General features: G+C 40.7%; 1 protein-coding gene, 1 non-coding gene and 3 pseudogenes across 5 annotated transcripts; 4 read left to right on the forward strand and 1 right to left on the reverse strand.

The window, feature by feature from the left end:
• The first annotated feature begins 923 nt into the window (after positions 1-923).
• LOC115897164 lies at positions 924-1,057 on the forward strand. The gene has a single exon (XR_004057093.1). It is a non-coding gene; the product is annotated as a small nucleolar RNA SNORA70 (small nucleolar RNA).
• A 7-nt stretch (positions 1,058-1,064) lies between these two features.
• Positions 1,065-1,411, forward strand: LOC115897031 (annotated as a pseudogene).
• Positions 1,412-18,013: 16,602 nt separating this feature from the next.
• CDK19 (cyclin dependent kinase 19) lies at positions 18,014-231,445 on the forward strand. 4 transcript variants are annotated; one of them, XM_030929064.1, is made up of 14 exons: positions 18,343-18,465; positions 58,123-58,184; positions 91,575-91,650; positions 169,309-169,419; positions 172,593-172,733; positions 199,575-199,632; positions 206,127-206,258; positions 212,565-212,708; positions 212,865-212,934; positions 218,108-218,180; positions 218,557-218,654; positions 219,299-219,377; positions 220,093-220,359; positions 226,739-231,445. In XM_030929064.1, the coding sequence occupies exons 3-14, from the start codon at positions 91,627-91,629 to the stop codon at positions 226,868-226,870; spliced, it is 1,329 nt and encodes a 442-aa protein (XP_030784924.1). In that variant the 5' UTR covers positions 18,343-18,465; positions 58,123-58,184; positions 91,575-91,626; the 3' UTR covers positions 226,871-231,445. The 4 variants fall into 4 exon arrangements, with proteins under 4 accessions (XP_010364325.1, XP_010364326.1, XP_030784924.1 ...); XM_030929065.1 differs by lacking the exon at positions 18,343-18,465 and adding an exon at positions 47,671-47,686; XM_010366023.2 differs by lacking the exon at positions 58,123-58,184 and having other exon boundaries at positions 18,014-18,465.
• On the forward strand, positions 115,069-115,166 carry LOC115897116 (annotated as a pseudogene).
• Positions 192,124-192,952, reverse strand: LOC104664512 (annotated as a pseudogene).
• Positions 231,446-284,440: the final 52,995 nt, after the last annotated feature.

Consider the following 284,440-nt stretch of genomic DNA (forward strand, 5'->3'; position numbering starts at 1 on the left):
GGCCTCAAGTGATCTGCCCACCTTGGCCTCTCAAAGTATTGGAATTACAGACGTGAGCCACTGGGCCTGGCCAGCCTCTCTTTTATAAAATCATCCCACAGTTCACTTCAAAATCTCTTTTTTGATTGAAAATTAAAATATCCCAGCTCTGTGAAACAAGCTTCAGCTTGATAGTGGGTTAATCAACTTTGTTTTTGTTTTGCAGCATATTGTGTTATTGTGTTTGTTATAAATTTGAAGACATCCAATATTTTTCCACATGGGATCTAGGAAAAAATAACAATTAAAACAATAAAAGTTCTCATAATCTGTTGACAGAAAACACTAACCTAATGTTTAAGAATGAAATTTGTCTCACATGATATGCTTTCACCATCAGAGTAGAGTAATACCACTAAAAGATGGAGAGGGTGTGTTTTAGCAGCATTCTTGTAGCTTTTTTTTTTTTTTAGGTGGTTTTGCTCTTGTCACCCAGGCTGGAGTGCAGTGGCATGATCTCAGTTCACTGCAACCTCTTCCTCCCAGGTTCAAGCAATTCTCCTGCCTCAGCCTCCCAAGTAGCTGGGACTATAGGTGCCCGCCACTACGCCTGACTAATTTTTGTATTTTTAGTGGAGATGGGGTTTCACCGTATTGGCCAGGCTGGTCTCGAACTCCTGACCTCAGGTGATCCACCCACCTCGGCCTCCCAAAGTGCTGGGATTACAGGCATGAGCCACCGCACCCGGCCTGTTGTAGTTAGACTCTCCTTTACAGAAAGAAAACTCTCCTTTACAGAAAGAAAACATGAGGTCCCAGTGCAGTGTCTCACGCCTGTAATCTTAGCACTTTGGGAGGCTGAGGTGGGAGGATTGCTTGAGCCCCGGTGTTAGAGACAAGCTTGGGCAACACAGTGAAAACCACCTTAAAAAATAAACAAACACCTGCAGCCAATTAAGCCAACTGAGTTCCTTTCCTCATGGGGGCCCAGTGTGCAATGGCTGCAAACAGCAGCTTCCCTGGTAGTGATGCAGCCTGTTTGTTGTATGGGTTGCTCTAAGGGACCTTGGAGGCAGTCCTTTCAGATGGATGTTCATGTTTCTGACCTTGCACTACCCCAGTGTAGGCTCCAAACAGGCATGCGAGGTGCCATTGGAAAGCCCCAGGGCACCGTGGCCAGGGTTCACATTGACCAAGTTATGTCCATCCGCACCAAGCTGCAGAACAAGGAGCATGTGATGGAGGCCCTGTGCAGGGCCAAGTTCAAGCTCCCCAGCCGCCAGAAGATCCACATCTCAAAGAAGTGGGGCTTCACCAAGTTCGATGCCAATGAATTTGAAGACATGGTGGCTGAGAAGCGGCTTATCCCAGATGGGTCAAGTACGTTCCCAATCGTGGCGCTCTGGACAAGTGGCAGGCCCTGCACTCATGAGGGCTTCCACTGTGCTGCCCCCTCTTAATACTCACCAATAAATTCTACTTCCTGTCCACCTAAAAATAAATAAATAAATAAATAAACAAACAAAAAAACTGAAAAAAAAAAAAAAGAAAAATATGAATAAGAAAGTCCTGTCCATGGATATCAAAGATGCCTTCCAGTTCCACTGAATGGCTTTTTCAGGATGGCCCTTCATTCAGTGACAAGAGCTAAAGTTTGGACACAGCACTGGGTTAAAGGCTGTTCCCGTAAAATTTATGTTTACCTGGTACCTGTGAATGTGACCTTATTTTGAAATAGGCTATTTGCAGATGTATTCAAGTTTAAATGAGGTTATGCCGGACTAGTGAGGGCCCTAAATCCATTATGACTAGTGTCTGTGGAATGAGAAGAGGGAAGTTTGTGGCTGGTGCGGTGGGTCACGCCTGTAATCCCAGCACTCTGGGAGGCCAAAGCAGGCGGATCATCTGAGGTCAGGAGTTCGAGACAAGCCTGGCCAACATGGTGAAACCCCGTCCCTACTAAGAATACAAAGATTAGCCAGGCATGGTGGGGAGCACCTGTAATCCCAGCTACACGGGAGGCTGAGGCAGGAGAATTGCTTGAACCCGAGAGGCGGGGGTGGCAGTAAGCCGGAATTGCGCCACTGCACTCCAGCCTGGGCAACATGAGTGAAACTCCATCTCACAAAGAAAAAAAAAAAAAAAAGAAAGAAAGGGGAAGTTTGTTTACACAAATACAAAGGTTAGATAACCATGTGGAGACAGAGATTTGCGTTATCCTGCCATAAAGCAAGGACTGCTGTGGCTTGCAGGCAACACCAGAACCTGGAATCTGCACAGAAAGATTCTCCCCTGTGGGCTTCAGAGAGATCATGGCCCTCCAGACATCTTGATTTCAGACTTGTGGCCTCCAGGACTGTGAGCTAATCAGTTCCTGTCATTTTAAGCCACCCAGTTTGTGGCAATTTGTCACAGCAGCCTGAGGAGACTGACGGAGGCATCAATCAAACTCTTCTCATACCCTATCAGGAGGAGGCGGGCAACCCTTCCTTAGTCTGATCAGCATCCTCATCCAACAGAGAGAAGTTTGATTCTTTTTTTTGAGACGATGTCTCCCTCTGTTGCCCAGGCTGCAGTGCAGTGGCGCAATCTCAACTCACTGCAACCTCCACCTCCTGGGTTCAAGCGATTTTTTTTTAATGTGACAGGGTCTCTGTTGCCCAGGCTGGAGTGCAGTAGTGTGATCATAGCTCCCTGCAGCCTTGAACTCCTAGGCTAAAGTGATCCTCCTACCTCAGCCTCCTGAGTAACTAGGATCACAGGGCCATTGACCATGCCTGGCTAATTTTATAATTTTTTTGTAGAGATGGGGTCTTACTATGTTGCCCAGGCTGGTCTCAAACTCCTGTCTCAAGCAATTCTTCCACCTTAGTCTCCCAAAATGTTGGGATTACAGGTGTGAGCCACTGTGCCTGTCTAGATGTCTGATTTTTAATCCTCCTGCCTCCCAATCCTACTCCTCAGCTGTCCTGACAGCAGCTCTGTGCTAAGTAGACCAGAATCTGTTTTCTGAACATTCTTCAAGCCTAAGTCATCCTTATTTAAGGGAGCTTTGTTCTCAGACTTTTAATCAACGTTTAAGCAGTCTGAATATCACTCCTGGAAGAGTAACAGGTTTTTACTTGGTAGCAAATGCTCTGAAATCTGATTGGCTAGATAACTGTTACTGGCAGACTGGAAAGTGCAAAGGCAAGGAAGTCCTCTTACACTTACTGAGGCAATGAACATGTCAATGGCAGTGGCAGCGGTACCTACACGTTCTCTGCATTTCATAAGCCCCACAACTCTTGCATACATGGAGAAGGGGTAAAAATGACTATCAATCAAATATGGAAAAAAAAGCAGAGGTGGTAATTTTAACATATACAAAGTAAGATTTAAGACAAAGAGGATGGAATGTTTCAGTGAGATCATCTCATCTTGATAAATGGCAAAATTGATACAGTAGTCTCCTCTTAGCCATAGTTTTGATTTCCATGGTTTCAATTAGTTACTAGTTACCCATGATACAGAACAATAGGATGTTAAGAGAAAGAGAGAGACGAAGAGAGAGAGGACCACATTCTGTTATATGACATTGTGATCATTGTATTTTATTATCAGTTATTGTTGTTTATCTGATAACTGTTCCTAATTTATCAATTAAACCTTATTATCATAGGTATGCATGTATAGGAAAAAGCAGTGTGTGTATATGTATTTGAAGTTCAGTACTATCTGGGCTTCAGGGGGGTCTTGGTGTGTATCCCCCAAGGACAAGGGGGGACTACTGTACCGGGCATTGCGGTCTTTGCCCTCTATAGTCTTACAGACCTGGAGTTAAATCCTATCACTGTCTAACTGTAAAACTATACAAATTATCCTCCTGGAGCCTCAGTTTTCATACAGGTAAAAAGGAGATAAAACATATCTTACCCATAGGACAGCTATGAGGCTTATATTAGCTAACGCATGCCTAGGATTCAATAAAAGTTAGCTCTCATGTTCACTCTACTTACTTTCCAAGAAACATACCAAAGCTATTGTTTTTTTCCTCAAGCTGTTGGCCCTTACCTTCAGTGCTTTTTTTTTGTTACCAAAAACTTTTTGTTCTTTTTAAAATTTAATTTAATTTAATTTTTTTGCCTTAAGCTATGATGTTTGAATGTTACCAAAAACTTTAGATCTATCATTTATTGAAATGAATTTGGTTTCATTAAATAACTTTTTAAAAAATACATTTAAAAAATTTCAATCGTTTTTAGGATACAAGTGGCTTTTGGTTACATAGGTGAATAGTATAGTGGAGATGTCTAAGATTTTAGTGCACTAGTCACCCAAGTAGTATGCATTGTACCCAATATGTAGTTTTTTATCTCTTAATCCTCTCCCACCCTCCCTCTTCAGAGTCTCCAGTGTCCATTATACCACTCTGTATGCCTTTGTGTACCGATAGCTTAGCCCCACTTTTAAGTGGGAACATACCGTATTTTGGTTTTCCATTCCTGAGTTACTTCACTTAGAATAATGGCCGCCAGCCCCATCCAAGTTTCTGCAAAAGACAGTATTTCATTGTTTTTTATGACTGAGTTGTATTCCATGGCGTATATATACCACCTTTTCTTTATCCATTCATTGGTTGGTTGATTGGCACTTAGTTTGGTTCCATATCTTTGCAATTGTGAATTGTGTTGTGATAGACATAAGCATGCAGGTGTCTTTTTGATATAATGACTTATTTTCCTTTAGGTAGATACTCAGTAGAGGAATTGTTGGATTGAACGGTACATCTACTTTTAGTTCTTTGAGAATTCTCCATACTGTTTTCCACAGAGGTTATACTAATTTACATTCCCACCAGCAGTGTATAAGCATTCCCTTTTCACCACATCATTTTCATTATCTTGATTCTTCTAATCTGTGAGCATGAGATGTATTTCCATTTGTTTGTGTTATCTATGATTTATTTCAGCAGTGTTTTGTAGTTCTGTTGCTGACATCTCTCACTTCCTTGGTTAAATATATTCCTAGTTATTTTATTTTTTCAGTTACTGTAAAAGGGATTGAGTTCTTCTAGAAAATAACTCAATAGGGAAAAGACACCCTATTAAATGGTTGTTTAGGCATTGAATTCTTTTCTAAAACGCATCTCTAGCTCTCAAGGAACTATAGATACAAGAATAAACCAAACCCAAAGGTAACAGAAGAAAATTCCTTTTCTTGAGTTCTTGATTTGTTCTCAGCTTGATCATTGTTGCCGTATAGCAATGCTACTGATTTGTGTACATTTATTTTGTAGTCTGAGACTTCACCGAATTCATTTATCAAGCTAGGAGTCTTTTGGAGTTTTCTAGGTATACAATCATATCAATAGCAAACAGAGATAGTCTGACTTTTTCTTTTCCAATTTGGATGCCTTTTCTTTCTTTCTCTTGCCTGATGGATCTGGTTAGCACTTCCAGTACTATGTTGAGTAGAAGAAGTGAAAGTGGGCATTCTTGTCTTGTTCCAGCTCTCAGGGGAGATGCTTTCAACTCTTCTCCATTCTGTGTTGGCTGTGGGTTTATCATATATGGCTTTTATTATTTTGAGGTATGTTCCTTCTATGCCTAGTTTATTGAGGTTTTTTTTTTTTTTTTAATCAAAAAGGGATGTTGGATTTTATAAAATGCTTTCTCTGCATCTATTGATATAATTGTTTTTTGTTGTTGTTGTTTTTGAGACAGAGTTTTGCTCTTGTTGCCCAGGCTGGAGTGTAATGGTGTGGTCTCGGCTCACCACAGCCTCCACCTCCTGGGTTCAAATTATTTTCCTGCTTCAGCCTCCCGAGTACTGGGATTATAGGCATGTGCCACTATGCCCAGCTAACTTTTGTATTTTTAGTAGAGATGGGGTTTCTCCATGTTGGTCAGGCTGGTCTTGAACTCCCGACCTCCAGGTGATCCACCTGCCTCAGCCTCCCAAAGTGCCGGGATTACAGGCGTGAGCCACTGTGGCTTGTGTATGTTGAACCATTCCTGCATCCCTGGGCTGAAACCCACTTGGTCATGGAGAATTATCTTTTTCATGTGCTATTAGATTTAGTTTGCTATATGTTGCTGAGGATTTTTGCATCTATGTTCATCAGGGATATTTGTCTATAGATTTCTTTTTTTTTTTTAAATAGGATAAAATTTCTTTTTCTTTTTTTTTTTATATGTCCTGTCCTGGCTTTGGTATCAGAGTGATACTGGCTTCATAGAATGAGTTGGGGAAGATTTCTTCTTTCACAATCTTTTGGAATTGGTTCAGTAGGATTGGTACCAATTCTTCTTTAAATGTCTGCTAGAATTTGGCTGTGAATCTTTCTGGCCTAGGCTTTTTTTTTCTTGGCAATCTCACTGCTTGTTACTGGTCTGTTCAGGATTTCTATTTCTTTCTCATTCAAGCTAGGAGGGTTGTAAATTTCCAGGAATTTATCTATTTCCTCTATCTTTATAGAGTTGTTCATAGTAGTCTCAAATGATCTTTTGTATTTCTGTGGTGTTGGTTGTAATGTCTCCATTTTCATTTCTAATTGAGCTTATTTGAATCTTCTCTTTTATTTTCCGATATTTATTTATTTATTTTTTATTTTTTTGAGATGGAATTTTGCTCTGTCGCCCAGGCTAGAGTGCAGTGGCGTGATCTCAGTTCACTGCAACATCTGCCTCCCAGTTTCAAGTGAGTCTCCTGACTTAGCCTCCTGAGTAGCTAGGATTACAGGTACCCACCACTGTGCCTGGCTAATTTTTGTATTTTTAGTAAGAGATGGGGTTTCATCATGTTGGCCAGGCTGGTCTCGAACTCCTGACTTTTTGATCCACCTGCCTCAGCCTCCCAAAGGGCTGGGATTACAGAAGTGAGCCACTGTACCAGACCTTCTCTCTTATTTTCTTGGTTAATCTAGCTAATGAAATATTGAGTTTGTTTGTGTTTTCAAGGAATTACTTTTTTGTTTCATTGATCTTTTGTATTTTTCTTTCAATTTCATTTAGTTCTGATCTGATCTTTGTTATTTCTTCTCTTCTGTTAGCTTCAGGTTTGGTTTATTCTTGTATCTCTATTTCCTGGAGGTATGATGTTAGGTTGTCAATTTGTGACCTTTCAGACTTTTTGATGTAGGCATTTAGCACTAAAAACTTTCCTGTTAGAACTGCTTTTGCTGTATCCCTAAGGTTTTGATATTTGATAACTTGTGTCACTATTATTCATTTCAAATAATTTTATTTTATTTTATTTTATTTTGAGGCGAGGTCTCATTCCATTGCCCACAGCCACCTTTCCTTTTAACTTGAACAAACTGTTACCGCTAAAAGCATTACATTTTTCTTTTATTGCAGATTTTCTCTTCTTCTTCTTCTTCTTCTTCTTCTTCCTCTTCTTCTTCTTCTTCTTCTTCTTCTTCTTCTTCTTCTTCTTCTTCTTCTTCTTCTTCCTCCTCCTCCTCCTCCTCCTCCTCCTCCTCCTGTTTTTTTTTTTTTTTTTAGATGGAGTTTTGCTCTTGTCTCCTAGGCTGAAGTGCAATGGCATGATCTTGGCTCACAGCAACCTCTGCCTCATGGGTTCAAGTGATTTTCCTGCCTCATTCTCCTGAGTAGCTGGGAATACAGGCACATGCCACAATGCCCAGCTAATTTTTTATTTTATTTTTATGTTTTGAGAAGGAGTTTTGCTCTGCCACCCAGGCTGGAGTGCAGTGGTGCGATCTTGGCTCACTTCATCCTCCGCCTCCCAGGTTCAAGTAATTCTACTGCCTTAGCCTCTTGAGTAGCTGGGATTACAGGCACACACCACCATGCCTGGGTAATTTTTGTATTTTTAGTAGAGACAGGGTTTTGCCATGTTGGCTAGGCTGGTCTGGAACTCCTAACCTCAAGTAATCTGCCTACCTGGGCCTCCCAAAGTGTTGGGATTACAGGTGTGAGCTACTGTACCCGACCCAAGCTAGACATGAACCCCCAGCTTCAAGTGATCTCCTCACCTTGGCCTCCCAGTATGAAGGGATTACACCATGCTGGCCTCTGTCTCTTTTCTTAAGTGTGGTAGTAATTGTTCTATACAGCTGGGAGCTCCAGAGTTAAGTGCACATATATTTAGGACTGCAATATCATCTTGTTGGATTGATCCTTTTATCATTATATAATGACTTTCTTTGTCTTTGTCTTTTTTTTTGTTTTTTGAGACGGAGTCTCGCTCTGTCGCCCAGGTTGGAGTGCAGTGGCGTGATCTCGGCTCACCGCAAGCTCCGCCTCCCGGGTTCATGCCATTCTCCTGCCTCAGCCTCCTGAGCAGCTGGGACTATAGGCGCCCGCCACTGCGCCTGGCTAATTTTTTTGTATTTTTGGTAGAGACGGGGTTTCACCATATTCTCCAGGATGGTCTCGATCTCCTGACCTCATGATCCGCCTGCCTCGGCCTCCCAAAGTGCTGGGATTACAGGCGTGAGCCACCGCACCCAGCCTGTCTTTTTCTTACTGTTATTGCTTTACAGTCTGTTTTATCTGATATAAGAACAGTTATTCTTGCTTGCTTTTGGTTTCCATTTGTGTGGAATAACTTTTTCCATCCCTTTACCTTGAGTCTGTAAGAATCTTTAGGCCGGGCGCGGTGGCTCAAGCCTGTAATCCCAGCACTTTGGGAGGCCGAGACGGGCGGATCACAAGGTCAGGAGATCGAGACCATCCTGGCTAACACGGTGAAACCCCGTCTCTACTAAAAATACAAAAAACTAGCCGGGCGAGGTGGCAGGCGCCTGTAGTCCCAGCTACTCGGGAGGCTGAGGCAGGAGAATGGCGTAAACCCGGGAGGCGGAGCTTGCAGCGAGCAGAGATCCAGCCACTGCACTCCAGCCTGGGTGACAGAGCAAGACTCCGTCTCAAAAAAAAAAAAAAAAAAAAAAAAAAAAAAAAAAAAAAAAAAGAATCTTTATATACTTGGTGACTTGAAGATAGCAGATACTTGGTCTATGACTTTTTATCCACTCTGCCAATCTGTACCTTGTAAGGTTCTATTCTGGTGCATATCAACCTTTTGTTTCAAGATTTAGAACTCCTTTTAGCATTTCTTGTAGGGCTGGCCTGGCAGTGACAAATTCTCTTATGATTTGCTAGTATGAAAAAGACTATTTCTCCTTCATTTATGAAACATAGTTCTGCTGGATACAAAATTCTCGACTGAGAGTTATTATGTTTAAGTAGGCTAAAGACAGGACCCCAATCTCTTCTGGCTTGTAAGGTTTCTGCTGAGAAGTCTGCTATTAGTCTGAAAGGTTTTCCTTTATAGGTTACCAGATGCTTTTGTCTCACTGCTCTTAGAAATCTCTCCTTCATACTGGCTTTAGATAGCTTGATGACAATATGCCTTGATGATGTCCTTTTCTTTCAATTTGTGAAGAGTTTCTTTTTCCTATTAAAGATAAACAAAAAACAAAACTCCTAACCTCTCTTAACTGTGGTAGCTATCTTTCTCTTTCTTTTCTTAGCCAACCTCTTATATTTCTTTTCTTTCTTTCTTTCCTTCTTTTTTCTTTTTCTTTCTTTCTTTCTTTTTCTTTTTTTTCTTTTTTTTGTGAGACAGGGTCTCACTGTGTCACCCAGGCTGAAATGCAGTAGTGCGATCACAGCTCACTGCAGCCTTGACTTTCTGGTCCCATGCACTCCTCCCACCTCAGTCTCCTGAGTAGCTGGGACCACTTGTGCACACCATCATGCCTGGCTATTTTTGTAGAGATGGGATATCCATATATTGCCCTGGCTGGTCTCAAACTCCTGGGCTCAAGCAATCCTCCCACCTCAGCCTCCAAAAGTGTTGGGATTACAGGCATGAGACATCACACCCAGCCCTACATTTTTTTCATGTAAGTGTTATTTATTTGAAAAGGAAACATTTCATGGAACAAAATTCAAAAAGTCATACATACAGTAAAAATTCTACTGCCTACTCCTGATTCTCAAGTACACAGTTAACCTTTCCCAAGTAACCAGTTTCTTGTGGTCCTTTCAGGCTAAGTGTCGGGGGAACCCGACCCCAATATTTCAACATAGGTTCTTTCTATTTTCCCGAAGTGTCGTCTGGTCTGAGAAATAAAGAGAAAGGGTACAAAGAGAGGAATTTTATAGCTGGGCTGCTGGGGGTGACAGCACATATTGGTAGGTCCGTGATGCCCACCTGAGCTGCAAAACCAGCAGGTTTTTATGAAGGACTTCAAAAGGGGAGGGGATGTACGAACAGGGAGTAGGTCACAAAGATCACATGCTTCAGAGGGCAAAAAGGAAAACAAAGATCACATGCTTCTGAGGCCAATAAAGATCACAAGGCAAAGGGCAAAGCAAGATCACAAGGCAAAGGGCAAAGTCAAAAACTCTTGATAAGGGTCTGTGTTCAGCTGTGCACATACTGTCTTGATAAACATCTTAAACAACAGAAAATGGTTCCAGAGCAGAGAACCGGTCTGATCTCAAATTTACCAGGGTGGGGTTTCTTCCCCACCCTAATCAGCCTGAGGGTACTGCAGGAGACCAGGGCATATTTCAGTCCTTATCTCAACCGTATAAGATAGACACTCCCAGAGCGGCCGTTTATAGACCTCCCCCCAGGCATGATTTCCTTCCTCAGGGTATTATTTCCTTGCTGGGAAAAGAATTCAGTGATATCTTCCCTACTTGCACATCCATTTATAGGCTGTCTGCAAGAAGAAAAATAGGGCTCTATTCTACCTGACCCCACAGGCAGTCAGACCTTATGGTTGTCTTCCCTTTTTCCCTAAAATTGCTGTTATTCTGTTCTTTTTCAAGGTGCACTGATTTCATATTGTTGAAACACACGTTTTACAATCAAGTTGTACAGTTAGCTACAATTATCACAGTGGTCCTGAGGTGACGTACATTCTCAACTTATGAAGATAACAAGATTAAGAGATTAAAGACAGGCATAAGAAATTATTAAAATATTAATTTTAGGAACTGATAAATGTCCATATTAAAATGAAATCTTCACAATTTATGCTCCTCTGCTGTGGTTCCAGCCGGTCCCTCCATTCAGGGTCCCTGACGTCCTGCAATAGCTAAGTATATGTGCATACAAACAAATGTGTACGTTTTCTTTTTTTTAAAAGTTAGTGCTGCGCATGGTGGCTCATGCCTGTAATCCCAGCACTTTGGGAGGCTGAGGTGGGCAGATCACGAGGTCAGGAGTTCAAGACCAGCCTGGCCAAAATGGTGAAACACCATCTCTACTAAAAATACAAAAATTAGCTGGGTGTGGTGGCGGGTGTTTGTAATCCCAGCTTCTTGGGAGGCTGAGGCAGGAGAATCATTTGAACCCAGGAGACAAAGGTTGTAGTGAGCCGAGATTGCGCCATTGCACTCCAGCCTGGGCAACAGTGCGAGACTATGTCTCAACAACAAAAAAAAGTTAGTATATCATAGTCACTCTACATATTCTTGCTTGTTTCATATAAAAATGTATCTTGGAGGTCTTTTCATATCAATCAACAAATAATTTCTGCACTGTTCATGTCTTCTGAAAAACAGATGCCAAGATGGGATTAGACATGAAAGAGATTTATTGGAGGAAATAATGGGGAGGGAGCTGGAGGAACTATCAGATTGTAATGCAGCCTTGACCCTTGTGAAGGAGAGAGGGAAGGTAGGGTTGAGTAGGCAGTGACTCAGACTGTAATACAGTTCTAAGAAAGTTTCAGGGCCAGGTGTGGTGGCTCACACCTATAATCCCAACACTTTGGGAGGCTGAGGTGGGCAGATCACTTGATCCCCAGAGTTTGAGACCAGTCTTGGCAAGACCCTGTCTCTACAAAAAAAAAAAGAAAAAAAGAAGAAGGAGAAGGAGAAGAAGAAGAAGGAGGAGGAGGAGGAGGAGGAGGAGGAGGAGAAGAAAAGAAAAAAGCTTCAGCCAGACCCACCATAAATATTAATTTTTTTTTTGAGATGGAGTCTTGCCCTGTCACCCAGGCTGGAGTGCAGTGGTGCGATCTCGGCTCACTGCAACCTCCACCTCTTAGGTTAAAGTGATTCTCCTGCCTCAGCCTCCCAAGTAGCTGGGATTATAGGCACCCGCCACCACACTCGGCTAATTTTTGTGTTTTTAGTAGAGACGGGGTTTCACTATGTTGGCTAGGCTGGTCTCTTGGCCAGGCTGGTCTTGAACTCCTGGCCTAGTGATCTACTTGCCTTGACCGTCCAAAGTGCTGGGATTACAGGTGTGAGCCACCGTGCCTGGCTTGTCTCAGTGTGTTTATATGTAAAATGGGAAAAATAGAACATGTTGAGTCTCAGAAAACAGAACTCCAAAATATGGCACTTAAGCATGTTGAACTAAAAAAGCAGCCTCCAGCCGCTGCCTCCACACTGCCACCATTTCTCAATCCTCTGTTCCTCCCAAAGCACAGGATGAGGCTGTTCTCTGAAGTTCTCTTATCTACCGAGAAACTGAAACTGCTGTAGAAGAACACAATAACCTTTAATTCTCTCTCTGGAATTTCATTAACCAGAAAATATTAAAACTCATAGCACAAAGGAAGACACTGAAAATGAAATGCCACAGTAGAGACCAGATGAACCGTGTCCCACACTACGGTCTGTTGTCTGGTCTCATTTAGTTTCTTATTTTATTTATTTATTTTCGAGATGGAGTCTTGCTCTGTTGCCCAGGCTGGAGGGCTGTGGCACAGTCTCAGCTAACTGCAACCTATGCCTCCCGGGTTCAAGTGATTTTCCTGCCCCAGCCTCTGAAGTAGCTGGGATTATGGGCACGCACCAACATGCCCTGCTAATTTTTGTATTTTTAGTAAAGATGGGTGTTTCACCGTGTTGGCCAGGCTGGTCTCCAACACTCCACCTCAAGTGATCTGACCACCTTGGCCTCCCAAAGTGCTGGGATTACAGGCATGAGCCACTACGCTTGGCCCATTTAGTTTCTAATGAGAATCATTTACTAATCATTTTGTGAGCATTGGGCTCACTTATTTCCCCTAAAAACAATTTACTACCAGTCAGATGAGGTAGCTCACGCCTGTAATCCCAGCACTTTGGGAGGCCGAGGCGGGCGAATCACCTGAGGTCGGGAGTTGGAGACCAGCCTGATGAACATGGAGAAGCCCCATCTCTACTAAAAATACAAAATTAGGCGGATGTGCTGGTGCATGCCTATAATCCCAGCTACTCGGGAGGCTGAGGCAGGAGAATTGCTTGAACCTGGGAAGAGGAGGTTGGGGTAAGCTGAGATCGCACCACTGCACTCCAGCCTGGGCAACAAAAGCAAAACTCCATCTCAAAAAAAGAAAAAGCAGAAAGAATTTGGGGTGAGTCCACAGAGTAAAGTGAAAGCAAGTTTATTGGAGAAGTAAACAAAAGAATGGCTACTGGATAGGCAGAGCAGAGGTATGGGCTGCTCCACTGAGTATACTTATAGTTATTTCTTGATTACATGATAAACAAGGGGTGGATTATTCACAAGTGTTCTGGGAAGGACGTGGGGATTTCCCAGAAGTAAGGGCTTCTCCCCTTTTTAGACTCTATAGGGTAACTTCTCAAGTTGCCATGGCACTTGTAAACTGTTGGCACTGGTAGGATGTCTTTTAGCATGCTAATGCATTATAACTAGCATATAATGGGCAGCGAGGAGACCAGAGGTCAGTGAGTAGACCAGAGGTCGCCATCCTGGTTTTGGTGGGTTTTGTCTAGCTTCTTCACTGCATCTTATCAGCGGAGTCTTTATGATCTATATCTTGTGCAGGCTTCCTATTTCATCATGTGACTAAAAACGCCTAACTTCCTGGGAATGCAGCCCAGCAGGTCTCAGCCTTATTCTACCCTATTCAAGGTGGAGTCACTGGGGTTCAAATGCCTGACAGTTATTTCTATCTTGATGCCCCCATAGGCACTTCCAATTCGACATGCCCCAACCAAGCTTATCTTTTTCTCAAAAATTGCTCCCATTCCTGTGTTTCCTAACTTTCTGAAATTTCTACCATATTGCTGAAGTCAAAATTCTCAAAGTTATCTTGGATTCTTCCCTCTCCTTTAATCCCACATTTAATTAATTACTAAGTCTTGTTAAATTTTACTCCTAAATAATTCTAGTATGTGCTTTTTTCTCATAGTGCTGCTCTTCCGTGGTTCAGATCCTTGTCTTTTGTTTGTTTTGAGACGGAGTTTCGATCTTGTTGCCCAGGCTGGAGTGCAATGGTGCAGTCTTGGCTCACTGCAACCTCCGCCTCCCGGGTTCAAGTGATTCTCCTGCCTCAGCCTCCCGAGTAGCTGGGATTACAGGCATGCAACACCATGCCCGGCTCACTTTGTATTTTTAGTAGAGACAGGGTTTCTCCATGTTGGTTAGGCTGGTCTCAAACTCCCGAACTCAAGTGATCCGCCCACCTTGGCCTCCCAAAGTGGTGGGATTATAGCTGTGAGCGACTGCACCCGGCCCAGATCTTTGTTTTTACTGTACTATTGCAATAGCTTCTTTGCTAGTCTCACCTTCCTCCAACAGAACCTGAACACTTTTGTCAGAATTTGTTTAATACACAAGGCTGATTATAGTTCTCCTTAGCTCAAAAGTCTGTAATAGCTTCCTATTGCCTACAGAATCGAGAAAAGAAAAAAACTTTCATTTGAGAAATGTGAGGCCTTTTAAATTATAAGGCACAGAGAGACATTAAAATAATACAGGAATTAGGCTTGGTGTGGTGGCTCACGCCTATAATCCCAGCACTTTGGGAGGCCGAGGTGGGTGGATCACTTGATGCCAGGAGTTCAAGACCAGCCTAGCCAACATTGCAAAACCCCGTCTCTACTAAAAATACAATTAGTTGGGCTTGGTGGCGCATGCCTGTAATCCCAGCTACTCGGGAGGCTGAGGGAGGAGACTCACTAGAACCCAGGAGGCGCAGGCTGCAGTGAGGCAAGATCGTGCCACAGCATTCCAGTCTGGGTGACAGAGCAAGACTCTGTCTCTAAATATATAAATAAAAAAGATACTGGAATCAGGTGGTACTTTCCCTTTGAGCTACATATTCATCTCCTGAAACTGCTTGCTATTGCCCCAAGTAGCTACAAATTAATCCAATAATGCTGCACCAGATGCTATAACCCACACCCTATATCTTAACAATGTATAGCCAATCATTAATCAATGTTATTCCTGTAAACCAATGAGAATCCCTCACAAACAACTTTGAGCCCACTTCCTATCCCCCTTTTTTTGCCTTTAAAAATCTATTTGCAATTGCTCCTGATTGGAGTGTACATTCAAGGCAACTTGTATCTGTACTCCTGGGTTGCAATTCTAAAGTTTGGCTCAAATAAACTCTCTACTTACATTAATTTTGCCCCAGCTTTTTCCTTTTAGGTCAACAGAATAATGAAACATAGCTTTCCATAATTTGACCTCTGCTTATCTGTCCACTATTTTCTTATCCATTGCTTTTTCCTGTCTTAATCTGTAATATTCAAACTAGTTGCATTTCTCAGAATATATGATGTTCTCTCATGATTTACGTACATGCTGTTCTACCTGAAATAATTCCTCCTTTCTTGCTCTTCGACTTGTCCTTCATGTAAAGTCCTACTCATGCTTTAAATTTTGGCTCTCACTCAGCAGACGGGGCTGGAGTGAAAAAAAAATTTGCCTCAAACCTACCTATTTCATGAAGTCTACCCTGACTCACTTAGAACCCCGCCTATTCTACCAGTGCTCTTTTAACCACAGTTTATTTTTAATTTGCTTGCATATTTGTTTCTTCAGTAGGTTTAATTTCCCAACGGAAAAAGACCAATTTTTTTTTTCCTGCTATCTCCAGCAGTTATTACAGTGCATGGCAACAAGAGTAACTGATATTTTTCTTGATTAAAGATACCATTCTTTTTTTTTTTGAGACAGGGTCTTGCTCTGTCACCCAGGCTGGAGTGCAGTGGCGTGGTCTCAGCTCACTGCAACTTTCGCCTCCTGGGTTCAAGCGATTCTCCTGCCTCAGCCTCCTGAGTAACCAGGACTACAGGCGCATGCCACCACACCTGGCTAATTTTTGCATTTTTAATAGAGACAGGGTTTCACTATCTTGGCTAGGCTGGTCTCGAACTCCTGATCCATCTGCCTTGGCCTCCTAAAGTGCTGGGATTACAGGCGTGAGCCACTGCACCTGGCCTGAAGATACCCTTAAGGGCTGAGGAAGCTTTCCAGGAGTGAGTAATGTAGTAAATGAGGTAAATAATTCCGCCTCCCTCTAGTTTTCGAAGCTTCTTTCAAAACCTAGCAGGCAGTTCACTATTAACTTTCCTTATCTACCACTTTGGGTAGAACTGACATTTCTCTTCTTTGTCCTCCTAATGAATGTGTTATGTCCTATCCTAGCACCAATCACGTTTAAGTGTGTATTCCCAAGCATTTGAGACATTAGGCTCACCATTACAGGGGAGGAAACCTTTCTAGGTTCTTCAGCTGGTCTATAAACTAAATTGATACCAGTCAGGTTAACACGAGAAAAACAGTTTTAATTACGTATGTATGCACAAGAGTCCCACAAAATATGAGACTCAAAGAAGGGCCAGATATTTGACACTTACATTACATCCTGGCCTCAGAAAGGAAGTGGGACCCGGCATGGTGGCACGAACCTGTAATCCCAGCTACTCAAGAGTCTGCGGCAGGAGGATCCTTGAGCCCAGGAGTTGGACGCCAACCTGGGCAACATAGCAAGGCTAGTCTCTTCAAAATAAAAGTGGGGCTTGGGGCTTCCAGGGGTGGTGGAGACAAGTTAAGGGAGGATAAGAGGAGAAAACGTAAGATGAATAAAGGTTGACGTTTATGCAGATAAAAGTATCTCATCATACTAGTTGACTAGGAGCAGCTCTCTTTCTGGTACAGATTCCTTTAATTATGAAAAATTTCCTTTAGAAATGTACATTTCTCTTTACAAAGGGAGAGTTTTAACCTTTATTTTAGGCAATAGTGGGATAAGTGAAGCATTTTCCTGTGTTGGCTGGATCTTAATTTATTTTTGCTGAAAGACATCAATATGCCAGAGTGGCATATTTTGGGGTGGCATATTCTGGACTCCTTCAGTTATAATTTGGGGTAGTGTGTCCTGAGCCCCAACACAATGAAATCAATCAACGTCCACCCTAACTAAAGGGGCTTTCTTAAATATTCTAGGAGAACCTCACCATCATGCATAGACCGTAAAAAATCCTCTAAAATTCAACCCAAAGGATAGTTTTAAAACGCGGCTTCCTCCAGGCACTTTTAATTGTCCTTAACAGATGGCCAAAGCCTGGTTATGCGAACCGCATATGCTAAGAGAAAACTGACTAGAGCGCCAAGAAAATGATGATTGGCTGCCGGAGTCCAGAAGTTGCATGTTCCCTGGCCAAGGCAGGCACTAAGAAACTGCTGAAGGTTCAGTTTTTGAATTACGGTTTTTGCATCGTAAAGAAAAAAGATCAACCTATCAGAAAGAACCGAGCACATCCAATCGCCAATCAAGAGCGGGAAAGAAGCCAAAGCCTGGGGATACCCACGCACCAACTAGGACGTCATTCTCCAGCCCCCGCCAATGAACAGCGGAACGGGGGGCGGGGCAATAGGCGGACCCGTTGCCCTAGAAAACAAACAAGCTGCGGTACAACTGTCCTCACCAGCCCTCGCCTCCCAAGCTACTGCAGCCAACCCCTCAGCAAGGTGCTGATTTAATGCTTTCCATGCTCTCTGCGTGGGGCAAGTTACAGTGGAGTATCCCCTTCCCACTAAAGTAAGGCACTTCTTTCCAGTGCCTCCCCGAGAACTGCAGAAAGCACACTGGAACTTCCAGCTTTCCACCTTCACAGGAGCCGGGAGCCCCGCGCTACCTGAGGGGGAGGGGCGGCCCTGGTACGCAGGCGCGCATGCTTTGTCGGGGGCGAGGCTGTGGCGGCCCGAGGTAACCTGGGAGCTGTATTTCTTAGGCCTGCGAAACCGCCCTGGCCGCTGGGGCCTTCGGGACTACATTTCCCAGGAGCCTCCGCGACCATGGGGCGGGCCGGTGAGTTCGTTAATGAGCTCGAGGAAGCCACGGTGCGGCCCACCAGGTTCCAAAACAAGGAAATGAAGAGGGGAGGCGGGACTGGGGGTGCCTGTGGGAGCCGCCGCCGCCGTCGCGGAGGAGGAGGAAGAGGTGGAGGAGGTGGCTGCTGCGGCCGCCGAGGAGTCCCTTGCTGAAGGCGGACCGCGGAGCGGCGGGCGGCGCGCGCGCGCGCGCCCGAGAGGCGTCTGTTGGAGAAGTGGAGCGGCGGTCGCGGGGGGAGGAGGAGGAGGGACTGAGCGGCGGCGGCCCCCGCGTCCCGTGCCTCTATGGGGGAAGCAGACAATGGATTATGATTTCAAGGCGAAGCTGGCGGCGGAGCGGGAGCGGGTGGAGGATTTGTTTGAGTACGAAGGGTGCAAAGTGGGACGCGGCACCTACGGGCACGTCTACAAGGCGAGGCGGAAAGATGGGTAAGAGCAGGGGCGGGAGGAGTAGGCTCTCTCGGGTCCTCGCCCTGCCCGCGACCTGGCGGGATGGGTGGGTCGGATCCCAGTCGGGCCGTGCCCGAGGGGCGAGGCGGAGGGGGTCGCGGGGTCGCGTCCCGACACCGACTCCGAGGGGCGCCCATTCCGCCCGCCTCCCCCGCGCGGTCGCCGTCGCGCCCCTCGAACTCCCGCGGCGCACCCCGGTCCGAGGCGTCAGTCCCGTCCCAGAGGGGCGCCCTCCGAGTGCTCGCAGACGGCGGCGGGACTCGAGTTGGGACCGCGGTGGAGGAGGAGTTTTGGGGTCTGGTCTCTTGGGGGAACGCAGCGGGCAGGCAGAGCTCCGCCGCGGAATTGCCGCTCCGGCCCTGTGTAGTGACGGTCGTTGTGGAACTTCCAATCGGCTGAGCGCCTCGCGGGGGCGGCGGTTTGAAACCTCGCCGGGGAGCCCGTCGGGCGAACACGGCCTGGGGTCCTCGCCAGCCCCGCGGCTCTGACCCGCTGGGCACCGCCGCCTCCGGCCGCGATCTCCGCCCCCTGGGGCTGGCCGGCCAGTTGGCCCCTCTATGCAGTACTCCCATCACTGTCGTATGCCCGGCGTCCCGGATTTCTCATTCTCACATTCTGAATTGCGTACCTTACCCCTTCGAAGGAGACCTGATGGGCCAGCTGCGTTTCACAAGCGGTAGCTTAAGAGTTGGCTCAGTTCTCTGCTAACCACCCTTTACCTCGCAGCCCCTTGGCTATCTTGGGTATTATGTCCTCCACTCCATCCTCTGCCCGATGACTGTGGGCTGGGGCTTATCGAGTACCTAGATTATCAAGAAGGGAATACAGAGTGACAAAGCTGGGCCTGAACCTTTGTTTTCCTAGGAGTTGGGGGAGAACTGTAGGAACACCTTGGGAAGCCTTTACTGATTGTCCTCTTAAGATAAGAAGAGCTGGATAAAGTACTGAGAATGCCTATCCTTACTTGGTCCTGGAGGTCAGACAGCAGCTACAGCAGGACTGGTGGAACCAGCTTCCTGGCAGGAATTACCCTCCCCCAAGGTTAGGGACCCAGGAAGATACCCTGTCCAGCATAGACTTTAAAGAGAGTCAAACTCTACGGAAGAGGATTGTAACGGAATATTTCTGAATACACTGATGATCAGCCACAATGACATTAGGAAAATTTGAAGTGCCGCTTATCTTTGTGCGTGCTGTTATAATTTGATGTGGTTGGTATATGAAGTTTAGGACCAAAGTAGGTTGTGTGCGTATGCACTAATTTCATAAAACAAACAACTCTATAGTGTTTTGTCATAAGGTATCGTGAAAATTGCAAAGTAGTATCCAAGTGTAAAGGATTATTATTATTATTGCAGTTTTTTTCCTCTTGTAATAACTTGAACAGGCCTCAAGGTACTCAGTTGTTTCTCATAATTCCTTTAATTACCAGGTGTCCTTGAATGCTTATCATAGAATGTGAGTTACTATAATTAACATATTTTGGTTTTGGAATATCCACTCTACCTGTTATACTAGTGTTCTTGTGGGAATTTTATCAGATATATTTGGGGAAAGCACATCCAGTTTTCCTGTTTGGACACTGTTAATAAATCTGAGGTGGGTTTTTCCCATACTCCTCATGCTAACTTTGTAATATACTTTAGGTTTTAAAAAATGTATTTGTTGTTGTTGTTGTTGTTGTTAAAATAGCTTTCTCTTATTAAGGAACTTTTGAGAAGTTAAAAATTCTGCTTCTGAATTGTATTTGAATAGTATGGGCTTATAACAAAAACCAGATAATTCCTGCTTCTATAGTTTTTGAATATTTTTCCCCTCTAATAAAGTGCTTGATTCGAATACACTTCCTTTTTGAGTGAAATTTGTTAATTAGAATTAATAAAGCTTCTTTACTAGAGTAAGATTAGTTTGGTTGTCTTCAAAATATAATGCTCTTTTTTTCTAAAAAAAAAAAAAGTCTCTTAGGGTCTGAAAGCGTTAGTTTAAATCACTATGTTATGTATAAGAAAAACCATAATAAAGGCTTTTTTCCTGGACGAAATATCTGGTTGAGATTTGCAACTTTACAGTAAACACCCACATCTCTCGTGGGTTGGTAGTGGGATTAGTTTTATGTTCATTGATACCAGCAATTTGAAAGAACATCTGTGTCCTTTGGGTTCATGTTAATTTTTTCTTTTTTTTAACTGTTTTAAACTGTGAGGCAGATTTGCATAGTAAAGGATTTTACACTCTGATCATGGTAGATTACAGTTTGGCTCTTTCCAGATTTTATTTTGGTTAACTCAGAAAATGCATAATGCTGTTTTAGGGAGCCAGAAATCACATAGGTTACATTAAAGAGAAATGATTCTGGTATATATAATGTAGTATATAACCAAAACATTGTTCAGGTCTTTAAAAGAAACATTGAAAGAAGTAACTTAAAATATCATTAGAAAAGTTTAATACTACAGTTTGCAAAATCTTAAGTTATTTCCCTTGAAGTTTGACTTTAGGCAATATTATATCACATAAATTTATAACAAGCTGGAAATGCAGGATTTACATCTGAGTTTTTCACCTTTAATTAAAAATGTTATTTGTTCACCTTTTTGCAAGAAGATTGGCTTTTGACCCAACTCTCCTTTTTATTTAATATTTTTCAGTATTTTTTGTAGAGACAGGGTCTTGCTGTGTTGGCAAGGCTAGTCTTGAACTCCTGGGATCAAGTGATCCTCCTGCCTCACCCTCCCAAAATGCTGGATTACAAGGGTGAGCCACCATGCTGGACCTCCAACTATCTTTTTCTTTAAAAAAAAAAAAAAAAAAAATCTGGCTTAAAAGTCGTTCTTTTTTTGTTTTTTTCGTTTTATAGAGACAGGGTCTTGCTGTGTTGTTCAGGTTGGTCTTGAACTCCTGGCTTCCCAAAGTGCTGGCATTACAGGCTCATGCCACCACACCCAGCCAAATGTTATTCTTGAAGAGAAACAAGTTCAAAATATTTTTGAACTTTTTAATACAAGCAAGAATTCATAAAATAAATTTTCTTCATTATTAAGAAGTCACACATGACAATTTATGGTTACAGATTTCAAGACTGCATTTCTCCAGTTAGAAACATTTAAAAATTTGATCGATAAAGGAATATTGTTAAAAAGTTCTTTTGTTGGCTGGGCGCCATGACTGACGCCTTTAATCCCAGTATTTTGGGAAGCCGAGGCAGGTGGATCACCTGAGACCAGGAGACCAGCCTGGCCAACAAGACGAAACCCTGTCTCTTCTAAAAATACGAAAATTAGCCAGGCGTGGTGGTGTGCATGGCTGACACAGCTTACAGAGTTTCTTTTGTCAGGGTTTCAAATGAGAGGTTGATGACTACATAATGTATGTCATGAAATTCTTCACAATAAGTACATGTAGATGCATATAGCTAATAGGTACAATAGTATTTGCCTGTGTTTGATGGGTTTTTCACAATTGGTTTGTAGTTAAATTATTGTATTTGCATTTTTATTGGATACTTACAGAAGATTAAAGATTTGTCAGTATCATCAGAGGATTAGAACTTTCCAAAGTTTTAGATCATCTAGTTCAATTTCATTTTTTCCAAAGGAGAAATGTAGAGCTTTGAGAGGTTAACTGTCATGCTCATAGTGTCACAGCAGAGATAGCCTGTAATCCACATCTAACTTAGAGTTCTTGCATTTTCCTTCCAAATACCGTGGGTGGAAAAACAACAAAAGGCCATCTTACCTCCGGTCTTGATAACTTGATAACCGTATAAACTTTTTTCCATGCCAAAAGTGCATCTATACACACAAAAAAGGGAAAAGGGAAATTATCATATATAAAGGACATTTACAAAGTAGGAGTGCAGGACTGTAGATTCTACTACATGTAGCTGCTGCTTTTCTTTCTTTTTGAGATGGAGTTTGCTCTTGTTGTACAGGCTGGAGTGCAATGGCGCGATCTCAGCTCACCGCAACCTCTGCCTCTTGGGTTCCAGTGATTCTCCTGCCTCAGCCTCCCGAGCAGCTGGGATTACAGGCATATGCCACCACGCCTGGCTACTTTTGTATTTTTAGTAGAAACATGTTGGTTAGGCTGGTCTCGAACTCCCGACCTCAGGTGATCCACCTGCCTCAGCCTCCCAAAGTGCTGGGATTACAGGTGTGATTACGGGTGTAATCCCAGCCTCCCATAGTGCTGGGATTACACCCGGCCATGCTGCTGCTTTTCATCTGTTTTTTTCTTCATCCTCACTCTCAACACTTTTGGCCATTATTTCTGATTTGGATAGTAGCTGATTGGTCTCTCACTATAGTCCAAGATCCAGATTGCTGTTAGTGTCATTTTCCTATAAAATCAATCATATCATATCTCTTTTTGGAAAACTAAACGTTTACTATGGCTTATACTATCAGATCTGATCTCATCTCTTTCTCTCCTCTCCTTGCATGAATCATGATTGAGACTTAGATCCAATCTTAATTCCTTAGTTTGACATGTAAAGACATTTGCATTGAGACCCTGAAGTCTGTAGTCTTTATTCCTGCCACCATTTCTTTTTTCCAGTTGCATTTGAGCTATATACTTCTGAAGCACTGAACTCATACTTTTGGTACTTAAGGCCTTTCATGTCTCATTTTCTTTGCTCTACATTCACTCTAGAATTGTGGTGGTGTGCCATTCTTCCCTCCCCCTTTTGCCTTACCTTTACAAACCTGTCTGCTCATACTTCAATACCCAACTCAAATTGTTTTCCTCCTTGAAGCCTTCTCTTAATCACTTGGTGTACTCCTCAGCTGTGTTTCTACCCGTTTGTTCTTACGTATGTAAAGTCACTGTAAGTGATACTAATATGCCTCATAAATTACTAGCTGCAAAAGGATCATCATTCTCTGTCCAGTGCCTTGTAGAGTTGGGCATGTAATATGCAAAATTCAATTAAAAATGCCTTTAATTGGTAAAGATGCTTCACTGATCTTAAAAGCAGACCAAATTCCTTTAAAAACACAAGTTTATTTACTTTTCTTAAAAAACAGTGTTTTCAGTAATTGTTTTGAAAGCCTGAAATACAGTAATGTTACATGAAATAGGTGGTTAGATGTAAATATTTCTAGTATATTTTTTCCTAAGAAATATACTGCTTTTCCAAACAGTTGATAAATTTCTTTTTTCATTTTTTTCCCTTGAGAGTGTCTCACTCTGTCACCAAGGCTGGAGTGTAGTCATGCAGTCCTAGCTGACTGTGGCCTTGAACTCCTGGGCTCAAGTGATCCTCCTGCCTCAGCCTGTTGAGTAGCTAGGACCACAGGTGCACATGCTGGTGAATTTTTGTTGTTGGTTTGTAGAGACGAGGTCTCACTGTGCTCACTGTGTTACCCAGGCTGGTCACGAACTCCTGGGCTCCAGTGATCCTTTTGCTTCAGCCTCCCAAAGTGCTGGGATTACAGACATGAGTGCCCAGCCCATTTCTTTGAACAGATATTGCTAAGAAAAATAGGCATATTTTTGAGAAATAAATATTTTCTCTTAGGCCGGCTCTTTTAGAATTGCTAGACTAGTAATCTGTCTTCTGTGCTTTTACTAGCTATTTTATAGAGATGCTTAGAAAATATCAGTATTTACATTTTAGGACATCTTTTGTTTTATGGATTTATGGTAAAAGATTAAGTATCTTTAACACTTAGTAAATGAAGTGGTCATCTGTTTAGGTTTAGCGGGTTTGTCATTTTTGCAATGCAAGCCTTCAAAAACTTTTTGAGGCCTAAGGGAAATTAATGTTTTCTTTTTCAATGAAATTTGATAATCTAGAGTAGTGGTCAGCAAACTTTTTCTGTAAAGAGGCAGATACTAAATATTTTGGGCGTTTTGGGTTACACTGTCTCTGTTGCAATTACTCAACTCTATTGTAGTGCCAAAGCATCCACAGATGATACGTAATCTAATATCGATAAGGATGGCTGTGTTCCAGTAGACCTTTACACAAATAAGTGGTTGGCTGAATTTAGTCTGTAGGCTCTAGTTTGCTGACTCCTGGTGTAGAGCAGTGATGTCCAATATAACTTTCTGCAGTGATCTGAAAATGTTTTGCATCCGTGCTGTCCAGTATGCTAGCCGCAAGCCACACTTAGGTATCGATTACTGGATTGTAGTTAGTGTGATTGAGAAACTAATTAGTAGCTATCACCCTGAACTGTGTAGGTTTAGAGTCTTTGGATGAGTGGCTTAGCAGCAAATAATTCTCTGATCCATCAAGTGACCTTTCAATAAAAATGTTTAAATCAGTGTGTGGATAAATAGGAAAACTGTTATGTCTTCTTTCAAGTTATAGGAGAAATATTAAGGCTGAAATAGCTTGATAAAGCAAATCAATACTTGAACTATCAATTTATGAATGAAATCAAGGATATTGTACTACTTTTTCAGAAAAGTATTTTGTGGCCGGATGAGGTGGGAGGATTGCTTGAACCCAGGAGTTTGAGGCTGTAGTGAGCTATGATGATGCCATTGCACTTCAGTATGGGCAACAGAATGAGACTCTCTTAAAAAAAAAAAAGGTATTATAAAAAAAAGTTTGTAAATAGTATATATGCATAAAAATATACAATGTGGCTGGGCATGGTGGCTCATTCCTGTAATCCCAGCACTTCGGGGAGGCCGAGGTGGGCAGATCACTTGACGTAACGAGATCAAGGCCAGCCTTGCCAACAGTGAAAACTCCGTCTCTACTAAAAATACAAAAAATTAGCCGTGTGTGATAGTAGACATCGTAATCCCAGCTACTTGGGAGGCTAAGGCACAATAATTGCTTGAACCTGGGATGTGGAAGCTGCTAATATTGCACCACTGCACTCCAGCCTGGGGGACAGGGCAAGACTCTGTCTCAAAAAAAAAAAAAATTCCTAGAAGCCGTTTACCTTTGGAAGTAATGGCTTGGAATGGTTCACTAATACAGTGATGTATAAGATAGAAATATTTGAAGACTGGAGATGGGGGTGTTGGCTAAGAATAAGGAAGTGAAATGTTAAGACAATAATAATATATATATATATTTTTTGAGATGGAGTTTTGCTCTTCTTGCCCAGGCTGGAGTGCAATGGCACGATCTTGGCTCACCGCAACCTCTGCCTCCTGGGTTCAAGCGATTCTCTTGCCTCAGCCTCCCAAGTAGCTGGGATTACAGGGAATGTGCCACCATGCCCGGCTAATTTTGTGTTTTTCAGTGGAGACGGGTTTCACCATGTTGGCCAGGCTGGTCTCAAACTCTTGACCTCAGGAGATCTGCCCACCTCGACCTCCCAAAGTGCTGGGATTACAAGTGTGAGAGCCACTGCACCTGGCTGACAGTGATAATTAACACATAAAAATGAGCTATAAATCATTTGTTAAAGGAAGCGCAAGTTACTTTCTTTTTCTTTTTTTGAGACAGAGTTTTGCTTTGTTATCCAGGCTAGGGGGCAGTGGCGCGATCTGGGCTCACTGTACTTCTGCCTCCTGGGTTTAAGCTACTTTCTTACGGCTACTGTTTTAGGAGCATGGGAAAGCCTCCTAAAACAGTCTCTGTGTCTCTGTGTTTTATATAGGAAGAGTAGATCCATGGAAAGGTTTTTAATGCAATCTGTGTCAATGTTGATGAATTAAGTATTTTTATATTTTAAGGTGTATAAAATGTAGTGTCTTATATTTTTGAACTTGATATGCTAGACAAGTTAATATGTGGTGTTATAAGTTGTGTACCGTTGACCGTTGAATAGCAGGAGTTTGAACTGCATGGGTCCACTTACATGCAGGTTTGTGAAACCTGCATATATGAGGGCCAACTTTTTGTATAGGCGGGTTCTCCAGGGCCAACTGCAGGACCTGAGTATGTGTGGATTTTGGTATATACAGGGGTCCCTGAACCAACCCTTCAAGTATAATGAGGGGCATCTATTTGTTTTGAAAAATTATTCTATAGTGCAGGGTTAGATGACAATATAGGAGATTTTACAGCAATACATTACAATTTGCAATTTTCTTGGTGGTAAACTATTAGAGTAAGAATATTTGGATGTTTTGAAACTAATGTGTTCTTTTAAAGATCAACTTGTTAAAATGTGACTAATATTAGTACTACTTTTGGACTCTAAAACAAAGGGACAAGATGAATAACTAGCATGACAATTTCTTTAAAACCAGAGAGTATCTAGAACCATAAAAGAGTAGCAGACAAAGCTATTTAAAGATTTTTGTCCATTTATAAATAGCTGATAGTCCAACACTTCCTGTAATAGCTGTTTTGAACGTGCACTGTACAGGGTAAAAGAGAGTCTCAAGAGAGAAGACAGGATGTAATTCAGGATACAAGTGTGCAGCAGTAGTTATTTATTGAGGGTTTGAGTTCTTATCCAGAAGTGAGTGATCACAGAGAAATAAAAACCTGTAAAGTCCTCAAATAACAGGTGTCTGTTTTTTTCTTTTTTGTGACAGAGTCTTGTTCTGTCGCCCAGGCTGGAGTGCATTGGCGCAATTTCGGCTCACTGCAAGCTCCGCCTGCTGGATTCACGCCATTCTCGTCTCAGCCTCCCCAGCAGCTGGGACTACAGGCACACACTGCCACGCTCGGCTAATTTTTTTTTGTATTTTTAGTAGAGACGGGGTTTCACCGAGTTAGCCAGGATGGTCTCGTTCTACTGACGTTGTGATCTGCCCGCCTGGTCTCCCAAAGTGCTGGGATTGCAGGCGTGAGCCACTGCGCCCGGCAACAAGTGTCTTTATAAAATATCTTTAACTTGGCGGGGTGTGGTGGCTTACGCCTGCTATCCCAGCACTTTGGGAGGCTGAGGTGGGCAGATCACGAGGTCAGGAGTTCGAGACCAGCCTGGTCAATATGGTGAAACCCCATCTCTACTGAAAAATACAAAAATTAGCCGAGCGTGGTAGCGCGCACCTGTAGTCTCAGCTACTCAGGAGGCTGAGGCAGGAGAGTCACTTGAACCCGGGAGGCAGAGGTTTCAGTGAGCCGAGATTGTGCCATTGCATGCCATCCTGGAGTAAGACTCCATCTCAAAAAAAAAAAATCTTTAACTTGAGCTATATAATAAGTCTTGCTAAAGGAAAAATACACTCTTCTTATAGAGGCTTTAAACCTGTTGTGTATTTTCTATTTAAAAACATTTTTTCAGTGAGGGTTTGTAATGGATGATCTCAGTTACTAAGCTGGACGTGATTGGGGAATGGATTTATTTACCAAATAGGCCAGTTAACTTTGTTTTGTTCTGTAGTTATAGAACAAAACCTATTCATGGCAAAGTGTTTTGCAGATGTTTGTAGATATTTAAATTTGGACAGAAAGGTAAGTCCATGGTTTCTGGAAGATCCCTCCCTCCTTCCCTCCCTCTTTCCCTCCCTTTCTCCCTTTCTTTTTCTCTTTTTCTCTTCTTTTCTTTTCTTTTTGTTCTGTATTTTCTTTCTTTCCTCTCTTTCTTTTCTTGAGACAGGGTCTTGCTCTTGTCACCCAGGCTGTAGTGAAAGTGATGCAGTCACAGCTCACTGTAGCCTTGACTTCCTGTGCTCAAATGATCCTCCCATCTCAGCCTCCTGAAGAGCTGGGACTACAGGCATGTACCACCATGCCTGATTAATTCTTGCATTTCTTGTAGAGACAATGGATTTTTCCATGTTGCCCAGGCTGGTCTCGAACTCCTGGGCTCAAGCCATCTACCCACTTTGGCCTCCCAAAGTGCTGGAATTACAGGTGTAAGCCACTGCACCCAGCCTCAATTTAGTTATTGTAATTGCATTTTAAGAATGACTTAAACACTGAGTAAATCCTATTATTTTAGTGTTACGATAAATATACGAGTGCAGGTATCTTTTTGGTAGAATGATTTATTTTCCTCTGGGTAGATACCTAGTAATGGAATTGCTGGGTCAAATGATCATTCTATTTTTGGTTCTTTGAGGAATCTCCAAACTGCTTTCCACAGGGGATGAACTCTTATTTTAGGATTTAGGTGCAAATTTAAAAAAGGACTTTTCTGTCTCCTGAAAGATTTTATGTAATTTGATCTTGTCTTATTTACAAAACCAGAATTGTATTAACTGATTTTTTAGCAATCTGTTGATCTTTGTTGTATATTTGTATCAAAGTGGAAATAATTTTATGCTATTAAAATTATGAAATAACGGTTGCATGTGGTAAAAAACTTAAACAGTATAGTTGTATATAAAATGAAAAGTAAAAGCCTAGGCTGGATGCTGTGGCTCACGCCTGTAATCCCAGCACTTTGGGGGGCTGAGGTGGGCGGATCACAAGGTCAGGAGATTGAGACCATCCTGTAGAAACCTTGTCTTTACTAAAAATACAAAAAATTAGCCAGGCGTGGTGGTGGGCGCCTGTAGTCCTAGCTACCCGGGAGGCTGAGGCAGGAGAATGGCGTAAACTCGGGAGGTGGAGCTTGCAATGAGCCAAAATTGCACCACTGCACTCCATCCTGGGCGACAGAGCAAGACTCTGTCTTAAAAAAAAAAAGTAAAAGCCTTCCTTCTCACTGTCTGTGCCGGAGACTGTCCTTGTCACATCTCAGAGGTAACCAGTGTTAACCATTTCTGTGTAAGTTTTGCTGTTGCTTACTGTTGCTTACCATTATAACTTTAAATAATATACATAAAATTCTGCTTCTTGATTTATCAACTTTAGGCAGTTTTTGTTAAGTTTCCATCAGAGAGGCTGAGCAATTTTGTGAAATCCCACTACCCCTTTTGTTTTCCCTTTTCTCATCCTAACCTTCAAATTTATTACTTCTATTTTAATTTGTTTCTAGTAAATACTTTTTAGTTTTTGAGACAAAGTCTGCCTCTGTTGCCCAGGCTGGAGTGCAGTGGTGTGATCTCGGCTCACTGCAACCTCCGCCTGCCGGATTCACACCATTCTCCTGCCTCAGCCTTCCGGGTAGCTGGGACTACAGGTGCCCACCACCACGCCTGGCTAAGTTTTTGTAATTTTAGTAGAAACGGGGTTTCACCGTGTTCGCCAGGATGGTCTCGATCTCCTGACCTTGTGATCCGCCTGCCTCAGCCTCCCAAAGTACTGGGATTACGGGTGTCAGCCACCGTGCCCGGCCTCTAGTAAATACTTATATGGCTTTAAATTATAAACTTAAATTTCTTTTTCATTATTTATTAATTTAGATATTATCTCTGATCTTTCCAATGTGAATTTTTTTCTTCTTTTAGATTTTAGATTTGGTAATACATGTGCAGGGTTGTTGCATGGGTATATTGCATAATGCTGAATTTGGGCTTCTGTTGAACCCATCACCCAGATAGTGAACTTAGTACCCAGTAAGTAGTTTTTCAACCCATTCCCTTCTGTTTTCCCCCTTTTGGAGTCCCTGGTGTCTGTTATTCACATCTTTATGTCTGTGTGTACCCATTGTTTAGCTCACACTTATAAGTGAGGACATGCAGTATTTAATTTTCTGTTTTCTTATTTCACTTAGGATAATGGCCTCCAGCCCAACCCATGTTGCTGCCAAGGACGTGATTTCATTCTTTTTTATGGCTGCATAGTATTTCATGGTGTATATATACCACATTTTCTTTTTAACTGTTGATAGACACCAAGGAGGATTCCATGACTTTGCTGTTGTGAATAGTGTTATGATAAACATACGAATGCAGGTGTGTTTTTGGTAGAATGATTTCTTTACCTCTGGGTAGATACCTAGTAATGGGATTGCTGGGTCAAATGGTAATTCTATTTTTGGTTCTTTGAGGAATCTCCAAACTGCTTTCCACAGGGGCTGAACTAGTTTATATTCCTGCCAACAGTATATAAGTGTTCCCTTTTCTCCTCAACCTTGCCAGCATCTCTTGTTTTTTATTTTTGATAATAGCCATTCTGACTGGTGTAAGATGGTATCTCACTGTGGTTTTAATTTGTGTTTCTCTGATGACTAGTGATGTTGAACATTTTCTCCCATATTTTTTGGCTACTTGTATGTCTTCTTTTGAGAAGTATCCATTCATGTCCTTCGCCCACTTTTTAATAGGGTTGTCTTTTTCTTATTTTAAAAAATTTAAAATAACTTATTTATTTTATTTTTTTGAGACAGAGTTTCGCTTTGTCACTGAGGCTGGAGTGCAGTGGCGTGATCATGGCTCAGTGCCACCTCAATCTCCTGGGCCTAAGCAATTCCCCCACCTCAGCCTCTTGAGTAGCTGGGACCACAGGTGTACACCACTAAGCCTGGCTAATTTTTAAATTTTTTGTGGAGACAGGGTCTCACTATGTTACCAAGGCTGGTCTTGAACTCCTGGGCTCAAGCAGTTCTCCCACCTTGGCCTCCCAAAGTGCTGCTGATTACAGGTGTGAGCCAGCTCCCTCCCCTAGCCCCCAGCCAAGATTGCATTCTTGGTTTGGTTCTCAGCTTGAATGTTATTGGTGTATAGAAATGCGGTTGATTTTTATATGTTGATATTTTATCGTGAAACTGTACTGAAGTCGTTTATCAGGTCTTGGAGACTTTTGAAGGAATCTTTAGGGTTTTCTAGGTACAGGATCATATTATCAGTAAATAAATAATTTGACTTCCTCTTTTCCTGTTTGGATGCCTTTCATTTTTCTCTCTTGCCTGATTGCTCTGGCTAGGGCTTCCAATACTGTATTGAATAGGGGTGGTGAGAGTGGGCATCCTTGTCTTGTTCCAGTTGTTGGGGGAATGCATCCAACTTTGGCTCTTTCAGTATGATGTTGGCTGTGGGTTTGTCATAGATGGCTCTTATTATTTTGAGCTATGTTCCTTCAGTGCCTAGTTTGTTGAGCGTTTTTGTCATGAAGGGAATGTTAGATTTGTCACATGCTTTTTCTGTGCTTACTGAGATGATCATATGGTTTTTGTTTTTATTTCTGTTTATGTGGTGAATCACATTTCTTCATTTGTATATGTTGAACCATCCTTGCATCCCAGGAATAAAGCCCACTTGATCATAGTGAATTATCTTTTCAATGTGCTGCTGGATTTGGTTTGTATTTTGTTGAGGATTTTTGCATCTACGTTCATCAGGGATATTGGCCTGTACTTTTCTCTGTTTGTTGTATCTTTGCCAGATTTTAGTATCAGGATTATACTGATTTTGTAGAATAAATTAGGGAGGAATCCTCCCTCCTTGATTTTTTGGAATAGTTTCAGTAGGATTGGTACCAGCTCTTCTTTGTATGTCTGGCAGAATTCAACTGTGAATCCATCTGGTCCAGGGCTATTTTTGGTTGGTAGGCTTTTAATTACTGATTCCATTTCATAACTTGATATTGGTCTGTTCAGGGTTTCAAATTCTTCCTGGTTCAATCTTTAGAGATTGTGTCTTTCTAACATGAATGTTAAAGGAGGTAACACATCTTTCCCACTCTTTGTTGCTACTTCCCAATTTTTAAAGTATAATGTTAGTAATAATGTTTATAGTATTTTGGTGTATTCAATGCTCTTTTGTCCATGGGTTAATTCTAAAAAGTGAACATTTAAAGCATTCAACAGCATTGAAATACTATGATTTTAAAATTTATTTACTGCTGAGTAGATTAATATGTTGAGACTCGTGGAGAAGGAAATGTAATCTTTAGTACCATCAGCCCTCTCTATCTATAGGTTCTGCATCCACAGATTCAATCAACTGTGTGTTGAAAATATTCAAGATTGGGCGCTGTGGCTCACACCTGTAATTCCAGCACTTTGGGAGGTCTAGGCGGGTGGATTGCTTGAGCTCAGGAGTTCAAGGCCAGCCTGAGCAATATAGTGAGACTTCGTCTCTACAAAAAAGTAAACAAAAAACTAGCTGGGTATAGTGGTGCATGCCTGTGGTCCCAGCTGACTTGGGGGCTGAGGTGGGAAGATCACTTGAGCTGGGGAGGTTGAGGCTGCAGTGAGCCGAGAAAAAAAAAATTAGAAAAAACTCCAAAAAAAAAAAATTAGAAAAAACTCCCAAACAATAAAAAATAATGCAAATAAACCCAGCATAACTATTTATAAAGTATTTACATTGTATTAAGTATTATAAGTAATATAGGGATGATTTAAAATATACGAGAGGATACATATAGGTTATATGCAAATATGGTGCCGTTTTATATCAGGGACTTGAGCATTCTTGGATTTTGGTTTGGAAGGAACTGAAACCAACCACATGGTCCACATACTCCTCCCCACACCATACTGAGGGATGACTGTATTAAAAAAGTGCAGCTTGAAACAGTGTTCCAGGTATTAAGATCTAATTGTTGATGTTAATTTATTCTGCCTTTTCTTCAAGTCTTCTGGGTCATATTCAGCTAGTAGTTTTTCTTTATATCCTATGTGTGGTTTTTCTTGGAGTCTTGCTTTTGGTTGTTTTTAGATGAGGATGTCTTTTTTTTTTGAAGACAGTTTGGTTTTATTCTTAACACCCAGTTTGGAGTGCCGTGGCATGATCATGGCTCACTGCACCCTGACCTCCTGGCTCAGGTGGTCCTCCCACCTCAGCCCCCTGAGTAGCTGGGCTTAAAGGCACCCACTACCACGCCTGGCTAATTTTCATATTTTTTTGAAGAGACAGGGTTTTGCCATGTTGCCCAGGCTGATCTTAAACTCTTGGGCTCAGGTGATCTGCCTGCCTCGGCCTCCCAAAGTACTAGGATTACAGGCATGAGCCACTGTGCCTAGCTGAGGATGTCTTTTTAAGTAGCATTTTCTTTTTTTTTTTTTTTTTTTTTTTTTTTTTTTTTTTTTGAGACGGAGTCTTGCTCTGCCGCCCAGGCTGGATTGCAGTGGCCGGCTCTCAGCTCACTGCAAGCTCCGCCTCCCGGGTTCAAGCCATTCTCCTGTCTCAGCCTCCCGAGTAGCTGGGACTACAGGCGCCCGCCTCGTCGCCCGGCTAGTTTTTTGTATTTTTTAGTAGAGACGGGGTTTCACCATATTAGCCAGGATGGTCTCGATCTCCTGACCTCGTGATCCGCCCGTCTCGGCCTCCCAAAGTGCTGGGATTACAGGCTTGAGCCACCGCGCCCGGCCTTAAGTAGCATTTTCATATAGGATGTGTAGATGTTCTGAGTTCTTGCATGTCTGATAATGTATTTTGTTCTCATAAGTCTGGCTGAATTAATACTTAAATATTAAGAATAAATTTTTTCTTAACATTCAAAACTATTGCTTCATGTCTTCTAGTATATCTCGTTGTTTCTGGGAAGTTTCTTTTTTTTTTTTTGGAGACAGAGTCTCACTCTTGTCGCCCAGGCTGGAGTACAGTGGTGCGATCTGGGCTCACTGCAACCTCTGCCTCCCAGGTTCAAGTGATGCTTTTGCCTCGGCCTCCCGAGTACCTGGGATTATAGGCACCTGCCACCACGCCGGGGTAATTTTTGTATTTTTAGCAGAGACAGGGTTTCATTATCTTGGCGAGGCTTATCTTGAACTCATGACCCTGTGATCCACCCGCCTCGGCCTCCCAAAGTGGTGGGATTATAGGCGTGAGCCACTGCTCCCAGCCAAAAATCCAATTTCTTGTTTCAATTTATGTGTATTTTTTTCTTTTTCTTTGAGATGGAGTTTTGCTCTGTTGCGTTGGGTGGAGTGCAGTGGCACAATCTTGGCTCACTGCAGCCTCTGCCTCCTGGGTTCAAGCAGTTCTCATGCCTCAGTCTCCTGAGTAGCTGGGATTACAGGTGTGTGCCACCACGCCTGGCTAATTTTTTTTGTATTTTTAGTAGAGACGGGATTTCACCATGTTGGCCAGGCTGGTCTCGAACTCCTGACCTCAAATTATCTGTCCGCCTTGGCCTCCCAAAGTGCTGGGATTACAGGTGTGAGCCACCGCACCTGGCTATTTTTTTCTTCACTCTTCTTTTTTTTTTGTTTTGAGACACGGTCTCACTCTGTTGCTCAGCCTGGAGAGCAGTGATGCAGCCTCGACCTCCCTGGGCTCAGGTGATCCTCCCACCTCAGCCTCCCAAGTAGCTAGGACAACAAGCATGTGCCACTACGCCTGGCTGATTTTTGTGTTTTTTTGTAGAGATGCGGTTTTGCTACGTAGCCCAGGCTGATCTTGAACTATGGAGCTCAAGTAATCCGCCTGACTCCACCTCCCAAAGTGCTGGGATTTTAGGCGTGAGCCACCATGCCCAACCCTCTTCCTCTTTTTGATTTTATACTTTTTTCTGTAAATGTTTTTGTAATTTTAAAATTATTTTTTATTTTATTTTATATTTATTGTTCTATCTATCTGTCTGTCTGTCTGTCTGTCTATCTATCTTTTTTGAGATGGAGTCTTATCCTGTTGCCCAGGCTGATCTCAGCTCACTGCAATCTCTGCCTCCCGGGTTCAAACGATTTCTTGCCTCAGCCTCCCAAGTATCTGGGATTACAGGCACCCACCACCACACACAGCTAATTTTTGTATTTTTTAGTAGAGGCGGGGTTTCACCATGTTGGTCAGGCTGGTCTCAAACTCCTGACCTCGTGATTCTTCCACCTCAGCCTCCAAAGGTGCTGGATTACAGGGGTGAGCCACCATGCCTGGCCATATATGTGCATTTTTTCTCACAGCTGAGGCAAATATCAATTTATGTGTATTTTATTTTTATTTATTTATTCATTTGAAACAGGGTCTCACTATATTGCTCAGGCTGGGGTGCAGTGGTACGGTCTCAGCTCACTGCAACCTCGGCCTCCTGGGCTGAAGCCGTCTTCTGATTTTAGCCTTCCAAGTAGCTGGAAGGTGCATGCCACCATGCCCAGCTAAGTTTTGTAGTTTTTGTAGAGATGGCGGTCACACCATGTTGTGTTGACTGGTCTCAAACTCTCGAGCTCAGTCCAGCCACCTCAGCCTCCCAAAGTGCTAGCATTACAAGCATGTGCCACCACTCCCAGCCTGTATTTTTATTTATTTATTTATTTATTTGTTTGTTTGTTTGTTTGTTTGTTTGACGGAATCTCACTCTGTCGCCAGGCTGGAGTGCAGTGGCACGATCTCGGCGCACTGCAGCCTCCGCCTCATGGGTTCTAGCGATTCTCCTGCCTCAGTCTCCCAAGTAGCTGGGACTACAGGCACGCATTGCCATGCCCAGCTAATTTTTTGTGTTTTTAGTACAGACAGGGTTTCACCATGTTGGCCAGGATGGTCACGATCTCTTGACCTCGTGATCCGCCCGCCTCGGCCTCCCAAAGTACTGGGATTACAAGTGTGAGCCACAGTGCCTGGCAGCCTGTATTTTATTTTTAAATAATTATATGTTGTTTGGACGTAAGTACTTACTAAATTACTTTACCTAATTATGTAATGATTGGAATCATCAGGTATTTCCTTTGACCTAGGGTCCTGTGAACAAACTAAGATACTAAGGGTACTGTGAATGAGTTTGAGATTCTCTAACTTTAGATATGATCAGTGTTTATCTATATTATCGAATTTTTCTTTAAGAACTTGATTTTTAGTGGATGTTTATATCTTTTATTATGTGAATATGCAATGCTTTACTGAGTCCTTTCTGCTTGCTGAACATTTAAGTTTTGCCTAGTATTTTGATAATATATGTAATACTAATAGCTGTTGTTGTGTCTAAATCTTGGTCTTTATATCTAATTCCTTCCTTAAAATAGTGTCTTATCAATTAATTTGCTGTGTTAAAGGGTATTAGTTGTTTAAGGCTCTTAGTATATATAACCTAATTTTTTTCATATATAGTTTTCTCCACTACTACTAACAATATGTAAAAAGTGCCCCCATCCCAACCTCAGTGGCTGTGAATGTTTTTTATCACAGTTTGACAGTTGAAATGGTTTCTGCTTCAGCGTGACAGTAGTTAGAGCTGTTTTCTCCATGATTTTCCTATATCTGAGCTAAAGAGCTGACCAGCCTTACAATTTACATATCTCTTAGCTCCTAGGACCTGTAGTTTGTGGTTGAGGTACCACCCCTCTTCCAGCCTCACTAGTCTTTACCCACTTTATAGTTGGTAAGTATTTTTGACCTATTAAAAAGTCGAAAGTTTTTGCTGGGCATGGTGGCTCCCACCTGTAATCCCAGCACTTTGGGAGGCTGAGGTCTGTGGATTGCTTGAGCCCAGGAGTTCTGTACTAGCCTGGGCAACATGGGGGAACCCTGTCTCTACAAAAAATACAAAAATTAGCCAAGTGTGGTGACATGCACCTGTAGTCCCAGCTACTCAGGAGGCTGAGGTGGGAGAAGCACCTGAGCCAGGGAAAGTTGAGGCTACAGTGAGCTGTGATCACACCACTGCACTCAAGCTTTGGTGACAGACTGAGACCCTGTCACAAAAACAAAACAAAACGAGACAGCAGCAAGTTTTCCTTGGAATATTTAATTTTTATGTAATCTTGTCATCCACATTTTTCTACGTTTATGTTAAAGATATGTTCTACAATATAATTTACCAGGAAGTTTTTTAGTCATCTTAATTTCCTGTTGTTAATTTTTATTGGAATAATGGGTAATTTTTTTCACAGATATATATATTATTTTGAAAAGTAGTGAATAAACAAAGTTTCATGTTGTGTTTTAGTGTAGAAATTATTAAAAGCATTTTGAAAAATATCAGGCCGGGTGTGGTGGCTCACCCCTGTAATCCCAGCACTTTGGGAGGCTGAGGCGGGCGGATCACGAGGTCAGGAGATTGAGACCATCCTGACTAAGATGGTGACACCCCGTCCCTACTAAAATACAAAAAAAATTAGCTGGGCATGGTAGCATACGTCTGTAGTCCCAGCTACTTGGGAGGCTGAGGCAGGAGAATTGCTTGAACCTGGGAGGCAGAGGTTGCAGTGAGCCAAGACAATGCTGCTGCATTCCAGTCTGGCGACAGAGTGAGACCCCCGTCTCAAAAAAAAAAAAAAAAAAAAAAAAAAAGAGAGGAGAATGCAAATCTAGCTGTCATTTAACACTGGGAAGAACAGGCCAGGCGCAGTGGCTCACAGGTAATCCTAGCACTTTGGGAGGCCAAGGCGGGTGGATCACTTGATGTCAGGAGTTCGAGACCAGCCTGATCAAATATGGTGGAACCCCGTCTCTACTAAAAATACAAAAGTTAGCCGGACGTGGTGGCGGGCGCCCTTAGTCCCAGTTACTCGGGAGGCTGAGACAGGAGAATTGCTTGAACTTCGGAGACAGAGGTTGCAGTGAGCTGAGATTGTGCCACTGCACTCCAGCCTGGGTGACAGAGCGAGACTCCATCTCCAAACAAGCAAACAAACAAACAAAAAACCTGGGAATAACACCACTCTGGTGTTTATCGTGTGTGGATTTGTCATTCTGGCTTTGTGCAACAGAAAAACCAATCAATATTATACCAATAAGGTGTTTATTTTCCTCTTGTAAGGAAAGGTCCAGAGATGGGGCATGCTGGGCTGGTGCAATTGTGCTAGGATATTAACAAGTATTCGCCTCCTTTCCTCTGTCTGTTCTGTGGTTTTTATACACGTGGTTCCAAATGATTGTTATGCCTCCAGGTATTTCTTTCACATTCTGGCAGGAAGAAGGGGAAGAGGCAAAGGCTGAAAAGCAAAAGAGACTGTACCAACCAAATGGTAAGCAAATGCCTTCTTTGGATTAGAGGGACACAAGGGAAAACAGGTTGTGAATGGCTGTGGGGAAGCCAGTCAGTAATAGTCTCTGCCACAGTGTAGAACAAAGGGTTCAGTGAAAGGTGGGCAAGAAATCTTTGAGTTAATGTTAAGCAGTTAAAACCCACGTTCTTAATAAGTATAATTTATGAGCTATCACTATCTCCCACACTGTGTAAAGACTTTTCATAATCAACCAGAACACATTTTGTTGACTTTCATGTCCATATAAGTATAAAGGCTTAAAATTTACGATAATTTTTTTTAAGCAAAGCCTTATAACACTAATGTTGTGCTTATCTTTTTAGATAAGTGATAGGAAAACACCACAGAGAAATTTGGTATTTATGATAGTGAAGAGAATGGAGTCATGTTAGAGTTTACCTTTGCTCTAGGACAGTTAGCCAAGGCTCCTTGTTTAATTTACTGTCACAAAGACATTTTCTTTTTCAGCATTTGAATAAACAGTATTTTTTGGGGACTAAAGGATTTGAATAATGTTTATTCCCTCTTAACAAATTACTTGTATTTTCTGTTCTCGGGGAAAGATTTTTGCTCCTGATTCCTAGTAAATATACATACAAAGGAAAAACAAACTGCGATGTACCAAAACCTTTTGAAAACCTATTTCAAATCTCAGCTAATAAATACTGTCTAGCAGTGGGACTTTGGTAGTTAAATAATCTCTCTGTATCTCAGTTTCCCCATCTGTAAGATTTGTTGAATGACAAAGCACCCCTCACTGATTGTTGCGGGGAGTAATTGAATCAAAATGTGTAAAAGTTCCCAGCAAAGCATTAGTTTATTTATTCGCTAAATCTATATAGGGGGTTTCAATGATACATTTCCCTGAAGGTTAAGTTAGTAAATAAAAAGGGTAGATATTGAGTAAAAATTATAGTCAGTTTTTTGAGAGTGAGGATTAAGCTGGTTAGATTCAGCAGGAAGACAGAATTTTATCCACATCTATAATGAATTGTTACAAAAAAGTATTCGCCATGAATGTCCATCCCTCGCCTGTAGCGGCGGGCGGATCACCTGAGGTCAGGAGTTCGAGAACAGCCTGGCAACATGGCGAAACCCTGTCTGTACTAAAAATACCAAAATTAGCTGGGCATGGTGGCATGTGTCTGTAATCCCAGCTACTCGGGAGGCTGAGGCAAGAGAATCGCTTGAACCTGGGAGGCGGAGGTTGCAGTGAGCTGAGATCGTGCCACTGCACTCTAGCCTGGGTGACAGAACAAGACTTTGTCTCAAAAAAAAAAAAAAAAAAAAAATTAGGAAAGAAAAATTGGTTTGATGATGGGCTCTTTTACTTTAGCCTTGAAAATAAAGAGAAAAGAAAAACGGGACGACCTTATCTTTTCTCAGATTAAATTAAAAAAAATAAATAAAGGGCCAGGTGCGGTGACTCACTCCTGTAATCTCAGCACTTTGGGAGGCTGAGGTGGGTGGATCATGAAGTCAAGAGATTGAGTCTGTCCTGGCCAACATGGTGAAACCCCATCTCTACTGAAAATACAAAAACTAGCTGGACATGGTGGCACGCGCCTATGGTCCCAGCTACTTGGGAGGGTGAGTCGGGAGAATCGCTTGAACCCGGGAGGCGGAGGTTGCAGTGAGCTGAGATCGTGCCACTGCACTCCAGCCTGGCAACAGAGTGAGACTCTGTCTCAAAAAAAAAAAAAAAAAAAAAATATATATATATATATATATTTATTTATGTATATATGTATATACATGTGTATATGTTTAAGAAAAAATTAAAAAATTAGAAAACATGCTGGGTGGCTGGGCTTGGTGGCTCACGCCTATAATCCCAGCAATTTGGGAGGCTGAGGTGGGAGGATTGCTTGAGGCCAAGAGTTTAAGATCAGCCTAGACAGCATAGCGAGACCCTATCTCTAAAAATAATAATAGTAATTATTATTATTTAAAAAACCAAGCTGGGCACAGTGTGTGTGCCTATAGTCTCAGCTACTCAGAAGGCTGAGGCAGGAGGATTGCCTGAACCCAGGAGTTTGAATTCAGCCTGGGCAACATAGTGAGTGAGACCTTGTCTCTATAAAAAAAAGAAAAATTAGGGAACAAAGATAAGCAAAACGAAGTAAAGTTATTCATAGATAAACATTATGAATGGTGTGGTATGTTTTTCTACACTTCTTTCTCAGGGAATACCTACTTTTATTTTCTCCAAAATGTGATCATATTCTACATACTTTTTGGTAACCTGTATTTTACATTTTACAATATATAATGAATATTTTTCCATTTTACTAAACCTTCTTTTCCAGTAGTTGTGTTCTGTCCTTCTTTTTTCCTAAAGAAAAATCTATACCATTTGCATCTACAACTCTTCTATCAATATTTTTAATTATATGCAGTTATTCTTATGGGTATGGTTTCTGACCTTGTTTCCTCCCAAAATCACTATTCTACATTTTTCTTTTCTTTTACTTTTAAATTTTAATTCCGTTTTTCTTTTTTTCCATGACAGATCAGAACCAGTGTTCTACATTTTTATTTTATTTTATTTTGTTTTATTTTATTTATTTTTTTGAGACTGAGTCTCGCTCTGTCGCCCAGGCTGGAGTGCAGTGGTGCGATCTCGGCTCACAGCAACCTCCGCCTCCCAGGTTCACACCATTCTTCTACCTCAGCCTCCCGAGTAGCTGGGACTACAGGCATCTGTCACAAAGCCCGGTTCATTTTTTGTGTTTTTAGTAGAGACGGGGTTTCATCGTGTTAGCCAGGATGGTCTTGATCTCCTGACCTCGTGATCCGCCTGGCTCGGCCTCCCAAAGTGCTGGGATTACAGGCGTGAGCCACTGCGCCTGGCCCTTGTTCAACATTTTTAATAACTATAGTCTGTATACGTGTACATTTATTTGTTTAACCAGTTACTCTGTTGATCGATGCTTATTTATAACTTTTTATTATTATAAATAGCACTATGATCAGCAGATGTCCGGTTAAAACTTTGTTTTTCTGAGAGACAGAACTTTCTAAAGTAGAAATATGCAGAGGGATAGGAAAGCATATGTAAATCAAAGTGTACTTAATTTTTGACTTTATCATGACCCTTATTATAAATTTCAAAGTGAATCTAGATCAGTATTTCTTATTACTACATTGATTTACGTAAAGTGGGAGTTTTAATGACCTATATAATTTATTTTTATTTTTTATTTTATTTCATTGTTTTTTGAGACAGAGTCTTGCTCTGTCACCCAGGCTAGAGTAATGGTATGATCTTGGCTCACTGCAACCTCTGCCTCCCAGGTTCAAGTGATTCTCATGCCTCAGCCTCCCCAGTAGCTGGGATTACAGGCACCTGCCACCACACTGGGCTAATTTTTCTATTTTTAGTAGAGACAGGTTTTCTCCATGTTGGCCAGGCTGGTCTTGAACTCCAGACCTCAAGTGGTTTACCTGCCTCCACCTCCCAAAGTGCTGGGATTGCAGGCGTAAGCCACCATGCCCAGCTTAGGAACCTATATAATTAAAAACTTAAAAATATTCTCTTGGATGTACTTATGGGTAGCAGTATAAACACAACGTAAGCTTTTAGAGCTATGTGGAATCTTTATGGTTCAAATTGCTTGCCTCAGAAGCAGTCCAGAAATATATAATGCCTTCCTTAATATCACATAATATGTTTCAGCATCTGATATATTGGTGTTGAGTATATGAATAGCTATATATTGGGTTTTCTAACTCCTATCCCAACATTTAAGTCTGTAACAGAATTTATAAAGATAATGAGAACTACATTTGCCCTTTGAACAAAATTTGAACTGTGCAGGTCCACTTACACATAAAGTTTTTTGGAGATTTGCAACAATTTGAATAAATTTGTAGATGAATTGCATAGCTTAGAAATATGGAAAAAAATAGGAAAAAATTAGGTGTGTCATGAATGTATAAAATGTATGTAGATACTAGTCTGTTTTATCATTTGCTAACATAAAATAGACACAAATCTATTATAAGAAGTTAAAATTTGGCCAGGCTTAGTGGCTCATTCCTGCAATCCCAGCACTTTGGGAGGCCAAGGTGGAAGAATTCCTTAAGCTCAGGAGTTTGAGACCAGCCTGAGCAACATGGTGAGACCCTGTTTAAAAATAAAGTTAGAATTTGGCTGGCGTGGTGGCTCACGCCTGTAATCCCAGCACTTTGGGAGGCTGAGGCAGGTGGATCACAAGGTGAAGAGATCGAGACCATCCTGGCCAACATGCTGAAACCCTGTCTCCACTAAAAATACAAAAATTAGCTGGGTGTGGTGGCGCGTGCCTGTAGTCCCAGCTACTTGGGAGGCTGAGGCAGGAGAATAGCTTGAACCCAGGAGGCAAAGGTTGCAGTGCGCTGAGGTGGCGCCACTGCAGTCCAGCCTGACGACAGAGCAAGACTCCGCCTCAAAGAAAAAAAAAAAAGTTAAAATTTATCTAAACTTATGCACACAAACACTTAAAGACCACACATGATGCCGTTTGCAGTCCAGAGAAATGTAAACAAATGTAAAGGTATAATACTGAATCATAACTGCATAAAATTCACTGTTGTACATACTGTACTACTTACTATGATAATTTTATAGCCATTTCTTGTTGCTATTGCTGTGAGCTCAAGTGTTGCAGATACACACTTAAAATGCAATGTGATGCTAATCATCTCCACCTAAGCAGTTTGTCTTTCTAGTAAGTTAGATATAGCAGTAAAAAGTGATCACTTGTGGTTCTTGTGTATTTTTCATCATGTTAAGTGGAATACTGTAAAGTTTGAATAACACCATGGCACCCGTATGGCGTGCCATTAATGATGCCAGAGGTACTCCCAAGAAGCAGAGAGAACTTATGACATTAGAAAAAAAAAGTTCAATTCCTTGATATGTACTGTAGATCGAAGTCTGCAGCTGCAGTTGCTCACTATTTCAAGATAAATGAATATAGCATAAGGATCATAAAAAAAAAGAAAAGGAAGTTTGTGAAGCTATTTCTCCAGCTATGCCAACAGGTACAAAAATCTTGCACTTTTTGCTAAATAACTTTTTATTTTTTGTTGAAAAGATACAGCTTCTCTGTGGGTGCAGGATTGCTATAAGAGAGGCATACCTATAGATTCTAATGTGATTTGAGAAAAAATTCATATGACACCTTATAGCAAAAGAAAGGTGAAGGATCTAAAGCTGGAGAATTTTATGGCAGTCAAGGATGGTTAGATAATTTTGGAAAGAGATGGCTTTAAAATTGTCAGGATAGGCTGAATGTGGTGGCTCATGCCTGTAATCCCAGCACTTAGGGAGCCTGAGGCAGGAGGATCTCTTGAGACCAGGAGTTTGAGTCCAGCCTAGGCAATGTAGTGAGACCCTATCTCTGAAAAAAAAAAAAAAAAAAATTAGCCAGGCACGGTGATGCAAACCTGTAGTCCTAGATACTTGAGAAGCTGAGGCAGGAGGGTCACTTGAGCCCAGGAGTTTAAGGTTATAGTGAGCTATAATCTTGCACCACTTCACTCCAGCCTGGGCAGCAGATCAAGAGCCTATCTCAAAAAAAAAAAAAAAAAAACCAAAAAAACAAAAAACAGACTGGGTGCAGTGGCTTATGCCTGTAATCCCAGCAATTTGGGAGGCCGAGGTGGGTGGATCACTTGAGGTCAGGAGTTCAAGACCAGCCTGACTAACATGATGAAACCCTGTCTCTACTAAAAATGCAAGAATTAGCCGGGTATGGTGGTGCACGACTGTAATCCCAGCTACTCGGGAGGCTGAGGCAGAATCGTTTGAACCCGGGAGGCAGAGGTTGCGGTGAGCCAAGATCGTGCCACTGTACTCCAGCCTGGGCAACAGAGTGAGACTATGTCTCAAAACAAAACGAAAACAAAAAACCCCGCAAAACCCAGTCAAGATAACAGTAAATGCAGCAGATACGTTCCCAGATGCCATAAGAAAATCATTGGATTATGAAAGCTCAAAACAATATTCCTGCTGGGTGTCATGGCTCACGCCTGTAAATCCCAGCACTTTGGCTGGCCAAAGTAGGAGGATCACTTGAGCCCAGGAATTCGAGACCAGCTTGGGCAACATAGTCAGACTCTGTCTCTACAAAGAAATAAAATAAAATATGGTGGCACGTTACCTAGAGTCTCAGCTACTTGTGAGGCTGAGGTTGGAGAATCACTTAAGCGTAGGAAGTAGAGGCTACACAGTGAGCTGTGATTGTTCTACTGCACTCCAGCCTGGGTGACAGAGTGAGACCTTATTGCAAAAAAAAAAAAAAAAAAAAAAAATCATTGAGGAGAAAGGATATCTGCTGGAATAGGTGTTTGTATGTTTGTTTGTTTTAGATAGAGCCTTGCTCTGTCGCCCAAGCTGGAATGCAGTGGCACAATCTCTGCTCACTGCAAACTCTGCCTCCCGGGTTCAAACGATTCTGCCTCAGCCTCCCGAGTAGCTGGGATTACAAGCATGTACCACCATGCCAGATAATTTTTATATTTTTAGTAGAGACGGAGTTTCACCATGTTGGCCAAGGCTGGTCTCAAACTCCTGACCTCAAGTGATCCGCCCGTCTCGACCTCCCAAAGTACTAGGATTACAGGCGTGAGCCACCGCACCTGGTCCTGAATAGGTTTTTAATGCGGACAAAAGGGCCTTATTCTGGAAAAAATGCCACGAGGAACATTTATTAGTAATGAAGCAAGCCCCAGGATTTAAGGCAAGAAGGGATAGAAGGATAGAATTCTACCATTGTGTGCAAATTCAGTTTGGGTTTATGATTAGGACTGCCTTTATCTATAAAGCTGTGAACCCCTGAGCCTTGGAAGGAAAAGATAAACATCAGCCGCCAGTCTTTTCATTTTACAAAAAGAAAGTCTGGACAATGAGAACCCTTTTTCTTGATTGGTTCCATCAATGCTTTGTTCCCTAAGAAAGTACCTTGCCAATAAGGGACTGCCTTTTAAAGTTCTTTTGATATTAGACAATCCCGTGATCCCCCATAGCCCAATGAGTTCAACACCAAAGGTGTTGAAGTGATCTATTTGCCCCCCACACACATTTCTAATTTAGCCTGTAGATGAGTGGGTCATAAGACCTTTAAGGCTCGTTATACGCAGTACCCTATGGAAAGGATTGTGTACATTATGAAAGAGAACCCCAATACGGAGAACGTCATGAAAGTCTAGAAGGATTGCACCATTTAAGATGCCATTATTACAGCCACAGAAGGCCATCAAGCTCAAAACATTACATTCCTGCTGGAGAAAACAGTGTCCAGATGTTGTGCATGACTTCACAGGGTTTATGGCAGAGCCAGATAAAGAGCCATGAAAGAAATTGTGGGTATGGAAAAAAAGATGGGGGAATGAAGGGTTTTAAAATATAGATCTGAGAGAATTAAAGACCCAATAGATGGCACACCAGAGGAATTAATAGATGACTTGATGGAGATGAGTGCTTCTGAACCAGTACCAGATGATGAGGAAAAAGACACAAAAGAAGCAGTATCGGGAAACAAATTGATGTTAGACAAACTGGCAAAATGGTTCTGATTATTTAGGCTGCTTTGGACTTCTTTTGCAACATCTACTCTTCTATGATACAGACACTGAAACTAAAGCAGATGGTGGAAGAAGGAATGGTACCATACCAAAACATTTCTAGAGAAATGAAAAAGCAAAAAAGGCAGAAATTATGATGTATTTCTTTTTTTTTTTTTTGAGATGGAGTTTCGCTCTTGTTGCCCAGGGTGGAGTGCAATGGCTTGATCTTGACTCACCACAACCTCTGCCTCCCCAGTTCAAGTGATTCTCCTGTCTCAGGCTCCTGAGTAGCTGGGATTATAGGCATGTGCCACCATGCCCGGCTGATACTGTATTTTTAGTAGAGACGGATTTTCTCTGTGTTGGTCAGGCTGGTCGCGAACTCCCAACCTCAGGTGATCTGCCCACCTCAGCCTCCCAAAGTGCTGGGATTACAGGCATGAGCCACCGCGCAAGGCCTATGATGTATTTCTATAAAGTTACACTAAGTTTGCCTGCCTCTTCTGTCTCCCCTTCTACCTCTTCCGCTTCTGCCATCCTTGAAACAGCAAGACCAACTCCCCTCTTTCTTCTCAGTCGACTCAATGTGAAGACAATGAGGATGAAGACTTTTATGATGAAACACTTCTACTAATGAATAGTAAATATATTTTGTCTTTCTTGTGGTTTCCTTAGCATTTTCTTTCTGTAGTTTACTTTATTGTAAGAATACAGTATGTAATTAAAATAACATATAAAATATATGTTAATTGACTGTTTATGTTATTGGTGAGGTTTCCAGTCAACAGTAGGCTATAAGTGGTTAAGTTTGTCGGAGTCAAGTTGTAGGTGGGTTTTGACTGTGTATGGGGTAAGCGCCGCTAAACCCTGTATTGTTCAAGGATCAATTGTATTTGCCTGTGGAGCAAGCAGTGATCTCTAATGAAGGGAGATTGGTGAAGGCAAATTGGTTACCAAAAATTGTCAGAATGTACTTTTCTATAAACATTCTAGTATATTGACTGATTGATGAATTAGTGCATTTTCCATTAGTTAAATGTTTAGGGCCTTCTAGCCGGGGGTTTTTTTTTTTTTGGACAATTCAGTGGTTTTTAGCATATGCATAGTGTTGTATAATTATCGCCATTATCTAATTTTAGAACATTTCATCACCACAAACACTCTGTACACATTAGCATTCACTCCCCATTTCCCTGGTATCCTCTAATCAACTTTTTGTGGCTTGTCTATGGATTTTTCTATTCTGGACATTACGTACAAATGAAATCATACTATATATGTTGATGTGTGTCTTGCTGCTTTTACTCAGCATAATCAAAGTTCACCCATATTGTAGCATGTATGGGTATATCATTCTTTCAAATGACTGTGTGGTTATATCACGTTGTGTTTATCCATTCATCAACTGATGAACATTTGATTGTTTCCACTTTTAGGCCATTATGACTAATGCTGATATAAATATTTTTGTAGAAGTTTTTGTTGGGCCGTATGTTTTCAGTACATATCTAGGAGTGGAATTGCAGCATAATTTGTTAACTGTTAGGATGTTTAACCTTTGGAAGAACTACCAGCGTCTTTCCCAAAGCAGCTGTACCATTTCACATTTCCACCTGAAATGTATGAGGGTTTCAGTTCTCTACATCGTTGTCAGCATATGGTATTGTCTGTCTTTCTGATTTTAGTCATCCTCGTGGGCATGAAGTGGTAGCTCACTGTGGTTTTGATTTGCAGTTCCCTAATAACTTATGATGTTGAGCATTTTTTCCTGTACTTAGCGAACATTGCATATATTCTTTGGAGAAATGCCTACTCAAATTCTTTGCCCATTTTAAAATTGGGTTGTATTTTTATTGTTGTAAGAGTTCTTTTTATATTCTTAATACTATGCTCTTATGTGATGTATAATTTGCAAATATTTCTTGTTTTTTTGAGTTGCCTCTTCACTTTCTTTTCTTTCTTTTTTTTTTGAGATGAAGTCTTGCTCTGTCACTCAGGCTGGAGTGGAGAGGTTCGCTGCAGCCTCTTCTTCCCCGGCTCAAGCAGTTCTCCTGCCTCAGCCTCCCGAGTAGCTGATATTACAGGTGCGCACCATCACGCCGGCTAATTTTTGTATTTTTAGTAGAGATGGGGTTACACCATGTTGGCCAGGCTTTTCTCGAACTCCTGACCTCAGGTGATCCACCTGCCTCAGCCTCCCAAAGTGCTGGGATAGCGGGTGTGAGCCACCGTGCCCAGCCTGCCTCTTTGGTTTTGTGATTCACTTTGAATCAAAAGTTTTTAATTTTGGTAAAGTCCAATCCATCTCTTTTTTTTCTTTTGTTGCTTGTTCTAAGAAACCACTGCGTGATCCAAGGTTGCAAAGATTTACTGCTTTACTGCTTTGTTTTGTTCTTAGAGTTTTGTGGTTTAAGCTCTTATACTTAGGTTTGGAAGTGCCTTTTTTTTTTTTTTTTTTTTTTTTTTTTTTTTTTTTTATGACAGAATCTTACTCTGTCGCCCACACTGAAGAGCCATGGCATGATCTTGCCTCATTGCAACCTCCACCTCCTGGGTTCATGTGATTCTCCTGTCTCAGCCTTTGGAGAAGCTGGGATTACAGGTGTGCACCACCACGCCCGGCTGACTTTTGTATTTTTAGTAGAGATGGGGTTTCACCATGTTAGCCAGGCTGGTCTCGAACTCCTAACCTCAAGTGATCTGCATGCCTCGGCCTCCCAAAGTGCTGAAATTATAGGTGTGAGCCACCGCACCCAGCTCAGATATTCTTAGTATTTTCAAATTTAACTTTATTGTGCTTTTACTTGATGTGGAAATTTCCAACACTTCAAGTAAAGCTATTATACTCTGAAAAGTTGTGCAGCAAATTTAACAAGGGTCCTTGCCCTATATTTGTCTGCTGTTCCTGCCCCTGCCCAAAGTTAGTACTCTGCATTGTGCTGCCTCCTCCCATGTCATCTCTCAGGCTATGGATGCAAAGTGTCATTTTATTTTATTCTTTGAAAAACATCAGTTACGCTGATCAGAAGGAAAGAATTTAGTATGTTGGTGTAATGGTGGGACTGTAGGCCGCAGACTGTAGGAATAATGTGCTGCAGGTGAACAAGTGAAACTTCATTCTTCTTAGATTAATAATTTATGATAGCTATTAGTGGGAGATAGATTGCTATTTGGAACAGACTCAAGATTATTGTTACATCTTTGTAGTCTATGCAGAGGAAGCAAAATGTATAAAATTGTGAAGGAAAGAACAACAGCAAGTCATTCAGGATGTCTAGAGCAAATACTCAGGACGGAGGTTGAAAATGCGTTTGAGAGAGAGCGAGAGCATGGTAATGTGTGCCAGGCTAAAGAATTTGGTGTTAACCTGATGGAGAAAGGGAGTAATAGATTCCAAGTGGAATAAATTGTTTTTGTTCCCAAAATGGAAATAGTGATTTTTTTTTTCTGATTGTAAAGGGAATACATGTTGTAAAATGCAAACAAATAATAAAAAAATAGGTAGTGAAAAGTCCCTGTAATCCCATTCACTAGAGATAACCACTGCTTAACAGTTTGCTGTATAGTTTTACAGAGGAGAATTTTGTGATCAGTTTTGCAGCAGTGTGGATAGTGGAAAGGACAAAAGTTGGATGACATTGGAAGCAGATGGCTGTTAGGTCCAAATAGAAATGATAAGGACCTGTTTCTTAGTGGTAGCTGTGGGGGTAGAAAAGGTGCACAAATGGGGAAAAGTCCAAGGGATTTTTTTTTAGGAGCTAGGATTCAGTGACCAGTTAGGCAACTGGGTTGAAGGACTGATAAGTGGCCAGGAGGAGAGCTGATTGGATTTCCCAGAACCTGGGACCAAACTGTGGTATCATTTGAGCAGGCATAAAAGGGACAAATAGCAGTTTTTACCAGCAGCATGATTTCAGAGTGGAAAGTCTGTCCTTTTGTTCTTATTTTCCTCCTGTGTTTCTAGGTTTATTTAGAAGGGGAGGGTACAAGCAAGAATTCAGTTTTGTTTGGACAGATAAAAGCTGTTATATCATGTCCTTTTCTTTAATTATGTTTCTTTTGTTAGTTGAGGATAGCAGGTTTCTTTGAGAAGTTGCTTCTGTTTTGGTGTGTAATTGTAGCATTAGCTTTTAAACTTCACAAAGTTTATGTTGGAATCTTTACATTTTTATTCTGGGGAGTTGGGATTGAGGTGGGGTGAGGGAGCCACTTTGGCAAGTTATTGACAGAGATTCTTGGACTCTTAAAGTAAGAACTGATTGTATCTCTCAATAGGTTTTTTTTTTTTTTGAGACAGGGTCTCACTTTGTCACCCAGGCAGTGACACGATCTTGGCTTGCCTCAGCTTCCACCTCCTGAGCTCAAACAGTCCTCCCACCTCAGCCTCCTGAGTAGGTGGGACTGTCAGGATATGGCAACATGCCTGGCTAATTTTTATATTTTTTGCAGAGATGGGGTTTCACGATGTTGCCCAGACTGGTGTCGAACTCCTGAGCTTAAGCCATCTGCCTGCGTTGCCCTCCCAAAGTGCTAGGATTAGAGGTGTGAGCCACTGCACCCAGCCCAAATCGGGTCTTGCTTTCACCAAGTTCTTCTGTGTTTCTTATCACTGGGAACAGGCAACTGCCTGATATAGTTTGGATATTTGTCCCCTCCAAATATCAGGTTGGAAATGGACCTTCAGTGTTGGGAGGTAGGGCTAACTGGGAAGTGTGGGGGCAGATCCCTTATGACTGGCTTGCTGCTGTCCTGGGTAATGAGTGAGTTCTTTCTCTGTCAGTTCCCAGGGAGATCTGGTTGTTCAGAAACAATCTGGGATATCCCTCCTCTCTCTCTTACTCCTTCTGTTGCCATGTGACACACTGGCTCCCCTTCCCCTTGTACCATGATTGAAAGCTTCCTGAAGCCCTCATCAGAAGCAGATGCTGGTGCCATGTTTCTTATATAGCCTGCAGAACCATGAGCCAAATAAACTTCGTTTCTTTATAAATTAGCCAGTTTGAGGTATTCTTTATAGCAATGTAAAGTGGACTAACACACTAATATCTCACACATTTTCTTTCTTTGTAACTTTTTGGATGGTTAATCAAGATAATGTGCATAGAGAACTACATAGTGCTATGTAATAGGCACTAAAAGACACTGGCTTCTTCTGTCTTACCTAAGAACAAACTTGAGATTATAAAAAAATGAGAAGTTAAAATCTCTTTCTTGCAAGTTTCATTTTTCCTTTAAAAAAATTTAAAAGTATATCTAAATGTCACCTCCTCTCTGCTTTCTCATCTCTGGAAGATGTGATACTCCTCCTTTGCATTCATAGTACCTTGGAACTTTCTTCTTTCAAGCAGCTCATCATTCACTATTTTAATTGTGCAGTACAATGCTTGGCACATAATTGATCCTCAATAAATATTTGTTAGGCCGGGCGCAGTGGCTCAAGCCTGTAATCCCAGCACTTTGGGAGGCCGAGACGGGCGGATCACGAGGTCAGGAGATCGAGACCATCCTGGCTAACATGGTGAAACCCCGTCTCTACTAAAAAATACAAAAGTCTAGCCGGGCGAGGTGGCGGGCGCCTGTAGTCCCAGCTCCTCGGGAGGCTGAGGCAGGAGAATGGCGTGAACCCGGGAGGCGGAGCTTGCAGTGAGCTGAGATCCAGCCACTGCACTCCAGCCTGGGCGGCAGAGCGAGACTCTGTCTCAAAAAAAAAATTAAAAATAAAAATAAAAATAAAAATAAAATAAATAAATAAATAAATATTTGTTGTAGAGATGTCTTGAAATGAGATAACATGTTCTCTATTGTCTTCTCTTGAACAGCTGAACAACCGTACTGAAAAAAATAGGTTTATACACTCAGGAAGCTTGGTTTGTTTTGGAAGAAAAATGATATTTTGTAGTTAAGGAAATTTAAGTATTACCAACTGTCTTAAAATAAATTCTGATGTCTTCTGATATATACCTTGGTAGGAGATTTTAATTGTGTTGTGATTTGAAATGAAGGCAACAGCGTGATTTTTTTTTTTTTTTTTTGAAACTGAGTGTCACTCTGTTGCCCAAGCTGGAGTGCAGTGGTGCGATGTCAGCTCACTGCAACCTCCACCTCCCATGTTCAAGTGATTCTCCTGCCTCAGTCTCTCAAGCAGCTAGTATTACAGGTGCAAGCCACCATGCCTGGCTAATATTTGTGTGTGTGTGTGTGTGTGTGTATATATATATATATTTTTTTTTTTTTTTTGAGATGGAGTCTCACTCTGTCGCCCAGGCTTGAGTGCAGTGGTACCATCTCAGCTCACTGCAACCTCCACCGCCTGGGTTCAAGTGATTCTTCTGTCTCAGCTTCCCGAGTAGCTGGGATTACAGACATGTGCCACCACACCCAGCTAATTTTTATATTTTTAGTAGAGACAGGGTTTTGCCATGTTGGCCAGGCTGGTCTTGAATCCCTGACCTCAGGCGATCTGCCCACCTTGGCCTCCCAAAGGGCTGGGATTACAGGTGTAAGCCATCGTGCCTGGCCTAATTTTTGTATTTTTGTAGAGACAGGATTTCACCATGTTGACCAGGCTGGTCTCAAACTCCTGACCTCAGGTAATCCGCCCACCTCAGCCTCTCAAAGTGCTGGGATTACAGGTGTGAGCCACAGCGCCCGGCCTCCTTTAAGTGCTTGAGAATATGAGGTTTTAAAAATTTTATTTATTTATTGTAGAGATGGGGTCTCACTATATTGCCCAGGCTGGCTGGCCTCAAACTCCTGAGTTCAAGTGATCCTCTTGCCTCAGCCTTCCACAGTCCTGGGATTACAGACATGAGGCACTGTGCCCAGCCAAGGTTTTTGAAGTACTTAAGAATGACTATTTCTCTGAACTTCATTTATTCATCTAACATTTATTGAGTTCTTCTTTATCCCCTAGTCTAGACCTTGTGCTAAGGGCTATGGAAAGTCAAAGAGTTACAAATGGTTTCCTATCCTCAAGGCCTTTCACTTTAATGACAGAGGTAGACCAAAACATCCCCACATTACATTATAGTTTCATAGAAAGGTAAGCACAAAGGAACATTGTCCATTCATATTTGGTGCATGAGTTTGTTGTTTGTACCTGTGTATAGGGTGAGTGCAGCAGGAAAGCTTTTTGGAGGAGCTGAGGCTTGAAGGATACATGGAGAAAGACTCTTGGGAAGGGCATTTATTCCAAATAGAGTGTATATACCTGTGCAAAGGCGGGGTGGTATTAGAAGCCTGTAATTGGTTCTTTATGGGTGGAGGTAAGGCTGCAGATATAAGCAGAGGTCGAAGGAATAATGAAAGGTCCTGTGTGCCAAGATAAGGATTTTGACGATTCTGATTTGTATTTTAGAAAGATGACTGATACAGCAGTGTAAAGGTGGGTATATTAGATTTAGGTTCACCTACAATACAAAACAGGTGGTCTCAACAAAATAGAAGTATATTTCTCACACTGAAGTCCAGTTTTGGCATGATGACTCTAGGATCATCAAAGACCCGAGTTCCTTCTGTCTGCTTGACTGTCCCTTGGCACAGCTTCCATTACCCTTATTGTCCAGAATGACTGCTGGAGTGCCATCCACCATATCTGAGCTACAGACACACTTCTAGCTAAGTTCCGTTTAAGTAGCTATCTTGGAAGTGTCTCATCCAATGACTTCCACTTCTAGCTTATTGACCAGTCCTAGTAGCAAGGAAGGCTGGGAAATGTACACTTTTACCTGGATACATGCCACCCAGAATAAAACCATGATCTGTTCCTAAGGAAGAAAGGGAGAATGGGTGTATACTAGGCAACCAGTAGTGTTTGCCACAAAGAGGACGGATAATGGAGGTAGGGAGAACAATTTAGTACAATTTACCCAAGTAGTAATACATGTGATTGTTTATACAAGACTGGTTTGGTTAATAATACAAGAATTGAAACTCTGTGGTAACTCTGAGTAAAAGCCATTCTGCTGGGAAACCTAGAGGACTCAAGTGGTTATTTTGATAACAAAGCTGTTTTAGTGGGGCAAAAATTATACTTTAATAATTTTAACCTTTGAATTAAAAGACTTCCAATTAAACTTTTAGTAAAATTAAATCAGTACTAAAGAGGATTAATGTTTGTAAGAAAGACATTGATAGGAATTCCTTTTTAAAAAAGTATAGTATGATTTTTAAAAACTCTATAATAATATACATTAAACGAGTTTACAGCATTTTTTTGGGAGATGAAATAATTTTGTTTTTCTTTTTGCAATTCCCTTTTTAGATTTTCTATACTTAGCACATGTTACTTTTTAAAAAATTGTGATAAAATACACATAAGAAATTTACCATCTTAACTATTTTTAGGTATACAGTTCAGTGGCATTGAGTACATTCATATTGTGCTACCATCACCACCATCCATCCACAGACCTCTTTCATCTTACAAATCTGAAACTCTGGACCTATTAAAGAATAAGTCCCATTCTCCCCTTCGGAAGCCCAGCCCATGGCAACCACATTCTGCTTTCTGTCTCTATGAATTTGACTACTGTACCTACCTCATGTACACGGGATCTATAGTGTTTGTCCTTTTGTGAGGGCTTATTTGACCTAGCATAATGCCTTCAAGCGTGTAGCATGTGTCAGAATTTCCCTCCTTTGTATGGCTAATATTCTGTTATATGTATATGCTACCAATTGTTTATCCACTCATCTGTTAAGGGAAGCTTGGATTGCTTCCACATTTTGGCTACTGTGAATAATCATCCTGCAAACATGGGTATAAAAGTATCTCCTTGAATCCCTGCTTTTCGTTCTTTTGACTCCATACCCAGAAATGGAACTGCCGGATCATATGGTAATTCTGTGTTTACTTTTTTGATGAACCGCTATACTATTTTCCATAGCAACTGCACCATTCTGTGCTCCCACCAACAGTACACAAGGCTTCCAGTTTTTCTGCATCCTAACCAACACTTGTTATTTTATATTTTTTTAGTTTTTCCTTTTTTGGTTTTTTGATAGTAGCCGTCATAAGGTATGAGGTGGTATCTTATTGTATTGAGATTTTAAAGTTTACAAAATGTTTGAGTGAGTTGTGTAACCAAATGGCAGCAAGTTTAAAAAACAAATACTCAGTGTTGCTACTCTTACACCAATATTATTTGTTATTTGGATATATTGATTTAAAATTTTAAGGCCTTGTGTTTTGAAAAAGTTCTAATCTTTCTTTTAGTTTCATATCACACATTTCTCATTTTGTTACGTATCTTATACGACATTTTAATTGGAATTTTCTGAGAAAATGTTGCATATGCTGAGGAATATATAGATGATTGAATACTTAAGAACATGTATAATTGTTTGGCTTCTTACTTATAGATAGATGCCGGTTTGTATGATTTCAATTTCATAGTCTGGATGATGTGGTGACTAAGAACGTGTTTCTGGGAGTGGTCTGGGTTTGACTTGCCACTTCTGGCTGCATGCTTTTGGGCAAGTTTCTTAAATTCCCTTTGTCTCGTTTCTTCATCTTTAAAGTATAATAGTACCTATCTCAGAGTTGTGAAGACCAAATGAGTTAGTGCTTGTACAACTCTTAGAACTGTGCCTGGCACATCAAACATTCTATATAAGCCTTTGCTGCTATTATTGTTTTATTGGATGGGAATTTATCTCTTTGGTTTTCAGGATTATATGTAATATTCAAGTTGTCACTGTGTTTCAACATAGTATGTCAAATGCACTTAACTTAGAATGTCACAAGCACTGCTTTAGAGGAGGGTGCAGTCTAGAAGGCTGTTTTGGGAATTAAGAGAAGATACAGCTGAGGCTGGGCATATTGCTAAATTAGTAATTTGATATAATCATCTCTTGGGGACCGTGCTCTTCTGGCTGCCATTTAGCTTTGACAACTAACTATTCTAGGCTTTTTTGGCCATCTCAAACTTTCGCTGTGCTGCTTCGGGCTTCCTCACACAGCTCCCCAGATTCTTTGGCTGGGCAAGGAATATTTTCTCTGTTGTTGTTTTTTTTTTTTTTGAGACAGAGTTTTGCTCTTGTTGCCCAGGCTGGAGTGCAATGGCACAATCTTGGCTCACTGCAACCTCCACCTCCCAGGTTCAAGAGATTCACCTGTTTCAGCCTCTCAAGCAGCTGGGATTACAGGTGCGTGCCACTGTGCCCAGCTGATTTTTGTATTTTTAGTAGAGATGGGGTTTTTGCCATGTTGGCCAGGCTGCTCTTGAACTCCTGACCTCAGGTGATCCACGCGCCTCAGCCTCCCAAAGTGCTGGGATTACAGGCATGAGCTGCCGTGCCCGGCTATTTTCTCTGGTTCTTAGTTAACAACTTTTGTTAAGTCACTAATTTAAATAGAATGCACTGGCTTAAATTTTTGCATAAAATAGCGTTCTATAATTTATAACATTTTTAAAAACCTTGTTTCACTGATATTCAATATAAATCTGAGAGATGGTGAAGGTGTCCTCATTGAACAACCCAGGTTATACTGAGAGATTAAGTGCCTGATGTCACAAAGCACTTAAATGAGCTACCTTGGATTTGAACTCAAGTCACCTGGCTTTAGGGCCAATGTTTTAAAATACTGTTTTTTGCTTGACATGTCATCAGGTTTTAAGACAATACTTTGTTCCTTCTTTTCTAATTATTTGATGATGCTTTTAAAGATTTCTAAATACTCCATAAAGATAATATGCCCCTCTCTTTTAAATTTAACAGCTGATAAAATTTATCTGATTCATTTTTCTCATATATCAGCTATATTTTGTAGTCTTCTATCCCTATTTCCGGAAAAGAATGAAATAAAATCTGAGATCTAAATATTTTACCTGATTAAATCCTTAATTTTTCTATGCGAATGTTTTCTGAAAAGCCTTTCATATTTCATGATTATTTTTATTTTATGATATTGGAACAAGGTAGTTTCTCCCATGCTGCCTAGCATATGTAATACCTTGCTTATTTCATCATTACGGCCAGAATTAAATTAAATCTTGCCACCAGAATAGCTTTACAGTGCTACTTTCTTCTTTTTTCTTTTACGTTATCCTCTTCTAGGTCTGTTTTTAATTGTTTTTCTCCGATATTCCCAATAATTTCTGGTTCTAAGAAGAGAATGTACCTTGAGCTGTGGGGCCTGCCATACTTTATTTTGTGAAGTATATTTTTCCACCTAATTTATTTTTTCTTTTTCTTTTTTTTTTTTGAGATGGAGTCTCGCCCTGTTGCTAGGCTGGAGTGCAGTGGCGCGATCTTGGCTCACTGCAACCTCTGCCTCCGGAGTTCAGGCAATTTTCCTGCCTCAGTCTCCTGATTAGCTAGGACTACAGGCGCCTGCCACCACACCCAGCTAATTTTTGTATTTTTAGTGGAGACAGGGTTTCACCATGTTGATCAGGATGGTCTCGATCTCTTGACCTTGTGATCTGCCTGCCTCGGCCTCCTGAAGTGCTGGGATTACAGGTGTGAGCCACCACGTCCAGCCTATTTTTTATTTCTTTTGATACAGGGTCTTGCTCTGTCACCCAGGCTGGAGTGTAGCAGTGTGATCAGGACTCACTACAGCCCCAACCTCCTGGGCTCAGGTGATCCTCCCACCTCAGCCTCCCAAGTAGCTGGGACTACAGGTGTGCACTGCCATGTCCAGCTAGTTTTTGTATTTTTAGTAGAGATGGGGTTTCGCCCTGTTGTCCACGCTGGTCTTGAACTCCTGAGTGCAAGCTATCCACCGGCCTTGGCTTCCCAAAGTGATGGAATTATAGGCATGACCCACTGTGCCCAGCCTTTAATTTGTTTTATATTCTTTATATAATAGTCCCTTTATCTGTGGTTTTGCTTTCTGCTGTTTTAGTTACTGACTTGTGGTCTGAAAATATTAAATGGAAAATTCCATAAATAAAGATTTCATGTTTTAAATTGTACCCATTTTGAGTAGTGTGATGAAATCTTGTGCTGTCCAGCACTGTCCTCCTCTGTCCCTTTGGGGACATGAATCATCCCTTTGTCCAGTATATCCATGCTATAGATACTACCTGTCACTTAGTAGTCATTTTAGTTATTAGATAAAAAATCAGTGTATGTAGGGTGTCTGGTACTATCCCAGATTTCCGGCAGCTACTGGGGGTCTTGGAACATATCCTGCATGGATAAGGGGGGACTACTGCATATGGATTGGCTCTCTCACATAATTTAAAAGGTTAAATTGTTACTTTCAGTGTATATAAATTCATACTTTATTGCTGCATTAGTTTTTCCAGTAGTATAAATTGGTTCTTTTGGTAAGGATATAATTAGTTAAGACTCAACTTTTGGTCTTTTCATACAATAAGCTGCATTATATATAATGAATTGTGAATGTTACCTGTATTATTGTTGATATGCTCATTGTCAAATCTAAAATCTGAGTTCCTTGGCAGATATGTAGACTTGTGATAGGCATTTGGCATTTTATGTTTTGGGCAGTGTAACTTTAAATCTACATAAACTTCTCTGCCTTTTGCCTCTGCTGTGTTCATAGATTCCAGGAGGCCTTCGTGTATGGACCTCAAGCGTTGGAGGTAGCAGACTTTTCAGCAGAAGGTAAAGCAGAGTATTGCCTTCTGGTGTCATTGTGTGTGTGTGCTGGGGTGGGTATGTGACAAGTGAGAGCTTTTCATAAGTGTAGTCACTAAGTAATTTATAATGATGCATTATATGATTCACTTTCATAAAATTTAAAACCAAGGTAATACCTGTACAGTTTTATTCAGTATTACTAAAATTCATTAAAAAATAGTAAAATTTAGATAGAACTAAAGACTCTAAATTTCACTTCTTTGCCATTAAGAAATAGGAGTGAGTAGGAAAACAGCATTAATATAATGTATGCTATATACCGTATAATTTTCTCAGACCTAGCTTGACTCTGGTTTCTTCTTGGGAGCTTGTCCAAGTCATTATTCATATGCTGCTCCTTTTACTGAAAAATTGCTTCACAAGAGAGGGGCAGCCTAATCCATGACTCATGATTGGAAGATATGCATTCTTGCTATAGGTCCCATGCACCAGAAATGTTAGTTTCCGATATGCTAGTTACCTGTCTCTTGATGACATTTTTTTCTTTTCCTTTTTTTTTTTTTTTTTTTTTTTGAGACAGAGTCTCCCTCTGTTGCCAGGCTGGAGTGCAGTGGTACGATCTTGGCTCACTGCAACCTCCACCTTCCAGGTTCAAGTGATTCTCCCACCTCAGCCTCCCAAGTAGCTGGAACTACAGACATGCACCATCATGCCAAGCTAATTTTTGTATTTTTAGTAGAGATGGGGTTTCACCATATTGGCCAGAATGGTCTCGATCTCTTGACCTCGTGATCTGCCTGCAGTTAGTTCTCATCCCACACACTTGTAAAATATGTTTTTATAGAGACCTTTTTTTCTTTTTTTAAGAGATGGGGTTTCCCCATGTTGCCCAGGCTGGTCTTGAGCCCCTGGGCTCAAGCAATCTGCCTGCCTTAGCCTCCCAAATTGCTAAGATTATAGGCATCCGCCACCACGCCCTGCTGTGGAGACCTTCTTAATGAGTCTCTCTTTTTTTTTTTGGGGGGTGGGGAGACAGAGACTCAGTTTCCCAGCCTGGAGTGCAGTGGTGCCATCACAACTCATTGTGGCTTTGACCTTCCAGGCCCAAGCAATCCTTCCATTTCAGCCTCCCAAGTAGCTGGGACCACAGGCTCATGCCGCCACACCTGACTGATTTTTTAAGTTATTTGTAGAGACAGGGTCTTGCTTTATTGCTTAGGCTGGTCTGGAACCTGTGGCCTCAAACAGCCCTCCTGCCTCGGCCTCCCAAAATGTTGGGATTACAAGTATGAGCCACTGCCTGGTGGAGTCACTTTTTATGATATGACTAGAGATCAGAAATTCTGACATATATACTTTACCTGGGTAATGCTTCCTTAAAAAAAAACAAAACAACATTTTGTCTTTTATGTGCCAGATATCATAGATGTTACTTTCTGCTTTCTGTAAATTTAACCATTTATGAACTTTCTTCATATGATACTTGAATAGAAGGGGTTTTTTTTTTTTTAAAGAGTTCTACAGCAGCTAACAGTGTACTCTTAGACAAAGTTAGTAATGTGGCTAGTTTTTAGATAGATTCTGAATGGGAATCAGAGGAATGGGCTTCTTATGGCCTTCTGGAAATTATAGTTGTTTAGATATCAAGTAAGTATGATATGGTTTGGCTCTGTGTCCCCACCCATATCTCCTCATCTTGAATTGTACTCCCATAATTCCCACGTGTTGTGGGAGGGACTTGATGGGAGATAATTTGAATCATGGGGGCGATTTCCCCCCTGCTGCTCTCATGGTAGTGAATAAGTCTCATGAGATCTGATGGTTTTATCAGGGGTTTCCGCTTTTGGATCCTGCTCATTTTCTCTTGCTGCCGCCATGTAAGAAGTGCCTTTTGCCTTCCGCTGTAATACTGAGGCCTCCCCAGCCATGTGGAACTGTAAGTCCAATTAAACTTTTTTCTTCGAGTCTCAGATATGTCTTTATCAACAGCGTGAAAACAGACTAATATGGTAAATTTGTAACAGTAGAGTGGGGCACTGCTTAAAAGATACCTGAAAATGTGGAAGTGACTTTGGCAGAGGTTGGAACAGTTTGAAGGGCTCAGAAGAAGACAGGAAAATGTGGGAAAGTTTGGAACTTCCTAGAGACTTGTTGAGTGGCTTTGCCCAAAATGCTGATAGCGATATGGACAAGGTCCAGGCTGAGGTGGTCTCAGATGGAGATGAGGAACTTGTTGGGAACTGGAGCAAAGGTGACTCTTGTTATGTTTTAGCAAAGAGACTGGTGGCATTTTGCCCCTGCCCTAGAGATTTGTGGAACTTTGAACTTGAGAGAGATGATTTAGGGTATCTGACAGAAGAAATTTCTAAGCAGCAAAGCATTCGAGAGGTGACTTGGATGTTGTTAAAGGCATTCAGTTTTACAAGGGAAGCAGAGCATAAAAGGTTGGAAAATTTGCAGCCTGACAATGTTATAGAAAAGAAAAACCCAGAAAATGGGAGCCAACTGTAGAAATTTGCGTAAGTAACGAGGAGCAGAATGTTACTTCCCAAGACAATGGGGAAAATGTCTCCAGGGCATGTCAGATGTCTTAAAGGCAGCCTCTTCCATCACAGGCCTGGATGCGTAGGAGAAAATGGTTTTGTGGGCTGGGCCAAGGGTCCCTGTGCTGTTTGAAGTCTAGGGACTTGGTGCCCTGCATCCCAGCCACTCCAGCTGTGACTAAAAGTGGCCAAGGTACAGTTCAGGCTGTTGCTTCAGAAGGTGGAAGCCCCAAGCCTTGGCAGGTTCCACATGGTGTTGAGCCTGTGGGTGCACAGAAGTCAAGAATTGAGGTTTGGGAACCTCTGCCTAGATTTCAGAAGATGTATGGAAATGCTGGATGCCCAGGCAAAAGTTTGCTGCAGGGGCGAGGCCCTCATGGAGAACCTCTGCTAGGGCAGTGCAGAAGGGAAATGTGGGGTTGGAACCTCCACACAGAGCCTCTAGTGGCACACTGGCTAGTGGAGCTGTGAGAAGACCTCCAGACTCCAGAATGGTAGATCCACTGACAACTTGCACCATGCACCTGGAAAAACTGCAGACACTCAACACCAGCCTGTGAAAGTAGCCAGGAGGGGGGCTATACTCTGCAAAGCCAGAGGGTTGGAGCTGCCCAAGACCATGGGGACCCACCTTTCACATCAGTGTGACCTGGATATGAGACTTGGAGTCAAAGGAGATCATTTTGGAGCTTTAAAATTTGACTGCTCCACTGGATTTCGGATTTGCATGGGCCTGTAACCCCTTTGTTTTGGCCAATGTCTCCCCTTTGGAATGGCCTACAGTTATCCAATTCCTGTACCCCATTGTATCTAGGAAGTGACTAGTTTGCTTTTGATTTTACAGGCTCATAGGTGGAAGGGACTTACCTTGTCTTGGATGAGACTTTGGACTGTGGACTTTTGGGTTAATGCTGAAATGAGTTAAGACTTTGGGGGACTGTTGGGAAGCCATGATTGGTTTTGAAATGTAAGGACATGAGATTTGGAGGGGCCAGGAGTGGAATGATATGGTTTGGCTCTGTGTCCCCACCCAAATCTCATCTTGAATTCTATACCCATAATTCCTACGTGTTGTGGGATGGAGCCAGTGGGAGATAATTTGAATCATGGGAGCAGTTTCCCTCATACTATTCTTGTGGTAGTGCATAAGTCTCATGAGATCTGATGGTTTTATCAGGGGTTTCTGCTTTTGCGTCCTTCTCATTTTCTCTTGCCGCCGCCATGTAAGAAGTGCCTTTTACCTCCTGCTATGATTCTGAGGCCTCCCCAGCCATGTGGAACTGTAAGTCCAATTAAACCTCTTTTTCTTCCCAATCTTGGGTATGTCTTTATCAGCAGCATAAAAACAGACTAATACAAAGTAGCTGCATATTATATCTTCTCTTTAGGCTATACACCTTATGTGAAGTTGGATAGTATGTATTTGTGAAATCTCTACTGTGTGCCCAACACGGGAGCATACCATTTTACAATGAACCAAGTTTCGCTATTCTTTCACTTCCTCCTATTCAGAGAAGCTATTTTTCTTAACTAGAAGAGATAGGTGAATTTCAGGCTGTTTATTGAGGTAAGCTACAATTTTACTTCCCAAACCCTTTTGCCTTTATTTTACTTTTTTCAGTGACTATTTTGAGGATATTTTCTCTTTATCAATAATAGATTGGAAGCAATTTAAAGCCTTTCATACATTTGCAGGCTAGTTGGCTGTTTTCATCACTGTTGAATTATGCATTCTTATATTTGTTTTGCTAATCTGACTGTGGTGTATTTTGTTACCAGTTGAGAATTATTTCTCCCAGTCAATGACTTGTCTTTTTGCCTTCTTAAAAATATCTTTCACAAAGCAAAAGTTTTAGTTTTACTCAAGTCCAACTTCCCAAATTTAAAAAATATTTTTAATTGATGTATAATGATTGTCCATATTTATGGGGTACATGTGATACTCCAGTACATGTATACGATGTGTAATGATCAAATCAGGATAATTAGCATATTCATCTCCTCAAACATTTACCATTTATTTGTGTTGGGAGCATTCAAAAGTCTCTCTTCTTGGCCGGGTGTGGTGGCTCATGCCAGTAATACCAGCACTTTGAGAGGCTGAGGAGGACGGATCATCTGAGGTCAGGAGTTCGAGATCAGCCTGGCCAACTTGGTGAAACCCCATCTCTACTAAAAATACAAAAAATTAGCCAGACATGGTGATGTATGCCTGTCACCCAGGCTGGAGTGCAGTGGTGCAATCTCAGCTCACTGCAACCTCCACCTTCTGGTTCAAGCGATTCTCTTGTCTCAGCCTCCTAACAGTGACTAGAGATGCACACCACCATGCCTGGCTTATTTTTGTATTTTTAGTAGAGACAAGGTTTCACCATGTTGGCCAGGCTGATTTCGAACTCCTGACCTTGGTGATCTGCCCACCTTGACCTCCCAAAGTGCTGTGATTACCGGCGCTAGCCACCATGCCCGGCCTTATTTATTTGTTTTCTTAGAGACAGGGTCTCACTATATTGCCCAGGCTGGTCTGGAACTCCTGGGCTCAAGCAGTCTTCTTGCCTCAGCCTTCCGAAGTGCTGGGATTACAGGCATGAGCCATTGCACTCAGCTAGGATCAACTTTTTGTACTCCTAAACATAAGTGAAAATGTGGTATTTGTCTTTCTATACATTGCATATTTTACTTAAAATAATGCCTTGTAGGGTCAGTGATGCTGCAAATGACAGGATTTCTTTTTTCTTTCTTTTTTTTTTTTTTTTGAGACAGAGTCTCGCTCTGTTGCCCAAGGTGGAGGGCAGTGGTGTGATCTGGGCTCACTGGAACCTCTGCCTCCTGGTTTCAAAGGATTCTCCTGCCTCAGCGTCCTGAGTAGCTGGGATTACAGCGGCCCGCCACCACAACCAGATAATTTCTTTTGTATTTTTAGTAGAGATTGGGTTTCACCAAATTGGCCAGGGTGGTCCTGCACCCCTGATGTCAAGTGATCCGCCTGCCTGGGGCTCCCAAAGTGCTGGCATTACAGGTTTGAGTCAGCATGCCTGGCCTGCAAATGACAGGATTTCATTCATTTGCAGCTGAATAATTTTCCATTAAATATATATGCGCCACATTTTCTTTATCCATTCATCTCTTGAAGGATGTTTAGGTTGATTCCTTATCTTCAGTATTGTGAATAGTGCTGCAGTAAACATAGGAGAGCAGCTATCTCTTTGACATACTGATTCTCTTTACTTTGGATGTATAACAAGTAGTGGGATTGCTGGATCATATGATATTTCTATTTTTAGTTTTTTGAGGAATGTTCATACTGTTTTCCGTAATGGCTGTACTAATTTAAATTCTCACCAACAGTGTATAAGAGTTCCCCTTTCTCTGCATCCTTGCCAATATTTGTTATTTTCTCTTTTTGATAATAGCCATTTTAAACTGGTGTGAGATGATATATATCATTGGAGTTTTGCATTTCTCTGGTAATGAGTGATGTTGAACATTTTTCATATACCTGTTGGTCATTTGTGTATCTTTCCTTGAGAAATGTCTATTCAGATCATTTATCTATTTTTTAATTGGATTTGGGTGTTAAATTGTTCAATTCTCCCCTTCCCTTTCCTCCTCTCCCTTCCCCTCCCCTCCTCGTCTTTTTTTTTTTTTTTTTTGAGATGGAATCTTGCTCTGTCACCAGGCTGGAGTGCAGTGGTGGGATCTTGGCTCACTGCAGCCTCCGCCTCCCAGGTTCACGCCATTCTCCTGTTTCAGCCTCCTGAGTAGCTGGGACTACAGGCACGTGCCACCACGCCCAGCTAAGTTTTTGTATTTTTAGTGGAGACAGGGTTTCACCATGTTGTTGGGCAGGATGGTCTCAGTCTCCTGACCTCATGATCCACCCGCCTTGGCCTCCCAACGTGCTGGAATTACAGGTATGAGCCACTGCGTCTGACCTCTCCTCTTCTTCTTGTTGATATGGAGTCTTACTCTGTCACCCAGGCTGGAGTGCAGTGGCATGATCATAGCTAATTGCAGCCTCAACCTCCAGGGCTCAAGTGATCCTTCTTCCTAAAATGTCAAAATTTTTAAATTTTTTTGTAGAGACATGGTCCTGCTATGTTGCCTAGGCTGGTCTCAAACTCCTAGATTCAAGCAATTCTCCCACCTCAGCCTTCCAAAGTGTTGAGATTATAGGTCTGAGCCACCGTGCCTGGCTCTTTTTATTTTCTTTAAAATGTCTTTCACAGAGCCTAAGGTTTTCATTTTAGTCAAGTCCCACTTCTCAAATTAAAAAAAAATATGAATTGTGTTTTAGTATTATATTTAAAAGGCATTGTAAACCCAAGGTCATCTAGGTTTTCTTCTATTTTATTCCCTAAAATATTTAATTAATTAATTAATTAATTTGTGCATGCAACAGAGTCTTGCTCTGTCGCTCAGTCTGGAGTACGGTGGCACACTTTAGGCTCACTGCAACCACTGACTCCTGAGTTCAAGCAATTCTCCAATTCTCCTCCCTCAGCCTCCCGAGTAGCTGGGATTATAGGTGCCCGCCACCACGCCCAGCAAATTTTTGTATTTTTAGTAGAGATGAGGTTTTGCCATGTCGGCCAGGGTAGTCTTGAACTTCTGACCTCAGGTGATCCACCTGCCTCAGCCTCCCAAAGTACTGGTATTGGAGGCGTGAGCCACCGCACCTGGCCTTCTCTATAAATTTTATAGTTTTCCATTTTCTATTAAGTCAGCAGTCCATTTCGAGTTAATTTTTTTGCAGGGTGTAAGGTCTGTGTCTAGATTCTTTTTTTTTTTTTTTAGCATATACACGTCCAGTTGTTCTATCACAGTATGTTGAAACAACTTCTTTCTCCATTGCTGCTCTTTGTTCCTTTGTCAACGAACACCTGAGTCTATTTGTGTGAGTCTATTTCTGAGCTCTCTATTCTGTTCCATTGATTGATTTGTCTTTTCTGTCACCAGTATCACACTGTCCTGATTACTGTGGCTTTATAATAACTCTCGGAAGTTGGGTAGTATCAGTCTTCCAACTTTGTTTTTCTCCTTCAATATTGCATTGGTATTCTGGGTCTTTTGTCTTTCCACATGAGCTTTAGAACCTGTTTGTCAGTGTCCACAAAGCCATTGGCTGGGATTTTGTTTGGGATTATGTTGTATCTAGAGATTAAGTTAGAAAGAATTGAGCTCTTGACAATATTGAGTCTTCTTAAACTTATATATGGAATATCTCTCCACTTATTTAGATCTTTTTTGATTTCTTTTATCACAGTTTTGTAGTTTAAGTTTTCCTCATATATATCTTATACTTTTGTTAGATTTGTACTTAATATTTCTTTTTTGGGTTGCTAATGTGAATGGTATTGTATTTGTAATTTCCAACTCCAATTTTTTATTGCTGGTGTATAATAAAACAATTGACGTTTTATATTAATCTTGTACCCTGCAATCTTGCTATAATTGTTTATTAGGCCGGGCGCGATGGCTCAAGCCTGTAATCCCAGCACTTTGGGAGGCCGAGACGGGTGGATCACAAGGTCAGGAGATCAAGACCATCCTGGCTAACACGGTGAAACCCCGTCTCTACTAAAAAGTACAAAAAACTAGCCGGGCGAGGTGGCGGGCGCCTGTAGTCCCAGCTACTCCGGAGGCTGAGGCAGGAGAATGGCGTAAACCCGGGAGGTGGAGCTTGCAGTGAGCTGAGATCCGGCCACTGCACTCCAGCCTGGGCCACAGAGCAAGACTCCATCTCAAAAAAAAAAAAAAAAAAAAAAAAAAAAAATTGTTTATTAGTTCCAGGAGTCTTTTTTTGTTGATTCTTTGGGATTTTCTTCACAGACAATTATGTCATCTGTGAACAAAGTTTTATTTTTTCCTTTCCAATCTGTATACCTCTTATTTCCTTTTCTTGTCTTATATTAGCTAAGACTTGCAGTCTATGTTGATTAAGAGCAGTGAGAGCAGCCTGGGCATGGCGGCTTATGCCTGTAATCCCAGCACTTTGGGAGGCTGAGGTGGACGGATCACCTGAGATTGGGAGTTTGAGACCAGCCTGACCAACATGGAGAAACCCCTTCTCTACTAAAAATACAAAATTAGTTGGGTGCAGTGTCTCATGCCTGTAATCCCAGCTACTTGGGAGACTGAGGCAGGAGAATCGCTTGAATTCTGGAGGTGGAGGTTGCAGTAAGCTGAGATTGCGCCATTGCACTCCAGCCTGGGCAACAGGAGCGAAACTCCATCTCAGAAATAAAATAAGAGTGGTGAGAGCAGACATCTTTGCTTTGTTCCTGATGTTAGGGGGAACCATTTAATTTCTCTCCATGAGTTATAATAATCTCAATAGATTATCCTATTTGGTAGTATAAAAAACGTCAGGTACTGCTTATATCAGATCGTAGGAGGACTCCATGCTCCTCCCCTGCATTCCTTCACTTTGCCTTAACTTTCATGAGAAAATGGGATTAAATGGATGGTCATAAAAGTATTTTAGATGATGGGATTCAGGCAGTTTTAATATATAATACCTTCTATTTTCTTTAGTTTCTCTACTCTGAACTTCTGGAGGGCAAAGACTATACCTCAGCATATTGTTGCAAGCTTTGTAGTGCCCAATATGTACCACAGTGCACATAACTATTTGTTGAATGTAAAACCTAATTCTAGACTCTTACTGTAAACCTCTATCTTATTTGAAAAGGCAGATAGCCAGTGAAATCAGTCATCTAATCAGTTAATCAATTCGTCAAATATTTGATTGTTAGCTCCAAGGTATTACATTGGCTAAAAAGATACACATGATAATGATACATCCTCTCTGGAAACTTATTATTCATATAAGAAATGTTAATTTCAAGTGCTGTGTTCCGTTTTTACTGATATGTATTTGCCAGAAACTCATACTTCTGTATCTCTTCCTAAGTATTCTAATTGAAATGTCTGTGTGTGAACTTTTTCCATAGTCCCTAAAAGGTTTACAATTTTGTTGGAGGAATTGACATTTAATGAGCCTATAATAGGTGCTAGACACTGTGCTAGGTACTTTATGTATTCTCCTTTATCTCATTTATCTTCAAAGCTGTTGAATAAGGTAAATATTCTTAATTTACAGATGCAAAAACTGATAATATGAGGGTATAAGTAACCTATTCACTGTGTGACTTCATGGGATAGATATATGAGGTATATGAGTCCATAGCCCAAGTTATTTATATCACACACTATGGAAAAGCTACCATACGAAGTGGTATATGATGAATGCTACTTGTATAGTGCATACACATGCTTGGCGAATGCAGAGAAGAGAGCTTTGATCTCAGGCTTGGGTGTTCACAAAATTTCTGGAAAGCTTAATCTTATCTGATAAGAAGAATAGGAGGAAAGAGAGATCCGGGAGATCAGTCAGTGAGAAGACTGAGGGCCAAAAACAGTGAATATTTTGTGGTTGACAATATACAAATTTCTACGATAGCAATAAAATACACTAGAACAAATTTTGTCTTTTATTTTAAATAAGGACCCTTCTCCATTTTTCTCTTAAACAAAATAATTTTTCCCTAATTTGCTTATGGGGTATTGGGTATTGCCAAGACCACCTTGGTCGGGGACACCCTAACCCAGTGGCGCTAGAGTAATTAAAGACACACACACAGAAATATAGAGGTGTGAAGTGGGAAATCAGGGGTCTCACAGCCTTCAGAGCTGAGAGCCCCGAACAGAGATTTACCTACATGTTTATTAACAGCAAGCCAGTCATTAGCATTGTTTCTACAGATATTAAATTAACTAAAAGTATCCTTTATGAGAAACGAAGGGATGGGCCCAATTAAAGGAATAGGTTGGGTTAGTTAACTGCAGCGGGAGCATGTCCTTAAGGCACAGATCGCTCATGCTATTGTTTGTAGCTTAAGAATGCCTTTAAGCAGTTTTCTGCCCTGGTTGGGCCAGGTGTTCCTTGCCCTCATTCCAGTAAACCCACAACCTTGCAGCGTGGGCATTATGGCCGTCATGAACATGTCATAGTGCTGCAGATATTTTGTTTATGGCCAGTTTTGGGGTCAGTTTATGGCCAGATTTTGGGGGGTTTGTTCCCAACATGTCCCCCTTCTTTGATTAACAAATCAATAAAAGCAAAGGCAGCTTTGTCATGGTGAGCTACTTCTTGCAAGAGTCAGGATCCACATCTGCAAACTATACAAAGACAAATAACACAGATTAAAAGCACAATCATCATTGAAATTACAGAGCTTCCAAGTGTTTTTATCCATTTTAACAGGTTACTAGCTGCTAATTTGTCTGCAGCTCCTTCAAGCACCCCAGTTCCTGGCATTAAGGTCAGGTGTGCCTGGGATGCTTTAAATATTTGTTCTCTAATTTTGCAATATTCAAAGACAAGTTTGTAGAGTGTCCTTATAGATGCTCTTTTATTCTTTCCCAAATTTTGATCTTATTAAGAGCTATTAATAGTTTCCACAAATCCTTGTGTTTAGCCCCTACAGCAGGCCATATCATTTGAGGTTGAGGTGCCACTATACCACCATGGTTCCAGATAACAGGAACTCTTGCCGCACTTCTTATCATTTCTACCATCTGACCATTTCGTTCAGATCATCTGAACATAGTGTGGCTGTGACACACGGACTGAGAGGTGCAATTTAAGCTAAGCATCCCCTTAGGAGACCAGTTAATAATGATTCCATAGGAATCGTTGTGCAGCACCTCTTCCTATTCTGCAGTGCAATCTTCTTAAACAAGTATGTTCATTTTTTTCTGGCCAGGTTCAGTTTTGTTTACAAGTAGGTTTTTGAGGGCTGTATGCCTCAATTATAGGAACAAATTTATTATGGTAAATACTGAGATCAGAAAGCGTATGTAACTGAGTCATGGAGTGATTACATCCAGGCATTATTGCCAACCGAGACTGATAAATATGCCCCGTAAGTATAATTGTTTTCTGTGTCAGCCTTTGTTGAAGGAATACTCACAGCAATGGTGATAACTGCTATCATAGCTACCATTAAATTACTTGTTGTGACTGGTTGTCCCACTTTCCTCAGGTTTTCTTCCGCCATCTGTGACAGCTTCTTGATCTGTCCCCAGGTGGGTGGCTGTGTTCAACGGGTGTTGCTTGTGACAGTTGGAGTCCTCCTCAGTGTCAGTCTCAACATGGCTGCAAGTGGGAATCCTTGGAATCCTCCCGGAATCTCTTACTTGGCATCTGGCTCATGACAAGGTTTCAGGTGTCTTGATGGTATCCAAATCGACTGTTGATTTTGGCCTGGAGAAACACAAGCATAACTTCTACCCCAAGTTATTATTTTACCTATTTCCTAACTTTTTGTTATCGGATCTCTCCACCAAACCAATTGTTCTGCTTCTGTCTTTGCAGCTGGTTTCTGTAGATACTGTTCAGCTGCTGATAACATCTGGCCTTTGGGCAGGCTCAAAAAATTTAAAGTTAATAATGCTAGATTCAGTTGTATCTGTGGTATTCCATATTCTCTCTCTCCCCCTTTCTGCTTTTGCAACTGCTGTTTTAGGGAGAGATTCATTCTTTCCACTATGGCTTGTCCTTGAGAATTGTATGGGATACCAGTAATGTGTTTAATATTTCCACATAGAGAAAAATGTAGCTAGAGCTTGGCTAGCATAGTCTGGGGCATTATCTGTTTTAATAGAAGCTGGAATGCCCATCACCGCAAAACATTGCAAAAGGTGACGTTTAACACAGGCAGAAGACTCGCCTGATTGGCATGTAGCCCAGACAAAGTGAGAAAAGATGTCCACACATACATGTACGTAAGCTAGTCTCCCAAATGAGGGAGTATGTGTGACATCCATTTGCCAAAGAGAGTTAGGTTCCAATCCTCGAGGATTAACTTGATGAGGAATGTACCATTTGGCAAGTTGGGCATCACTGGATAATAGCTTTAACTTCTTTCCAGGTAATGTCGTATCTGCATTGGAGACCAGAGGCATTAACATGGGTTAAATTGTGAATATCTAGCATTAGATATTGCATTAGCAACTAGGTGATCAGCCATTTGATTCCCTTCAGTCAAAGGTCCTGGAAGAGGTGTATGAGCCCTAATGTGAGTGATGTAAAAAGAATGCATTCTACTCCTAACTGCTGTTTGCAGTTGGTTAAATAAAGTCATCAGTTGTTTATCTGTATGAAATCGTAACTGAGCATTTTCAATTAACTGTGCGGAATGAACCACGTATGAAGAATCAGAAATCACATTAATAGGCATATCAAAAGCAGTCAATACCTCATTTACCGCTGCAAGCTCCGCTTTTTGAGCTGAAGTATAGGGCGTCTGGAAAACTTTAGTTTTCAATCCAGAATAAGAAGCTTTACCATTACTAGACCCATCTGTGAAACAGTGAAAACGCTTAGCAGGCTGCAGGTTGTTTACCACAGGAATTATAAATGCAAACCATTCAGTCTTGCTCAGCTAAGGGAATAGTAAAGAAACAGTCTTTTAAATCTATGACTATTAAAGGCCAATGTTTTGGAATTATACCAGGAGAAGGCAATCCTGGCTGTAATGCTCCCATAGGTTGTATAACTGAATTGATGGCTCTTAAGTCAGTTAACATTCTCCATTTACCTAGTTTTTTCTTAATTAGGAAAACTGGAGAATTCCAAGGGAAAATGTTGGAGCTATGTGCCCATTTTCTAATTGTTCAGTCACTAATTTCTCTAAAGCCTCCAGTTTCTCTTTACTTAGCGGTCATTGTTCTGTCCAAATTGGCTGATCTGTCATTTTAAAGGTGTAGGTTCTGGAGGCTTAACAATGGCCGCCATCAAAAATTATTTCCTGATCTTTGGTGGGAACTCTGTCTTTCTGTTTGAAGCAGTGCTTTCAAAGCTTGCAAATTTTTTTCTAGTCCCATACCAGGGACATACCCCATTTCATGCATCATATATTGACTTTGAGGGCTGTATAATTGTTCTGGAATTAGAACTTGTGCTTCCCATTGTTGTAATAAATCTCTTCCCTATAAATTTATAGGTACAGAAGTTATAATTGGTTGGATAGTCCCAGATTGTCCATTGGGCCCCCTCACAATGCAAAATATAGCTACTTTGATATACTTCAGGGGCTTTACCAACTCCAACTATGTTAAATTGAGCAGGTTGAATTGGCCACACAGATGGCCAGTGCTGTAGAGAAATGACTGTAATGTCCACTCCTGTATCTACCAAACCTTTAAATTTCTTTCCCTGAATAGTTATTTCACAGGTAGGACATTTATCCGTAATTTGATATACCCAATAAGCTGCTTTTCCTTGTTTATTTGTGCTTCCAAATCCTCCTGTTCATTTAATTTCACTTTTTCCCATTCCCACATATAGCACAATCAGGAGCTGTGCTATGTACTCTCCTGGCTCTGCTTTCCAGGGAACAGAAGTCGATATAACAATTTGAATTTCCCTATTGTAATCTGAATCAATGACTCCTGTATGTATTTGTACCCCTTTTAAACTTAAAGTAGACCTTCCTAAAAGTAATCCTATTGTCCCCGCTGGCAAGGGTCCACAGACTCCTATTGGTATCTTTTATGGGGGTTCCCCAGGCCAAAGGCTCACAGCTTTTATGCAGCATAAATCTACTGCGGCACTATCGGCTATGGTGGGGGACAGACATTGTACAGGAGTGAGGGAATGACCTGAGCTGGAAATGCCCCGGTTTAGAATGGGGCCCGGGACGAGACCCTCATGGCGTGTCCTGAAATTGGGTTCCCATCTTTATCAAACTTAGAGTGACACTGATTAGCCCAATGTTTTTCTTTTTTACATTTTGGACCTATTTCAGGCTCAGTAGTTTTCTTTTTTCCCCTATCTGGCAGCCTGACTCGCTGATTTTTTTCTACATTCTTTTTTAGTATGACCATGCTTCCCACGGTTAAAACAAGCTCTAGGAAACGGAGTATTTTCTTTATCCATTCTCAGTCCTACCATTGCCTGTGCTAGCAGAGTAGTTTTATGCAGATTACCTCCAATACCATCACAAGCCTTGATATAATCAACTAAATGTGCTTTCCCTCAGATAGGTCACAGAGCAGCCTGGCAATCGGGATTAGCATTGTCAAAAGCTAATAACTGCAACACTATATCCTGAGCAGCCAAATCTACAATCATCTTTTTAAGAGACTCCTGTAACCGAGCTATAAAATCAATGTATGGTTCTTTGGGTCCCTGCTTTACAGCACTAAAGGAAGGGTATTGTTCTCCACTTGAAGCGATTTTTTCCCAAGCTCTAATGCACACTCCTTTAAGCGGTTCTATGGCATCATCCTGCATGACCACTTGTGCATCTAAACCAGCCCAGCCGCCAGCCCCCAAAAGTTGGTCTGCAGTTATATTAATTTGAGGTTGGGCCTGGGCATTGCGAGCAGCCTGAATGGGAGCTTCATCTGCCCACTAAGTTTTAAATTGTAAGAACTGAGCAGGAGTTAGACAAGCTTGAGTAAGAGCGTCCCAGTCAGAAGGAATCATCTGACTGGAAACAGCAATATTCTTTAACAATCCTGTTACAAAAGGAGAACCTGGTCCATACTGATTTATAGCTTGTTTAAATTCTTTGAGTAATTTAAAAGGAAAAGGCTCAAATGTTGCTATAATATTTCCCTGTTGATCTGGGGCGTGTATTCTAACAGGGAACTGCCAAGCTTCTAAATCACCCTCTCATCTAGCTTGCTGAATTCCTGCCTGAATAGAAATAACAGCAGTCGCTTGAGGTGCTGCTCGAACAGTCAGTGGGGCAACTACTTTTCGCCCAGTGTCCTCTGGAAAAGAAAGATCTGGAGGGTCTTTTTCTTCAAAATAATAATGAGGGGGTGCAGAAGGGTAGGGATGAACTTCTCCCTCCTTTGCTGCTTTAGCTTTAGCTGGCAAATAAACCTGGTCTGTAACCTCTTCTGTTACTTCATTACACTCTCCTTCCTCCTCCTCATCAGTGTGAAAAAGTTCCAAGGTGGAATGAACCACAGCCCACACTTGTCCCATTGTTACCCTGACACTTCTGAGCTCCCCTTCTTACTCACCATGGGGATTGCTTTAAGAGTACTTGGGTGTCCTCCAGCTAGTTCCATGTTCTCCATCCGTTGCTCCGGCGACCCTTCGACCTGGATTCAAGCCCCCATGATGGATGCCATTTGCCGAGATCAGCTCGGTTGGGGAGACCCTAACCCAGTGGTGCTAGAGGAATTAAAGACACACACACAGAAATATAGAGGTGTGAAGTGGTAAATCGGGGGTCTCACAACCTTCAGAGCTGAGAGCCCCAAGCAGAGATTTACCTATGTGTTTATTAACAACAAGCCAGTCATTAGCATTGTTTCTACAGATGTTAAATTAACTAAAAGTATCCCTTATGGGAAATGAAGGGATAGGCCGAATTAAAGGAATAGGTTGGGCTAGTTAACTGCAGCAGGGGCATGTCCTTAAGGCACAGATCACTCATGCTGTTGTTTGTGGCTTAAGAATGCCTTTAAGCAGTTTTCTGCTCTGGGTGGGACAGGTGTTTGGCCATCATGAACATGTCATAGTGCTGCAGAGATTTTGTTTATGGCCAGTTTTGGGGTCAGTTTATGGCCAGATTTTGGGGGGCTTGTTCCCAACAGTGTATGAGAAAGTAGATCACAGAACTTTTGCATAACTCCTGAGTTATCAGTCCCCAAATTCATCTTTTTCCATTGGATTAGCACAGTCAGGGCAGCAGTAATTGAGGGAGCAAAGGCCAGGGGGGAAAATGGAAGATCAGAGGAATCCTAAGAAAAGGATTCTCCTAGTGTCAAGTGTATTTTATTTATCCCTTCCCCATATCTCAGTTGGTTAAGTACCTTACAAATACCCATTAATATGTGAAAAGCTGCAGAGTTACAGAGGCTTGTAGGAGGCATCATTGCTTTCAATGAACTTGGCAGTTAGTTGGAAAGACAAAAGTAAAGTAAAATAATTGTTAAACCACTGAGCATCCATCCTTAAATGAAATTTAAATGAAAAACATCCTTAAATGATGTTTTTCAGGGTTCTGTCTTTTCCTAGTCTCACAACTTCAATTTCTAAATACTTTCACATCTCTGTCTCTAGTCCACATCTCCTTTGTAAACCATACGTGTGTCCAGACGCCTTTTGGACTTCTTGGTTTAGACAATACCACAGTCTTCTCAACTTCAACTTATTTAAAACTTGCCCAATCTGCTCTTCTGAACTCAGTGAATGGTACCACCATCACCCATTGCCTGAGCTGGACACTGGGAATCAAGTTCGTGCAGTTCTTTCTCTTGTTTCTTCACCACATGTTCTGTTGACACTGTTTCCTGATTACCTGTGAGATCCATCCACTTCTTTTTATTCCCTCTGCTACTATCCTAATTTAGACGATAGCCACCTCTCATTTAAATTATTGCAAAGGCCTCTTAACTAGTTGCCTGTGCTATCGTCACACCTTCAGACTACAAAAAACACAGATTGTGTGCTGGGCAGGGTGGCATGTATCTGTGGTCCCTGCTACTCTGGAGGCTGAGGCAGGAGGATGACTTGAGCGAAGATATTCGAGATCAGCTTGAGCAACAAAATGAGAACCCCCTTATCAAAAAACAAATGAAAGCACCAACCCAGATTGCTTAAAATACTTACCTGTGTTCCTACTTGTTCTGCTTCATCTGGCCCTTCTTGCTTCTCCAGCTTTAACTTGCTTTCCCCTACTTGAAACCAGCCTTACTGAACTTCAGATGTATCGTGCTGTCTTGCCTGTGAGACTGGATTGGCATATTCCCCTTCTGAGAGGGGAAATAATCACTATAGCAGTTAAAGCACAGACTCTGTAGCCAGACTATTTAAGTGTGAATTGTGGATCTGCCACTTAATGAGCTTTGTGATATAGAGTGAGTTACTTAATCTACTTGCTTTCAGTGTCCTCATCTGTATAATGAGGATGGTTAATAGTACCTGCTTCATAACATGTTGTAGGAATTAGAAGTTTTGTTTGCTTTGAGAAGAGGTCTCGCCCTGTTGCCCAGGCTGGAGTGCAGTGATGTGATCGTGGCTCACTGCAGTCTTGACCTTTTAGTTCAAGCTATTCTCCCACCTCAGCCTCCCGAGTCACTGGGACTACAGGCAAGTGCCACCATGCCCAACTCATTTTTGTATTTTTTTGTAGTGACAGGGTCTCACTATGTTGCCCAGGCTAGTCTTGAACTCTTGGGCCCAAGTAATCCTCCCGCCTCAGCCTCCCAAAGTTTTGGAATTAACAGGTGTGAGCCACTGTGCCCAGCCTAAAAGAGTTAATATATTGAGGCTTTTTTTTTTTTTTTTTTTTTTTTTTTGAGACAGAGCCTTGCTCTGTGGCCCAGGCTGGAATGCAGTAGCACAATCTTGGCTCTCTGCAAACTCCACCTTCCACCTCTCAGGTTCAAGTGATTCTTGTGCCTCAGCTTCCTGAGTAGCTGGGACTATAGGCACGTGCCACCATGCCTGGCTAATTTTTGTATTTTTAGTAGAGAGGGGCTTTTGCTATGTTGGCCAGGCTAGTCTTGAATTTCTGGACTCAAGTGATCTGCCTGCCTCAGCCTCCCAAAGTGCTGAGATTACAAGTGTGATGCACCGCGCCTGGCCTAGTTGAGGCTTTCAATCGGTCCCTGCCATATAGTAAGTACCATATAAGTGTAACTATTACTATAAATCTTATTGTAAATGTGTTGTATTGGACAGTATTACTTTTTGTTTTAAGGTTGATTTAATGATAAATGGAAAAATGCTGTTGCCTTCCATAAGTTCCCAGTTGATTGGTTCATTATTGTTGGTGTTTATTCTGCTTTGGCAGCAGCTTTCTTTTCCTAACTTCTTGTTTTTCAGCTTTTTAGTGACTAGAATTTGGTCTTGGGTTGACATTTCTATGAATTGGATTATTTAATGAGGTCAAATTAACCTGAGCTTTCATACAGACAAATTCAGGTCAATTTATATGGAAACTTGTAAAAGAAAATGATTATTATACAAGTAGTTAATATTCATTATAGAAAAATCAGGAAAGTATAGATAAGCATAAAGAAGGACATAAAATTATTTCCAGTGTTAGTATTTTACTTACTTATTTATTTTTTAGAGATGGGCTTTGCTATAATGCCCAGGTTGGCCTTGAACTCCTGGGCTAGAGTGCAGTGGTATGATCATAGCTCACTGCAACTTTGAACTCCCAGGCTCAAGTGATCCTACTGCTGCAGCCTCCTGAGTAGCTGGGACTACAGGCATGTGCTACTATGCCTGGTTAATTTTTAAAATATTTTTTTAGTTTTTGTAGAGACAGGGTCTTGCTACGTTGACCAGGCTGGTCTCAAACTCCTGGTTGGCTCAAGTGATCCTTCTGCCATGGCCTCCCTAAGTGCTAGGATTACAGGCATGAGCCATTACACCTGACCCCTCATTTTATCATTTTTTTTTGAGTATTTAGTTTTCATTGATATTTATATCTGAGATGATTTCATGAAGACTTAAATCTTAAAATGCACCTAAGGGGAGCAGATTGTTGATTCAGTACTGTCTAATCTGATGATCTAGCTCTATCGAATCTGACAGTGTGGGATTTAAGAATGGCAAAATATTTATATTTTTCTCCTTCCCTCCAGAGGGAGATACTTGCTTTTAGGTGAATTTCTAGATATAATTACTTTTACAATAAAAATACTGATATTTGATCATCACTGTCATTTTAATTTTATTTTTCAGAATATATATATTTTTATCCTTGGAGTATCATTAAAAGACAGTTTTCTGGATTTTCTTATTACAGTGAAAATATTTTTTAAAATGACCAAGACTAATGAACAAGTTTATTTTGGTAACATGTTTAATTCCTACTGTTTGCAAAATACTTAGTTAACTCCTAGAGAATATACAGAAATGAGCAAGATAGTCTCCTTCCTCATTTGGGGATGGGGTAAGGGAAATGAATCAGTTCTAAGTAATTATAATAAAGTATGGTAAGATCTTGAGAGAGTATTAAACAAAGCACTTGCTCTGCTAGTGATGCTCTCACAAATGTCATTAACTGTTAAATTCGATGAGCTCTTTTCCGTCCTCTCCTATTTGACCTTGCTTCTACATTTGACACTTTTGCCCACCTACCCTTTAATGCTTGTTTCTTTGCTTCTGTACACCCTTTTCTTATTGTTTTTCATTGTTTTTCTCTTTAACTCCTTTGTGTTGCGGGGAGGTGGGGGACAGGGTCTTGCTCTGTAGCTCGGGCTGGAGTGTGGTAGCACAAACATGACTCACTGCAGCCTCAGCCTCTTGGGCTCAAGTGGTCCCCCACCTCAACGTCCTGGGTAGCTGAGCCCACAGGCGAGCACCACCATGCGCAGCCAATTTTAAAACTTTTTTAGAGATGGGGTCTTGCCACATTGCCCAGACTGGTCTCAGAACTCCTGGCCTCAAGCAATTCTCCCACCTTGGCCTCCTAAAGTGCTGGGATTACAGATGTGAGCCACCACACTTGGCCTTTTCTTTAACTCTAACTGCTGCTTATTAGTTATTTCTCTCTTCAATTTTTTTATTAAGAAAAGGTTTGTAAAAGCAGAAAAGTTTACTTTAGAACAGTGAACTCCTACATTCAGCGGCCTTGAATGCCTAGATTCAGTTGTTATTATCTTTCTGTAAGTGCTTTATCTCTCTATGTATATATGAATGGTTTTTGATGTATTTGAACAATCTGAAATTAATTTGCAGTTGTCATTACATGTCAACCCCAAATACTTGAACCTATATCTCCTAAGAATAAGAACATTTGCTTGTATTACCATACCATTATCCTATATTTGACAGTTAATAAAAATTAAAAAATAAAATTAGCCATATCATAATAATACTATATAAATTCTGGTTCATATTTAAATTTCCCCAGGTGTCCCACAAGTAAACTTTTATAGCTATTTTTATTTGAACCACAATTTAGTCAAGTATTTTATGCATAGTATTTGATTGTTATATGCTTTGAGTCTCTTTTAATCTAAGTTATCCTTTTTTATGGTGCTCCTTTTCTAAGGGGAGGGGAGTCAACCCAGTTTTCTTAGAGTATCCCACATCCAGATTTGCTTACTATCAGGGAATTTTAATAGTTTACCTTTCTTCAGCCTTTTGTAGGATGGTGTTTACTGAAGAAGGGCTCCTGTGGTATGGGTGCTGTGAATGGGTTGTGGGTCTTGTTAATTAATCCTCTGAATTATATGACAACCAGTGGGTTTAGGGCAGTGGAAGCCCATGGGTCCTTTTCTCTTTGCCCATGAGTAGTTCTGTCTGTCTGTTTCTACCCTGGTGTCCAGGGTAGAAATAATAGCATTATGTGGGTGCCATCATGTGAAAGAGGTTTGGTTGCACTGACCACCATCTTTAGCCCTTGGGTTCTGTGTTCTTTCCCTTTGTGATCACAGTTGCTTTTGTGGTTTTAACAGTCACCTCTATGGAGATGTTCTCTTTTCTGAACTCCAGTTCTGTTACTTTCTTTCGTTCATATTCTACTGCCTCTTCAGTTGCTACTTCAAAACCAACACGTCCAAAATGAATTTATTCTCTGCTTCCAAACTAGCCCATTGTCAGTATTATTCTTTCTTTTTTATAAATGGCCTTAATTTCACTGAGACAACACTTTGGCTAGAAACCTCAGTCACCTTCAGCTGTTCTTTTGGCTATCTGCCCAATAAACATATGTATACATGTACACACACACATATACATACACGTATATACACAAACGTGTACACATATGCATACATATTCATTAAATATTTCTTGAATGCCTACAATGTACCTAAATATATTTGGCCACAGTAGATAACTTTTTTTTAATTTTAAGACAGGGTCTTGCTCAGGCTGGAATGCAGTGGCACAATCTTGGCTCACTGCAACCTCCACTTTCCTGACTCAAGTGATCTTCCTGCCTCAGCCTCCTGAGTAGCTGGGACCAAGGGGTGAGCCACTACACCCAGCTCATTTTTGTCCCTGTCTTTTTGTTTCTTTTTTTGAGACGGAGTCTTGCTCTGTCTCCCAGGCTGGAATACAATGGTGTGATCTCAACTCATTGCAACCTCTGCCTCCCAAGTTCAAGTGATTCTCCTGCCTTAGCCTCCTGAGTAGCGGAGACTACAGATGTATGCCACCATGCCCAGCTAATTTTTGTATTTGTAGTAGAGACGGGGTTTCAGTATGTTGGCCAGGCTGGTCTTGAACCTCTAACCTTAGGTGATGTGCCTGCTTCAGTCTCCTAAAGTACTGGGATTACAGGTGTGCGCCACACCCAACTAATTTTGTATTTTTAGTAGAGACAGTTTCACCATGTGGCCCAGGCTGGTCTTGAACTTCTAATCTCAGTGATCCACCTGCCTTGGTCTCCCAAAGTGTTGGGATTACAGGCATGAGCCACCGCATCTGGCCATAATAGATATTTTTTTCTCTCAAATGCCTCTTGAGTCCATTCGCTCCATTCTGACTACATTTACTCTAATTTTGGCCCTCATCCACCCTCCTCAAACTTCTACATTGGTCCCTCTGCCTCTGGCTTTAAATCTTCTGATCTACCCTGGATAGTATCTACTTACTGAGAATACCTGTTCGATCATGTTTCTCTTGCTGGAAAACCTCTGATGGCTTTCCACAGTACAGGAAAAGTGCCAAGTTTTCAGCATACCATACAAAACTATGCTGATTCTGTCTGTTTTGCTCTTTTCATGTGTTTTTTCACCTCTTGTATTCAAGCTGTATTTGTCTTTGGCTAATTGCTTGGATATAGCATGGATCTTAATCTTTGGACTTTGTCCACACATTTCTGGTGCCTATAAGGCTCTGTTCTTTCCTCTTTTGCTCAGTGAAATCCTGCTTATCTCTTGAGACCCACTCAGATGTTCCTTTGAAAATTATTTACCTGATAGCAGTCCCTGTCTATCCCCTTCACCAGAACCAAGCCCTTCTAGCAGTCCCTGTCTATCCCCCTCACCAGAACCAAGCCCTTCTGTTTACTCATTATCTGATGTTCTTTGCATGGTTTTGTTATAGCACTTATGAGATTGTACCCTTTGCTTGTGTGTCTCTCTGTATAAAGACTCACAAGGGGCTAGGTATGGTGGCTTGTGCCTATAATCCCAGCACTTTGAGAGGTGAGGCAGACGGATCACCTGAGGTCAGGAGTTTGAGACCAGCCTGGCCAACATAGTGAAACCCCTAAATCTCTACTAAAAATACAAAACTTAGCTAAGCATGGTGGTGCATGCCTATAGTCCCAGCTACTTAGGAGGCTGAGGCAGCAGAATAGCTTGAACTTAGAGGCGGAGGTTGCAGTGAGTTGAGATCGTGCCACTGCACTCCAGCCTGGGCAACAAGAGTGAAACTTTATCTCAAAAAAAAAAAAAAAAAAAAAAAAAAAAGATTCACAAGGGAAGGGATCAACTCTTTCTGAAACTCCGTCTCAAAAAAAAAAAAAGATTTACAAGGCAAGGGATCAGCTCTTTCTTCCTCCTGTTCCTGGAATCTAGCACAGTGCTTGACACATCCTGGAATCTAGTGTGTGCTTAGTAAAATATTTCTGAAATAAATGCCTCACATCACTTATTATATTACTGTCTGTAGGAAGTAAGTCTGACTTAAGATTCATGAATTCTCAAAGTAAGATAGTGTTTTCTATAAAAAATTTAGTTTAGGCTGGGCAGGGTGGCTCACGCCTATAATCCCAGCACTTTGGGAAGCCGAGGTGGGTGGATCACGAGGTCAGGAGATCAAGACCATCCTGACCAACATGGTGAAACCCTGTCTCTACTAAAACTGCAAAAAAATTAGCTGGGCATGGTGGCACGTGCCTGTAATCCCAGCTACTCGAGAGACTGAGGCATGAGAATCACTTGAACCCAGGGGGCAGAGGTTGCAGTGAGCTGAGATCGAGCCACTGCACTTCAGCCTGGTGATAGAGACTCCATCTCAAAAAAAAAAATTTAGTTTAACTAAATATTTGCTAATGATTGCAGTCTATTAATCATTAATGTTTTAAGCCTAAGCCTTAAAAGTAATGCCTGAAGTATTAAGCATTACTGCAGATACATTTTTAAAAAAATTCATTTCCCAGCAATAAGAATTTGCCATTTTTAGGCCAGGTGTGATGTCTCACGCCTGTAATCCCAACACTTTGTGAGGCGGAGATGGGAGGATTACTTGAGCCCAGGAGTTTGAGACCAACCTGGGCAACATAGCAAGACCCTGTCTTAAAAAACAAAAAATAAATAATTAACTGGGTGTGATGATGTGTGCCTGTAGTCCCAGCTACTTGGGAGGCTGAGGCGAGAGGATTGCTTGAGCCTGGGAGGTTGAGGCTGCAGTGAGCCATGATTGCACCACTGCACTCTGACCTAGGTGACAGAGCAAGACCCTGTCTTAAAAGAAAAAAAAAAAAAAAGATTTTGCCGATTTGCCAATTTTAGAAACAAATTAAGCATTAAATATTGATGAAATGTAGTAATATATTTACCAGTGCAACGTTGGACTTGGGATTTTAGAAGTGCACTGACAATTCAAGTAGTTGTTGACTAAAAAGTAAAAAGCTTGGGGAAATATTATCAGCATATCCTAATTAATAAGATTTGAAGCGTTAGTGGGCCACTGGTGAAGTATATTGATGTGCAAATTCAGTCCAGTGAATTGTTGTTTTTCGTTAAAACTCTGCAATCAAGATATGGTTGCATAGAAATGTCAACTAAATATGAACACCTTAAAGAAAAGAAATTATACAATTAATTCATCAATGAAAACATTATTCTAAGCCAAGCATGGTGGTTCACCCCTCTAATCCCAGCACTTTTGGAGGCCAAGGCAGGAGGATCTCTTGAGCCTAGGAGTTCGAGACCAGCCTGGGCAACATAGTGAGATCCCATCTCTACAAAAAATAAAAAAAATTATCCAGGTGTGGCGGCGCACACCTATAGTCTCAGCTACTCAGAAGCTAAGGTGAGAGGGTTGTTTGAGTCTGGGAGGTCAAGGCTGTAGGTCAAGCCATGATTGCACCACTGCACTCCAATTTGGGTGAGAGAGACCTTGTCTCAAAAAAAAGAAAAAATTATTCTAGTTGTTTTGAAAGCTTTTTATCTGACTTGGAATTCTAAATGAAGGAAATAGTATATAATGAAGATCATTTTTAAGAGAAAGATAGGTGTGTTGTCTCATGCCTGTAATCCTAAGCACTTTGAGAGGCCAAGGTGGGCAGATTACTTGAGCCCAGGAATTCAAGACCAGCTTGGGCAACATGGCACAACCCTGTCTGTTCAAAAAGTACAAAAAATTACAAAAATGGTGGAGCATGCCTGTAATTCCAGCTAACTGGGAGGCTGAGGTGGAAGGATCATCGGAGCCCAGAAGGTCGAGGCTGCAGTGAGTTGAGGTCGTACCACTGCCTTCCAGCCTGGGTGCCAGTGTGAAGCTCTATCTAAAAAGAAGAAAAAAAAAAAACCGAGATAAACTAGTCAATCAGTTTGTAAGAGAAAGGGCTAGGCTAGGTCAGCAGCGCATACTTGTAATTCCAGTACTTTGGGAGGCCAAGGCAGGAGGATCGCTTGAGGTCAAGAGTTTGGGACCAGCTTGGGCAACATAGTGAGACCCTGTCTCCATACACAAACAAAAACGAGTAAATAAAGGTAGTCTTTCTAAGGAATGAAAGCAAAGACATAAACTGTTGTCACATTTTCATGTTGCGAGGGAATTCTTAAGTTGAATAAAGAAGAATAGTACTATATTTTAGTGATGTTTAGAGATTGAATAGGTGAAATATTTGGTGGATGAAAGCATAATTTCTGAAGCACATTTTTGTCAGAAAAGAAAAGCATAAAGAGGGTACTAGTATTATTTGACATCATTCATTAATAAGAGGAATACAAAATAATAGCAGTACCTTATGTTGGAAGATTTTAAATGTTTCAGAATTACTTTAAAAGACTGTTTTTCAGACTAGGAAAATTACTGATATTAAAGTGTTATGACATTGAACTATTTGTGAATGAAAGAGAAAGATGTCTGGGATTTGTTTCAAAATAATGAAGAAAAGTGGAGGCAGTAGAAATAAGGCTGTCCAAGAGTTGATAATTGTGTGATGGGTACATGCAGCATTACTGCCATTTATTTATTTATTTTTGAAAAATTTCATTATACAACATTTAAATATGTTATTATGTAATAAAGAATACTGTTTCCAAATAACGGATCATGACTACTAGGCTGGCTGAATATTGGGCTCATGATGATACTGAATCATTCAGAATGATACCCATATGAAACAAGATGATCTTTTTTGGTTTTTTTTGTTATTTCGAATTTTTATTCCATATTGTGTTTTAAAATTATTTTTCCATGTTGTGGAAGCCTCCTAGTTGGCTAAGCCAAAGCATCACATAATAAAGGAAAGGGATACAACGTTGATTTATGTCATCATTGTTCTTGAAGAAAAAAATAGTTGGCCCAGATGTCATGATTTGAAGAATGTCTTTTTTTTTTTCTAATCTGACCAATGGTAGCACATCACATAGTTTGAAGAATGTCTTGTAAGTAACACCTAGTTGTAAAAACTGGTAATACTGTCTTATTTTAGATACTGCATTTCTGATGATTTCATGATTTGAATTTGACTCATAAGGTTTAGAAAAAAGCAAACTTCATAGAATTGTTTGTCTTCTATGGCAGTGGTCTCCAACCTTTTTGGGACCAGGGACCGGTTTCGTGGAAGACAGTTTTTCCACAGACCCGGCAGGGTAGGGATGGTTTTGGGATGATTCAAGTCCATAACATTTATTTTGCACTTTATTTGTGTTATTATTACACTGTAGTATATAACGAAATACAACTCACCATAATGTAGAATCAGTGGGAGTCCTGTGCTTGTTTTCCTGCAACTAGATGATCCCCTCTGGGGGTGATGGGAGACAGTGACAGAACATCAGGCATTAGATTCTCATAAGGAACACGCAATCTGTCTCTTGCACGTGCAGTTCACAGTAGGTTTCGCACTCCTATGAGAATCTAATTCTGCCGCTGATCTGACAGGAGGCGGAGCTCAGGTGGTAACGGGTGTGATGGAGAGTAGCTGTAAATACAGATGAAGATTTGCTTGCTTGCCCACCACTCACCTCCAGCTGTTCAGCCCTGTTCCTAACAGGCCACCGAATGGTAGTGATCTGTGGGCCAAGTGTTGAGGACCTTGTTCTAAGGGATATGAAAGAGAAGTATTGGGCTGGGTGTGGTGGCTCATACCTGTAATCGGAGCACTTTGGGAGTTCAAGGTGGGTGGATCACTTGAGGCCGGGAGTCGAGAGCAGCCTGGCCAACATAGTGAAACTCTGTCTCTACCAAAAATACAGAAATTAGCTGGGCGTGGTGTCATGTGCCTGTAATCCCAGCTACTCCAGAGGCTGAGGCAGGAGAATTGCTTGAACCAGGAAGCAGAGGTTGCAGTGAAGCCAAGATTGCGCCACTGCACTCCAGCCTGGGTGACAGAGTAAGACTGTCTCAGAAAAGAAAAAGAGAAGTATCTTCAGAACTGTTTCCTTCCCTTCCTTCCTCCCTCCAGTTCTTTCCTGGGCACTCAAAAGTCTCTTGTCTATGTGCTACTTCCTCTAGGCAATATCATCACATTTATGGACTCAAACCTTTCAGTCTGAAACTCTACTATTGTAGACCCTTAGTAAATAAATATCTTTAGGACATCTCCTTTTTGAACTTCCGAGGTATTTTCATTTTTGGTTGGGGTTTCTTTCTATGTAAATGAATCATTTCTAAAGCTACAGAATCTTCTGAGATCTGATATGAACCTTGTTCTCAGAGGCATCATCCTTGTATCAGCCAAGCTCAAAACGTCAGACTCATCTTTGACCCCTCCTTCTTAATCTTTTCTGTTCATTTGGTACCATCAGTTCCTCCTTTAAAATGACTATCATAGATGTCCCTTCTTTTCTCCTATCTTATTACCCCTCTGTCATGAAGAATTGGAAGAGCTGGTCTTAGCTCTGCCTCTAGCTGCTGGCCTAGTTTCTTCATCACTGAAGTGAAGAGATTATACAGGATTGTCTTAGATCCCTTTCAGAGCTAACATTCTGTTCTGCTAATTCAGGTTTTCACCTGCTCACACTTACATCGCAGTAACTTCCTAATTATTTTTCGTTCCTGTAATTTTAGTCCTCTCTAATAAGATTAACCTTCATATGTAATTTTCATTGCTTTTAGGATAAAATCTTAGGTTTCCAGGTCTTCATTTAGGTCATGTCATCATTTCTGTGGTTAATAGTGTGGTCTTTTGGCCGGGCACAGTGACTCAGGCCTATAATCCCAGCACTTTGGGAGGCCAAGGTGGGCGGATCACCAGGTCAGGAGTTCGAGACCAACCTGGCCAATATGGTGAAACCCCATCTCTACTAAAAATACAAAAAAATAGCTGGGTATGGTGGTGCTCACCTATAGTCCCAGCTACTTGGGAGGCTGAGGCAGAAGAATTGCTTGAACCCAGGAGGCAGAGGTTGCAGTGAGCTGAGATCATGCCACTGCACTCTAGCCTAGGCAACAGAGCAAGACTCTGTCTCAAAAAAAAAACAAAACAAAAAAAAAAAAAAAAAAAAACCAAAAACGTGGTCATTCATACGATGAGGCAGAGTGGAAACTTCATCCATCTTCAGAGTCATCTTCTTCACACAGAATCAAGTGGTTACTAAATTCTGTCAGTTCTGACTCAAATGTGTTTTGGACCTATTATTTCTTCTCCTCTGCTGCTAATCTAGTCCTTCATCTTCTCTTATCTGGACATTTGACTCAACCTACCAAATGTTTACTCTGCCACCTGTTTTTATCTGTAGTTATTATTGTTATCTTTCCGAGCAAGATCTGTTAACCTCTGTTCCAAAAACCTTTGACTCTACACTGTTTACCTATCAAACACAAGCTTCTTTGTAGATCACGTGGTCTCTTTCCTTACTTTTCTAACCTCATCTCTTACCCTAGTCATAATGCACCTAGCTTTCTATTTATACTGGATACCAGCTGTTTCTTCAATATACTTCTGTTGTTTTTCTTATGCCATACTTCTACCTGGAATTCTCTAAACTTTTTTATCCCTCCTCTACGTGGGGAACTCCTCCCTCAAAGGCATGGCTTATTGGGATTACCCCCCCCCTTTTTTTTTTTTTTTTTGAGGCGGAGTTGCCCAGGCTGGAGTGCAGTTGCCCAGGCTGGAGTGCAGTGGCCGGATCTCGGCTCACTGCAAGCTCCGCCTCCCGGGTTTACACCATTCTCCTGCCTCAGCCTCCCAAGTAGCTGGGACTACAGGCGCCCGCCACCTCACCCAGCTAGTTTTTTATATTTTTTAGTAGAGACGGGGTTTCACCGTATTAGCCAGGATGGTCTCGATTTCCTGACCTCGTGATCCACCCGTCTCGGCCTCCCAAAGTGCTGGGATTACAGGCTTGAGCCACCGCGCCCGGCCGGAATTACCTTTCTTAAAGCTCTGAATGAATTAATGGTTGCATTCTCTCTGCACTTATTATGCATATCTTTTGTAGGTGTGGAGCACATCAGGTTACTTGTATATTTTCTGGTCACCCAGAATCTCTTTCCATGTGGATTGTGAACTTCCTGATATCTGTCTCTAATTTGTTTATCCCAAGAGTTGGCAATATTGAGATATATAATATAAACACTGTAGTTGTTAGTTGGTATAAAATAATAAGGCTTTTCTGTTTTTATTAGAAACAAAGAAAAAGGATTTTTATTCTGTTATTTTGAATACTTTAAAATTTTCCTTCAATCTTGCCTCATATTGGGTTTTCTTATCTTTCTTTAAAAGATGCTTCTTCTAAATTTTTTGTCTACTTTGGGATCAACGTGGCCCATGGCTGGTCTGGACATCCAGCAGTATTATTGATAAGAGTCAAAGAATCTTGGGCCAGTCTAATTGTGACTACAACAAATGGAACTTCGGTTTAACTCTGTGTTTTTGCGTGTAGGCTACTGAATTGTGCTTTACCTTGCTACAGTTGAGTGTGGGCTGGTCGCCAAGTTTGGATGTTGTTGAAAGGTATAAGACTATCTTTTCCGTTAAAACAGGTCCTAATATTTAATTTAAGAGATGTTCCTGCTGGGCTTGCTTCTCTAGACTTGAGAAATTCTTCCCTGAATTACATTTAAATTCTACCACTGAGCTTGATTTTCTGTATGGGAGTAAACTTTCATTTTAAGGTAATGATTTCTATTTTTTTGCACAGATATGTGCTTTTTATATTTTCTACTCTCTATAGAATTGTTTGCATCAAGAATTTTCCAGAGCCAGGAGGGCACGGTGGTACAGGCCTGTAATCCCAGAACTTTGGGAGGCCGAGATGGGCAGATCACTTGAGTTCAGGAGTTTGAGACCAGCCTGGCCAATATGGCGAAACCCCATCTTTACAAAAAATACAAAAATTACCTGGCCGTGTGGTGTGTGCCTGCAGTCCCAGCTACTTGGGAGGGTGAAGTGGGAGGATCACCTGAGCCCATGAAGTCGACACTGCAGTGAGCCCAGATCATGCTACTGTACTTCAGCCTGGGGGACACAGTTGTCTCAAAAAAAGAAAAAAAATAAAAAAGGAACATAGTGTCTCAGATGGAGGACCTAATAAAATCAGTCTCTGTCAAATATATTTGTTCTATTTTGTTACATAATGTTCACATCAAACAATTGGTTTTCATTGTGACTGCTGAGAGTGAAGTTTTCATGGTGTTGCTACACGTTATAGATGTATGGAAGAAACATCTTGATATTTAAAAATTCTATATAGCATTTATCCATGTTTATAGTACAAATATATGTATTTTTAATTCTTCTGGATGCATTTAGTAAATTCCTCTGATTAATTTCAATATGCAATTGCTCTAATCATACTATCTAATATACATGAAAATGTAGAAAACAGTTTCTCTGAAGGCTTTGGAATTGCTTTGTCTATCTTTATGTTATTTAGAAATAAAAGTAATTTGGAAATGAAATAATTTTAAGGAGGAACTAAGCTGCCTCTAAAAGCCAGATTATCATAGCAGTGTAGGCTAGGCAGGTTCACCTGCTTTTCAGCCTTTTCATGTAAAATAAAAAATTGTTCTTTTATGATATTTAATATTACATGTGCCTGAAACATCTAAGGTGTGAGGTATGAATTCCTCTACTTGGAGGAACTCCTGGAGAGGGGCACTCACATGAGATGAGAGCAGTAAAGCTTCTCTGTCTCATGTGCCTGATCATTGAAATATTTCTAGACGTTGTGTTAAAGGATGCATATTTAGTCTTCAGACTACAGTGTTGGCATATGCCCAAAGATTAGCATTCACGTAGTACAGTGCCAAGGAGTCCCATATGCCCTCTGGGACCTTGCAGCTTCTTCATATGGTGAACCTCAGAGATTCCACATCATCACTTACCATCTGACAGTTAGTTTACAAAGATAAAAAGTAATGATATATGTACTTTCTTTCATTCTCAATTTAAATGTTGCAAATAAATCTTAAAATTGCAAATGTTTGAGTATTTTATTAATTTAACAGATGGAAGTTATATTTAAACTTATTAAGTGAAATAATTGCTGGGTTTGTTCCTTGTTCCTGTCCATATAATTTAGAGTAAGAGGCCTATGCTCAGTCTCTTCTGTTCAAGCTTTCAAATTCCTTTGACAGACTGGATGTGAAATTCAAAAGCCATTAATTTGATGTGTTAATTTTGCACTTTTTGACTTACTGCAAAGATCTTATAGTTTCCATAGCAACTATAACCTATCCAGATTGTGTAATATTCTTTACAGTATTAAAATAAAACTATGCAATTACATGAGCTTCTGGACTGCTTTGTCTAGGGGAACTGAGGATTGAAATATTTCTGTTGAAAAAATTATAGTTGCATGTGAAAAATTTTTCAGAAAGCTTTTATAATTTTGCTTAAAGAATACATCAAACTTAAGTATTTAGCAATAGATATCTGATAGATAATTTAAATGTATAAAATTTACATTGTAAGCATTGCGTTGAGCTTCTCAGGCACATGTGCTCTCACTCGTGTACCCACAAATACATTTAAGGCACAGAAGGAACACTTGGCTTTGATTACATTCAATCACCTGCAGTTTGTGCTTCTTAGTGGCTTCTGAGTGGTCTGAAAAGTCTAGTTTTATGTTTGGGCAAAAAACAGGATGGAGAAAAAGGAAAAAAATGATCATTTAAGCTTTCCTTATTTTTGACTTTGCTCTTTAAAACGTGCCTGAGCTGTCACTTTGAAAATACTAAAGATTGTTTTAGTAGGTATTTTCAGAGTATCAATTTATTTTGGTTTTTTTCTTTTTACCCCAATTCTAATTTAAAAGGCAGTATAATATTAGCATTAAAGTTAGTCGACATAACTTCCTTCATCTTAATGTAACTGTTTTTAATTTTTTGTATTGCCTTCAACATATTTGTAGATGTATATTTTTATATAGTATAATTTGCATATTTTCTCAGTAGCATATGGTACACATTTTCCACGTTTCTAATGACCTTCTAGCCATCATTTTAAAAATTGTATCATAGTCCATCTTGTTGACACACCTAGTATGTTTTGTTTGTCAAAATACTGTTTAATTATTTCCTGAATGCTATCTGTTGGAAGAAAAATGGATATAATTTTCAAAATGATTGTGAGGGAAAGTAACCATAACTCAATTGTTTGCTTATAGATGATTGTAAAAATCTTCAAAAGGGATGTAAAATGGTGTTTTAAAATGCGAATTTTGAATAACATCCTAAACTGCTCTATCTGCAGGTCAACACAGAATGGGGAAAATGAGGAATAGCTAAGTAGACAGATAAGACACTACTTTGGCGCTATATTTGACAAAAACATCATGACATGGTGGTACTTTGCTGAGGCTGTAATACGATCAAAAGACAAAACTTGAAAGGCATGGATTTAACTCCTCTTATAAGAACAACTCACAATATGAACTTGTGAGTTATGTTATGACATTCAGCGGGGACCTTTGTGTGGCTGGTTCTGATTTCAGCACTCTTGAGAATGCTTACTGTACTTACTGTATTATACTAGCTGCTCATCTCATACTATTAATATTTTAACAGAATGTTTCACTGGTTTTTGAACTGCTGTATTCTCTTGATTAAGCAACTTAGTAACTATTGGGATTTCCCAGAATTCCTAATACTACATGCATTGTTTGAAAAATCCACTTTAGGTACTGGATTTCTCCTAGTGTTCCTGAGAATGACATGTTGGTGGCTAGAGATTTGAAGTCTTTAAAAGACTTTTGATTGAGGTCTCTCTAAAAGGCTTTTGATTGAGGTCCTCGGGCTTTTGAATGTACCCATCCTAAGTGAGATACAGTGTGTTTCAGTGGGTTATCATTCCTATAAATGCTTCTTATACTATGAAATTACTTTAAATGAATCTGGGAGTTTATGTCTGTCAGTTTTTTTGTAGCGAATGTCTGTAACAGAATGCTTTATGTAGACTCCAGATAATTAAGACAGGAGTGGAATTATCTTGCAATATGTTTGAGTTTATATTTATGCTTGTTTACTCTTTGAAACTAGTGCTGTGTTTAGTATCCTGTTCTGTTTCAATTTTGAGTTTTGTGTTTTGGCTCTGTCTGATGTTTTCATTGTGACATGAATTTCTTTTGGTATTTCATATTTCTGTAGTTGAAATATTATCAAAAATAATAAGCAATGCATGGCATAGTGAGAGTGTTTACATATCACCGAGAAATTAAGTGCGTTTCCATTGTTTTTGTAGTTATAATTTTGAATCCGAAAGTGATATATGGAAAAATAATTTTTTTTGTTTATGTGCAGAAAAGATGAAAAGGAATATGCATTGAAGCAAATTGAAGGCACAGGAATATCCATGTCGGCTTGTAGAGAGATTGCAGTAAGTGGATACAAATACAGTTATTTATTATTGATATTGGGTGATGATTTATTTTAATATAAAAGAGTTTCATTAATATATATAACGAATGTTTATTTTACATATGTTTAAGAATATTTTATGTAGAATGAGAAAATCTGCATAAACTTTTAATTTTATTTTTAAATTTTGAGACAGGATCTTATTTTGTTGCCCAGGCTGGAGTGCCCAGGCTGGATCACAGCTCACTACAGCCTGGACCTCCCAGGCTCAAGCAATCTTCCTACCTTAGCCTCCCAAGTAGCTGGGACTACAGGCGTGTGCCACCACACCTGGCTAATTTTTTAATTTTTTTGTAGAGAAGAGGTCTCCTTGTGTTACCTAAGTTGGTCTCAAACTTCTGGGCTCAAATGATGCTCTCTCCTTGGCCTCCCAAAGTGCTGGAATTAAAGGCGTGCGCCACCGCACCTAGCCCGTAAAGTTTTTAGTTAACTTGAAAGTCATCTTTGAATATCCTCTTAATGACATTTAAGATTTGTGATCTCAGTAATACTGAACAAAATGATATAATTTATTAAAATTGTGATGGAATTTTAATTAGTAATTTAATTAATGTCTATTTTTCTGTAGCTTTAGGACTGATAAGATCTTTATAGAGTAAGGGGTCATACATACTATTAAATCTCATTCATTTTAAATACTATTTCTGAAATATATAATATAGTGAGATTTTATTAGTCACCAGAAAATAAGACCATTATAATAATAGGATAATCCCTTAAAGAAAATAGTTCCTTGTTTTAGTCTTTATGTATCATACTAGTACATTTAAGAAATGATTGTCCACAAGAGTACCAAACATTTAATGAGTGTTTACTAGGTACCAGGCTTACTAAGTGCTTTCAAGTATTAATTCACTTAATTTTCACAACAGTCTGTGAAATAAAATTTTAATATCCCCATTTTACAGATCAGAAAACAGAGGCAAAACTATAATTATAGCTCAGAAGGCTTACTATTACATTACCTTATTTTAGTTCTTCAGTAAAGGTTGCTAATTAGGGCTTTACCATAATATCACATCTATTAGAGATGTTTGTCTCTAAATTGTTAGATATTTATTTAAATAATTGTTACTTAATAATTGTTAAATACTTATATTGTACATATCCATTAGGAATTTCTGTCTCCGATTTAATAACTATTACATATATTGCCCAGAGTTCCATGTTTCTGCTTCACCTGCATGGAAACACTCCTTCGTCGCTTTTAGTCATAAGAAATGTGGTGCAAAGAAAACATGGGGTGGGAAATCTCTATACCTGGATGTTTGTCTGCCTTAGTAGCTAAGTAGTGATGAGTTCCAGTTTCATCTGTTAAATAAGGGAACTCTTAGGTCTCTTCTAATCATACCTTCTTTAATTCCAGAATGGGAGCCTCTCCCCGGACTGTGCGTACTTCGAGGGGCAGACCTTGTCTTTTTATCTTTAGTTCCTACCATAGTGTCTGACACAGCAAGTGTGCCATAAATGTTTCTCGAATAATTAAATGAATGAACAGAATAAAAAAATTCTACCAGTGGTCCACAATTCTAAATTTGTTACTTTTACTTTTAATTTTTTTTTTAGAGACAGGGTCTTGCTCTGCCACCCAGGCTAGAGTGCAGTGGCTTAATCATAGCTCACAGTAACCTTGAACCCCTGGCCTCGAGCAATCCTGCCTTGGCCTCCCAAAGTGTGGGATTGCAGGCGTGAGCCACCATGCTTGGCCCTATGTTTGCTTTAGGATGCACATTATTTGAAAAAATTCTAATTTGGTGATTTTCCATTGATTATAAAGTGGTAGTTGTGGCTGGGCGTGGTGGCTCACACTTATAATCCCAGCACTTTGGGAGGCAGAGGGGGTGGATCACCTGAGGTCAGGAGTTCAACACCAGCCTGACCAATATGGCGAAACCCTATCTCTACTAAAAATACAAAAATTAACCGGGTGTGGTAGCATATACCTGTAGTCCTAGTTACTTGGGAGGCTGAGACAGGAGAATTGCTTGAACCTGGGGGGCAGAGATTGCAGTGAGCTGAGATTGTGCCACTGCACTGTAGCCCGGGTGACAAAGCGAGACTGTCTCAAAAAAAAAAAAAAAAAAAAGTTTTGGGGGAGGTATTATTTGTAATGTTTTACCAGATAAGCATTTGGTAAGTGATTTTTCACATTTTAAAATCCTCGCATGTTATCATATCAACCAATATAAATATTATTGGTGTGCTATTTTTCTGTGTTAGAGTACTGTAATTTAGCACAACATTTTCAGCCCTGCCTTCCATGAATTAATTGGGTAAATAGCTGAAATTTTAGGTATTGATTAATAGGAAATGTTAATCTAATTATAAATGTCCTTTTTGAAACAGAGACTTCTATGTGCCAAGGACTCCATGGGCATGTATGTCTTTATATAAATTTGGAATGTGATGGAGAAACTTAACTCTTAAAATCTGTTACAGCCTTCATTCTTTTTTTTTTTTTTAATTTTTTTTAGGGAGACAGAATCTTGCCTTGTCACCCAGGCTGGGTTGCAGTGGCACAATCTTGGCTCAGTGCAATTTCTGCCTTCTGGGTTCAAATGATTCTCCTGCCTCAGCCTCCCAAATAACTGAGATTACAGGCATGCACCACCATGCCCAGCTAATTTTTTGTATTTTTAGTAGAGACAGGGTTCCACCAAGTTGGCCAGGCTGGTCTTGAACACCTGACCTCAAGTGGTCCACCCACCACAACCTCCCAAAGTGCTGCAGTTACAGGCATGAGTCACCACTCTCAGCCATAGCCTTCATATTCTTATTGAGAGTTTGCCTAATAGAACTTTAGAAAGTGTGCAGTTTCTAGATTGAATAGCATTTTATGAGTACCCTAAATACTTAACCCCAACATGATAGGGATTTTCACAACAAGTTCAGCATGGATGGTATTTCATAGTGACTATGCATATATATCTTATACATTAAGCCCACTAACACAGTTTTTTAATTATTGTTTTATGTATTTGTCCTTTACATCATATTGAAGAAAAGAGTTACAGACAAAAATACATTTATGCTTTCTTTTCTCTTTGCCTATGTCATTATTTTTCCTGGTGTTATTAATTTTTTGTGTGGATTTGAGCTACTGTATAGAGTCCTTTCATTTTAGCTGAAAGCCTCCTGTTAGTATTTTTTGTATATCAGGTATACTAGCAATAAATTATTTCAGTTTTTGTGTCTGGGAATGTTATAATTCTTTTTCTGTCTTTACCCAGCTCTCCTTGATTTTTGCAATATTAGTGTTGTTGGATGTAGAATTCTTGGTTGATAGTCTTTTTCTTTCACACTTTGACTGTGTCATCTCTGCATTCTGTCCTCCGTGGTTTCTGATGAGAAATCAATTGTTAATCTTGAGAATCCCTTGTATATGAAGAGGGTTTTTTTTTTTTTTTCCCTCTTGTTGATTTCAAGATTCTGTTTTTGTCTTTGGCTTTGACAGTTTGACTATGATGTGTCTTGGTGTGGATCTCTGAGTTATCTTACTTGGAGTTTGTTGAGCTCCTTGGATGTGTAGATTAATGTTTTTCATCAAATTTGAGAAGTTTTCAGCCATCATTTCTTTTTTTTTTAAATTTAATTTATTTTATTTTGTTTTGTTTGAGACAGGATCTCACTCTGTTGCCCAGGCTGGAGTGCAGTGGCATAATCATGCTTACTGCAGCCTTGACCTGCTGGGCTTAATCAGTCTTACCACTTCAGCCACCCAGGTAGCTGGGACTACAGGTATACACCATCATGCTCAGCTAATTTTTTTTTTTTTTAATTTTTTGTGAAGATGAGGTCTCACTACGTTGCCCAGGCTGGTCTCAAACTTCTAAGCTCGAGTGATCCTCCTGCCTCAGCCTCTGAAAGTGCTAGAATTATGTGTGTGAGCCACTGCACCCCACCACAGTCATAATTTCTTCACATAATTTCTCTTTCCTTTCCTTTCTCTCTCCTATTGCAGCTCTCATTATACATATGTTTATAGGCTTCATGGTGTCCCATGGATCTCTCTCCAAGGCTCTGTTCATTTTTCATCATTCTTTTTGTCGGTCAGGCTGGATACTCTTATTGTCTGTCTTTAAGTTTGCTGATTCTTTCTTCTGTTGTTGAGCCCCTCTGGTGAAATTTTCATTTTAGTTATTATTTGTTTAGTTTTCCTGGTGGTGGAAGGACAGAGTATGTAAGGGAATCGAGAGTCAGAGAGGTTAAGAGGGACTGATAGATTGGGGAGAATGGAGGCAACACCATAAAGAGTAGATAGGGCTTGTTCTCTGTCGTCTTCCTTCTATATACCATTATATTACCTAATACCTAGTATTTTCTAGTTCATATGGGCACACATAGCTGAGAGGATTTTAAAGCAGAAATAATTAGGAATGAACATTTCACTTATTACTTTAAAATGTGAGACTGTGATTGCAGAATAACTCTTGAGGATATAGTTGGATGCTGGGAAAATAAGTTAAAGAGCTTGTAATCATGGAATAAACTTGGAAGAAGTACAAGTGTACAGAAAGGAAAAAAGTTTAAGAATGAGATGTGTTATTACCTCAAGTCTCACTAAAAAAGAATGTCGTGTCACGTTTTAATTTCATTTGAACCTTACTGACCAAAGGCTCATTATAACCTCATACCTTTGTACAGTGCTTTACACTTTACATTATATCACAACAGGGGGTAATTCTGGGTGATTAAAATACCAGGTTCATGTGAACATCAGCATTTTTAGCCTGGGATTACAGGGAAGTTCTAATATAAAGTCTATTACATTTGTAGCCCCTGTGATCTTAAGGTTGGTAGGTTGAAAACGTGGTAAATACTATTAATTCAAATCCTATTCATTTGTTTTGCGATTATGATATTAAAATATGTTTGTCATAAAATTAGCAGACAATATAGAAAAAGGCTGGTAAAAGCACCTGTTATGCCAGCACTCAGAAGTAATCATTTTTTTTCTATATTCTTCTAGACTTTTTTCTTTGCAAAAATACACAGAATTTTCCCCCCACAAGAGCAGAGAGTCCATTAATTTTCATGAAATATAATTTAATCTGGAATAATACAAATGTAAATTTCAAATTTATTAATCATTCTGGGTTTTATAGGATATAAAGATTATAAGATTATTACCCTGGAGTCTAGGTGTGGTGGCCTCCACCTGTGATCCCAGCACTTTGGGAGGCTGAGGTGGGATGATTGCTTGAGGCCAAGAGTTTGAGATCAGTCTGGACAACATTGTGAGACCCTCTCTCATTAATAATAATAATAATAATAATAATTAGCTGGGCATAGTGGCACTCAACCTGTAGTCCTAGCTGCTTGGGAGGCTGAGGTGGGAGGATTGCTTGAGTCCAGGAGTTAGAGGTTACAGTGAGTTACGATTGCACCACTACACTCCAGCCTGAGTGACAGAGCGAGACCCCCATCTCAAAAAAAAAAAAAAAAATATATATATATATATATATATATAAAATACAATAAAATATATTACTCCTGAGTACTTCTAACAACATTGAGATATTTCCAAATGAAGTGAAGAGCAAAATTAGGGAAAATTGGGGGAAAATTAGGGGGAACTAGGGTGAAGGACATAGGTTGAGGAGATGTCTTAGTCTGTTTGAGCTGCCATAACAAAATACCATAGACTCGGTGGCTTATAAACACCTATTCTAACAATTCTGGAGGCTGGGAAGTCCAGGATCAAGGCCCATTCAGTGTCTGCCCATTCAGTGTCTGGTAAGGGTCCTCTTCCTGGTTCACAGATGGACGGCCATCTTCTCCCTATGTCTCCACATGGTGAAAAGGCAACCATTTCTCTCAGATCTCTTGCATAAGGGAACTAATTCCATTCATGAGGGCTCTGTCCTTGTGACCTAGTCACCTCCCAGAGGCCTCATGTCCTGATATCATCACTTTGGTTAGGGGTTAGGATTTCAACATATGAATTTGGGAGGGCAAGGGGTGTAAACATTCAGTTTATTGAGGAGGGAAGAGAAATAGGGAAATACTGACTTTTTGCAGACTGCTGCTTCCCTCAGCTCTGGCTTGGGTTGCTGATTAACTCCACTCCCTCATTTCCTCTGCTCAGTTCTTTCTCAGTGTATATATCCATCAGTATCCCAGCATTGATGCTTCTGTGGTGAGAGGCAGGATCGGCAGAAAGGGGCTGTCACCTGCCGTTCTTCCCCATAATGCCCAGCAGACAGGGTGGTGGGAGCAGCACTTTTCCTTCTTTTCTTTCTTTTCGTCTCTTGCCACCATGGTGGTGTGGCAGGCTGCTTTGTAAACTTCAGTGGAATGCTCGGAACTTTCCTCTTGGTATAAAGGAATAAACCTTTGCCTTGTTAAATTTATAAAGTGGAATTGATAGAATGTATGTTTGCTTAGGATTCCTCTGAGAAAAACTCTAAAATGTCTATGAACCAAGGCTCTAATTCTTATTTATTTAATTTCTACCAAGCTTAAAATTATTTTCTTAAATTTTATATATTGCTAGTTTTATTAAGATTATTTAATTACATCATCTCAGTTGTTTTTATGTTTTATTTGTTTGTTTATTTATTTATTTTTGAGACAGAGTCTCACTCTGTTGCCCAGGCTGGAGTGCAGTGGCACGATCTCCGCTCACTGCAATCTCCACCTCCCAGATTCAAGTGATTTTCCTGCCTCAGCCTCCTGAGTAGCTGGGACTGCAGGCATGTGCCACCATGCCTGGCTAATTGTGTGTGTGTGTGTGTGTGTGTGTGTGTTTAGCAGAGACGGGGTTTCACCTTGTTGACCAGGCTGGTCTCGAACTCCTGACCGCAAGTGATCTGGTCACCTTGGCCTTCCAAAGTGCTGTGATTACAGACGTGAGCCACCACACCTGGCTTGTTTTTATGTTTTACACTGAGTGCAAGTTTCTTTTTCTTTTTAAATATGTGTGCAACTTTATGAAAGTATAGATTAGTGGAAATAGATGTGTGAATCAAGTATTTTACCTTTTCTATGAAAGAGACAAAATCAAAGTTTAGTATTGAGATTTTTAAAAAACACTCAAAGTAGAAAAATAATTTTTTTTTCAGACTTTTAGCATGATGTTCTGTAACAGTTATTTTCTTTAAAAGTTTGGCATGGTTTTTAAGAGATTAGAACTAAGTAAATTATATGTGAAATTTCCCTTGAGCAAGATCTGTTCTTTGGTGTGATCCTTGTGTTTTCCTTAAAAACAAATAAAAATTTTACTTTTGGAGTTGAAGACTTAGCATGGATATTTCCTTATGAAAAATGTGGGTTTTTACCTTGCAATATATGGTGATAGTTAATATTTTTCTCAAATATATATTTAGCCTCCTTGGCAAAATACTTTCTGCCAACTTGTATACTTAAAAATGAAATATTGTAAGAGTTTGGGATTAGAGTTCGCTATTATTTTAGGAGGATTCTGGGAAACTAGTACAAGGTCAGTGCCTAGGGAGGAACTACACTGTAGCATTTTTTAATTTCCTTTTAAGACCTGAAAAGGTACAAGGAGCCAGCCAGCAAATAGAACCTCCAGTCCTATGGTGTATCTGTCTGTTGTCTGCTCTACTATGCCTGTTAAGTCATGAGTCTTTTCAAAGATGTGTGTGTGTATGTATACACCTATTGGACTACTTTTCAAGCTACTGTGTTTCCTAAGTGACATATCTTTATGTTGTCAGAAGGTGATTTAAACACCCATTATTGCTAGTAATAGAAAAGAGGTGGGCCATACAGGTTTCTGAGGTTTTGTTCCTTCTCACTTTTGTGTTGCTCACTTTTGTGAGAAGGAACAGTTTGAAAAAAGATACCAGCTTTGCTCAGCAGTTTCTGATGTGTGTGTGTATTTGTGTGTGTTATGGTAAGGGAAGATGGGATGGTGTGGTAACACAAGTCATAGGTGTAGCTGAAAACTTTTCCATTTCCGCCACCCTAGGGGAATAGACTAGTTAGCTGTTAGCACAACCTTTAGGCTCTTGTGGTAGCTGCAAATGCTTTCCTTCTTTGAAGAATTGGTGGGTTATGATGGAAAAGTTGGCTTTCTGCTGTGTCAGTATCCCTCCCTACTGAGTACATCAGTAGAGTTATTTTAGTTCTCCTAAAAATATAAAAATTATCAATTTAACATTCCTGCTCTAAGCAGTTAGATTTAATTGGCTATTAATTCTGTATTTTTAATGTTTATTTTTCTCTTGAATAATATTGAAGCAAAGTTGTGCTAGTGATATAAATGCAGAGTGAAAGACTGAAAATAAATCTGATACTGGTATGTGAGGGGCTTGGCTCAGAGTCTGAATATAAATGTGCAGTAAATGGTGCTGGTTTTTGTTGTTGGTATTATTATTGGTAATAACTTTTTCCTATTTAAACTCTAAGCAAAGAAAATAGCTTAACTTGTTTTCACTGTGGTCAAAGTAAGTTATTCTTAAGACCATAAATTTCATTTTAGAATGTGTTCTTATAGAAGATACCAAACTATAAAATTTAACATAAACTTAGTAATTCCAGATTAAAAATAGGAGATTGAAGTGATAAAACTAAACAAAATGTATATTTTTAAATATGCCTTTGGCTTCAGATTGTAAGGTGGGAAAGAACTTGGACTTTGGGTTTGGATAGACTTGGGATTGTATCTGGATTCCACTATTATCCTGTAAATCTTTGGCAAGTTACTATTAGTATCTGGACCCATTTGCTAGGTAGCAATAGAGATGAAGTGTTTTTTTTTGTTGTTGTTGTTTTTTGTTCTTTTTTTGAGATGACATTTCGCTCTTGTTGCCCAGGCTGGAGTGCAATGGCACGATCTTGGCTCACTGCAACCTCCGCTTTCCAAGTTCAAGCGATTCTCCTGTCTCAGCCTCTCGAGTAGCTGGCATTACCATGTCCGGCTAATTTTGTATTTTTAGTAGAGACAGGGTTTCTCCATATTGGTCAGGCTGGTCTTGAACTCCCAACCTCAGGTGATCTGCCTGCCTAGGCCTCCCAAAATGCTGGGATTACAGGCGTGAGTCACCGCGCCTGGCCGAGATAAAGATTTTAAAGGGGAATCAGTTATGTTTTGATTTCCTAGTAAGGCTGGCACTGCTGAGAGAGTAGGCCGTGCAGCAGTTCATAGGTTCCTCAGATTCTCAGACTCTCTTTCCTTGCTAAACTTTCAGGTCTTTCTCAGCTCCACCCTATAACCGCAGTATCACCTGAATCTCATGAAATGTTTTGGCAAAGCACTTCTTTTCCAAAGATGTTCAAAAATCTTCTGAGTTACCAGGAGGAAGTGGTTGCCTGTGAGGGCAGAGTCTTACTCTTGCATATGTTTTAGTGATATATACTATATATAAACTCTTGGATTACAATATGGATGAGTTCTACTTTTATTCTAGTTTGTTCTTCAGGCTACTTATTCTACTTAATTTGGGTTTGGAATTAAGTATCTCAGTCTGTACAACCTATTTTTTAGTTTCTTGATTTAAAATAATTATTAATACCATAAGCAACTGTCAAGAGAATTTATCTAATTTCTGTGAGTCTTAGTTTCTTCATGTCTAAAATGGGAGATTTTACTGTGACTTCATGAAATTTAGCTCAGAGTTTGTATCTGATATATTCAGTATTGAATCCTTGGAATCTGTCTATACGGTGCTTGGAACAAAGTGGGCTGTTAATAAATTGTTAAATAAATACAATAATTTACTTGAAATTGTTATTTTAACAATATTAGTAACATCATAAAGGAGTGGTATTCTGATAAAGTTTTTTTTTTTTTTTGGTAGTAGAAGATTTTAAGCTTTGTGTTTAGGCATATTCTTATTTGAAATATAAACTTAAATTGCGTGGTGGCTCATGCCCAGCACTTTGTGAGGCTGAGGCAGGAGGATCGCTTGAGCTCAGAAGTTTGAGACCAGCCTGGGCAACATAACAAGACCTAGTCTCATAAAAAAAAAAAAAAAAAAAAAAAAAGAAGAAGATTAAAAATTAAATTTTGTGGACTATTTATTATCTAAAATTTTTTATCCATTCTGATTTTCCTTTTGATAACCATGTATGATTTAATGAATAAGGGGTGGAAAATGATCATTTGAATATAAATTACTTGAGTAGGAATTTGAGACCATTACTATTCAAGTAATTATTTGAATAATATTTACTATTGTACAAATCACTATTCAAGTAATTTAATTTTTCATTTAATATTTGAGTATTTGTTACAATCTAGGCATTGTGCTAAATGCTGAGGATATAGTAGTGAATATAGTTTTTCCCTTTCCCTCAAGAAGTTTATAGTTTTGGAGGAGACAGACAAGGAAACCATTTTCAACACTGTGTAATCAATACTGTGACAAAGTTAAGCACAGTGTGCTGGAGGAGCACCCAGCTCATACTTGGCAGTCTGGGAAGACTCTTTGGGGATTTTGTGGTAGCATAAATTTGAAAGTCTAATAGGAGCTAGCCAGGTGGAGGAGAAGGGGGAATGTAGAAGGACATTTGGTCTGAAACAGCATGGAGGAAAGCCCAGACATGAGAGAGAGAGAGAGCAGTGCTCACCCTCTTAGTTTTATGAATAGTATTTGAGGAGTTGACTGCTTTAATTTTCAAGCCTCCAAATTGTAGTTATTAAAACAGCAATGTGTAAATTTTTGTTGTGTTCCGCAAGTAAAATTTTGGGGCTTACTTACTGCTGCATCTAGGGTTACCCTCACTAATGTGTGGAGAATAGAGGTACTGTTAAAAGTTGATAAAACGGCTGGGTGTGGTGGCTCATGCCTGTAATCCCAGCACTTTGGGAGGCTGAGGCGGGCGGATCACTTGAGCTCAGGAGTTGGAGACCAGCCTGGGCAACATGGCGAAACCCCATCTCTACTAAAAATACAAAAATTAGCCTGAAGTGGTAGTGGGTGCCTGTAAGCCCAGCTACTTGGGAGGCTGAGGCACGAGAATTGCTTGAACCCGGGAGGCGGAGGTTGCAGTGAGCCAAGATTGCGCCACTGTCCTCCAGCCTGGGTGACAGGGGAGACTCTGTCTAAAAAAAAAAAAAAACAAAAAAACACCAAAGTTGATGAAACAAAAACTTATATGAATAATAATTTTTGAAGTAAACAGTAGATGAACTAAAAATGATCAAAAGGAGAGGAATGATGGAGATGGGAGGTAAATGAGCTACAGTTTCATCTATTATGTCAGAAAATCAACAATGTTTAAAGTTGGTAAGTCAAGAATAGTGGTATAAACACTTGAAGATAGAAAATACTCAAACAAAAACCAGAAAAATTTAAAAAATAGTTGCATATGGGAAAGGTGAAGTATGGATCAGAGGATTATTTATTTGATTATAATCTCTGCTACGTTTTTTGTATTTTAGTGAAGTATGTAATATATATTAAGATAATTTAATAAAAAGTAAACAACTAGATTTTAAAAATACTATACCTCCACCAGAATGGCTAAAATGAAGAATACCGGTAACACCATTGTTAATAAGATTATGGAGTAACTGGTACTGATGGAAGCATGAAATGGTATAGCCACTTGGGCAAAAAGTTTGCAGTTTCTGATGAATTTATACATGCACGTATTGCATGATCCAGCAATTCCATTTTTAAGTAATTTGTATCCAAGAGAAGTTAATGCACATGACTACAAAAAACTTGTACAAGGTTTATTCATAGCAGCTTTATTCATAATAGCCCCAAACAAGGGAAAATCCAAATATTCAGCCATAGGAGAGTAGATAAATAATTTATGGTGTATCCATAGACTGGATTACTATTAAACTCTAAAAAAGAAAATCGATGTACTTAATAACTTGGACGAATCTCAGAAACATTAATTTAAATAAAAGAAGCCAGACACAAAATAACACATATGGGTATGATTTTATTTATATGAAATTTAAGAGCAGACAGAAATACCTATTGTGATAGAAATCGGATAGTGGTTGCCTTGGGTGGGGAGGAGGGTTGAGTGGAAAGGAGTTCACAGAAACTTTACAGGGTAATGTAAATGTTGTATGTCTTCTGTCGCCCAGGCTGGAGTGCAGTGGCATCATCTTAGTCCACTGCAACCTCTACCTTCCTGGGTTCAAGCGATTCTCCCGCCTCAGCCTCCCAAGTAGCTGGGATTACAGGTGTGCACCACCATGCCTGGCTAATTTTTGTGTATTTCATAGAGATAAGGTTTCACCATGTTGGCCATGCTGGTCTCACACTCCTGACCTCAAGCGATCTGCCCACCTCAGCCTCCCACAAAGTGCTGGGATTATAGGTGTGAGCCACCCTGCCTGGCCAAAATGTTGTATATCTTGGTTGGTGGTCACACAGGTGTTTATATTTGTCGAAATTCAAGCTGGTCACTTAAGACTTGTACATAATTTACTGTATGTAAATTATGCCACAATAAAATACTAATAATTAAAAAATGTCTATTACAAGATAAAGACTAGAGAGATTGGTTCTTTAAAGGAATGGAAGAAGTCTAATATGGTTGCAAGGAAGAGTTGAGGGTAGAAAGGTTAAAATGTTAGGCTGGGGCCGTCTTGAATGACTTTTTTTCTTGCTTTGTTGCCTACGCTGGAGTGTGGTGGTGCAATCTCTGCTACTGCAACCTCCGCCTCCCAGATTCAAGCGTTTCTCATGCCTCCCGGGTTCAAGCGATTCTTGTGCTTCTTGTGCCTTAGCTTCCTAAGTAGCTGGGATTACAGGCATGCACCACCATACCCAGGTAAATTTTTTTTGGTATTTTTAGTAGAGACGGGGTTTCGCCATGATGGCCAGGCTGGTCTCAAATTCCTGACCTCAAGTGATCCACCTGCCTCAGTCTCCAAAAGTGCTGGGATTACAGGCATGAGCTACTATGCCCGGCCCTACCTTGAATGACTTTGTAAAAACAGAGGAACTGGAGAGAAGTATTTGAGATTTAAGAGAGAGTTAGGAAACAAAACTTTTAGTGATGATTTCTCTGTTAGCTAGATGGCGCAGTTTACTGAGCAAAAGAGCCAAGGTGGGTGAGATGGGGAGGGTTGGGTAAAGATGGTGACCTGAATTTCACAGATCTGATTGCTTAGTTTTGGGAAAGATATAGAAGATTATATAATAGTAATACTACAACTAGAAATATAATAATACTATCACCTTTCAAGGCATTATTATTGTGTAAATTATGTGTCCCCTTCTGTTCCAACCATTCATTAGCCCTTCTCATTTGTCTTTATGAAGAGATACATGATTTGCCATTCATAGTCTATACAAAATACAGCTATTGAACATTGGGTAGTGTACGCAAATAGGATAGAAAAATAGTTGAATGGTTTTATTCAAGAAAATGACTGTCAGTATGTGTCTCCATATTTAATTTTAATGGCCAGTCATGTAGTATTGAAATAGTCAGTTAGACTCTTTCATGAGAGAGACTGGAAAAGACCCAGTGCTACTATATTTTTCTTTTCTAAAAATTGAGATACAATTCACATACCATAAAATCAGTCCTTTTAAGGTATATAATCCATTGGTTTTTAGTGTTTTCACACATTGTGCAACTATTACCACTGTCTCATTTCAGAACATTTTCACCATCCCACAAAGAAACTCTGTACCCAGTAGTAGTCATTTCCCATTACCCCTTCCCCTCCCCAACTCAGCCCTTGGCAACCACTAATCTAAATCTGCTTTCTGCCTCTATGGATTTGCCTATTTGGTATTCTTTTGCAGTTAGCCTGTCTCCAGCATCATCACAGCCAGTGATCCTACACTAAAGGTTGTGAAGATTGTTTCTCCTTGAGTCATTCTATAATCCAGTGATTTTCAGATTTTATGGCCCTATGTATATCACCTGGGGATCTTGTTAAAATGCTAAAATGCAGATTCTCATTCAGTAGGCCTGGGGAAGAGCCTGATATTCTAAATTTCTTCCATTTGTTTTTTTTTGTTGTTGGTTGAGACAGAGTTTTGCTCTTGTCGCCCAAGCTGGAGTGCAATAGTGCTATCTCAGCTCACTACAACCTCTGCCTCCCAGGTTCAGATGTTTCTCCTGCTTCAGCCTCCCAAGTAGCTGGGATTACAGGCATGCACCACCACGCCCGGCTAATTTTTATATTTTTAGTAGAGATGGGGTAGCACCATGTTGGCCAGGCTGGCCTCGAACTTGTGACCTCAGGTGATAGGCCTGCCTCGGCCTCCCAATGTGCTGGGATTACAGGTGTGAGCCACTGTGCCCAGCGAATATTTCTAATAAGCTCTTAGGTAATGCTGATGCTGCTGGTCCAAAGGTGACATTTTGACTACTGAGGTTCAAAGATGCCTCAGAAGCAGAAGAAATTTAATTGTAAACATACATGAATTTTTGAGTAGTAGCTGGTACTAATCTAGAGGAAATTATCATAATCTATTGAGTTTAATAGTGTTTCTTTGTTAATTGCCTTTTAAAGGGATTACTTCTACCCTACGTCGTAACTATCTACATGTTATGGGACAGTTTATGGGCTTATTTGTATCCGTAATTAGGTTAGTGAAATTAAATAGTAAAGAAAGCTGAGTTAGAACTTATTCCACAAGTGTAACTTTGTTGTTTAAACATCTTCTGATATTCAGCTCTAATTCCTTTTTGAAAGAAACTTTTCTACAGATTTTGTGTTAGTAGATTACTGGTAGTCTCAAATGAGTTCTCTAACCATCCAATTCTGCATGGCTTCCTTGTGTTGTCTTTGGGTTGATTAGGATTGCCAGGAAGTAAAATAGCCACTATAGCTACTTCCTTTTTCAAGTCATTCAAGTTAAGCTTAATGTAGAAAAACTTTGTGAGACTTCATTAAAATTCCTCCCTACTCTCCAATTAGAGTATAATAAATCCAATCAAGACAGACTGTGGATTTGGCTGTTAGTACTTCAATGAAGGCAGAAATGGGGACATAGTTAACTACAGCAAGGCTTATTTTATACAAGTAAAGAGCCTTGCTTCTAACAGTGGAGGTATGAAGCTATTTAGTCTTGGGCCATCTATTGCTCTCAGTCTGAGACCCAGTTGTATAACTCAATGGATTAATATTTCCAAATTAAATAAAACTGAATTGGGTACAGTATTGTGCTCCTGTAGTCCTGGCTACTTGGGAGGCTAAGGCAGGAGGTTTGCTTGAGCCCAGGAGTTTGAGGCTGCAGTGTGCTACATTTGTGCTTGTGAATAGACTCTGCACAGCAGTCTGGGCAACATAGCAAGACCTAGCCTCAAAAAATAAAAATAAAGTCTGGGCGTGGTGGCTCACGCCTGTAATCCCAACACTTTGGGAGTAAGGTGGATCGCTTGAGGTCAGGCGTTTGAGCCAGTCTGGCCAGCATAGTGAAACCCCATCTCTACTAAAAAAAAAAAAAAAATACAAAAATTAGCTGGACCTGGTGGCATGTGCCTGTAGTCCCAGCTACTTGGGAAGCTGAGGCATGAGACTCACTTGAACCCGGGAGGCAGAGGTTGCAGTGAGCTGAGATTGTGCCACTGCACTTCAGCCTGGGTGGCAGAGTGATACTCTGTCTCAAAAATAAATAAATAAATAAACAACAAAATAATATAAAATAAACTCTGGTTAAATTTTTCCATGTTCTTCATCTTAGTGTAAAAGTGTCTTAATATTTATCATAGTATGAATACACAGTTTTTTCAGTAACCTCTTGTCCAATAGAAGGTAGAAATTTTAAGTAATCCATACGTATTTATTTAGTTCTACAAGCACTGGTTTGAGGGAGCAAATTCAATTAAGGGTAAAAAGCATGGGTTTTGTGCCTGACAGATTTAGGTTCCTGTCCTAGCTCTTTTACTTACTGGGTCTGTGATCTTGTATAAATTACTAATCTCTTTGCATCTGTAAAACTAGGGAGAATAATACTTATCTGTGGAAAGCACTTAACATAGTGCCTGGCATATAGGGTTCATTAAATATTAGATTCTATTATTAATCATTCAGTAGGTATACATTGCTTATTCTATGTGCTAGGCACTGTAAGTCTTTCAGAAGAGATTGTTAGTGAGCAAATATTCACACGAATATTTACACAAGATGATAAGAGCTAAGGAAAAGCATAGTATCATGGAAGAATAACAGGAGAAAGATTATCTAACTTTAGGGCATCAAGGAGGATTCCCCCAAGAAAGTAACATTTGTGCAGAGATTTGAAGGATGAGTGGGAGCTGATTAGTCAGAGTAGAGGGAACATTGTGTATAAGCATGAAGCAGCATGCCACATTTGAGAGTGTAGGAGATGCTGGTGTACCTGGAGTGATGAGTGAGGATAAAAGTGACCTGAGAGAGGAAGACCCCCTAACAGGGCCAGGTCACATGCAGCTGTGTGGGCTGTGTTAATGATCTTAGGTTTTAGCACGGAAATGACACAGTCAAATTAGTTTGATTGATACCACTCTGGCTGTGGTATCAATAGATGAGAGTAAAGATGGAGGAGAATATGTAGGGAGAGTAGTTAGAAAACCATTCCTGCAATCAGGCTAGGGAAGATAGACAGAAGGGGAAAAAAACTTAGAGATTCTTCGTGAGGGCAGATGGATAGAAACTGATGAATTGGATATGGGCAGCAAGGGAGAGAGGTGGCAAAGATTTCCATTTTTTCTTGCTTTGGCAACTAATTTGACTGCTAATAGATAGCATGTATATTCTCTCTCTCTCTCTCTCTCTCTTTCTCTTTCTCTCTCTTTCTCTCTCTCCATGGAGTCTTGCTCTATTGTGCAGTGGCACAATCTCAGCTCACTGCAACCTCCGCTTCCCAGGTTCAAGCAATTCTGCTGCCTTAGCCTCCTGAGTACCTAGGATTACAGGTGCACGCCACTGTGCCCGGCTAGTTTTTGTATTTTTAGTAGAGACAGGGTTTCACCATGTTGCTGAGGCTGGTCTTGAACTCCTGACCTTGTGATCCCCCACCTTGGCCTCCCAAAGTGCTGGGATTACAGTTGTGAGCCACCGTGCCTGGCCTTTCTCTTTTTTTTTTTTTTTGAGACAGGGTCATACTTAGTTGCCCAGACTGCAGTTCAGTGGCAGGATAATAGCTCACTACAGCCTCGATTTTCTGGCCTCCAGTGATCCTCTTCAGTTCCCTGAGTAGCTGGGACAATAGGGATTTGCCACTATGCCTGGCTAATTTTCTTTTCCTTCCTTCCTTCCTTCCTTCCTTCCTTCCTTCCTTCCTTCCTTCCTTCCTTCCTTCCTTCCTTCCTTCCTTCCTTCCTTCCTTCCTTCCTTTCCTTCCTTCTCCTTCTCCTTCTCCTTCTTCTTTTCTTTTCTTTCTTTTCTTTTCCTCCTCCTCCTCCTCCTCCTCCTCCTCCTTCTTCTTTCTTCTTCTTCTTCCTTCCGCTTTTTCTTCCTCTTCTTCTTCCTTCTTTCTTCCTCTTCCTCTTCTTCTTCTTCCTTCTTCTTCTTCCTTCTTCTTCTTCTTTTTTTCTTTTTTTTTCCTGTGTTTTAGTAGAGATGAGGCCTCGGTATGTTGTCCAGGCTGGTCTCAAACTTCTGGGCTCAAGTGGTCTGTCCGCCTCAGCCTTCCAAAGTGCTGGGATTACAGATGTGAGCTCCTGCACCTCGCCCAGTCGCTCTTCTTGAGAGAGGAATTCTAGAAGAGAACTAAGATGGAGAGGGCAGACAGAGATTTTCTTTTAAAAAAGACATCTTGAGTTTGAGATTCCATTGAAACATTTAAGAGGAGGAAGAGACGATTATGATCTCAATCATGAAGAGGATTATACAAGAGCAATATATGACATGGTTCTTTCCATCATGAACCTTATATGCTGGTCCAGAAGATAAAACACATTTTTGAATATAATTAATACTACAAGACTGTGATTGAAGGCATTCTGAAAGAGTAGGTACAGTAAGTGGAGTGAGGCCACTTTGGACATGGTGATCTCAGAGTTTCAAAGATAAGGAAATAGTTAAGATGGGCTTTAAAGGATAAGTAGTGTAGGAGGGAGGGAAAAGCACTCTAACAGTAAATGGAAAAAAAGCTAGGTAGTGAAAGGGGTGTGACGAGGATCTGGGTGGTTAGTTCCTAGTTACAGAGCAATTTAGGATTCATCACAGCTCAACCAAGAATCTTTTGTATGTAATAATTTGACTTTTATAATGTGTTTTCATATGTCTCATGAGAAATGGTCTTATATAACCTAATTCTGTCTTATGTCTCTGTCTTTCCTACTTATTGAAAAGTTCATATTATTGAAACCCAGTATTCTATTGTTGACCTATAATAGAACTATAAATATTATTCTCTGACAGAATGTTATGAAGATGTGCCACTGAATAATAGTTGTTCTTTCCAGCTTGATTATCTTAGGGGAAAAATGGCATGTGATTTAATTTATATGAGAGTACCTTGTAGACTTTATGGGATTATGAAAATGCAAAGTATTGTTATTAATCCTTCCATATATTCCATGTTACTCTGCAGAACTTAGAAGTAAATATTTTTTGCTCTGTAGCAAAATGACTGCAATCAGTGGACTTTTTTCCAGCACCTTTGTCTAAGTCTGGAGTCTAAAAAGCCCAGCTCTCTGTAGGCCAGGTTCAATTTTGGAAGTGTGTGGTAATCTTTCTTTCCCACTCAACTGTGGTTTTGTTTGCTATTAACAAAAATATAGTTTTTTATTAACAGATAAAATAAGTGTAAACCACTAGTTCAAAATATTTTTCTAAATTACTCAATTAAGATTTAAGATCCCTCCTACCCCATTCACTTAGGTATCTATAATTGGGGACATTTTCTAAATGGAACATTTTCAGGCATTACTTATGTATCAATTATTACTTAATAATTCTCCCATTTTCTTTATGCTCAAGTTGAAAGAACACTTATATTTGATTCAGAGGGCTTTCTAGGACTATGAATAGAGATAGTGTTTCAGAATTTCAACACACCAGAGTCCTTTCCTTTCTCCTTTCTTGGAACAAGGACCTGGTAACGTCTGTTTATTCTTACTCAAAATGCTTGCATTAATTTACCTTTGCTAATTATCTCCTAAAGTATTCCCTAATACTCTCCTTCTCAAGTACAGAAAAAGTATGTGAAATGCTTAGTTGCTGCCTGATTATAACATGATTATAACAGTTACATCATGAAATACTAGGATTATCTTTTTTCCCAATCAGATAAGAGTAGTTTCCCTTCATTTTTCTTTACCTCATTATTCTTTGAAGCTACTGGTGTTTTAAAAATGGTATTAAAATGTTGTTCCCATAGCAACACCCTACTAGTTGCTTATGGAAAACATGGCATGTTTTACAAGTTGGATTGAAAAAAAAAGAAATGCTTTCTGGAAGAGTTTATTTATAAACTCAAGCCAATAGAACATAACTGTTTATTTCTTTTAGAAGCATTGTTAAGCAGAATGTAACAAAGGATTTTACACTTTGATGTAAATAAAGTGCGCTTCCTATCTTGCTTATGTAAAAGTTTATCTTTGAATTTGTATTAAGTCAACATTTCCCCTCTCATAATTAGACTTGAACAATTTAAATAAAAAACTTAAGTACTGCTAAATTTTAGTGAAGTAATTTCTAGGTTCTATTTAAAGGTGCTTATTATCTGTACCCAGAAGCTGATTGGCTGCTTATGAGACTGTTAGTGCAATGCCCATGTTACCCTTGTGATGATTTCTCAGCCAATTAGGCTGCATGGGGGATGGTGGATTTTGTTCAGGATCTGTTTCTTTCTCTCTCTCTCTCTCTCTCTCTCTCTCTCTCTCTGTCTACTGATTTTCTGAAATCAATGCTAAGATATTTTAAATCTTTTTGCATTTAAATTGTATAAATTATGTTACCCATTTTATGCTGTTTCTGACTATCTGTGTTTAGTAATATTAAGTTTCATCTCAACATTTGAGTTATTATTTTCCTGAGAGGGTTTAGGGAAGATATTATATTTCTAATTAAAATTATTAATCCCATGTTTTCCTCCTCTTAGTTCTGTCTTGCTAAATTTAATTTCTATTACCTCAGTCTTTTGAGATGTTTTAACATCCAAAAGCATGATTTATTCCATATTCTAGTTTGGCTACCGTTGTCTATCCTTTGTTGCTGTGGTTTTTGAAAGCTACAGAGCCATAAGATATCCTTTGAAACTAACATACATTATATTTTATGGAGGTTAGATTTAGTGTACTTCAATTATTTGCTCATTCAGCAAATTCCAGATGCTGGAGCTATAATAGTGAAAAATGCATACAATAATAATTCTGTGCTATTGGAACTCACATAGTACGTATCAGTTGGAGACACTTTGATTTTGCTTACTTGGCTGTATTCATTTCTGTATTCATAGTGCCATTTTGAAAGACTCCAATAACTGGTACCCTTCCTATATCTGTATAATTGAGAATTCTGAGTAATTTTTTATATTTCATTTTCCACCTAGGTGTTCATATGTTAATACTTCTAATATTGCACTGTAGTTTTAGACATACTTAATTCCAGCACAGAAACAATAAAACAAAAGATCTTATCTAGCTATCTAATAAATTTAGAAGAGATCTTTTATGTAATATGTGAAGATTCACCCTACTTGATTGCCAAGTCTTCTATGTTTTTTCTTTCAAAAAGCTTTTCAGGCCAGGCGTGGTGGCTCACGCCTGTAATCCCAGCACTTTGGGAGGCCGAGACGGGCGGATCACGAGGTCAGGAGATCGAGACCATCCTGGCTAACCCGGTGAAACCCTGTCTCTACTAAAAAATACAAAAAAACTAGCCGGGCGAGGTGGCGGGCGCCTGTAGTCCCAGCTACTCGGGAGGCTGAGGCAGGAGAATGGCGTTAACCCGGGAGGCGGAGCTTGCAGTGAGAGCCAAGATCTGGCCACTGCACTCCAGCCTGGGCTACAGAGTGAGACTCCGTCTCAAAAAAAAAAAAAAAAAAAAAAAAGCTTTTCAACTTTAGCTTTTTCATTTTTACTTTTAGTGTTCCGTTATTATCTTGTTGTGCCTAAGCTTTACTGTTCTGTTCTCCTTGCCTCTCTGCCAGCCTATCCTAAACAAAGCCACTGGACTGATCTCAAATTTTAGATACAGTTGTGTCACTCTTCTGCTCCAGAACCTTTCTACGTAGACCCAGGACTATACAGTACAATTTGGGGAGGAAGATTGGACAGCTCACCTTGAAGGATGAGCAGGGCATTGTGGTCAGTCATACTCTCTTACCACATTATGTAGTTGTTTGGTTGATATGTTTTTTTTTTTTTTTTTTTTTTTTTTTTTTTTTTTTTTTTTTAAGACGGAGTTTCACTCTTGTTGCCCAGACTGTAGTGCAATGGTGCGATCTCAGCTCACTGCAACCTCCGTCTCCCAGGTTCAAGTGATTCTCCTGCCTCAGCCTTCCCAAGTAGCTGGGATTACAGGCATGCGCCACCACGCCTGGCTAATTTTTATATTTTTAGTAGAGATGGGGTTTCTCCGTGTTGATCAGACTGGTCTCGAACTCCTGACCTCAGGTGATCCACCCACTTATCCTCCCAAAGTGCTGGGATTAAAGGCGTGAGCCACCACGCCTGGCCTTGTATTTTTTCTTTCTCTGTTTTTCTTTCCAGATATTGAAGAGATAGAAGGGATCTTTCTGAATAGTAAAGCTAGAGAGGTTATTTTGGATCTAGTTTCTATTGCCTTGAGTCAGGGATTGCAATTTGATAAAATTTTATGTACTTTGTTGCATTTATAATGGCTAGTTTTTAAAATTACTTTCTTTTAAACTAGTTTTTTTTTTTTTAAATTACTTTCTTTTAAACTAGTTTTTTTTTTTTTTTAATGGATGTTGGTATGTCTTCCAGTCTTAGCTTGTGCAGTAAATGATTACTATTAATTGTAAACCACATATAAAAGACATATTCAGTGTTATTGGATTTTGTTAATGATTTTTTTCTAGATAACGGAAAGAGAATATTCTAATAGCAAGGGAAGAAACATCACAATTTATATTAACAATTTAGCTAGCTAGCATTTGAGCCTGTGGGCATGGCTTTGTTCACACAATTTCTGTGAGACTTATTTAAGAGCTGAAGTATAAAAAAGGCCTTTAATTGTCATTTGTGAAAATCAGGAGTAATTAGTGTAAGTTTGTTTTATTTAGAACTTTTGGTGGTGGACACAAGAGAAAATCCATATGTAATTTTATTGCATTTAACTTTGTTGGTGTTTTGTAGGTCAGGAGCCTAGCATTGTTTAGACTAAAAAATATCCAATTTAGAGACAGGGTTAATTTTTTTTCCCCTAATATATTTATTATTGTTAATACTGCTGTTTAGCACTCATTCCAAAACTTAGTGGCGTGAAACACTCTTTATATTATGCACATCGATTCTGCAAGTTGTGCCCCTGAAAGGGCACAGTGGGGAGAGGTTTTTCTCAGCCCTGTGGTGCCTGGGATCTCAGTTGGGAAGACTGGAAAGTTGAGATGGACACACTTGACTCCTGGGGACCAAAATAGTTTGATGACTTGTTCACCAACGTGTCTGGTACCTAGACTAGGACTGTTGACTAGACTGCCTTTATGTGGCCTTGCTTGTGTATAACCTGGCGGCCTCAAGTGTTAAAGTGAACAACGACAAATCTGCTTTTTTTTTTTTTTTTTGACAAAGCCTTGAAAGCTGAGCATTGTCATTTCCACAACGTTCTATTGGTTACAAGTGTACACTCAGACAGAGGAGGGGAATTAGACTTTATCTCTCGCTGAGGGAGTTGACAAGGTTTTGGAAGAGCATGTGGTACAGAGATACTGTTGTGACCATCTTTAGAAAAGACATTCTGTCACAATAGTTAAGTCTAATAGTTGCCACTGTTGTTTGTTTCGAATGTGTATTTTATAATAACATTAGAGACAGAAGATCAGGAATCCTTTTTTTTTTTTGAGATAGGATCTCACTCTGTTACCCAAGCTGTAGGGCATTGAAATGATTATGGCTCACTGCCACTGCAACCTCCCCAGACTCAGGTGATCCTCCCACCTCACCCTCCTGACTAGCTGGGACTACAGGCACGTGCCACCATGCCTGGCTAATTTTTGTAGGGACTGGGTCTCCTCATGTTGCCTAGGCTAGGAATTCTTTATCTTACTCTAGGACTTTGAGGAGGGGTCTGTAAACTGAAAGTTGACAATATTTTTTTATAAACTATTTTTAAAATGTATTTTCCTATTAATTTGAAAATTAAATATTTAGAACTTCTTTTTTTTTTTAAACAAAGATGAGATCTCACTATATTACCTAGGCTGGTCTCAAACTCCTGTGTTCAAGTGATCCTCCTGCCTTGACCTCCCAAAGTGCTAGGATTACAGGCATGAGCCCCGTACCCGACTAAAACATTTTTTTTTTAAGTCAAAATTGCTTAGGAATTTGTTTCCCATCTCTTACTTTAAATAAGTATAGGGTGCTCACTTTGGCAGCACTAAAATTGGAACTATACAGACATTAGCATGGCCCCTGTGCAAAGATGACATGCAAATTTGTGAAGAGTTCCATATTTAAAAAAATAAAATTTAAAAAACCCCACAAGTATAGGGTATTGTGGATTGCTAGCATATCCATTTAGATTATGTGCAGTTTTAATTATTGCTATATGTGAAGACTGCATAAAACAGTTTCCCATTGAGAAGAATCATTTAAAATTTACCATGTCAGATGCATTTATTCAGGTTCTAGTTTAAATCTAAAAAAATCCTACACATACACAGATAAGAGAAATTATAAGAAGAGAAGAAAAAGTAGGATAAATGCCCTTTGCTGTTACTCTTTTTTTGTTTTTTTTTTTTTGAGGTGGAGTCTCACTCTGTTGCCCAGGCTGGAGTGCAGTGGCGTGATCTCAGCTCACTGCAACCTCCACCTCCCAGGTTCAAATAATTCTCCTGCCTCGGCCTCCTGAGTTGCTGGGATTACAGGTGTGCACCACCACGCCTGGCTAATTTTTGTAGTTTTTGTAGAGACGAGGTTTCACCATGTTGGTCAGGCTGATGTCAAACCCTTGACTTGTGATCCGCCCGCCTTGGCCTCCAAAAGTGCTGAGATTACAGGTGTGAGCCGCCACACTGGGCCTGATCTTACTCTTAAGAATGAATGTACAAGGAAATACAAGTCATGTTTTTCTTATCTGGCAAGGGTCTTATTAATGGAAGCAAGAGGTCAACAGAGCTGAAGAAAACCCTTATATGTGCCTAGTCAGAAAATATTGGGCGTTGGGAATCCTTTTATCTGATAAGGAGGTGGCTTAATTTGAAAAGGCTGGGGACCTTACCTCAACTTGAATTTGCGCCCCCACAAAAGCCTTATCTTAGAAAATCTTGCAAGCAAAAGAAATGATATGATTGGAGAGGCCTTGGTGAAGTCCTCCAAACTCTGGATGGTTTGTGGTTGGGTGCAGGGGAACAATGAAGACCTCTAACATATGGTATTACTCCCCTAGAATTGACTTTTTTGTTTCCTTGCAGTCTCTCAAATCAAGGTTTTATTAATTTATTTCTATTTTTATTTTTTTGAGACATTCTCACTCTGTCCCCCAGGCTGGAGTGCAGTGGTGCAATCTTGGCTCACTGCAACCTGCACCTCCCGGGTTCAAGCGATTCTCCTGCCTCAACCTCCTGAGTAGCTGGGATTACAGGTGCCTGTTACCACGCCCGGCTAATTTTTTTGTATTTTTAGTAGATACGGGGTTTCACCATGTTGGTCAGGATGGTCTTGAGCTGCTGACTTCAGGTGATCCGCCCACCTTGGCCTCCCAAAGTGCTAGGATTACAGGTGGCTGGGCCACCTCGCCTGGCCCAAAATCAAGGTTTTAAAGGAATTGGCAGCTGTGCCATTTGATGTGTATAGCATGTAACCAAATGAATTTTTTTTTTTTTTGAGTCTTGCTCTGTTGTTCAGGCTGGAGTACAGTGGTATGATCTCAGCTCACTACAGCCTCCGCTTCCAGGGTTCAAGCGATTCTCCTGTCTTAGCCTCCCAAGTAGCTGGGACTACAGGTGTGCACCCCCATGCACTGCTAAGTTTTGTACTTTTAGTAGAGACGGGATTTCACCATGTTGGCCAGACTGGTCTCGAACTCCTGACCGCAGGTAATCTGCCTGCCTTGGCATCCCAAAGCGTCGGGATTACAGGCATGAGCCACCCTTGCCTGGCCCAAATGTAATTCTGATGTATCTTAGTGAAGCTAGCTTCTCTTTTTTGTCATTTGAGAGCATGCTGATGCCATCAAAGAATTATTGTTTCGTGAACACATTTTGGAAACTGGGAAGACCATTGAGACATAAGACAGTGGAAAGTGGCTTGCCAGCAAAACTGATTGAGTACCTGGCAGCACATCTGGTTTTGCTGCTTTGGTGAAGGAAGAAGCTCCATGAGCCGCTATGAATCACTGCTTGTACATTGGCATCAAAGACTCTGCCAAAGATCGTGAAAGAAGTCTTGTCTAAGGTCTCTAAAGTCCCACTTTACCTAGTCAGGGCTTTGAATCACTGCCTTGTCAAGAACTTCTCTTGAGAAATAGGAGAGGATTATGAGATTATTTTCTATTGCAGAGAAGTTCATTGATTCTGTAAAGAACAAGTCTCAAAGCACTGGGAATTCTGGTTCTCTTTGCTGCTACATAACTTCATGAATCAGGGTTTTCAGAACACTTGGGGCAATCAGTTGGATTGTTAAACCTACTGCCATGGCAGGGCACAGTGGCTCATGCCTGTAATCCCAGCATTTTGGGAGGCCGAGTGGTGTGGATCACAAGTTCAGGAGTTCAAGGCCAGCCTGACCAACATGGTGAAACCCCATCTCTACTAAAAATACAAAAATTAGCCAGGCATAGTGGCGCGTGCCTGTAATCCCAGCTACTCAGGAGGCTGAGGCAGGAGAATCGCTTGAACCTGGGAGGCAGAGGTTGCAGTGAACCGAGATTGCGCCACTGCACCCCAGCCCGTGGGACAGAGTGAGACTCTGTCTCAAAACAAAACAAGAAAACCATACTGCTTACTACTGCAGCTTTTTAAGAGAAACAGTAGCAGCTTTCTAATTGAAATAGGATTTTGTGGAATGTGTTTTTATTTTCCTTTAACTTTATTGTCTTTTCTAGTTTAAGCATCTTTTTTACATTGGGAGAGTTTAATCTGTTTACCTGAATGTATTTATTCATATGGTTAGATTTATTTATTTATTTTTTGAGTTGGAGTCTCACCCTGTCACCCAGGCTGGAGTGCAGTGGTAAGATCCTGGCTTACTGCAGCTTCCATCTCCCATGCTAAAGTGCTACCCTCACCTCAGCTTCCCACATAGCTGGGACTGCAGGCATAGGCACAGTGGGACCCTGTCTCTACAAAAAAATTAAAAATTAGCCACCATGCCTGGCTGTTTTTAAAATTTTTTGTAGAGACAGGGTCCCACTGTGTTGCCCAGGCTAGTCTCAAACTCCTGGGCTCAAGTGATCTTCCGACCTCAGCCTCCCAAAGTGTTGTGATTATAGGCATGGGCTACTGCACCTGGCCTAGAATTATTTCTGCTGTCTTCTTGTGTGTTTTTTTTTTCTCATGCTTTTCCCCCACTTGTTTTCTGACTTGTGCAATATTAATTGAATTTTTCTTACTTCTTTTTTCTCCCTGAACCTATGATTTGAAAATGACTTATACTCTTTCTAATTTGGTAGTTACACTTGCATTTTTACATACATATTTGACTTAAATATTCGAGTCCTCCCAGCTTCTGCCAGAGTAGTACAAGGACTTTAGAACTCTTTACCTCAGATCTTTCCCTCCTACTGTTTCTCTCCATTATTTCAGTTCTACCTTGTTTTCACTTAACTGCTCCACACCCTACCCCAACTTTATATATTTTAGTTCCTTTATAGTCAGGGCTTATTTGAATTGACGTATATGATTTTGCTTTTTTGCATATACTCCTTATTTAGGTATATCTTTCAGTGATTCTTTCAGCAACTATCTGTGAATGGCAAATTTTTTCACTTGTTGCCTGAAAATGTCATTATTTTGCCCTCATTTTAGAAAATATAACTTAGCGGCCGGGCGCGGTGGCTCAAGCCTGTAATCCCAGCACTTTGGGAGGCCGAGACGGGCGGATCACGAGGTCAGGAGATCGAGACCATCCTGGCTAACACGGTGAAACCCCGTCTCTACTAAAAAAAATACAAAAAGCTAGCCGGGCGAGGTGGCGGGCGCCTGTAGTCCCAGCTACTCGGGAGGCTGAGGCAGGAGAATGGCATGAACCCGGAAGGCGGAGCGTGCAGTGAGCTGAGATCCGGCCACTGCACTCCAGCCCGGGCGACAGAGCGAGACTCCGTCTCAAAAAAAAAAAAAAAAAAAAAGAAAATATAACTTAGCTTGATATAGAATTAGAAGGTTTTTTTTGTTTTTTGGACTTGGAAGATTTCTCCATGGTTCTCTGGCTTTGGTTATTGCTGATATGATGTCAGCCATCAGTGTAATCGTCTTGCCTTTCTAGGTACATTTTTCTCTCTGTGTGTGATTTTAAGGTTTTTCTGTTTGCTTTTGTTCTGCACACTGTACACAACACAATCCCAGGACATACAACAAGCTTCCTTTTTGCCTCCCCAGGCCAGACCAGTTGATAGTGTTTTCCTAGTCTTGTCTTCACTGACACGGTAGCTCTTCCTAAGCCTCTGGACTCTGCAGGAGGCTAATTCCACACCTCAAATATATACATCTAAGGCGGCATCATCTGTTTTTGAACGACAGTTTAGAACCCCAGCTTCTAGAGCCTATATCCCAATTTCGTATCTTCCTGGGCTTCATACATCAGCCCATTGCATTCTTTTGGCTTTCATTTGTTCCTGGCACTTGGTGTCTTAGTCCATTTGGGCTGTTCCAACAAAACACTTTGGACTGGGTAACTTATAGGCAACAGAAATTTGGGGTCAAGATCAAGGTGCCAGCAGATTGGGTGTCTGATGAGGGCTTGCTCTCTGCATCATAAATGGAGCCTTCTCATGGTGGCCTCATGTGGCGGAAGGGACAAACAGGCTCCTTTAGGCCTCCTTTACAAAGGCACTAATCCTCTGTAATCCCGGCACTTTGGGAGGCTGAGGCGGGCGGATCACCTGAGGTCAGGAGTTCGAGACCAGCCTAACCAAAATGGAGAAACCCCATCTCTACTAAAAATGCAAAATTAGCCTGGCATGGTGGTGCATGCCTGTAATCCTAGCTATTTGGGAGGCTGAGGCAGGAGAATTGCTTGAACCTGGGAGGCAGAGGTTGCGATGAGCTAAGATCACGCCCTTGCACTCTAGCCTGGGCAACAAGAGCAAAACTCCATCTCAAAACAAAACAAACCAAAACAAAAACACAAAGGCACTAATCTCATTCATGAGGATGCGACCCTCCAAACTTAAATCACCCCTGAAAGGCCTCACCTCTTAATACAACTGTAGTACCCAGGAATTTTCCTTTTTGACTTTTCATGGGTACCATTTAAAATGTGTTTAATGAGGGAAATAAAGAAAATGAGACAGTCTTGAAAAGATGAATCATAATGGAGTTAGAGACCTTTGAAACATGGAGAATTTATTTCTCCACCTCATGAGATTTCTAGAGTGTTAGTATAAATGTATATACTACATGTCAGTTGAAATGTAAAATATGTTCACAGCTCTAAGGGCTCATTGATTGACTGATTGTCTGCTTTATTCCATAAAAAGATTTAAAGTGCTATTTTGAGGCATATATATCAAACTATATCAATGTATATACAGGGGCCCAAATATGTCATTCATAAGGGATATATACATATGTGTCTATATATGTGATTTATAGGTATATATCATATAAGCACTCCAGTATAAAAAAATAAAGCAGGTCACAAAACTCATACATTCTATTTATTCATTTATTTATTTATTTATTTATTTATTTTTGAGATAGAGTCTCGCTCTGTTGCCCAGGCTGAAGTGCAGTGGCTCGATCTCGGCTCACCACAACCTCTGCTTCCCAGGTTCAGGAGATTCTCCTGCCTCAGTCTCCAGAGTAGCTGGGACTGCAGGCACATGCCACCATGCCCGGCTAATTTTTATATTTTTAGTAGAGATGAGGTTTCACTATGTTGGCCGGGGTGGTCTCGAACCATGACCTCGTGATCCGTCCACCTTGACCTCCCAAAGTGCTGGGATTGCAGGCGTGAGCCACCACGCCCGGCAACATTCTATTTATGAAAAGTATCAATCACTGGACCACTGGATCACTGGACCAATATATATATTTATCTATATATAGATATACAGAGATCAATATATAGAGAGTAGAGATACACATAGATCTCTTTCTCTCTTTACTCTCTATATATCTATATCTATATATCCCTCATTAAATTACCTGAGCCCCTGTTTCATGTTTAACTTGAGGAATTTATCAAAGCCTGAGACTGTTCTAGGCATGTTCAGATAATGTTTGAATATTCTAGAAAGATTCTTTAATACTTCTATAATCTTTCTGTAGAAAGATTCTTTGCCATGATCTAAGAGTGGTTTTCAAAGTGTGGTTCCCGAGTCCTCAGCACCAGCATCACCTGGAATCATACAGTATGTACTGTTTCTAAGTCATTCGTTAGGTTTTCTTTTTTTTTTTGTTACGATTTTTCAATTAAGGTTTGATAAAATATTTGAACTCATAGGTGGTCCAGTGATTAATACTTTTAATAAATAGAAAGTGTGAGTTTTGTGGCTTGCTTTTTTTTTTTAATGTAAGAGTGCTTATTAATTCTACAGTGTAATATCATGCTAAATACTCTAATAAAAATTATATATGCGTTTGTATATTTATGTTTTCCATACTTGAGCATCCTTCATTTTTAAAGGAACATTTTTTAAAGTTAAATGTTAGATATGGAATTAAAGAAATATGTTATATCTTTAAATTAATTATCTTATTTTAAAAATAATCTACCTACCCTAAGCTCAGAAGATAAATTATAATATTAGTTATGTGATTTCTCTTAATGAGCCTCATGGATATAAAACATAATTAGCATTATTACACTTCCTTCAAGACAGAAAATGCATGCTTTCTTAGTAAATGTAGTATGCTTTTGTTCATGAAGAATGTCATTAAGTAGTGCCATACTATTTTAGGGTGCTAAAATAAAAATATTTACAACTCGAAAATAATTTAAAACTATTCTTATAAAAGAAGGACATTCCATTGTTTTCTATCTGTTACTTAAATCTTATAAAAATGTTTTGAAATGCAAACTGCTTGATGTTTTGGGATTTAGAGACTTTGATGATCATTTACAAAAAGTTTCTGCCAAAGATGGCAGGGTGCGATGGCTCATGCCTGTAATCCCAGCACTTTGGGAGGCTGAGGCAGGTGGATCACGTGAGGTCAGGAGTTTGAGACCAGCCTGGCCAACATGGCAAAACCCCATCCCTACTAAAAATACAAAAATTAGCCAGGTGTGGTGGCACACACCTGTATCTCAACTACTCGGGAGGCTGAGGCAGGAGAATTGCTTGAAGCTGGGAGGCAGAGATTGCAGTGGGCCAAGATTGCCCCACAGCACTACAGCCTGGGCAACGGAGCGACTAGTCTCACAAAAAAAAAGTTTCCGCCTAAGAACTGAATACGCAAAATGAATGATAGAGTAGTTAGTACCATTGTAAAGACATTAAAGGCTCATTTTCTGATTCTTAAGTATTTAAACAAAACCACATACAGCGCCTTGAATATAGGAGTGTTCAGAAAATATTGGTTGAGTTTAAATGACCAAGTTATTTTTGACCCTATTAGTCTATTAGCATAATGTTGTCTTTTTCACTTAATGATTAAGCTACTTTTGGATATGTTAGGTATCATGAGCTGGTCCTCAGTGTCCTAGAGAGCATTATAAGATGTAAATTCAGAGAAGGGTGAGGAAATGTTAAACATTCTACCAAATATGGCTAAAAGCAGTCTACAAACTTGAAGAATTCAAGAAAAGGTGATTGTCTACTAGATTTAAAAATGAATATTCACAAAAAAGAAACCCCATTAAAAACTGGGCAAGGGACTTGAAAAGACAGTTTTTCAGCTGGGCGCGGTGGCTCACGCCTGCAATCCCAGCACTTTGGGAGGCCGAGGCAGGCAGACCACCAGAGGTCAGGAGTTCAAGACCAGCCTGGACAACATGGTGAAACCCCGTTTCTACTAAAAATACAAAAATGAACCGGGCGTGGTGGCACACGCCTGTAATCCCAGCTACTTGGGAGGCTGAGGCAGGGGAATTGCTTGCACCTGGGAGGTGGAGGTTGCAGTGAGCTAAGATTGTGCCACTGCGCTCCAGCCTGGGCGACAGAGTAAGACTCCATCTCAAAAATTAAAAAAAAAAAAAAGAAAGAAAAGACATTTTTCCACAGAAGATACATGAATCACCTTTAAGCACATGAAAAGATGCTCAACATCATTAATTATTAGGGAAAGAAATGCAAATCAAAGCCACAAGATACTACTTCACACCCATTAGAATGATAATAATAATAGCAAAAGGGAAATAACAACTATTGATGAGGATATAGAGAAACTGGACCCCTCATCCGTTGCTGTTGGGAGTGTAAAATGGTACAGCCACTGTGGAAAACATTTTGGTGGTTCCTCAAAAAGTTACCATATAACCCAGCAGTTCCACTGCAGGGGCCATTGAAAATAATATGCTAAGAAGAGATAAGGCTCAAGGACAGTATCTCTAGCTAGTTGCACTTTCAATGAACTCCAGTAGTCAAGGACAGTATCTCTAGTTGAACTTTTAATGAACTCTAGTAGGCGCCAAGAAGGCAGACAAATAAGAAAGAGCTTAGAGACAAGGAACTAAGCAGAAGGTTACATCTGGGTGCAGAAAGTTTGTTTTGCATTGTGTTATTTTTGCTGACGTGGGATTTATGGAGTATAAATAAAGTGAGGCGGAGGCTCTAGGGGCGGCCGCCATGTTCTCTGTTTGTCTTTGTCTCTTGTGTCTGTTCATTCTCCACCACCCCCGGCACGGTCCCCAGTATTCCACTTCTAGGTGTTGTATACCCAAGAGAACTGAAAACAGATGTTGAAACAAAAACTTGTATGTGAATATTTATAGCAGCATTATTCACAATAACAAAAAATTAGAAATAACTGTCATATCTATCAGCTGATGAATGGATAAACAAAATGTGCTATATCCATATAAGGGAATATTATTCAGCCATATAAAGGAGTGAAGTACTGATACTTGCCACACATGGATGAACCTCGGGAACATTATGTGAAGTGAAAGAACCCACACACCAAAAGCTATATATTGTATAGTTTCATTTACATGAAATGTCCGGAATAAGCAAATCCATAGACATAGCAGATTATTGGTTGCCAGGGGCTGGGATGAAGGGAGAATGGGGAGTTGTTGCTTAATGCATATGCAATTTCTTTTTGGGGGTGATAAAAATGTTCTGGAATTATATAATTGTGATTGTTACACAACATTGGGAATATACTGGAAGTCACTGAATTCCATACTTTAAAATGGTGATGTTTATGTTATGTCAATTTTACCTCAATAAAAAGAAGGAATACTCAGTAAGGTTTTCTTTAAAACAAATTTTTTTAAGTTTAAAACATTTTTAAATTTTTTGTAGAGATGGGGTCTTGCCATGTTGCCCAGGATGGTCTTGAACTCCTAGCCTCAAGCAATCCTCCTGCCTCAACCACCCAAATGCTAGGATTACAGGCCTGAGTGCCCAGCCTATAATTCTTTTCTTAGTAAAACATTACCAAAGTAAAAAATTTAAAACCAAAGGGAATTTTATTTCAATAGTATTGTTTCGTGCTTAGAAAAATTACAAAACGTTATGTTTGGTGAAAATATATAGAAGTCAGCCCGGGCAACATAGCTAGACCCCATCTCTACAAGAAATGAAAAAATTAGCTGGATATGGTAGTAGTCCTAGCTACTCAGGAGGCTAAGACAAGAGGATCACTTGAGCCCAGGAATGAATGAATGAATGAATTTATTTATTTATTTATTTTTGAGACGGAGTCTTGCTCTGTCACCCAGGCTGAAGTGCAGTGGCGTGATCTTGGCTCACTGCAAGCTCTGCCTTCCCAGGTTCACGCCATTCTTCTGCCTCAGCCTCCCCAGCAGCTGGGACTACAGGCATATGCCGCCACACCTGGCTAATTTATTTTATTATTATTATTATTATTTTTTTTTTTTTTTTTTTTTTTTTTGAGACGGAGTCTCGCTCTGTCGCCCGGGCTGGAGTGCAGTGGCCGGATCTCAGCTCACTGCAAGCTCCGCCTCCTGGGTTTACGTCATTCTCCTGCCTCAGCCTCCCGAGTAGCTGGGACTACAGGCGCCCGCCACCTCGCCCGGCTATATTAGTATTTTTTTTGAGACGGAGTCTCGCTCTGTCACCTGGGCTGCAGTAAGGTAGCGCGATCTCAGCTCACTGCAAGCTCTGCCTCCCTTGTTCACGCCATTCTCCTGCCTTGGCCTCCACAGGCGTGCAGCATCATACCCAGCTAGGAGTTTTGCTAGTTACAAAGAACCCTAGGATAAATCACCACAAGGCAGTCGCATGCAGGGTATTTTATTGTGCCTAGTATGTTGCTTTTGTTTGTTTGTTTGTTTGTTTTTTGAGATGGGATCTCACTCTGTCACCAGGCTGGAATGCAGTGGCATGATCTTGGCTCACTGCAACCTCCAAGTCCCTGGTTCAAGCCATTCTCCTGTGTCAGCCTCCCGAGTAGCTGGGATTACAGGCACGCGCCACCACGCCCAGCTAATTTTTGTATTTTTAGTAGAGACAAAGTTTCACCATGTTGACTGGGATGGTCTCGATCTCCTGACCTCGTGATCTGCCCACCTCGGCCTCCCAAAGTAGTGGGATTACAGGTGTGAGCCACCACGCCCAGCTGTATGTTGCTTTTTAACTGTGATGAACAGTATGTCTCAAACTGTTTACACTTTCCCTGCCATCTTATTCCGAATCTACTTAACTTCTTACTGTTGTTAGTTTCACACATGCCTCTCTGACCTGAAACTATTCTGTCTGTTCTATTGGCATTAATTTTTGACCCCTTTAGCTAACCTACTCCTTTAATGACATGCTTTCTAGCCACTGTGGATAAACATCCTGTTTATCCTGCTTCCCCACCCTCCTGCTGGCTTCCCTAGATCTGTTTTCATTTCAGCATCTCTGCTTCCTCTGCCTTAGCAAGGAAACCTGCGCAGCAAGAACCCCAAAGACAAGAGTGAAGTGGGATGGGGAATGAGAATGAGAATAAGGCAAAGGCCCAGTCTTCTTTTGTAAAATCTGCTAGAATAGAAATTGTCCATAGCAACTAGTATTATAGTTCCACAGAGGTCTGCTATTTCTAAAGATCAACCATTATTTAGTGCTGATTCAGTATCTTTATCTAGTAAACTGATGTTTCTATCCAACGTAGAACATATAGACTATCTTGAGGGTAGTGTTTCTTTCCCAAATTATGTTCCATAGAGTATTAGCACCTGGAAATGGGAGAAGCAGCTCTGCTTTGGAAGAGATGAGATGATTCTATAGTCAAATATATTTAGCAAAGGTTGCTTACCTGTTCTTGGAGGTCCATAACACCTTAGCCTGTTAAGTGCTGTATTACTCAGTCAAGAAACCTGTTTGAGTCAGCATTTCCCAAACTTATTTGAACTGAGGACTTTTTTTACGGGAGGAATAGCATGTGTGTTAATAGCCTACATAACATCATTTGGGGAGACACTGTCCTAGAGCATTGTAAATTTGTGTCACTGCAGTAAAAAAAAAAAAAAAAGTAGCCAATCTTTTTTTTTTTTTTTTTGGGGAGGGAGTCTCACTCTGTCACCTAGGCTGGAGTGCAGTGGTGTGATCTCGGCTCACTGTGACCTCGGCCCCCCCACCTGGGTTCATGCAATTCTCCTGCCTCAGCCTCCCAAGTAGCTGGGACTACAGGTGCCCGCCACCACGCCCAGCTAATTTTTGTATTTTTAGTAGAGACAGGGTTTGCCATGTTGGCCAGGGGGTCTCAAACTCCTGACCTCGGGTGATTCGCTCGCCTCGGCCTCCCAAAGTGCTGGGATTACAGGTGTGAGCCACTGTGCCCAGCCCATTGTAATCTATTTAATATTCATGCTATGTATATTTAGTTCATATATAAATTCTCCATCAAGGCAGACCTGATATTTTCCTTTTACTTACAAGGGTCATATTGTTGTCTTCCAGTGATTTTTTTTTTTCTTTTTGCTACACAAAAATATTTCTTAAGGTTTGAATAAAGCACTAGGACATTCCTGGTTTTAATTGATAAGGAAATTTGTTTACTTCTTTTAAAGCTGTTGTATGTAAGAGTACATTTGTTGATCCTGGTATAAAATGTAAGACTTGCATAATTCAAATACTCTTTTGAAATCCAAATAATGTCTTCATTTACCAAGGGTATTGTCAAGGCAAGCTCTTCTTTAAGAAAGTAATTAGCTTTAAATGTTGAAGGTATAATTAATAAATAAGCACAATTTATTACTTTGTTAACCCCTCTCTACAGAAAATAGCTGACATTCAGTGTCTAGCCATTCTTAACATAGAAATATGTAGACATTAATATTTTATATCACAATATATTCCTAAGAAACCTATTGTAGGTATCATTCCTATTTTCATTAGGTTTTATTAGTGGAGGATTTTGGCTTTTTCATGTACTTGAATTTTTTTTACTCTGTAAAATAACTCATTTATTACATTGCTTTTCTTGATTTTGAGAACTTTATAGTTTTTAATGGATGTCTCTAATGTTCATAAACGACAGTAAGCTCTTATTATAGACAATATAAGATTAGATCAGTTGTAGCTAACCCCTCTGCCCCTTTTGTTGTTTTTTACATGCAATACATGAATCTAATGCAGAAATGAAGTGTGTAGCCTTGTAGATTAGATTCCCCTTGTGTCTTCCATGGGAGGGGAGATATGGTCTGAATGTTTGTGTCCCTCCAAAATTCATATGTTGATATCTTAGCCTTCAAGGTGTTGATATTAGGAGGTGAAGCCTTTGGGAGATGATTAAGTCACTGCAGCTCCACGCTCATGAATGAGATTGGTGCCCAACAGGAGCACAGAAAGACCCCTTACCCCTTCCACCATGTGAGGTTACAGTGAGAAGATGGTGGTCTCTGAGGAAGTGGCTCTCACCAGACAGAAAATCTCCTGGTGTCTTGATCTTGGACTTCCTGATTTACAGAAATGTGAGAAATAAATTACTTTTGTTTATAAGCCAACCCTTCTATGGTAATTTGCTATAGCAGCCCAAACAGACTGAGACAAGGGGTATTAGTATATTTCCATTTAGGCTTGGTATGTCTTTTGACTGATGATCCCAGGTTCTTTCATAGTTGTTTCTATGTGTTTGGCTCCTGATCCTTTAGACAAGTCAGCCAATTCTGGCAGTGATAGAACATAATGGTTTCAGAGCCTCTCCCACAAAAACAAATGACTCCCCAATGAGTTGCTGAAGAGCCAGAACAGATCTTCTCTTACATGAGTCTTGACTCTTCGACAAAGCATGAAGTGAAGGCTCATATAACAAACCTGTGTTTGGTTGAGTTGGCTTCAAGATTAGTTTTTTATAAATGATTGCTTTTCTATTGCTTTTACTTTTTCTAGTCATAAGCCTTCTTTCTTCTTAAATGGTGTTTAGTACTTTGCATTGTTATATGTGATCTACCAGTTATTTTTTTTTTTTTGAGACGGAGTCTTGCTCTGTCGCCCGGGCTGGAGTGCAGTGGCCGGATCTCAGCTCACTGCAAGCTCCGCCTCCTGGGTTTACGCCATTCTCCTGCCTCAGCCTCTGGAGTAGCTGGGACTACAGGCGCCCGCCACCTCGCCCGGCTAGTTTTTTGTATTTTTAGTAGAGACGGGGTTTCACCGTGTTAGCCAGGATGGTCTCGATCTCCTGACCTCGTGATCCGCCCGTCTCGGCCCCCCAAAGTGCTGGGATTACAGGCTTGAGCCACCGCGCCCGGCCGATCTACCAGTTATATATCATATTTTCAACTCTGTGTATATTTTGTTGACTGAAAAGAGAGAGTTGGAGTATGAAATTATAATTGATACTATAATCTTTTTTGTGATGATAAATTTCTAAAGTCAAACCTATTTATTACCTTGGGACAATAATACATAGTGATATTCAGATGTATCACACATAGATGATTTGTGCATAAAAAGTTTTAATTTTATTAGGTTAGATTCCACCCTTGTATATATATTTTGATGGTGTGTAAACATTTCAAGAATACTGCAGCTTCTTAAAGTGGGGTTTCTAGCATGATTGTGAATTAGAATTAGATTAGAATTTCTTTTTTATTCTTTGTTCATTCTGTAATTGCATGTGGGTTGTTATTTATTATCTTGCAGACGTAATTGGAAAATACATTTTTCCTTTCTACCTCAAGGAAATTGCATTTACATGACTAAACATCCTGTATAAAGTCTATTTGCTGTTTACATAATAAATTTGTAACAGTCTGCTATTTCTTGCTTATTACATTGTGACCCTTAACTAAGGCAAACCTTTTCTTTTTCTTTTTCTTTTTTTTTTTTAATTTAAGTTCTGGGGTGCATGTGCAGAATGTGCAGGTTTGTTACATAGGTATACACGTGCCACGGTGGTTTGCTGCACCCATCAACTCGACATCTACATTAGGTATTTCTCCTAATGCCATCCCTTCCCCAGCCCTGCACCCCTCGACAGGTGTTATTTCTGAGGCCTCTGTTCTATTTCATTGGTCTATATATCATGCTCTGAATAGGAGTGGTGAGAGAGGGCGTACTTGCCTTATGCCGGTTTTCAAAGGGAATCTTTCCAGTTTTTGCCCATTCAGAATGGTATTGACTGTGGGTTTGTCATAAATAGCTCTTATTATTTTGAGATACCATCAATACCTAGTTTATTGAGAGTTTTTAGCATGAAGAGCTGTTAAATTTTGTTGAAGGCCTTTTCTGCATCTACTGAGATAATCATGTGGTTTTTGTCATTGGTTCTGTTTATGTGATGGATTATGTTTATTGATTTGTGTATGTTGAACCAGCCTTGCATCCCAGGAATGAAGCTGACTTGATCGTGGTGGATAAACTTTTTGATGTGCTGCTGGATTCGGTTAGGCAAACTTTTTCTAGGTGCTTATTTCTTAAGCAGATTTCAAATAGAAAAGTCAAGAGAGCCAGTTGAGATATCAAGTTGTTATTTAAAACCATTTGAAATGCCTATAAGCTTTAAAAGCTTTTACTTCTTAGTCCAAGGTGGTGAGTCATCTTTCACCTTCTTACCAGTTTTTTGTTGAAACACCCAAATGGTAGAATGCAGAAGAATTTATATCACCCTTGCAAAATTAAAAACAGTTTTCACTCACAGTGTCATGTTGAAGAGCTTTGGTACCAAACGGTAAAGTAAGAGTAGAGGGAGGATACACATCAGCCTGCCCATTGTTAGCCAGCAGACTTGAGGGAAACTTGCTCAGAGGTTGATCAGAGAGCCTGCCCTTCCATATAAACCTAGTAACGTATGCAGACTGGGAGCTGGGGCTGGAAACAGGAGTAGGAACAATGGTGTCTGCCGGTACAATCTCTGTAGGTAAAAATCTCTATTCTCCTAGCCTGGGTGGAGCTACAGGAGGAGAGAACCAGCTCTCCAGTGCACATCCTATGTGCTACAGCTGCAGGGTTAGCAGAAATCACTGTGGAGAGTGGCCTTCAAAAGTAGGAGGATAGAGAGGGGCTCCAATGTCAGGCCGAAGTGGGAGGCCATGCCCTAAGATTCAGCAATGATCTGCATGGTCTGGCCCAGTGTAGACCAGCACTGTTGAATAGAACTCTTGGCAATGAGGAAAGTATCTGTGCTGTCCAGTGTGGTAGTCACTAGTCACAAGGGCTTTTGAACACTTGAAACGTAGCTAGAAACGGAATCAGTACCAAAAGCCTGAAAAGAGCGCTTTCCTCTTTTGGGTATTTTTATCTTAAGGAGTTAATCATGCAGATGTACAAACTATTTATTATAGCATTGTTTATAATATTAAAACAATACTATAATATTAGAGTAACATAAACATACTATTTATTTATTTTTGAGATGGAGTCTCACTCTGTCGCCCAGGCTGGAGTGCAGTGGCGTGATCTCTGCTCACTGCAACCTCTGCCTCCCGGGTTCAAAAGATTCACCTGCCTCGGCCTCCCAAGTAGCTGGGACTACAGGCGCCCGCCACCACGCCTAGCTAATTTTTGTGTTTTTAATAGACATGGGGTTTCACCATGTTGGCCAGGCTGCTCTCAAACTCCTGACCTCAGGTGATCCACCCACCTCGGCTTCCCAAAGTACTGGGATTACAAGCCTGGCCCAAACCTACTATTTAAAGCAATTTCATACCCAGGCAGTGGAGTACTATGCAGCTGTTAAAACTGCTATTGTAGATAGGTATTTGTTGACAGAAACATTGTTTACAATATGTTAAGTGAAAAAGGGCTGGTTACAAAACTATGTGGTTAGTGTGTTCCCATTTTTTAGCGAAAATATTATACTGTTTGTGTGCATATACAGATAGATGATACGATCTAGAACCAAGGTATCCAAAGATGTGTTTTAATGCCTGTTTTGCCATTTTTTGGCTGTGTACTTAGCCTTTCAGCCTTCTCAGTTTTGTTTTGTTTTGTTTTTGAGACAGAGTCTCCCTCGGTCACCCAGGCTGGAGTGCAGTGGCGCGATCTTGGCTTACTGCAGCCTTTGCCTCCTGGGTTTCAGTGATTCTCTTGCCTTAGCCTCCCAGGTAGCTGAGATTACAGGCATGTGCGACTACGCCTGGCTATTTTTTGTAGTTTTAGTAGAGATGGGGTTTCACCGTTGTCTCTACTAAAAGATTGTCATCGTTTGGCCAGGCTAGTCTCAAACTCCTGACCTCAGGTGATCTGCCCGCCTCAGCCTCCCAAAGTGCTAGGATTACAGGCGTGAGCCACCACACCTGGCCGCCTTCTCATTTTTTTTTTTTTTTTTTTTTTTTGACTGTTAAAGAGAGATTTAAAAATAATGTCTTCTGTCCAGAACTGCCATCTTCCACTTTGCCAAAATGACAAACACAAAGAGAAAGAGGAGTGGCACCGCTGTATTTTCTTTAAAAATATAGTCTTTTAGAAAACGTGGAGTTATTCCTTCGGCCACGTACATGTGAAGCTCCAAGAAAGGTGATACTGTAGACATCAAGGGTATGGGTACTATTCAAAAATTTCAAAAAAGAGTGTCCCACAATGTTACTCAGGCAAAACTGGAAGAGTCTATCACAGTGTTACCCAGCATGCTGTTGACATGGTTGTAAACAACAGGTTGGCTGGGCACGCACGGTAGCTCACGCCTGTAAGCCTAACACTTTGAGAGGCTGAGGTGGGCGGATCACCCGAGGGCAGGAGTTTGAGAGCAGCCTGGCCAACATGGTGAAACCCCGTCTCTCCTAAAAATACAAAAATTAGCTAGGTGTGGTGGCCGGCACCTGTAATCCCAGCTACTTGGGAGGCTGACACAGAAGAATCACATGAACCCAGGAGGCAGAGGTTGCAGTGAGCAGAGATCAAGCCATTGCACTCCAGCCTGGGCGACACAGCAAGACTCCATCTCAAAAACAAACAAAAAAAGAAAACAGGTTAAGGTCCACATTCTTTTTTATTATTGTTATTTTTTATTCTTTTATTATACTTTAAGTTCTGGGATACATGTGCACAATGTGCAGGTTTGTTACATAGGTATACATGTGCCATGGTGGTTTGCTGCACCCCTTAACCTGTCATCTACATTTGGTATTTCTCCTAATGCTATCCCTCCTCCCTCCCCACAACAGGCCCCGGTGTGTGATGTTCCCCTCCCTGTGGCCATATGTTCTCATTGTTCAACTCCCACTTATGAGTGGGAACATGTGGCGTTTGGTTTTTTGTTCCTGTGTTAGTTTGCTGAGATATTTCTCTTAATACCCGAAATTGTTATCTGTTTCCGCTTCTGGGAGGAAGGTAATCTTTCTTGGTTTTCATAACAATATCCTCTCCTGAGAGAAGGAGGCTTCGCTTCTATGAACATACCTTCCGAGTCTGTGTAATCCTATGCCTTAAATGTCTCTTTTTTCAGACCCTTTAATGTTCTTATTTTCCAAAAGAGCTCTCTACTAAATGCCCTTCCCATTTGCTCCCTTACAATGCTTCTGGGCAATGTCTTCTCTATGCTAATGACTCCTAAGTTCTTTACCTGCAGTTGAGCACTCTCGCCTGAGCTTCAGATCAAGGTAACAGGATCACTAACTATATGCCCCATGAACGTCTTGAGTTCATCACATCTGATACTAAAATCTACATTTCTGGCCAGGTGCAGTGGCCCACGCCTGTAATCCCAGCACTTTCGGAGGGCAAGGGAGGCTGATCACCTGAGGTTAGGAGTTCGAGACCAGCCTGACCAACATGGAGAAATCCCATCTCTACTAAAAATACAAAATTAGCCAGGTGTGGTGGTGCATGCCTGTAATCCCAGCTATTGGGGAGGCTGAGGCAGGAGAATTGCTTGAACCTGATAGGCGGAGGCTGCGGTGAGCTGAGATTGCACCGTTCCTCCAGCCTGGGTGACAAGAGTGAAACTCCATCTCCAAAAAAAAAAAAAAAGAAAAAAAAGAAAGAAAAAAAACCTACATTTCTTCACACCTTAAACCTGTAATGCTTTTACTTATCTCTAATTGTACCACCATCTTTTTGGTTGCTTGTACCATCCTGGGTCATTTTCCCTCAGTCTATCAATTACTAAATCCTATTCAGTTTTTCTTACCCTGTTTTTATCTAACCCCTCCTTTCTGTCTTTATTGCCATTGCCCATGCCAGGTCCTATTCTCCCTCCCTTCATCTCCCTCTCATTGCTTCCAGAATTAGCCTTGGCCTATGATCCCACACTCCTGGGGCACGTGTAGATTACCTGAATCTATTTAGTTAATGAACACATGCCCTGAACAACTTTTGACTTCTGGGTTATATGAGAACTTAAAAAGATAACTAAAAATATTTGTTGATATTGACTGCATTCATAACATGGAATGACTTTACACTTTACCAAATAGTTAATACAAGTGTATGTAAAAATAGGATATGTTTAAAAAAGATAAATAATACAGGAGATCATTTGCTGACTTCCAAATGAGTGGTATAGATAATCCCCATAGGGATTTGGAAGCGTGAGACATCATTAAGAGTAATGGATTTAATGAATGGAAAGGAACAAAGGAAATAAAAGCAGACAAGGGTTGGTGGGGAGGAGGGGTGGAGAGTTGGATAAAAGGGAGAAAAAGGTAATGTAAGTAGTAAAGATACATGACATTGGGGTTCATGAAATTAAAAAAAGATAGGGCTTCCCAGGGCTGCTCTGACTGCATAATACACAGTACACGGTTTGGTTGCCATGTTAATGAAAACAAAGTCTTTTGATTTCATACTCCCCTAGTCCTTTAATTTCACTTAATTATTGACTGAACTATGTTCCCAATCCTGGCTAGTCATTTTGGAGTTATCTGTCTTGACCAAACAGGAGACTGGGCAATAGATGGTGTTTGTAATCAGAACAAACACATCCTTTGACACCAAAAACAATAACTTAAAATGCATGCCCTGATTATCGCTGAATGTATATTTGAACTATGTGGTCTTCTGTCAATATTCTGGAATTTTCAGATAGCCTAGCATTTTAAAAATTTATTATTTTGGTGACCTCTTCATAGGTAAACACTCTAACTTTAATTTCAGTCTTATCCATTCCAAAGACATGAATGTGTATAATTTATAATATGGTGCTATTCTAAATATAGGTATTAGGTTCATTTTTAATTTTTATTTTTTAGAAACAGGGTCTTGGTCTGTCACTGAGGCTAGAGTGCAGTGGTATGATCATAGCTCACTGCATCCTTGAACTCCTGGGTTCAAGCAATCCTCCCACTTCAGCCTCCCGAGTTGCTGGGACTACAGGTGCATGCCACCATACCTGGCTAATTTTAAAATTTTTTGTAGAGACAAGGTTTCCCTGTGTTGCCGAGGCTGGTCTTTAACACCTGGGCTCAAGTTGTCCTCCTGCTTTGGCCTCATAAGGTGCTAGAACTAGATGTGTGAACCACTGTGCCTGGCAGTTTGATTTTTTTCGATTTCATTCAAGTCAGTGTATGTTGTATAGCTGTCCTTTTCGTTTTGTCTCTGAATTTTCGGAAATTATATATTTTCTCCATTATCATTTCAATTAATAGCATTTTTTGGAAATTGATCATACTAAGAATTGGCATATAAAAACTCAATTTGACATAAAATGATTCTTGGTTTTGAAATATTAATTATAACATAATTAATATATTTCCCTAAGCACCCTATTCAAAGTACTACTAACATAATATCTTAGAGCAAAGGTTTTCAAACTTTGAGTCAGCTTGCCTGTTCTTGGTCTGGCTCTTTCTTGCTCATAATCTATGATGTGCACTGGTGTTTTCAATTATTTTCTATTTTAGTCCAGTTCAGGTTATTTCACTTGCCGGGAATATGGTGGGGGAAGTGCTGGTTGCAACTCAGTAGACAGATTTCATGATTCACTAATGGGTCATAAGCTGCAGTTTGAAAAACAATACCTTAGAGTAGGCTTTTACAAAAAATAATTTGAAAAATACAGAGCAACATAAAGTAGCAAACCAAATTTGATTCACTAGTTAACTCCTGTTGACATTTCAGAAATAGAAATATATACATAATAAGAATTCAAACAATATCACAATTGCTATTTGTTATATTAAAGTAATACAGAAAGATATAAAATGAAAAATGTTAAACCTTTGTCTTCTTTAACACCTGGTCATTCTGCACAAAAGTAGCTAGTAAAAATGGCTTCTTATAATGACATTTTTTGTGCATGTACCACTACATATGTATCTTTTAAAAATACCAAAGAGATAGATATATATATTCTGTTCCATCTTTATCACTTAATGTTATGTCTTAGTGATCTTTCCATATCGACAATACAGGTATCATTTTTTTAACCCCCAAGTCAAAGGTCATTTTTAAAATTTATTTTTATTTTTGGTCAGAGTCTTCCTCTGTCTCCCAGGCTGAAGTGCAATGATGCGATCAGCCTCAAACTCCTGGGCTCAAGCAATCCTCCCATTTTAGCCTCTCAAGTTAACTAGGACTACAGGTACATGCCAACACACCTGGCTAATATTTTTAATTTTAATTTTTTTTGTAGAGATGGGGTTTTACTATGTTGCCCAGGCTGCAGTGTAGTGGCACAGTCAGAGCTCACTGTAGCCTCAACTACCCACGCTCAAGCAATTGTCCAGCCTCAGCCTCCTGAGCAGCTAAGACTACAGGTGTGAGCCACCGTGCCCAGCTAATTAATTTTTTATATTTTGTAGAGATGAGGTCTCACTATATTGTCCAGTCTGGTCTCAAACTCCTAGGCTCAAGCAGTCCTCCTGCCTTGGTCTCCCAAAGTGCTGGAATTACAGGCATGAGCCACCTGGCCTCTTATTTATTTTTATTTGTATTTTTGACAGACAGAGTCTTGCGCAGTCACCCAGTTTGGAGTATAGTAGAACAATCCCGGCTCACTGCAACCTCCGCCTCCCAGGTGCAAGTGATTCTTCTGCCTCAGCTTCCCCAGTAGCTGGGACTACAGGCGTACACCACCACGCCTGGCTAATTTTTGTATTTTTAGTAGAGATGGGGTTTCACCATGTTAGCCAAACTGGTCTTGAACTCCTGAACTTGTGATCCACCCACCCTGGTCTCCCAAAGTGCTGGGATTACAGGCGTGAGCTACCGCGCCCAGCCCATCCACCTGGCCTCTTATTGCATTCTTTTTAATGGCTATATAATATTCCATTGTAGGGATGGGGTTTAATTTCTTCAACCAGTTCCTTATTGACGCCATCTAGATGCTTTTAAGCTTTAAAATTTTTCCCAGTCTGATCAATGAAAAATATATCTCCACTGCTCCAATTTGCATTCTTAAGTTGAGATAGTCATATTGTTAGATAATTTTTGACTATTTTAATTTATTTTTGTGAAATGTCTGTTCATATTCTCTGCCCATTGGACTCTGAAGGGTTTTCCATTTTTCTTTTTCATTTTTTTTTTTTTCGAGACTGAGTCTCACTCTGTTGCCCAGGCTGGAGTACAGTGGCGCCATCTCGGCTTACTGCAGCCTCCACCTCCCGGGTTCACGCCATTCTCCTGCCTCAGCCTCCCAAGTAGCCGGAACTACTGGTGCCTGCCACCACACCCGGCTATTTTTTTTTTTTTTTTTTTTTTTTTGTATTTTTAGTAGAGAAAGGGTTTCACCATGTTAGCCAGAATGGTCTCGATCTCCTGACCTCGTGATCCACCTGCCTTGGCCTCCCCAAGTGCTGGGATTACAGGTGTGAGCCACCACGCCCGGCTCCATTTTTCTTTGTTTTGTTTTGTTTTTTTAACAACTAGTAATTAATTTATTAAAATAGTTGACTTAAACATCTGCATTGGTGACTTCAGAATCAACTCCTGGCGCAATAGTGATGGAAATAATCTGCTTGACAGTCTTGGAAGGACTGTGCAAGTCAATGAGTCACTTTTGGATTCTCATCTGGAAGCCATCCCAGTGCCTTAGAACTGTCACCACAAGGAGTTTTTCTTGTAGTGATTTTCAGAATCTTGGTAGGCATACAAACTGGTCCATTTGAGATTTTTAAACTTTTTGCCTGTGATCAAGTCAGCACACACCTTCTCCAGGGGTTTTATTCTAATTCCATGAAGCACCACCTCTGGCTCCACAGTGTTTTTCTGGTATCTTTAAAAACCATGGATGTGGCATGGCTTCCTTACTGACCTGTTCCTCAGCAAGAGTGAGCAGCATTGAGTCACGAGCAGGAGTGGCACACCAGAGCTCCCCAGCACCTATGACCACATCTTCCTAAAAAAAGCTGAATTTTATAAGCTCTATAAGCTAGCAGTCCCCAACCTTTTTGGCACCAGGGACTGGTTTTGTGGAGATAACTTTTTCACAGACTGGAGTTGGGGGGATGGTTTCTGGATGATTCAAGCACATTACATTTATTATGCACTTTATTTCTATTATTACTACATTATAATATATAATGAAATAATTATACATCTCACCATAATGTATAATCAGTGGGAACCCTGAACTTGTTTTCCTGCAACAAGATGATTCTATCTGGGGGTGTTGGGAGACCGTGACAGATCATCAAGCATTAGATTCTCATAAGGAGCACGCAATCCAGATCCTTTGCATGTGCAGTTCATAATGGGGTTCGTGGTCCTATGAGAATCTAATGCTGCTGCTTATCTGACAGGAGATAGAGCTCAGGTGGTCATGTGAGCATTGGGGAGCAGCTGTAAATACAGATGAAGCTTTGCTTAATTACCCACTGCCCACCTCCTGCTGTGCAACCTGTTCCTAACAGTCATGAGCCAGTATGGGTCCGTGGCCCAGGGGTTGAGGACCCCTGCTGTAAGTCAAGCAAATTAGCCGTTTATTTTCTTATGACTTGATGATTTCCAAACATTTTGTTAGCTGTTTGACTTTGTTCAGGATGTATTTTCTGTACAAGATAGTTCTGTAGTCAAATTTATTGACCCTTGTGTGTTTTATTTTTAATATTTTAAAAATTTGAATAGCTTGTGGGGTACAAGTAGTTTTTGGTTACATGGATGAATTATATAGTGGTGAATTTTGAGATTTTTAGTGCATCTGGTACCTGAGTAGTGTACATTATAACCAATATGTAATTTTTTAATCTCCTTCCACCTTCCCTCCTTTTGAATCTCTGATATCCATTATACCACTTTGTATACTTTTGTGTATCCATAGCTTAGCTCCCACCATATGGTATTTGGTTTTCCATTCCTGAGTTATTTCACTTAAAATCATGGCCTCCAGCTTCATCCATGCTTTTTGTTTTTGAGACAAAGTCTCACTTCCTTGCCCAGGCTGGAATGCAGTGGCGTGATCTCAGCTCACTGCAACCTCCGTCTCCTGCGTTCAAGCAGTTCTCCTGCCTCAGCCTCCCATGTAGCTGGGATTACAGACATGCACCACCATAACCAGCTAATTTTTGTATTTTTAGTAGAGACGACGTTTCACCATGTTGTCCAGGCTGGTCTCAAACTCCTGACCTCAGGTGACTCCCAGAGTGCTGGGATTACAGGCGTGAGCCCCCGTGCCCAGCCTCGAGTTTCTGAAAAGACGTTATTTCATTCTTTTTTATGACTGAGTAGTAGTTCATGGTGTATATATACCACATTTTTTTTTTTTTTTTTTTTTTTTTTGAGACAGGGTCTCACTTTGTCACCCAGGCTGGAGTGCAGTGGCATGAACATGGCTCACTGCAGCCTTGACCTCCTGGGCCCAAGCAATCCTCCCACCTCAGCCCCCTAACATACAGCGGTGTGTTACTATGCCTGGCTAATTCTTTGTAAAGATGGGGTTTTGTCATCTTCCCCAGGCCAGTCCTGAGCTCCGAAAATCTGCCCACCTCAGCTTCCCAAAGTGCTGGGATTTCAGGTGTGAGCCACTGCGCCTGGCTATCTACATTTTCTTTATCCACTCATTGGTTAGTGAGCACTTAGGTTGGTTCCATATCTTTGCGATTGTGGATTGTGCTGTGATAAACATATGTATGCAGCTGTCTTTGATATAATGACTTCTTTTTCTTTGGGTAGACACCTAGTAGTGGGATTGCTGGATTGAATGGTGGATCTACGCTTAGTTCTTTAAGAATTTTCCATACTGTTTTCCATAGAGGTTGTACTCATTTACATTCCAACCAGCAGTGTTAAGTATTCCCTTTTCACCATATCCACACCAACATCTATTGTTTTTTGGCTTTCTTAATGGCCATTCTTGCAGGAGTAAGGTGGTATCTCATTGTGGTTTTCATTTTCATTTCCCTGATGATTAGTGATGTTGAGCATTTTTTCATATATTTGTTGGCCATTTGTATATCTTCTTTTGAGAAATGTCTATCATTTGCCCACTTTTTGATGGAATTATTATTATTTTTTCTTGCTGATTTGTTTGAGTTCCTTGTAGATTCTGGATATTAGTCCTTTGTTGGATGCATAGTTAGCAAATACTTTCTCCCATTCTGTGGGTTGTTTGTTTATTTATGATCATTTCTTTTGCTGTGCCGGAACTTGTTAGTTTAACTAGGCCCCATTTGTTTATTTTTGCTTTTTTTACATTTGCTTTTGGGCTTTTAGTTATAAATTCTTTGCCTATTCCAATGTCCAGAAGGGTTTTTTAAGTTTATCTTTTATAATTTTTATGGTTTCATGCCTTACAGTTAAGTCTTTGATCCATCTTTAGTTGATTTCTATATAAGGTGAGAGATGAGGATCCAGTTTCATTCTTCTACCTGTGGCTTCTGAATTATCCCAGCACATTTTGTTGAATAGGGCGTCATTTCCCCACTTTATGTTTTTGTTTGCTTTGTCGAAGATCAGTTTACTGTAAGTATTTGGCTTTATTTCTAAAATATTTATTTATTTTTATCTCTATTCTGTTCCGTTGGTCTGTGTGCCTATTTTTATGCCAGTACCATGCTGTTCTGGTAACTATAGCCTTGTAGCATAGTTTGAAATTGGGTAATGTGATCCCTCCAGCTTTGTTCTTTTTGCCTAGTCTTGCTTTGGCTATGTGGGCTCTTTTTTTCATTCCATATTAATTTTAGGATTGCTTTTTTTAGTTCTGTGAAGAATGATGATGGTATTTTCATGGGAATTGCATTGAATTTATGGATTGCTTTTGGCAATGTGGTCATCTACACAACATTGATTCTACCCACCCATAAACATGGGATGTGTTTCCATTTGTTTATATCATCTGTGACTTCTTTCAGCAGTGTTTTGTAGTTTTGCTTGTGGAGATCTTTCATCTCCTTGGTTAGGTATATTTCTCTCCTTGGTTAGCTATATTCCTAAGTATTTTATTTTATTTTTTTTGCAGCTATTATAAAAGGGGTTGAGGTCTTGCTTTCATTCTCAGCTTGGTCACTGTTGGTGCATAGCAGTGCTACTAATTTGTGTACATTGATCTTGTAATTTGAAACTTTATTGAATTTATTTTTTATTTTTATTTATATTTATTTAATTTATTTATTTTGAGACAGAGTTTCACCATTGTTGCCTAGGCTGGAGTGCAATGGCTTGATCTCGGCTCACTGCAACCTCCGCCTCCTGGGTTCAAGCAATTCTCTTGCCTCAGCCTCCTGAGTAGCTGGGATTATACGCGCACACCACCATGCCCAGCTTATTGTTTGCATTCTTGTTTTTTTTTTTTTTTGAGATGGAGTCTCACTCTGTCGCCCAGGCTGGAGTGCAGTGGCGTGATCTCAGCTCACTGCAACCTCCACCTCCTAGATTCAAGCAATTCTCCTGCCTCAGCCTCTGGAGTAGCTGGGATTACAGGTGCTCACCACCACACCTGGCTAATTTTTGTATTTTTAGAAGAGATAGGGTTTTGCCATGTTGGCCAGGCTGGTCTCGAACTCCCAGCCTCAAGTGATCTGCCCCCTCTCAGCCTCCCATAGTGCTGGGATTACAGGCGTGAGCCACTGTGCCCAACAATTTTTTGTATCTTTAGTAGAGGCAAGGTTTTGTCATGTTGGCCAGGCTGGTCTCGAACTCCTGGCCTCAGGTGATCCACTTGCCTCAGCTTCCCAAAGTGCTGGGATTACAGACGTGAGCCACCGCACCCGGCCTGGTGAATTTGTTTATCAGATCTGGGAGCTTTTTGGATGCCTCTTTAGGGTTTTCTAGGTATACAATCATATCATCAGCAAACAGCGACACTTTGACCTCCTCTTTACAATGTGGATGCCCTTTATTTCTTTCTCTTGTCTGATTGCTCTGGCTAGGACTTCCAGTACTGTGTTGAATAGAAGTGGGGAAAGTAGGCATCCTTGTCTTGTTCCAGTTTTCAGTGGAAATGCTTTCAACTTTTCCTCATTCAGTATAATGTTGGCTGTGGGTTTGTCATAGATGCCTTTTATTACCTTAAGGTATGTTCCTTCTATGCTGATTTTGTTGGTGGTTTTAATCCTAAAGGGATACTGGATTTTTTCAAATGCTTTTTCTGCATCTGTTGACATGATCATATCATTTTTGTTTTTAGCTATGGTTATGTGGTGTATCACATTTACTGACTTGCGTATGTTAAACCATCCTTGTATCACTGTTATGAAACCACCTGGGCCGGGCGCGGTGGCTCACACCTGTTGTCCCAGCACTGGGAGGCCGAGGTGGGCGGATCACAAGGGCAGGAGATCCAAGACCATCCTGGCTAACACGGTGAAACCCCGTCTCTACTAAAAATACAAAAAAATTAACAGGGCGTAGTGGCGGGTGCCTGTAGTCCCAGCTATTTGGGAGGCTGAGGCAGGAGAATGGCGTGAACCCGGGAGGCGGAGCTTGCAGTGAGCCGAGATCGCGCCACCGCACTCCAGCCTGGGCGACTGAGCAAGACTCCGTCTCAAGAAAAAAAAAAGAAGAAGAAACCACTTGATCATGGTGTATTATCTTTTTGATATGCTGTTGGATTTGGTTAGCTAGTATTTTGTTGAGGATGTTTACATCTATGTTCATCAGGAATATTGATCTATAGTTCTCTTTTTTCAATATGTCCTTTCCTGGTTTGACATGAGGGTGATACAGGCTTCATAGAATGATTTAGGGATGATTTCCTCTTTATCTTTTGAAATAGTTTCAGTAAGATTGGTACCAATTCTTCATTGAATGTCTGATAGAATTCAGCTGTGAATCCATCTGGTTCTGGACTTTTTTTGTTGGTAGTTTTTTTTTTAATTGCTATTTTAATCTCAGTACTTGTTATTGGTCTATTCAGAGTTTCTATTTCTTCCCAATGTAATCTAGGAGGGATGTATATTTTCAAGAATTTACCCATCTCCTCTAGGTTTTCTACTTTGTGTGCATAAAGGTGTTCATAGTAGCCTTGAATAATCTTTTGTATTTCTGTGGTATCGGTTGTAATATCTCCAGTTTCATTTCTAATTGAGCTTATTTGGATCTTCTCTCTTCTTTTCTTGGTTAATCTTGCTAATGGTCTATCAATTTTGTTTATCTTTTCAAAGAACCAGTTATTTGTTTCATTGATCTATTGTAATTTTTTTGTTTCAATTTTATTTAGTTCTGCTCTAATCTTTATTTGTTTTCTTCTGCTAACTTTGGGTTTAGTTTGTCCTTGTTTCTCTAGCTCCTTGAGGTATGACTTTAGGTTGTCAGTTTGTGATTTTTCAGACATTTTTAGGCATTTAATACTATGAACTTCCCTTTTAGCAGTGCTTTTTCTGTATTCCAGAGGTTTTGCTGGGTTGTGTCACTAGTATCATTCAGTTGAAAGAATTTTTAAATTTTCATCTTGATTTCATTGTTGACCCAAAGGTCATTCAGGAGCAGATTATTTAATTTCCATGTATTTGTATAGTTTTGAGGCTTCCTTTTGGAGTTAATTTCCAATTTTCTTTCTTTTCTTTCTGTCTTGTCCTACTGTCTTGCCCAGACTGGAGTGCAGTGGTGCGATCTCAGTTCACTGCAACCTCTGCATCCTGGGTTAAAGCGATTCTTCTGCCTCAGCCTCCTGAGTAGCTGAGATTACAGGCACCTGCCACCATGCCTGGCTAATTTTTTATTTTTAGTAGAGACCTACCTTTGCCATGTTGGCCAGGCTAGTCTCAAACTCTTGACCTCAGGCGATCTGCCCGCCTCAGCCTCCCAAAGTGCTGGGATTACAGCCGTAAGCCACCATGCCCGGCCAATTTCCAGTTTTGTTTTACTGTGTTCTGAGACAGTGCTTGATATAATTTCGATTTTCTTTAATTTACTGACACTTTTTCTGTGGCCTATCATATGGTCTGTCTTGGAGAATGTTCCATGTGCTAATGAAAAGAATGTATTCTCTGCAGTTGTTGGGTAGAATGTTCTGTAAATATCTGTTAAGTCCATTTGTTCTAGGGTATAGTTTAAGTCCCTTGTTTCTTTGTTGACTTTCTGTCTTAACTTGTCTAGTGCTGTCAGTGGAGTATTGAGGTCCCCCACTATTACTGTGTTGCCATCTGTCTCGTTTCTTAGGTCTAGTAGTAATTTTATAAATTTGGGAGCTCCAGTTTCAGGTGCATGTATCTTTAGGATTGTGATACTCTTCTGTTGGACTGATCCTGTTATCATTATATAATGTCCCTCTTTGTCTTTTTAAACTGTTGTTGCTTTAAAGTCTGTGTTGTCTGATATAAGAATAGCTATTCCTGCTGGCTTCTAGTTTCCTTTTGCATGAAAACATAGTTTCCTTTTGCATATCTTTTTCTACCACTTTACTTTAAGCTTATATGAGGCCTTATGTGTTAGGTGAGTCTCTTGAAGACAGCAGATACTTGGTTGGTGAATTTTTATGCATTCTGTCATCCTGCATCTTTTAAGTGGAGCATTTCAGCCATTTACATTCAACATTAGTATGGAGATGTGAATTACTGTTCCATTCGTCATGCTAGTTGTTGCCTGAACACCTTGTTTTTTTTCCATTGTGGTATTGTTTTATAGGCCCTGTGAGATTTGTACTATAAGGAGGTTCTATTTTGGTGTATTTTGAGATTTTTGTTTCAAAATTTAGAACTCCTATTAATATATTAGCATTTATTGTAGTGCTTGCTTGGTAGTGGCAAATTCACTCGGCAATTGCTTGTCTGAAAAAGACTTTATCTCCCCTTCATTTATGGATAGATATTCAGGTTTCTCAGGCTGTGGGTGGGGCCATTGAGCTCCCAAGCATTTATGTTTTTTGTCTTCAGCTACTTGGGCAGGTAGAGAAAAACCATCAGGTGTGGGCAGAGTTAGGTGGGTCTGAGTTCAGGGCGGGCCTTGCTGTGGCCAATATGGGGGATGGGATGGTTCTCAGGCCAATGGGATTATGTTCCAAGGGGAATGATGACTGCCTCTATTGTGTCATACAGGTTACCAGGGAAGTAGGGGAAAGCCAGCAATGACAGATTTCACCTAGCTCCTACACAGCCAGCAAGGCCAGCCTCACTCCTGTTGTGCCCCACTAACAGCACCAAGTTTATATCCAGGCAGCCAGCCTACAGGGCTGCAGTCTTGCCCCAGGGCATAACTCCACTGAGAAAGTAAGCAGGGCTTTCCAACCTTGCCCCTTCCCACCTGCTGGAGACCGGGAGTGCCTGCAGGGCTCTTCCCACTGCTTCTTCTACTTTTATATTTTGCTTAGCTCACTAAATCCATCTCAGCTCTAGGTAAAGCTAAGTCCTTCTCCCATGATCTGCATTTTCAGGTTCCCCAGTGGGGATATGTATTCAGAGGCAGACTTTTCCCCCTCTTTGGGAAAAGAAGAATGGCGTTAACCCGGGAGGTGGAGCTTGCAGTGAGCCGAGATCGTGCCACTGCACTCCAGCCTGGGCGACAGAGCGAGACTCCATCTCAAAAAAAAAAAAAAAAAAAAGAAAGAAAAATCAATCAGAACTTCTGGAAATGAAAGACACACTGGCCGGGCGCGGTGGCTCATGCCTGTAATCCCAGCACTTCGGGAGGCTGAGGCGGTTTCCCCCCACTTTGGGAAGTGCAGTGGCCAGCTGCTTCTTTCAAAGGGTCTGTGAATTCTTTCAGTTTTCCTGGTATGCTCCTGCAGTGGTTCTTGGAGCAAAAGTTCACAGTGTGAGTCTCCACATGCTGTTCTGTCTGTCCAAGTAGGAGTTCCACATTAGTCCTGTCTCCTGTCTGTCACATTTTAACTATTTTGCTTACTTTTGCTTTACATTTGCGTGGAATATCTTTTTTCACCCCTTTACCTTGGATTTATTATTATTATTATTATTATTTGGAGATGGAGTCTCACTTCGTTGCCCAGGCTGGAATGCAGTGGCACGATCTTGGCTCGTTGCAACCTCTGCTTCCTGGATTCAAGTGATTCTGCTGCCTCATCCTCCCAAGTAGCTGGGATTACAGGTGCCCGCCAACATGTCTGGCTAATGCTTGTATTTTTAGTAGAGACAGGGTTTCGCCATGTTGGCCAGGCTGGTCTCAAACTCTTGACCTCAGGTGATCCACCCACTTTGGCCTCTCAGAGTGCTGGGATTTCAGGAGTGAGCCACTGCACTCAGCCTCATGTTAACTTTAGAGAGCCTGTTGACTGACTATATGCCTTCATGATGACCTTTTTGCAATGAATTTTCCAGGAGTTCTTTGTGCTTCTTATATTTGTGTATCTAAATCTCTAGCCAAAGGCCAGGAAGTTTTCCTCAATTATTCCCTCAAATAAGTTTTCCAAACTTTTTCTTTTCTCCCTTAGGAACACCAATTATTTTTAGCTTTGCCTATTTTACATAATCTCATATTTCTTGGAGACTTTGTTCATTTTTCAAATTCTTTTTTTTTTTTTTTCCTGATTGGGTTAGTTCAAAAGCCTTAGCTTCGAGCCTGAAATTCTTTCTTCTACTTGTTCTAGTCTATTGTTAAAACTTTCCACTATATTACATTTTGTAATTCCCTAAGAGTGTCTCCCCTCCCCTCCCCTCCTTCTCCTCCTCCTCTCCTTTCCTTTCCTTTCTTTCACACAGTCTCACTCTGTCACCAGACTGAAGTGCAGTGGCATGATCTCGGCTCACTGCAACCTCTGCCTCCCGGGTTCAAGCGATTCTCCTGCCTCAGCCTCCTGGGTACCTGGGACTACAGGCGTGCACCACCATGCCTAGCTAATTTTTGTATTTTTGGTAGAGACTGGGTTTCGCCATATTGGCCAGGATGGTCTTGATCTCTTGACCTCGTGATCCGCCTGCCTCAGCCTCCCGAAGTGCTGGGATTACAGGCATGAGCCACCACGCCCGGCCAGTGTGTCTTTCATTTCCAGAAGTTCTGATTGATTTTTCTTTCTTTCTTTTTTTTTTTTTGAGATGGAGTCTCGCTCTGTCGCCCAGGCTGGAGTGCAGTGGCACAATCTCGGCTCACTGCAAGCTCCACCTCCCGGGTTAACGCCATTCTTCTGCCTCAGCCTCCCGAGTAGTGGGGACTAATTTTTTTTGTATTTTTAGTAGAGACGGGGTTTCACTATGTTGGCCAGGCCGGTCTTGAACTCCTGACCTCAAGATCCACCCGCCTCGGCCTCCCAAAGTGCTGGGATTACAAGTGTGAGCTGCCACGTCCAGCCTGGGGTTTTCTTTAAGATGTCTATCTCTTAGAAAATTTTTCATTCATATCCCGGATTTTTTTAAAAAAATTGCTTTATGTTGGTTTTTACATTTCTCTGGAATCTCCTTGAGTGGCTTAATAATCAACCTTTTGGATTCTTTATCTGATATTTCAAGTATTTCAACTTGGTTTGGATCCATTACTGGAGGACGAGTGTAATCTTTTGTGGATGTTGTTGAGCTCTGTTTTATCATATTACCAGAATTATTTTTCTGGTTCCTTCTCATTTGGAAGGAACCAAATTATCTTTCCTAATTATTCTTGAATTTATTTTTTACTTGACTTTTTATAAAATTTCTTTTTCCCTTCTTTAAGGATGTGACTTTAATGTTTATAGTTTATTGCAGCCTAATTTGGTTTTTGGTGTTTTCAGGGGTGATGACTCTATATGAGTTCCTTCGTTATAGAGAGTCTTTGATGACTGTCTCAGATGCTGGTTGTAGTAGCAATGTGCTCAGTGTGTGAGAAAATTCATTGTCTCCTATAGGGTTAGAAGGGCAGAGGTCTCTTGAAGCTTATCTCATTCCTTTGTGGTGTGGACTTATTTATTTATTTTTTTCCCCAGTATTTTATTTACTAGGGTGACTATTTTAAGCTTCAGGCCAGTAGGGGAGGTGTTCTTGGGTAGAAACCTGTTGTGGCTAAAGCAGTTGGGTAAATGCAATAGCCAATGGTGGGCAGAAGTCACAGCCTTGACAGAGCATGGCTGGGAAAGCTGTCAGTGGAATGCACTGAGGTCTTATCAGGATAAAGGTGGGAGCCATCTCAGCTCCCCTGCCAGGTCACCAGGGAAGCTGGCTATCTCCTAGACCCACTTCTGATCCAGTGGTCCAGCTATTTATCAGATGGGCACTTCTTCATCTGCAGGAACGCTGATCTTCTGGGTAGAGAGGAGTTGTGACTCTACATCTTACGCAAGCCTGAACCTGGCGGATACTCCTCCCGTGGGGATGTAGTCACTGTGAAGTGTTCCAGAAAGGCTGTCTATAGGTGCACACATGCTCAGCTCCTGTGGGAGAAGCCCTAACTGTCTGCAGTGGTGAATAAGGAGGAAAAGAAGCCCCCTTCCCCAAGACCCTTTATGAGCACCAGGGCTGCCTGACTGTTGGGGTAGAGCTGCAGACTTTCCCAACTGAGCCCAGCACTGCAACTATGCCTCTGCTGAAAGAAATTTACCACTAGTGGAAAGATCTGGGACTCAAAGCCTGCTGTCCCAAGTATTTTGTCCCATGGGATGTTCCTTTGATATGGTGCACTTCCCCTTCCCCTAGGAGTAGGAGTCCCTGAGAGCCAGATTACTGTGAATGCTGTTGCTCCTCTGGGTCTAGCTGCCCAGTGGGGCTGCCACACTCCAGGCTGGTGCTGCAGAATGTCTGCAAAGAATCCAGTGATGTGACCTGTCCTCAAGTCTTTCAGCAGTGGGTACCAGCACCAGGTCTGATGGGGGTGGCCAGGGAGTGACACAGACTCTGAGATTCCTTAGATATAGATAGCCTTAGTATGTTGGCGTTCTCAAATGCCGATTGTAATAGTAATGAACCTGTCCTGTTGGCAGATTCAGGACCTCCTGGTTAGCCAGAGTGGTACAGACAGTGGTGATGCACAGGTTTTTTCCTTCCTGGGCACAATGTCAATGTTATTCTACCTGGAGATACTTTAATGGACTTGTAATGGACTGTGTTGATTGGCCTGCAGCCAGGAAGTGATGCTTGCAAGAGAGCACCAGCTGTGGTAGTAGTGGTGGGATTTTTACTTGCCTTGTGTTACCCAGGGGAGGTACTCTCATTTCTCAGGTGATGGGTGGGGCCAAAAAGCTCCCAAAAGTTTTTGTCTTTTGTGTTAAGCTACCAGGGTAGGTGGAGGGACAAAGCCAGGTGGGGGGCTCAGTCACATAGGTCTGTGCTCTGATTCCCTACATGCAGGGAAAGCAGCAGCCCCTGTGGGAGTCAGGAGGTGGTTCTCTGGCCTCTGGAGTAATGTTCCAGAGAGGAACGTAGCTGCCTCTGCTGCACAGAAGAGTTCACACAGGGAGTGGGGAGTAGTATGCGGCAGTAAGCCCCACCCAGTTACCATGCACTTGGCAAGGCAGATCTGACACCCACTGTAATCTGCTAGCAGCAATGAGCTAAGTTCCAGGCTGTCTATGCTCAGAACTCAAAACTGCCCCAGGGTGTAAGCCTTCCACCTGGAGATAGCAACTGCCCCTCCCAGTATGCTGGCAAAGGCAGGGCGCCCAGCTCCTGCACTCATGGCTGCAGCACACTTCCCACTCGTTGCCTACTTCTGGCCAAGGGAGTTTGTCCCCACTCGAGGTTATATTGTGAAATTTAGTTGAGGGCTTCTTTCAACCTGCAGCCACTGCTGAGTTAGCTGGCAGCCTTCCGGGAGGTCCCCTGTGAGGTAGAATTGCTTCCCTCAGTCTGCATTGGAGAATGCATGCAAGGCTCTTCCCACTGCTGCTCCTACCTTTGTATTCCTCACCACTCCCTAAATCAGCTCCTGTGCTGGGTGGGGTTAAGGTCCTTCTCTGTGGCTTGGATTTCCAGGTTCCCTGGTGGGGATGTATATCTTGGAGGCAGTCTCTCCCCCTCTCACACTCAGGAGACTTACAGTTTTTTGCTTGGTTCACGGTGTAGGCTGCAGCCTGCTACTTCTTTCAGAGGGTCTGTGGATTTTTTCAGGTTTCCTAAGTTCCTGTGTTGCTTCTTGGAAAAACAGTTCCCAGAGTGAGTCTTTACACGCTATTTTGTCTTTCCTAGTGGGAGAGGTATGCTAACACTGCCTCCAGTCTGCCATCTTGGAAAAAAACCTTCCCTGTATTTTTTATATATATACACATATATATGTATATATATGTGTGCGTGTATATATATAGTTTTTTTTTTTTTTGGGGGGGAATGGAATCTCGCTCCGTTGCCCAGGCTGGAGTGCAGTGTTGTGATCTCGGCTCACTGCAACTTCTGGCTCCCGGGTTGAAGTGATTCATGCCCAGCTAATTTTTGTATTTTTAGTAGAGACAAGGTTTCGCCATGTTAGCCAGGCTGTCTCGGACTCCTGACCTCAAGTGATCTGCCCACCTCAGCCTCCCAAAGTGCTGGGATTACAGGCGTGAGCCACCATGCCTGGCCTTCTCTGTGTATTTTATTTAAAAGAAACTTTCCCTGTAGTGGGTGTTTGAAGTGTATGGAAGTATGTGACCAGAACTTACGTTGGAGAACATTTCAAAGAGGAGAGTCTATGTGAGATTTGACCCCTCCTCCCGCAAAAATATGTATATAATTTATTTTCAAGCATCTTTGAATAGACATTAAATATCAGAGCTTAGAAATTCAAGGCAATACTTTCAGATTAATGTTGTCCTTATGTGCACTGCAAAACACAAAATTATAGAAAGTTATGGTGTGACTTATTCTTCATTATCATAATTTAGTGATTTCTAGGTTCTTTTTCTAGTCATTGTTTAACATTTTCATAAAAGCCACATGTAATAATGTAGCTCTTTAAAAAAATAAAGTTATCACTCTTAGTGGAAATACTATTTTTAGGATTTATTGATTAAAATTAGTAAATACTTAGTATAAAAGAAATCATTTATTTCATTGTGAAAACTCATCCACCTCTGTGTTTTCTCATAACACATACCAAATTTTCTTAGCAGAGTGGGAAGGAAGTGGAATTTTTGTTTAATGGAAACAATACAGTAGCTATTTCCTGGACTGTATTTGGGTCAGATAATTTACCTGCTTTCCTTATTACTACTGTTAAAGTTCCTGTGAGGTCTTCAGGAACTACAAGTGGATAATGTGTCTGAGCCTTGACTTCACTGTGTTAAATCTTCTCTAGAAGCATAGTGATCTAAAATACATTGAATCATTGGTACTGGTAGTTTAGCCATTAATACTTAAAACCCTTGGCTATAATTTGTAAAAGTTAATACAGTTTCTTGTATCTGGGTTGGGGTGTCTGACCACTGATAATGCCCAGTGTCCTGAGAAGTGGAACTTCCAACATGTGTTAGGTAAGTTCCATCAGAAAGCTGACCTCCTCTCCCTTCAGATCCTCAGCCAGTGCCATCTAGGAGGTAGAGAAGGGTATGAATTCTAGGGGGCTTTACCTGTTAGCCTGTTCAGTAAAAGCAGAAAATGCAAACTATATATTTTATTTTTAATTAATTAATTAATTTTAAACATAAATATGAGGCCTCACCATGTTGCTCAAACAATCCTCCTGCCTTGGCCTCCCAAAGTGCTGGGATTACAGGCACAAGCCACCACACCTGGCCAAAACTATGTATTTTAGAAGTATAAGTTATAAAGATATGGGTTAGGTGTAAAACCAAATAGCCTGAGTTTGCACTGACGTAAAACTAAGGTTTACTATGGCCACATAGGATAAAATTACACTTTATTATGCTTAATCAAATGTCAATTTCAGATTATTTTTCAAACCTATGATTATTTTTCAAACCTATGATTATTTCCTTGAGAAATCTGTTTAATGTGTTTTGAATATTTTTGTAGGTGCTTGATAATGGCAGTTTTGAAAATAATGTTTTCTCAATATGGAATAAATTTCATTTAACCAACATGTTTGAAAACCAATTCATGTACTGTTACTTTCATTTACTCATCCAAAATTTGTTGAGTGTCTACTTTGTGTTAGGTCCTGTGCTAGGTGATTTTATTAATATTCATTTGGAAAGATAAGAGATACACCCTATCACATAGTGATGGAAATCTGCTGTAGCAAATTTAGAATAAAGTAGGGATTTTATCTGATATTTGCATCCAGAAGATGAATAGTGAAGGGGTTCTTTTAGCATCTGTGTATTCATGATATAATGAAAATACCTGCCAGCACACATTTTTGCTGGTTAATGCTCAAATTCTCAATTTCCTCTTCTTTCCAATAAGGCACACTTCCTAAGGAACACCTTTTCTGACTTTCTTGACTAGGTTAGGTTTCCTACATATGCACTCTGTATTTTTCCTTAATAATCTCACCGTAATTGTAATTTAAAAATTGTCCGTCTTGTCTCTTCAGTTCCTTTTAGGCTGTAAAGTCCCTAAGGCTCCCAGTGCCTCAAATATGCTTGGCACTCAAATGTTTTCTAATGGTAGTTTTAGACTTTTTTTTCCCATTGCAATCTGCTGAGTATTTTCCATCATGCTTCTGCCTCTTTCCCATGTCCCAGGACAAGGCTTCATGGGAGGTAATGGGCAGAATTCTGTGCAGTGGCGACTTAGAAGCCGATTCATGATGATTGCATATGGAGCATCCTGAAGGTAAAGGCCATACATATGCCAATTATGATACTCCCTCTTGCAGGGGAAAGCCCACTTATCCTTAACTTGGATCTTAGTCACCTGCCATATTTTTGGTTAAAATCTTTACAGTATAGTTTTAGCTTGAGCCTCAGGCCCTCCAAAATAAATTATTTACAGGAAAAATAGTTTTAACCTTTGGGGTGAATAGCTTTGAATGTTCTATTTAGGAGTTTTAACTTTGAAGCCATTTAAAATTTCAAAGTAGGAGAGTTAACAATTTATCAGACTTTTTGTCTTAGGAAGATATTCTGATGTCAATGCATAGAGTATATTAGAAGAGATAGGGGATGGATTATCACTTAGCCAACATTTGTTGAAAATCTACCTGTGTTTGGCTTGTGCAGGACAATGGAAATGTATAGATGGAAGACATAGTCCCTGCATCTCACAGTCAGTTAGGGGGAGACAGACAATTATACTATGTCATAACTTTATTTAATTAGCAGTGTGTTAAGGGTAATTCAGTATGGATGGAAACAGAAGAGACACTTCAGAAGAAGAGTTTCAGGGAAGGCTTCTTAGAAGAAGTGATAAATGAGTTCTTTCTAAAAAGTAGGCGTTTATCAGGCAAAGAAGATAGGAAATATTTTTCTGTACCTTTCTAGGCAGAGGGAAGAGCACCTGTGTATATACTGGTTAAGGATTTTAATTTTAGTTATCAGGGTGAGAATTAATGAATGATATTTAAGAAGCAGAGTATGTAGCACTTGGTGAGTGAACACTGGTTATGAGGTTTTCTTTTCTTTTTTTTTTGAGACAGAGTCTCGCTGTGTTGCCCAGGCTGGAATGCCGTGGCACAATCTTGCCTCACTGCAACCTCTGCCTCCCGAGTTCAAGCGATTCTCCTGCCTCAACCTCTTGGGTAGCTGGGACTACAGGCACAAGCCACCATGCCTGGCTAATTTTTGTATTTTTAGTAGAGATGGGGTTTTCCCATGTTGGCCAGCCTGGTCTCTTAACTCCTGACCTTAGGTGATCCACCTGCCTCAGCCTCCCAAAGTGCTGGGATTACAGGTGTGAGCCACCGTGCCCAGCTGATGATAAGGTTTTCAGCCTGCCTTGATGATTGGGAAATATTGGCATCAGTGCAGGTATAGTGAACACTAGGAGGTAAAGTTGGGCAAGTGATACTCAGTTTTGGATCTGTGGATTTTGAGTTATAGTGGGATATTCTCTTGGTTGTATTATATTACGCATCTTGGGAAATTGATGTCAGTTTAGAAGTGACATTAGGGCTAGAGACTGAGATTTGGGATTCACCATAGAAGGAGCAGCTTAAAGCTCAGGTCCATGGGTAAGATGTTAAGAAAAACTGTGGAATGGAGAAGGACAAGAAAACTAGAGACAGAATTTGGAGAATAAGTCAATACTTTTTTCTTTTAAGCCGGAATCTAAATAAGGAGTTTTAAGTTAGTTTCACCCCCACCCCCCACCCCTTGTTCCCCACCCCCTGCCCCACCATTCTATTTCAAGGGGAGAAAAGCATAAATAAGAAGGACATAAACATTTGTTAGTAGTTGATTATTGAAATCCCAAGGGACTGAAAGACTGCTCAGCATCTTATAGCAATGTAAAATCAACAACAACAACAAAAATAAGTAAAGAAGGCTACATAGCGTCAAATGAAAATTCCATTTTGTTTAAATGTCAGGGCAGGAAGGTTTTTAACAAGGAGGGTTGCAAGCAAGTTTACTTAATGAATCAGTAAATGAGTTAGAATGCCCCTCAGAATTCCAGGTAATTAAGATTTTACTTTGTAAACTCTTTGTTTTAGTTTGTATCTGTTTCATTTTTCATATTTAAATTATGTATATTCAGAGTGCCCTTGATTTATAGGAAGTATATCCAATTTTCTCATGTGGAATATGTTAATAAAAGATTAAGGCTGGGCATGGTGGCTCACGCCTGTAATCTCATGGTGGTTCACTCCTGTAATCTCATGGTGGCTCACTCCTGTAATCTCATGGTGGCTTACTCCTGTTATCTCATGGTGGCTCACTCCTGTAATCTCAGCACTTTGGGAGGCTGAGGCGGGTGGATCACCTGAGGTCAAGAATTTGAGACTAGCCTAGCCAACATGGTGAAACCACATGTCTACTAAAAAAAATAATAATAATAATACAAAAAATTAGCTAGACATAGTGACATGTGTCTGTGATCCCAGCTACTCGGGAGGCTGAGGCAGGAGAATCACTTGAACCCGGGAAGTGGAGGTTGAAGTGAGCTGAGATCACGCCACTGTACTCCAGCCCGGCAACAGAGTGAGACTCTGTCTCCAAAAAAAAAATTATTAAATACTTATACTAAAAAAGAATAGGTATGCTCTCATAGTCAAGGATATGTGAATTTCTTATTTATCACAGAGCTTACTTGGTTTCACATACCTCTCTTAGACCAAGTACATGCAGAATTTAGAAGTCAGAGTAAATGAAACCAGATTGTTGAAAAATGGGAAGGGAAATAACTTTCATATAGCCATTTTATTATTATAGAAACTACCAAGTGGGTGTTTCATGGACTTTGGCAAGGAAATGCTGTGGCATTTTGCAACTCAGCCTCGCTCTCTAAGTATCTCTGATGTCAAAGCGCACTAGAGTGGTTAGCATTGAAATTTTCACTTAAGTACAACGACAGCCACTGTTTATCAAGAACAATACCAGGCATTCTACGTGGATTATCTAATTTACTCTTCATAACATTCTTGCAAATAGTGGTGGTTAAAAATAATAAAAGCTATAATTTGTCAAATGCTTAATTTATTCCAAGCATTGTGCTATGTCCTTTTTTTTTTTTTTTTTTTTTTGGAGACAGAGTGTTGCTCTGTTGCCCAGGTTGGAGTGCAGTGGCACCATCTTGACTCACTGCAACCTCCACCTCCCGGATTCGAGCAATTCTCCTGCCTCAGCCTCCCAAGTAGCTGAGACTACGGGTGCCCACCATCATGCCTGGCTAACTTTTGTATTTTTAGTAGAGATCGGGTTTCACCATATTGGCCAGGCTGGTCTCGAACTCCTGACCTCAGGTGATCCACCCACCTCGGCCTCCCAGAGTGCCAGGATTAGAGGCATGGGCTACCGTGCCTGGCACATTGTGCTATGTATTTAATCTATATTAATTTATTCTTTGTGGAAACTGAGTTTATGTTTGTAAGTAGACATCTTATTCTTCTATGAAATTCAGAAGAGTTAAGCAACTTGCCTTATGTCTTAACTGCTGCCAGTAAGACAGGATACAAACTCAGCCTCTGATTCTAAAACCTGTATTTTTTGCCTTTTACTTACTGCCTCACTGTCATTTCAATTGGGTGGCAATGGGGAATATTGACCTCCCTGGAGCTTATGACTGGTAACCAAGAAGTGTCACTAAAGTAAAATGAAGCAGAAAATTTAGGGCCACCTTGAACCAGAGCTGTGTTAGTCTGTACAGACCCCTTTTCAGAGTATGAGTGCCACCTGCTGGAAGGTTATGATGAATCTGATGTGGTTTATAAAGAGCAGCTTCCAAAAGGCCTGTCATAGGTGTGAAAGTGTCAACTTTCAAATACTAAATCTTAAATTACAGTTTTAGGAGTGCTGGAACATTTTGGAATTAGGCAAATTTCCTATTTGCCATTATACACACCACTTCATTTACCTTCAGTTCTTTGGGAAGGGGGAAGAGGTGTTGATACTCAATGCTTTCTAAAATAAAGTCAGCGATACCGTTCTCACCAAGGGGAAAGATTGATGGTCAAATGAAACACACTGTTACTTAAAAGAGATCAAACAAGAATAGAAAATTGAATTTACTTTGAGATAAGCGAGTTATTGAAGTATAAGAGGACCTTTCCATTCAGAATACCCTTGAAAAAGGAGTCAGGGACCCATGGGGACATCATAGACTTGGAGAACAGAAAGTGAAAAGGGAAGAAAGATGTATAGATAAAAATACGAATGGATTCTCAAATTTTTAGTCTAGTACAGACTCTCTAAATTGAGTCAGGATCTACAGAAAGTTTAGAATTCTAACTGTAGATTATTTTACGTTTAGAACAGTGAAAAGTGGACACTTTAAAAATAGCTACTTACATGCTTTGAAAGGGGCTCAGATAAAATATTAGCATGTTCGTTGAACATTTTTCATTAGGCTCCGGTGGGATCATGTTACTGAGCTGTGAGTATCTGGCATGGAAGATGTTATCAGGTAATACGAGACACAGGAAAATCATGGTCTGCTTAATTGCTATTTAAGTATGATTACGCATATTTGTAGTTGTGTGACATCTTGTTGAACAAATATTTGTTAGACGAGAGATTAAAGTCCGTTGGTAAAATCTGGTTTTGCCAAGAGATGGGGAAAGTACAAGTATGGCCATCTCCTTCTTTCACTGTGTCCCTTCTCAGATAACCACATGAAAAGAAGCTGACACAGTATGATAGTGTCTTATTTTGGTAGGTGGATTTCTGGAAAGGTCTGTCTTTTGGTGTGTGTATGTATTTGTTTTTAAATTATAAGAGTAATGCTCATTGTAGAAAACTGGTAAAATAGAAAAAAATAGAAATATAATTAAATATAAATTATAAAATGTAAAATAGAAAGAATTATAAATTTAATTATAAATTAAATATAAATATATAATAAAATATAAATTTTTATATAAATATAAAAAATATAAATTATATAAAAAATAGAAATAACTATTGTTAATGTTTTGGCATATTTCTGTTGGTTTTTTTGTTTTTTTTTTGAGGCAGTGTCTCACTCTGGCGCTCAGGTTGAAGTACAGTGGTGTGATCTCAGCTCACTGCAACCTCTGCCTCCCCGGTTCAAGTGATTCTCCTGCCTTAGTCTCTCTAGTAGCTGAGACCACAGGCGTGTGGTACCACGCTCGGCTGATTTTTGTATTTTTAGTAGAGATGGGGTTTCATCATGTTGGCCAGGCCGGCCTTGAGCTCCTGACCTCAAGATATCAAGTAATCTGCCTGCTTTGGCCTCCCAGAATGCTGGAATTACAGGTGTGAGCCACCACGCCCAGCTTATTTTCTGTTTTATAAATACAGCTCTTCATATTTTTATTTATTTATTTATTTATTTATTTGGAGACAGTCTCACTCTGTTGCCCAGGCTGGAGTGCAATGGGACGATCTCTGCTCACTGCAACCTCTGCTTCCCAGGTTCAAGCGATTCTCCTGCCTCAGCCTCCCGAGTAGCTGGGATTACAGGCATATGCCACCACACCCAGCTAATTTTTGTATTTTTAGTAGAGATGGGGTTTTGCCATTTTGTCCAGGCTGGCCTCGAACTCCTGGCTTCAAGTGATCTGTCCAACTCGGCCTCCCAAAGTGCTGGGATTACAGGTGTGAGCCACTGCACTCAGCCTGTGGTCCTTTTACATTATATCACAACATTATAGTCTTTCCTTGAGTAATTAATGTATTTTAGTATATATATTTTGAGGCTACAATATGTGGCTATTTACCATAATTTACTTATCAGTTTTCTTATTATTGAACATTTAGGTTGTTTACTGTTGTTCATTTGTTTCTTTCAGTAAACAGCAGTAGAAAAGTTAACTTACTTGTTTTTTTCAGTACATAGAGGTAGTGAATACACTCTTGCGTAATGTTTATCCCTTGGACATAACTACTAAAAAGGTTAATCTCTGCTTCACTTGTGTTTCCCTGTATCCTCTGTTCCTTTGTGTTATTTTCTTTAGGATTTTGTAGCACTTATTGTGCTCATGGCCCTTTCAGGAAACACCCTCATAGCACTCCTTTGTTCTTCGAATTATACACCAGGTTGAAGATCCCATCCTGAGATATTCAGAGCTGTGTTTCTGCTCTTTACCTCAAGCCAGCACTCTTATTCTTCTAGTAGAGTAGGTGCTAATTTAAAGAAGTCTTCCTTTTTAAGCCTAAAGTAAATGGAGCTTGTGGAGGGTTAGCGTCCCTGGAATAATTATTTTAGATATTGTCTATTCAATTTCTTGAAAACAGAATCATTTAAAACACCTTTTGAAAGAGAATAACTTATGAAAGGGTAGCAAAGTTTTATTAGGTTACAGGCCATTACTGGTTATTTTGTGAATAAGAACCAGTTCCGTAGATTTAATTTATTTGACAAATATTTATTGAATGCTTACTATGTGCTAGGTATCATTTTATGCACTGGAGATATAAAATCAACAAAAATCTTTGCCTTCATGGAACTTATATGTTAGTGGAGAGAGACAGACAGTAAATAACATATAAAGAGTTTCATGTCCATTTAGTAGCTTCATGTCAGACAATAAACAACTTTGTGTCAGTTCAAGTGACGTATTTCTGTACGGTGAGTATTAAATGATTGTTTTCAAAAAAGGTAAAATTATGACTGTGATACAGGTATAAGATGAACACATTTTAATGATTTTATTTAACTGTCTTTAAAAAAATTTTTTTTTATGTTTTTAGAGACAGAGTTTCGCTCTTGTTGCCCAGGCTGGAGTACAATGGTGCGATCTTGGCTCACTGCAACCTCCGCCTCCCGGGTTCAAGTGATTCTCCTGCCTCAGCCTCCTGAGTAGCTGGGATTATAGGCACCCACCACCACACCTGGCTAATTTTTGTATTTTTAGTAGAGATAGTGTTTCACCATGTTAGCCAGTCTGGTCTCAAACTCCTGATCTCAGGTGATCTGCCCTCCTTGTCCTCCCAAAGTGCTGCGATTACAGGCATGAGCCATTGTACCTGGCCTCCTTCTTCTTCTTCTCCTTCTTCTCCTTCTCCTTCTCCTTCTTCTTCTTCCTCTTCTTCCTCTTCTTCTTCCTCTTCTTCCTCTTCTTCTCCCTCTTCCTCCTCCTCCTCCTCTTCCTCTTCTTCTTCCTCTTCCTCCTCTTCTTCCTCTTCCTCCTCTTCCTCCTCCTCCTCCTCCTCTTCCTCTTCTTCTTTCTTCCTCCTCTTCTTCTTTCTTCCTCCTCCTCTTCTTCTTCTTCCTCTTCCTCCTCTTCTTCTTTCTTCCTCCTCCTCTTCTTCTTCTTCTTCCTCTTCCTCCTCTTCTTCTTTCTTCCTACTCTTCTTCTTCTTTCTTCCTCCTCTTCTTCTTCTTTCTTCCTCCTCTTCTTCTTCTTTCTTCCTCCTCTTCTTCTTCTTTCTTCCTCCTCTTCTTCTTCTTTCTTCCTCCTCTTCTTCTTCCTCTTCCTCCTCCTCTTCTTCTTTCTTCCTCCTCTTCTTCTTCTTCCTCTTCCTCTTCCTCCTCTTCTTCTTCTTTCTTCCTCCTCTTCTTCTTCCTCCTCTTTTTCCTCCTCCTCCTCCTTCCTCCTTCCTCCTCCTCCTCCTCCTCCTCCTCCTCCTCTTCCTCCTCTTCTTCTTCTTCTTCTTCTTCCCTTTCTTCTCCTCCTCCTCCTTCTTCTTCTTCTTCATTCTTCCTCCTCTTCTTCTTCCTTCTTCTTTCTTTTCTCTTTTCCTCCTCCCCTCTCTTCTTCTTCTCTTCATTCTTGCCTCCTCTTCTTCTCTTCTTCCGCCTCCTCCTCCTCCTCCTCCTTCTTCTTCTTTTTCTGCTTTCTTCTTCTTCTTCTCTTCCTTCCTTATTCTTCTTCTTTCTTCTTTCTTCCTCTCTTCCTCTCCTCCTCCTCCTCCTCCTCCTCTCCTTCTTCTTCTTCTTCTTCCTTCTTCTTTCTTCTTTCTTCCTCCTCCTCCTCCCCTCCTTCTTCTTCTTCTCCTTTCTTCCTCCCCTCCTCCTCCTCCTCCTTCTTCTTCTTCTTCCTTCTTCTTCCTCCTCCTCCTCCCCCTCTTCTTCTTCTTCCTCCTCCTCCTCTTCTCCTTCTTCTTCTTCTTTCTTCCTCCTCTTCTTCTTCTCCTCCTCCTCCTCTTCCTTCTTCTTCTTCTTCTTTCTTCTTCCTTCTTCGTCTTCTCTTCTTCTTCTTTCTTTCTTCTCTCTCTCCTGCCTTCTTCTTTCTTCTTCTTCTTCTTCTTTCTTCCTCTTCTTCTTCTTCCTCCTCCTCCCTCCTCCTCCTCCTCCTTCTCCCTTCTCCTCCTCCTTCTTCTCCCTTCTCCTCCTCCTTATTCTCCCTTCTCCTCCTCCTCCTTCTTCTCCCTCCCTCCTCCTCCTTCTTCTCCCTCCCTCCTCCTCCTTCTTCTCCCTTCCTCCTCCTCCCTCTCCTTCCCTCTTCCTTTTTTTTTTTTTTTTTTTCTTTAGAGACTGGGTCTCACTCTGTCACCCAGCCTGGAGGGCAGTGGTGTGATCATAACTCACTGCAGCCTTGAATTCCTGGGCTCAAGCAGTCCTCGCACCTCAGCCTCCCCAGTAGCTGGGACCACAGGCCTGCACCACCATGCCTGGATAATTTTATTTTATTTATTTTTTTGTTGAGACGGAGCTCTTGCTGTGTGACCAGACTAGTCTCAAACTCCTGGCCTTAAGTGATCCTCCTGCCTTGGCCTCCCAAAATGCTAGAATTACAAGTGTGAGCCACTGCGTCCAGCTTATTTCACTTTTTGAATGAAGGAACCAAGCTGATATTATAGCCCATTCAAAGGAGAAACTTTAAAACACATACATGTACAGATCAGGAATATTGAAATGGATATGCAAATTGAAGCAAAACCGGCTTCTTCCACTATTGGGGAGGGAAGTCAGTGAACCTCTACCGACAGCACAGAATTTGTATGCTTATAGTTGAGAATTATTCTGCATCGTTTTCAATTATGTGTAAGGTACAGAGTTGTAAAATAGCTTCTATAGAATCAGAGTCAGGTAACTGAAAGGATGGGCCCCTAACAATTTTTTTCTATTGAATTACAAATAATTTTTCTACCTGAGTTACTAGAAAGCTTTTGGTTTTCTACAATTTTTTTAGAATTGTAGATAAGGGATATAGAGTTACAGTATGTTTGAAAGTGTTAGCACTTGCAGAAAGGTAAAGTGCAGAATGGTGGTTACGATTTTAAATAGAAAAGCTAGGGAAGACTCACTGAGGAGGAGATATTTGAGAAAAGAGTTAAAAGTAGATGAGGTTTTTGCCTGAGTAACTGCAATGATGGAGTTGCTATTAACTGAGGCTGGGGAAGAGCAGTTGGAATAGAGGCTACTGGAGATACTTGACTAGAGGGTAGTGGAGGTAGAGAGTGCGACCTCAGTTTTGGCTTTTAAGCGTTCAAATGGAGCTGTTGAGGCAACTGGATACACATAGCTGGAGTTCAGGGGAGATGGGTGGACTAGAGATAAACATCTGGGAGTTAATGTGTATGGGTGACATTTAAAGCCCCCAAACTAGATGAGATCACTTAAAGAGCTCTTTCAGTGTGTCAGGCATTGTGCTCGTCACTAGAAATACATTTAAAAATGTCTTTCTGGGCTAGTGTGGTGGCTCACACCTGGAATCCTAACATGTTGGGAGGCTGAGGCAGGAGGATCACTTGAAGCCAGAAGCTCAAGACTAGCCTGGACAACAAAGTAATACCCCATTTCTACAAAAACATTAAAAAATTAGCTGGGCATGGTGGCTCATACCTGTAGTCTCAGCTACTGAGGCTAAGGCAGGAGGATGGCTTGAGCCCAGGAGTTTGAGGCTGCAGTGAGCTGTGATCGTGCCACTGTACTCCAGCCTAGGAGACAAAGTGAGATCTTGTCTCAAAATAAGTAAGTAAGTAAGTAAAATTGTCTTTGTCTTCAAGAACGTTGTGGTCTAATGCAGGAGGAGGGCAGGGGAGAGATGCAAACAGTTAAAACATTGTAAGATACTCTTAATATAATTGAGTGAGGCCAAATCTGAGAGTCATGAAACATGTACGGAAGGTAGTCAAAGGGTGGTACCTTTTCTAATAGCTGGCTTCTCCACTGACCCATTTACCCTAGCATGTTGCCAGTGATACTAGGGAACCTCAGTGGTGACACTTCTGCATAGCTTACAAGACTGCCTTTATATGGTCTTTGCCTCACGTCTTGCTTTGATTCCTTAGACTTGTTCATAGTGACAGATGATCAGTTAAGGATTTTTGAAATATCACTCCTGGCTGCAGAGTGAAAGGTAAATGAGAAGAAGTAACAAAAAAGATACAGGTAACATTGGCTTGCTATTTCTTTGCCTCAGTCTGCCTTCATGTTGATAGTTAGTGACTTACAGAAACCAACCGAGTAGAAAAAGCATAAGAGGTACACAGAAATAGAAAGTGCATATTGATGCTCTAGAAAATGCAAATTTGGGGATTAGGGAAGAATTTCTAGTAAGTGTGTATAGTTGTAAACTTTACACTCTTCCCTCTTATACAGGCAGACCTTAGAGATATTGCAAGTTTGGTTCCAGACCATTGCAGTAAAGCAAATATTGTAATAAAGCAAGTCACTCAAATTTTTTGCTTTCCCAGTAAAGTCATATTTATTATACTGTAGTTTGCAGTATAAGCATACACCGCTATAAGTGTCCAGTAGCATTATGTATAAAAATGTATATATCTTAATTTAAAAATACGTTATTGCTAAAAAGTGCTAATGATTATCTGAGCTTCCCAGGTTCATAATCTTTTTGCTGGTGGATGGTCTTGCCTCAGTGTTGATGGCTTCTAACTGATCAGAGTGGTGGTTACTGAAGGCTGGCATGGCAATTTCTTAAAATAAGACAGCAATACAGTTTGCTGCATCAATGAACTCTTTCTTTCTTGAAAGATTTCTGTGTAACGTGCAATGCTATTTGATAGCATTTTCCCATAGTAGAACTTCCTTCAAAATTTGAGTCAGTCCTCTCAAACCCTGCCAGTACCTTATCAGCTAAGTTTATGTAATATTCCAAATTATTTGTTGTTATTTCAGTGGTGTTCACAGCATCTTCACCAGGAGTAGATTCCATCTTAAGAAATCACTTTCTTTGCCCATCCATAAGAAGCAACTCCTCATCCATTCAGGTTTGATCACGAGATGGCAGCAATTCAGTTAATCCTCGAGGTCTACTTCTTTTTTTTTTTTTTTTTTTTTTTTTTGAGACAGAGTCTCGCTTTGTCGCCCGGGCTGGAGTGCAGTGGCCGGATCTCAGCTCACTGCAAGCTCCACCTCCCGGGTTTACGCCATTCTCCTGCCTCAGCCTCCCGAGTAGCTGGGACTACAGGTGCCCACCACCTCGCCCGGCTAGTTTTTTTTGTATTTTTTTAGTAGAGACAGGGTTTCACCATGTTAGCCAGGATGGTCTCGATCTCCTGACCTCGTGATCCGCCCGTCTCAGCCTCCCAAAGTGCTGGGATTACAGGCTTGAGCCACCGTGCCCGGCCACTCGAGCTCTACTTCTAATTGTTGTTCTCTTGTTATTGCTACCATATCTCATTTCCTTCCTCCACTGATATCTTGAACCGCTCACAATTATCCATGAGGGTTGGAATCAGCTTTTTCCACATTCCTGTTAATGTTGATGACTTGACCTCTTTGAAGGAATCATGAATGTTTTTAATGGCGTCTAGAATGGTGAATCCTCTCCACAAGGTTTTCAATTTACTTTGCTCAGATCCATCCAAGTAATCACAATCTATGGCAGCTATAGCTTTATGAAACGTATTTGTTAAAGAATAAGACTTGGAAGTCAAAATGACTTCCTGATTCATGGGCTGCAGAATGGATGTTATGTTAGCAAACATGAAAACATCATTAATCTCCTTGTACATCTCAGTCAGAGCTTTTCAGTGACTATGTGCATTGTTAATGGACAATAATCTTTTGAAAGGAATCTTTTTTCTAGGTAATCAGTCTCAATAGTGGGCTTAAAATGTTCGGTAAGCCATGCTGTCAACAGATGTGCTGTCATCTAGGCTTTGTTGTTACATTTATGGAGTACAGGTAGAGTAGATTTAGCTTTTTTTTTTTTTTTTTTTTTTTTTTTTTTGTGATGGAGTCTTGCTCTTGTTGCCCAGGCTGGAGTGTGCTCTTGTTGCCCAGGCTGGAGTGCAGTGGCACAATCTCAGCTCACCACAACCTCCACCTCCTAGGTTCAAGCAATTCTCCCGCATCAGCCTCCTGAGTAGCTGGGATTACAGGCATGTGCCATCATGCCTGGCTAGTTTTGTATATTTAGTAGAGACAGGGTTTCTCCATGTTCATCAGGCTGGTCTCGAACTCTCGACCTCAGGTGATTCGCCCACCTCAGCCTCCCAAAGTGTTGGGATTACAGGCATGAGCCAATATGCCCGGCCATTTAGCATAATTCTTAAGGGTCCTAGGATTTTCAGAATGGTAAATGAGTATTGGCTTCAACTTCAAGTCACCAGTTGCATTAATACCTAGTAAGATAAACAGCCTGTCCTTTGAAACTTTGAAACCAGGCGTTGACTTCTCTCTAGCTATGAAAGTCCCACATGGCATCTGTTTTTAATAGAATTCTCTTTTGTCTACATTGAACATCTGTTGTTTAGTGTAGCCACCTTCATCAATGATGCTAACTAGATCTTTTGGATAACTTGCTCCATCACCTTGCACTTTTATGTTATAGAGGCGACTTCTTTCCTTAAGCCTCATGAACCAACCTCTGTTAGCTTCAACCTTTTCTTCTGCAGCTTCCCCACCTCTCTCAGCCTTCACAGATTGAAGATAATTAGGGTCTTGTTCTGGATTAGGCTTTGTCTTTCTTTCTTTTTTTTTTTTTTTTTTTGAGACAGAGTCTCGCTCTGTCGCCCAGGCTGGAATGCAGTGGTGTAATCTTGGCTCACTGCAACATCCGCCTCCTAGGTTCAAGTGATTCTCCTGCCTCAGCCTCCTGAGTAGCTGGGATTACAGGCACCTGCCACTACACCCAGCTAATTTTTTGTATTTTTAGTAGAGACGGGGTTTCACTGTGTTGTTCGGGCTGGTCTTGAACTCCTGACCTCGTGATCCACCTGCTTCGGCCTCCCAGAGTGGTGGGATTACAGGCGTGAGCCACTGCACCCAGCCAGCTTTGTTTTAAGGTAATGTTGCAGCTAGTTTAATCTTCTATCCAGATCACTAGAACTTTCTCCCTATCAGCAATAAGGCTGTTTTGCTTTCTTATCATTTGTGTGTTCAACAGAGTAGAACTTTTAATTTCCTTTGAGAATTTTTTCTTTTTATTCACAACTTGGCTAACTGGTGCAAGAAGCCTAGCTTTCAGCCTGTTTTAACTTTTGGTGTGTGTGCCTTCCTCAATAAGCTCAATCATTCTAGCTTTTGATTTAAAGCAAGAGATATGTGGCCGGGCGCGGTGGCTCAAGCCTGTAATCCCAGCACTTTGGGAGGCTGAGACGGGCGGATCACGAGGTCAGGAGATCGAGACCATCCTGGCTAACACGGTGAAACCCTGTCTCTACTAAAAATACAAAAACTAGCCGGGCGAGGTGGCGGGCGCCTGTAGTCCCAGCTACTCGGGAGGCTGAGGCAGGAGAATGGCGTGAACCCGGGAGGCGGAGCTTGCAGTGAGCTGAGATCCGGCAACTGCACTCCAGTCCAGGCGACAGAGCGAGACTCCGCCTCAAAAAAAAAAAAAAAAAAGAGAGATATGTGAGATTCTTTCTTTCACTTGAACAGTTAGAGGCCATTGTAGTTTTATTAGTTGGCCTGATTTCAATCTTATTGTTTCTCAGACAATAGCGAAGCATGAAGAGAGGGAGAAAGATGGGGAAACAGCTGGTGGGTGAGGCAATCAGAACACACAACACTTATAGATTAAGTTTGCCCTCTTATGTGGGTGCAATTTGTGATGCTTCAAAACAATTACAATAGTAACATCAAAGATCACTGATCACAGATCACTGTAACAGATATAATAATACTGAAAAAGTTTTCAATGTTGCAAGAATTACCAAAATGTGACACAGAGACATTAAGTGAGCTTCATGCTGTTGGAAAAATGGTGCCAGTAGACTTGGTTGATGCAGGGTTGCCTTCTACTTGGGAAAAACACAGTATCTGTGAAGCAATGAAGTGACTATCTGTATGACATATTGAAAGGAGACCTAGGCAAGGTGCAGTGGCTTACACCTGTAGTCCCAGCACTTTGGGAGGCTGAAGTGGGAGGATTGCTGAAGGCCAGGAGTTCGAGATCAGCCTGGACAACATAGTGAGACTCTATCTCTACAAAAAAAGTTCTTTTTACAAAAGTGACCTATATGGTGGTTCCTCAAAAAATTAAACATAGAATTACCATCGGATCTAGCAATTTCACTTCTGGGTATATATCTAAAGGAATTGAAAATGGGGATTCAAATAGTTACTTATACACCAATATTTAGGGAACATTATTCATAATAACCAAAAGGTAGAAACAACCTAAATGTCTATTGAGGGGCAAATGGACAAACGGAATGTGGTCTATACATACAATGTAATAGTAATCAGCTTTATATAGGAATGAAATTCTCATACATGCTACAACACGGATGAACCTTGAAGACATTATATTATGTGAAAAAAGGCAGACACAAATAGGCAGACTCTGTATTGTTCCACTTATATGAGCTGCATACTGACAACAGTCAAATTCATAGAGACATAAATTAGGATACTGATCATCAGGAGCTGGGGGTAGGTGGCAACCTGGAGATAGTTTAATGGTATAGATTTTCATTTTGAGATGATGAAAAAGTTCTGGAAATACACAGTAGTGATGGTGGTTGTGCTTAATCCCACTGAACCAGTATAGGTAGTGGGATTAAGTAAATATACTAAGTATATCTGATATATTTAAAAATGATTGAAATGGTAAATTTTACATTATGTATATATTTTACCCCAATAAAAAAGGTGATCTAGAAATACCATGCTATTGTAAAAAAGAACAAGGAAGATTATTTTTATTTTTTTCTTTTAAAAAATTTTTCTTTTGTCGAATCTCTTCTCACCTGAAGGAAGTATTTCTAATATTGATACTGTCCTAATACTGAGAGATTTCCAAGATAGAGTAAGGGTAAAAAAAAAAAAAAGAAAAAGGTGCAGAGCAGTGTGTATATTATGCTATCTTTTGTGTAAACAATGCAGGATAAAATATATATTCATATTTGTTTTTACTTGCATTAAGAAACATTGCAAGGATAAATAAGCAATTAATAAAAGTTATTACCTCCAGGTAAGCAAGAGGAGTGGTAGTGAGACATTTCAATATATATCCTTGTGTATACTTTGATCTTTGAACCATATAAATGTATTATCTAGTCAAAATAATTTTTCAGCAGAGGACTTAAAATGAATTTAAGGGATCAACAATTGGAAGTCACAGAGAATGTAGTTTTTTAGAAGTGTTGATTAAATATTGCTACTGTGACATCCACTTTCCCAGACAAGCGAGGTCTAGGAATCAGGGATCTGTGCCAATGTTGGGTGTTTCAAGAGCCTGGTTTAGATGCAGAAGTGGAGTTTTACTTTCCCATCTACTTCAGGCTGCAAAGAGAACATATTTTGCATAGGGAGTAAAGGCAAACTCTTTAAGTTCATCAATATCAAGGAGTTAGAAAGAAGGAGACAGTCATTGTGCCTGGGGTGAGGTCTCTTACCAGGGTCTAAGTGCTTCAAGGCTGGCCATGGCAACGGGGTCATTAAAAACAGGGTTTGCCAGAGCCAGAGAACATGAAGTGTTCAAAATGGCAAACTCTCTAGATTTTGGGAGACCAAGGCAGGCAGATCACTTGAGGTCAGCAGTTCGAGACCAGCCTGGCCAACATGGTGAAACCCCGTCTCTACAAAAGATACAAAAATTAGCCAGGTGTGATGGCACACACCGGTAATCCCAGCTACTCAGGAGGGTGAGGCAGGAGAATCGCTTGGAGGCAGAGGTTGCAGTGAGCTGAGATCGTGCCTTTGCACTCCAGTGTAGGCAACAGAGCAAGACTCCGTCTCAAAAAAAACAAAAAGTTACTAAAGTTACTAGAATGGGTAAGCAATTTATTTTTCTCTGCCTCATTGATCTATTTATATGTCTGTGTCCCTTACCACATTGTGGGAACTGAAGACATGAACTTTAGCTGTAGTGGAAAAAGCATGGGCTTTGCAATCAGGCAGATCTATTTAAGTCCAAACGCCTTCTCTTTCTAGCTATTTGACTTTGGTCAAGTTATTTTTATCACACTGAGCCTTGGGTTCTGTGTACATCATAAAATTGTTCTAAAGATTAAGTGAGAGAAAAACATTTGTATATAATCATCTTGCACATAGAAAATATTCAAGGGAAGTTTTCTCTTTCTCTTTTTGCATCTTCCACAGAGCTTTATATTTAAAAGTTATTCAAAATATTTATTAAATTGAATATGTTTCTCTTTACCTATGAAATCTGAACCCTGGTTAAGGACAGCCTGAGGCAGGCATATTTCTAAGGCTTTTACCTTGAGCAATAATGTCATTGTTGCTAAATATTTTATCAAGCAGCTGTCTGTTATGCGCAAAGTGCTGCTTCTGCTTGCAGCTCTGGTTTATCTTTCCTCCATATCATCAGAGTCCAGCTTAAAGCTTTTACTTTGTGAAGTCCTGTTCCTTTTTTTCTGTTTACAGAACCTGTTCTCAACTTCAGTTTTTATAAGTGGGCATGACAGTCCTTCCCTTACACTCACTACTCTTCAAAAAACCCTCAACCACACACTCTAGGGATGGATAAGTATAGGGATTGTTAAATATCTTTCCTTGTTTTGTCACATATTTCTTGAGCACCAGTACTGTGCTAGGGTAGATATAAGCAGTATTAATACATGATTCCTGCCTCCCAAGAACAGTTTCTTTAGTAAAAAAGATATGCATGTACAAAAATATAATTAATTATTTAATGATATGATATTGTTTGCTGTTTTACATTTACCATTTAAAATCATATTTTTAAAAACACATTCCTGCTTGCAGTCTCTGACAAGAAAGAAAGTAAAACAAAACAAAACAAAACACATACACCCATGCACATGGAAAAAGGATTGGAAAGATATGCACCAAGATGTTGACAGACCTTATCTCTGAATAGAGGTATTTTGGGTGGTATTTTTTTTCTTTCATTTTGCTTACCTGGATTTCTAGATTTTCAGAAATTTCGTTTTGAAGTTATAAGACATTCATCATTTCCCCCTCCTTGCTAATACAACAGTGACCCCTCTCTTTCTTTTGCATTCAGCTTTTGCGAGAATTGAAGCACCCTAATGTGATCGCATTGCAGAAGGTGTTCCTCTCTCACAGTGACAGGAAGGTATGGCTGCTGTTTGATTATGCAGAGCATGACTTGTGGGTAAGTATAATCTCACTGTATTTCTAGGATTATTTTATGTAGGTATGGAGCATATTTATATAAAATACATATTGTTAATGCACAGAAAGGAAAACTTGTTCTGTTAGCCATACTTCAAAGTAAATATAAACATAAATGTTGATTTTGAAGAATTTAAGCAATAAACTAACATTTTACTGAGGAGATAGGATTTATAGTATTTAGAAATTTTACTTCAGAAGGATTTTAATGAATGGGAGACTATACTTTTTTCGGGGGGGCGGGTGGTGGCAGGGAGGGAGTTTCGCTCTTGTTGCCCAGTGCAATGGCACGATCTTGGCTCACCGCAATCTCTGCCTCCCAGGTTCAAGCGATTCTCCTGCCTCAGCCTCTTGAGTAGCTAGGATTACAGGCATGCACCACCATGCCCGGCTAATTTTGTATTTTTAGTAGAGACAGGGTTTCTCCATGTTGGTCAGGCTGGTCTCGAACTCCCAGCCTCAGGTAATCTGCTCACCTCAGCCTCCCAAAGTGCTGGGATTACAGGCATGAGCCACCATGCCTGGCGGGAGACTATACTTTTATGCAAGTAATTAATGGCAATTTACTAATATGTATAGTGAAGATTAAAGATGTTTTATCAACGTATGAAAGAAGCAAAAAATTCTAATTCCTATCTTTTCAAATTAGGAATCAGAACATTTAAACACTTTTATCTGAGGAACTGCTAAAAGTAACAAACTTCAAATCTGGCAATAAGTTCAAATTATGGATAATTAATTTAGCACCACTATGCCTGGCTAATTTTTCAAAAATGTTTTATAGAGACAAGGTTTTGCCATCTTGCACAGGCTGGTCTTAAACTCCTGGGCTCAAGTGATTTTCCTACTTGGCCTCTCAAAGTGTTGAGATTACAGGCATGAGCCATCACACCCAGCCTTGTTTGTTTGTTTGTTGGTTGGTTGGTTGGTTGGTTTGAGACAGGGTCTCACTCTGTCACCCAGGCTGGAGTCACTGCAGCTTTGACCTCCTGGGCTCAAGTGATCCTCCTGCCTCAGCCTCCCAACTAGCTGGGACCACAGGTGTATGAGCACACCTGACTAATAAATTTTGATTCAATATAATGTGGTTTATCGTCTGTATAAGTTATAAATCTCTTGAGGAATAACTTTAACAGACTCAGGTCTTAAAGAAACTTTCAGAGTGTATGCTCTTATAGCAGATATGGACAAGAATTTCCAGTGTGTTGTTTTCAATTCTTTTCATGGATATTCACAAACATTGTATTTTCCCCATTTTTCTATATTTCCCTATATGTCAACCAAGGCTTACTTGATAGTGTATGTACTTTACTTTGCACATCAGTGAGGTGATGAAAGAAGATGATGTAGTACATTGGAATAGTCAGGTCCTGTAGAACTGTACTGTCCAATACCATATTTCAAAATAAATATAATCATAAATGTTGATTTTAAAGAATTTAAGCAATAAACTGACATTTTACTGAGAAGATAGTATTTGTAATATTTAGAAAATTCACTTCAGAAGTATCTGAAGTACACACATTGATTTCACCTGTTTCTTTCTTTCTTTTTTTTTTTTTGAGACGGAGTTTCGCTTTTGTTGTCCAGGCTGGAGTGCAGTGGTGTAATCTCGGCTCACTGCAACCTCCACCTCCTGGGTTCAAGCAATTCTCCTGCCTCAGCCTCCTGTGTAGCTGGGATTACAGGCATACGCCACTACACCCAGCTAATTTTGTATTTTTAACAGAGACAGAATTTCACCATGTTGGTCAGGCTGGTCTTGAACTCCTGACCTCAGGTGATCCGCCTGCCTTGGCCTCCCAAAGTGCTGGGATTACAGGTGTGAGCCACCACACCCAGCCTCTTTTTTTTTTTAAATGTAGCTGTTAAAAAGTGGAAAGTTATACATGTGGCTCCCACTATATTTCTACTGGAAATCACTGCTATAGTATAAACTCTAATTTTCTATTATTTCTTAAAATCAAATCAATGTTATTACTGAACAGTTTATAAAAATAAGAAAGCTGTATAAATAGCTTAATAATTTTACATACCATTTGGTCATCTTTTTTTTTTTTTTTTTTTTTTTTTTTTTTTTTTTTGAGACGGAGTCTTGCTCTGTCACCCAGACTGGAGTGCAGTGGCCAGATCTCAGCTCACTGTAAGCTCCGCCTCCCGGGTTCACGCCATTCTCCTGCCTCAGCCTCCCAAGTAGCTGGGACTACAGGCGCCGCCACCTCGCCCGGCTAGTTTTTTGTCTTTTTAGTAGAGACGGGGTTTCACCGTGTTAGCCAGGATGGTCTCGATCTCCTGACCTCGTGATCCGCCCGTCTCGGCCTCCCAAAGTGCTGGGATTACAGGCTTGAGCCACCGCGCCCGGCCTGGTCATCTTAAAGTTACTGGAGCACTATTGACAATTTCATCAGTATTGTTTGCATAGTGTTTTGATGGTCCTCAGTGTCCATTTTATGTTTTGGACAGAGGCAGGAGTGGAGTGGGGATGGAGGTGGAGGTGGGAGCACTGAGGGGGCCGGCAGCATTTTTTCCCTTTCAGTACAATATTTTTATAACCCACAATATTTATGTGGATATAAAAATTTGAATATGATGACCCAGTTTTATTTATTTCAGTGGGATTGAATTTCCTATTTTTTCTCTCTCCTCCTTTTTAGCAATTTCATATTTAACATTAACTCCCAGGAATATATTCTTATTTATTCTGTGCCAAAGATGGAAGTTTTCCAATAATTCAGATATACACCTGATCAGTGATGTTACCCAAATGTACTAAGTGCTAACTGTTTATAGAAAGTGAAGATTTACAGTTTCTCTTTCTTTTTTTAATCTTTCATTCTGTCAGTAGAGAATATAATACTCTTCTTAGGTAGCTGTTTCAATATCAGTCCTTTTTACCTTTTGGTCCTATTTAATGAAAATCGTAATGGTTTCAGTAAATTTAGTCATTATAACCCCTCATTAACAGGGTCACATTCACCCTCAAAATAGATTCAGTTTTGGTTGAACTTATTATTCAAATTATTTTTCTTTGTGTCATTATTGGCCTTTAATAAGTAATTTTAAAATATAGAGCATTTATTACAGCATTGATTGTGTTTTATTGGCATAGATATTAGCAAAGACTATATTATTATGTTTTTTTTTAATTTTTAGCATATTATTAAGTTTCACCGTGCATCAAAAGCAAATAAAAAGCCCATGCAGTTGCCAAGATCTATGGTTAAATCCTTACTTTACCAGATTCTTGATGGTATCCATTACCTCCATGCAAATTGGGTGCTTCACAGAGACTTGGTAAGTATTTTTCTTTTAAATTCATCAATATGTTTTTCCCTCCTCTTTTAAAAAATTTATTTTCTTCTTGGTACCATTATAATAAAACATTAATTATAGAAAAACTTGAAAATACACCTAAGCAAAAAAGAAGATAAAAATCACCCATAAACCTGTAATCAAAAGATTAACACTATTTAACATTTGGTGTATATCATTCCATTGTATTTATGCATAGCTGTAAAATATCAGTGTGATTTTGAACAAATGATTACTGTGCAATTTTAATGGAGTAGTCACATGTGAAACATGCACATTTCAATCCAATTTGTTCTTCATATTATTATTGCTCATTAGTAAAAATGTAATTAATACTGAGTTCTCATTTTTCTTTCCCTTAAAATCTAAACTGAAATAATGACATTGCATCTAGTAAAAAGAATGTTATCAATATTAATAAACAAATGAATAAATCTAACAGGTGGTATATACTTATTAGGCAAATTAGCTGCAATTTCGTGTTTGATTTTACTTTTTTATTCAATATACATGTAACCATCATTTACTGATATCTCATTATATTGCTAGGTATTCATCTTCACACTGTTGTTATTTTAGTTTATGTTGATGCAAGTTTCTTTTGTTTGTTCTTAAGAAGATATGGTTATGGAATAGCTGTAATCCTCATTTGCTCCTCAGTTTATCATCAGAGATCTTATTTTGCCCCCACAAAGTGATTTCATGATCTTTTATTTCTTAGGCTTTTGAAAATTCTTGGGATATGGTAGGGATACATGTAGGTAAATTCCATTTTATTAACTGATGAGAAGTGTTTATTGATGAAAGGATCTAGTTAGTATCCCTTGGGACCTTGTCAGTCAGGGCTACTTATCTGACTTGACCATGTCTTGCTGTAACATTGTATAAATTGGGGTCAAATGATAGTGACCACAAAAGATGCATTTACCATATTAATAGGAGCATTTCTCCTTACGATTTTTTTTTTTTTTTTTTTTTTGAGACAGAGTCTCACTCTGTCGCCCAGGCTGGAGTGCGGTGGTACCATCTCGGCTCACTGCAGCCTCCTCCTCCTGGGTTCAAGCAGTTCTCTGCCTCAGCCTCCTGAGTAGCTGGGATTACAGGCACCCACCACCACTATGCCTGGCTAATTTTTTTTGTGTGTGTGTTTTTTAGTAGAGACTGGGTTTCACCATCTTGGCCAGGCTGGTCTTGAACTCCTGACCTCGTGATCCACCCTCCTTGGCCTCCCAAAGTGCTGGAATTACAGGTGTGAGCCACCAAGCCCGGCCTCTCCTTATAATTTTTAACTGTAAGATTCTTTGAGGCTTTCACATGTCCACTTTACTATTAGCTATGAATCAGCATGCTTTAAAATGATTATTGGGCTGGGTGTGGTGGCTTATGCCTATAGTGTCAGCAATTTGGAAGGCCGAGGTGGGTGGATTACTTGAGCTCAGGACTTCGAGACTGGCCTGGGCAACATGGCAAAACCCCATCTCTAACAAAAAATACAAAAAGTAGCCGGGTGTGGTGGTGCGCTCCTGTGGTCCCCGCTATTCAGAAGGCTGAGGTGGGAGGATGGCTTGAGCCTGGGAGTTGGAGGTTGCAGTGAGCTGAGATCACTGCAAACTCTGCCTGGGCAACTGAGCCAGACCCTATCTCAAAAGAAACAAACAAAAAGATTATTGGGTACATGAGGTTGTTCTAGATCATGAGAAGAACTCTTTCATAAATGGGCTCTTAGATTTTAATCTGCCGTGCACTTAGTGAAACATATGCAGGTTACATATTTGAGGTTATGTTCATCTTTGAATCATTTATCAAAATTTTTTATTGAAGATTAATTTATCTGAGCTCCTCTCTTGTTTCATAAAATTCTATATTTTTTTCTAAACAGCATAGCTTAACATATTTTATTCATGATATGGTCACGTGAATGTCCACTGATAGCAAAATTTAGTATGGCAGGACTCAGTGTCCTCCCAGTTCGGATTTGCTGCTGCTTTAGTGTCCTCTCTTTTGGTTATGGCACCATCTTCATCCTAGCCTAGAAACTTCTTTTACCTCTTTGCAGACCCTTCTTTGCACTCCACATCCAGAACTTGTCAAATTCTTTCAGCGTTGTATCTAAAATATGCCTTGCATTCATCTGTTTTCATCTCTAGTCCTCATTCCTAGTTCAGGCTTTTATTACCTCTTTCTTGCGTTGTGATACTAGCCTCTATACTTTCCCTATACTTTCAACAATCTCTTTCCCTTCCAGTCCACTTTGGACCTTGACTAACTAGTAGTTGGACCTTGACTAACTACTCAGCTCCTGCTCAAGAACTTTGAAATAGCTCCTCATTGCTTACAGACTAAAACTCTACTTCCTCATTTGGCTTTCAGAGTTTTACTAATTATAGCTTTAACTGCCTTTAAAATTGTTCTCTATCCCTGTCATCTTTCATGTATACTTTACTACTGAACTATTGAGTGTTCCCTGTCTCCTTCTGGTATTTCCTGCCTTAATGGCCTTTATTTCCCCTATCTTAAAACCCCTTACCGCATCTCAACATATTCAAATACACTCTGTCTTTCAGGGCCCAACACAAATGTTAATTAAAACTTACCCTCATATCCATGTCTACTTGGAACCAATCTCTTCTTCTTGTCGGTTCCTGTTGTACTGCATCTTTACTTCTCTTATGGAATTTATCTATTAGTATTATAGCAGTTTTAGAGATCTCTTAGAACATCTCCTAGCCTGTGAACTTCTTGAGAGAGCAAGGTCTATGTCTGACTCTTTTTGTTCACTACTGCCCCTGTACACAATAGATGTTGAGGAAGTATTTCCTCAGTGAATGAGTATCAGGGAGAATAGTACTGACATTTTGGGGATCAGGCATTTGAATACACTATCCTCAATGAACATTTTTTTTTCTTGTATGTGTAAAGCACAGAGGGATGGGAACAACACAAATATGACCATGTCAAAGACCTTCTCGAGGAGCCTTGAAGAAATATGACATACACACAATTACACTATAAGATAGATGAGAGAAAATGTGATTGTAGCTACATGAGAAGTACAGACTAAATCTATGCAAGATCAGAAGAGCTTCTGAGTGGGGGATAAGGGTAAGTTTCAAAGAGCAGGTTGCATTTGAGCTGGACTTTGAGGGATGAGTAGAATTTAAATAGAGACTTGGGTGATGAGGGTAACCTAAGGGAGTTTGGAATGTAAAAATTCTGAGGTAAAGAAGCACTTGGATTATCTCAGAAAGGATGTGCAGTTCTGGTTGGCTCAAATATGGATAAACTGAATTGCAGTAGTGTGAGGTTGTGCTCAGAAGGTATAGGTTGGAGCCTGCTTGAGTTAGAGAGTTTTCGGGGTCTTTTTGTTTAAGTACTGACAGTTAGTGCACACAGAATGATTTTTTTCCCCCACTAGAAAAGCCACTACTGATTATTATTACCTCATCAATGGCATGAACACAGTGTTGAAAATGCATTCTGAATCTGGTTCTTACATAGTATAGCACTGGTTTATATTTTACCCACACATTTACTGAATGCCTCCAACTCCTCAAGTGAATAACTCTAATAAGATTTGAAATTTTGAACTGAGTGGGCGTGGTGGCTCATGCTTGTAATTTCAGCACTTTCGGAGGCCAAGGCAGGAGGATTGCTTGAGCCCATGAGTTCAAGAGTAGCCTGAGCAACATAGTGAGAACTTATCTCTACAAAAAATAAAAAATTAACTGGGTGTGGTGGTGCATGCCTGTAGTTTCAGCTACTCAGGAGGCTGAAGTGGGAGAACTACTTTAGCCCAGGAGGTCAAGGCTGCAGTGAGCCGTGATTGTGCCACTGCACTCCACTCCAGCCTTGGGCAACAAATCGAGATCCTGTCTGAATAAAAAGAAAAAGAAACTTTGAACCAACAGGAATCTAGTCTGTGATAGCCTCTTCAATTCTTGATTCACTAATCTTGAGTCCTGATATCTGTGCCATATTGTCATGGTTTTGCCAAAGTACTTTCAGGAGTAGATTTAAACTGTATGCTTGCTTTATAAATATATTCTGTAGTAGATACAGAAATAGAAAGTATATCAAATGTGAATATGGTCTTAAAAAGAGGATGATGGAGACATTTGAAAAATTCTGTTTTGTGAGCTTAAGAGTTGCTGTTGTAGTCAATGACTAGTTTCGTTTTTCTTAATGCTTCATTTTCTATTGCTGTAAGAAATTTGGCTTTACACTATTTGTTAGTCACAACTGAGTGCTCACCATCTCTAAATTTCATTTGATGTGAGAAACCTGGAAAATCCATACAATTAACTGTGTTAGAGTAAATATAAATTTACAATATAATATAAAAAATTTAAAGTAAATAAAAGCCAGTGTTTTGGACATCACACACAGAGGCATTACGTCATCATAAAGGTTGGTGTTTTTCATTATGATGGATTTTATATCTAAATCAGTATTTTAATTATGTCATTTGAATCCTAGAATTTAATACAGAAATAGAGAATGTAAATAAAGTCACCAAAAATAAAATGAGGAATTGCTTTAAAAGGAAAGGAGAAAGAGAGCTAAATACGTTCATCTTGGCTGACAGACAGTGAAATAGAGGCATAAGTCTATAAATATTTGGAACTTGTAAACACCAAGGGAGAAAAGATGTATTTTAATTTTATAGCAGAATATAGCTAAGAGTAAGAAAATGAAATATAGGATGACTCATTTTTATGGGATTACTATTTTGGTAGATTGGAAGAATGCCAAGATATAGTTTATCTCTTTTTCAAAATTATGAGCTTCTTGAGAGCAAGGTTCATAACATCTCACTAATTTTTTGTAGTTCCAGCATTGGCATATTGTTTGTGCTCATAAGTTATTTGAATTGAATTTCAGCAAAGCATCTGGCAATTTCACATTATTCTTCAGCAATGATAGAGAAATGCTGGCTAAATGATAATATTATTAAGTGGATTTATGACTCCTTCATTTCAGAATCTTGCTACTAGATCAGTGATAGAAACTGAACTATCAGTTAGACTATTTCTTTTTCATTATTGTATCCCAGAACCTAGTACACAATAAGCACGAAGTCTTTATTGAATGAAGGATTTTAATGAATGCTTTAGGTCCCCAACCCTAGCTCTGTCTTTTAAAAAATATGTGTGGAGGCCAGGTGCAGTGGCTCACGCATGTAATCCCAGCACTTCAGGAGGCGAAGGCAGGCGGATCACCTGAGGTCAGGAGTTTGAGGCCAGCCTGGCCAACATGTTGAAACCCCATCTCTACTAAAAATACAAAAATTAGCTGGGTGTGGTGGCACATGCCTGTAATCCCAGCTACTTGGGAGGCTGAGGCAGGAGAATCGCTTGAACCCCGGAGGTAGAGATTGCAATGAGCTGAGATCGTGCCACTGCACTCCAGCCTGGGCAATAGAGCGAGACTCAGTCCCAAAAAAATAAAAAATAAAAATAAATAAATAAATATGTGTGGAGTTTCCATCCCAAAGCTCTTTTCACATTAGTGGGTGAATTTGCAGTCTTTCGAAGTCTGTAGGCACAAATAAGTATATGGTCTGCAAACATGGTACAGTGTATCAAAATTTTGTGAGATCCAGTTGAGAGAGAAAATATCTCTCTTGTTTCACTATCAGAGTTGAGGAAGCTTTTAAATGATATTTGGGGCTAGCTGTGATGGCACATGCCTGCAGGCACAGCTGCTCAAGAGGATAAGGTGGGAAGATACCTTGAGCCCAGGCGTTCCAGTCCAATTTGCGCAACATAGACCTTGTCTCTAAAAAACAAAACAAAAATTAAATGATACCTGGATCCTGTTAATTGTCATTTTTTTATTTAGTGGAAATGCAATGAAGAAAATGCAAAAAGTCCCCACCTTTCATATATAATTTTTTCATGTGTAAAAGTTACGTGGATGATATGATCTAGGGGCAGTTCTGGTTGGAAAGAGCTAACAAATAGTTATAATGTACTAGTTATCTCTTCCCTTTTAGAAACATTGTTCAGTGATTTTTCAGAATTCAAAATATGTTTCCGAATTTTCCCCTCCTCTCCTCTCCCCTCCTCTTCTTCCCCTCCCTGCTGTCGAACCACAGGTTTAATCCACTTAAGTTCAGAGGATGTGTTCAATTGAGGTCCAGAATTTATCACTTTGAACATACCTAGACACTTCCATCTTTTTATGCAGTCTGAGGCCTGTGCTTATCACTAGTATTAGTACTTTCTTATTTCTATATTCTGCTCTTTTGTGTAAAGCAGAGGCAAAAATGCAAAGACAATTTTAAATAATGGCAAAACATTGTTTTCCAAGGCTGGTATTTCTGCTGAATTGTAACAGCTAGCCAAAAGACATTGAAAGGACACCATGCAGAAACATGAAAAAGACCCTTAGCTAAAGAGAGTGAAGACATCTCTGTATGAAAGTCTAATACTGTGTATGCAAAAGTCAAAGACCACCCTCTATTTTCACTCAGCTGTAAGAAAAATGCTGTACTATTCATCTTTCTGAACATTTGATTAAAATAAGTGCTTAGAAATCTCTGCATGCAGCATAGCTTCTCTTCGTAAATTGTCTGACAATGAGATACAGCAGATCTTTAATTTTGTCTCTGCTAAATAGGGCCTGATAAGGCAAAACCCTCAAAATCTTACTGTAATCATCATGCCAGCATTTTGCAGGCATTTAATACTGTTCTCTAGGGTTTTAGCCTTACTTAGTCCTTAAGATATAGAAACTTTGAGAACCTACACTTTAAAAAATTATTTCTAAGATTTTGATCCTTAAGCCTCAGTTTACTCATCTGTAAAATGGGGAATACTGAGAAGTAATTTATGTGGTTATTGACCCTCAGTTCCACCAGAGTTCCTGAATGTAGCTCCAGAGTTGCTGAATATCTCCTCATTTCCTTTCTGCAGAAGCTTCTATACATTCTTTCTTGATTCTGCCAGTAATCCAAAGATACCCTTTCTTTAACCTCTTTTTTCCCTGAGAATGTCTGTAGTCTCCTACTCTTCCTTGCCCCTTCAGCTTTACAAAGCAGAGATCTAGTGTAAATACGTGAAACATGCCTCCTGGTGTTAAAACAAAAAAGTAGGCTATGTTTCATCCTGTTTATATTTAAATATTACAAATATTTTTGCCAAGTCTTCATATTTAAAATAAGGAAGTTTTTAAAAAGCTTGATTAAATGAGATCACAATTAGCAACTGCTTCAAATGTACTTTTCATTCTTTCTTCTTGAATGAGATATTACTAAGGCTTTGGAGGTAACAATTCCATGCTAGTCAAATGACTTAATAATTCGTTATTTTTTATTTGATTTATCAGTTAACATTCTACTTAAAGAGGATTATGACAAGAAGTAGTATTTCTTTTAATATGACTTAATCATTCTAATTGCTTTTAAAATGCAGAGTTAGCAATCAAAAAGCAAAGTATGGCCTGGATATCTTCTAACCTGCTATTTTAGGTGATTTTGGACAATTGCAAATCTTCCCATACTGAAGAATCATACTAGTGTTCCTGCCAGTGACCTCTGGTTCCTAACAAGTTCCTTAAAGCTGAGTCCTTGATAGTCTATGGCTCAGCTGTTCATGTCTGCAGTCTGGAGGCCTTTGATGGTAGTGATGCCATCCATGCTCCTGTCTTGCTGCCTCTACACAGGCCTTGTGAAGATCAGACACAATGTTTCTTACAGTGCTCTGGACGTGGTGACACACACCTTACATGTGTAAGAAGGTAATATTGATGTCTTTTCTAGACATGGGCTATGATTTTTCTTTTTGGCATGACAGTTTTTTTATCATCTGGGTTCATAGCCCTGTAGTTGGAGCTTTCAACAGAGTCCTGCACATCTATCTGTCAGTTTGAATTAATGCTCCACCAGTTATTCCATAGTTAGAGGGTACATACCAAGAATCCCTCTTCCAAGAGGGCCAGCTTTCAAGGAGCCATGGTTTGACTCACAGTGACATACAAAGTCTCTTAAGGTTAATTCAGGGACAGGGCTCATTTGATAATCACTGACTTAAGCATAAAATTTTAGTGGCCTGTGCTGACAAATACATGTATTAAGAAGACTGTTTACCAAACTAACTTCAAGGTCACTAGGAGGGTCTAATTAAGATACATCCCACATTGATAGCAATACCAGGAACTAGTTGAGAATGAAAGGCTACAGACAGAGCCCCAGTACTTTGAGGCCTTTGGCTATTACTGAAGAATCAATTTAGGCATGCTATTTTATTAAATTAACTTTATTGAGGTGGAATTTATATACAGTAAGGTACACCCATTTTAATTACAAATTGATGAATGTTGATAAATGTATACCTGGGTAATTAACACAACAGGTATTCTATTAGACTAGCAACATAGGTACCTTATAAGAATAAGGGAATCTTGATTCATTTTACCAAGAGATTACATATGATAGTTACTTTGTGGGATTATATTCTCCACTAAGCACACATCAGGTAGAAGTCTTCTATAGGGAGGGCCATAATCAGTTAAGTACTGCTCATTTTCCCAGGGTGCTGTGGCTCTCACAACTCTGGCGTGGAATGCATCTCTGAGAGAACTGGGTCTTCATCTGGACCTGCTACTCTCCACACAGAGTGAACTTGGTCAAGTTGTAGGTCTTTCACTTCTCTGGCCTCTGTTTCTTCATCAGTAAAACAAGAGGACTCAGTCTGAGAATTTCTATCTCTGACATTCTTAATTTCTCATGATAATGAGACCAAATTATATGATTTGGATGTGGGTATTCCAGATGTAAATAGAAAGCTACTCTCTACCAGTGTTGCTTCTCTAAGGATGAATTGTACTCGTTAATGAACAGGAATAAATCTGAATACCTTTGTAGCATTATTCCTGCCATGGATGTTAATGTGGAATATATCTTGATTATACTCGCATAATGACCTTGAAGTTAGTTAGGTAAATAGCCTGCTACATACACTTATTTGTTTTGCATTGAACGTTTTATAATTGTTGCTTTTTATTGGCTCTTGTTAGAGAAAAGAAAACCTTATCTCTGTTGTTCAGGCCGGTAACTACTCCTGAAAGACAAAGAAATACATTGTTAACTGTTGGCAGTGCTGGGTTGGCAAGCATTGTTTACTGTGAATACCGAAGTTTGATTAACATGGGTGTTACATTACAGATGCTGTTAGACCAGTTTAAGCTAAAATGAAATTAATCATAGCATTTAATACTACAGGTTTCTCCTGATTTACAGATAGCCTACATCTAGTTGTAAATACATAATTTGAAACTGGAAAGGCATTTTCATTAGAAATAACATTTTAAACAGTAGTTAGAGTCTCTGAATAGAAAGACCTATTTAGCCTACAGTGTACCTACAGTTATGACACTAATGTAATTATGGAACCTAATTGTTATTTTAACCATTTATTTATAACTGGATTTCTGTTGGGGGAAGTACTGGTTTACAGACTTAGAATATTTGCATTACCAACATATTTGGCTTCTTAACATGTACCAGACACTATGCTGGGTACTGGGAATACAGAGTTAATAAATACAATCCCTTTCCTCAACGAGTACATGGTGGGGAAGATTCAACAAACATAATCATAAAGCAACAGGGTTTACAAAAGAAATTATGAGGCCGGGCGCGGTGGCTCAAGCCTGTAATCCCAGCACTTTGGGAGAAGGAGACGGGCGGATCACAAGGTCAGGCGATCGAGACCATCCTGGCTAACCCGGTGAAACCCTGTGTCTACTAAAAAATGCAAAAAACTAGCCGGGCGAGGTGGCGGGCGCCTGTAGTCCCAGCTACTCGGGAGGCTGAGGCAGGAGAATGGCATAAACCCGGGAGGTGGAGCTTGCAGTGAGCTGAGATCCGGCCACTGCACTCCAGCCTGGGCGACAGAGCAAGACTCCGTCTCAAAAAAAAAAAAAAAAAAAGAAATTATGAGGTACATGCAAGGATCAGCTAAGCATAAGGTACTGAGTACCTTGGACGATTCATACTGAGCTGAATAGGAAAGGATTCATAGAAATTGGTAAGGTGAAGAGAGGCGGGTCAGGGGAGCATCCCAGGCAGAGGAGTATGAATAAGGGCATAGAGAAGAAAGTACAAGCACTTTATATTACTGGGACAAGGCAAGAAGTAATAAAAGAAGAGGCAGGAGAAAGAGGACCAGATTATGGTGGATCTTAGTTGTCCTGTTTAGAAGTGTGGATTTTTCCTGTGTCCAGTTTCCTGAGCTGGTCAGGTTTTTGTTAAAGATAGACCACTCAGGGCTATGGAGAGCTGGTTTGAGGACTTAGGGATAGCAGCCTTATCAGGTGGTTGAAGTCAGCTGGTGGGGAAATAAAGAAGGCCTGAACTATGACAGAGGTGATCCGAATTGAGAGGAGGGGAGATAGTCGACAAAAATGTAGGATGTAAGTAGTCAGATCTGAGGATTGGTTAGATTTGAGGGAGAAAAGAGAGCGTCAGTGCAAGTTCAGACTTCTGCTGTTGTTGACTTTGTGACTGAGAAAGGATTAACCAAAAAAAGGCAGTTTTGACAGGGAAAAGTAAAAATCTAGTTTGGACAAATTGAGTTTGAGGTGACTGTGGTGATGGTCAACATGCAGTCAACATATCTCTAAGATATATGGAAGGTTAGAGACCTAGAGGTATAGATTTGGGGGCCATTAGCATATAGAGGATTTTAATTTATTTATTTATTTATTTTGAGACAGAGTCTTGCTCTGTTGCCCAGGCTGGAGTGCAGTGACACAAACTCGGCTCACCACAACCTCCGCCTCCTGGATTCAAGCGATTCTCCTGCCTCAACCTCCCAAGTAGCTAGGACTACAGGCACATGCCACCATGCCCAACTGACTTTTGTATTTTTAGTGGAGACAGGGTTTTACTATGTTGGCCAAGCTGGTCTCGAACTCCTGACTTAGTGATCCACCCACCTCGGCCTCCCAAAGTGCTGGGATTACAGGCATGAACCATCGCGTCCAGCCTATAGAGGATTTTTGAAACCCCAGAATAAAGTAAAATAATAACTTTTAAAAACCTTTATTCAAAGTGAGCTTGGCATGTTTTGAGGTATTTATTCTAGTTTCCTTCAACTTCTTTTCTTTTTTCTTTCTTTCTTTTTTTTTTTTCGAAACAGAATTTTGCTCTTATTGCCCAGGGTGGAAAGCAATGGCGTGATCTTGGCTCACCATAACCTACACCTCCCGGGTTAAAGCGATTCTCTTGCCTTAGCCTCCCATGTGACTGGGATTACAGGCATGCACCACCACGCGCGGCTACTTTTTTGTATTTTTAATAGAGGCGGGGTTTCTCCATGTTGGTCAGGCTGGTCTCGAACTCCTGACCTCAGGTGATCTGCCCGCCTTGGCCTCCCAAAGTTCTGGGATTACAGGCATGAGCCACTGCACACAGCCATCTTCTTTTCAAATTGGGAACTTGCCTGTCAGAGGACACTCATACCTTACCGCATAGCTGGATGGATTATGAGTACAAACCATTGGCAATTTAGCTCATTCACTTAATTGTTTACTCATTCAGCAAATATGTAATAAACACAGTATGTACCTAGTTCTCGACAGACATATAAAGTTGTGACAGAATGATTCTCCCTGCCCTCTAGGAAGTTGCAATCACAATGATCAGATTCTCTATATTTTAAATCACCTACTGTCTAATCAGTGAAGTTGTTTTAAGGGGTAAGCAGTTATAATAGACTAATGCTAGTAGCCAATAACTGTTTGCTTAAGAAAAAAAGAAGAAACAGACATAGATTTTACTCTTAGGTAGTTCTTTGCCCTATTTGTTACAGTGCAGAATCTTATTTGTTCAGGGTAAACTATGAAGAACAGTGTAAAGAAAGGAGCATGAACTGAGGGTTTTTTCCTGGGAGTGTACGTTTGTATCGAATGTGAGGAAAGTTGTGTCACCACTAACAATATTTAAATAAAAGTATGGTTGTAGCCATTAATATCAAGCCTGCAGTGTTCATTGTTTCAGAAACTAGTCCGATTGATATTCTGATTGTCTCTGTTCCTGTTACTCAGAATTGTAGACAATTGTGTTTGTCTTTTTCTCCCTTTATTGGTACTGATAAGAGTCATATTATGAGTTTCATATTTTTGTTCCAAATGTCCTGGGGTGGGAGAAAGCAAGTGTAGTAGAAAGATTGTATATCTTTAGGCTGTGCTACTCATAATGTGCCAATTAACTGAAATATATTTAACCCTGTGAAAAAATTGATTCTATAGAAGGAAAAAGCAAATCTGGAGTACATGTAAAGTATAATGAATATAAATTCAAGCATTAACTAAATTCTGCTAAAATGCAGACATTTCAGGAATAGCTTCTGAGTAATCATGTTACTTATCACATTATTTCCCTGACTTTTGCCTTTAAAATACAATTTAACTAAAATGAACCCTGGGCATTGGTTTATCTATCTGATTTTATTGCCGATAACTTAAATGCGAGGCATCCAACTCTTGCCATTTCTACTGTTTCTATGGTAACCAAAGTGTGCAAACCCAGCAGTATCACTTTCTTTCACAGCTGGCATTTTGTGTTCACAGTAAGAAGAGGAGTTTTAGTAAAGCATAGTCTGTGTTAATTGGGATGTAACTAGGTCAGAACAATTTTGGTATCCTTTCTTCATCTTTTTAGGTTTTTTATGTGGGTGAAGGTGTGTATGCATGAACTGTAGTTTTCTTTCTTTTTTAAAAAAAATATATACTTTCACTAAAATTAATCACTGTTTGTCTTTTGAAAATTAAGCATAACATCTGCAAACACAACTTAGTAAAGAATCTTGAGGATTGGATGGAGTTGTCCTGAGACTTGACCCATAGCCTTGTATACCCTTGAATATTTCCATTAAGAAAGATGAAATGATGGAATGTGAAAATTCTTTGAAAAATTAAACACACTGTGATGGTGATTATATTGTTCATTTGTATTTTAAAATATCAAGTTTCATATTTTGAAACATCATTCATATTTTGAAACATCAAGTATCTTGAGACCTTAGCATTTATTTACTTGTTCTAAAGGGAACAGGCAATCCCAGTAAAGAAATGCACATTTAAAAATGACTTCCCTCTGCAATTCCAGGTCTTCACTTGACTACAGGAGCCCTTCTCTGTGGTTACTGCCCAAGCTCTAGGTTCGGTTCTCAAACTACAAAAGAGCTCATAAGCTACTACTCCCCTAAATGATGTCACTGCCTCTGCCCTCACCTCAGACTTTACATGGAGAGTCCACACTTAGAGCTTCCATAGGCTTCAAGTATGTTAAATCAAAGGTATTCTCTATTAACTTCAATACTAGAAAAGAGATATTCCTCTTTTCTCTCTCTTTGTGTCTTCATTCCATTGTGTTACTCATATTCTCTGTTTCGACATAGAGTGACTGCAAGAACTTCTATCAAGAGATAGCTGAGTGATCTAAAACCACCTCCTGTACTACTTGCATTCAGCAGCTTATAATCTGTGTTCATTTACATGAAGCAATTTTTGCTCTCAGATCTCAAAACACTTCGTAGTGTTTTTTTCTTACTATCTTTATTTTTAAAGGGTTTAAGCTCAAACTTAAGGAATGAAAAATAATAAAAAATAAGATAGCTTATTTGATCATTTTACAATTAAAAAAATTGTTATGTCCCCCAGAGATCCCATTCTCACTAAGGCTTTCAAAAGTGTCCTCTAAAATCTGCCTTTACCTTTTCCCCATTTATTTGGATCTCATTTACTGTGTCTGACTTCTGTAAATGCACAGAAATTATTTTTTCAGAATCACTTATGACCCAGTTGTCCATTCCAAAGGCCTCTTCTCAGCTTTCATTATGTTGCACCTGATGGCTACTTCTTCCTTTTTAGGTTCTCTTAGCTTCGAGAACCCTGTGCTGTCTAGGTTTTCTAAGCTTTTGTTTTCTTTTTTATCTTATTCATTTATTTTTTATGTTTTTGGTTTTCTTACCTTGATGTTCCTTCACAGGATCTTTCTCTTTTTTTCTTTATTTGTTTTTTGTTGTTGTTGTTGTTTGTTTGTTTGTTTTTTGAGGCAGGATCTCGCTCTGTTGCCCAGGCTGGAGTGCAGTGGCGTGATCTCAGCTCACTGCAACCTCCACGTCCCAGGTTCAGGCAATTCTCCCTTCACAGAATCTTTCACTGACTCTTATTCCTCCAGCCTCCCTTTATTCTCCTTTGCTTCCTTCTTTTATTTATTATTTCTTTCTTAGACTGAAGAAGCTAAGAAATGCTAAATAAACTAAAACTGTAGTTAAAAATCTTTCTGAGAAAACATCAACCCCAGATGATCTTAGAGGCAGGTTCTCAAAATTTTCAACTGATTGTTTTGATATTATTCAAACATTGTCAAATAATAGAGAAAGGGGCAATGCTCCAAACATATTCTAGAAAGCCAGTATAATCTTGATAGCAAAACCAGACTAAGTATGAAAAAGAAAAATTTCAGGCCAACCTCACCTGTGAGTATAGTTGTAAAAATATTAAAATACTAGTAAACCAAATCCAGGAATACGCGTGTATTTTTTTTAGAGATAGGGTTTTTGCCATGTTGCCCAGGCTGGTTTCAAACTCCTGAGCACAAGCAATCTGCCCTTCTCAGCCTCCCATAGTGCTGGGATTATAGACTTGTGCCATCGTGCCCGGCCTGTTTTTATTATATGTTTTAAAATGCCATTTCTCTAATTATAAGCAATACCAAAATAGACAAAATCAGACATTATATAAATATTTAGTGTACTAGAAGTGATAATCTCTTCAAATCATCTGCCATCAGAAATTGGGCAGAAGGAAAGATAGATAGATAGATAGATAGATAGATAGATAGATAGATAGATAGATAGATAGACAGACAGATAGATAGTACATCGATTTCAACTGTTTAAAAATTATGGGAAGACAAGATAATATAACAAGTGATGCTAATCCTAGTCATGTAAAACCCGAAGTCTCTCCAAGTTGTGTGATTCTGTATAACTGACAACCCCCTTCCCAACCCTTTGCCTGACCTCTCACTTTCTGGTCCTTACTCCTTTTCTCACATTGACCTCTTTGCTCTTTCTCTCATTAGCCAGTCTGCTAGCTCACCCAGGTTTTTCCTAACTGCTCTTAACACCATGACCTTGCCCTTGCCCTTGCCCTCCTGCAAACCTTGTAGCAGTAGCAATCCTCCCCAACTGCCAAAGCAAAGGCCAGAAGGTGCTCAAGAACCTGCCCAATTCTGGTACTAAAATGACTTGGATCAACAGAACCATTTGAAACAGCAAGCAAGCCCTTCCTTGGGTTTCCTCTCTTTATAATTACCATCTCTGTATCACTCTATTTTTCCTGACCCCTCCTATTCTCCTTAGTCTTGTCTCCAGTTCACCAGGTATCCCCTCTTTTGCTTCGGACCTTGCAGCTTGCTCCTCGCTCTGCGAGGACTGTCCTTCCCTTAGACACCCAGCTGACTCAGGTCTTATCCCAAATGTTACCTTCTCAAAGAGGCTTTCTCTGAAGAATCTAAAATAATGCTTAAATAATGCTAACAATTATACCCTCCCAACCCACTCCCAACAATGCCTGTCTCCATGCCTTTATTTTTTGTCTCTGTCATCTTCTTCTTATATGATACATGTACAAGAATATTTGGAATATTTATGGATGTTACAAAGCATAAAAATACAGTAAACTATTGCCTGTCACTTTACCCAGTAAGTGGAAGTTACCAGTAGCAGGCTTATGTTTATGTTTCCCCCATTCTATCCTCCTGCCTCCTCCCAAGAGGTAACATATATCTTGGATTTTGAATCTATTACTCTCTTCTACTTAAAGAGCTATCACATTTTTATAAGTGTCTAGACAGTATATTCTTTAGCTTTGTCTGGTTTTAAGCTTTATGAAATGGCATCCTGTTCTGTATAGTCTTAAATCTTGCTTTTTTTTACCCAACAAAATGCTTCTAAGTTTTGAACATGTTTTTACATTTATTTGTAATTCAGTGATTTTTTTATTGCTATATTAAAATTCATTGTGTGACTCTACCAGAGTTTAAAAAAAAATTACAATCTGGCATTTTTAAAAATGACATTACTGATTCCAAGTCTATATACAGTTGTTCCTTTTGCAAGGTCATGCCAAATTGTTTTCCAAAGAAGTTGTACCAACAACTATTCTGCCACCAGCTATGTACTGGAATTCTGACTGACCTGCTTCCTATTCAGTATTCTAAATTTTGAACCCATCTAGTAGTATAAAATGGTATCTCATTGTGATCTTAATTTATATTTCCCTCATTATTGATGAGGTTGAACATCTTTTTATATGTGTATTGGTTAAACCTGTCTGTGCTTTAGTTAAATGCCTGTTCAGACATTTTGCCCGTTTTTCTATTTTGTCGTTTTTCATATTGACTTGTAGGAGTTCTTTATTTTGGGTATTGAATCTTTGTTGCTTATATGTGTTGTGTATATTTCTGCCAGTTTGTGCTTTGTCATTTATTTGCTTTATCTTTTGATAATTGGAAGTGATTTTAATATAGCCAAATTTATCAGTCTTTTCTTTTATGATTAGGGGGTTTTTTTGTATCTTGTTTAAGAAATTCTTCCCTAAGTTAGGATCAAAAAGATGTTCTATATTTTTCTCCAAAAGTTTTAAAGTTTTGCTTTTCACATTTACCTTTTTAATCTGCCTAAAATTGATGTGTTTATGGTATGAAGTGAAGATTCATTTAATTGATTTTTTCCACATTTGGAAACTTGTTGTACCAACACTGTTTATTGAACAGATCCTCCTTTCTCTGCTGATCTCAGGTTTCCCTTCTCTTGGTATCATGATTCCATTGAGGGTCTCCGCTCTATCCCACTGATCAATTTGTTCCATAGGAACAAAATCCCTGATGGGATTTTGATTGAAATTACTATAAATGGAATTTACAGATAAGTATGGGGAGAATCGATTTTTTTTTTCTGTATTGAATCTTCTTATCTATATACATGGGTTAATTTATTTAAGATTTTTAAAATGTCATTTAAGATTAGGTTTCGGCCAGGCACGGAGGCCCACGCATGTAATCACAGCACTTTGGGAGGCCAAGGGGATCACGAGGTTAGGAGTTCGAGACCAGCCTGACCAACATGGTGAAACCCCATCTCTACTAAAAATACAAAAATTAGCCAGGTGTGGTGGCATGTGCCTGTAATCCCAGCTACTCAGAAGGCTGAGGCAGGAGAATCGCTTGAACCTGGAAGGCAGAGGTTGCAGTCAGCCAAGATAACGCCACTGCAATCCAGCCTGGGCGACAGCAAGACTCCGTCTCAAAAAAGAAGATAAGGTTTCATAGTGTTCTGCATACCAATCTTGTACATTCTTTGATATATTTATTCCTAGGCATTGTATGGTTTTTCTTGCTATAGAAGTGTTACCTTTGAAAAATTATATTCCCTAGCTCTTTTTTTCCTGGTATATAGAAATACAATTGACTCTTTCATTTTATTCAGTTAGCCAGACAGCTTGGTAAGCTCTGTTACTATTGCCAACAATTTGTCTGTAAATACTTCGGTTTTCTATGTAGATAATTATAGCATCTGCAAATAACAATACTTTTGTTTCTGCCCTTCAGTCTATATGCCTTTAATTATTGTTTTATAGTACCAGGTTTATATTACAATGTTGATTTTAGAAGTGGTGATAGTAGGCATTCTTGCATTATTTCTGATTTTAAAGGAAATGCTTCTAATGTTTCCTTCTTAATTTTTTGGTGTGTGCCTGTTGTCAGGTTAAGGTAGATTTTTTCTAGCCTAACTTGCTGAAAATTGATCATGAATGGGTGTTAAATTTTATCACCTGGTTTTTTTCCCCAAGCATCTATCAAGATGATTTTACCATTTTCTTCTTTAGTCTGTTCATATGGTGATAAACTTACATAGATTTTCTCATATTAGGCCATTTGGATGGATTTGGTTTACTAATATTTTGTTAAATACTTTTACAACTATATGCATGAGTAAGGTTGGCCTGAAGTTTTTCTTTTTCATTCTTTGGTTTTGCTACCAACATTATATTGACCTTCTAGAATATGTTTGGAGCATTTCATCTTTTTCTGTTATGTGACAGTGTTTGAATTATATTGAAACAATCCGTTTGTTGAAAATTTTGAGAACTCGCCTTTAAAATCATCTGTGGTTGGTGTTTTCTCAGAAAGATTTTTACCTACAGTTTTAGTTTATTTAGCATTTCTTAGTTTCTTCAGTTTTTGTAATTCATTGTGAATCAATTTGTAAGTTACATTTTTGACTTTATTTACATTTTCAAATTAATAAAGTTATTCTTGGGATTTTTAAAATTTTTCTATTCTCTACTGGATCTAATGTAGTTTATTTGCACTTTTTCTCTTCTTGCTCCAGTTGTCCCAAAGGCTTCATAATTCTCTCTGGTTCATAGATTTCTACCTTTTATCTTCCCCCGCGCCCCCGCCCCTGCCCCTCTTCACCTCTTTTGTAGTTCTAAAACACCAGAGGAAGGAGAGGCTTGGGTTTCGCTGGTTCTGCTTAAAAACATCATGGCTTTCTGTTCCATTGTTGGGGGGAAGGAGTGCGCGGAGGTCCCAGCCCGCCAGGGCGACTTTGGTGATGTCCCTGGTCTCTTGCTGCATAGACGAGGCTGGGGTGCAACCTCGCATGCTTCGAGGTTACTGGCCGGCCGGACCCGAGCCGGACGGTGCGCTACCTCGTATCACCACCAGGGGGCGTTTGTTCCCTCTGGCTTTTCCTTTGGGGGTCTTAGAGGGGAGTGCAGGGGTAGGGAGGCAAGAGAGTGTAGACAGCACAGAAATAGTGTGGGGTCGCGGTGGGTGAAGCAAGATCGTGAAGGCCTGGGGCCATAGGCGGAGACCTTCCTCTTTGTCTGTGGGGAGTCCTTGTGGCCACGAGAATTTCAGGATCCTGGGTTCCCCATGGAAGACTGGAGAATGGCGGTCACACGGACCGAGGCAACAGTTACAGCGGCGGGAGATTTTCCTTCTCTCACCTGCCAGGGAGCTCCTTCCTACCACTTGGGAGGACCAGGAAACACTGCTGCCTTCCAACGTTTGCGCGCCACCCTGCGATGGGTCAGACGCCAGAACTCACCTATGCGCAGTGGAACGGGTGAGGCAGCCGAGGTGGGTTAACTGCATGGATAGGGACGGCTCTGAGCCCCTGTCCCTAAGCCCCGAAATGGACGAGTTTCCAGAAATTCCCAGAGGGGCATCTAGCAAAGCCAAAGGGAAAAGGGAGTAATAAAACTAACTTTGTCTTTCCCGAATCCCCGCTCCCCGCCCCCTCCGCCGTTGGCCCGGGTGCCCCCCTGCAGGCGGCGGTACTCAGCACTACTTCAGCACCTTCAGTGACAGGTGGAGGCGCACGTCGGTTTCCCAGGGCACCACGCTGGCACGGAACCAGCTGGGCTCCGCCTTTTGGGCTTCCTGGATGAGGCGGTGCATGGGGTCGCTGCGGCGCAGGAAGGCCACGTCGCCGCCCGCTAGCAGCCCCATGGGGCAGAAGTCGTTGGCGCCGTCGCTCCTGGGGAAGAGGCGCTCGACGTGCACGCCGTCGTGGGCCCGCTCACGCAGGTAGTAGCTGAGCACCTTGTGCTTGCACATGTTGGCGGGGCAGCGCGCGCAACTGTGTGTATGGAACGGCCGCAGAGCCAGCTGTCCCCGCGGGTCGGACCCGGACTAGTTGCCGAGGATGCGGCGGAACAGGCTGTGGTGGCCGGTGGCGCGCAGCGCGCTCTCCATGCCAAAGGTGTTGGCATCAGAGATGAGAATCACCTCGAAGCAGGTGCCCTGCTTAGCCACAAACTGCAGCGGTCGCCCATGCCTGGCGACAAAGGGGTGGCTTCGTAGATGGCGCGCAGGTCCCGCGACCGCGCACCCTGCTTGCCCAGGTACTGGAAGACGCACTGCATGTACTTGTTGTAGAAGCTCATCGCGGTAGGTGGCTCGCAGGCTCTCCTGCAGCTGCTGGCCTGGCACGGTTCGCACGATTGAGTCGTCACTGTTTTTGTCCACGGTAGTCTCGTCGAAGTCGAAGGTCAGGAGGAAACGCGGCCCGCTATGCGCGGCCATCCCGCGGTCCCTGGATAGGCACTGGAGGCCAGAAACGGGAAAACAGCTGCTCAGTGTCCATGCATCACCGTGGGCACCACCTGTAGGGACTCTGTTGGCCTCCAGCCATCTTCAAGAGTTCGGGAATTGGAGGGGACGCAGTGTCTTATCCACCCCCGGATTTCTGGGCTCCGCCTCACGAGTCCCTCCAGTACCGAGGGACCACGGATCATGTGCGTCTGAACCGACCCCTCACTTGCCGCCGCCCCGCAATCCTACCCTTTATCTTTCTACTTCTACTTTCTTTTGGTTTATTCTGTTGAACTTTTCTCTCTTTCTCTGTTTTTTAAACTTCTTGAGCACATAACTTATTGTTCTCAGCCTTTCTGTCTTACTAACATAAATATTTAAGGCTATACATTTTCCTTGTTTGTACCGTATTAGATGCCTTCTACAAAGTTTTGGTAGATAGTATTTTCATTATTTCAGTTCTGAGTATTTTAAACTTTTTATGGTTTCTCCTTTTACTCTGAATAATTTAGAAATATTTAAAAATTTTCAAATATATAGAGTTTTACATTTATAGTTTTGTAATTGACTTTCACCTTAATTGTATTGTGGTCTGAGAACATCGTCTGTTTGATAAAAAAATTTCTTGAAATTTCTTGAGAGCTGCTAGTATATGATCAGTATTTGTAAATGTTCCATGTGTGCTTGAGAAAAATGTGTACTGTCTAATTATTGGGTAGAAAGTTGTATATATGCTCTCTAGGTCATCCTAGTTAATTGTATCCTTTGGATAGTCTGTATTTTACTAATCTTTTGTCTGTTTGACATATGAATAATTGAGAAAAGTATGTTATCATTGACCTTTTTACTCCCTGAAGTTATATTAATTTTTGCTTCACATTTTTTTTTTTTTTTTTTTTGAGACGGAGTCTTGCTCTGTCGCCCAGGCTGGAGTGCAGTGGCACGATCTCTGCTCACTGCAAGCTCCGCCTGCCGAGTTCACGCCATTCTTCTGCCTCAGCCTCCCGAGTAGCTGGGACTACAGGCGCCCGCCACCTCGCCCGGCTAGTTTTTTGTATTTTTTTTAGTAGAGACGGGGTTTCACCCTGTTAGCCAGGATGGTCTCAATCTCCTGACCTCGTGATCCGCCCGTCTCGGCCTCCCAAAGTGCTGGGATTACAGGCTTGAGCCACCGCGCCCGGCCTCCAATTTCTTTAATGTGGTATTTTATTCCCAAAATAGTTTTCCAATTGCATTTCTACACCAAACATTCACTGCGCTTGTCACATCAAAATATATATAAACTCTCAATATGCCATGTCTGCGTATTTATGTGACTGTGTCCTTACCTGTAGGGTTCCATGAGCCTGAAAACTTTGTTGTTGTTGTTGTTGTTTATGCTTGTCAAAATCTTAGTTATCCTTAGCTATAAACCCAAAATCTTAGTACCCCTTTTTTATTTATTGAACCACTTCACCCAGCCAGTTGTTTTAAATTTTTAGCTCCCACAAATAAATGAGAACATACAAAGTTTGTCTTTCTGTGCCTGGTTTATTTCATATAACGTAATGATCTCCAGTTCTATCCTAATAATGTTTTTGTCTTAAAAGCTATTTTGTCTGATGTTACCATAGTTGACCCAGCTTTCCTTTGGCAGTTTGCTAATATATCTTTTAACATCCTTTTACTTTCAGCTTTTATGGTTCTTACCTTTAGGTGGACCTCGTGTAAATAGCATGGATTTTGTTTTTAATCCAATATGGAAATACCTGTGTCTTTTAGCTGGAAAATGTATTGTTTTACTCATCAGGCCTAAGTTGGTGTTTCCTCCAGAAAGGGTTTGCTTTGGCTTCTACTGGTAGCATCTAGGTTTCCTTTAGTGCTCTTGAAGGTCTTGGTGATTGTGGGGTAGCAGGCTCAGCTTCCTTACCTTGCTGGTGGCCCAAGGCTCAGTGTCCTTGCTGAAGTGCATTATTGGCAGCTGCTCTCAGGCCTACCTTGCCTTTCCCTAACTCTCCAGCCACAAGGATACCTTATTTGGAGTGAGGGTAAAGTTTGTTATCTCTTGTGTGATCCAGGATGCTTCAAGGAATATTTCCTTTCTTTTCCTTTTCCTCTCCTTTCCCTTTCCTCTGCTGTCTCTCTCTCCCTCTTCCCCCTTTCCTTCTCCCTTTTCCTCCTCTCCCCTCCTTTTCCCCTTTCTGCCCCCTCCCCTCCTCTCCTATCAAAAACAGGGTTTCTCCCAGCCTGGCCTCGAAATCCTGGGCTCAGGCAATCCTCCCACCTCAGCTTCTGGAGTAACTGGGATTCCAGGTGTAGACCACCATGCCTGGTTTGTTTCTTATATAGCATATAGCTGTTCTGTTAAGGGCAGGGTCCATCAGAGCACCTAGTCAGCCGTAATAACAGATGTGACAATCTTTTGTATTCGCTTTTTGTTTTCTTTTCCATGGTACTTATCAGTATATGATACGTTGTATACTTTGTATACTTATTTATTTATTGTCTTTCTCTTCTCACTAGACTGTAAGCTCCATGAGGGCAAAAATTTTTCCTGTTTTTGTTTTCTGCTGCTTCTGTAGCATCTAAATCACTGCCTGTTACTTAGTTTGTGATCAAACAATATTTGTTGAATGAATGAGGATTGAGAAGATGGTGTGAAAAGGCAATACCAAGTCTTGAACTCTTTTTTTTTTTTTTTTTTTTTTTGAGACAGAGTCTCACTCTTGTCGCCTAGGCTGGAATGCAATGGTGTAATCTCGGCTCACTGCAACCTCCACTTCCCAGGTTCAAGTGATTCTCCTGCCTCAGCCTCCTGAGTAACTGGGATTACAGGCATACACCATCATGCCTGGCTAATTTTTGTATTTTTAGTAGAGACGAGGTTTCACCTCGGTCTCTACAGTCGGTCAGGCTGGTCTCGAACTCCTGACCTCGTGATCTGCCCACCTCAGCCTCCCAAAGTGCTGGGATTACAGGCATGAGCCACCGTGCCCAGCCAAGTCTTGAACCCTTACCTTGAAATGCTTTTGTATGTTCCTTTATGACCATTTTCACAAGTTAGGGTGCCCTTACTTTTCCCTAAACTATTTTAGCCACTTCAAACTGGTCTGTCTGTCTATTTTGTTGTCCATCCATCCTTTCCAATCCATCCTTCATATGGCTATCAGACTTTCTTCCTAAATATAGATATGATTATCTCACTGTCCTGTCTTGGCTTGCCAAGAATAAATTCCAATTTTTTTATTTTTTAATTTTTATTTATTTATTTGTTTATTTATTTTTGAGACAGAGTTTTGCTCTTGTTGCCCAGGCTGGAGTGCAATGGTGTGATCTTGACTCACTGCAACCTTTGCCTCCTGGGTTCAAGCAATTCTCCTGCCTTTGCCTCCCAAGTAGCTGGGATTACAGGTGTGCACCACCATGCCCGGCGAAATTTTTTTACAATTTTAGTAGAGATGGGGTTTCACCATGTTGTTCAGGCTGGTCTCAAACTCCTGATCTCAAGTGATCCACCCGCCTTGGCCTCCTAAAGTGCTGGGATTACAGGCGTGAGCCACTGTGCCCGGCCTCAAATTTCCTTAATCTGGTATTTTATTCCCAATATAGTTTTCCAGTTGCATTTCTACACCAAACATTCACTGCTCTTGTCACATCAAAATATGTATAGGCTCTCAATATGCCATGTCTGTGTTTTTATGTCCTTACCTGTGGGGTTCCATGAGCCTGAAAAGTTTTTTTTGTTGTTGTTTATGCTTATCCAAATCTTAGTTATCCTCACTTAAAGTCATCCAGAGTCATCTTCCTAAAGACTATACTGATGTCCAATGAAACGAATCATTCATTCCATGCAGTTTTTCTTTCTATATTGTTACTTTTCATAATCTGCCCTCTGCCTCCTCTCTTCTCCTTTCTTTTCTTCTTGTTGGAGTCCACTCTGTTGCCCAGGCTAGAGTACAGTGGTGCAATCTCAGCTCACCTCAACATTCACCTCCAGGATTCAAGCAATTCTCCTGCCTCAGCCTCCCAAGTAGCTGGGACTACAGGCGCACACCACCATGCCCAGCTAATTTTTGCATTTTTAGTAGAAATGGGGTTTCACCATGTTGACCAGGCCGGTCTTGAACTCCTGCCTCAGGTGATCCACATGCTTCCACCTTCCAAAGTGCCTGGGATTACAAGTGTGAGCCACTGTGCCCAGCCTCGGCCTTGTAGTCTTCAAAGCTGTCTGTCTTTTCCTCCTAGATTTAAGCACCTTAAAGTCAAGAACTTCATGTTTTATTTCTTGTTGTTCCTAAAGGCCTGAAGTACAACACTTTATACATAATGGACCTTTGATAAATAGTTTTTTCTTTCTAGTAGGGTGAACCAGTCTCATCTCATGTTTTCAGGTATCACACTCTAGTGATAATAACTTTCAAATCTAAATCTTCCTCTTCTCATTCCTCTGGCTAGTATGACTTAGGCATCTCACATTTCTCAAACTCTTTCGTTTTATTTATTATTTTTTGAGACAGGGTCTCACTGTGTTGCGCAGGCTTGAGTGCAGTGGCACGATCACAGCTCACTGTAGCCTCAACCTCCTGGGCTCAAGCAGTCCTCTCACCTCAGCCTCCCAAGTAGCTGGGACCACAGGCATGTGCCACCATGCCTGGATAATTTTTGTCTCTCCATGTTGCCTAGGCTGGTCTCAAACTCCTGGGCTTAAACGATCCTCCTGCTTCGACTTCCCAAAGTACTGGGATTACAGGTTTGAGCTACCATGCCTAACCATTTTTCAAACTCAATATGTTGTCTCCTCTTTATTGTTCCTTATTTTTAAACCATTTCCTCTTACAACTTTTCTATGTCCATAAAAGGCACCATTATTCTTCCAGTCACATAAACTTAAAACTTTGGTAAAATCTTTACCACCCTTTTTCTTACTCTTTTAACTTAAGCCAGTCACAAAGTCCTGTTAATTTTCTCCTCTAAAATGCTTCTCAGCTCCATACCTCCCTCGCCATTTCTACTGACAAGACATTGGACAGAGCTCTTACCACCTCACACCCAGTTCCACTTCCTCCTCCTCTCCTATAAACTCACTGACTGTAATATAATGGTCCAATTACTTCACTTGGCATTTAAGACTATCCAGAGTCTAGGTTCATCCTACTACTCTTAACATGAGCCCTTTTCAGAATAAATTTTTTTTTTTTTTTTTTTTTTTTTTTTTGGTGACAGGATCTTGCTCTGTTACCCAGGCTGGAGTGCAGTGGCAAATCATGGCTCATGGTAGTACCCTGGTAGCCTCAATCTCCTGGACTCAAGCAGTCCTTCCACCTCAGCCTCCTGAGTAGCTGGGACTCCAGGTGCATGCCACCACACTAGGCTCTTTTTAAAAATTATTTGTAGAAACAGAATCTCACTATTTTGTGTTTTGCCCAGGCTGGCCTTGAACTCCTAGACTCAGGTGATCCTCCTGCCTCGGCCTCCCAAAGTCCTGGGATAACAGGTGTGAGCCACTGCACCTGGCCGAAGTCAGACTTCTGTGTCTTATGCATACCTGGTCATATCCTTTTTCCACTCTCTGTGGTGTCCTTGCCCTTCCTCTGCTCTGCCATGATGGTTCCTGTTCATTTTCATATCCGTCTAATGGACACCATTCCCACTTCCATTCCCAATGAACATTTCCCTTAATGGAATCTTTAATTCATCACTTCCTCCTTTGAATTAGTTTTTTTAGTGCTTTTTGTTTTCATTGAAACATTTTTAACAATCAGCAAATTGAAAGGGATCTTTAAAGTAATTCAGCTTAATCTTGAACCCAAGACCTCAGTCTTCTCTGTAACTCATACGTGGCACTGGCTTCTAATATTATACAATGCTTCTTAGTTTTCTTTCTACTTATGTAGTAAGCATCTGGAGGTTAGGAACTTAGTTTTTACTGTGCTTTTGTTTTCCCTCTTAAAGCTTGGCATGGTTCTTTATCCTTAGAAGATACTGAAAATACATTTGTTGATTGAATAAATGAGTCCAATAAGTTAAAAACACATACATTTTCCTCCGAAGACTTTACAAAGGAGACTCACTCTCTCCCCCTTCCAAAGCCTATCTCAACGGTTTTTCTGTTTCCAAGTGTCTATAGATAAGGGTGACTGAAAATACCCTTTGTAGCCCACTCTTTTCTTTTTATAGTTCTGTATTAGCCTTGGTTTTTATTTTCCTACATCTTGAAATTATATTTGGAACTTCTTTCTTTTGCATGTATGATAGCTGATGCATGAATTTTAATAGAGTTGTTGAATGCTGATCATGTTTTTCTATGGTAGTTTAGAAATATTTAGGAAGGAATATTCCATTTGACTTATTCACATGAAGGCGATTATGTTGTGGTTTGAAATTTTATATAAAATTTTTCAACCACATAAACTCTGTGCAGGTTTAAAAATTATTAGTTTTTTCTATGGGATGAATAGAAATGATAGCTTTAATTGCTTTGTAATTATTTGTATGATATAATTTTGCAAATAAGGTGTGTTTCCATAGCAAGGATGTTTATATAAAGTTAGTGCTGACTTCAATTATGTCAAATGCTTTAACTCTGTAGAGGACGCTTAATATTTGATTTAGTTTTGATGAAAATACAAAAATGATTTTTCATATGATAAGAACTTTTGTCCATTTTAGAGCATGTCAAAAGAATAAACATGGTAATTTGAATGCTCTATTTTTATTTCTAGAAACCAGCAAATATCCTAGTAATGGGAGAAGGTCCTGAGAGGGGGAGAGTCAAAATAGGTAGGTAATTATTCCTAAAATAATTTATTTAAAAACTGAAGTTAACTGCAAAGGTGGTTTCCCCTCTTAATGCCCTTATTTAGGTAGTTAATTTTAAATTTACTTTCTCTTATTATTGTTAGAAAATATATTGGAAAATGTAGAAAGATAGTCTGCAAAATTCCTAGGCTTTTTCCCAAAATAGGATTCTTTAGTTCTAAGTTGAGGCATCACTGGAAATTGACAAGTAAGTTCACAAAAGCATTTGATTCCCATACAATAACCCAAGCATGTGTTTATGTCACCACCACTGTCCTGCACAGCCACCTTAAATACAATCCTCTAAATCTTACCTTTGTTTCAGGTTTACCAAATATTCTCTTCCTGAATATTTTCCTCCTCACCCTGAGCGAATTCATTTTAAACCTTCACAGGTTCTCCCTACGTCACCACACCTGGCCAGCATGTCTTGAGCCAAGTACTAACGTATCTTTGCCAAATGGATATATATGTTTACAGACTCTCTTAGCTGCCTCTTTTCGATTGAGGCACTAGCAGGAATCTTATTTGTATATTAAGATTTCCTTTGTAATCCTGAATGTTCTAAAAAATAATCGGCATCATTTATACCTATTACATATTTGGGGAGAAGATGAGCTAATAAACGCTTTATTCTAATTTCTTTTTTTGAGACAAGAGTCTCTCTCTGTTGCCCAGGCTGGAGTGCAATGGTATGATCTTAGCTCACTGCAACCTCCGCCTCCTGGGTTCAAGCAATTTTCCCTGCCTCAGTCTCCCAAGTAGCTGCGATTCCAGGCTCCCGCCACCATGCCTGGCTGATTTTTTTGTGTATTTAATAGAGATGGGGTTTCACCATGTTGGCCAGGCTGGTCTTCAACTCCCAACCTCAGGTGATCTGCTTGCCTTGGCCTCCCAAAGTGCTGGGATTACAGGCATGAGTCACCACGCCCAGCCTATTCTAATTTCTTTTACTAGAAATTATATTTATTGAAAGTTGAATGCTTTTTAGAAATATGTTAAAATGTATTCATCAGCCTGATTTCTTTGCTATTAGAATATACCATGCTAAAGGTGATGCAGAATTGTGTTCACTTGACCCGCTACAAATTCATGCTGCCCTATTTCAAGCCTGCCCTGCTGTTTGGTTTTCTACTTCTTCAGTTAACTCCCTAGCCCAGTTGCTAAAGAAGCTGTTCTAAACCAACCCTTTTCTTTAAACACTTCTATCCTAAATTTGCTGAGATTATCAGATTCATTCAAAAGTTTGATGTTAATTAAGTAGCTGGTAGCTTTCTTTCTCTTCCCTCCTCCACTTCCACCATACTTTCTCACTTGTCTCTACTTTTATTTTACTCTTGCACACCTTTTCTTAGAGGCATTTATTGAGTTCCTATTTTTTGCCAGATACAGGTGAAAGGGAGGTAAAGGATGGTCTCTTCTGTGAGAGACAGTAAAATGAACAGTTTACTATACATTGCAATAGGTACTTTCATATGTTACCTCATTTATTTTACACAACCACTCTCTGAAGATAAGGAAGACAATATTTAGAGAGGTTGTAGCTTCCTCAGCCTGTCAAAGCTAGAACTTGAATTCCAAGTCCTGAGGCTCTTTCCCTACAAACATCCCTGCGTAGTGATATCAGAGCTGTCTGGTGTGACCTCACTGACCTCTACTCTTTGGCTGTACAGCCCTGCCCTTGAGACAGCCTCTATGAAAGAGAGACTTTCCCTTCCTAAGTCCTATCTACTAGTGCCCTTCGTAGCTTCTAAATGTCTTCCTACCTTAATTAAACTCCTCATAGTACTGCCATTTTCCCCTTCTCAAGTTTCTCTTTTTCACCTTTAAACCTTCATCATCTTCTTCCCAATTTAAAATAAATCTTGTATCTATCTTGTTTTCTTTAGCACTTGTTCTATTCATTTCCCTTTTTGTTCCTCTACTTTTAGAACCCATGATGTTCTACTTACTCTAATTTGTTATAATTTGGCCTCTAATTGCATCCCTCTATCAAAAGTCCTCTCTAAAAGGACACCTGTGACCTCTACCTTACCAAATCAAATGGCCTGTATTAATCACCTTTCTCCTTTACTGCAGTAAACCATTTGTTCTTCTGATGGTCTGGCTTTGAGGGTGTTTTCTCCCTTGGTCTATATGACATACCGTAATTCAATTTTTCTGCCTCCCACTTTTGCTGTGACTTTGCATTTTATTCATTCTTGCCTCTTACTCCTACTAACCTGTTGTTTCCAGGCACTGGCTTAGGACATGGCCTCTCTCTAAAATTACTTCTTTAGGAAATTGATAAGTTGTGGCCTCAGGATCATGGATTTATGAAAATGATTCTAAGATCTTGATACCAGAGTCTAATCTCTCACCCTAGCTGAAGTCTTTATTTCCATTTGGATATCTTGCTGGTAACTTACCCTCCATTGTCCCAAACCAAATTCATCATCATCATCTTGTTTTCCCCTTGTTTATTCCATTCGTCACCTTTCTCCCAGTCACCCAAATCTAATTGCTTCTCTTAGTACTCCTTAACATAAAATTCTGTACTCTGGCCGGCCCACTTAGTTACCTCACTATTAAGAGTTTTAAGATTGTAATTCTACCAAGATTAGGGATAAAACCAGGGTTAAAAATAAGAAATAATTAATGATAAAGATCTAGTGGACAGTCAAGATAGTTTATTAAATGGATTTTAAATTTTGTTTTAGTAGCCACTATTTTTTTTTTAAACATTAGTAATGCTGATGCCTATGCCTAATGGTTTGATACAGTGTTCTTTTTTGGCTTAAAAGAAAAGGATAGTTGGGCTGGGCACGGTGGCTCATGCCTGTAATCCCAGCACTTTGAGAGGCCAAGGCAGGCATATCACGAGATCAAGAGATGGAGACCATCTGGCCAACATGGTGAAACCCCGTCTTTACTGAAAATACAAAAATTAGCTGGGCGTGGTGGTGCGTGCCTGTAATCCCAACTGCTTGGGAGGCTGAGGCAGGAGAATCGCTTGAACCCAGGAGGCGGAGGTTGCAGTGGGCCGAGATAGCACCACTGCACTCCAGCCTGGACAACAGAGCAAGACTCCATATCCAGGGGGCGGTGGTGGGACAAGGGAGTGGGTAAGAAAAGGATAGTTGCATGGAAAACACATTTTGCCCTTTGCTATATCTGAGCCTTCCCATTCTCAGCAACCTAAAAACTTCCCAGGCCTTACCTAAAATGCTTATTGCCTTCCTCCTTTGCTGTTCAAAATAATTCATCCTTCAGGATCCAGCCCAAGTCCCACTTTCAATTTAGTCTGCTTTTACAAATGTTTATTGTACATTGTTCCAGATAACATAATAAAGGAGAAATACACCTTCCCCCAGGGAACTTAGCATCTAGTAGAAACCGGTAACAACTTCCTTTATTCTCACAGTACTTATCACTTTTTTGCTTCTACTCTGTATATTTTGTCATCTCACCTTCATGTAAGTTCCTTAGTGGTAGACCTTGTTTGTTGCTGCGTTTCATCATTTGATGCTAATTAGTACCCACACCAGAATTTTACTACCCTTATCCGTGAACTGGAACAATTTCATCCATGTGTAATTTTAGAAAGTCAACTGTTACAGTAATCTTTAGGCTGATTACCTTTTGTCTAAATTAGTAATTATTTGAAAAGTAGTTTGAAACTCTTTTAAAGTTCATAAAATACATGGGAATTGTTTTTAAAAGTATCTATTTTTTCCTTCTGGCCTTGATTTCATCTGTGAGTGAATATATGAGGCTTAGGTAAAACTTAGGAGGTAGAGAATAACGGGAGAAATACTGGCTTTAGCTAACTTCACTTTAAAATGTTTTTCAGTGGATGAAACAGCATTCCATCATATTACTTTGTCATCAACAACAATTAGCATTTATTAAATATATAAAGCAGTGCCTTGAATATTGTGTAATATTGTAGAATAATAGGTGTAATATTGGTAGAATGAACTTGAATATTTTTGTTTGGTATAGGGACATGTAGTTTAAAAAGAGTAGGCATCAGCACAGGCTTCCTTTGGATAGCTTTAGTTTTTAAGAGCTAGATACTCCAAAGCATTCTCAAAACAGTCTTACAAATTATTCAAAATCCAAAGAAACAGAATCACTACAGGCTGGGCGCAGTGGCTCATGCCTGTAATCCCAGCCCTTTGGGAGGCTGAGGCAGGCAGATCACTTGAGGTCAGGAGTTCATGACCAGCCTGGCCAACATGGTGAAACCCCATCTCTGCTAAAATACAAAAATTAGTCAGGTGTGGTAGCACGTGCCTGTAATCCCAGCTACTAGAGAGGCCGAGGCAGGAGAATCACTTGAACCTAGGAGGTAGAGGTTGTAGTGAGCTGATATGCCGCCACAGCACTCCAGCCTGGGCAACAGAGTGAGACCCCATCTCAAAACAGAAACACAACAAAACAAAAACCCAAACTTTCTATAAATTAAAAAGATGTTTTGCCTATTCTGCTATGTAAATGTAAATTACAATTTTAATGTATGTTATACCATAGCACATTAGTTTTAGATTAAATGACACTCTGTGGTTGAAAATTTTATGTGCATTTATGCATTTTATAGTACACTGGGGCCCCTTATACTATCAAAATTTGTTATATATATTATGTATTGAAATTACAGAGGCTTATTCTTGTGACTTTGCCTTTGTGACTTGCAATTATCATGTGTATAATTTGTTGGATGTCAGATTTAGTAGTTAAGAAGGTAACTCCTAAATTATAAAATGGTTTTTGTTTGAGTACTGGCATCTTTATTGACTATCCCTGTAACCATAGACAAGTCATTTAACTGCTTTGGGCCTTAGATTCTTCATCTCTGAAATAGGGAGCAAAATACTGATTAAACCAGTATTCTTATGAGGATTCAATGAGGTGAAATATGATGTATATGAAAGCCATTTGTAAACTGCAAAGGACTTTGTAGATAAAAGGTATTTGTTATTTATGATATCTTAAGAAAATTAGTTTCCAGGATCTTATTGCAGTAGTAATTTTTTTTTACTACTTTTATATACCCCTAATATTTCAACTGATTAGCTTTGGTTTAGAGCTTTGTTAAATGCTGAATTACAACAAATTATCTTTTATGTGTTCTGTGTATATTCTTGAAAACATGCATGTGATGTGCTGATTACCATTCAGCAACTGGCTCTCTGGAGCAAAAAATGTCCCAATTTGTAGCATTTGCTGTTTTCCATGTTGTAGATACTTCTACCATAGCCAATTCCAAATCACCAGTATGCTGTCATTGAATGCAGAATTGGGAAAAGATGTGTATATATCAGCTCTTGTGAGTTTGTTGGATCTGGCTGCAGCACACACTGAACTAAGACATAGTCAGGTTTTGTTTGTCTGTTTGTTTGTTTCGAGACAGAGTCTTGCTCTGTCTCTTGTTTGTTTTGAGACAGTCTTGCTCTGTCACCCAGGCTGAAGTGCAGTGGCACAGTCTCAGCTCACTGCAACCTCTGCCTCCTGGGTTCACGTGATTTTCCTGCCTCAGCCTCCTGAGTTGCTGGGACTACAGGTGCACGCCACCACACCCAGCTGATTTTTGTATTTTTAGTAGAGATGGAGTTTCACCATGTTGGCCAGATGGTCTTGATTTCTTGACCTCATGATCCTCCCGCCTCAGCCTCCCAAAGTGGTGGAATTAGAGGCGTGAGCCACTGTACCTGGCCACAGTCCGTTTTTAGATGTATAAGCATACAGAAGTCATCATTAATCAGGGAGACTTTTGAATTGTTTTATATTTGAGAAACACTTAAGAACGTTTTTATAACTGTCTGTGAAAGCCAGGAATCTGAAGTCAGACCTGGATTCTAATTCTGCCTCTGCACTTACTAGCTGTGTGACCTTAGGCAAATCAGAATATCTTTTTTGGGGGGGCGGGGGATGGAGTCTCACTCTGTCACCCCGGCTGGAGTACAGTGGTGTGATCTCGGCTCACTGCAACCTCCGCCTCCTGGGTTCAAGCAGTTCTCCTGCCTCAGCCTCCCAAGTAGCTGGGATTACAGGCGTGCACCACCATGCCCAGCTAATTTTTGTATTTTTAGTAGAGATGGTGTTTCGCCATGTTGTGCAGGTGGTCCCTAACTCCTGACCTCAGGTGATCCGCCCGCCTCGGCCTCCCAAAGTGCTGGGATTATAGGCATGAGCCACCACGCCAGCCCAGAATATCTTTAAGCTTCAATTTCTTCATCAGTAAAACAGGCACAATAATAGTATCTACTTCTGATGGTAGATAATAAAGGTAAATGAAGTAATTCCTTTCTGGTACTTGGTGTAGACCTCTGGTTAAAAAGGGAGGAAAAGGATTGCTTTATAAGGTCAGCAGCTATTGTCAACCTTGCATGGTTCTAATAATGCATGTCAAACTGAATTTTACACTTGATCTTAGCCAAAAGGGTGAGAAACAATCAAACTGAATTTTATGTTAATTTATTTTATTTTTTTAGCTGACATGGGTTTTGCCAGATTATTCAATTCTCCTCTAAAGCCACTAGCAGATTTGGATCCAGTAGTTGTGACATTTTGGTATCGGGCTCCAGAACTTTTGCTTGGTGCAAGGCATTATACAAAGGCCATTGGTAAGTTGGTCTAAAATGATTTACTATCTTGGCATCTAACGATCATAAATATAAAATGGTATAATAATAAAGCTACTTGATAAAAACCATTTTATACATTTTTGTAAAAGTCCTATTCTATATTCCTAGATTTCTGGTAGATTTGGATTCTTAACTGTATAGGAGAATATGGTTATTTTAAAAGAAGAAAGCATTTTCTTTCAGAGAATAGAAGTATCAGTATCTGATCCTGTTGAGTTGCTATGGAAACAATAACATGCATATTTTATTTTGTACTTAGTAGCTGCTGATCAGAAGAACTGGAGAGAAGTTTAGAATTGTTTTCTTCACAAAATGAAAAACAAAAACAGGAGTAGTGCAGTATTGGAAAGAACCCCTTCTATTTGGGGAAAAGTTAATCACATCGTTTAAGCACGAAGCAATATAACTAATCTTTCTGTCTTGCCATTACAGTTATGAGAATGGCAGTTTCTCCATTAAGGTAGGAAATAGAGTCTGGGTAGATTAGCTGTGCTCAGCATCTTGCCATCTCATCAAGTTAAAAAAAACTGAGTAAGAAAATCTGTTGTAAACACACTCTCTGTAGGATTTAAAGTCTGCCTCGGAACGGTGGCTTCAGAGATTTGCTACCTGGTGACTGCAGTATCCTCAGCCGCCCCGCTGCGAATGGAGGGAGTCATTAGGAGCTGACCCTCCTCAAACCTAGAGATTTCTTTAAAGGAAGGAAAAGAAGAGAGTAGGGCAGAGTACATTGTAGCTGTTAGAAGGGCTAGTTCTACAAGGTATCCAAATTTCCTAAGTATATTTCTTTAAATTTTCCTTATTGAATTTTCTGTTTACTGGCATTAGTCGCATATCAGTTTTGGCTACCTTTAGCTGCTTTTGTTGAATTCTATTTAATAAAGGCACTGCAAGTATAAAGTTATTAAAAATAGACAAGCACAATCCTTTCTCTGCTAAACAAGCTTATGAAAAACCTGGTGACATCCAAAGAGCTGCAAAGGAAATTCTCACATTTGGAAAGATTAGACCGATAATTAGCCTCATGGGTTAAAGAAAGAAAACAAAAATTAAAATATAGTAAGTCCTCATTCATCAAGACGTCTGATTTCTGCAAAACTCGGACACCAGAGCTCATTTAGATTTTGTCCAGAGACAGAGACTCTAGTACAGTGCTGGGACATTGTAAATTACTGATAAATACTGCTGTGAATAGTTTTGTTAAAATAGTGAAAAATCCTCTGAGTAGACTGGTATGTGTTTGACAGTAGAGGAATGTGAGAGTGACAGCAGACCCTTACCTGTGCAGCTGGGCCTCTGGTAAGGCAGCAGAGCAGAGGCTACCAAGGCCGGGTGTCATCAGTGGGCAATGGCAGCTGTCTGCAAAAGGTGAGGAAAGAACTACGGACAGCAATGGAAGGGATGGAATAGCCCTGAGAGTGAGGAGCTAACACCAGAGCCTGCCTGTGTACGTTCTAACCAGTGATTTTTACTATGGAGCTGTATTTTTGAGACTTTTAGAATTGTAAGTTTGTTTTTTCTGTCATTTAGGTCTCTCCTTACCCACTGTTGAAAACAGTCAAATCCCTTAGACAACCTCAGAAGGAACCAGAGGATAGGAAGAGACTGAAAGTAAGCCAGGGAAGGAAAGAGTGTTAGTTGAAAGTAACAGGTGATGCCTTAAAACAGGTTAATGACAGATAACCCAGGGCACGAGGAAGGGAGAAGAGGATGCAGTCTCCGCAGAAATCCATATGCCTTAGGCTTAATCCAAACACTAGGACAGTCTATATCTAGAAGGGAGATTTCCATTAGGAAAAGGCACATTCAGTCAAAACCTTCTGTTAAGCTAAATGACTCCCCACCAATGTCTGTCCCACTCTCAGAGAATCTAACACAGCAGGTCCATGCCCTTAGGTAGGTGATTCTGTTGTGCGTGACCCATATACTTTGCGAGCCCACACTCTGAGAAGCACAGTTTTATGAATATTTTCTGATTTACTTTTCTCTTGTTGAAATGAAAATAGATGCTTTTTAAAAATAAATGTATTAGATATGAATTGAAAACCAATTATACTTCTTATTCCTCAGGGTAAGGAAAAATGAAATTGAATTTTAACTGGCTTGTAACTTACTTGCTCAGTAAATGAAATTTACCGCTTAAAGATAAAAACATAATCACTAATTTCTAATTTTAGTCAGTTCCTGATTACCCATTCTGGATAGAAGGTAGGAGAAAGTTAAGACAGAAAGAAAGAATAATACCCAAATCAGTTATCTTAGGGCTTCAAATATGTTAATAGACATTTATAGGTACATACTTACTCACTTTTTCATACTCTTCTCCTTACATGGTCCATGTTAGAAATGAGTACTTAGGGCCAGGCAAGGTGCCTCATGCCTGTAATCCCAGCACTTTGGGAGACCGAGGCAGATGGATCACTTGAGGTCAGGAGTTCAAGACCAGCCTGGCCAATGTGGTGAATTCCTGTCTCTACCAAAAATACAAAAATTAGCCGGCCGTGGTGGCACACACCTGTAATCCCAGCTACTCAGGAGGCTGAGGTGAGAGAACTGCTTGAATCCAGGAGGCAGAGGTTGCAGTGAGCCGATAGCACACCACTGCCCACCTGCCTGGGCGACAGGGCAAGTCTCTGTCGAAAAAAGAAAAAAGAAATGAGTGCTTTGATTCAGGGCATAGAAAAAAGAGAGTTTGATTATTTGATATCAGTGGAGGTTTATGGAGTGACATTTAGTGAGGGAGGGGAGTGGCAGTGATGGTGGCAGCAGTGTTGGGGTGGGTGTGTGTATGTGTGTGTCAGGAGAACAAGTCATTGATAGAGGAAAGAAACCTGAAAAGTAGCTACAGATGGTGCAGGAGCCAGATGGCCTTTTGAAATTATAGGCTAATAGGAGGCAGAAACCCTTTGAATTTATTGCCATCTGCTATCTGAGGTTTCTTATCTTAGCAGTTCACTGGGAACTCAAGACCCTGGCTCTTGTCCTTTGGATGGAGGACAAACCAGGAATTGGCGTGACCAGGCATATGCAGTAGTAGTCCTGGTAGACTGCATAGTAGAGGCAGTAATGAGGAAGAGAGATGGGACCATCAGAGGCAGCCATATCAGGGGGAAGAGTGACAACCAATATGACATGAGAAAGAGAAAAGAATTCAGAAATGGACACTGAGCAGTATTATTATTCTACTCTGTAGTGATGGATGTTCATCATGATGATGACCTTGCTGCATCATTAAGGAGGATTACATTGTGTTTTATAGCCTCTTATGGTGGCAGGCAATGGTGTAATTAAAAAATGGTTGTTGAAGGAATATGTTTCCATTATCCTTAAGGCTAAATTATGTGGAAGGAAACTGTACCTGAATGCAGTCAAATAAGACATTACTGTATGGATTTTTCCATTTGGCAGTTCATTTCAGGAGAGAGCATTCTGATATGTCTTCTAGCTAATGGATATACAGTAGTCCTCACTTATCAGGTGGGAATATGTTCCAAGACCCCCCCAGGGGATGCCTGAAACTGCAGATAGCACCAAACCCTGTATATACTGTTTCTTTGATCTGATAACCCAGACGACCACTAAGTGACTAACCAGCAGGTAGTGAGTATACAGTGTGGATGAACAGAGGGATGATTCACATCCCGGGAAGATGGAAAGCATCGCATGAAATTTCATCACACTGCTCAGAATGGTACACAATTTAAAACTTATAAATTGTTTATTTCTGGAATTTTCCATTTAGTATTTTCGAACTGCAGTGGTTGACTGCAGGTAACTGAAACCGGAGGGCAAAAACTTGGATGAGGAAGGAATAGTGTAATTAACCTTTTTCCTTGTTTAGCTCATCGCAGAATGTGATTCCCATATTTAATAGGCTACTAAACACAGTACCTTTTTATCCCTATACCATAGTTTTTTGTTTTTTCTGAGATGGTGTTTTGCTCTGTCACCCAGGCTGGAGTGCAGTGGTGTGATCTTGAGTCACTGCAACCTCCGCCCCCTGGGTTCAAGGGATTCTCTTGCTTCAACCTCCCAAGTAGCTGAGACTACAGGCGTACATCACCACACCTGGCTAATTTTTGTATTTTTAGTAGAGATGGGGTTTCATCGTGTTGGCCAGGATGGCCTCGAACTCCTGGCCTCAAGCGATCCACCTGCCTTGGCCTCCCAAAGTGCTGGGATTACAAGTGTGAGCCACCGTGCCCGGCCTATACCATAGTTTTTGAATTTTTATCTTTTATTTTATTTATTTATTTATTTATTTGAGATGGAGTTTCTCTCTTGTTGCCCAGGCTGGAGTGCAGTGGCGCGATCTCCACTCACTACAACTTCCACCTCCCAGGTTCAAACAATTCTCCTGCCTCAGCCTTCCAAGTAGCTGGGATTACAGGCATGGGCCACCACACCCAGCTAATTTTGTGTTTCTAGTAGAGGCAAGGTTTTACCGTGTTGGTCAGAACTCCTTACCTCAGGTTATCCGCCTGCCTCAGCCTCCCAAAGTGCTGGGATTACAGGTGTGAGCCACCACACAGAGACTGTCTTCTTTTTAAAAAATATTTACTAAATGGCATTTAAGTGGTCAAGTCTCACAAAAGTTAATTCACTTATACGTTTGTCAAAGCATTGTGAATATAATATTGTAGTCTCAGAATATAAGCTGCAGTCTTTCAGTGTGTAAATTTTAATAGAATAATCTATAACTGGTGATTTTAGATAGTTAATAAAACTTCTAAAGATGCCTAACTTTATCCGGAGGGGTGGGGTGGATGTGGGGTAGCATGTAAGTGAATATATTTAAGTAAGATCTATGTCATGCAGTACTATATATAGTATTATTTATGAGCTTCTAGAGCAATTTGTTGAAAAAGCTGAAGCTAGTAGTCTTTGAGACAAAAGTTTTTTCCCCAGTTCTTTTATTTTATTTTTTGAGACAGAGGCTTGCTCTGTTGCCCAGGGTGGAGTGTAGTGATGCAATCTCAGCTCACTGCAACCTCTGCCTCCTGGATTCAAGCGATTCTTCTGCATCTACCTCCTGTGTACTGGGACTACAGGCGCGTGCCACCACACCCGGCTAAGTTTTTTTTTTTTTTTTTTTTGAGACGGAGTCTCGCTCTGTCACCCAGGCTGGAGTGCAGTGGCCGGATCTCAGCTCACTGCAAGCTCTGCCTCCCGGGTTTATGCCATTCTCCTGCCTCAGCCTTCCGAGTAGCTGGGACTACAGGCGCCCGCCACCTCGCCCGGCTAGTTTTTTGTATTTTTTAGTAGAGACGGGGTTTCACCACGTTAGCCAGGATGGTCTCAATCTCCTGACCTCGTGATCCACCCGTCTCGGCCTCCCAAAGTGCTGGGATTACAGGCTTGAGCCACCGCGCCCGGCCTAGTTTTTGTATTTTTAATAGAGACAGGGTTTCGCCATGTTGGTCAGGATGGTCTCAATCTCCTGACCTCAAGTGATCCACTCACTTCGGCCTCCCAAAGTGCTGGGATTACAGGCATGAGCCACCGCGCCCATCCTCCCCAGTTCTTTTATGTGGTCTATACAGTCTGTCTAGACTCAAAACTTGTAAATTCTGCTCTATCATTATACATTGGATGGCTTTAAAAGAATTACATCACCATGTCTGATGATGATATTGTTTCAGTATATCAGATCTGAGTATTATGCCTGGTATTAGATTATCAATTGAATACTTTAATGATCAAATTATTCACAGTGGTTAGATATGGTGAGACCTTGTCTCTATAAAACAATTAAAAACTTAGCCAAGTACAGTGGCACACACTCATAGTCTCAACTACTCTGGAGGCTAAGGCAGGAGGATTGCTTGAGCCCAGGAGTTTAAGGCTTCAGGGAGCCATGATTACAGCACTGTACTCCAGCCTGGGTGACAGAGACCCCAAAAACAACAACAAAAAAAGTGGTTAGAAAGACCTTTGCCTAAATCTAAAGACTTTGTTTTTTGCTAAATTGACTTAACCTGTTTATTGTCATCAGAAAATTTACAAGTAAATGTTTTTTATTATTTGACTTTCAATCTGTTACATGATGATATAGCTATTTCATGTCATATATATATATACACACACACATATGTATACATACATATATACACACACATACCCACACATATGTTAAAATACAAAGTACAATAATGTTTTCTTAATGCACTTATTGTACTTTGTATATTGATTTACTGAAAAGTATTTTTATAAGTAGGCTGGGATTATATCTAGGAATTATAACCAAGGAAATATATACAAAAACTTATGTTTCTTCCTTCCTAGATATATGGGCAATAGGTTGTATATTTGCTGAATTGTTGACTTCAGAACCTATATTTCACTGTCGTCAGGAAGATATAAAAACAAGCAATCCATTTCATCATGATCAACTGGATCGGATATTTAGTGTCATGGGGTTTCCTGCAGGTAATTTATTTTCCTTTTTAAAGTCATATTTTGAGTCATATTTCAAAATCATTTCTTCTCAAAAGCAAAATTTAATGTATATTTATAAACTGACATAATTAGGAGATTTTAAATTAACACATTATTTTCTATAACAATATTTAATTTTTTTGTAAGATAAAGACTGGGAAGATATTAGAAAGATGCCAGAATATCCCACACTTCAAAAAGACTTTAGAAGAACAACGTAAGTAATTCCACACAGTCCTAGTCTTTTTGTGCTGATGTAAAAAAATACCTTAGACTGGGTAATTTATAAACAACAGAAATTTGTTTTCTCCCAGGCCTTGAGGCTGGAAAGTCCAAGGTCAAGGCACTGGCATGTTTGGAGTCCCATGAAGGTTGTTTTCTGCTTCCAAGGTGGTGCCTTGTTGCTGTGTCCTCACATAGGTAGAAGGGCAAAAAGGGGCAGATGCTGTGTGATGCCTCTTTTACAAGGCATTAATCCCACTCCTGAAAGCAAAGCCCTCAATTCTGGAAGACCTTATCTTCTAATACTGTTGCATTGGGAATTAAGTTTCAACAACAGGAATTTTGGAGGGGACATAAACATTCAAACCATAGTGCACATTAATTGTAGGTAGTAATTTCAATGAGAATAGTTAATATTTTTAAAAAACATATGTAGATTGTTATTTAAACTAGAAACTGAGATTTTAGCATACTAATTATGCCTGTGATTTAAAAAAGGTATTCCAGATACCATTAACATATATAGTTCAGGTTTAGGCTGCAGTATTAAAAACTTTTAAGACTGTAAGGGTCAATAGGTAGTTTATGTCTGTTATGTTTTAGCATGAATAAAGGTCTCCGTTCAAGACCACAGCTGTGGTTTTATTTTTATCTGAGTAATGACTGGTAACTGATATGCTGGACTAGGAAACCTAGAAGGCTGGCAGAAGGAAGAACATGTGGCTTGGAATATGAGTAAAACAAACTGATGAAGGCATTTACTTTGAGCAGAAATGAGATTAAGGGTGATGGCATGTGAAGTGTTTGTTATAAATATGCACACCTACCGAAAATTGTGGAAGAGCTTCTCTATTGGCAACTTACCAGGAAAATTTTAGGACAGGATGGCTTATAGGAACAAAAGCAGACATCATTAAGAGCAATAGAGAATGGCATTGATCATTTCTGACCCCTTTTTCTCACAATCCTTGGTGGGGTCCTTTGCCTGTATCCATCTCTTAAGGACAGTGCTAATATCAAGGTTCTATCCTGGGCTCTCTTCTCACTCTGGATACTTTCCCAGTCAGATATCATGATTTTGATGGCCACAATTTACCATCAATTATGTGGATAACTCCCAATATGTATCTTACTCAGTTCACTTTTCCAAGTTTCAAAATCATTCATCTGATTGCCTTATGGAATCCCAACCTGAATGTTCTGTAAATTCTTTAAACACCCAAAACTAAACTAGTAATTTTCATTTAACATTGTATGGTACCTTGTTGGCAAGGGTACAATAAAATGGACATTCTGGCCAGGCACAGTGGCTCACTCATGCCTTTAATCCCCACACTTTGGGAGGCTGAGTCGGGAAGATCTTGAGCCCAGGAGTTTGAAACTAGCCTGGGCAACATAGTTAGACCCTATCTCTATTTTTATTTTTATTTTTATTTTTTTATTTTTATTATTTTTTTAATTATATTTTAAGTTCTAGGGTACATGTCCATAACGTGCAGGTTTGTTACATATGTAAACTTATGCCATGTTGGTGTGCTGCACCCATCAACTCGTCAGCACCCATCAATTCATCATTTATATCATGTATAACTCCCCAATGCACTCCCTCCCTCCTCCCCCCTCCCCATAATAGGCCCCAGTGCGTGATGTTCCCCTTCCCGAGTCCAAGTGATCTCATTGTTCAGTTCCCACCTATGAGTGAGAACATGCGGTGTTTGGTTTTCTCTTCTTGTGATAGTTTGCTAAGAATGATGGTTTCCAGCTGCATCCATGTCCCTACAAAGGACGCAAACTCATCCTTTTTTATGGCTGCATAGTATTCCATGGTGTATATGTGCCACATTTTCTTAATCCAGTCTGTCACAGATGGACATTTGGGTTGATTCCAAGTCTTTGCTATTGTGAATAGTGCCGCAATAAACATACGTGTGCATGTGTCTTTGTAGTAGAATAATTTATAATCCTTTGGGTATATACCCAGTAGTGGGATGGCTGGGTCATATGGTACATCTAGTTCTAGATCCTTGAGGAATTGCCATACTGTTTTCCATAATGGTTGAACTAGTTTACAATCCCACCAACAGTGTAAAAGTGTTCCTATTTCTCCACATCCTCTCCAACACCTGTTGCTTCCTGACTTCTTAATGATTGCCATTCTAACTGGTGTGAGATGGTATCTCATTGTGGTTTTGATTTGCATTTCTCTGATGGCGAGTGATGATGAGCATTTTTTCATGTGTCTGTTGGCTGTATGAATATCTTCTTTTGAGAAATGTCTGTTCATATCCTTTCCCCACTTTTTGATGGGGTTGTTTGTTTTTTTCTCGTATATTTGTTTGAGTTCTTTGTAGATTCTGGATATTAGCCCTTTGTCAGATGAGTAGGTTGCAAAAATTTTCTCCCATTCTGTAGGTTGCCTGTTCACTCTGATGGTAGTTTCTTTTGCTGTGCAAAAGCTCTTTAGTTTAATTAGATCCCATTTGTCAATTTTGGCTTTTGTTGCCGTTGCTTTTGGTGTTTTAGACATGAAGTCCTTGCCCATGCCTATGTCCTGAATGGTACTACCTAGATTTTCTTCTAGGGTTTTTATGGTATTAGGTCTAACATTTAAGTCTCTAATCCATCTTGAATTAATCTTCGTATAAGGGGTAAGGAAAGGATCCAGTTTCAGCTTTCTACTTATGGCTAGCCAGTTGTCCCAGCACCATTTATTAAATAGGGAATCCTTTCCCCATTTCTTGTTTCTCTCAGGTTTGTCAAAGATCAGATGGCTGTAGATGTGCGGTATTTTTTCTGAGGACTCTGTTCTGTTCCATTGGTCTATAGCTCTGTTTTGGTACCAGTACCATGCTGTTTTGGTTACTGTAGCCTTGTAGTATAGTTTGAAGTCAGGTAGCGTGACGCCTCCAGCTTTGTCCTTTTGACTTAGGATTGTCTTGGCAATGCGGGCTCTTTTTTGGTTCCATATGAACTTTAAAGCAGTTTTTTCCAATTCTGTGAAGAAACTCATTGGTAGCTTGATGGGGATGGCATTGAATCTATAAATAACCTTGGGCAGTATGGCCATTTTCACGATATTGATTCTTCCTATCCATGAGCATGGTATGTTCTTCCATTTGTTTGTGTCCTCTTTTATTTCACTGAGCAGTGGTTTGTAGTTCTCCTTGAAGAGGTCCTTTACATCCCTTGTAAGCTGGATTCCTAGGTATTTTATTCTCTTTGAAGCAATTGTGAATGGAATTTCATTCCTGATTTGGCTCTCTGCTTGTCTGTTACTGGTGTATAAGAATGCTTGTGATTTTTGCACATTAATTTTGTATCCTGAGACTTTGCTGAAGTTGCTTATCAGCTTAAGGAGATTTTGGGCTGAGACGATGGGGTTTTCTAAATATACAATCATGTCATCTGCAAACAGGGACAATTTGACTTCTTCTTTTCCTAACTGGATACCCTTGATTTCTTTCTCTTGCCTGATTGCCCTAGCCAGAACTTCCAACACTATGTTGAATAGGAGTGGTGAGAGAGGGCATCCCTGTCTTGTGCCAGTTTTCAAAGGGAATTTTTCCAGTTTTTGCCCATTCAGTATGATATTAGCTGTGGGTTTGTCATAAATAGCTCTTTAAAAAAGACTTTAAAATGTGCATGCCCTTTGACCTGATAATTCCTGGAATTTATCCTGTGGAAGTAATCAGAGCTACTACAAATAGACGAGTACTTCTTATATACCAGGGTGGTGCTAAACCCTTTACCGACATTTTTTCATAAGATCTTCCTAGCAAATCTATAGGGTAGGTATAATTACAGTTTCCACTTTTCAGATTCGGAACCTAAGGCTTTCATAGAGGTTAACTAACTTGCCCAAGGTCACACAATTGGTGAATGACTGAATCAGGATCTAGTAGGGATCTCTGAGTCTCATCTGCTAGGCAGTATCGGCTCCCTGCCATGCATATCAGATTTAGCTATAACGACTTGTATGCCACAGTTATTATGAAACGAGTAATACCCGTACCAGTAGGAGATAGGCAGACACTCAAAATAATAAGTTTGAAGAGTATTTGACAAGGGAAAATGTTTATGGAACAATATTAAAAAGCTAAGATAATTTTTATAGTAGGATTCCAATTTTATAAAATCAAAGCAAAAATTCCTGTGTTTATACCATGTATGTATATGCCACACACACACAAAACGCCAAAGGGACATTATAAACATTTTGTCAGTGGTTTTTTGGTCACTGAGTGGCTTGATTATGAGTGATTTTAATGTTCTTCCTTATACTTTCTATATTCTGTAATTCTTTTTATCGTGAACATATATTACCTATTTTTAGACCTTTTTAATTTGAAATATTTCATATGTAGGAAAGAATATATAATGAAAACATATATAGTATATTTAGAATAATAAAATGAATACCCCTTTGCTCACCTCTGAACCTAAGAATTAGAACATCACTAAGATTACTACAGCACTCTGTATGCCCCATCTCCCTATCCACCTCCCTCCCAGAGGATAGACTCTGAGTGTTCTGCATCTGAGTTTATCATCCCACAGTTTTTATTATAGTTCTAGTCCACATGTTTATGTATCTCTAAAAATTATTGTTCAATTTATTGTCTTTCAACTTTTTATAAATGGTAATATATTATGTATTTTCTTCTGCAACTTGCTTTTTCTCCTCACTTAACCTCGCATATTCATTTTTACTGTTGTATAACATTCCATTCTGTGAATATATAAAAACATACCCATTTTTCAGTTGATGGACATTTGGGTTGTCTATATTTATATATGGCCATTACTAAAAGGCTGCTAAGAACATTTTTATCCACGTATCCTGATATACATGTGCAAAAGCATCCTTTGACTCAGGTTTGTGCCTAGAAATGGAGTTGCTAGGTCATAGGCTATACACATTTTCAACACTAATGGTTAATGCATAACTGTTTCCCAAAGGGATTGTAACAGTATAAACTCTCATGTTGTGTGTGACAGTTCCTATTTCTTCACACATTTGCTAATATTTGGTAATGTGTTCCTTCTTAATCAGAAAAAACAATGTCTTCAACACATACCTTATAGGAAAGCCAATCTTGGAGCTTGTCGTTAAAAATATCAATTGGATGAGTGTTCCCAGTGATGTGTGACTGTGCGTGTCCTTGCAGGTATGCCAACAGTAGCCTCATAAAGTACATGGAGAAACACAAGGTCAAGCCTGACAGCAAAGTGTTCCTCTTGGTAGGTGCTTCTCTCCCAGACTGATATCTGATTCTCAGCACAACTCTCGCCTTCTGTTTACTCAGCTGTTCCTCCTCTTTAGAAACAAAAGAAATTGGTGGATGCTGGGGCAAAATTAAATATTTTTTGTGGAGATGTCACCCTTGTCTTTCAGCCTTCACTTTAAATGATTTATCAGCAGAAAATGAACTTTAAAAGGGCTTTAATGCTGATGATTTCTGCCAGTTTCACATAAAAGTATGTAGAATGCTTAATCTGCAGTGAGCTATACAAAATGTATTTTATATTAATCCTGTTACACAGGAATACAAAAGGCAAGGTGTTGACTTGTAAACAACCTTTTCATGTGCTCTGCATTTCCTGTGTGTCACTCTAGCTTCAGAAACTCCTGACCATGGATCCAACCAAGAGAATTACCTCGGAGCAAGCTCTGCAGGATCCCTATTTTCAGGAGGACCCTTTGCCAACATTAGAGTATGTGTCCTGTCTTTTCTGTGTCCTTTGCTCCAGGCTGAGGAGGTGGCGTGGTGTTTGAAAGCAAGGGAAGCACTTGCTACTGAAGTATTTAACTTTTTCAGCGATGCCACCTAAAGACTGCTCAAGAGAAAGCTTCCACATTTTGAAACAGGCAAAGCTGTAGAGAGGTATGAATGAAAACAAGTATTTTAGGAACGACCATTTGTCAGTTTTACGATGAAAACTAAAGCTGAGAACAGGTAAGACCTTTACAGACCAATTGGCCGGATCAGAAATTCAGCCAAACCAGCAGGTAACAGAAGTTAATCTGTCTTCCAGAGCATGTCCACTGCACTACAAAACCCCTCTACTCCTCCATCCTTTTTACCCCCAAGTATAGACTTTGTGTTTTCATCTATAAGAGGTGCAGTTTTTCTTAAGGCAAATACAAATTAAGTTATTTTTGGTGCTAATGAAGTTAGTATAGAGAAACTTCTATGTCCTGTATGTCAGCTAGCTAGCAGCAGTCAAGATTTGAACACTAGCCACAGATGAAGAGTAGGAAATAAGTGAAGAAAAACAAATTGGAATTTTAAATTAACAAGGTAAGGATATTACAGATTTTAGATCATGATATGTTTTTTCTTTTTAATGATTTTTAGTGTATTTGCCGGCTGCCAGATTCCATACCCCAAACGAGAATTCCTTAATGAAGATGATCCTGAAGAAAAAGGTGACAAGGTATAAACTGCATTGTATACTTTCACTTCCAAAGAGTGAGGGAGGCAAAAAGATAGCTTAGGTATCATTCCATAATTCCTATATATTTAACCACCTTTTCTAATATTTAATTAAATTTGAATGTGTCTTATTTTCTGTGGAAGTTTGGGGATTGTAAAGGTACCTTGAAGTTTGAAGTATGACCAGCTCACAGACACCTGAGCTTCCGGTGTATGTCACAGCCAGTTCTACTCCCGGATTCCTACTTCTTGCTCTTTCTGTTTGTTTGGTGTCACTGCCACCCCTTTATGCAGGCTGGCTTTTGCTAGCATCACTCTGTTCTTTCCTCTTAACTGGATATATTGGCTTACTCTCCAGACTGCTCTGCCTTTCCAGAATCATGATTGCAAAGATTTCTTATAGTTGTTTTAATGAGCTATAAGAAAGGTATTTCTGATGTGCCTGTGGCCTTCAGTGAGATGTCTGTGACTGATTTGGAGGATCACTGTGGAATCTAAATGAACTTCATTGACAGTCCTGTTTGGGGCTTGGTGCCTTACCCTTTGGGAACACTGTGTTCCCTGGCTGCTCCATTCTCCGGTCCTCCCCATGACTCTAGTGTCCCACATAGATTGCTCCCCCAGGTTGGTCAGCAGCCGCATGTGCATATCAAATAATTAAAGAAAGTTCCTGTTAATTTGGTTTCATACCAAGCTTGCTTTTTTCCCCTTAAAAGAATCAGCAACAGCAGCAGAACCAGCATCAGCAGCCCACAGCCCCTCCACAGCAGGCAGCAGCCCCTCCACAGGCGCCCCCGCCACAGCAGAACAGCACCCAGACCAACGGGACCGCAGGTGGGGCTGGGGCCGGGGTCGGAGGCACCGGAGCAGGATTGCAGCATAGCCAGGACTCCGGCCTGAACCAGGTGCCCCCAAACAAGAAGCCACGGCTAGGGCCTTCAGGCGCAAACTCAGGCGGACCTGTGATGCCCTCGGATTATCAGGTACTCCCTGAATGTCTAATGTTCATATGCTTTATGAAGTGGGGAAAAGATTTATCCTAGATCCTTTTAGAGTTAGGTAACACTTAACTCTTACATTTGTGCAACCTGTACAATCCTGTTTCTAAGGCATTCTATGAAGAGGAAGATTTTCATCATATTTCATGTAATTGTAAAATATCTCATATTCTGATTTGTTTATCCTGACACCCTGAGGAGAGGAAGGTAGGAAGGCCAGTGCCCCCATCCTTAAAAGAAAATTTCATCATTTTACCCTTAACAGCTGCCTTAGCAGTTTTGGCATATCTGAAAAAGATACATAGATAACGCAATTGAAAAGGGGAAGGGAGTGGTGTCTTACTTTGGACAAAATTAATTGCATTCTTCAGAAAGATATGCTCTTCCTGGGAGGAAGTAGCTACACAGATAAAGAAGAGAAGGGGGCGAAGACTGAGGCTTTTCCGAAATAACTGTTAAGTCTCATTAGAAATAATTTTGAGACTAAAAAATACCTTTGTTATTCAGATAAAAAGAGAACACCAATTGCAGTACTAATTCAGGAAATTAAAGGAGCTAAGTCTAAGGATTGGTATTTGGAGAGAGGTGAAAATACCCATTGTTATAACCATAGGAAATTTTGTAAAAAACATTATTTTCAAGGTAGTAACAAGTTAAGAAAACATCTAGGAAGAAGGGAAAACTTAAGTTGTTTTTTTTGTTGTTGGTGTTTTTGTTTGTTGGTTTTAAGTTTGGAACCACAGTCCCTCTGGGAACTCTGGAGATGATTGCATAGGATAGAGATAATAGAAAACAAAACCTCTGGCAAGGGAACCATAAACTCACTGATAAGGAACTGCAATAAAGAGAAACTTTAACAAGAAAGACATAACAAATAGCTGCATAAACTGCCTTTACATTTTGAATAGCTCAACAAACTAATGTGTTTCCACACAACTACTTCTCTGAAAAACTTCTCTTCAGAATATCCCTGCAAGCAGAAGAGTACATAATACTTCCACTTGGTTCCAATTAAACAAATTGAGGCTTCAGTTTGATCTACTAAAAACAGCTTGCCAGCTGGGTAGTAGCACGAGCATATTTGAATTTTGTTATAAAATCTGTCTCCCCTGCCCCGCCAGTTATATGAGCAACAAATACTATATACTGGTTCATCTTTGTGTCTCTGATTGAATTATACTAACCTGTGTTAAAAAATAATAATGTGCCTAAACACTTGTTAAAGTTGGTAAGGCAGACTTTATTCAAGGCGGGGCCATGGCAGTGCATAAAGGGACCACTGCAAGAGGGGCTGGCAGTTGGGGAGGAAGACTGGACTCAATTCAGACTCCCACATGACAAGTGGAGATGTATAACCAAAGAGTAGGGTGGGGATCAGTGGAGGGAAAGTTACTGATCCCCACCCTGCTCTGAAGGGAGGCCTGGGTGATAAGCTCTTAAAGGTGGGGGATTTTTGCCAAGCCAACTTAGCAAGATTCTTGCTCTAACAGGATTCTCCAAAGACAGAGGAAGGCCCAAGGTCAGGCCTAGTCAAGCAGAAGACTCACCTAGCTCCATCCAATACTGCCCTGTAAAACTTCCCCACAGCCTCTTTGCAGACAGCCCCTCCTCTAGTGAGCCGCCCCAGGCAACAATATGTTTTCATACCTTCTGTAATAAACCTGCCTTTCTTTACCCAAAATCCTCTTGGTAAAAACCTTGACCTCCCAGAGGAGCCTGACTACAGCTTTTGTCAAAGGAAAGAGTCTTTGTCACCCAATTATAGTCAATTATAGACAGATTACTGTATTTCTTTTTTTTTTTTCCAAATTCAAAAATTCTTTGAAATGCTTTTCTATGTCCATATTGTTCTGTTTACTTAAAAATAAACCTTTCATAGCTGGGTCCTGATGTCTGTGGAAAAAATTAATAAATCTTCCAACATATCTATTAAATGAATAGATATCTCAACTATTTAATTGGAGAGGCTGGCATGAGGAGCAGCCAGGTGTCCCATTACACAGAACTTGCAACTCATACTACCATCTAGGAGCCACGGGAAAAACTTTCTTTTCACCCTCTGCAAGTTCGCTGAAAAATCACCTCACAAAAGGCAGGTTAATTGGAGAAAATGTCATGAGTGCGACTAGCTAGGGCCAGTGTCTCAGGCAGTCAAGGTTTTTTACCAAGACAGTTCTGGGTAAAGAAAGGCAGATTTATTACAGAAGGTATGAAAATATGTTGTTGCAACAGACAGCACAGCAGAGGAGGGGCTGTCTGCAAAGAGCAGGGGCTGGAAGGAAGTTTACAGGGTCTTGCGGGAGGGAGCTGTGCGCCAAATGAGGTCATCGTGCCCACCAGTTGTTTGTGACTAGCAGTGTCTCAGAACAATTGTTCATTGTTTTTCCCCACCTGGAGCCCCGTCCTCCTTACTGCTTACTTACCAGGACAGAAAGGCATACAAATTTGATACCAGCGGGCTGAGGGAGGTCCCCAAATGCTGGTGGGACCTCGACCCCACCCTGTGTCCAGCAGGCTCCTAACACCATCGGGAGAAGGAATTAAAGGATGAGTCAAAAATAGCAAAAGTATGGAGATTTATTGCAGAGAGAAAAGTACACGACTCAAGAAAGGGGAGTGTGGGTATACTCAAGAGAGAATCTGGCAAGGGACAGTGGCTCATGCCTGTAATCCCAACACTTTGGGAGGCTGAGGTGGGTGGATCACCTGAGGTCAGGAATTCAAGACCATCCTGGCCAACATGGCAAAACCTCGTCTCTCCTAAAATATAAAAATTAGCTGGTTGTGGTGGTGCAAGCCTGTAATCCCGGCTACTTGGGAGGCTGAAGCAGGAGAATTGCTTGAACCTGGAAGGCAGAGGTTGCAGTGAGCCAAGATCGCACCACTGCACTCCAGCCTGGGTGACAGAGTGAGACTCCATCTCAAAAAAATAAATAAATAGAGAGTCATGCAGTCTGGTTTGGGTTTCTATCTTTATGGGTTTCTTTAACCAAAGGGTGGAATATTCATGAAAATTTCTGGAAAAAGGTGGAGATTTCTTGGAACTGTGGTGCCACCCATTTTTATGCCAAATATGGGTGTTCTCGAAACTGTCATGGTGCTGGTGAGTGTGTGATTTAGTATGTTAATGGGCATATAATGATGTCCTAGGTTTTGAAGCAGAAATTCAAAGTGTGTTTCGTGTAGTCGTTTTTTTTTTGTTTTGTTTTGTTTTGTTTTTGAGACACAGTCTCACTGTGTCGCCCAGGCTGGAGTACAGTTACATGATTTTGGCTCACTACAACCCGCATCTCCCGAGTTCAAGTGATTCTCATGCCTTAGCCTCCCGAGTAGCTGAGACTACAGGCACTCACCATCACTCCTGGCTAATTTGTGTGCGTGTGTGTGTGTGTTTATGTTTGTGTATATTTTTTAAAAGTATTTGCCATGTTGATCAGGCTGGTCTCAAACTCCTGACCTAAAGTCATCCACCTTTCTTGGCCTCCTAAAGTGTTGGGATTACAGACGTGAGCCACTGCGCCCGGCCAGAAATTGTCCATTTTTTTGTGGTTTAGGGTCAACAAAGTGTGGACAGCCATGTAGAAACATGATTGGACAGAAAGGGTATGATCTGATACTAATAGACTGAGCAGGGAAACCCAGCACGGCCTGTCTAGATTCCTGTTGGCCTCACTGAGCACCCATTCCTGCCTCTGGGTGTGGGGCAGGACCCCCTCTGGAACAGGAGTCTCATGACCTATAGTCAGACAAGGTATGCCAGATCATTTTTTATGGCCAGTTTTTACACAGAAAGGTGGGGGGAAGTTAGAGTAATGTTTTTAGGTTTCTAGGTTTCACAGCTGGTGTTGGGGAAGTGGGGTTCTGGTTTCTATGGCCTGCTTTAGGGAAGGGGAATTCTAATTTCTATGTCTGGCTCTGGGGAGAATGGGACTATGAGACAAGAGGGCACAAAAAGATCAGAGAAAAACTTTTGCTCCTGAGGCCTTCACTTTGGGGTATTGTTTTCTGTACCCCAACAGTTCCATTAGTAGAGTTTCAAGGCTTTTGGGCTGCTTCATCAATGTATTGTAAGCAAGTACAGTTAGCACTTTGAAAAGCAGGACATTGGCTTATTTTCTGTCTAAAAAACCCCTTGTCATTAAAAAAGCCATGTTATAGCACATTAGGTTCTTACATGTTTACATTATATTTTATGGCAAAATTGCCCCATAATAAACTTCAAAATAAAACATGTAATTAAAATTTGGAATTTTTAAAGACCTCTGTAACCAACATAACTATTCAGTTGTGTAACTTAGGAAGGAGCAAAACTAAGGTGTTTTTTTTGTTGGTTTGGTTTGGTTTTTTTTTTTTTTTGAGATGGAGTCTCCCTCTGGCAGCCAGGCTGGAGTGCAGTGGCGCCAATCTTGACTCACTACAACCTCTGCCTCCTGGGTTCAAGCGATTCTCCTGTCTCAGCCTCCAGAGTAGCTAGAACTATAGGGACCCACCACCACGCCCGGCTAATTTTTATATTTTTAGTAGAGATGGGGTTTCACCATGTTAGCCAGACTGGTCTTGAACTCCTGACCTCAGGTGATATGCCCAGCTCAGCCTCCCAAAGTGCTGGGATTACAGGTGTTGAGCCACTGTGGACAGCCAAAACTGAGTTGTTTTTAACCAAAACTACCTTAGTGCCCTGTTATTTTGGACCAGATGTTCCAAGTCCAGTTTGGCAGACTTTGAGCACTGAACAGGAGGACCTTGCTGATCTGTTCTTTCCTAAACCCCAGTGCCACCTCAAGATCATTTACATTTTTAACTCAAAGTGTAACTGCCCAACAGGTTCTTCTTGCCCGCTGCCCAGATAGAGCCAATTTATCAAGACGGGAATTTCAATAGAGAAAGAGTTTAATACACATAGGGCCAGCTAAATGGGACATCAGAGTTTTATTATCAGCCTCCTCAAAAATTTGGAGGCTAGGATCTTTCAAAGATACTTTGGTGGGCAGGGGTCTAGGGAATGAATACTGCTGCTTGGTTGGGGATGCAATCAAAGGGGTATGAAAAACGGCCTTCCTGTGCTGAGTCCACTTCTGGGTGGGGGCCACAGGATTGGTAGAGTCAGGAGTCTCAGTCTGGGTGGAGTCATCTGAAATGCAAAAGTCTGAAAAAACATCTGAAAAGGCTGACAATAGTGATGTTATTTACAGGAGTAATTGGGGAGTAGCCAGTTGACCTCCAGAACAATGACTGGTAATTGTTTAACTACACCTACATCTTAGCAGAATTCAGGCCTTTCTCATAATCCTAAACTTGTGGCCTTTTAGTAGTTTTATAAAGGCAGTTTAGTTTTGGGATGGGCTATTGTCATTTAAACTATAAACTAAATTTCTCCCAAAGTTAGCTTGGCCCATGCCCAGGAATGACCAAGAACAGTTTGGAGGTTAAAGGCAAGATGGAGTTGGTTAGATCAGATCTCTTTCACTGTCATAATTTTCTCGCTGTTTCATTTTTGCTAAGGAAGTTTCAATTACATATATTATTTATTACATATATTCTTTCCCACTTTGCTCACAAGAAAAACCAGCCTTCTGAATATAGCCAAAGATACTACTTCCAGCTTTGCTTATCTCTTACATACTGTTCTTACTCTATAGATGATTTTTCCTTTTACACATTTTTTTTTTTTTTATATTTGCCTTAGGTACTATGAAGATGAAGGTTTCATTTAATGTAATAAAAATACATTGAATTGAAATGCATTTTTTGTCTTCTCTTGAGGACAATCATATATGACAATTGCTCTATTCTAAATGTTACCTGAAGTTTATAAAACCCACGTTGCTGCCACACCCCAGCTAACCTTGCCTTACTTTGTCTTGTAGGTAGAACTCCTGATGCCCCTAGCTTCTACCTCTGAAAACCCTTTGCTTTAAAATAATGGTTTCTTAATTGCAGCTTTGTTGTTTATAATGGGAAAAATAATAGCATGTCAGTATACATTGTGAATACTGTTGATTTCAGTTCGCCAAATTGATTATTCTTGTTTGCACATCTCAGTTATTAACTAACACCCCAGAATTGGAATAAAGAGAAATGGGTCCGCTGAAATTTCCCCTCTTCCTTTCTTTCCAGTGTAGCTTATCTCCCACAGAAATCCAGCCAAACTTCATGCCTGCTAGAATGTGTGGTTACAGTGGTGGCAGGCTGTCATTTCAGATAACCAAAATGTGTTAACAACTTAAGTTAGCTGTCAGCTATGTGGGTCTGAACCAGGAGCCTAATGATGAAAACGGCTTATATCTCTATCCTACTGTGATTAGCATCTTGAGTTATCCTCTTCCTCCATTAGTAATTCCCTTTTCCTGTTTCCTTCTCCTAGCACTCCAGTTCTCGCCTGAATTACCAAAGCAACGTTCAGGGATCCTCTCAGTCCCAGAGCACACTTGGCTACTCTTCCTCGTCTCAGCAGAGCTCACAGTACCACCCATCTCACCAGGCCCACCGGTACTGACAAGCTCCCCTTGGGCCAGGCCAGCCCAGCCCAGAGCACAGACTCCAGCAATATGTCTGCATTGAAAAGAACCAAAAAGATGCAAACTATGATGCCATTTAAAACTCACACACGTGGGAGGAAAACCTTATATACTGAGCATTTTGCAGGACTGATATCTCTTCTTTATTGACTTAAAGAAGATTCTTGTGAAGTTTCCCCAGCACCCCTTCCCTGCATGTGTTCCATTGTGACTTCTCTGATAAAGCGTCTGATCTAATCCCAGCACTTCTGTAACCTTCAGCATTTTTTTGAAGGATTTCCTGGTGCACCTTTCTCATGCTGTAGCAATCACTATGGTTTATCTTTTCAAAGCTCTTTTAATAGGATTTTAATGTTTTAGAAACAGGATTCCAGTGGTGTATAGTTTTATACTTCATGAACTGATTTAGCAACACAGGTAAAAATGCACCTTTTAAAGCACTACGTTTTCACAGACAATAACTGTTCTGCTCATGGAAGTCTTAAACAGAAACCGTTACTGTCCCAAAGTACTTTACTGTTACGTTCTTATTTATCTAGTTTCAGAGAAGGTCTAATAAAAAGACAAGTGGTGGGACAGAGGAAACCTACAACCAAAAACTGCCTAAGATCTTTGCAGTTACTATGCTTTATGCTATGAAGAACTGAAGTATGTGGTAATTTTTATATAATCATTCATATGGAACTTAGTTCCCAGCATCATCTTATTCTGAATAGCATTCAGTAATTGAGGATTATAATTTTACCCTTCATGTAGCTAAGTCTACCTTAAAAAGGGTTTCAAGAGCTTTGATGAAATAGTCTCGATGGCCCACACCAAAACGCTGAAGAGAGTATCAACTGCACTAGGATTTCTTTAAGGAGTAATTTTGATCAAAAGACGTGTTACTTCCCTTTGAAGGAAAAGTTTTTAGTGTGTATTGTACATAAAGTCGGCTTCTCTAAAGAACCATTGGTTTCTTCACATCTGGGTCTGCGTGAGCAACTTCCCTACATAATCAAGGGTACTCAAGTAGAAGCCTGCAAATTAATCTGCTTTTAAAATAAAGAGCAGTGTTCTCCATTCGTATTTGCATTAGACATAGAGTGACTATTTTTAAAGCATGTTAAAAATTTAGGTTTTATTCATGTTTAAAGTATGTATTATGTATGCATAATTTTGCTGTTGTTACTGAAACTTAATTCTATCAAGAATCTTTTCATTGCACTGAATGATTTCTTTTGCCCCTAGGAGAAAACGTAATAATTGTGCCTAAAAACTATGGGCAGATAGTGTAAGACTCTCTACTAGACAACGTGAATTATTTGCATTTCCATGTTCTATGAATTAGTGGCTGAGTTCTTTCTTAGCTGCTTTAAGGTGCCCCTCACTCCCCAGAGTCAAAAGGAAATGTAAAGACTTAGAGCTCCCATTGTAATGTAAGGGGCAAGAAATTTGTGTTCTTCTGAATGCTACTAGCAGCACCAGCCTTGTTTTAAATGTTTTCTTGAGCTAGAAGAAATAGCTGATTATTGTATATGCAAATTATATGCATTTTTAAAAACTATTCTTTGTGAACTTATCTACCTGGTTATGATACTCTGGGTCCATACACAAGTAAAATAAGATTAGACAGAAGCCAGTATACATTTTGCACTATTGATGTGATACTGTAGCCAGCCAGGACCTTACTGATCTCAGCATAATAATGCTCACTAATAATAATGAAGTCTGCATAGTGACACTCATCAAGACTGAAGATTAAGCAGGTTACATGCTCCATTGGAAGGAGTTTCTGACAGTCTCCTGCTGTTTTACCCCTTCCATTTTTTAAAATAAGAAATTAGCAGCCCTCTGCATAATGTAGCTGCCTATATGCAGTTTTATCATGTGCCCTAAAACCTCACTGTCCAGAGCTGTTGGTCATCAGATGCTCACTGCACCCTCACTGTGTGCCCGGTGCCCTGCTGGGTGGAGAACACAGAGGACAAGGCATACTTCTGTCCTTAAGGAGCTTGTGATCTGTTCTGTGACAGTAAGCCCTCCTGGGATGTCTGTGCCATGTGATTGACTTATAAGTGAAACTGTCTTATAATATGAAGGTCTTTTTGTTTACTTCTAAACCCACTTGGGTAGTTACTATCCCCAAATCTGTTCTGTAAATAATATTATGGAAGGGTTTCTATGTCAGTCTACCTTAGAGAAAGCCAGTGATTAAATATCACAAAAGGCATCGATGTATCTTTGAAATGTTCACATCAGCCTGTTAACAACAATTGGGTGGTCCTTGTAGGCAGAACATACTCTCCTAAGTGGTTGTAGGAAATTGCAAGGAAAATAGAAGCTCTGTTCCTGCTCTCAAGGGAGATTACCTTTAATAAAAGAAGACAAACCCAAATAGATATGTTAACCAAAATACTATGCCCCTTAATACTTTATAAGCAGCATTGTTATAGTTCTTATGCTTATACATTCGCAGAACTACCCTGCTTTCCTTGTGTATAATGACTTTTACTGGCAGAACTGAAATATAAACTATAAGGGGATTTCATCAGTTGCTCCCAGTATACAATATCCTCCAGGACATAGCCAGAAATCTCCATTCCACACATGACTGGGTTCCTATCCCTGCACTGGTACTGGCTCTTTTCTCCTCTTTCCTTGCCTCAGGGTTAGTGCTACCCACTGATTCCTTTTACCCTTAGGAATAATTTTGGATCATTTTCTTTCTCTTTAAAGGGGAACAAAGCCTTTTTTTTTAAAACGGAGTGTCAGTCTGTCACCCAGGCTGGAGTGCAGTGGTGCAATCTTGGCTCACTCCAACCTCTGCCTTCCAGGTTCAAGTGATTCTCCTCCCTTAGTCTCCCGAGTAGCTGGGACTACAGGCATCCACCAACACGTCTGACTAATTTTTGTATTTTTAGTAGAGACGGGGTTTCACCCTCTTGGTCAGGCTCGTCTTGAACTCCTGACCTCAGGTGATCCACCTGCCTCGGCCTCCCAAAGTGCTGGGATTACAGGCGTGAGCCACTGCACCCAGCCGGGAACAAAGCCTTTTTAACACACGTAAGGGCCCTCAAACCATGGGACCTCTAAGAAGACCTGTGAAGCTTTTTGAGGGCAAACTTTACCTTTGTGGTCCCCAAATGACTGCATTTCTCTTTGAAATTTATTAGATATTGTTATGTCCCCCAAGGGTACAGGAGGGGCATCCCTCAGCCTATGGGAACACCCAAAATAGGAGGGGTTATTGACGGGAAGGAATGAATCCAAGTGAAGGCTTTCTGCTCTCCATGTTACAAACCAGTTTCAGAGTTAGCTTTCTGGGGAGGTGTGTGTTTGTGAAAGGAATTCAAGTGTTGCAGGACAGAGGAGCTGAAGATAAGGTAGCTTTGGCAGCAGGGCTGATACTATGAGGCTGAAACAATCCTTGTGATGAAGTAGATCATGCAGTGACATACAAAGACCAAGGATTTATGTATATTTTTGTATCTGTGTGGTTTTGAAACTTTAGTACTTAGAATTTTGGCCTTCTGCACTACTCTTTTGCTCTTACGAACATAATGGACTCTTAAGAATGGAAAGGGATGACATTTACCTATGTGTGCTGCCTCATTCCTGGTAAAGCAACTGTCACTTGTTCTCTATGCCTCTAAAATGATGCTGTTTTCTCTGCTAAAGGTAAAAGAAAGGAAAAAAATAGTTGGAGAATAAGACATGCAACTTGATGTGCTTTTGAGTAAATTTATGCAGCAGAAACTATACAATGAAGGAATAATTAGATGGAAATTACAAATCCAAAACTCTGTGGTGATGTCTTCCTAGAGAGTAGAGAAAGGCAGTGAAATGGCAGTTAGACCAACAGAGGCTTGAAGGATTCAAGTACAAGTAATATTTTATATAAAACATAGCAGTTTAGGTCCCCATAATCCTCAAGAATAGTCACAAATACAACAAAGTTCATTGTTTTAGGATTTTTTAAAAATGTGTTGTACCTAAGGCCATACTTACTCTTCTATGCTATCACTGCAAAGGGGTGATATGTATGTATTATATGAAAAAAAAAAAAAAACCCTTAATGCACTGTTATCTCCTAAATATTTAGTAAATTAATACTATTTAATTTTTTTAAAGATTTGTCTGTGTAGACACTAAAAGTATTACACAAAATCTGGACTGAAGGTGTCCTTTTTAACAACAATTTAAAGTACTTTTTATATATGTTATGTAGTATATCCTTTCTAAACTGCCTAGTTTGTATATTCCTATAATTCCTATTTGTGAAGTGTACCTGTTCTTGTCTCTTTTTTCAGTCATTTTCTGCACGCATCCCCCTTTATATGATTATAGAGATGACTGTAGCTTTTCGTGCTCCACTGCAAGGTTTGTGCTTAGAGCCGCTGCGCCCCAGCAAGGCCTGCTCCATGGAGTGCAAGACGAGCTACTGCTTTGGAGCCAGGGTTTCCTGCTTTTGAGTTGACCTGACTTCCTTTTTGAAATGACTGTTAAAACTAAAATAAATTACATTGCATTTATTTTATATTCTTGGTTGAAATAAAATTTAATTGACTTTGCTTCCGTGTGGATTTTTTAAATGTAAAAAACTCTTATAATAAGGTTTAGTAGCTGGGTGCAGTGGCTTATGCCTGTAATCCCAGCACTTTGGGAGGCTGAGGTGGAAGGGTTGCCCCAGGCCAGGAGTTTGAGACCTGACTGGGCAACATAGTGAGACCCCATCTAGTGTTAAAATTTTATCTGTGTGCCTAGAAGCTTTTATAATCACACTTCTCCTGCAGAGATAACGAAGTCCTTCTGTGAATTCCAATATGTTATTTTGTTCAGGATGCTATGATGTCATAATACTGCAAAGTGGCCGGGCGCGGTGGCTCAAGCCTGTAATCCCAGCACTTTGGGAGGCCGAGACGGGCGGATCACGAGGTCAGGAGATCGAGACCATCCTGGCTAACACGGTGAAACCCCGTCTCTACTAAAAAAAAATACAAAAACTAGCCGGGCGAGGTGGCGGGCGCCTGTAGTCCCAGCTCCTCGGGAGGCTGAGGCAGGAGAATGGCGTAAACCCGGAAGGCGGAGCTTGCAGTGAGCTTAGATCCGGCCACTGCACTCCAGTCCGGGCGACAGAGCGAGACTCTGCCTCAAAAAAAAAAAAAAAAAAAAAAAAAAAAAAAAAAAAATACTGCAAAGCAAGCAAGGCTTACAGATACCTCATAAGTAAAATTGCAGGTTTTTTACATCTTCAGGAGAAACATCTTTTTTAAAAAAAGCAAATTAGAATTATTTTTAGAAAAAGACTAATAAGCATTTGTGGATGGGGTTGGATTGGGAGTTTTTTGTTTTATAAGAGCACTCTGTGGTACCTGGCTGCTCCTTCTATCATTCGTTTGATGAGTCTTCTATGGTTGTTACTCCACTATCCAAAGGCATCACAGAGTGAATTGAACAATGTTTAAGTGGCATAAGTACAGAGCTTTCATTTCTATTTAAAATAATCACATCCCACTTGGCTGCTTCTCTTTTTGGCACGAATTTTATACTCAGTGCTGTGCTATTTGTAGGATAGATCTTCTCCTGGAAAACTGTTCTTTGGCCTCAGCTGCCTTTCTCACCAGCCATCTGGGTAAGAGAAAGCAGACGACTGGACAAACCCTTTACCACTCCTGGGAGAACTGGAAAGGTCACATCCATCACCTTAGCAGACTGTAAATTCTTGTCGATAGGGCCTGAGTTTTATTCCCCTCTTTCCCAGCAGCTGTCAAGATACCCAACACAGAGCAGATGCTTAATATGGTAAGTCATAGCATCACTGTACACTTGCATAGAATTCCTGGGTCATATAATATTTGTATATGGATAAGGATGAACATAATGTTGTTCTGTGAATAATAAAAATACTAGAAACAGGCATCACTTTTTTTTTTTTCTTTTGGATAGACAGGGTCTGTATTGTCCAGGCTGAAGTGCAGTGGCTATTCACGGGTGTGATCATAACACTCTGTGGCCTCAAACTCCTGGCCTCGCTGGATCCTCCTTCGTCAGCCTCTCAGGTGCAGGCCACTATGCCTGGCTTGCTTGCTTTTTTTTTTCCTTTTTTTTTTTTTTTTTTTGAGATAGAGTCTCACTCTGTGGCCTAGGCTGGAGTGGAGTGGTGCAACCTTGGCTCACTGCAACCTCTGCCTCCTGGGTTCAAGCAATTCTCCTGCCTCAGCCTCCCAAGTAGCTGGGACTACAGGCATGCACCACCAAGCCCGGCTAATTTTTTTGTATTTTAGTAGAGACAGGGTTTCACCACGTTGCCTCCAGGGTGGTCTCCAACTCCTGAGCTCAGGCAATCTGCCCACCTCGGCCTTTCAAAGTGCTATGATTACACGTCTGAGCCACCGCACTCAGCCAGAAGCCATCTTTCTTTTGGCTACCTAAAGGTAAGCATTTTAAAGCCTTGCATAGCATCATTTTATTTAGTAGGCAATAGGAAACCAGCTTGGACAAGCAACATACAAACCTAAAAGGAAATTTCATTTCTCTAAATGAGAGAATATAGTATTGGGGAAAGAAATGAAAATGTTGACTTAAAACATCAAAATGTATCTCTTCAGCACATTCTTTGCGGTACACGTTTTTTCAAAAAGTGCTACTGTGCCTTATTAAAAAATCAATTGACTGTATGTGTTTGAATCTATTTGCGGACTTCTTATTCGGTTCCATTTAACTGTTGTCTATTCTAAGCCACTATTATTATTATTATTGAGACAAGTTCTTACTCTGTTGCCCGGGCTGGAGTGCAGTGGCGTGATCACAGCTCACTGCAGCCTCAACCTCCCAGGCTCAAGTGATCCTCTCACCTCAGCCTCCCAAGTAGCTGGGACTACAGGCATATGCCACCACACCCAGCTAATTTTATTTTATTTTTTTTGTAGAGATGAAGTCTTGCCATCAGTTGCTCAGCCTGATTTGAAACTCCTGGGCTCAAGTGAACCTTCTGCCTCGGCCTCCCAAAGTGCTGGGATTACAACCATGAACCACCACGTCTGGCCTCACTATTTTAAGTATTGGAATTTTAAAATAAGTCTTAAAACAAGGTAGGGGAAGCCTTACAACTTTGTTTTTCTTTGCAGGATTATTTTGGTTACTCTAGATTCTACACATTTCCATATACATTTTAAAATCAGCTTGTCAGTTTCTATAAATAAAACCTATGTTTTGATTGGAATTTCCTTGAATCTATAAATCAACTTGGAGAAAACTGGTATCTTAATAATACAGAGTTTCGTGGTCCATGAACATGATGTATCTCTCTCTTTATTTAGGTCTTCTTCAATGTTTCTCAGCAATGTTTTGCAAATTTCAGTGTAGAGGTCTGCAGATCTTTTGTTTAATTTATTCCTAGATGTCGATGCTACTAGAAATAGTATTTTTAAAATTTCATTTTCTATTTATTTGTTGCCAGTAAATAGAAATACAATCATTTTTTGCATTTTGCCTTTATAGCCTGCAACCTTGCTAAATTCACTGTTCTAGAAGTGTTTATGTGTGTGTGAGGAAGGATTCCTTTAGTTTTCTACATACACAAACACGTCATCTGTGAAAAAAGACACTTGTACTTCTCCCTTTCCAATCTGTATAACTTTTGTTTTTTATTATTATTATTATTTGCCTAAATGCATGGACTAGTACTCCTAATATAATATCAAAAGAATTGGTGTGAGTGAATACCTTGTAATGTTCTGAATATTGGAGGGAAAGTGTTTCATATTTCACCATTAGGTATGGTGTTAGATAAAAGTTTTCTGGCCAGGCGCAGTGGCTCACACGTGTAATCCCAGCACTTCAGGAGGCCAAGGCGGGTGGATCACAAGGTCAGGAGTTTGAGACCAGCCTGGCCAGCATGGTGAAACCCCGTCTCTACTAAAAATACAAAAATTGGCTGGGTGTGGTGGCAGGTGCCTGTAATCCCAGGTACTCGGGAGGCTGAGGCAGGAAAATTGTTTGAACCCAGGAGGTGGAGGTTGCAGTGAGCCGAGACTGTGCCATTGCACTCCAGCCTGGGTGACAGGGTAAGACTCCATCTCAAAAAAAAAAAAAAGCTTTTCATAGATGTCCTTTTTCTATTCCTATTTTGATAAGAGTTTTCATCATGAACTGATGCTGACTTTTGTTAAATGTCTTTTCTGCATATGAAATGGTCATGACTTTTTTCTCCTCTATGATGTTAATGTAATGAGTCACATTGATTTTTGAATGCTAGAAGAACCTTGCACTCATTCCTGGGATAAACATGGAGGATAAGGCAATGGTAAGGTGGAGGCAGAGATTGGAATGATGAGGCCACAACGCAAGGAACGCCTTCATCTACGTTGTAATATAAATATTTTTCATAAGATATATACTAAGATACGAAATTACCAACTGAAAGGCAATGAGCACCATTAATTATGATAACATTTATGGAGCTAACATTTATTGAGCACTTTTGACATGCACTTTATTAATTCATTTCATTCTCACAAGTGTGTGAAGTAGACACTATTATTATCCCCATTTCTTAGAATTTTAATTCAATTATTTTTTGTTTTTAGAGATGGAGTTCTTGCTATTGACCAGGTTGTCCCCATTTTAAAATTTTTAAATTATTATTATTATTATTATTATTATTATTATTATTATTATTATTTTTAGAGATGGGGGTCTTGCCCCTGTTGCCCAGACTGGAGTGCAGTGGGATGATCACGGTTCACTACAACTTTGAACTCCTGGGCTCAAGTTATCCTCCTATCTCAGTCTCCAAAGTAGCTGGGACTGCAGATGTGTGCCACTATGCCTGGCTAATTTTTAAAATGTTTGTAGAAATAGTACTCACTTTGTTGCCCAGGGTGGTCTTCAACTCCCGGACTCAAGCAATCCTCCTGCCTCAGCCTCCCAAACTCTTGGGATTACAAGCATGAGTCACTGTGTCCAACCTGTCCCCATTTTTAACAAATAAAAAAAAAAAAACTGAGACAGGTTAAATAGCTTGTATAAGTCACACAGCTGAAAAGCATCAGAGCCAGCCTCCTAACCATTTCTACCAGTGGTTCACAACGTGTTCTCCCTGGACCAGCAGCATCAGTATCACCTGGGAACTTTTTAGAAATACATCTTCTCAGGCCCCACTCTAAACCGCTGAATCTGAAACTCTGGAGGGGGCACTCAGCAATCTGCTTTAATGAGCCTCCAGGTGATTCTGATACATGCTGGAGTTTAAGAACCACTGACTTACGTGTACTCTTCTCACATATTCTCCCAAATTACTTTCCAAAGTGACTGTACTAATTACACCCCCAATGACAGTGTATGAGAATGCCCGTATCCTTTGGCTTTGCCAAAACTCACTGTGAGCAATCTTTAAATTATGAATTGATCTGACTGGCAAAAAGTAGTGTCTTGTGCCTTAAAAAAAAATGTGGTCTTCCTTCTAATGAGAGGGTCAGGTTCCGTCCCTTCTCCTGCCTCTGCTTGGGCCTCCTTCCCTTCCTAGTCTCTGGCTCCACTGAGGATTCTCAATTTTAAACTACTAACCTTGACAGGCAACTATGGGTGCTTGAGCACTCAATCTTAGCCTTTGGGAGTAGGGAGAAGCCAAATAGGTTATCTTACGTAAATACAACAATCTCATTTTGTTTACTGAGCATAAAATACAACATCTTTTTTAGTTCAACTTTTGTCAATGAAAATCTTTTTCTAAATTATACATTTTTCTTAGCTCTTTGTATACTTAATTGGTGCCAGCTACTGAACATGAATGAGGATGATAGGTAGAGGAGCAGAGGAGTTTTGTAGTCATCTGAAGTGTCTTAGTCCATTTTATGCTGCTATAACAGAATATCACAGACTATGTAATTTATAAAGGAAAGAAATTTATTTCTCACAGTCTGGAGGCTGGGAAGTCCAAGATCAAGGTGCTGGCATCTGACAAGGGCCTTCTTGCTGCATCATCCCATGGCATACTGCAGAAAGGCCAGAGAGTGCGAGAGGGCAAGAGGGAACAGAATTTGCTTTGATAACAAACCCAGTCTTGTGGTAACAAACCCAGGCCACAATAAAGACATTAGTGCATTCGTTCGTGAGAGCAGAGACTTCATAACCTAATCACCTCTTATTTCACCTCTCAACACTGTTGCATTGGAGATTAAGTTTCAACACATGAAATTTGAGGGACACATTCCACCAAAGTACCAAGGGATAACCTCTCAAGTATTTGGGGAAAACTACTGCCTGATCCCAACATTTTTTTTCAGGGTGGTTACATTTCTTATGACCAAGAACAGAAAAAAGTTGATTTACCCAGGGCTCCTATCAGTTGATTTCATGGCATTTCCCATTGTATTTTTCCCACATTGCAGAAAAGACCATAAACATTGAGCTGCTTAAATCTCACAGGGATGGTTTCTACTTATACTTTCTAGTAATGATTGAGTTGTGATAGTCACCTCTGCCTCAGCTGTATCAACACAGCATGACAAAAATTATACGGGTTTTGGAGACAAGGCAAACTTAGGCTTGATGCCAGCCCTTCTATACACAGGGCTCTGAGCTGTGTGACCTTAGATAAGCTACTGAACCTCTGTGATCTTATTTTAGTTTTTGTCAAATGCCAAAAATATTATTTACCTCACAGAGTTTAAAGAATAAATGAGATGAGTGCTGACCAGAGTGCCTGCCCCAAAGTAGATTCTCAATAAATGTGATTTCCTTTGGTTTGCAGTTTCCTCTCCAACTTATGCATTTGAATCTGTGATTCTGGTAGAAATATGAAGTTTAATGTTCGTTATCTCCTTCATTTGATGATCAGTCTTTTGACAGAGGATGACATCTGTATCTGTACAGATGACTGGGTTAGCCATTTTTCATGAGTGAATGCCAAGAAGGGCACCACTCCTCGTGCCTGGAGGCATTCCCACACGTGGCAGTCTATCTAACAAGCACCGGGCTGTCCAACAAGCACCAGGGCCTGGCTTCGTTAACAAAACTCTTGAAAAAATGAGGCACTCTTTCGTTGTGTTTTGGTGACATCGCCCATCACCTCCTTTTGTTCCTCCTACATCAGCAAGGAAAAGTTCACTAAATTGTATTTCTATACCATTTATAGCTGTGGTTCTACCAATAAGCAACTATTTTTTCTGGACATTCAATTGCAACATTAAAAAGAAGCCACCCAGCTAGTCTGGATCCACCTGCATCTGAGATTCTAAAGGGAACATAATTCCTCTATTTCTACACTGTGGTTCTCAAATTACCATCTGTACTTCCAACTCTTAAGTGATCATATCTTATAAGGCATGGCCTAGAGATTCACAAAACTTCTTAGTTGCAATACTTTTATACCATTTATATGAGAAAGACAGCCAGGAACAAAAATAACTTGTGAATTTTGAGAGAAAAAGAGATCATCCATCTGCAAGTAGATAGCAAGAGGAGTCCCTCTGATTACAGCAGCCCTAGTGCATGAGTGGATGGGAGTAGGAGCTCTCAGATTCCAGTTAGCTGGTAAGCACCACTCGGTGAGGCCTGATGGAGTTGGAGCAGTCAAGGTCTATAAGCTCCAAACCAATAAGACAGGGCTCCCTTCCAAAGTCCTGCCCTTAGGAGAAACTGCTGGGAAGCATCATCCCAATTGAGCAGGGCAAAGGAAAGAGAAGGTTCAAATGCAAGTGGAAAAGGGAGAAGAGGTGGATCCAGAAAACCCAAAGGCATATTTCTCCCTAGAGAATCTGTAGAAACTTTCTAAGTTTTTCTAACCACGGGCATTTCAATTCTACCCACATATCTAAACATCTTCTAAAAAGCACTTTCTCAATTTTCCAATGGCTTAAAAAAATCCACACATACTTTCATATAGGCAAGAAGTAGATTTGTATTTGCTTTTCTGCTCATACTATATATATAAAAGCTTTTTTGAGCTGAACAAGGAGCTTAGCATTAATTGTAATATATGCATATACATATTTTCATATATAATTACTTATTTGCTTAATAGGAACTTGAACAAGATGATTCAAAAAATAATTATAGGCCAAGTGGAGGCTTCTACCAACTAAATTGTATGAAAAATTCTCCTACGACTGTTTGTAACATTTTTTTTTTCTAGCAAGTTCTCAATGAGGAAACATAGGTTTTGAAGCAGAAATTCTTGTGTGTTTCATGTAGTCTTTTTTTTTTTTTTAAGACAGAGTCTCGCTCTGTCACCCAGGCTGGAGTGCGGTGACACAATCTTGACTCAGCAGTGATACAATCTGGGCTCACTGCAACCTCCACCCCCCCAGGTTCAAATGATTCTCATGTCTCAGGCTCCCCAGTAGCTGGGATTACAGGCGCCCACCACCAGGCCTGGCTAATTTTTATATTTTTGGTAGAGATGGAATTTCACTATATTGGTCAGGCTGGTTTCAAACTCCTGACCTCAAGGGATCTGCCCACCTCAGCCTCCCAAAGTGCTGAGATGACAGATGTGAGCCACTACACCCAGCCTCATGTAGTCTTAAAACTGCCTAGTGACTTTTCTCATAAGATTGCCCTGCATTATTTAGTTGTTCTGTTATCATTTAACATTTAGGCTTGTATCTTGACGTGAACTAAATAGTGTACTTGTTAGAGCAAGTACCATATTTCTGTTTTTGTTCATCTTTGAATCTCCCCAGGGCGTGGTACATATAATGAATGTCCAATTACATTGTTTAAGTGAGCTGTAGAAAATTAAGATTGGGCATATGGAATAACTTCCTAAATTGAAATTTTTCTAATTGGTTACTAATCTACACAGGCCATGTAACCTCACTGTTGGAAACCATCAACCGTTCCATTGCCCTGAGGGTGGTTTACATACTACGTGGCTTTTGACAGGCTCTTTGTATTGTTCCTGTCCCTATGTTCTGTGGGAAAAAAATAATGGAAAGGCTGAACATCTTATCTGGAACTTGCCCTGGCCAACAGAATGAACTTTTGTTTACTCCCAAGGCTAAGGAATAAAAACAATGGATCTATAATCTAGATCTTTTCACCAGATCTAGTTTCAGCAAACAAGCCTATCTCCAGCCTGCCACGGCCACCACACCCTTTCTAATTCAGAGAAAGCAGCAAATGGATTCTGCAACATTTTACACTGTTTTAAAAAATCAGCAAAACATTTCAAGTTAAAACTACCTAAAATCCTCCTTATCAATGCATCTGCACATAAAACTTATTAACGTGTAAATCCAACTTAAAATATTGTTCAGAAAGCCAAACAAATATTCTATCCATCCTAGTGTGTCACAAATGAATGTTTCATGAAACACTACTTTTATTGTCTTGTTCATAGATTTTTCACAAACAAAAGATTACATGGCCAAATACATCTGGAAAATTGTGGGTTAACACCACTAAAAAGAACAGGATCAGGCCAGCACGGTGGCTCATGCCTGTAATCCCAATACTTTAGGAGGCTGACCTGGGAGGATTGCTTGAACCCAGGAGTTTGAGACCAGCCTGACCAAAGCAAGACCCCATTTTTACAAAAAGTTAAAAAAAAAATTAGCCAGGCATGGTGGCTCATGCCTGTAGTCCCAGCTACTCTGAAGGCTGAGGCAGGAGGATCCTTTGAGCCTAGAAGTCAAGGCTGCAGTGAGTTGTGATGGCACCACTGCACACTAGCCTAGGTAACAGAGCAAGACCCATTTCAAAAGAAATAAAAAGAACAGAACTTCATCAGAGCCTTTTTTTTTTTTTTTTTTTTTGGAGACAGAGTCTTGCTCTGTTATTTAGGCTGGAGTATACTGATATGATCTTGGCTCCCTGCAACCTCTGCCCACCAGGCTCAAGTGATCCCCCCGCCTCAGCTTCCCAAGTAGCTGTGACTACAGGCGCATGCCACCACACCCGGCTAATTTTTATTTTTTTTGTAGAGACGGGATTTCACCACGTTGCCCAGCCTGGTCTCGAACTCCTGAGGTCAAGTGATCCACCCGTTTCAGCCTCCCAAAATCCTGGGATTACAGGCATGAGCCATGGTGCCCGGCCAAGCCTTTAATATGCTGATAACGTTGTGAATTTCCGGGAAGGTGATACAGTGCAACCTTTCCAAGCTTACCTCGCCAAAGAACTGTTTTTTTCTTGTACCTCCAAAGAATGCTCTGATGAAACAATTTGGAAATCCCTGGTTGCAACAGATGCTATTGTTGCCTCCTGCCCAGCCATCCTTTGCTTCCTCCTTGCTGTCAGAAGCTTGATTTGTTCACTCTGCCCAGAGTGGCCATGTCCTTCTGAGGAGGGTGGGCCCCTTCCTCAGCTCCAGATAAATACTGATTGGACCTAACCAAATACACTGAACTCTGTCATGGTCCATTTTCTGTGCTATGGTAAAATAGCACAGTCTGGGTAATTTACTTGGCTCATGGTTCTAAAGGATAGGAAGTTCACAATCAAATGGCCATGTTTGGTGAGGGCCTTCTTGCTATATCATGACATCGTAGAAGGCATCACATGGCCAAATAGGGGAAGAGTGCGTGAAACAGAGGAAACAGGGTGAACTCATCCTTTTATCAAGAGCCCACTCCTGCCATAACTAACCCACTCCTGTGAAGATGGCATTAGTCCATTCATGAAGTCAGAGCCCTCATAATCTGATCACCCCTTAAAGGTCCTATCTCATTTTTTTTTTTTTTTTTTTTTTTTGAGACGGAGTCTCGCTCTGTCACGCAGGCTGGAGTGCAGTGGTGCAATCTCAGTTCACTGCAAGCTCCACCTCCCAGGTTCACGCCATTCTCCTGCCTCAGCCTCCTGAGTAGCTGGGACTACAGGCACCTGCCACCATGCCCGGCTAATTTTTTTGTATTTTTAATAGAGACGGGTTTCACTGTGTTAGCCAGGATGGTCTCAATCTCCTGACCTCTTGATCCACCTGCCTCAGTCTCCCAAAGTGCTGGGATTATAGATGTGAGCCACCACGCCCAGCCAACCCATCTCTTAATATTATCACAATGGCAATTAAATGTCAGCATGAGTTTTGGAGAGGACATTCAAACTGTAGCATCTTGTTTGCCAAGCTATTGGTTTAAGCACGGTGTGTTAGTCCATTTGCATTGCTATTAGAAAATACCTGAGACTGGTTAATTTATAAAGAAAAGAGGTTTATTTTGGCTCACTGTATTAGTCCATTTTCACACTGCTATAAAGACACTATCTGAGACTGGGTAATTTATAAACAAAAGAGGTTTAACTGACTTATAGTTCTGCATGACTGGGGAGGCCTCAGGAAACTTACAATCATGGTGGAAGGGGAAGCAGTTGCCTTCTTTACAAGGCAGCAGGAGAGAGAGAGAGTACAGGGGAAAATGCCACATTTAAACCCTGAGATCTCATGAGAACTCCCTCACTATCATGAGAACAGCATAGGGGAAACCGCCCCCATGACCCAATCACCTCCTACCAGGTCCTCCCTCAACACATAGGGATTACAATTTGATATGAGATTTGGGTGGGGACACAGAGCCAAACTATATCTCTCACGGTTCTGCAGGCTGTACAAGAAGCATAGCACTGGCATCCACTTCTGGTGAGGTCTCAGGAAGCTTTCAATCATGGCAGAAGGTGAAGGGGGAGCAGTTGTGTCACATGACTAGGGAGAGAGAGGGAGAGAAAGAAGGAGGTGTCCAAGGCTCTTTAAACAACCAGCTCTTGTGTGAACTAATTTCCATGGGGAGCGCACTAAGCCATTCATGATGGATCCACCCCCATCACCCAAACACTTCCCACTAGGCTCCCCCATCTCCAACATTGAGGGTCACTTCAACATGAGATTTACAGGGGGCAAGCCTCCTAACCGTATCACAGGGAATGTAATATAATTCTGGCCAATAAAATTGGAGGGAAAATCTTCTGGGGGGGGATTCTAGTAGGATTTGTTTCAGCTTAAAAAGATAACCAAGACACCAAAATTCCCTTTTCTACCTGTGGACATTTGTAAATGATCTAGGAACTGTGGGAGCCATGTCAGGGCCATGAAGGGAGCTAGCCTCAAAGGCCAAGCTGAAACACAAGAACCAATAAGAACAAAGGTGGAAAGAGCTGGGATTCTTAAGAACAGCATCGAATTCATGATATAATCAGCCCTGGAACTGCCCTATCTCTGGATTTCTTTTCTGTGAGATTATAAATGACCTTAGTTTAAAAATACATTTTATTTAGATTTTCTGATATTAGCAGTCAAAATCATTCAGATATGGGGAGTTTAACCAGTCAGAGACTTATTTAATGCCATTAGCATGATTACAGAACATTCAAAACATTTTGTTTGGAAATCTTTATTGCTACAAAGCAGTGACTGATTACAAACTGAATGTCTCCTACTATTATTACTAGGGGCTGCAATCTTTATGTTTAGATGAATGACTCTAATATTACTATTTCTAGTGCCTCTGAATTAGGAAATTAAACATTTATTCCTTAGCAGCAGTGATGGGCTATAATGATAAACAATTCTCAAAGCACTGTAACAATGAAATCCATAACTAAGTGCTGAATTCCCTTGGAGCCTCTTAGGAGGCAGAACACGTTTAGCAGCCCTGTGCCTCTGCATGGCTGTCTGTTCGCGTGCTGCAGTGCCTAGGCTAAGACTATTCTCCCTTTTATCTTCAACAAATTTTCAATGAATCCTTCCTATATGCAAGGCACTAGAAGAGGTTCCTATCTTCTGTCCTCCAAACCTTAATCCCCCACCCCAAAAGTCCTACTTAGGCCTTGTCTCCATGAAGCCTCCCTAATTACTCCAGCCCCCATTGAGCAACCTCTTTGAAGAATTCATCCTAGATACCCAGGCTGAACCATGTGGTTTGGCATTTAATTGTATACATCTATATTTTTCTCATATTAGCTCATGTTTTCTTTACCCTACCCCACTGAAAGAAAGTAGTAAAGAGATGGTGGAAATGATAAGAGTACTGTTTAGGTTAGTGGTTCTCTGTCAGACCTACATCCCCTTTTTACAAGGAATATTTTTGTCATGCCCTTTATCTATCATGAATCATAGATAATATAATTGACCTCCACATGCAATTTCCAAATACATGGATACAACACCCTAGGTGTATTATAAGAGAGAATAAAAGGAAAGTAACTTACGATAAAGTGCAGATACTCCTCAGCTTATGACAGGGTTTCATCTGGTTCGGATGTAACCCATCACGCATCTAGGAGCTACTGAGTAAATATCACTTTTGCAGCATCACATAGTTGAAAAATTGTAAGTCAAACTGTCATAAGTTGGAGACCATCTACAATGTGTATTTCATTGTATAGATGTTTGGCATGACTGTATTAGAAGCCACTGCAAACTAGTCAGAAAGTGCAGATTGATATGAGGTGTTGTATTGGCAACTCAGATGCCACAAGCCATGGTGCTATCAGTGATGTGACTTTATTATTTATTATTATTTTTCTGTAGATCTCTTTTGTGGTCATGGTGCAACTTTCTGAAATGATGAACAACTTTTGGTGATTTTTTTTTTTTTTTTTTTTTTTTTTTTTGAGATGGAGTCTCGCTCTGTCACAGCCCAGGCTGGAGCGCAGTGGCCCGATCTCAGCTCACTGCAAGCTCCGCCTCCTGGGTTTACGCCATTCTTCTGCCTCAGCCTCCCGAGTAGCTGGGACTACAGGCACCGCCACCTCGCCCGGCTAGTTTTTTGTATTTTTTTTTAGTAGAGATGGGGTTTCACCGTGTTAGCCAGGATGGTCTTGATCTCTTGACCTCGTGATCCGCCCGTCTCGGCCTCCCAAAGTGCTGGGATTACAGGCTTGAGCCACCGCGCCCGGCCTGGTGATGTTAAAGAAAAAAAAAAAGAAGCCAATCAGCTTAGCTTGATTTACACGGTATTCTTTTTTTTTTTTTTTTTTTTTTTTTTTTTGAGACAGAGTCTCGCTCTGCCGCCCAGGCTGGAGTGCAATGGCCGGATCTCAGCTCACTGCAAGCTCCGCCTCCCAGGTTTACACCATTCTCCTGCCTCAGCCTCCCGAGTAGCTAGGACTACAGGCGCCCGCCACATTGCCCAGGTAGTTTTTTGTATTTTTTGGTAGAGACAGGGTTTCACCGTGTTAGCCAGGATGGTCTCGATCTCCTGACCTCGTGATCCACCCGTCTCGGCCTCCCAAAGTGCTGGGATTACAGGCTTAAGCCACCGCGCCCGGCCTCTTACATGGTATTCTTATTTCTATCAATTCAGCATATATTAAAACTATGCAAAAAGTATATTTTGTTTATATGAAAAGTGAGTTAGGTTCACTTTTATTAGTTTATATAATTATAAACAGATTTCAGGACATTCAAAAGTTGTAAAGGCTGCAGGATAATTCATTGTGGAGCACGGTCTGGCATATTTTGGCACACCCAGCAACTCTGGCCCTCACCCCATACAGGCCACACTAACCCCCTGTTTTTAGATAACCTCAAAAGTCCCTACAGATTTCTAGAAAGGCTCCTGGGATGTAATGGTTATAGTAAGATCCACTGACCTAAACCAAGACCCCCTGGAGATAGGATTATTACCATATAATTCAACCTTACCCTGAGGGCCTGATGTGAACCGCCAAATGCCAGCTTACTGGTTCACTGCCCTGGTTCTCAAGGGGGTGCTGAGACCCATCAAAGGAGACAGCAGGTCAAACTAGGGGAGAAGGATGGTCTGTTTCCCCCTCAGGTTTCCATTTGTTCCATGCACCAGTTGAGTTTCCATGCATACTTCTGTTTGAGCAAAAGGGTTCCTCCATTTTAAGAAGTGTTACATATGTTTTGGCAGTTGTGTTCAGCTTTATAATTGCCTTTCTGGGAGGGGACATGTTTATCTTCTCACCCGATCATGCCAGAAGTGAATGTTCCATTCAGTTCTTGTTTATAGTTTCCACCTCTTTATTGAGACTCCCTGTCTATTGAGTCATTGTCTTTATAGTTTTCTTTAATTCTTTGAACATATATGTAACAGCTGCTTTGAAGTCTTTGCTGAAACTAATTTCTTGGCCCATGCAGGGTCAATGAGTGCTGCTGGTCCCTCATCTGAACCTCACATCTCAGGATTCAGTCAGCACATTCACTTACTGTGGTCAAAACTTCATGGGAAACCACATCATTGTTCATAACGACTTTTAAAATTCATCTTGAGAAATCCCTGTTCAAGGAGAGAAAACGCTGATGATGGAAAAGCTAAGGAGAGATGACTCTGGGCTGAGAAAGAAGTATTAAACCGGGCTGGGTGGCCTGGCTTCAAGCTCCGGGCCTTCTGGAGGCACTGCAATGCTGGGCATCTCCAGGAAGAAAGAAGACCCCTCCCACTACCACTTCTTCCTCTTGCCAGCAGAGAGAGGACACAGCGGGCCTGGATTCAGAACACAGGAGCTGGAAAAACACAAGACTCTCTGGCTTCAAGCTCAAGAGCTGATGAATTCATCCCACAGTCAGGATGCCCTGGGAACCTGGGATGGGTTAGACATACCCAAGTCCTTGGCCAACTTCTGGTCCCCTGATTGTGCTTGTGTCCACCTTGTCTACATCTGCCTCAGTCTTTCCTTTCCTGCCCTTTCATGGCTGACCCCCACCGCCCCCCCATCTAACAACTCTATTTAGTTAGACACTGCCTGTATTCTATCTGTTTACAGTAGAGGCCCTGAGCCTGGGAGTTACTTGTGAATATCTTCTCTTTGATCTATTGACAGCATAATCCTCAGAGAGTCATGTTATTTCCCACATTTCCAGCTCCCGCGGTCCTGTGTTTGCATATCTAGGTACAGAGAAATTCCCCATCTTGATGGCGAGCTCTGGAGGGCATAGCACAGCTCTGGTCAGGAAGATCTGGGTCCCAGCCCTCCCTGGTGCATGGTGTGTGTGCCCCTCGGTGAGCTCTTTGGAGCCCAGTGTATTTAACTGTGCAAGGAGGACCACGGGGCTCATGCCAGGGCAAAATGAGCTAAGGAGCATCCAGCATCTGGCTAAGATGTTATTGACAAACATGATCACCTTTTCCTGTCTTTTCATGGCAGGGGCCTTATTTCCCATGCACCCCCTTCATCATCTAACCCAGTTTCTGGTTCTCAGTTGCTGCTCAGTAAATATTTGTTAGGGGAATTACCTGATGCTGGTCTCTTCTGATTTTTTAATTGGTGGCTTTCACATTGTGTTCAGTGCAGTTTTAGGAGTTCTGACGAGGTGCTTGAGGGCCCAGGTGGGCCAGGGCAGGTGGAGCCAGCAAGGGTAGGTGAGAGCTGATAAGAGTTGAACAGTGGAGGGGTGGGGTGAGTTGGGCTCTAGGCGTGCCCCTGTGTTCTCACTGCTAGTTTGCATTTAAATTGGTATGGGAATATTTTCTTCCTTGAAGAAGGGATTCTGTGATTTAAAGTTTGAAAACGGGCTGGACATGGTGACTCATGCCTGTAATTCCAGCACTCTGGGAGGCCGAGGTGGGTGGATCACCTGAGGTCAGGAGTTCGAGACCAGCCTGATCATTATGGTGAAACCGTGTCTCTACTAAAGATACACACAAAAAATTAGCTGGGCATGGTGGCGCACACCTGTGATCCCAACTACCCAAGAGGCTGAGACAGGAGAATCACTTGAACCCAGGAGGCTGAGGGTGCGGTGAACCGAGATCACGCCACTGCACTCCAGCCTGGGTGACAGCAAGACTCTGTCTCAAAAAAAAAAAAAGGTTTGAAAGTAGCTGCTTATGCTTTGAATAGTTTAGGGGAGTAATTTAATTTTACAAATGATGCAAATGTCTATCTCCAACTTCATTGTCCCAAACATTAGCCATTACAATTAAATTAAAAACTCAGTTCTAAGTTCTTCAGCCACACTGGTCATATTTCAAGTACTCAGCAGCCACATGTGGCTACTGGCTACCACTTTGGGCAGCACAGATATGAACATTCTCATCATTAGGTAACTGCTCAATGTGTTCATCTTGCCTGCTGCCCAGATAGAGCAGATTTTTCAGGACAGAGAAATGGCAAAAGAGAAGGCATTTAATACACAGGGAGCTGGCTAACGGGAAAATGGGAGTTTTATTATTATTCAAATCATCCTCCTCAAAAATGTGGAGGCTAGGGTTTTGCAAGGATAGTTTGGCAGACAGAGGACTAGGGAATTGGTGCTGCTGACTGGTTGGCTGGTCCTGGTGCACTGAGTCTGCTTCCACAGAAGAGTTGCTGGTCCCAGTGGGGCCATCTGGTCAGAAAGGCAAAAGCTTGAAAAGACATCTCTAAAGGTCAATCTTAGGTTCTACAATAGTGGTGTTGAGGAGTGGAAAAATACTGAATATCAGAGGTCAGAAAAGTCAGGAAACTCCCCTTAATGCTAAAACAACAAGGTTATCTGGAAAGTCCCTAGCAGGGCAAGCGGCCGTTTGTGGTTTGGTCAAAGGGCGGGAACCAATGAACAACTGACTAATGTTTAACTTTAAATGTCAGCCAATTGTAAACCTACAACTGTAAAAATCCCCAGTGACTCTCTAACTTGCTGTAACTTGTTTGTGTCTGACTATAAGACGGCTGAACACCGAGCTCGGGGTCTCTCCCTAGGATCTGATACCTAGCTGGAGGGAACCGAGTTCGAACTCGAAATAAAGTGATCCCTGCTGCTTGGCTTTGTCTCTGGACTCTGGTGGTTGCTTTCAGGTCATCACGGGTCTGGGCATTACATCTTGGGGGCTCGTCCGGGATTGCCCCTAAGCCCACCAGACCCCGGGCCAACGGGTCATCGCAAAAGTGAGTAAGCCGGCTCTGTTTATATGTTGTCTGTCTGCCTCTGAATAATCCCGCAGGGTCTGTATATGAGACTGATCTAGTCCTGGCGGACGCGCTATAGGACAGTTAGTGGAGGCCGGTGGGAGACGTCCTCCGGTACTCATCTGGGGCTCTGTATTCTGTGGCCCATCTGCTTCTGGTCGGGTCCTAAGCCCGAGACGCGCTAGCGATCAATATATCTTGGTTGTTGGAAGTTATCTGTTGTATGCCCCTTACTAATTTACCTTGATTTACAGGAGCTTCGGAGCCAGTCCTGTACCAGGCACTAATATCCCTTACCACCCATCTTCTATCAACAGGACTTCCTCGGAATGGGCAACTCCCAGACCACACCACTTTCTCTCCTTGTCAATAATTTTAAAGATGTGAGAGCAAGGGGACATGATCTCAGTATAGAACTTAAAAAGGGAAAATTAATAACCCTCTGCCGCTCTGAGTGGCCCACCTTTGGCGTAGGCTGGCCAGCCGAGGGAACTCTTTGCCTCCCCATGATCCTCCAGGTAAAATCAAGGGTTTTCCTGCCAGGTCATTCGGGACACCCAGATCAGATCCCCTACATTTTAGTCTGGCAAGATCTGGTGGAAAATCCGCCCCCGTGGCTAGCTCCCTTTCTGCTGACCTCTGAACCCTGTAAAACCCTAGTTGCGCAACCAACTGGGACTACCAAAAGACCAAAAACTCCAACTGCCCCCTTGCCCCCTGTGTTGCCTGACAGCCAGGACCTCGCATCCTTGAACCCTGCCTTATCCTCCCCCTCCCGGACCCCATGCCCAAGCCCAACCGGCCGCACTCCCAGGAAGCCATGAGGGCCGAGAAGCGGCCGCGGCGCCAGGAGAAACTGAAAGTGAACATGGCTCGGGAGGGCCGGCAGGGCGAATGCGCAGGCGTGTCCAGCGTGAGGAAACTCCGTGAGTTCCCGATTCCACTGTAGCGCTCCCCTTAAGGGAAATAGGACACGTAACCCTAGACTCCAGTATTGGCCATTCTCTACCAGTGACCTGTACAACTGGAAGACTCAGAATGCCCGGTTCTCTGATAACCCCAAGGACCTAACAGCCCTTCTAGATAGTGTCATGTTCACTCATCAGCCCACCTGGGATGACTGCCAACAGCTCCTCCACATTCTGTTCACAACGGAGGAACGGGAGAGAATCCAGGTAGAGGCTAGAAAGTTGGTTCCTGGAGATGACGGTCAACCAACTGCAAACCCTGACCTCATTAATGCAGCATTTCCCTTGACCAGGCCAACGTGGGACTACAATACAGCAGAAGGTAGGGGAAAGCTACTCGTTTATCGCCAGACTCTAATGGCGGGTCTCCGGGCTGCAGCTCACAAGCCCACTAATTTGGCTAAGGTATATTCTGTTTTACAGGGAAAGACAGAAAGCCCCACTGTTTATCTAGAAAGACTAATGGAAGCCTTTAGACAGTATACACCTATAGATGCAGAGGCATCTGAAAATCAGGCAGCAGTCGTTATGTCCTTTGTCAACCAGGCGGCCCCAGATATTTTTAAAAAAGCTACAAAAATTAGAAGATTTGGAGGGAAAACAGATCCAGGACCTCCTTCGCATAGCACAGAGAGTTTACAACAACAGAGATGCTCCAGAGGAAAGACAAATTAGGGCCATTGAGAAAATGACCAAAGTCCTGGCGGTGGTCATCCAAAAAGAACAACCACCGCCAGGAAGCACCCAATCAACGCGTGACCCTAGGCGCAATCTGAGTAAAGACCAATGTGCATACTGTAAAGAAATTGGTCACTGGATAAAAGACTGCCCCAAAAAGAAACAGTGCCAGCCAGGCCAAGGACAATGGCAGCCCAAATCTATGCCAATACTAGTTACCCAAGATACAGACTAGGGGAGACAGGGTTTGGATCCCCTCCCTGAACCTAGGGTAACTTTACAAGTGGAGGGGTCCCCGGTCCTGTTCCTGGTCGATACCGGGGCACAACATTCGGTCTTAGTCAAGCCCTGTGGAAAGTTATCTTCCAACTCCTCCTGGGTTCAAGGGGCCACAGGAACCAAGAAATATCCATGGACAACCCAGAGAGCAGTAAACTTGGGAACCGGGAAAGTGTCCCATAGCTTCCTGGTCATCCCTGACAGCCCTTGTCCCCTGTTGGGGAGAGATCTGTTGACAAAAATGGGGGCACAAATCCATTTTCAACCAGAAGGGCCCAAAGTGACTGACTCCCAAAACAGGCCACTATCTGTTCTTACCATAACTCTAGAGGATGAGTACCGGCTTTACCAGGAGTTAACGCCTCCTAACCAAAATATAGACTCCTGGCTCCAGAACTTCCCGGAGGCTTGGGCAGAAACAGGAGGGCTAGGGCTAGCAAAGCACCGTCCCGCCATTTTTGTTGAGCTTAAGCCCGGGATGGACCCTGTTCACGTGCGCCAATACCCAATGGCCCTGGAAGCCAAAGAGGGAATTATACCACACATCTGCCGACTCCTAGATCATGGAGTCCTACACCCCTGCCACTCACCATGGAACACTCCACTGCTACCAATACAAAAACCCAACAGTAAAGAATACAGGCCGGTACAAGACTTAAGAGAAGTCAATAAAAGGGTAATGGACATACACCCGACGGTGCCAAATCCATACACCCTCCTGAGTACCTTGAGTCCTGAAAATCAATGGTATACTGTTCTAGACCTAAAAGATGCTTTTTTTAGCCTGCCTTTAGCCCCTAAAAGCCAGGAAATTTTTGCCTTTGAGTGGACAGACTCTGAGAGAGGCATAAGTGGCCAACTGACATGGACCAGACTGCCACAAGGATTCAAAAACCCCCCAACTCTGTTTGATGAAGCCCTCCACGAAGACTTGGGTGAGTACCAACGCCAACACCCCAGTATAACTCTTGCAGTATGTTGATGATCTCTTAATAGCGGCAACGTCCCCAGAGTCCTGCATCCAAGGAACCAAAGACCTCCTGAAAACCTTGGGAAACCTGGGTTATCGAGCCTCAGCTAAAAAGACCCAGATCTGCAGGCCAGAGGTAACTTACTTGGGGTATCTACTTAGAGGGGGACAGCGTTGGCTAACAAATGCTCGAAAAGAAACTGTCCTACAGAGATCCCCAGACCGCAGTCAACACGACAGGTAAGAGAGTTCCTGGGATCTGCAGGGTTCTGCAGACTCTGGATACCTGGCTTTGCTGAACTGGCAAAACCCCTCTATCAGGCTACCAAAGAGCAGCAGCCCTTCAATTGGACTGAAGAGGCTGAGCAAGCTTTCCAGCAAATCAAAACTGCTCTGCTCTCGGCCCCCGCGCTGGGTCTTCCGGATGTCTCTAAGCCTTTCCACTTATACGTGGATGAAAGCCGGGGCATAGTGAAAGCAGTATTAACTCAAAATTTAGGTCCCTGGCACAGACCGGTTGCATACCTCTCAAAGAGACTGGACCCGGTAGCTGCAGGATGGCCTCCTTGCCTCCGGATGATTGCTGCAACGGCCCTGATGGTCAAAGATGCTAACAAGCTGGCCATGGGCCAAGAATTACAAGTCACCACCCCTCATGCTGTCGAAGGCATCCTCCGACAACCCCCTGACCGATGGCTCAGCAATGCTCGGCTTACCCATTATTAAGGGCTGTTACTAAACCCCCTCAGAATAACATTTAAGCCTCCGACAACCCTAAACCCAGCATCATTGCTGCCAGACCCAGACTTAAGTAAGCTGCTCCACAACTGTGCTGAAATACTAGCCCAGGTACATGGAGTCAGAGAAGACCTCCAGGACCGACCGCTACCAGATGCAGACCTCACCTGGTTCACTGACGGAAGCAGCTTCGTTCACCAAGGACAGAAGTATGCGGGGGCGGCGGTGACCTCAGAGACTGAGATAGTTTGGGCTGAGCCTTTACCTCCAGGAACATCGGCTCAAAAGGCTGAGTTAATAGCCTTGGCACAAGCCCTGAAACTAGGCAAAGACCGTAAACTGACAGTATATACTGACAGCCAGTGTGCATTTGCCACTGCCCACATACATGGGGCTATATACAGAGAGAGGGGGCTTCTCACAGCTGAAGGAAAAGACATTAAAAATAAAGAAGAAATCTTAAATCTTCTGGCTGCCCTTTGGGAACCCAAAAAGCTGGCTATCGTCCACTGTCCGAACATCAAAAAGCCACTAACCCAGTCACTCGAGGAAACAACCTGGCTGACCAGACTGCAAAAGACGTGGCTAAAACCACTCCTCAGCTGCTGGCCCTCCAGCTGCCTGATCCCGGGCCCAGAGAATTGCCCCTTCACCCAGAATACTCAGAAGAAGACCTCCAGTGGATAAGTAAACTCCCCGGAACACAGGTCAGTAATCAGTGGTGGAAAGATTCTAACAACAATACCATTCTCCCGGACAGGTTGGGGCAGCGAGTAATAGCACAAATCCACCGAAGCACTCCTCCGGGCCCGCGGCGGATGTTAGATTTGATTCAACACGCTGGACTAAAAATTAAAAACGCCCCTGAAAAAGTAGATGCCACGGTTAAAAACTGTGTAGTATGTCAACTCAATAATGCCAGTCACGGGACCCAGACCACGGGAGAAAGACACAGGGGAGATAGACCTGGTATATATTGGGAAATTGACTTTACTGAAATAAAGCCAGGAAAATATGGATACAAATATTTACTAGTTTTTATAGATACATTCTCAGGATGGGCAGAAGCTTTTCCGACAAAAAAAGAAACTGCACAGATTGTGGCCAAAAAGATCCTAGAAGAAATCCTGCCCAGGTACGGCTTTCCAGTCATGATAGGGTCAGATAATGGGCCGGCCTTCACCGCAAAGGTAAGTCAGGGACTGGCTTCCATCCTTGGGGCTAATTGGAAACTACATTGTGCTTATCGACCCCAAAGCTCAGGTCAGGTAGAAAGAATGAATAGAACATTAAAAGAGACCCTAACTAAATTGACCATGGAGACTGGCGCTAACTGGGTAGTCCTCCTCCCCTACGCTCTGTTCCGGGCACGTAACTCTCCTTATAGACTAGGACTTACCCCTTATGAAATAATGTATGGCAAACCACCCCCTATCCTCCCTAACCTTAAAGACAATCTCCTCAAAGCTGACACAGATAATGGTCTTGAATTTTTGTTCTCCTTACAAGCCCTACAGAGAGTTCATGAGGAAGTCTGGCCCAAGCTAAAAGAACTATATGAAGCTGGGCCTCCACCCATTCCACATCAATACAAACCGGGAGACTGGGTCCTCATCAAGCGCCACCGACAAGAAACCCTAGAACCCCGGTGGAAAGGACCATTCCAGGTGATCCTGACTATGCCTACGGCCCTCAAAGTGGAAGGCATCGCCGCCTGGATTCATCACACCCACACCAAGCCTATAGACCCGCTCTCGGACCTTGTTTGTTACATCCTCGACGGGAGAGGCAGCAACCTGGACAGTTGACCGGACCAAAGAAAACCCTCTAAAACTTGTTCTACACCGTCAGCAACCTAAACTGTAACTATGACACCTACCTCCTTTATAACTCTTCTACTCTTATGGATCCCTTGTGGGGAGACCCAGGCGAACCCGGCAACATCCCCTTTCACTTGGCGTTTCTTCCTGACTGAGAACTGGACCAATTATGCTCAGACAGAACAAAAGGGGCTATGTACTTGACTTCAGGAACTACCTGGCCTAGTAGCCCTCTCTTTCTCTGGCGTTCTCTTGTTCAGATCCAGACCACCCTACACGCGGCTATACAGAACCAGGAAAGGGAATTAAATGTCCAGCTTTCAACTTTAACTCCTACCCGCCCCTTTTCCTGGTTATCCCTATTAAGAGAAGGGTTAGAAATCGCAAACACCACTGGCCTAGGCAATCTCTCTGCATGCTTCTTCTGCGCGGCTCTAGGGCGACCGCCGTTAACCGCAGTTCCACTTCCAGGCCCGTCTAACGCTTCTCTCAGCCTAAACCCTAACAATAGCCACATACCACCCCCAATCCCTGACGTCCCCTTGTTCCTAAACCCTGGACAGACACAAGTTTCCTTTTGTTATTCAAATGCCGGCACTACCCTCTGTAATACAACTTCCATTCCCAACTCAACCCTCTTTGCCCCTCCCGTTTCTTTCTTCTGGTGCAATGGGACCCTATATAAGAACCTTTCCACTCAGGCCACTATAACCCTACTGTGTCTCCCTGTCACGCTAGTCCCCCAACTAACCTTGTGCACCCCTGCAGAATTTTCCAGGTGGGACTCCGCCCCTTTCCCTAGACCAAAACGAGCTATATTCCTCCCCCTAGTAGCTGGAGTCTCACTCACCACGTCCTTAGTTGCTGCAGGACTAGCCAGGGGAGCTTTAGGTCACTCCCTTATCAGCACTGCAAAACTCTCTCATCAATTCTCCATAGCTACGGAAGCTTCCGCCGAATCTCTTGCCTCATTACAGAGACAATTGACTTCCCTTGCCCAAGTTACTTTACAAAACCGCCGTGCACTAGACCTGTTAACGGCCAAAAAAGGAGGGACCTGTCTTTTCCTCAGAGAAGATTGTTGTTTCTACATAAATGAATCTGGACTCGTAGAAACGCGAGTTCAACAACTACATAAACTCAGCCTAGAATTGCAGAAACAACAATTCACCTCTGCTGCCAACAGCTGGTGGAATTCCTCCATGTACTCCCTTCTAGTGCCCCTCATAGGACCATTCATAAGTATACTTCTCTTACTCACTATAGGACCATGTATAATAAACAGATTAACAAACTTTGTAAAAGAAAGACTCAATACTGTCCAGCTTATGGTCCTGAGAGCCCAGTACCAACCTGTACTCACCGAGACTTCCGAGTCAGACATATAAGATCCAAGATTGGCTCTCAAGATACTAGAGAGAGGGGGGAATGAGGAGTGGAAAGATACTGAATATCAGAGGTCAGAAAAGTCAGGAAACTCCCCTTAATGCTAAAACAACAAGGTTATCTGGAAAGTCCCTAGCAGGGCAAGCGGCCGTTTGTGGTTTGGTCAAAGGGCGGGAACCAATGAACAACTGACTAATGTTTAACTTTAAATGTCAGCCAATTGTAAACCTACAACTGTAAAAATCCCCAGTGACTCTCTAACTTGCTGTAACTTGTTTGTGTCTGACTATAAAAGATGGCTGAACACCAAGCTCGGGGTCTCTCCCTAGGATCTGATACCTAGCTGGAGGGAACCGAGTTCGAACTCAAAATAAAGTGATCCCTGCCGCTTGGCTTTGTCTCTGGACTCTGGTGGTTGCTTTCGGGTCATCGCGGGTCTGGGCATTACAGTGTTATTTACAGGAGTAAGTGGGGAAGCTGCAAATCTTGTAACCTCTAGAATAATGGCTGGTAATCATTTAGCTATGCCTACATGGTAGCAGAGTTCAGGGCCCTCTCATTCTCCTAACCTGGTGAGCTTCCATTAGTTTTACAAAGGTGGTTTAGTTTCGAGGACTATTATCATTTAAACTATAAATTTCTCCCAAAGTTAGCTTACCCCACACCCAGGAATGACCAAGGGCAGTTTGGAGATTAAAGGTAAGATGGAATTGGTTAGGTCAGATCTCTTTCACTGTCATAATTTTCTGTTATAATTTTTGCAAAGGTAATTTCAGTTACAGAAAGTTCTGTAAGACATTGTTGGTCTGTATTTTCTATTGTTTAAGTCATAGGACTTAGTAGACAGACAGTGGCTGTATCCCCTGTGCTATAATATGTTTGTGGGCTTAAAGGGTAAGTTGAGTTGTCCATAGATGTAGGTTTGGATCCTATTTATTAACTTGCTATTGCCCTACCTTACTGGCTTTACATTCCGTCCTCTGTACCAGGGAGGTTCAGTCATATCAGAGGTTTTCATCTACTTTATCTCCAAGGGTCCCTGTGATTGTGTCTTTGTTCTCTTGGACCCACACCCATGATGAAAATGAACTGCTTTATTAGGTAATGACTGGCTTACCCTCCCACTTTTGTTAACAAAGGTTATTTATAACTACCAACAAAAACCCTTGATCAGCATACGATTATCAGAATTCTTATAGTGAATGGAAGTAATTCCAACCCAAACTTAGAAACAGGACATGATGGTTAGCTTAGCACCTTATCTCTAGTAATTGTACGGTTTCCGTGTGGCGTCTTTCAAATATTGAAAATAACTTATTAGTGTTATTCCCTGTCTCTGTTACTACCTTCTCCCACCCTTAGGTCTTGTTAGGATTACTTAAAGTTTTTTTTCAGGTTTTTAAAGAGATTCTAGGTCCAGGGAATGAAAAACTTTCGACAAAATAAAGTTAACAGAGTTTATTTGAGTGAAGAATGATGTATGAATCAGGCGGCACTCACAACCAGAAGAGGTCCACTGTAACATGGGCAGTGAGTATTTAAGACAGGAAAAGCCTTGAAGAAAGCAGAAACAAGGAACAAAAAGTGCATTGGTTGTTTCAGAGTTACTTTCCTTGTAAAGGTTAAAGCAGAGGGGACTTCCTTATCATGCTGGCTAAAGCTGGCCAGCTTGGAGATTTGGCATTAATTATGTTTCTCTTCTGATTTCTTGTTTCAGTTTGGTGATATGAAACTTTAGCATGAGTGACTCCATTTTGGTTTGATCTGATGGGGCCTAGTGCAGGAGCTCAGTCCAAATCAATGGCCTCCTATAAATTTTATGTAACAATATTCTCCCATTTTGGTCAGGCTGTCACCTAGGTGTGACCAAAACTTAGGGCATCAGTGTTACTCTTATTCACCACCATTCCCAGTTGTTGGCCTCAACGTGTCACTCATAGGTCCTGGTGACCTTGATATCATGCTTTTCTTTGATTTTTAAAAATCATTCCAGTCATATAGAGATCATTTGCCATTCAACTAACGCTGCATGCAAACGTTTCAGACCTTTTGAGAGGGAGACTACTATTATGACTGTCAGGAAGATAATACCAAGAGCGTGGTGTATGCTCCTTAGCCAGGGCTCCCATGCACCAAACCAACTAAAACAGACAAAGTAAAAACAAAGGTTAACGGCTAGAAGCATGGTCTCTGAGTCCAGAGGGCAATCAGTCAAGAAGATTACCAGATATTGGATTTGAAGCATCTTATATTTTTTAACCTTTTTTTTTTTTTTTCAGAGACAGGATCTCGTTATGTTGCCCAGGCTGGTCTTGAACTTCTAGGCTCAAGGGATCCTCCTGCCTCAACTTTCTGACTAGCTGGGACTACAGGCACATGCCACCATGCCTAGCTATTTATTTATTATTATTATTATTATTATTATTATTATTATTATTATTATTAGTTTTGGATATGGGGTTTCACTATGTTACCCAGGCTGGTCTTGAATTTCTGGCCTCAAGTGATTCTCCTACCTCAGCATCCCGAGTACCTGGGACTATAGGCATGAGCCATCATACCTGACTTTGAAACATCTTTTGCAGTTTGAATGTTTCCAGTGATGTCTGAGCAGCTCACAGCAACAGGCACAAAAGTTGTCCATACATAAGCTGGTGAGCTGTGGTGGTGAGTTCTCTTTAAGTCTAGATTAAGTTGTCCAGTTTCAGCTTGCAGGAAAAGGGCAGTTTTTGTTCTTAGTGATTCCAAGTCAGAAAGATAGGAGAAAATTGGAAATCTTAGTTTGAAGAGTTACAACCAGATATTGAAGGAAACTAAAAGAATCCAGGATCCAGTCCAGTTTACAAGTAAAAGCTTTACAAAATGAACAGAGCTAGAATCTAATAATGGGTGCACAATAGTTTTTCTCCTGAAGCATAATTTTTCTCTCAATCATCCCCATCCCCACCATAGTCAATCACGGCAAGATCAATCAGCCAGCAAAACAAGTCTACTCTCATTAACATGGGCCGATCACCTATGCAAGTGTAACAAGAATAGTGATTGACCACACAAGCTCTTTTTACACCTACTTTACTGAAACATTTTGTCAGGAATCTCAGATTAGACTTTTAAAAGCCTTTTGTCTAGTCTGTTTTGCATTGCTCTAAAGGAATACGTGAGGCTGGGTAATTTACACAGAAAAGAGATTTCTTTGGCTCACAGTTCTGCAGGGTATACAAAAATCATGGTGCAAGCATCTGCTTGGCTTCTGGTGAGGGCCTCAGGAAGCTTTAATTTATGGTGAAAGGCAAGGAGAACTGATGTGTTGCACAGCAGGAGAGGGAGCTAGAGAAAAGAGAGAGGAGGTGGTGCCAGGCTCTTTTAAACAACCAGCTCTTGTATGAACTAATAGAATGAGACTCACTCACTACTTCAGGGAGGGCATCAAGCCATTCATGAGAGATCCACTCCTATAAACCAAACACCTCCCACTAGGCCCCACCTCCAACACTGGGGATCATATTTCAACATAAGGTGTGGAAGGGACAAATATCCAAACTATATCACCTTTCCAGACTAGGAAGCCAAGCCAGGGACTCACTCTCTGATGCCATCATACCTGTAATGCCAATAGGTTTGGGTGAATTCTTCTCTTCTTCAGATCTTTAAAATATATTTAAAGTTTCTGAGCCTTCTTTTCATAAGGCTAAAAAACCCAGTCTATGCATATTTTCAAATATGATGCTCCCAAAATAACCAATGTTTCCAATTGTATTCTGTTATAAAGAGAACAAATTCTTATTGAACTTACACAGATAACTATATTGTCATAAAATAAGAATATTCAGCCAGGTATGGTGGCTCATACCTATAACCCCAGCACTTTGGGAGGCTGAGGTGGGAGGATTTCTTTTTTTAATGAAATTAATCAATTAATTAATTATTATAATACTTTAAGTTCTAGGGTACATGTGCACAATGTGCAGGTTTGTTACATACGTATACATGTGCCATGTTGGTTTGCTGCACCTATCAACTCATCATTTACATTACGTATTTCTCCTAATGCTATCACTCCCCCAGTCCCCCACCCATGACAGGCCCTGGTGTGTGATATTCCCCACCCTATGTCCATGTGTTCTCATTGTTCAATTCCTACCTATGAGTGAGAACATGCGGTGTTTGGTTTTCTGTCCTTGCCATAGTTTGCTGAGAATGATGGTTTTCAGCTTCATCCATGTCCCTGAAAAGGACATGAACTCATCCTTTTTTATGGCTACATAGTATTCCAAGGTGTATATGTACCACATTTTCTTAATCCAGTCTATCATTGATGGACATTTGGGTTGATTCCAAGTGTTTGCTATTGTGAATAGTGCCACAATAAACATACGTGTATGTGTGTCTTTATAGTAGCATGATTTATAATCCTTTGGGTATACACCCAGTAATGGGATCACTGGTCAAATGGTATTTCTAGTTCTAGATCCTTGAGGAATCGCCACACTGTCTTCCACAATGGTTGAACTGGTTTACACTCAGTGGGAGGATTTCTTGAGACCAGCCTGGGCAACATAGTGAGACCTTGTCTCTACAAAAAACAAACAAACAGGCATATCATGTTATATGCCTGTAGTCCCATCTACCCAGGGCTGAGGTGAGAGGATCGCTTGAGCCTGAGAGGTCGAGGCTACAGGAGGCCATGACGATGGCACTGTACTCTGGCCTGGGCAGAGTGTGACCCTTTCTCACTAACAGTTTCTGAATTATGGAGAGATCAAGTAGGGAGAAAAAAGGAACTGTTTCAATTATGTTACAAAGGTATAATTTACCAAATTCTTGTAAGCTATAGATAGATTTTTTAAATCCCTTAAATCTGAAATACAAATATGAAAAAGATAATTTAAAAAAATTATTGCTGGATGTGGTGGCATATGCCTGTAGTCCCAGCTACTCAGGAGGCTGAGATGGAAGGACTGTTTGAGCCAAGGAGTTTGCGTCTAGCCAGCCTGGACAACATGTCTCTAAAACAAAAACAAAACAAAACAAAAACTGAATTCTCTCTCTCTCTCTCTCTCTCTCTCTCTCTGACAGTCTTGCTCTGTCACCCAGCCTGGAGCGCAGTGGCGCAATTGTGGCTCACTGCAACCTCCGCCTTTGCGATTTAAGTGGTTCTTATGCCTCAGCCTCCCGAGTAGCTGGGATTACAGGCATGCACTAGCATTCCCAGCTAATTTTTTGTATTTTCAGTAGAGACAGGGTTTTGCTGTGTTGGCCAGGCTGGTCTCGATCTCCTGGGCTCAAGTGATCTGCCTGCCTCAGCCTCCCAAAATGCTGGGATTACAGGCATGAGCCACTGCGCCAAGCCTGATTCTTTTTCATCAGTTCATTTAGTTCCACATAATTAATTCTCATTTTGCTTGATGTTGGGCTAGCAACTTATGAACCAATTTGTTTCTTCATTAGAGTTCTGGAAGTTCTTACACAGTCCAGTAGTATATTCCTGTGTTACCAGAAACCTGTACTTGTCAGAGTTCTTTCCATAAATTTCCTTGGGAGATACACTATTTTAGGATTATAGTTGCTTGCAAAACATTTCAGGAGAGCATCAGAGTAAAACAATTTACTGTCTATGGATCACAAGACTTAAAATGGTCATGGTCGTAGTGACTCACGCCTGTAATCCCAGCACTTTGGGAGGCCGAGGTGGGCGGATCACGAGGTCAGGAGATAGAGACCATCCTGGCTAACACGGTGAAACCCCGTCTCTACTAAAAATGCAAAAAATTAGCCGGGTATGGTGGCGGGTGCCTGTAGTCCCAGCTACTGCAGTGAGCTGAGGATCACGCCACTGCACTCCAGCCTGGGAGACAGAGTGAGACTCCATCTCAAAAAAAAAAACAAAAAGGTCATGGTTAAAGATCTGATGAGAGTTTATTATGATAATGACACAATTGACATGTTAAATCATTATTTCTGAGACATACAACATTTTTTCATAATAACCAGAATTATAACTGATGACGTTATGCCAAGACATATCAGATTTCTTGGAATTTCACAAAATTTCTGGAACACGCAAACACTCAATCATCATTGCTTATTTGACAAATGCTTATTCTGCAAATTTAACATATCAATTAAGCCTAATTAGCTTAACATTTCTGTTTTATAAGACCTTCCAGGACCCCTGGAAGGTTCCAAAGTCAGTGTGGGATAAAAAAGGCCTAATTTAGAATTTGATTTTGGAAAGTTTGTCAAAAATACCAAAATGTTTGTCAATATTAATATCAATATTAAAGGTTTGATTTTTATCAATATCAAAGGCTTGGTTTGGAAAATTTGTCAAAAATATCAAAACACTTGATTAACTTGGATCACAGATTATGAGACAGTATCAGAATGACAAAGGATTTTAAAGACAAATACAGAAAAGTTACATAGTAGAAAAAAAAATTTTAACATTGAGAATATTCTGTTTTCTTAATTAAAAGATCTAATAAAAGACAACATGGGCAATACAAAATATCTTCTAAAACTTCCTCATTATGTTCATAAACTTTGTTACTGGGTGGCTTGATGAAATTCAGATATTCAAAAAATACCTCTCCAGCAGATACATTCTCAGCCTCTTGAGTAATGGTGATGGTATTTAATTATAAAGCATTATTCAGATGTTAATGAAACACTTTCACTGCATACTCATTTACTTCTAACAAGAACTCTGTCTTGTAGCTAAAAGCAGTTAAGCTAACATTAGAACTAAAAAAATTTTAGTTCTTTCTATTGAAACACACTATTTACAAATAGAAATTGTTACTTCCTGAGACATAAGTGTATCATATAGTGAACATATATGCTATTTTTTGTCTAAGCAGTATATATTTTCCTTTCTTTCAGTTAATGCTATTAATAATTTTAACTTCTAGGAGAACCACCGTAAATGCTTCAACTAGACTTAACTCTATCCCTGAGTCCAGGGATGAACATGTGACTTAGACTGGCCAATCAGAGATGTCATTCCCCTGGCCTGTTACCCAATATAGACCAATGAGAGTCAGGTACAGAACTTTTATAGAAGAAAATATAAGAAACTGTGATGTGGGCAGCCATCTTGCTAAACATATGGAGTCTAAGAAAGAAGCCAACAGAGCTGATATATCAGATACTTGGATCTGAGAACATAATTTAAGTTCTTTAACATAAGTTAAGTTTAAGTTGTCAAGCCAGAAGTCAAATTTACTTGTGGGCTTTTTGCAGAATTTCCCCTTTTGCTTCAACTAGTTCATGTTAGATTTTCCTCATCAATTGTGAAATAGTGAATTTTATCTCATATGGATAGATAATTATTTAAACAAGAAAAGTTAAATACTGGAGAAGAGCTATGTCATTTTTAATCACTTCTAGTTTCGGACGTTAGTCAGAAGCTTGAGGGACACTTATGTAGCTACTCTGGCCCCAGGCACAGGATCTGAAAATATCCTACTCAGGATTTTGTGTCCTTCCTCATGAGGTCTACTGGACCCCAACATATGTAGAAGCTCAGTAGAAAACTTATTGAATATTGAATAAATCTGGGGTAGTGTGGACCTCCATGAAGCTGCAATATATGTGCATGCCTTATTCCTGAAATAAACTATTCATACATATGCAAAAAAAGACAACATAAAGCACAGGAAATCATTTTGATAAAACACCAATTCTTTGTTTTCTAGGCAGAGCACTTAAGAAAATGTTTTTCCAATAAAACTTTGTTTGTTTGTTTTTTAACTTAGAGAAAGCAGCTTCAAGTTTTGTACCAATGAACTTTTGATATTCAGGTTCATTTTTAAAACCCTTAAATAATTTTATTCAATTTTGACCATCTTGACCACACATAAAATTTCTCTTTCAAAAGCCTTCTAAAACTTAAAAAAAAAGTTTTAAATTTTAAGTTCCGGGATGCATGTGCAGGACGTGTAGGTTTGTTACGTAGGTAAACATGTGCCGTGGTGGTTTGCTGCACCTATCAACCCATCACTTAGGCATTAAGCCCTGCACGCATTAGCTATTTATCCTGATGCTCTCCCTCCCCCGACTCTCCCCACCAACAGGCCCCAATGTGTGTTGTTCCCCTCCCTGTGCCCATGTGTTCTTATCATTTAGCTCCCACTTATATAAGTGAGAATATGCGATGTTTGGTTTTCTGTTCCTGCATTAGCTTGCTGAGGATAATGGCTTCCAGCTCCATCCATGTCCCTGTAAAGGACATGATCTTATTCCTTTTTTTATGACTGCATAGTATTCCATGGTGTATATGAACCACATTTTCTTTATCCAATTTATCATTGATGGGCAATTTGGATTGATCCCATGTATTTGCTATTGTGACTAGTGCTGTAGTGAACGTATGTATGCATGTATCTTTGTAATATGTATATTTATATATTAATTATAATGTATTATATGTTATATAATTACATATTATATAATTATATATAATATATTTATATATAAATATATATAATATAAATATATGTATTTATATATGTATAATTATTTATATTCCTTTGGATATATACCCAGTAATGGGATTGCTGGGTCAAATGGTATTTCTGGTTCTAGGTTTTTGAGGAATCACCACACTATCTTCCAAAATGGTTGAACTAATTTACATTCCCACCAACGATGTATAAGGTTCCTTTTTCTCCACAGCCTCACCAGCATCTGTTGTTTCTTGACTTTTTACTAATCATCATTCTGACTGGCGTGAGGTGGTATCTCACTGTGGTTTTGATTTGCACTTCTCTAATGATCAGTGATGTTGAGTTTTTTTCATGTGTTTATTGGCTGCATAAATGTCTTCTTTTGAGAAGTGCCTGTTCATGTCCTTTGCCCACTTTTTAATGGGGTTCTTTGGTTTTTTCTTGTAAATTTGTGTAAATTCCTTGTAGATTCTGGAGATTAGAACTTTGTCAGATGAATAGATTGCAAAAATTTTCTCCCATTCTGTAGGTTGTCTGTTCACTCTAATGATGGTTTCTTTTGCTGTGCAGAAGCTCTTTAGTTTAATTAGATCCCATTTGGCAATTTTTGCTTCTGTTGCAATTGCTTTTGATGTCTTCGTCATGAAATCTTTGCCTGTGCCTATGTCCTGAGTGGTATTGCCTAGATTTTCTTCTAGGGTTTTTATAGTTTTGGGTTTTACATTTAAGTCTTTAATTCATCTTGAGTTAATTTTTGTATAAAGTATAAGGAAGGGGTCCAGTTTCAATTTTCTGCATATGGCTAGTCAGTTTTCCCAGCACCAATTTATTAAATAGGGAATCCTTTTCCCATTGCTTGTTTTTCTCAGGTTTGTAAAAGATCAGATACTTGTAGATATGTGGTCTTATTTCTGGGATCTCTATTCTGTTCCATTGGTCTATGTGTCTATTTTTGTACTAGTACCATGCTGTTTTGGTTACTGTAGCCTTGTAGTATAGTTTGATTGAAGTCAGGTAGTGTGATGCCTCCAGCTTTGTTCTCTTTGCTTAAGACTGTCTTGGCTGTATGGGCTCTTTTTTTGTTCCATATAAATTTTAAAGTAGTGTTTTTTTTGTTTTTTTTTTTTTTTTTTTAATTTTGTGAAGAATGTCAATGGTAGTTTAATGGAAATAGCATTGAATCTATAAATTACTTTGGGCAGTATGGCCATTTTCATGATATTGATTCTTCCTATCCATGAGCATAGAATGTTTTTCCATTTGTTTGTGTCCTGTCTTATTTCCTTGAGCAGTGGTTTGTAGTTCTCCTTGAAGAGGTCCTTTGCTTCCCTTGTTAGCTGTATTCCTAGGTATTTTATTATCTTTGTAGCAATTGTGAATGGGAGTTCATTTATGATTTGCCTCTCTGCTTGTCTATCATAGGTGTGCAGGAATGTTTGTGATTTTTGCCCTTGATTTTGTATCCTGAGTCTTTGCTGAAGTTGCTTATTAGTTTAAGAAGCTTTTGGGCTGAGACAATGGAGTTTTCTAGATATAGGATCATGTCATCTGCAAACAGAGACAGTTTGACTTCCTCTCTTCCTATTTGAATATCCTTTATTTCTTTCTCTTGCCTGATTGCCCTGGCCAGTACTTCCAATAGTATGTTGAATAGGAATAGTGAGAGAGGGCATCCTTGTCTTGTGTGGGTTTTCAAGGGGAATGCTTCCAGATTTTGCCCATTCAGTATGACATTGGCTGTTGGTTTGTCATAAACCCCCTTATTATTTTGAGGTATGTCGAGAGTTTTTAACATGAAAGGATGTTGAATTTTATTGAAGGCCTTTTCTGCATTTATTGAGATAATCATGTGGTTTTTGTCTTTAGTTCTGTTTAAGTGATGAATTACGTTTATTGGTTTGCATATGTGGAACCAGCTTTGCATCCCCGGTATGAAGCCGACTTGATCATGGTGGATAAACTTTTTGATGTGCTGCTGAATTCGGTTAGCCAGTATTTTATTGAGGATTTTTGCATCAGTGATATTGGCCTGAAGTTTTCTTTTTATTGTTGTGTCTCTGCCAGGTTTTGGTATCAAAATGATGCTGGCCTCTTAACATGAGTTAGGGAGAAATGCCTCTTTTTCAATTGTTTGGAATAGTTTCGGAAGGAATGGTACCAGCTCCTCTTTGTATCTTTGGTAGAATTCAGCTGTAAATCCATCTGGTCCTGGGTCTTTTTTTGGTTAGTAGGCTAGTTATTACTGCCTCAGTTTCAGAACATGCTATTGGTCTATTCAGGGATTCAACGTTTTCCTGGTTCAGTCTTGGGAGGGTGTATGTGTCCAGGAATTTATCCCTTTCTTCTAGATTTTCTAGTTTATTTGCATAAAGGTGTTTATAATATTCTCTGATGATTGTTTGTATTTCTGTGGGGTCAGTGGTGATATCCCCTTTATCATTTTTTATTGTGTCTATTTGATTCTCCTCTCTTTTCTTCATTAGTCTAGCTAGTAGTCTATCTATTTTATTACTTTTTTCAAAAAACTAGCTCCTGGATTCATTGATTTTTTTTTTTTTTTTGAAGTGTTTTGAAGGGTTTTTTGTGTCTCTATTTCCTTCAGTTCTGCTCTGATTTTGGTTATTTCTTGTCTTCTGCAAGCTTTGGGGTTTGTTTCCTCTTGGTTCTCTAGTTCTTTTAGTTGTGATGTTAGGGTGTCAATTTTCTAACAAAAGCTAGAAAGTGAGATCTTTCTAGCTTTTTGATGTGGGCACTTAGTGCTATAAGTTTCCCTCTTAACACTGCTTTAGCTGTGTCCCAGAGATTCTGGTATGTTGTCTCTTTGTTCTCGTTGGTTGAAAAGAACTTCTTGATTTCTGCCTTAATTTCATTATGTACTCAGGAGTCATTCAGGAGCAGGTTGTTCAATTTCTATGTAGTTGTTTGGTTTTGAGTGAGTTTCTTAATCTTCAGTTCTAATTTGATTGCTCTGTGGTCTGAGAGACTGTTTGTTTGTTATGATTTCAGTTCTTCTGCATTTGTTGAGGAGTGTTTTACTTCCAATTAAGTGACCAGTTTCAGAGTAAGTGCCATGTGTTGCTGAGAAGAATATATTCTATTGTTTTTGGGTGGAGAGTTCTGTAGATATGTATCAAGGTCCACTTGATCCAGAGCTGAGTTCAAGTCCTGAAAATCCTTGTTAATTTTCTGTTTTGATGATGTAATATTGACAGTGTGGTGTTAAAGTCTCCCACTATTATTGTGTGGGAGTCTAAGTCTCTTTGTTGGTCTCTAAGAACTTGTTTTATGAATCTGGGTGCTCCAGTATTGGGTGCATATATTTTTAAGATAGCTCCTCTTATTGAATTGAACCCTTTACCATTATGTAATGCCCTTTTTTGTCTTTTTTGGTTTGTGTTGGTTTAAAGTTTCTTTGGCCAGAAACTAGGATTGTAACCCCTGCATTTTTCTGCTTTCCATTTGCTTGGTAAATTTTCCTCCATCCCTTTATAATGAGCCTACGTGTGTCTGTGCTGAGATGGGTCTCTTCAATATAGCACAACAATGGGTCTTGACTCTTTATCCAGCTTGCCATTCTGTGTCTTTTTACTGGGGCACTTGGCCCATTTACATTTAAGGTTAATATTGTTGTGTGTGAATTTGATCTTGTCATCATGATGCTGGCTGGTTATTTTGCAGACTTGTTGATGCAGTTGCTTCATAGTGTCATTGGTCTTTGCACTTCAGTGTGTTTTTGCAGTGGCTGGTAACAGTTTTTCCTTTCCATATTTAGTGCTTCCTTCAGGAGTTCTTGCAAGGCAGGCCTAGTGGTGATGAATTCCCTCAGCATTTGCTTGTCTGAAAAGGATTTTATTTCTCCTCCGGCCTATGAAACTTAGTTTGGCCAGAATCTGGGTTGGAAATTATTTTCTTTCTTTCTTTCTTTCTTTTTTTTTTTTTTTTTGAGACAGAGTCTCACTCTGTTGCCCAGGCTGGAGCGCAGTGGCTGGATCTCAGCTCACTGCAAGCTCCACCTCCCGGGTTTTATGCCATTCTCCTGCCTCAGCCTCTGGAGTAGCTGGGACTACAGGCGCCCGCCACCTTGCCCGGCTAGTTTTTTGTATTTTTAGTAGAGACGGGCTTTCACCGTGTTAGCCAGGATGGTCTCGATCTCCTGACCTCATGATCTGCCCGTCTTGGCCTCCCAAAGTGCTGGGATTACAGGCTTGAGCCACCGCACCCGGCTGGAAATTATTTTCTTTAAGAACGTTGAATATTGACCCCTAATCTCTTCTGGCTTGTAGGGTTTCTGCTGAGAAGTCTACTGTTAGTCTGATGGGTTTCTCTTTGTGGGTGACCCAGCCTTTCTCTCTGGCTGCCCTCAACATTTTTTTCCTTGTTTTGACCTTGGAGGATCTGATGATTACGTGTCTTTGGGTTGATCTGCTCATGGAGTATCTTACTGGGGTTTTCTGGATTTCTTGAATTTGAATGTTGGCCTGTCTTGTTAGGTTGGGGAACTTCCCCTAGATAATATCCTGAAGTATGTTTCCCAACTTGGTTCTTTTTTCCCCGTATTTAAACATAAACTAATATTTAGTCATTAATGCTTCAGTATTTTAACTTTTTTTTTTTTTTTTGAAGACCAAGTCTCGCTCTTTCATCCAGGCTGGAGTGCAGTGGTGTGATCTTGGTTCACTGCAATTTCCACCTCCCAGGCTCAAGCAATTCTCATGCGTCAGCCTTCCAAGTAGCTGGGATTGCAGACATGCACCACCACACCCTGTTAATATTTGTATTTTTAGTAGAGATGGGGTTTCACCATGTTGGCCAGGCTGGTCTTGAACTCGTGGCCTCAAGTGATCTGCCTGCCTTGGCCTCCCAAATTACTGAGATTACAGGTGTGACCCACTTTGCCTGGCCTATTTAAACTTAATTAGAAATTACCTAGGCATATAATGAATATCTATTACCTAATTTAACTTACCATAACTTTAAAGCTTTTGAGCTACCAGAGAGATTTTTGAAACCATGAAAAGTTTACTTATAAACTTTTATCTCACTTACATTCACCTAATTCCCTTGTTCTCAACAATTATGCTTGAATTACTCATGAAAATTTTCACAGGACATTAAACAAAACTAGTCATTACCAGGCTGGGCACAGTGGCTCACACCTGTAATCCCAGCACTTTGGGAGGCTGAGGCAGGTGGATCACTTGAGGTCAGGAGTTTGAGACCAGCCTGGCCAACATGATGAAACCCCATCTCTACTAAAAATACAAAAATTAGTAGGGCATGGTGGCATGCGCTTATAGTCCCAGTCACTCAGGAGGTGGAGGCAGGAGAATCTCTTGAACCCAGGAACTGGAGGTTGCAGTGAGCTGAGATGGCACCACTGCATGCCAGCCTGGGTGACAGAGCAAGACTCTGTCTCAAAAACAAACAAACAACTAGCCATTATCTTAAGTCATTTCCCTGTTAACTATTTTTACAGCATGTGCATGTTAGGCAGTCATCATCAAAGCAAGAAACTAAAAGTTATATACAATTTTTTAATGTGTAAGTCAAGAGAGGAGACACAACTGTTATCATTAATCCAAAAATATTTTTTAAAATTCTCTTTATTTTTACAACAATTATCTTAGAAAAATCGACAATATTAAACAAATCTTATTGACCAAAGGTTTCCCTGAGTCATGTAAACTCTGAAAGCATTCTGTACTTCCAAAGGGTTTAAGGAATACTGAATTCATAAGAGCACATATTTTCCTTTAAGCCAATCAAATGGACCTTCTTTAAGAGATTTTATAATTTGGAAATAGTATCTGAGGTAGGAAAATACGATATACATAACATATAAACAGACATACATAAATATACATGTTGGGGCTCAGAAAACAATACCCCAAAATGAAGGCAGCAGAAACAGCCTCAGAAATGAAAGTTTTCTTCTGAACTTTTTCTGCCCTCTTGCCTTAGTCCTTTTTTCCCCCAAGGGTAGCTATAGAAACTAGAATCGCTCTTCCCCAAGGCAGGTCATAAAAACCACAACCCCTTTCCTTCAAAGCCAGCTGTGAAAACGAAACATATTACTCTGCCTTTCCCTCCACCTTTCTGTGTAAAAACTGGCTGTAAAGAAATGATCTGATCCATCTTGTCTGACTGTAGGTCATGAGACCCTCAATCCAGAGGGGGTCCTGCCCCACACCTATAGGCAGGAATGCGTGCTCAGAGAGGCCAACAGGAATCTAGACAGGCCGTGCTGGTTTCCCCCTCAGTCTACTAGCATCAGATCATACCCTTTCTGTCCAATCATATTTCTACATAGCTGTTCCTACTTTGTTGAACCTAAGCATAAAACTTCACAATTTCCCTTGTATCTTTGAATCTTCATTCTGAAGGCTCCCATGTATACCTGTTAAATAAATTTGTTTGCCTTTTCTCCAATTAATCTACCTTCTGTGAGTTGATTTTTCAGCAAACCTTCAGGAGCCAAAGGAAACTTTTCTCTTGCCCCTACAGAGTCCCAGACTCCCTGCATTTAAATGAACTCATTATTTTCTGTCTTCCTGAAACCTTTCCTACTAGAGGTCTTTTACCAAACCCAGTTCAGTTTTTGTCTAACCTGGTCGGATCCCTAAAGCCTTCCTGTAGAACCTAATCCAGTTTCTCTTGTGACTTCCACAGATAGTCTGGATTGAAACTGTTCATATAAATTTGGACACACGTAATGGAGCTCATATCCAAGGGGGCCTTACCATTGACACCCTCCAAATGTGCAAAGAGAAGCAGTGAGCACAAGGGGCTCAGCAGAGTAGCCAGTCTGTTTGCTTATTAATCCTGGAGTTCATCAATGAGGATCTCCTTTGAACCCTTGCTTTTGACCCTATGTCTAATAAAATAAAACCTTAGACAAAATAAATTTAACAGAGTTTATTTGAGCAAATAATAATTCAAGAATCAGGTAGCCCTCAGAACCTGAAGAGGTTCAGAGAGCTCTGCTCTGCAATGTGGCCAGTGAATATTTATAAACAAGAAAAGGCTGAAGAATGCAGAATCAAAGAATAAAAGACGGATTGATCATTTCAAAGTTGTTTTCCTTCAAAGGGTTAAAGCAGGGGGGCTTTCCTTGTTATGCCAGCTAAAACTGGCCTGTCCGAGGATTTGGCTATTATCTCTCTCCTGATTTCTCTGGAAGGTTAGATAAACAACTTAGTTTCAGTTTGGTGACATGAAACTTTAGCATGAGTGACTCCATTTTCGTTTGGTCTGGTGGGGTCTGGTGCAGGAACCTAGTCCAAATCAATGGCCTCCTACAAATTTTATTTAATAGGAGGTAATGATCCCAAAAGTTTAATGTGAGAATTTAGAAAATCAACTAAAAAAAGCCTAGTTATCAAATCTGTAAATCAAACAAAATCTAGAATATATAGATTTTTAGTGTAGAAAACAGGATGTATTGTGTGGTTGCATTTTTAAAATACATATAGGGTGAGACTTCTGGCTATTGCAGAGTGAAGAGGTTGGCAAATTCTCACCCCCACAAAACTGGGCAACATTGTGAAAAACAATTTCAGGACTATGGAAATCAACCAAAAGGAAACAAGGAATTAAGAAGTTTTTAGTCTGAAAATGTACTGGCCAGGTGCGGTGGCTCACACCTGTAATCCCAACACTTTGGGAGGCCGAGGTGGGCGGATCACTTGAGGTCAGGAGTTTGAGACTGGTCTGGCCAACATGGTGAAACCCCGTCTCCACTAAAAATACAAAAATCAGCCAGGCGTCGTGGCACACGCCTGTAATCCAGCTACTCGGGAGGCTGAGGCAGAAGAATTGCTTGAACCCGGAAGCGGAGGTTGCAGTGAGCCAGGATCACTCTCTGTGCACTTCAGCCTGGATGACAGAGCAAGACTTCATTTAAAAAAAAAAAAAAAAAAAGTTGTATGTAAAAATGATTGATGAGCATCTAGGGTTTTCATGCCTGGAGCTTCACCCTTCCCTGTGCCCTGAGGACATGCTGCCTAGCAGTTTTACCAGGGCAGTACTGGCTGTGAAAACCATCAGCCTCACTATCAGAGGGATATAGATTTGATTTGGAGGGGGAAATGTAACCCCACACCCAATAGTGTTGTCAGTAAAAGCTGTAAACTCAGTAGAAATTGGAAAGGAAAACTCACAGCTCGGCTAGTCTGCAAACACAGTCCTGGTTGGTGTGAGCAGCTGACCAGCTAGAAATTTAATGGAGAAAGCCTAGAAACAAGAAAGCCATAGAAATGCTATGTCATCTCTCCACAGACCCCGATTGACCAGGAAACTATGCATATGCACAGGGGAAAGCCATGAGGGCCTTGACAAAAGTAAAAGTTAGGCAGACTTGAAAATAGAGTGAACTTTAAATGTACTTCATCCCACACACAGATCCATCAGCAGAAGATGGATCTTGTAGGCCTAAGGTGTTCGAGCAGAACCTGTGCCCAATCATTGGCTGACCACTAAGCTAAGCTACAGGGACTACTCTTAGAAGGCCAGGCTAAATATTAAACACAAGACTTAAAAACAAAAGGCTGAACAGAGACATTAGTGGCCATGTGCTGCAGGAGGCAAAGATGCCGCTGATTACTTCTGGGAAAGCAAATAAAGACAATAATAACTGCCTCAGGAAAAGAAATCAGAGTCCAGAGTTGCTAGAGTATATTATCTAAAATGTCAAGTTTTCAAAAAACATTATGAGACATGAAGAAACAAAATCTGACCCATACTCAGAAAAAAAAAAAAAAAGCAAATATAAACTATGAGTGGTTCCAGAAATTAGATTATTGGACAAAGATTTCAAAGCAGCTATTATAAATATGTTCAAAGAACTAAAGAAAACCATGCTTAAGAATGAGTAAATCAGTGTAATGACAATGATTCAACAAATAGATGATCTCACTTAAAATGCAGAAATTAGTTTTTAAAAAAGAACCCAGTGGAAATTCTGAGTTGCAATAAATAATAACAAAAATAAAAATACTAGAGGAGGTCACAGAAGAGTCAGTGAAATTGAAGATAGATCATTAGAAATTACTCAGTGGGGAAAAAAAGAGGAAAAGATAGAAGAAAAAATACACAGTGCCTCAGAGACTGGTGGGATAACATGAAGCATACCAACATACATGTAATTGGAATCCCAGAAGGAGACTCCAGAGAAATGACAGAAAAATGTTTAATGACATAATGCATGAAAATTCCCCAAATTTGACTTAAAAAAAACATTTCACAGACTCCAGAAGCTCGAGAAACTCTAAGTAGAATAAATACAAAGAGATTCGCACCTGGGCACATCATGGACAAACCACTGGAAGCCACACCAAAAACAAGAGACAATCTTAAAACTAGCAAGAAAAAAACAAATCACCATATACAAGGGGACAATATGATTAATGGTCAACTTCTTGTCTTTAAACCATGAAGACCAAAAGACAGTATAATTATATATTCAAATTGCTGAAAGAGAAAAAACTGGCCAGGCACTGTGGCTCACGCCTGTAATCTCAGCACTTTAGGAGGCTGAGGCGGGTGGATCACTTGAGGTCGAGGGTTCGAGACCAGCCTGACCAACATGGAGAACCCCCGTCTCTCCTAAAAAATACAAAAGTAGCTGGGCATGGTGGCACATGGCTGTAATCCCAGCTACTTGGGAGGCTGAGGCAGGAAAATCACTTGAACCTGGGAGGCAGAGGTTGCAGTGAGCCGAGATTGTGCCATTGCACTTCAGCCTGGGCAACAAGAGTGAAACTCCATCTCAAAAAAAAAAAAAAAAAAAAAAGAAAAGAAAGAAAAAACTGTGGACCAAGAATTCAAAATCTAGAAAAACTAATCTTTAATAATGAAGGTAAACTATATTCCCAGATAAAGAAAGAATGAGATAATTTGTTGCTAACTGACCTGTTTACAAAAAATAAAGAAATAAAAAATGCAGGAAATGGTAAATATGTGGACAAATAAAGACATATAATCATTGATCTTTTCTTATGATTACTTTGAAAAACATTCTGTAAAACTATCATTATAACTCAATTCTAAACTTGTAACACATACATGTGTAACATCTAAATACTAATCACATAAAGGAAAGTGGAAATAAACTTATAGTGGAGAAAAGTTGTTATATTTTACTGGAACTAAGTCAGTATCAACTTGAAGTAGATTGTGACAAGGTAAGGTGTATATATTCATCTGTCGAGCAACCATTACTAAAATAAAATGTTTAAATAGCTGCGAGGCATGGTGGCTTACATTTGTAATCCCAGCACTTTGGGAGGCCAAGGCAGGCAGATTGCTTGAGTCGGGGAACTCAAGACTAGCCTAGGCAACGTGGTGAAACCTCATTTCTATAAAAAACACAAAAATTAGTCAGGCATGGTGGGACTAAAAACGGGCACCAGGAGGTTGAGTCTTCAGTGAGCTGCAGTCATGCCACTACACTCCAGCCTGGGCAACAGAGCAAAACCCTGTCTCAATAAATAAATAAATAAATGAATAAAATAAAGTAAATAAAAATGTTACACAATACATTTGTTTAACACAAGACAGTAAAAGAGTAACAAAAGAACAAAAAAACTGCAACATATAGGAACTAAATAGCAAAATGATAGATATCCAGTCCTATCAAGTACATTAAAAGTATATTACTTCCTGAACATCTAATGAAAAGGTAGACGTTCTCAGGCTGGATACAAAACAATATCTGATAGTATGCTGTCTACAAGAGACAAACTTGAAATTCAAAGATAAATAAAGATTGACAAAGAATAGGGAAAGTTTTACTCTGTAAACAGTAACAGTAAGATAGCTGGTATGGTCATACAGACATCAGACAAATAGACTGTAAGACAAAAAATAAGCTAGAAATGAGGAGAGATATTTCATAATGACAAAAATGTCAGTACATCAGGAAGATGTAAGTGTATACACACCTAAAAACAGAGCCCCCAAATATATAAGACAAAAATTGACAGAATCAAAAAAAGAAATTGACAACTCCACAACTTTTGATATTGATAGAACAACTGGACAGAAGATGAGTAATGCTGGAAAAAAGCATGATGGAAGATCATACATTCTTTTCTTCTTTTTTTTTTTATGGGGTCTTATATTTCACTATGTTGCCTAGGCTGGCCTTGATTTCCTGGACTTAAGCAATCCTTCCACCTCAGCCTACTGAGTAGCTGAGAGTACAGACACTCACCACTGGGCCTGGCTACTGAATACACCTTCTTTTTCAGTGTACATGAAACATTCTCTGGGTTAGACCATGTGCTAGGCCATTAAACAAATATAAACAAATTTGAAATAATTTGAATTATTCAAAACATGTTCTCTGAATACAATGGAGTTAAGAAATTTGAGACATCCCCAAATATTTGGAAGTTAAACAATGCATTTCTAAGTAACCCATGCACCAAAAAATAAATAAATAAGGAAACTAAAAAACGTTAAGAGGCTGGGAGCGGTGGCTCACACTTATAATCCCAGCACTTTGGGAGGCTGAGACAGGAGATTTGCTTAAAATCAGGAGTTCCAGACCAGCCTGGGCAGCATGATGAAACTCCATTTCTACCAAAAGTTAAAAAAATTTTAAAGTAAACAAAATGTAACATGTTAAAATTTATGAGCTATGCCAAACCAACGTTTAGCACAGCTCATAAATACAGACCACCTATATTAAAAAAGAAAAAAAGTGCTAAAATATTACAAATCAGTTTTCACTTTAAGCAAATAAATAAAGAAAAACAAATGAAACTCTAAGCAGAAGAAAAGAAAGAATAAAAATTATAGTAGAAATTAGTAAAATAAAAACAGAAAAATAATACAGAAAATCAATTTAATTGAATGAAAAGTATGAAAATATTTTTAAAGGATAACCATTTAGCTAGACTGAATAAGAAAAAAAAAAGAAAAGGCACAAATGATCAAAATCAATAATGATAAGGGGCCATCACTACTAATTTGAAACAAATTAAAAGGATTTTAGGGGACTATTATGCAAGACATGAATTACCAAAACTAACTCAAGAAGAAACAGAAATTCTGTATTCATCTATGACAAGTAAAATAATTGAATCTGTAGCTAAAAACCTTCCAACAAAATAAACTCTAGGCCCAAATGTTTTCACTGGTAAGTTCTACCAACATTTAAGGAAAAAATAATGCTAATTCTACAATCTTTCCCAGAATATAGAAGCAGAAGAAACACATCTTGACTCAATTAAGTAGGGCAATGATACCCTAACACCAAAACTACAAAAAGATTTTACCAAAAAAAAAAAAAAAAACCCTCAAATTACAGGCCCAGATTCTTCATGAACATAAATGCAGAAATCCTTAACAAAACATTAGCAAGTCAAATTCAGCAATATAAATAAAAAGATAATACATCACAACCTAGAGGGGTTTATCTTGGTAATCTAAATTATGAATAATTTGTCTCTGGATGATGAAATTATGGGGAGTTCTTTTCCTCCAAATTTTCAAAAGTGAACATGGTTTAATTCTTTAATAAGAATTTAAATATTGCAGTTTAAAAGAAATACAATGAATTTTCTTCCAATATTTTCTGGAGTAGACAGTGAGTGGAAATGCTGATTTGGGTAAAAGAGAACACATTTCTCTCTCTCTCTCTCTCTCTCTCTCTCTTTTGTTTTTGAGATGAAGTCTTGCTCTGTCACCAGGCTGGAGTGCAGTGGCACGATCTCAGCTCACTGCAGTCTCCGCCTCCTGGATTCAAGCGATTCTCCTGCCTCAGCCTCCCAAGTAGCTGGAACTACAGGTGCCTGCCACCACACCCAGTCAATTTTTGTATTTTTAGTAGAGACGGAGTTTCACCATGTTGGCCAGGATGGTCTTGATCTCTTGACCTACTGATCCAAAAGGAAAAGATGAAAGCATGAAATTAAAAACAGCAAATGTAGCGGGATGCCCCCTCATCTGTCCCATGACCAAGCGGGGGTCCAGCAGAGTCCTCAGTGACAAGCAGCGGCCTCTGAGGCCCCAACCACACAGAGGAACCACCTCCCCTGCATAACAGGGACATTTGCACGAGGACACAATCAGGTTTTGTCATTTGCCAGGTATATTATAATAACTCCTTTTTCAAGGGCAAAACAGTGAGGAAGTCATCAAAGTGGCCATGTTTGTAAATGGCATGGCATGTGCAGAAAAAAGAAATTTCTAAGTATTCCTTCATTCTTTGTTCTTAGCTGGGACCTTGGACTTTATTATAAATAGTTACTCTACTACCAAAAGCTGAATGAGACTATTGTGCCGTGGAGAAAGGTAATCTCTGCTGGCAGGAAACCAGAACTGGTCTACCTCCAAAATCACCAAGAGGGATATTTTATTTAATTTTCTATTCTATTCCTATTTTATTTCACAATTTGAAAAAGGAAATGATGGGTGATATAAATTAAGTAATTTCTTTCCTTACCAATCTGCTATCTTTCCCAAAATTCTGACTCAGAGCTCTAGTGACACAACTTCTTCCCCCGTTTCAGTCTGGAACAGAGTGGGCAGGTGTGGAGACTTAGTGATGGGACAGCTGAGGCTGAACTCACTGAGCTGATGCTGGTGAGAACCCGCAGTCACAGGCTTGGGTATCCCCGGGCCTGAGCAATGTGGGGTCCCTCCCTCCCTGGGCCCTATGCACCTCCTCATGTATTTGATGATGCCCCAAATTCCTTTAACAAAAAGCATTTACTTACATTAGAGACAGAAAGTCTAAAATGCTAATTGCAGGAGAGGAGAACCGTAGGCTGGGGTTCAAACTAAAATGCAGCGATTGATGCAGAGCCAGTTCAGGGAGCAGCCTGCTGAGAGTTCTAGATGTCTGAATGGAGGCCTCCTGCCTACATGATTCTGCCTGTGTTTGGATGCCATCTTTCATCAGACCTAAAAACTGTGTCTATATTTCTGCCAAAGAACAAGTTAAGGTTCCCGGGGACTCTGGGCAGTGTAAGCAATGCCCAAGAATTCTATGAGGTGATATGGCTGACTTCATGCACAAGGTACCACACTGCAGGGCTCCTTCAGCACCACACGAGTAGTGAGCTTCCCCCTCATAGGTGAGAAGGTATCAGGCCTGATTCAGCAGGAGGAACAGTAACGTGAAGGATGTCCCTCGGACAAAAGTCAGAATGAGGCCAGGTATAGTTGACTCACAGCTATAATCCCAGCGCTTTAGGAGGCTGAGGCAAGAGGATTGCTTGAGCTCAGGAATTCCAGACTAGCCTGGCCAACATAGTGAGACCTGGTCTCTACTAAAAATAATAAACAAAAATTAGGCCAGGTGCAGTGGCTCACGCCAGTCATCCCAGCACTTTGAGATACTGAGGCAAAAGGATTGCTTGAGCCCAGGAGTTTGAGACCAGCCTGGCCAACATAGTGAGGCTCTGTCTCTATAAAAAATTAAAGAAAAATTGTCCAGGTGTGTTGATGCGCACCTATAGTGCTAGTTACTTGGGAGGCTAAGGTGGGAGGATCACTTGAGCCCAGGCGGTCAAGCCTGCAGTGAGCTGTGATCATGCCACTGCTCTCCAACCTAGGTGACAGAGTGAAATGACAGAGCAAGACCCTGTCTCTAAAAAATAAAAATAAAATAAAAAGTCAGAGAGGTGAGACGCACCGGGCAGGAGGAAGCAGGCAGGGAGACTGAGAGCTGCCTTGGGACAGCAGATGACAACGTGACAAGGTGCCGCAAGGAGGATGTGGAAGCCGCTGAGGGCAGGGCCTGGAGTCACTAGTGTGCCTGTGTGTCAACAGTTTCCCTGAGCCCAACTGTGGTGGTAGAGAAGGCCCTGACTCCCTTGGGGCTGCCTGCCTTCCTTCCGGCCTCTCCTTGCAAGTCCTAAATATCGCTCTCCACTCCTTGTCACCTCAGAATCTCTTCAGCTAGGGTTTGCCATGGCCAGGACACACATGAGGAATCTGAGATGGCTTGAAGGGCAAGTCTTCCTATTCCAACATCTGTGTCCTTGTTCACAGAGCCAAGACTGGTCCACCTGCTTCTTCGCTCTGCTTTCGTGTCCTTGGTCTTGCACATGTTTCTGTCTTCTGGGCTCTGCAAGCGCATGTTACTTTATTTGCCACCTAAGCCTCACTCTTCAGGCAGCTGTCTAAATTCATTGTCTAAAGGCAATGAATCATGTAGCAGTTAAGAAGATAGGCTCTGGTACCAGGCATTTATTAGCTATGCAATCATGGGCAAGTTACTTATGTTCCTTCTGCCTTAGTTTCCTTCTATGTGAAAGGGAAAATAATACCACCTGTTTTCATAAGCTTATAAGAATAGAAAGAGTAAATATTTATAAATGGTTTTTTGAGACATGGTTTCACTCTGTTGCCCAGGCTGGAGTACAGTAGCATGATCACAGCCCACTGCAGCCTTGACCTCCTGGGCTCAGGAGATCCTCCCACCTCAGCCTCCCAGGTGGCTGGTACTACAGGTGTGTACCACCGCACTCAGCTAATTTTTTGTGTTTTTGTAGAGACAGGATTTTGCCGTGTTTCCCAGGGTGGTCTCCAACTCCTGGGCTCAAGTGATCCGCTTACCTTGGCCTCCCAAAGTGCTAGGATTACAGGCATGAGCCACTGCGCCCGGCCCATATTAACAATTGAATAATGACTGGCATATGGCATAAGGCTTGGCTCTTGTGCATGTATTTATTTATTCAACACATGTTTATTGAACACCCACGTGCTACGTGCTGCATCAAGTGATGGAGATGCAATGGTGAATACAAAGAAGCTCTCAGGAAGCCTCTAGTCTAAATGAGGGACATGTAGACTTTCATCAATAATTGTACTGTAAATAACAGTACACAGTGCTTAAAGGGGAGGTGCTGTTGTAGGACCACCAGGTTCAACTGCCCATCGGACAGTAACAGACCAATACACAGAAACGGTGGGAGTTGTAGCAGAGAAACAGTGTAATAATCGTATGGCAGCCAAACAAGGGGGTGGGAGGGAACCTCAAATCTGCCTCCCCAAGGAGTTTTAGACTGGAGTTTTTAAGGGAATTTTGGTGGGTAGGGGGCTGAAGAGCTAGGGGTTGCTGATTGGTCGAAAAGTGATGAGTGAAGTTATGGGACAAGGAGATGAAGGAACCACATTTCTGTGCTGGATTGGCACCTTGGGGCTGGGGTTCTGCAGACTCGTTGACGTCAGGCATTCTACTGGAATGCAGGATCTGAAAAATATCTTAAGCAATTTTTTGGTGAAAAGGTCCAGTGTCAGAGATTCTATCTATAGGAACAATGAGGGAGCAGGTGGTCCATGTGCTACGTGACTCTCGGTTAGTGAGCAACTGGCAGGGAAGTGGGTCAAAGTGCACCAGCACACCCTGGTCAGTGCCTAGCTATAACTCTGCCTAGAGCCTGGCTTGAAATTCTTGTTAACCCTGTGAGAGTGCTTTCAGTGCAGTGCTGAGAGAGTGTAATATTAATAGATCTCACCCAGGGTGGGGTGAAATGTCTGAGGCCAGTCATTCATTTCCCATCTTCTCACTGGCATCTTGAGATAACCACTGGCTACCCTTTGGACTCTGGTCCCTGAAAAGAAGCCAGTTTGCTTCCTGAATTAAACCAGTGCCCTGAGATGGAAGCATGATATTATATAAACCACCACAACCAAACCACATACCAGGAAAACACAACTCAGATCTTCTTGGCTCTTCCACCAGCTGTGAGACATGGGGCAAGGTTCCAGATTCAGCTGGGCCTTTATTAACCAGCCCTGGAGTTAAATCACCAACCCAGAGGTCTTTCCCAACCCTGGAGCCCAAGGAGACCCCTGATTTATGCAGCAAACAGGGTGAGTGTTGATGGATTTGTCCTTCCCAGTTAGAGAGTGTTTCAGAGCCAGCAAGGTCAAAGTGCCAAACTACACCAGAAATGACAAGGACATGGTAAAAATCCAGTGAGCCTATTAGATAATTAAAACTGTTCAGACTCTCAACTTTGTTTTAAGGATTTTTTTTTTTTTTAAGATATGATTTTGCACTATGGCCCACCCTGGAGCGCAGTGGCACAATCACCGCTCACTGCATCCTTGCCCTCCCAGACTCAAGCGATCCTCCCACCTCAGCCCCCTGAATAGCTGGGACTACAGGTGCGTGCCACCATGCCTGGCTAATTTTTTATTTTTTTACTTTTTGTAGAGTCAGGATCTCACTATATTGCTCAGGCTGGTCTCCAACTCCTAGACTCAAGCGATCCTTCTGCCTCGAAGTCCCAAAGTGCTGGAATTACAGGCCCGAGCCACCACACCCAGCAGGGATATTTTTAAGGCAGAAAAAGTGGTAAATATGTGACCAGTGGGTAGGGATTTGTTAATTCTTTTAACCCAAGTCAGGGCCACTGTCCAGGCGATACGCCAAACCTGGCCTGGCTTCCATCCCAAAGTGGACTTTGATGCCTCATCACTCAATGTGCTGGCCTTTGGGCCAGCAACATCACCATCTCCCGGGAGCTTGTTAGAAATGCAGAGCCTTGGCTGGGTGCAGTGGCTCATTCCTGTAATCCCAGCACTTTGGGATGCCAAGGTGGGTGGATCACCTGAGGTCAGGCGTTCAAGGCCAGCCTGGTTAACATGGTGAAACCCCGTCTCTACTAAAATTATAAAAATTAGCCAGGCGTGGTGTGGGGGTGCTTGTAAATCCCAGCTAATTAGGAGGCTGAGGCCGCAGAATTGCTTGAACCCGGGAAGCAGAGGTTGCAGTGAGCCGAGATCACGCCATTGCGCTCCAGCCTCGATGGCAGAGTGAGACTCTGTCTCCAGAAAAAAAAAGAAAAAAAGAAATGCAGAACCTCAGGCTCTCCCTCAGACCTACCGCATTAGACTCTGCATGTGAACAAGCTCCCCTGGTGCGTGGCGTGTGCATCAGTGTTTGAGAAGCACTTGCCTGAGGGGTGTTGGGAGGCTGCCAACCTATTTCAGGTGTGCTTTAAATATGGCACCTGTATCTGCACTGTACAAACTCAAAGGACTCAACAAGTCATCTCCCTCTGAGTCTTCCGTTAACATAAATATCCTAAACTGGGGGTGGAAAGTGGGTGTCTGAATATTCCTGGTTTAGCTGTAAGAATTCTTCAGCAATGAAGAAAATCTAATTTGCACTCCTAAATGGCACAAAGCCTGTTTCCTTTATGGCTTTGTCTTTGTTTCATCAAATTTACTCGCCATGGTCCATATCCGAGACCAGTCAGCTCTGTGCACCAACAGTTAAGGCCTGCCTCGCTCCTCCAGCCAACCAGCAAGTGTGGGTGCCACACTGGGTGCCAGGGGATGGAGATGGACAGCATATGATCCCTAACCTTGAGTGTGCCTTTGTTTTGCTTTGAGTTTTGGAATTTCCTAGACTGGAACTCAGAGTCAAGTTCAGCTGAAACAGCTGAACGTTCCCTAGCTTCCTGCAGAAACTCCCAAACCATGAACTTTGCCTGTGGTTCTGAGTCAAAGCCATAATCTAGCCAAGTCTCACCTTCATCTGAATCAAAGAGCATGTTTGAAGTGATAGTTTTAACTTCCTATTCTGATGGTAGGGAGGATGGTAGGAGAGATGAGGGTGTGGGTGCTTTGTCCTTATGGATTTCTGATTAAAAAACAAATTTATTTTTTATAGAGACGGGGTCTCCCTATGTTGCCCAGGCTAGTCTTAAACTCTTGGGCTCAAGTGATCCTCCCAGCTTGGCATCCCAAAGTGCTGGGATTACAGGCACCAGCCACTGCACCTGGCCTGTTGTTGTTTTTTATTTTTGTTTGTTTGTGTTGAGACAATGTCTTGTGCTGTCACTCAGGCTGGAGTGCAGTGGTGCAGTCATGGCTCACTGCAGCCTCGACCTCCTGGGCTCAAGTAATCCTCCCGTCTCAGCCTCCCAAGAAGCTAGGACTACAGGCAAGCACCATTATGCCTGGCTAATTTTTTATTTCTGTTTGTTTATTTATTTATTTTTGGTAGAGATGGGGTCTCCCTGTGTTGCCCAGGCTGGTCGCAAACTCCTGGACTCAAGTGATCCTCCTGCCTCGGCCTCCCAAAGTGCTGGCATTATAGGCATGAGCCACTGTGCATGGCTGGATTTTTGATTCTTAATCTTCGCTGTACCCAGGAAACTAAAAATGTTTATGCCTAAACTGCAACCCAGGTCAGTGCAAGAACATTTGCATAACAAAAAAGTAAACTGTTCTAAGTGCTTTTCATTTTGTTGAATCTCCACAGCAACCCTATGGAGTAGGTACTCTTATTACCTTCATGTTTGGATGAAGTCACTTAACTCCCCAGAGCCCCATCATCTTCATCCAAACATGAAGGTAATAAGGTCCCTCAGTCTGTGAGGGGTAGAGCCGGGTAGTCTGTCAGTTTCTGCACTAGACCATTGTGCTAAAGTGCTTCAGACTGGCCCCCAAGTGCCCTTACACATCTCCCCAGGTGTCCATGGAGGGTTAAGCACCTCTGCTATAGACTCAGCAGGAGCCTGACCTGCTCTTGACTCCAGTCTCATAGAATCTATGCTCCCCCAGGTAGGAGGCGGCTGCCAGGCCTGGGGTGGGGATGGCACCTCAGTTGTGCAGCCTCAAATCAGCGCAATGCCCCTGGTTTTGTTCCTGCTGTCTAGCTTCAGGTGCTCACATCTCAATGAAGGCAAATCACTCCAAAGTCATTTTGCCCCAGCCCCAGATCTCTTTTTCCACCTTCTTATCCTCTCCATCTTCTTTCCATCTCACTCCCTACCTTTAATCTCGTCGATCTGAATAGGTTCACAGCACTGTTTATATCCACCCAATTTATAACCCAGGGAGGCTGAGGCTGGAGAACTGCTTGAACCCAGGAGATGGAGGTTGCAGTGAATTCTGCAACCTCTGCCTCCTGGGTTCTTCCACCAAGCTTTCAAGGCCCTCTACATCTTGAGCTGGCCCTGGCTTTGTTTCGCTAAACCAAACTCTGCTCTCAGCCCCTCTGCTTGCCTAGGCACTACCCTTCTTCCCTTGCCTGTGTTGGACTGACCCAGGCCCCAGCTTCTCCCTGCTCCCCACCTCCAGCCCACATGGAGCTCTCCAACCTCTCACTTAACACTTTCTGTCAACCCCACAAGCCTTTGATGAACTCTTCTGCACTGTCTTCTGATTGCTTCAGAGACATTAGTCTCTACTACCAGCACCACCAAGGACAGGGACTATAATAAATAGTTCTTGTGTTTTCCCGGCAGCATGAAACACTAAGCTAAACACATCACAAATTTGCAATAAATGCTTGCAGAATTAGATTTATGGACAGACTTAGAAACCAGGCTGATTTAACCTTTTTCCTGGAGGTGATTGAGAAATATGGGGTGGGGGATGGTCTTTGAGTTGGCTGGGACAGTGTCACAGTTGAATTCTGGGCAGGGTAGATGCTGCAGTTGAGTACTGGGCAGGCTAGATGCTGGAGACGACATAGGAGGCAAGGAGGTCTGGATTGCAGGGTGCAGTGAGATCG

Source organism: Rhinopithecus roxellana, chromosome 4, assembly GCF_007565055.1.
Source record: "Rhinopithecus roxellana isolate Shanxi Qingling chromosome 4, ASM756505v1, whole genome shotgun sequence".
In the NCBI taxonomy this organism is placed as follows: domain Eukaryota; kingdom Metazoa; phylum Chordata; class Mammalia; order Primates; family Cercopithecidae; genus Rhinopithecus; species Rhinopithecus roxellana.

Bases quoted from the DNA above. Each gene is read 5' to 3' on its own strand.
- CDK19 (XM_010366023.2), top strand. From the start codon at position 18,338: ATGGATTATGATTTCAAGGCGAAGCTGGCGGCGGAGCGGGAGCGGGTG. The intron at 169,420-172,592 runs GTAAGTATAATC...TTTAATTTTTAG, and splicing joins ATGCAGAGCATGACTTGTGG to CATATTATTAAGTTTCACCG. The intron at 220,360-226,738 runs GTACTCCCTGAA...TCCTTCTCCTAG, and splicing joins TGATGCCCTCGGATTATCAG to CACTCCAGTTCTCGCCTGAA.